The sequence below is a fragment of the Salmo salar genome, chromosome 02, assembly GCF_965601325.2.
Source record: "Salmo salar chromosome 02, fSalSal1, whole genome shotgun sequence".
In the NCBI taxonomy this organism is placed as follows: Eukaryota; Metazoa; Chordata; class Actinopteri; order Salmoniformes; family Salmonidae; genus Salmo; species Salmo salar.
In genome coordinates this window covers 34,281,527-34,490,740 of record NC_138292.1, presented here as the reverse complement: position 1 = coordinate 34,490,740, position 209,214 = coordinate 34,281,527, and the positions used below count along the sequence as shown (strand labels likewise).

The following is a 209,214-nucleotide window of genomic DNA, read 5'->3' as shown; positions in this document are numbered from 1 at the left end:
ATGGGAAATCCTTCAAGACTTTTTGAAAAGCATTCCTCATGAAGCTGGTTGAGAGAATGCCAAGAGTATGCAAAGCTGTCATCAAAGCAAAGGGTGTCTACTTTGAAGAATCTCAAATATAAAATATATTTAGATTTGTTTAACACTTTTTTTGGTTACTACATGATTCCATATGGGTTATTTCATAGTTTTGATGTCTTTACTAATATTCTACAATGTAGAAAATTGTGAAAATATAGGAAAACCCTTGAATGAGTAGGTGTTCTAAAATGAATCAAATGTATTTGTCACATACACATGGTTAGCAGGTGTTAATGCAAGTGTAGCGAAATGCTTGTGCTTCTAGTTCCGACCATGCAGTAATATCTAACAAGTAATCTACCAATTCCACAACAACTACCTTGTACACTCAAGTGTAAAGGAATGAATATGTACATAAAAATATATAAATGAGTGATGGCCGAACGGCGTAGGCATGATGTAATAGATTGTATGGAGTACAGTATATACATATGAGATGAGTATTGTAGGGTATGAAAACATAAGCGGCATTGTTTAAAGTGGCTAGTGATACATCTAATTACATCAAGATGGCAAGATGCAGTAGATGGTATAGCGTACAGTATATACATATGAGGTGAATAATGTAGGTTATGTAAACATTATATAATATAAAGTGGCAAGTGATAAATTGATTACATCAATTTTCCCATTATTGAAGTGGCTTGAGTTGAGTCAGTATGTTGGCAGCAGCCACTCAATGTTAGTGATGGCTGTTTAACTGTCTATTGGCCCTGAGATAGAAGCTGTTTTTCAGTCTTTCGGGTCCAGCTTTGATGCACCTGTACTGACCTCGCCTTCTGGATGTTAGCGGGGTGAACAGGCAGTGGCTCGGGTGGTTGCTGTCCTTGATGATCTTTTTGGCCTTCCTGTGACATCGGGTGGTGTAGGTGTCCTGGAGGGCAGGTAGTTTGCACCCGGTGATGCGTTGTGCAGACCTCACTACCCTCTGGAGAGCCTTCCGGTTATGGGCGGAGCAGTTGCCGTATCAGGCGGTGATACAGCCCGACAGGATGCTCTCGATTTTGCATCTGTAAAAGTTTGAGTGTCTTTGGTGACAAGCCGAATTTCTTCAGCCTCCTGAGGTTGAAGAGGCGCTGCTGCGCCGCCTTCACCACGCTGTCTGTGTGGGTGGACCATTTCAGTTTGTCCGTGATGTGTACGCCGAGGAACTTAACTCTCCACCCTCTCCACTACTGTCCCGTCAATGTAGATAGGGGGCTGCTCCCTCTGCTGTTAACTGAAGTCCTCAATCATCTCCTTTGTTTTGTTGACATTGAGTGCGAGGTTATTTTCCTGACACCACACTCCGAGGGCCCTCACCTCCTCCCTGTAGGCCGTCTCGTCGTTGTTGGTAATCACGCCTACCACTGTAGTGTCGTCTGCAAACTTGATGATTGAGTTAGAGGCGTGCATGGCCACACAGTTGTAGGTGAACAGGGAGTACAGGAGAGGGCTGAGAACGCACCCTTGTGGGACCCCAGTGTTGAGGATCAGCGGGGTGGAGATGTTGTTAGCTACCCTCACCACCTGGGGGCGGCCCATCAGGAAGTCCAGGACCCAGTTGCACAGGGCGGGGTCGAGACCCAGGATCTCGAGCTTAATGACGAGTTTGGAGGGTACTATGGTGTTAAATGCTGAGCTGTAATCGATGAACAGCATTCTTACATAGAACCATACAAAACGTTTGACTGGTTCTGTACACATAATGTGAAAATTCTGTAAAGCACTGTCTTGTGATGCTGCAGGCATGCGTTCATGTGTGTAATCTACCCCAAACTAATGTAATCTAATCTGAAGATGCTTACTCTCTTCTGGAACACAAACTGGGTTTCCATCCAAATGCTGCCAGATTTTCATGCAAATATTCTCAAATCTACATAAAAACAATGTGCACATTTTCCAACCAGAGATGTTACTAATGTCATGTACGGTCATTGTATCAGATCAGTGAAACATTTAGGTCAATGGTTGCAGTATTACTTCTGTATTAATAAACATGTGTATGTGCAAGAAATATTGCCCTACCACCTTGTTGATATACTTTCAGCACCATTGTTATTGCATAATTAAGAGCTAGAGGCACGTGTTACATTTCCATAATTTTTGCATTTAGGTCTTATCATGCTCTAGTTGTGTATTCTGCAACAGGCTTTCTCAGACTGACAGTTGTGTTGTCTTAGTCATCCAAGGATCAGCGGCTGGTGTACTCGGGCCATCTCCTCCAGGACCACCTGCAGCTGAGGGATGTCCTCAGGAAGGTAAAGACCACCCTCGACCTTGTCTCTGTTTTTCCGCTGTGGCATATGGTCGAAGTTTGGAGTATGGTGGACTAACACTGTATCTGAAATGTTAGAATTTGGTATGCAATATCACAGATACCTCAAGACATAACAGACAACTGACTGCTGAGCCTTTATTTCATAGGGCCCACCCCCTTGTGTTTGTGAGAGAGGGTGAGCGTGAGGCAGAAGAGACTGTGGCGATATAACAATAGCTTATCTAATGTAGTAAGCAACATTGAGGTTGGCTTTGTCCCTAAATTCTAGCCTGTTCCCTGAAATTCGCGCTCGCTCGCTCTCACACCGATCACCAAAACAGAATCAAATGATTAATTATGCCCCTCTCCTTTCCCCCCCCACATCCAACCCTCTATTTCCACCTACAGCAAGAGGGTTATCACATGATGCACCTGGTGTGTGCCTCTCATACCCCTCCAGCGTCGCCCACGCCCCGCTGCTCCGCCCCCAGCTCTTTGACCTCTGACCCCGGCTCCAGCTCTGGGGTACGTCTAATGGTGTGGAGTCATTCTGTGGAGCTCAACAATTCAATCAGATAGAAATTAAATGTCAAGTTCTAAATATGCTTTATTATTAGTGCATGACCCTGGGGTGGCTACACATACATTCTAAGTGTTTTTAATAGGGCTTTGGACATTCAATGAAATTTCAACCAAAAGTTGGAGTATAGTGGGCACACACACTGTCTGACACAATGAATGAAAAAGTGAGGGAGAGGTTAATGTGACAGGGTAGGAACCAACTGACATTACACACGGTGGAGTGGCATAACACATTTAACTAACCAAACATTGAAATACAGTTATACAAGGTAAAGTAAAAACCCAAACTTGTCTGTGCATCAATACCAGTATATAGTAAAATACTCTATACCGCCCAGCCCTACTTTGCAGCTGTCCTTATTCCCATAGTGGCATTGTTTTTTTTACCAATATATTAACGCTTTTATTCCTCCTCTTTCCTCTGCTGGTTTATGATTGGTGTATGTCTTGTCACTCAGAGTTCAGACAGTGCTGGCTCCACCTCCCAAGCCACAGCACCAAATCAGGACAGTCAGTCCGCCGCCTCCTCAGTAACAGGAAGTTATGATGGGCTAAGGCATCGTGGAGGCTTCCCCCAATTTAACCCTCAAAATCCTTCCTCTACTGGTATAATGCAATGGTAAGCACTGTTCTTGTGTATTGGGATCAATTTTCTAATTGGGATCAATTTTCTAATCTACTTTTGCGCATAGTTTTTGAATGCACATGTGACTGTTTTTCCTCCACAGGCCAGATGGGACGCAGGTCCCAGTACAGGGGGGTATGGCTGCAGGTGTGCCCCCCCACCCCATGTACATGCCCATGCAGGTCCTCTGGTGGCAGCAGATGTATGCTCGCCACTACTACATGCAATAGTAAGTCAGGGTCGTCTGCACTTAGGGCCCAATCCTAACAACCCATAAGGACCACAGACTTCTCTACGTTGGAATGAGTTATATTCACTAGCTTCTATCCGCTAATATTTGTGTCTTTCTTTCTCTTCCCCAATCTCTCCCTCTTCCAGTCAAGCAGCAGTGGCAGCCTCACAGCCCCCCTCCACACCTCCCTCCTCCCCCAGTCCCACCCACTCCCCCCAACCCGCACAGCCAAATGAAGCTCCGCCTCCCCTGGGGCCTAACCCCGCCCCTAACCCTATCCAAGAAGACAGGCCGGCCAATCCCAATATCCAGATGAATGCCCAGGGCGGGGCCGTGCTAAATGAGGACGAATTGAACCGTGATTGGCTGGACTTGATGTACACGGTCTCCCGCGCCGCCATCTTGCTCAGCATCGTGTATTTCTACTCCTCCTTTGGCCGCTTCGTCATGGTGATAGGCGCCATGCTGCTCGTCTTTTTGTGAGTTCATCTGTACACTATCCGTTTGACATTAGAATGGATACTTTTGAAGGACCCTGTTTACTTTGTATCTGTGTGAGATACTCATTTTGTGATTGTGTTTTAACTAGGCATAGGGCTGGTTGGTTCCCTTTTAGGCCAGAGCTGCAGAACCCCGGAGCGGGGTTAGCTCATCAGGACGAGGCAGAGAGACAACAGGACATCCAGGAGATGGTGGGTGCTCCTTGTCTAAGATGGATTCCATCTCTGTCTGTGTGGTTATGTTTTTCTGTCTGATCTGTCTCTGTGTCCAAGCTGCTCCTTTCTCTCTGCCACGTTCTCTCTCTCCATCTCTGCTTTTCAAACCGATGGTCCTTCTCTTATTCTCTTTTTCTCGTTCTGTTTCTCTTCATCTCAGGAGCGGATGATGGATGAAGGGCTGGAGGATGAGGAGGGCGACAGTGGAGAGGAAGTTCCAGAGGACCCGGCAGCTCCCGCTGCCCCCCGCCACCATGGCTTCCTGGCCTCCACCTGGTCCTTCATCAGCACCTTCTTCACCTCCCTCATCCCAGAGGGACCCCCCCACCCCGCCAACTAAACCAGGGAGGGAGACCTTCCCCCCTCCCCAGCAACAACCTCCCATGCTGCCAACTACCAGACTGTAAATAGAGCTGCAGTGTGGGAGAAGTCTTGAATAAATCAATGAACATCTAACAAACTAACATGTTATGCCATGTTAAACAAGCTAATAATGCTTTATATTCCAGAGGCTTCTCTGATTTCATCATACAAACTGGTATACACACACACTTTTTTCTTTGATCATGTCTGCTCATTCAGATTTTGGTGTCATTGAAAGGCCTCGGAGGGTCGTCCATTTTAAGCAGTGATACAGCCGTTGCGTTTATTGTTTTGTTTTTTTGAAAATAGATGAAAGGACATACACACCTAAATGTGTATGAATATTTCAATGACTCTAGCACACATGTTTCTCTCTGTATATATGAGCATTATCTATTTACATATAAGTATCTACATCTTAATTCCTGACAAAATGCATTTTTGAATAAAAGCCTTGTGGTTTCATGTGTGTGAATTGTCTTCTATGATTGGTTCAATTTGAAGGACAAGTGAAATGTTCTCTATTTGACCTGTATTTGGGAGTCACTAAGTGGAAGTTTGTGCTCTTTTTCATCTGGTGCAGTTGACATAGTGGAATTGAATCATCCAGTCAAAGCCCTGTAACCATAGATATCCTATAATGAGAGTTCTATGCGTGAAACAGCTTAGGTAACTCAGGAATTCTACTTCATCCTCCAAGATGGCTGCTTGATGACTTTATTCAAAATCAAATCTAAGTGTATTGGTTGCATACACAGAATTTCAGATGTTATCGCAGGTGCACAGAAATGCTTGTTTCTTGCTCCAACAGTGCATTAATACCTAGCAATAAACGTCATACCCAGCATGGTGTGTGCAACGCCAGGGTTGTGGGTTCGATTCCCACGGGGGGCCAGTACAAACAATGCATGAAATGTATGCATTCACTACTGTAAGTCGCTCTGGATAAGAGCGTCTGCAAAATGTAAATGTAATAAATTCTTCTAGGATTAGTTCAATTGAACAACACTTGAGAGGTTCTCTCATTGTCCTGCAGGTGGTGCCATTGTAAACAAAACAAATACACTTGTGATAAAAGAACAGTACTGTTTAGCTGTCTATGGGTGATCAGTGAATGCTAGGGCTTTGTCGTGTCCACTGAGCCTGAGTGGTTCTCAGTAGACCTACAGGCTTGATCGGTGCTTTTAAAAAAGTTAAACAAGGCACGCATGGCCTGGCAGAATCTTCCTATTTTTCATGTGGTCAATGTCAGGTGCAGGAGCAACGTGGCACTGCTCAGTTGACAAACCCATACGTAGATTTGCATTCATACACTTCAGTGTTCTTTTTCATCTGGTGCTGGTACAGATGGAGGGCAAAAAATACTTATTGAGACCGAAACAACGCTATGCATTTTTAGACTACAGTATGCTGTTTTGACTGTGTTGAGACTAGCAGATAGCTCAATATGTCAAGCTAAAAGTCTTATTACCTGGCCTGCAACAGCAGCAAAATATCCATAGAGAGGGTCTTGCTGCTGACCAGCGTATCCTCCAAAGCCAGGGCCACCAGGAGGGTGGCCACCAGCAGGGGCACCTCCATGCTGCGAGACAGACAGACAATGATTTAGAGAGAGAGAGAACCGTGAACACCATAAGGTTACTTATGAAACAGTTAGTGACAACATAGGTCAGGTGCCATGAAAGTGACTAAAGTTGAACATCCCAATGACTCACTCTGAACTACCTAACCAATAGTCTATAGACAACAGACAATTATGTCTCAAATCAGTGCATTGACAACTTGCTCTGCAGAGGTCAAGGGGCTGAGAATTATTTCATATAGATTATTTATTACAATCAGTAAAAGTGTCAAACTGTACTTCGGCCGGCAACACCAGGACAGTGAGTCCCAGCTATTATGTGAACCTGACCACTCCAAGGGTTGGGTGAAATGACTCAATTCATAACCAGTACTTCTATCGACCTATATGCTACTGAACTTTTTATACAAAGTGTAGGCCCAAACTCCATCATAGTAGAGCTAACATTGTAACATTTGCACTTCATGTAACCTTTTGATCAGCTCAGATTGTTACATTGTAAGAGTGTGTGCCTCTGTTGTATCGAACAAGTGCATCAAGCCTCTTCACTCCAGGAATAACAGGTATACCTGGAGCAAAGAGGCGCATCAAGCATAAAAGATCTGCTACGGCTTGCCAATGGTAGCGATTCATTGGCAGGCAGGCCTACAAATTGTATTAGATACAACAAATAGTATACTGTATACGCAAAACACTGTGCAATATACACATGCTATATTATGCAGGACCGATTTGCAGTTCTACTTCCGGACAACTAAACGGTTCTGCCGATACCCATTTATCTTCATATTTATATAGAAGAAACTTGTCTGTAAGATCTTACCCTGCCTGTGTATCCGCCTGCGGGAGCACCATATCCAGGATAACTCATTTCTAAGAATGAAAAGAATAACATTGTGATACCAACTGGCAATAAAGTATCCCCTTCCCTGACTTGCCCTTCTTTACATACAAGGGGAGTGTCGGATGTCTTGCTTTACAATAAGCAATGGGAGGGATGAACTTGAATTTTAGGCTGTTGTCTTTGGAGACCTTTATTTGGAGTAAAAGAGTGGATCTAGTTGAACAGAAGTCAAAGTATAAACGTTTACCAGAGTATGTTTTGTTAACATGAAATGAACACTCGAGAAAGTAACTGGTATATTCCAGGCACATTCGAGTGTTTTAAGTTTCATTGAGGCGCTCAACGCACTATTTCCTGATTGACCTTGCATTAACATGTGACCAGCTGCCTGCCAATCATGTGACAGTAATACTTGTCAACGAAGATAAATACAATGCTGACTGCATTCCTCTAAGTAATAAAGTAATACTATAGATAGGATTAGTACTTATAGTAATAGATTTGCATATAGTGCCGATTTTTATCTCACATTTTTAAACAAGTGAATATGATGCCAAATTGTGAGTTGTCTCAATTGTTAGTGTCTTACTATTGTGCTAAACAACATTATTTTCACCAGGCCAACCATTGCATTGTGCATTGTATTTTGTGTATATATTATGTGTGAGTGTGCATGTTCCTAATGCTACTGCACAGCATTAACTGTCCCACAGGCTAATAATGTTGTATTGTATTTGTGTTGTATTGTAATACAGTAAGACCACCAAGAGTCATCATTACATCATTACACAAGCAGTGGCGGTTCTAGACCATTTCAACTGGGGGGGCCAAGCTGGGGCCAGTTGTACTGTTAGAGGAGCCAGTTACATTAGACGTTATTGTTGTCATATTGTTTTCTTCACTGCATTGCAGGCATTAGCAGGCAAAAGACCATGTTTATAATCATCATCGTTGCCACTGTCTAATAACGGATGTAAAAAAAGAACGATAGAAAAAATGTGTTATGTAAAAATTATTTCATACTCCACATTTAGGGGGGCCACAAGGGGGTCCAAAAGCTGTTCTGCGACTGACCCCCCCCCCCCCCCCCCCCCTCCCCAAAAAAGCTGTTCTGCGACTGACACCCCCCCCCCCATCCCAAAAGCTGTTCTGCAACTGACAGGATCAGAGGGCACTGCTGTGGAGCCCATGCACAAATCTGGCTCATCTCTAGCCTCTAGACCTGCTATTATCAACTAGGGAATCAAACACGCAAAGTTATTCTTCTTTGCTTTGGTATACAGTAGAAGCCCTGATTGAGATGTATGGACAGAACCCTAAATGGTTGTGGTCGAACGGGGAGCCTCTACGCCACCACAGGCACCTGGGCAGACTTGGCTCAGCAACCCTGAGGCAATGGGAGGATGAGGAAGAAGGAAAAGAGGAAGAACATGCAATTTGGACCAGGGAGCATCCAGCAATCTGTTGCTATACTACAAGTAAGAGTGAGGTGTATGAGTTAAAAGTGAGAGAATATTGCAGGCTCATTGCAAAATAGTACAGGGGACTTTCATTGCTTGTCTGTTTCAACCCTGATTTAGGTTTGTTTTCAAGTGGCATGCCTTGTTGTCTTGGGGTAAACAGGGTTTATGCTAGTTTGTATCAATTAACATTATGTTTTCCCAATGCTGCTATTCTGACTTTGCTTACCTACCACTCCCTCCGTGCTTGCCAGTGTGGGCAGATGACTTGTGACTAAGAGCCTTGCCCAAACTCTGCAGGCCCATTGGCAGGCCAAAGAGACAGCAGGACCAAACACGTGATACAACAACAGGCTGCAACAGAACAGCACACAATCTTCCATCCTACCTTACGTCATTCCCTTCTCACCACACCTTACTATTATCGCTCCTCCATCTCTTCCCTTCCCCATCCAGCCTTCTATCTCCTCTCTTTGCATTTCTTTATCCATGTTTCAGTCTTCATCTCCCCTATTCCCATGTCTTTGTATGCTCATTAAAGTGCTATCCAACATATAGACATAATGCCATTTGCTTGGTTTCTCCATTCACTTGAATCCCTTTAGACATCATCAATGGTATGAACAGGAATAGCTTTTTGTCAAATGTTCTTAGGTTCTCTCCCCTGTGTCTTCAGATGGCCATGGCCTCACCCAAGAGTGTGTTCAGAACCACTGGGGCTGGGCTGGTACCGAGAGTCCCTTTGGCCCTGTCCACACAGACCTAGTTAGCATTCAAAGCCAGACTGACACAGGGCTAGATGCCCCTGAAATGTGGATGGATGTCCCCCCACACCAGCCCTCCTTGGCTGGTTCTGATGGAGAAGAATCATCCCAGCATTGTTTAGGCAGTCAATGGAGGAGCCACAGGACAGAGGGCCATGGCTGTGTTTGTGTGCATGGACCAAGTGAACCAGGAAGATGTTGCCACAGTTGGGCTGGTTCCCCTCTCTTCAATTTTGCAAGTAAGTGTATGTGTCTGTTTATGTGAAAGAGGGTCATTCTTCTCTAAGGTGATCCAGCATGGCTGCTATGTCGTTTTTTCTCTCTAATCAAATACTTCTGTTTCCCAGTGAGGAAGACAATAATGGTAGGAGTCGAGGTGGAAATAGTGGAGGAAGTAGCCTATGAGGACACAGAGACAATTGAAGTAATGTAAGTAGTTAAATGATTCAAGGTCATGGTTTATTTACACATTGCTGAAGTACATAAACATAAAGTAGGGCTATGCAGTAGCTAATGTTTGTATGTCTTTCTTTTTAGATCAGGAGTCTATCCAAATTATTTGATGGAAACCATATTGCTGCACGATGACCAGCTTTTCCCCACCTAAACCTGCATTCCTTCAAAAGTTGTTTGCAAGCGAACTTTGTGTGTTTTGAAATGTCAGCCTTTTCTTTTGAATGTATTTGACATTTATTTAAATGTAGTTTAAATACCATTTAAAGGCCTTTTATATGCCAGTGTTATGTGAGGTTACATTAATCAATTTTTTTACCCAATAAAATAAGAAACCCTTTGCTTGTTGTCTTGATTTGAAATTCTAATGAAGATATAGTATATGTAACTTCCAAGACCGTCTGACAGTCTATACTTGTTTTGTCCGTCCAGTGCTCCAGTACTCTGCTCAAGTATGGCAAGTCTCACAGCCCACCAACACAACCAACTTGAGAAGATCCAACGACATCCTACCAAAATCATCATGGGCACCACCTACACCTCTGCATGCAATGACCTGGGCTTGCAGTCCGTGGAGTCCCACCGCACACACCACTGCAGATCATTTGTCCAGAAGCTTGCAAAATCCCAGCAACAAATAACGTTAGCTGCCTCAGACGATAGATAGGACATGTCCGTGTCAGATCTACCCATCGAATCCTTCCCCCTATTCGGACTGACAGATACTACAACAGCACTATGCCTTACTTTGTGAAGCTGCTTAACTGTAATATTTTATACTACATCTCATGTTTTATTTGATGTACTTACTTACGTAGGCCTATGTATGCTGCAATGCAGCTTTTAGCGACAAATGTGTACAATTAAAAACTAAACCTTACATTCATTTTGATTCTTCTAGAATGCACCTCAGTCAGGCTTACGTCATCTACGTGCGCCACACAGCTAACGCTGTTAAAATGCGGCAGTGGTGCTGAACAACGTTCGAAAATCTGCATATCCAATATAGGTCGGACATGAACTAGTCAAATGTAAGGAAACCCCTTTTAATGTAAACACAATTTAGATTTTACCTGACTACGACATGTGCGATTCACCAGAAAATCAAACGCTCCAGGCTCGTCTGCGAAGTTTGGAAGAGTTGACGGAGTTCACCGAGAACTGCCAGAGACAACTGAATGAGCTGTTCGAGACGCTGGGATGGAGACAGGACCTGGACAACGGCTCAGTTCAGGTAGGTTAGGAAGCTAGTTAGCTATATTTATTCAACTGCTCAGATACGATGGGTGGTTCTCCTAGTCCTGAAAGCGCGGCGTTCTTTATAGGACTAGTTCACCCCATAATCAATGTTTTCATAACGTTACCTGAGCTAATATCCGAAAATCCATATTTAAAATGTGCACCATCTTGTGAATGTGTAGCTAGATAGATATGAGGCCTCCAAATAAATGGGAAAACCATAGATGATGGGAGATTCTTTAAGTCTCTGTATACATGACATGCATGCTACAACAAGCAGAGATGAGATTATAACTTGTAAATGACCTTCCACAGGAGCCGATGGAGGTGTGCCCCTATGACCCGAACCACAGAGTGCCAAGTAGGAGCATGGAGAGACACAAAGCCACCTGCCAACTCAGCCAGATGGGATACTCCCATGAGGAACAGGTTATAGAGCTATACTGTATCACATATGCACACACACACATACTCTAATGAAATATCAACTGAGCCATCAACACCTTTTGGTGTAGCTTGTCATTAGGGTAAGGAGTTTTTCCTGACCATAGGGTCAGACCTAGAAAACTGGACCCTATAACTAGAGCGGCCCAAAGTGGTGAAGTCAAATGATCAGGAAAAACTCTCCACCCTAATTATGCAACAACCTATCTGTTAACTAGCAACTCATCAGAACACACACACACACACACCCCTTTCTATTCCATTTTACACACCGGTAATCCCAGTTCACAGGCCTCATAAGACCGTCAGTGTGGGAGTAATTAATGATCCTCATATTGAAATTGTCTATGATGAGGCTCTAATGATCTATGATGAGGCTCTAATGATCTATGATGAGGCTCTAATGATCTATGATGAGGCTCTAATGATCTATGATGAGGCTCTAATGATCTATGATGAGGCTCTAATGATCTATGAGGAGGCTCTAATGATCTATGATGAGGCTCTAATGATCTATGATGAGGCTCTGGCTCTAATGATCTATGATGAGGCTCTAATGATCTATGATCTATGATGAGGCTCTAATGATCTATGATCTATGATATGTAGCCTTCCCTGTAGCTCAGTTGGTAGAGCATGGTGTTTGCAACGCCAGGGTTGTGGGTTCGATTCCCACGGGGGGCCAGCACAGAAAAGAAAAATGTATGAAATGTATGCATTCAATACTGTAAGTCGCTCTGGATAAGAGCGTCTGCTAAATGACTAAAATGTAAAAAAAAATGTAAAAATGTATAGGGCTGGGCAGTATACTGTATTTTACTATATACCAGTATTGATGCATGGACCGGTTTGGGTTTTTACTTTGCCTTCTATAACGGTATTTGAACGTTTGGTTTGTTAATTGTGATACGCCGTGTGTAATGTCAATTTTTATAGTTTACTTCGTTACTTGAGTCATCTCTCTCCGCTCCCTCTCTCCGTGCCACTTTCCACACAGACCTAGCCACGCCCCCTGTCACTCAAGGAGCGCGTTTGAAGTTCCTCAACCACGAGACGCTTGAGTTCGGTCTGCATGGTCAGCGCAGCACATGCAACAATGTTGATGACAACAACAATGCTGTTTTCACTTTGCTTCTTAATATAGCAAACAGCTAGTTTGTATTTTCTTAGCAAGTTGCCCTAAATCTTGTGAGACTCTTAATTGTTAGTCGCTAATAGCTAGCTAATAAATGTACTGAGTAAGAGCAAACGTAGCTAGCTAATACAGCCTGACTGTATCAGTGATGGTGTAGACCTAAATCAGCATGTTTGTGCCACCGTATCTTCTAAATCAAAGAGGAATATGCAAAGCAAGACTATGTTCGCTACATGAAGTAGCTAAGAGAACATGCAATGTAGCCAAAGCTTTTTGGGTCCGCTAGGAAACACATATCGAAACTTTAGTTCCTACCCTGTCACAATAACTCCTCCCTGGCATTTTAATTCATTGTCGTCTCAAGCATCACTGTATTCAAAGTGCCCACTATTGTATTCTAACTATAGAATTAGAATAGTCCTTCCATTTCCATGATTCCTGCTTGCTACTGCACTTCCCGGTGGCTCAGTTGGTAGAGCATGGTGTTTGCAATGCCAGCATGGTGTGTGCAACGCCAGGGTTGTGGGTTCGATTCCCACGAGGGGCCAGTACAAAAAATAAAAAATGTATGAAATGTATGCATTCACTACTGTAAGTCGCTCTGGATAAGAGCGTCTGCTAAATGACTAAAATGTAAAAGTTATTATGTTCTTAAAAGCTTTTCTAAAAAGTAAACTCCTTTCCTTTCCCAAGGCTGAGATGTATGACCCCTCTATGTGTTATGAGAATACCAGCATTACCAGCTTCACAATGGGTGAGTGTCACACTATTCCACTGCGAGGTGAATCTCAACTTAATGTAATAGCCAAAATTCCCTGGACTGACCCTGGGTTGGGGAAGCCCAATGCTTGTCTCATATCTTTCTTTGTGTTCTGCCTCACCTGTAGACAAACACACACAGCAACAAGTGATTCTACAAGCAAGAGCAAGTGCACCGTCAATTAGGACAGAGGGACTGTACAGCCAAAGTAAGGTCATTACACCCTTACATTAGTGTTAGGTCACTGATAAAACCCTATGCTTGTATTCATGCCCCACAAAATATTTATGCTTTTATTCTTTTATTCTTTAATGGTCATTTCACCAAAGAACAACCAATGTTTCGATTTCTCTTACCAAGCTCGTAGGTCTTCAGTGCCTTCCCCATGTCTAAAAAGGTCTCCATTAACAAGCATTAATTCATTACAAACACGGCTAAATATGGTGGCTGTTGGTTTTTATTTTATGATCTAGTTTCTTTGAGTTTGTCATCTGTACATGTTCTGTGTTTTGTTTTCAGTGACAGGGGTGAGTAAATACAGGAGGTTCTTCCCTCGTTCAGGCTTACTGATTACGTGCAGTATCCTTTTAATGCCATATCCTTTCAAACATGCTGCCGCTGTTGGCGGCATTACACACATGTACACACACGTTTTCCCTGTACGTGTTGGGGAAAGGCCTTTACTCTTTTTTAGCCCTTTAATACTGAAGGTGTGAGTGATCATCTCAATGTGATCAATGTGTTCTTGAAAGCTTTTGAATTAGTGACTTCTCATGACTCTATCTGTACTCTGTTGTAGCATGTGAGTGTGTTTAAAGCCCTTTTCATTGTACTGCAGGTGAATACTCCACAGATCCTTCAGAAGTTCCTCAGAACCACAAGCGAACTATCTGTGACCTTACTGTGGCAGACCGACTGGCTCTTTTTGATCATGTGACAAGGGAAGCCAGCCAACAGAAGGATCAAGCTGTTGCAACCAACAACGAGGACCTCTATGTTGATTTGGTGGCCAAGCTCAAAAAGGGTAGGCCTATAAACATTAACTATTGAGATCAGTAGTATGGTTTAAACCAATTTTCCTATGAATTGCTCCTCTAAATTAATTCCAGTGAGTCTGTTGTGTTTGCTTCTGTTCTTCAGGTAACGATCAGAACGAGCACAAGTCTCACCTGGAGCTGATGGCTGAGATGAGGGACTACAAGAGACGGCGGCAGTCTTACAGAGCAAAGAACGTCCACAACACCAAGAAGTCCTACACTGAGGTGTGTGGGGGTGTGACTGTTTCAATAGAATGTTAATGTTAGTGTGTGTTATATCTGGCTATGTTTTTCATGAATCCTGCAGGTGATTCGGGAGGTAATTAATGTTCACTCTGTTGAACTGTCCAGTCAGTGGAAAGAGGAGGAGAGGAAGGAAGAGGTTAGAGAGTCCAAAAACGCCCCTCACAGGTAATCCAAAAATGGTCTTCTTACCTACATGATGGCTCATACAAAATCCAATTAGTACTGTAATACTTATCTGAGGCGCATGTAAAAAATAAAATAAAAACTGACTCCACTGAACTGTTTCTCTCAGGAGAAGGTCTGAGGACAGGCGGTCTGCCTCCACAGAGTCCCGCCAATCTCATGTCAGCTCCAGGGATGGACACGGCTCCCACCACAAACGCCACCACAGCAAAGACCCCAGCCCAGAGCAGAGCCAGGAGCGCAGCCGAGAGAAGGAGAGCAAGAAGAAGAGAAAGAGGTGAGTCAGAGTAGTGGATTGACTGAATATCATTGTCTCATGCATTCAAATCTGACAGTGTTTTTGTATGAAGTCACCATCAAGGCTGGTTGCAGACATTTAGTGGTTGATGAATCCTTTGGCTGTATATATGTTTGGTGAATTGAATGTGTGTGGACATTCGTAGGGATTCCTGCTCGCCGGATGAGAGACCTCATGATCGGAAGAAGAAAAAGAAGAAGAAGAAGAAAAAGGAAGAGAAGTGATTTTCAAGTTTAGTACTTTGGCTTGGAAAACCAGAGATTAGGTCAAGGAGCCAACCAAAGCTATGTTCCAATGTTCATAATAGCGTACCACTCAGAATGCACGCCTTCATACTAAGTGTGCCCAATTCATGGCTTCATACTAAATGGTATGCGTGTGTCGATATTGTAGTTTGACTCACAGACAAATCTTTCTTTGATGTAATCTAATGATGATATCTTAAAGCAACAGTGCAGCTCTAAACATTTGTCTTAACCTGAGAGGTTATTAAATGCCTGTTGTTATTAGATTACAGAATGTAAATAAACTGTTAGAACATGATTCTCGGAATTCTGTTGTACATTCAGAATTACCCCTGTATTTGACTCACTTCCAAAAAAAAGTTTGATGTTTAAAGTTAAACAACATTGTGTTTGAACTTTGAATAGAGAATAAAAGCTTCATATGTGTACTGTAATGATCATGGTCATAATCTGTGTGTAAAAGCTTTTGTGTGTATGATGGCCTTTATTTAGAAGTATTCAGAGAACCAGAAAAATGACTTCCGTTGATAAGCCACAATTACTTGAATTCATGGATGACTTCCTTTTTTAACAAGTACTCTGCATAAACAATTGTCAATGTCTTTCCATATTGCGACTTGAAATAGTCAGAAAAATCTATACATTTCCATTAGATAAATATATTCATGTAATAATTTAGGTGTAAATGGCCCCGCCCAGGCCAACCCTATTGGTTGAGGCCCCTCAGGGCAGTTTGTGCATTTCTCAGTGTCTACTGTATGGAATGTTGGACAGGAGTGTCATAGCTGGCACACTTTTACCAGCAGGTCAAAAGGACACAGAAGGTCAGGCCTGGAGTCAATGTGCATCTGCAGTCTTTAATGATGGGGTAAAAATACTTTTCAATATCTGTCACAAGACTATTCAATTGGTACTGAGTTTGATCACCTGTTAAACCGTTACTTTAAATTGGTATTCAATTCATTATCAGAATGTCAATAGATTTTTTTTGGACTGAATGACTGTAGAATTGACCTTAACCTTCACTGTACTACTTGAACATAGCTCCAAATGTCAACTTGTGAATGGTTTTAGTTATTGGGGTATTCACCACCTGCAGAACTGTGTCAGTCTACTGAAATGCTCACAACAAAATGGACCCTGCGCTAGTCTCCTCATCTCTATTTTAAACCCCGTTCTCTGTATTTATTATATTCTCCTTACTCTGTCAACCCTCTCTTCTCTCTCTCCTGTCTGGGTCTCAGCCCCTGTGTGTATTTGGGGTTAGGGTTAGACTCAGGTATTTCTCACCCTGTCGAGGAGAAGAGGCTGCCTGAGAACCTTATGGATACCTGAGAGAGGGAGAGCAAGGGAAAGGAAGGGGAACCAGTGCTGTGAGTGGGGAGCGAGAATGCTGTAAGGAGCACAGTTCAGGGAGGAAATAAACTGGGCTTTTCTGTCTTTATTTAAAATAAACCTGTGGACTATCCGATACGTTGAGTGAGGGTCTGGTCTCAGTGGATTATACAGAACCAAACAGACAGAACCAGCACCATGGGAGGCCCCAGGGTGAAGGTAAGCAAGCAGAGCAGGGACTACGGTCTAAGCAGGTTTCTGAGATGTTGCTATGCCAGGTTCTGGATGTGAACTCTGTGTTTGGTCCAATAGTGTAGTGTGGTTCTTGGGCCTAGGTTCTCTGGTCCGCAGGTGGTGTATTTAGTGATGCTGGATTGGGGAACCTAATCTAACTATTGGTTGTGTAATGATGCGGTAATGAGGGTTTATTTTTGGTACTGTGTGAGAGTGTATTTGACATGGACTGATTTGTGAGCATAAAGAAACCTAAATATACATTGGTGTTTAAATGAATACTATGTGACCAATTTTCAGGATGATTAGCCTAGTGGGTCACATGCAGCCCCTAACAGTGTTTGAGTTCCCTCTGAATTATGGCTAGTTAGGAGGTAATTACTTTAGTTTGTACGTTTCTCAGGAATGTGCCGATTTGACTTTATTTACCCTACAGAGCACTCCACTGCACACAACAGCAAGTCAACCGACAAAGCTTAAAACCTTACAACTTTGAGAGGTGATTTTGTTGTTTGACAGTTTGGGTAAATGTATGTTTTTTTGTTAACGGTAGATAAATATAAATTAACAATATCAAATTTGCATCATTCAAGAAGTCCAGGATCTCAGTTTACACTGGATACAGATGGAAGCAGTTGCTTTTCTTCTTGTTGCAGCAATTCTTTGTGGATAGTGTATTACTATTCAATGAATAGTGATTATATTGGAGAATTAGTCTAAGTAAGGAAGCTTTTTTCATGACTACTAACTGTTCAAATGGAAGGATTAGGGTTAGTGGAGGTGTGCAGTCTGTATCCCACACTGCACCTCAGTGTCCCAGGGGGCCTGGAGGTCGGTGGGGATCACCGATTTACACCACCAGGCAGACGTATGGCATTGCAAAGCATTCTGGGTACTTGTCCAGGTAATGTATGGAATACTCCAAATCAATTGGTTTATTTCAACAGATAGACTAAATTATCTGTGTTATCATTGAGTACCATTTGTCATGTATACACTGACATTTATTTATTGCTCAGGTGCTCTTATTCATTGTCTTTTAATAATGTATTTAAGTCCATTATAGACTACTGCACAAGTGTTTTATTGATGATGTCCTCTTTGGAGTTTTGAATAAAAAGCTGGAAATGGCATGGATGGAAAGTGGTGGACTCATGGTGGACAGACGGCTGCTTGACATCACAGCAAACAGAGAAAAGGCCTTTTACTGTCTCAGAGGAGTGGGATGAAGAGAGCCTTTAGAGTACAGAGAAAGTGCCCTGGAATGTGATAAGGGCCTGAGAACTGCTGTGGCTCAGCCTGTGGTTTTACCCTAACAAAGAGCTTTTTGAGCTTGTATTTCTCATCTCCATCTTGTTCAAGGCACAGATGAGCTCTTGCCTAAATCTACAGAGCATAATACAACCCTATCACCTGGGTGGCTGATCCCTGCAGAATCTCCTCCCACATGTATCATGTCATGTGACATGCAATAGGCTGCTGTTAATCCAAGGATATGACTTCAGTTTATTGGCCCATTTTCTCTCTGGAAAATAAAAACATGGTACTCTATTTTTGGACATGATTTAGCCATATGGCTCAATACCAGAAATGTAGGCTTCGTGACATGTTCCAGTGTGTCTTTTAACAAATATTTACCCAATTTTCCAGCCAACTACCCAACCACAGACCATCTTTGGTCATCTCCCCTAATAACATATAGCCTTTTCTAGTGATGGTCTGATAGGCCACCTTGCAGCCCAATTTTTTTTTCAACAACCCCAAGCAACAACTCCAGAAATTGTTGCTTCTGTGAATTCATTTTGAAGTAGGATACACACACTTGCTGCTTGTCATACAGTATACAGTTTTATGAAAAAAAAGTTCGCATTTTTCTTATTTAGCAGATTAATCATAGGCCTAGTAGGTAGGCTTAAATGTAGACATTTAGCCTACTCCAACTGTAGCCTAGGCTTACTGCAGGCCTATATGACATATGACTATAGACCTTACAGATGTCATATTATGATTGATATGAAATCTGATGTTTGTCAAGAAATTAGTCAAATATAGACCATATAAATGTTGAATATTATTCATATATGTTACATAGCCTACAAGTGGGCAATTAATACATGTCTGGAATGCCTAGACAAGAAAGCAGGGTCTTGAGTTGAAGGAGTTATGTGCGTAAACACCACCAGAGGGCGATATAGCAGACATTTTAAAAGGGCTATGATAATTGGGTATAAAACGTTCTTAGTGATCCATTAGCCCTCATTAGCCTAGACGTCTACAGTCCCCTAATTTTTCGTCCTCAAAACATGTATTAATTTAACGAGTTAAAAGTGTAACGAAATAAGAGCGCATGCAGGCTATTCATTTTGAGCAGAGAGGTCTTCCATCTCCCAACAAAGGTAGGTCTTCCAGCCATTACCTTTTGTTTATCTTTATAGCGGCGACGAAATAGGCTACAGCCTACATGGTCGTTTTAACCTTGCTTTGTTTTCCCCGCCTTTTCTACAGGTGTCGGTTATCTCGCCGCTGCTCGTGCTCCTATTGTGCATCCTCCCCTCCCACGCGCAGGACGAGTACTCTGGTTACCACTCAGGTGAGCTGCCTGACGTGCACTATTAGCACCATTAGCCTTCGCGCCAATAGCTACTGCAAATTATCCACATTTTTAGAGGTAAGCAAAAACAGTAGGTTATATCTTGATTTTATTTCAGTTGACCTAGATTGTGGTTAAAATGTATAGACTTATATTCTCATGTCACCACAATGAATCATTTTTGATAATTGTGTACAAACATTACATTGGTTTATCTATCTAATAACCGGCTAATTTGTTTTGTAAACAGACTATCATTTTACTGGGGAGGTTTCAGGCTTGTTCAATTATTGTTTCAGGCTTTTTCAATTATTGTTTTGTGTCATATTAGGTGATGAACACACCTATGAGGGCTCCTTGGTCGACAACTATGAGCATTCAGGATACCCACAACCAGGTAATAACTACAACATAGCAAAGTCCCTTCCTCTAGTCAAAAGCCAGAGTTTGGTCCAAGCCTTCAAGAACCCCTTTATGCCTCCTCCAAATGGCTTATATGCATCAACAAACCAAAGCATTTTTCATGAATAATGTGAATTGCTGGTGGGAACAATGTCTGTCCCCACCGCAACACAAAAATACTTAAATACTTGGAACATTTCATTGAAATACTGTAGAATTCCATTAATTCCTATGGAGGACTGCTCCTACTGGGGAGTGCCAATATGGCTGACCTGTGGCTTCAAAGCCTCTCAATGGCCAATACATAGCATCAGCAATCCAGGGTTTGTATACATCATTGGATGGAAATCGACAGGTGTGGTCAGATTATAAAGTATTTTAATACCCACCTGGATCCAAAATATACACTGAGTGTACAAAACATTATGAACACCTTCCTAATATTGAGTGTGCACCCCCTTTTGCCCTCAGAACAGCCTCAATTCTTAAGGTCATGGACTCTACAAGCGGTCGAAAGTGTTCCACAGGGATGCTGGCCCATGTTGACTCTAATGCTTCCCACGGTTGTGTCAAGTTGGCTGGATGTCCTTTGGGTCGTGGACCATTCTTAATACACACGGGAAACTGTGGAGTGTGAAAAACCCAGCAGCGTTGTAGTTCCTGGCACAAACCAGTGCGCCTGGCACCTACTACTATACCCCGTTCAAAGACACAGGAATCTTTTGTCTTGCTCATTCACCCTCTGAGTGGCACACATACACAATCCATGTCTCAATTGTCTCAAGGCTTAAAAATCCTTCTTTAACCTGTCTCCTCCCCTTCGTCCACACTGATTGAAGTGGATTTAACAAGTGACATCAATAAGGGTCATAGCTTTCACCTGGTCAGTCTGTCATGGAAAGAGCAGGTATTCTTAGTGTTTTGTACACTCCGTATAAGTACACTAGGTGTACAGTCAGACACTAACTACTACTACAGTACAAACTCTATGGTATGATGCTACCTTTGACATGAACTAACCTGTAGAATGCAAACATTTCCCTCTCACTTGCCTCACTTAAACCCCTCCACCGCTCGACATTCCTCGCTGGCAGAGGAATACCCACCGGAGCACACTCACAGCTATGAGGAGCAGCAACCCTCATCTGGATATGACCCCTATGCACCAGCCCCCACCAGCGTGAGCATGATCACAGAGGACTCGTACCCCTACACCACCACCACACAGGTGAGGGGAAGTCAAGGGGTAAAGTATGTTATGTGTAATGTTTAGTAATGGCATGTCATGTAACATTGTGTTCTGTCATGTAATGTGATATCATGTTATAACTGCAGGTGCCATACGAGCAGGAGCCCTACTACGAAGAGTCGCTCCAGGCCCCTGGTGGTGGGGAGGCTTCTCTGGGGGAGGAGGGGCCAACAGACTGTAACTGTGAGCCAGGAGAGCCAGGGTTCGCTGGGTTTGCCGGGCCCAAGGTAGGACGAAGACTCTAACCTAACGCTCAACGCCATGCAAATGGAATTTAGAACCTTATAAATAGCAAACATCCATGCACTTTGCTGATTAACTTCTATGGGCTAGCGTCCCACCCTAGTCAACAGCCAGTGGAATCGCGTGGCGCGAAATACAAATACCTCAAAAATGCTATAACTTCAACTTCTCAAACATATGACTATTTTACACCATTTTAAAGACAAGGCTCTCGTTAATCTAACCACATTGTCCAATTTCAAAAAGGCTTTACAGCGAAAGCAAAACATTAGATTTTGTCAGGAGAGTTCCCTGCCAAAAATAATCACACAGCCATTTTCAAAGCAAGCATATATGTCACAAAAACCAAAACCACAGCTAAATGCAGCACTAACCTTTGATGATCTTCATCAGATGACACTCCTAGGACATTATGTTATACAATACATGCATGTTTTGTTCAATCAAGTTCATATTTATATTAAAAAACTGCTTTTTACATTAGCATGTGATGTTCAGAACTAGCATACCCACCGAAAACTTCCGGTGAATTTACTAAATTACTCATGATAAACATGACAAAATACATAACAATTATTTTAAGAATTATAGATACAGAACTCCTTTATGCAATCGCTATGTCAGATTTTAAAATAGCTTTTCGGCGAAAGCACATTTTGCAATATTCTGAGTACATAGCTCGGCCATCACAGGCTAGCTAATTTGACACCCACCAAGTTTGGGGCTCACTAAACTCAGAATTACTATTAGAAAAATTGGATTACCTTTGCTGTTCTTCGTCAGAATGCACTCCCAGGACTTCTACTTCAACAACAAATGTTGTTTTGGTTCCAAATAATCCATAGTTATATCCAAATACCTCTGTTTTGTTCGTACGTTCAGGTCACTATCCGAAGGGTAACGCGCGAGCGCATTTCATGACCATTTTTTTTTAAATATTACATTACCGTACTTAGAAGCATGTCAAACGCTGTTTAAATCAATTTTTATGCTATTTTTCTCGTAAAATAGCGATAATATTCCAACCGGGCAACGTTGTATTCATTCAAAGGCTAAAAGAAAAAAATTGAGAAGTCTCGTGACCGCACATCTCAGACTCACTGTCCCCAGGCTGACCACTTACAAACTCTGCTGCTGTACTTTGCCCAGAGACAGCAGACACCCCATTCCACTTTCTGGCGGCTTTAGAGAGCCAATGGAAGCCTTAGAAAGTGTCATGTTACAGCACAGATGCTGTATTTTCGATAGAGATGCAACAGAAGGACAACAAATTGTCAAACAGGGCACTTCCTGTATGGAATCTTCTCAGGTTTTGGCCTGCCATATGAGTTCTGTTATGCTCACAGACACCATTCAAACAGTTTTAGAAACTTTAGAGTGTTTTCTATCCAAATATAGTAATTATATGCATATTCTCGTTTCTGGGCAAGAGTAGTAACCAGTTTAAATCGGGTACGTTTTTTATCCGGCCGTGAAAATACTGCCCCCTAGCCCCAATATGTTAATACTGATTAAATTGCATTTGTATAGCATTCACTGGGTCCTTAAGTGATTTGCATTGTATGGCGGAAACTCACCCCATCCACCACCATCCTGTGGTATCCTTCTGTTTTCTGGACTAAACAAAATATCAGTCTGTCTGTGTGTCTCTGTCTGTCTGTCTGTCTATCTGTCTGTCCATCTAGGGAGCCAGAGGACTGCAAGGTAAAGATGGCTTCCCTGGGGCTCAGGGACGGGAGGTGAGTGTTAATTGCTGTATAATCACTATATCAAATTCATAGTGCATGCCAAATTACACCCTCCATTGTGCTTAATCAATGAATCACTGCTCATATCCCTATTGGAGGAATGTTGTTGATATTGTTCCTGTGTGTTGTGTTCAGGGGTACAAAGGATTCAAAGGAGTTCTAGGAAGAGGAGGAGACACAGGGCCTGAGGTGAGGAAGTGAAAAAGTAAAATAAAAGACCTCACCCAAATCAGCCTTAGACACTATCCAACTCCCTAAGCGAGGGCTTGAACCCAGGTTGCCCAACCCCATGGCAAACACGCTTGCCACAACCTCAAAAGAGAAACAGTATTTCCCTGGGAGGAATGTTTGTAACTACAAAGTCTGGCATCAACATTACACTTGAACTTGACTCAACAGCTGTATTGACTTTTGCCATCTCTACAGGGTGAATCCGGGCCTGATGGGGAGGACGGTGCCTCTGGTTTCTCTGGAGCCCAGGTAAGTAAGAGGCCTCCAGAGGATATCACAGATGTAATGTATCTCTCTTTCATTGTTTTGCTCTGATCTGTTTCTATGCTCTGGTCTAAATTCTGCGACATTGCACAAGCAATGTAACTTTTTCTATATTGATTATGGCCAGTAGATGGTGATCTCTTTATTATTCAGAACTGGAGAGTGGCACTGTTGTGTAGTTGAGGTGAGAGGCTGAGCTTCAACAACTATGATCACCCTTTCTCTTTATCATTCTCTCTCTTGGTCTGTACTTTATTCCATTCTTTTGCACCTTGTCTCTCATTCTTTCTCTCTCCTACAGGGCTTGCCTGGTCTTCCTGGCGATCTAGGTGAGACTGGGGTGCTAGGACTGAAGGTAAAGACCCTTCCTCAAAACCAGACCGGCATCATACAAAATATGTATCACATAAAACAAAATCACCCTCTACCTAAAAAGCCATTATAACCCCATATCAAAAACAGTGTGGCCCTTCACAAAATCTTATTCGAATGTTCACTAATAACAGCCCAAGCCGCCATAATGTTTGACTAAAGTTTAAACCTACAAGAAACAGCATGACATCACATAAAACCCCTGTTATACCACCGAGAACCAATATGACATCACAGGGAACCAGTATGACATCAAGGAATTCCAAAATGACATCACAGAGTGCCAGTGTGACATTACAGAGAACCAGTATTGCCACGGTCAAGACAACTTGGAACTCAGAAACTCTTAAAAACTTGTTGTAGAATGATGAGGTCCGAGTTTTCCACTTGGAAAATATCAGAATTGACCAACAGGAAGCGCTACGCAAAAAACATAGGTACATTTTAACTCCGAGTTTCCAAGATTCTGAGTTGTCTTGAAAGCACCATAAGACACCACAGATCACTAGTATGACATAACAGAGAACCAGTCTGACACCACACAATTCAGTTTGAATCCCCATAGATGCAGTATTGAGGTCAATCGAACCTGACCAAAACAATGGATTTGCCATGGAAACGAGTGGGGGAAAGGGCCATGGGGGAAAGATCCTGAAACTTTTCACTGCCCGTAGCAAAAATATCCTACATTTAACCTATTGTTTATATGTGTATTTCACACTATGGTGAGGTAAAAATTGGAGTATAATGGTTTTATGGATGTCAACCCCAACACATGTTCATGTCATCGTCACCAATCAACTGTATTACAGTTAAAAATGACTTTGACTACCACCACCGATTTCAGTATGCTAGCTATGCTAACCAGCTTAAACGAACGGAAGTTAGCATTTAGCAGTCACTTCTAAACCTGAAAAGGGACAACTTGTAAATGTTATACAGAGAAAACAGACAAATATATCCAAATCGCATCTAAGTAACCACATTGACCCTGTTATGAATATCCACTTTGTTGGATCAGAGTTGATGAATGTGTGCCAATATGGTCATTTGGAATGGCTTGCATTTCATTGACTTCTTTACCGTATCCATCAGGTAAAACCTGCAAAAAGGTATGACATTATAGACCCCCACTGTACCACAGAGATATCACAGAGTACCAGCATGACATCCTAGAATACCACTATACCATCACAAATATCAGCTAATTACACCAAAAAAAATCTTAATTGACAATTTGAAACTGTCTCTATGCCTGAGTGTGTTCCTTATCCTCAACAGGGTGACATCGGTATGGAGGGGCCACGCGGAGGAGTCGGGGTAATGGGTGAGACTGTGAGTATTGACACAATGCAGCTGTTATGTTTTGTAGGTAACCATATGTGGTTTGATATCAGAGATTTTATTTCAATTAATCTCAAATAAACAAGTAAACAATCCATAGGTTATTATTGTGTAATTACCATTGTACCATGGATTTTCTAAGGAAATCCACTACCTGGTCATTTCTGTAGCGTAAAATAAAGTGCTTCCTCAAATGAGTGTAAGGAAATTTGATACAAAATCCCCAGCATGTTTCTGTCTGGCCCTACTCATGTGTTTAGTTCTTTGTCTTTTTCTAGGGTCCATTTGGTGAGGCAGGGCCTGGTGGTCCTGATGGAACTGGAGGTATCAAGGTAAACATGGTGGCCACCACAACTCAACACTATCCAATCACAATTGTTGCCACCACTCAGAGTTGCTACCACAACTCAGCACACACTGTCTTCTCAACATGCTCAAATCAATTCTTCACTTCGCTCCTTACACAGCTTTCACTAGAAGCAATACAAGACTTTATGATGTGAAAGCCTCAAACAGGCTATGTGATGTGATCATTTCCATTTAACAAATAAACAACATACAAGTTATTGTTATTTGTTCTGGCCATGTTGAGACATTTTTTTCCCCCAACCTTTCTTCTCAGGGATCAACTGGAGCAGAAGGGAAACAGGGTCCTGAGGGAACAGAAGGGGAAAAGGTAGCGCCATTCAACCTCACTTTGTGACCATGGTTAAACCGTGGTTGAATAACTATTTATTTTTTTATCTTATGACTTCAACTTCCATTTCCCCTGTCTAAAATGTCTTCCATCTCATCCTTTCTCTTCCACAGGGTCAGATTGGAGCACCTGGATTCTCAGGAGACCATGGGGAGATGGGCTATAATGTAAGATGGATGTCTGTGTATCTGTCACACCATTCATCTCACTGGAATCGGTGGCCAGTAATAAACGGGTCCTGAACATCTCTAAAACTAAGAGCATTGTATTTGATACAAATCATTCCTTAAATGCTAGACCTCAGCTGAAACTGGTAATTTTCTATTTATTTTACTAGGCAAGTCAGTTAAGAACAAATTTTAATTTTCAATGACGGCCTAGGAACAGTGGGTTAACTGCCTGTTCAGGGGCAGAACGACAGATTTGTACCTTGTCAGCTCAGGGTATTGTAATGATTTTGTTTAGAGAAGTAGCGGAGTCAGGCGCAGGACACAAGGATGAGTGCAAACAAACGTGTTTACTCAAAAAACCACAATCAAAACTCTCCCACAGCAAAATAACAGGGTTGGGAGAAACACCTCCAACAACCACAAAACAGGGAACAATCACGGACAAGACAAACAGGAAAGCCAGAGGGTTAAATAATGAACATAATCAGGGAATCATAAACAGGTGTGTACAATTAAGACAAAACCAAACAAACAGGGAAACATAGATCGGTGATGACTAGTAAGCCGGTGACGTCGACCGCCGAACGAACAAGGAGAGGGGCCGACTTCGGCGGAAGTCGTGACAGGGATTTGAACTTGCAACCTTTCGGTTACTAGTCCAACCCACTAACCACTAGGCTACCCTGCCGAATGCTGTGGATGTTGAACAAGTTGAGGATACTAAATTACTTGGTGTTACCTTAGATTGTAAACTGTCATGGTCAAAACATATAGATTCAATGGTTGCAAAGATGGGTAGAGGTCTAGCCGTAATAAAGAGATGCTCTGCTTTTTTGACACCACACTCCAAAAAGCAAGTTCTGCAGGCTCTAGTTTTGTCTAATCTTGATTATTGTCCAGTAGTGTGGTCCAGTAGTAGTGTGGTCCTGCAAGGAAAGACCTAGTTAAGCTGCAGCTGGCCCAGAACAGAGTGGCACTTTTTGCTCTTAATTGTAATCAGAGGGATGATATAAATACTCTGCATGTCAGTCTCTCTTGGCTAAGAGTTGAGGAGAGACTGACTGCATCCCTTCTTCTTTTTATAAGAAACATTAATGTGTTGAAAATCCCAAATTGTTTGCATAGTCAACTTACACACAGCTCAAACACACACACACTTATCCCACCAGACATGCCACCAGGGGTCTTTTCATAGTTCTCAAATCCAGAACAAATTCAAGAAAACGTACAGTATTATATAGAGGCCTTATTGCATGGAACTTCCTTCCATCTCATATTGCTCTAATAAACAGCAAACCTGGTTTCCAAAAATAGATAAAGCAACACCTCGCGGCACAATGCCTCTCCCCTATTTGACCTAGATAGTTTGTGTGTATGCATTGATATGTAGGCAACGTGTGCCTTTTTAAAAATGTATGTAGTTCTGTCTTTGAGCTTTTCTTGTCTAATGATGTTCTGTATTATGTCATTATGTTTCATGTTTTGTGTGGACCCCAGGAAGAGCAGCTGCTGCTTTGCAATAGCTAATGGGGATCCTAATAAAAATACCAAATACAAACAATACCATTTGGACCTCTTGTTTGTCCTTCTCTACAAAGACTATGTTATTCCCTACATGGAGGGAGACCATTAATCCTACTAACATGCTTTTTCTTTCTGTGTTTTATAGGGGTATCCTGGAGAGCCAGGAGGCAGAGGAGAGACCGGTCACAAGGTATGTTTAGGGGGAGAGGAGTAGTGTTGTTTTCACAGAAAGTACTGTGGTTGCTTTCAAAAGTTATTGGCCCTTACTCTTCACAGAAACTACTCTGTTTCCCCCCCAAAAAATGGTGTGTTTATGGGTGTTTTCCCTAAACTGCATACTGTTCTTTTCACTGAAGGTTTTGCTATTGTTGATTTCGTGAGTCATGTGGCTGTTAAACACTTTTGGCCATAACTATAGCATGTCCTCTATGTGGGAGATTGATACTGTAGTAGCAATGTCTCCCTTGCTCTCTTCTCTTCCAATGTCAGTTTTTTTTGTATCTCTCTCTTTCCTCTCTCTCAGGGTGACCAAGGCCCAGGGGGCATGCCAGGCAGTGACGGGGAGCCTGGAGAGGATGTGAGTATCAGTATGATAACCACAAAATTAGTAATAAATAGATAAGGAATCTGTTGATGGGATTTCTCCTAACAAACTACATTTACTGTTTATTTTCCAGGGTCCTCTTGGAGTTCCTGGGGTGATCGGCTTTCCTGGAGAGTTTGGACAAAAGGTAAAGTGAAGGAGAATTGCATGCTGGGTATCAGGATGACATCATCACAATGGCTGAGATGTATAATCCAAACATTTCTAGTTGACCTGTTCTGGTGTTATGACATGGATGTATTTTGTTATATTGTACAGTACATTTATTCAAATCAAATGTTATTTGGCACATGCGCCGAATACAACAGGTGTAGACCTTACCGTGAAATGCTTACTTACAAGCCCTTAACGAACAATGCGGTTTTAAGAAAATAAGAGTTAAGAAAATATTTACTAAATAAACTAAAAGTGGACATGTACTTTTAATACTTAAATGAATACTTTGTGAATAATGGCCAGTCTTCCCTCTTAGGGCGCGAGAGGGGATCGTGGTGTGAGGGGACCTCTTGGGAGAGTAGGAGCTGGGGTAAGACAGGCTTTATAAACTGGGTGGTTCGAGCACTGAATGCTGATTGTTTGACAGCCGTGGTATATGAGACCGTATACCATGGGTATGACAAAACATTTATTTTTACTTCTCTAATTATGTTGGAAACCAGTTTATAATAGCAATAAGGCACCTCTGGATTTTGTGGTATATTGCCAATATACTACGGTTAAGGGCTGTGTCCAGGCACTCAGCGTTGCGTTGTGCTTATGAACAGTCCTTGGCGTGGTATATTGGCCGTATACCACACCTCCTCGGGCCTTACTGTTTAATTATAACCACTACATGAGGTGCTCTAATCTCAATCACATGTGCACAGTAGACTACAGATCACAGTACATAAACTGTCACTTCCACATTCCTCAGTAAATTCCCCTCAGTGTTGTTGTTAATTAGATGTGAATTCCATGTTACTTGAGGGTTTTGTGTGGGTGGACAGACAGCTATGTGATATTGTTGACAGTCAAAACAAGGAAGTTAACAGATATGTTGGTAAAGTCCCTGAAAACAACAGATCTGTTGGTAAAGTCCCTGAAAAGGTTTCAGTGTCAGGTAAAAACAAAAATGGTCATGCTGGTTTTAGTTAAAAACCCCAGCATAACTGTCAGAGATGTTATGACAAGAGTACCATGTATCTTGTTATATGTTTAGACAATTAAGGATGATCTGTCATTGGAAATTCAACAAAATTCCTGTTTTTGAACAAAGGTTCTCATTCTAAAGTGTGTGTGTACAGTATTTGCAGCAGTTTACCTATATGTATTTCATATTATAGGGGCCTCAAGGAGAGAGAGGAGATGCAGGAGTTCCAGGGAAACCAGGACCTAAAGGCCTGCAGGCTCAGCCTGTGTGTATATGTCATTACTCAAACATTGTCATTACCACTACAATTATCATCACTTTTGATGATTATGTAATTGTTGATTTAATGCTTTGTTTCTAGGGAGCCAAAGGGGAGCCAGGTCCCGATGGTGGGAAGGTAACCTTTTATTTACGTTCCCCATCAGACTGCTAAATTACCAATCCGTTTCTCACAGTTAATCAAACACACACACACACCAGTAAGTGAAAGTGGATATGTATTGGTGATCTGCTGTTTATGTTTGGGTCTTTCCTTTGTGACTGATAAGCTGTAAAAAGCAGTCCTATCATTGCCATGGGATCTTACTGAGTCATCTCACATGCTGATTGCTCCTTCCTCAGGGTGGGGTTGGAAGAACCGGAGTGAAGGGAGGGAAAGGAGACAAGGTAATCATGTGACAATGCCGAGGCAACGTCACTCACGTCTCTACTTCCTGTTTCCATTGATGTAGTGGGACTGATTTTCTTCTTACTAAAAATGCTTCTGTTCCTCTTTCCAAACAGGGAAGTTTTGGAGCACATGGTGACAAAGGACAGGTTTGTATACTTCATTCTGTGAATGTATGAGTTTTTTTCACCCTAACTCATTCTATGTCACATAGAAACCACAATACTGGCACCATAGGTTGTTCCTAGATGACAGCAGACACAACAGCACATACTGTACAGTGTTGAGTTCCTGTTACATTATAAAATCCTAATAGAACTGTTTTAATTAGGTAGAAGTATTGAGAAGTAAATTATTTGATTAGGTAGAAGTATTGAGATAATTGAGTTTAAATCATGGCTTTCTGCATTCAGTGACTGAACAGTGTCCCCCCTCTCTCTGTCTCCCTCCTTCCCCTCATCTCTGAATGGCAGCAAGGGGAGAGAGGTACCATTGGCCCTGATGGCATTGTTGGACAAAATGGACCCCCCGGCATCCCAGGCTCCAGAGGAGAGCCAGGTCCAGGCGGTGACCTGGGCGTCAAAGGTGGCTCTGGACCTAAAGGAGTGCCAGGTGCCCCTGTGCGTATCAGGGTCTCCCCCTTATTTTACATTGACCCATATCTAGCAATAACTTTTACTGATTGATTGATTGATTGATTGATTGATTGATTGATTGTTTACTTGCTTGGTTGATTGATTGCCTGTTTTTTAACCTCAGGGCCCTGGGCTGACAGATGAGCAGGTATTGCAGCTGTGTAAAGGAGTGGTGACAGCCCAGATCTCCCAGTATGCAGCTTCCATCCGGGCCAAGTGTTCCCAAGGCTGCCCCATCAACAACCGCACACTCATTGGGCCGCCCGGAACCAGGGGACCAACTGGAGAATCAGGCAAACCCGTGAGTCACACATCCCCCAAACCAACCCCTATCTACTAAGGAAAGCCTTTATTCCAAACGATGATACGTTCTGTTGACCTCTCTCTCTCTCAGGGTAAAGCGGGCAAAGCTGGAGTCAAAGGAGCCAGGGGCATCCAAGGGGACACAGGAGTGGATGGTCAGAAGGGGGCAGAGGGGGAAAGAGGTATGTACTCCAATTGTCTTAGTTCAACCAAACTTGATAACTGGTAAACAAAACTCTGATCACAAAGGCTCATTTCAAGTGAAAATTAGTGGAGCACCTTTGTAGTGTCATAGCTTCAGAGTTCACTCACAGGCTCTTTGTTTTACTCCACAGGTACAAAAGGTCCGAAAGGAAAGGGGGGTGAGCCTGGTAAAGGTCTGCCAGGACACGATGGGCAGCAAGGCCTCAGAGGTACACAATTGTTTACACTGGTGTGAAACTCTTAGGTCTACCTCAAAATTGCTTGTCTTAGAATTGTTGGAAAGTATTTGTAACTCACTTCCAGATTCACTTCAAAAGGGATTGTGTGGTTCTTATTCAACATTTATGTTAGCAGGAAGTCTTCTTTTTCAAGAGAACTGTTAAGACGCCAATTGTTTTATTTTTTTCCCTACAGGGCTGCCAGGCCACCCAGCAGAGCCAAATAACGGTATGGCAGGTCCCAGAGGGCCCCGTGGTTTCACAGGCGCTTTAGGCCAGCCTGGCATGGCGGGCAACGCAGGAGTGCCTGGCTTCTGTGAGGCACGGGACTGCAGCATTCACGCGCCTGTGATGCGCAAGGAGCAGGGCCTAGTGAAAGGACCCCGTGATCTAAGCCCCAAGATCTAACCCCAACAAGGAGTGAAGGGGTGAAGGAATGGTCCACGATGAGGGGTCATGTTGGACGGTCGCTCCATGGCAATGTTGGGGTTAATTCCATTCACATCTCAGCCAAACCAGGAATTGAAGTTGACATTGAGTTTTCAACTGGGAAATGACCAATGTGTACAGCGTTGATCTTTTTGAATTGAATGGTTAATTCAATTCCTGTAATGACTGCTATTGAAATGGAATTAATCCGAGCATTGTTCAATGTGGCTCACCAGTGTTGGAAGGGTTTGGTGGGACATGCTGGACTCTGCACAGGGAGATGAAGGCTCCCAATGAACTCTAATGTTTAGGCATAATTGATCACTTTTTTTTCTAGGTCAAACAATCCTTATGAATTTTTTATGCTAAAACAAAAAATTCAATTGTCTTCCTCCAAGCAAACCATAAGTAAAGGGGCTTGAGAAACTGGCTAAAAGAAATTGTCAGAAAATGAAAGTTGCATGTGTCTCTGGCTACCAGTCAGGTTTTGTTTTTGATATGATCAACAATGCTGCGCATACATTGAAAATAAAAATTGATGTAAATAATTTTGTAAAGTATCGCAAGTACATGTACTGTGTGTTCTGAAATATCACTGTTTTAGATAAATTCTGTCTTACTTTTCTTAAGATGAGTCCTCACTTTTTTTGTTGCCACAGTTTGAGCGTCTTTCTGAGAATGTGGTCTCTTTCAGACATCTCATGTTATTCGGGTTAATGGAAAAACCTTTTTATTTGAGCATTTACAGATGTTCACAGACAATATAACATTGATCAATATAAAATAAAAACATACTATTTGATATTATTTCATATTAAAAATAATACATTGACATTTGTTATACAGTGTGTATTGCATTTGGAATTTATATAGTTAGATAATCTGCCAATGATTTGTAGGACAGCACAAAATGTCTGTCGATTAAATGAATTAGCTATATTCATTGGATGGAGGTTTTGATTTATTAAATAGATTCTCATGTACATTATTTATTTTGCATGAATAATAACTTTCACATGAACAGGATGTTCAACTCCTATCACCTTTTAACTGATATTTTCGTCATTGTCAATCTTCATTGAGAATCATCCCAACACATTACAAGGCGGAAACATAGCCCTGTAAACTCAACTATATTACACGTGTTCTTAACATTTGTACTTTTGTGTACATATGTTGGCAATCAGAACCCTGATAGAAAAGCGTCACAATGTTTGGAGACAATTTATTTTTAATGCATCACCACCACATCACAGGACAGATTAGAAAATGAGCAGAACATGAACATGGGTGATAGTCTCATCAAAAGCATGCAAAACATGGCGTACAACTATGCTACGAAAGTACACACGAAATTAACGGACAAGAAAATAAACGATTGAGTCACTTGTTTAACACTGCTCGTGTTCAAAAGGGCTCCTCTTAATGTGTGTAAAATGATGGTTGTCAGTTCATATAAAAGTGTTTGGTTGTATGGACTGGGGGCAGGTAATAAGTAATATTAATACCAAGTGTTAAACACTATTTTACAGTACATCTCTCTGAAATCTACCTGGTGAAATCTATCCACTTCATTGAGTCACTTGTCTCTAAGCTTATTGTCTGATCTAGGGGTCAGTAGGTGTAGCTATATTTGTACCAATACAAAATGGTCCAAGGAAAAGTGGATATTATTTTAAAAACAGACACTACTTAAAATATATATTCTTAAAATCTTGCAAAATAAATTCCTTAATTTGATGGGACATAAAAACAGATACAATTTGACATTGGTCCCAGGCATATTGAAGTACTGCCATTTGTGCCAAGAAATTGTACATAGGAGAGATGATTGGCTTGTAATGGACCATTTCACAGCTTGTTTTTCTAGCTAATTGTACATTCATACTTTGGTAATTTGTGCTTTTTAGAATGAATAGGTAATAAGTAGCTTCATAAATATATGTAATAAATAACACTGTCTACATGGCACAACATGTTGAGGCAGTGGTCAGCAGCAACACATTTCCTGTTTCATTTTGTGTTCATTAAAAAAACACTATGGCTTTCTTTCTTCCTCTCCTAGGTGAAACTACATGATGTAAACTTCACCCATCCTACATGTAAACTTAGTTAGCAGAGTATTGAGACAAAAGGTAAAAAACTGCATAGAAGACAGCAATGAGACTAAAACATGCAATTAGATTGGTGGCGGAAGCCATATTCTTCCTTTAAAAAGCAATAAAGGTCCTGAGTAGATAGATGTCCATAATACTATTGACTGAAGTTTGATGTTAGTTTGTGTAGTGTGTCCCACCCACTGCAAATGCCCAACTGTTCTTCATTGGCAGGATAAAGGATGTCATCTGGGTTCTTTAGGGACCAACAATCTAGGACCAACAATGGGAGAGGGCCCTCAGACCACATCTACAGGAGAAATTGTATGATCATAGAGACCGAAAGAATCAGGAATGCCCCAAGTCCTAAAATATAAACAGAAGAAAACAGTTGTTAAATAATAAGTTATTTTGTGTATTTCAAAATCTCTCATTGTAGCATCAAAACTTACTTTAATAGAGCTCTGATAACTGCATATTATCTATACTGTAATACGCTAAGGATTCTAAGCTGCAGGAGGGTCTCCTACAATTGTGGGCCAACTTTCTTCATTTTAAGCTCAAAAGATGTGAGTTGTTGTCCCACATGATATTGTCCACTTTATATTCTGCTGTGTTTTGTATTTTTGTTTATTATCCCGGTTTTTGTGTTTGGAACTACTTGAGTCCGGTCTTGAGGCCAGTTTGCTTCAGCAGTTAAATAATCCTGCAGCAACAGGAAATGTGAATTATTATGTGGATTATAATTAATGGATATTTTTGTAAGGGATGATAAATTCTTCGTTAGGGCCAATCAAGTCTGGAAATTACAAAATTTAGAAAACTTTTTAAACCTTGAATACACAAGTTTGCATTTCCTGAGGTGCAGGTAAATTCTCAGCAACAAAGGAGTGATCAAATTAAGATCCTACATCTGTATTGAGTGTCTCGGTCTTGACTCGATGTTAGATACATTTTTAATTGGTCTTGATTCTGTCTCCGGACAGTGAGGACTCATAATTTCTTGAATTGGACCAGCGGAGTGAAAAACTCATAATTATCAGCTCCGTTTCACCAGGCCAAATATCCACACTCATTTCATGACACATTAATATCTTATTGCCTATTGAAACCAAGGCTTCCTACTTTACTAATAACATTACTGTCCTTTACTTTCCCAGAAAATTATCCTCAAATATTGTCACGCTCGTCAGAATTGATTCGCTGGTAGGGAAGAGTACTATTACTATTACTATTAAGGGGAAACTGGGGGAAATTCGTGCCGTCAGCATGATTTTTTTTATTATCACCATTCTGAATGTCTAAAGAATACATATCTGACATATCAACACAGCAATACTGGACAATTTGAACTCTTATTATGGTGGAGATTTGACACAATTAATGGTCTTGAATTAGTCACGCATTTTTCAGGTCTTGACTTGGTCTCGGACCCCTAACCCCCTTTCTGGTCTCGGTCTTGACTTGATCTAGCCCCACCTCTGGTCTTGGTCTTGACTCGGACTCAACTTGCTCCGGTCTGGTTTTGAATTAGTCTCGCTTTAGGTGGTATCAAACACAACACTGGTTTGGAATGGCACGGTTACTATTGCATCATGTCGATGCCATTATGACGTAATTTTGCTGCCAAGGCAAAGCCTAGGCCTATAAACGCGCGGGTCCAGCTACTCAGTGGGTATAACAATAAGAGGCCACTAAGAGGATGCCCAAGAGAAGATGACAGTGATGAGGAAGGAGGTGAGTCATACGGTGCGGTGCGTACAGTGCGACAGGCTGCCACCTCGGCCATGTCCAAACAGAGAGTCTCACGGCTACGGACTGGACATTCCAAATTCCCATGGCAATTATGCGTCACAATATTAACGTAACATGCAGCCAGCAATCTGCGGTATCCAAGGTACAGTATCCTATCAACTGCAAGTGCGCTGCTGCGCTTATAGTCTATGGAAGGCCCGTGCGTAAATCTTCAACAGCATATCTCATGACCAGTTGTCCTGTTTTCCCCAATTCTTAAACCAAGCCTCAAATCCTTTGAAATAATAAGGTCAAATAAAGCAAGGCACAAAATGTTACATCACAAAATTCATTTTCTATTGTAGGCTACTGTTTAAACAGATATATAACATGGTACTAGCGGGCAAATCGCACATCTCGCTGACTATTGTATCGGTCCAGAGAGCAAGTGCCTACAAACAAACACGGTAGCCCCTAACAAGTTTTTTTAAATGCGCCGGATTTGAGAAGGTTGATAGGCCTATACAGTGCTTTCGGAAAATATTCAGACCCCTTGAGTTTTTCCATATTTAGTTATGTTACAGCCTTATTCTAAAATCATTTAAATATAGATATTTTTTCAGCAATCTTCACACAATACCCCATAATGACAAAGCGAAAACAGTTTTTATTTTTTATTTTAGCAAATTTATTACAAATAAAAAACAGAAATACCTTAATTACATAGGTATTCAGACCCTTTGCTATGAGACTCGAAATTGAGCTCAGATGCATCCTGTTTCCATTGATCATCCTTGAGATGTCTCTACAACTTGATTGGAGTCCACCTGTAGTAAATTCAATTGATTGGACATGATTTGGAAAGGCACACAGCTGTCTATTTAAGGTCTCACAGTTGACAGTGCATGTTAGAGAAAAAAACCAAGCGATGAGGTTGAAGGAATTTTCTGTAGAGCTCTGAGACAGGATTGTGTTGAGGCACAGATCTGAGGAAAGATACAAAAAAATGTTTGCAGCATTGAAGGTCCCCAAGAACACAGTGGCCTCCATCATTCTTAAACGGAAGATGTTTGGAACCGGCAAGACTCTTCCTAGAGCTGGCCTCCTGGCCAAACTGAGCAATTGGGGGAGAAGGCTCTTGGTCAGGGAGGTGACCAAGAACCCGATGGTCACTCTGACAGAGTTCCTCTGTGGAGATGGGAGAACCTTCCAGAAGGACAACCGTCTCTGCAGCACTCCACCAATCAGGCATTTGTGGTAAAAGGCACATGACAGCCTGCTTGGAGATTGCCAAAAGGCACCTAAAGACTCAGAGACCTTGAGAAACAAGATTCTCTGGTCCGATGAAACCAAGATTGAACTCTTTGGCCTGAATGCCAAGCGTCAAGTCTGGTGGAAACCTGGCACCATCCCTACGGTGAAGCATGGTGGTGGCAGCATCAAGCTGTGAGTATGCTTTCAGCACAGGGACTGGGAGTGTCACGCCCTGATCTGTTTCACCTGTCCTTGTGCTTGTCTCCACCCCTCTCCAGATGTCGCCCATTTTCCCTATAATCCCCTGTGTATTTATACCTGTGTTCTCTGTCTGATTGTTGCCAGTTTGTCTTGTTCGTTCAAACTAACCAGCGTTTTTCCTGTCAGCTCCTATCGGTTCCCAGCCTCTCTTTCCTCGTCCTCCTGGTTTTTGACATTTTCCTGTTCTGACCCTGTACTCGCCCGCCTGACCTCTCTCTGCCTGATCCTGAGCCTGCCTGCCATCCTGTACCTTTGGATTACTGAACTCTGCCTGTCCCTGACCCGGAGTCCGCCTGCCGTCCTGTACCTTTCTTTGCCTTACCCTGGATTTTCGACCCCTGCCTGCCTTGACCTGTCTTTGCCTGCCCCTGTTGCCACAATAAACATTGTTACTTCAACAGTCTGTTTCTGGGTCTTAACTTGATTCCTCATAGAAAGACTAATCAGGATCAAGGGAAAGATGAACGGAGCAAAGTACTGAGAGATGCTCAGTGAAAACCTGCTCCAGAGAGCTCAGGACCTCAGACTGGGCCGAAGGTTCACCTTCAAACAGGACAATGACCCAAAGCACACAGCCAAGACAACGTAGGAGTGGCGTCAGGACAAGTCTCTGAATGTCCTTGAGCGGCCCAGCCAGACCACGAACTTGAACCCGATCGAACATCTCTGGAGAGACCTGAAAATACCTGTGCAGCAACGCTCCCCATACAACTTGACAGAGCTTGAGAGGATCTGCAGAGAAGAATGGGTGAAACTCCCCAAATACAGGTGCCAAGAAGACTCGATGCTCTAATCGCTGCCAAAGGTGCTTAAACAAAGTACTGAGTAAAGGGTTTGAATACTTATGTAAATGTTATATTTCCGTTTTTTTTTTTAAATAAATTAGCAAACATTTCTAAACCTGTTTTTGCTTTGTCATTATGGGGTATTGTGTGTAGATTGATGAGGGAAATTAAAACTTTTTTTTTTAATAAGGTAGTAACGTAACAGAACGTTGAAAAAGTCAAGGGGTCTGAATACTTTCCGAAGGCATTGTACATAGGCTATTTGCTTTGTAGGAGGGGGGGAATTGCATTAAATCAAAATATTAATTTGCGATGATTTACCGGTAGTAATGTATATTTTCATAACAGTGCCACTTATTTGTGCAATCAAAATGTAATCTATTATTTTTTTAAACATATTTTACCATAGAATTGCTTGTTTGCAGCGTTAGTGGTTGTCATAGAGACAGTTGGTCTGGTTATCACTAATGGAGCAAAAAGAGCAATATGATGACAACAATGCTTTATATGAATATCAATGGTTTGTTGTGTTATACACCAATAACATCAGGAGCAACCGTACCTGAGAAGTGCAGCCTGGTCTCTTCATATACCCCATCCTGTGAAAGAGAAAGAAACAGGTTGGCACTTGGCAGGCAGTAACAGAGGAGAGGAAGGTGAATTGTATAAGTTGACCTACTTTGGTGGTGCAACCAGTAGTTAATATGACATCGGGACATTCACGGAGGATGACTTTGCCAGAGAACACGTGCTTGCATGGAAAACTGCATTGACCTTTGCCATTTTTGTAGTAGGCAATGGGCTGCAGTAAGAAAATAATATTTCACGTCATGTCTCAATTGTTTTTGTTGGGGGTATTTTATTAGGATCCCCATTAGCTGTTGCAAAAGCAGCAGCTACTCTTCCTGGGGTCCACACAAAACATGAAACATAATACAGAATGACATAATACAGAACATCATTAGACAAGAACAGCTCAAGGACAGAACTACATACATTTATAAAAAGGCACATGTAGCCTACATATCAATGCATACACACAAACTATCTAGGTCAATTGACATGGCTCCTGACCCTCTGCATACTATTGATGATACCATCAATGGTGATATGTAAATAATAGTGCTAATAAAAATGTCTGACTTCACAATGTATCTACTTGTCATGACCACATAGATAGTAGATTACCTTATTGCCAGTGGTCCAGCTCTGATCACAATGGGGATCCATTGCTCCAAATGGTGCTTCAAGTGTGTTTGTACCCTCTTGACATGTGTAGGGAATGTTCTTCTCCACTACAAGGGCTGCGGACAATAAGACTGAAAAGCGAATAAAGAAAAGGATTTGAATGGGATTGGGAATCCACCAGTGGAGGCTGGTGGGAGGAGCTATAGGACAGGCTCATTGGAACGGCTGGAATGGAATTAATGGAACGGAGTCAAACGTGTGGTTTCCATATGTTTGATACCATTCCATTCCAGCCATTACAATGAGCCTGTCCTCCTATAGCACATCCAACCAGCCTCCACTGGAATCCACCTAGCACTAAGAAAGGATGATGTCGACCTAAATCCACTGTATTATGCTACATCCTAGGCAGTGTCAGCTTAATGGAGGTAGTCACTATTGTATATTTGTATTTATTCCGGATCCCCATTAGCGGCTGCCAAGGCAGCAGCTACTCTTCCTAGGGTCCAATCACAATTACATACAACAAAACAATACATAACCCAACACATTAATACACACTACTCTACCATAACATATCTACTATACAAAATCAATAATTCAGAAAAATAACAATATTAAAATGTGTGTAGAGTGCCTGTGTTAGCGAAGTCCACACTGTTCCATAAAGTGCAGTTGTATCTGTTTTTACATGATATGGAATAGAGTTCCATGTAGTCATGACTCAATTTATTTTACTAGGCAAGTCAGTTAAGAACAAATTCTTATTTTCAATCATGGCCTAGGAACAGTGGGTTAACTACCTTGTTCAGGGGCAGAACGACAGATTTGTACCTTGTCAGCTTGGGGATTCGATCTCGCGACCTTTCAGCTACTAGTCCAATGCTCTAACTAGGCTACGCTGCCGCCCCTCTATGTAGTACTATGTGCTTCCCGTAGTCTGTTCTGGTCTTGGGGACTGTGAGGAGACATCTGGTGTGGTATGTCTTGTGGGGTATGCATGGGTGTCTGAGCTGTGCGCTAGTCGCTTAAACAGACAGCTCGGTGATTTCAACATGTACCTCTCACAAAAGCAAGCATTGATGCAGTCAATCTCGCCTGGAGAGATTGACATGCATGGCTCTCCGTGTACATCTAAGGGCCTGCCGTGCTGCTCTGTTCTGGGCCAATTGTCAAGAAAGTGGAGCACTCGTGTTTGCTCCCCCATGCGAAGCCATAAGTTCAGAGGGCTAAAATAGTCTTGTGGTCACGCCCTGACCTGAGAGAGAGGATTTGTTTCTCTATGTGGTTAGGTCAGGGTGTGGGGTGGGCATTCTATGTTTTTGTATTTCTTTGTGTTGGGACGATTATGGTTCCTAACCAGAGGCAGCTGTCTATCGTTGTCTCTGATTAGGAACCATACTTAGGCAGCCTGTTTTTCCTTTGGGTTTTGTGGGTAGTTGCTATCTGTTTAGTTGTAAGTACCTGACAGAACTGTCGGCTGTCATTTTTGTTTAATTTGTAAAGTGTTCATTTTTGCATTAAACTACAAGATGAACATATTCCACGTTGCATCTTGGTCTACTCATTTGGACGGCTGTGACACTTGTGAAAACAACCTAGGCTCAAATCCCATTGGTTACATCAGTACATAGGCCTATACTTATTGAAATGACAGGTGGTCCTTGTAAACAACAGGGTGTGAAGACTTTTCTGAAAAAAAACGAATCAGTCTTGACAAACCATCAATATCATTACACCGGGCAGGAACTTGTGGTGAGCACAAGACATGTACGGGGAGGGTTAGGGGGAAGGTGTTGTGAGAGATGATTGGTTGGTGGATTAAGCCGACTAAATCAATGCCTATGCGTCTGGAATTTCTCGCAATCTTTCTGTATTGGCTAATGAAGGCCAAGTTTGATGCCTTGGTCCACTAGACTCTTCGCGCATTTGGGCGGAAGTGTCTGGAAATTAGATTAGATACATTACCATGCAAACTGCATATCCTAAATTAGGTATGACTAGGCTGCTGTTGATATCCCCATTCAGCATGCGTGAACTATTCTCATGATGCATCTCACATGTGAGATGTAACCTAATCTGTCACAGCCCAATTACCTGAACGATCACACTGTCACACACTAAGAAAACAGGGTTCCTCAAGGGTTCTTTGGATTGGGTGATGTTTGTACCCATGTTTTGTGCTGCTGCCATGTTGTGTTGCTACCATGCTGTGTTGTCAGGTGTTGCTGCCATGCTGTGTAGTTGTATTAGGTCTCTCTTTATGCAGTGTTGTGGTGTCTCTTGTCATGATGTGAGTTTTGTCCTTTCTTTACAATGTTTAACCCCATCCACCGTCCCCGAAGGAGGCCTTTTGCCTAGAAATAACCTTTTGAAGAACAATACAGCTTTTTTTCTGGTGAGCCATTTTATATTGTTAAATTTCCATTGGTTTTATTGGTGTGTTCCAGAGGTAGCACCCCTGATATAAACCAATTAACACAACAATAAAACCTATGGAAATTTAACAATTGAAAATGGCTAACCAGAAAAAAACCTGTATTGTTCTTCAGAAGGTTATTTTTAGATTGAGAAAGGTTTTATAAAAAGGTCCACAAAGGTTCTATAAAGAACCTTTAAAATAAATTCTATACAGCACCAAAAAGGGTTGTAGCGATAGTGGAACCCCTTTTGAGGCCATTGTCACAGCTGTGACTTTAAGCATATTTAATATAACAAGTGATTTCATTGGCTAACTGACTAGTAATGTGATTATAGCTTCACGTGTTTAAACCCCCCCTTATTTTTTGTGTTTCTTGGCAGCTGTCCACAGGAAGGGAATGTTGTCTGGAGGCATGGTGGAGATAAGTGGGCAGAGAGCTTATGGTTTTGTTTGGTGAGAGCACATGGCTAATAAAGTTTGAGCTTCAACCAAGAACTGGAGAAAATGGACGCCTGCCTCCTGGGCTGCACCACTTCATGAGCCCCTTTTGTTTTCTTTGGTTTGTTGGTGTTTCTTCTGATTTAAAAAAAATAAGCTATCCTGGTTTAAAAGTGAAACGTAAGAGGAAACGTTTGGAAACTGAAACTTGATAACTGACAAGTTAAAACTAATTGAAAACCATTCCTTACAAAACCAATGTTTAAAAAATGGCATTTGTTGTCTGCCTCTGCTTTCTCTGTCTGCCTGCTCAAACCAGATCTAGAACCTGTCACTTTCCACCTCATGACACTACTATAAAACCTTTTTTTAAATAGTTATTTATAGAACAAGGGCAGCAGGCAACCTAGTGGTTAAGAGCATTGGGACACTAACTGAAAAGGTCGCTGGTTTGAATCCCAGAGCAGACTAGGTGAAAAATCTGTTGACGTGTCCTTGAGAAAGGCACTTAACCCCAATTGCTCCAGGGTCAGCGTCAATAATGGCTGATCCCTGGCCGTGACCCCACTCTCTGAGGGTGTCTCAGGGGGAGTTGGGATATGCAAAAAATACATTTCCATTTCACACCTTGCACAGGTTACCCACTTGTACATGAAGTTAAACAGAATGTACAAGAGGATATGTTGGCAGCGGGGCAGTTTTTTAATTGCTCGGGAGGATACTTCTGAAGTAAGGAGAGGGCTGTTCTCTGTGGGGAGCTCAAACTTTATCAGAGTCCTAACAATACAGAAAATCTAGAGACGGCAGAGACGCCATGATGACATCGCACTACCTGCATGCCCTTGGACATGCTGACCTGACCACCACCTCCGCTAACCATCTAGCTATGAGCTTCCAGATCCTCATGACTATGGCTGCCCATCTGCTGGAGGCGTCCGTAAACACTCAGACTTCATCTAGCTGATCTAGCTACTATTATAGCCTATATTTCTTTAAAAATTACTTGTTTACTTTGTTTAACAAGCACTTAGAGGTTTTGTCTGTAATGAAAAGCACTATAAAAAAAGTTTAATAAATGTATTAAATCAAAAAAAAAAAAAAACGATTTGACCTTTTTAATGGTTCTTTATAGGACCTTCCAAAAAGGGTTCTATATGTAACAACAGCTTTCGTTCATCTCCTCGCCCCTACCTGGGCTAGAACCAGGGACCCTCTGCACACAGACAACAGCCACCCTCGAAGCATCGTTACCCATTGCTCCACAAGGGCTCAGAGTGAATGACGTCACCGATTGAAATGTTATTAGCGCGCACCCCGGTTACATATATAGCACCAAAAAGGATTCCGCTATCATAACAAGCCAAATAACCCTTACTTTGCACTATATATAAACATTTGTTTTTAGTGTGCACTCAACTACACGTTTCGAAGACTAATGGAATTCACGGGGATTCCTAGCCCATGGTTAGGGGATTCCCGAATTTTGCTTTACCTGACATGTGTGCGATTGCGCAATCAGCGTGGTTATTCACAGGCGATGGAAAATGAATGTAAACTTTCAGCAAGCAAAAGTCCTATGTATATTTAGGCTTATATATATATATATATGCCCTTTTCGAATATATATATATATTTGCCCTTTTCGAATTAACGCCTTCTCATCTACCGAAATAAATCTAAGTAATGCCAAGCAGACAGACACATCGCATGTCTGAGCGTGGGTAAATTGCATCTGATGCCTAGCCAGAGACGGATGAGAAACGAGACACCCCACTCGCTGTTTTTTCTGGTTCAATTGAAGTCAATTAACTAAGTCGACCAGGCCGAGCTGCTATCGCATTGGTGCCTATGGGATAGCCTGCCCGTTAAGCAGACAGAAACTGACCTTTAATTTTTCAATAGTAAATGACCTGAATTAATTATCTTCATTTATCCACCATCTTTGGCCCATCTACTAATAAACTGAAAAATAAAGTATTGAGTTAACATTCAGAAATAACATGCAGTGACAACGGTCAATTCCCGTGTGCTTAATTTTAACGCTGTGTATGGAAACATATGAATGAAAAACAGCCTACCGAAACACGCCAGGATAATGCCTCGTATCGCCATGACATGCTCAAGAAATGCAATTCCTGTGGAGAGTGCACGCGCACCTGAGACATCACACCCAGTATATGTAATTCAATGAGATCACATTCACACCTCATACAGGACCCTGGCTGTCCCGTCTTCATTTCGTACTAAAGCGGAACTGCCCATCTACACTCACTGTGACGAAGCACTCTACGGGAATCCCCTTAGTTTCACTTCCATTTTAGCTTATTATATAAAATGATTCACTTCTTTTCTGGATCATCATCTTCGTTGCTGTAGTTCTACAAATATGTTTTTTCAACTCGTCTGCATTCTAGGTATGTTGTATTTTCTTTTAGACAATGAATGTGTCTGTCTGCTTGATATCGGTCTAACTGGACAGGCTCACCTGAAATGATGATTTACCTTGTGTTTGTCTATAGCTGCCTACGTGCAAGGTGGGCTTACAGAGGATAGGCCTACACAAGAGGTGAAGTCAGTTTGTGGAGAGGACTCAATTCTGAAATGTAAAGCAATACGTAAGCCTGGGGTCCAGTACCGGGCGGTGAGGTGGTACAAGGTAAGATGTCTATTATTATAATAGCACCAACGTTGTGTTTTGAACCATGCGATATATGTACAAAAAATATACAGCACTGGTCCTAGACCAGAAACTTGTCTCAGAGCATTTTGTATTATTCTGTACGTAAATCCATGAAATTCCATTTAGTGTGATATGTTACGTTTGTTACGGTTACATAAGGCAGATGGTTACTTAATAAAGGCAAAAACTAAAGGAGGGGGATTGGTCGGAGTGGATAGGTGGGCATACAATGCAAATGTTTAGCAAATCAAAGGTTGCGAGTTTGAATCTCATCAGGGACAACTTCAGCAACTTTTTAACTACTTAGCATGTTAGCTAACCCTTCCCCTAACCTTAACCATTTTAGCTAACCCTTCACCTAACCTTAATATTTGTAGCTAACCTTTCCCCTAACCCTTTAACCTAACTCCTAAACTTAACCCCTGAGCCCTAGCCTAGTTAACATTAGCTAGAGTAGCTAGAATTCGTAACTTAACATACGTTTTGCAAATTCGTAATATATTTTAAGTCTAGCAAATTCGTAACATATTATAGGAATTGTAATTTTAACATATCATACAAAATGGGTGATGGACATCCACAAATTAATACATACCATACAAAATGTAACATATGATACATATCATACAGATTTACGTAAAGAATAATATTAAATTCTCTAAGATCAGGTTAAGACCAGCTGTTAGGGGCATAAAGTAACCTCACACCCTCTTCTCCCAGCTGGGTGAGGAGCCCTATAATAAGGATTCTGGTCTATTGATGAAGAGGCTATCACCTAACAGCACCACCCAATGGTATGCCGGTCTGGAGCGTGAAGTGGAACTTTTGGCTGACGATTCTTTCGATATCTCCCTGCCCAATGTAACGGCTGTTGATAGTGGGAGGTACAAGTGTCTCCTGGCAGCACCTATAGGTGAACAGAACCAGCAGGGGCAGGTTCACCTCAGAGTGACAGGTGAGTGTGTTCTACTCTCATTGTGTGCTTGTTTTGGTATGTAAGCAAACTGTATACTGCATGCGAGTGTTTTTAAATTGGAGCCAGAGAGAGTTCATCTTTTAAAACATTTCCAGTGATGCTCAAGGATTTGTGAATAATTGTTTTCCAGGTTGCCTTGAGTCCACATACCAATCAGAAGAAATGGATACCATTCTAGTTCTTTCCATTGTGGGGATTGTTGCGGCATTGCTGATATTCACCATCAGCTATGTGAGTTACTACACTGTCAGCTGTTCCTCTGACTTATTTGTTTGAAAGAAACTAACATTTTATGGTGATGGTTTCCATGTATTTCATTTTCCTTATTTACTTAATAATGCTAATCTTTACCATAGGTCATCCTAAGGAATATGTTATTGCAAAGGAGTAAGAAGTATCCCCAAGAACCACTTCTAGATGCACCCCTTGAGAAGAAAGATTTAATGTTGATCTACACTCTGGGGCCAAACTGGTCAGGACAGGGTTCCATAAAACATGTCTGTGTGTGAGACCCTGTTCTGCTAGTTTGGGCTCATTGTATACTTGAATGTGAAGAGGAAACACAGTGAAAGACTAGAGCCCATTTGAAGCTGAGCAAGGAGCCTAAGAGTCATGTCTACTTTCCAGAGAGTTCTAGAGCAGATGGAGGCAGACAACCCTCTGGACAATCCTGTAGAACTAAGTTGTGTAGGCATGACTGCAGCATTCAAGCACCTGTGATGCGCAAGGAGAAGGGCCTGGTGAAGGGACCCCACGATCTAAGCCCCAAGATCAAACCCCAACAAGGAGCTTCAGGAAAGGGAGAATAAGTAATTAATGATAAGGGGTGTGGGGTTCTGAGAATATTAAATATACTTATTCATGTCACTGAGGGAGAGAGGGTAATGTATAGCATTTACATTATATCAGGGATCCTATGGTTATCTGTAGGAGGAAGGTACATTGACATTTGAGTCATTTAGCAGATGCTCTTATCCAGAGCGACTTACAGTAGTGAATGCATACATTTCATACATTTTGTCTCCATACTGGTCCCCCGTGGGAATCGAACCCACAACCCTGGCGTTGCAAACACCATGCTCTACCAACTGAGCCACACGGGACCGAGGTATATAGTGTGTGCAATTAAGCTTGGAATGTGCTGAGTGCAGGGAAGCGATCACATATGGCAGGCATTGATAAGGGAGAGAGCCATGGATTAGTGATGAAGGGGGTCGAGGTCAGGTCACGTTAAGGGAGAAAGAAAAGTTTATGGCCGTATTACTTTGTTTCCTGCCTAGCAGTAAAGATACAATCAGATGGGTAGGAGGAGACTCAGCCTAAGAGAACGGGTTAAATATCAGTGCTTGTGTGAAAATCTTTTTGTCTAATGCAGCTGTATTGATCCTCTGGGAAGAATAAACTTGGTACAGCTTTCATAGTGCCGTTGAGTTTTTACTCTGAAAATTAGAACCTAATAAGGGTCATTCTGCAGGGTCTTTCCATGGCAATGTTGGGGTTAAACCATTTACATTTCAGTCAACCCAGTCAATTGAAGTTTCAGTAATTGGAAGTTGACATTGATTTTGAACTGAAAAATGATCAATGTGTCCTGCATTGAATTTCATGCCTAATTAAAATCCTGTATTGACTGGTATTGAAGTGGAATTGATCTGAGCACTGTTCAATGGGGCTCACCCTTGTTGGAAGGATTTGGTGGGACATGCTGGACTCTGCACAGAGAGATGAAACCAACCAAGACTGCATTCCATCTGAGCCAAGCAAAGCTCTCAATTAACTCTAATGTTCAGGCATTATCGATAACTTAGTTATTTTGTGAGGTCAAAACAGTATATACTTTTTTATGCAGAACCACGCAGAACAAAAAAATACAATTTTCATCCAAGCAATACGAAAGTGGGCTTTGGTGAATATTGGCAAAAAGTAACTGACAGAAAATAAACTTTGTATAAATCTTTATCCGGTTTTTGAATATGATCAGCAATTCTGTGTATACGTTGAAAATAAAGAAGACGTAAATAATTGTAATGTACTGTATCTGACGTACATGTGCTATGTGTTCTTAGATAAATGTTAATTAACCTTTTCTTAAGACGAGTCTTCACTTTTTTAGTCACCACAGTAGTGATGTTTCTCTTAGAAAAGTTGATTGTTACTCAGAATATTTCATGTTATTAAGATAATTTATTTACCCTACCATTTTACAGAGGCTTACAAACTAGATACATAACTATTTTTCTGCATAGTATACTGTTTGAGGTGCTAAATGGCTGGCAACAAATCTCTACCTATTTCACACAACACATTCTGTTATTTTATACTAGTTATATACTGAACCTTGACATTAGTCATTTCCATCACCTGTCAATGTTGTAATGTGCACATTTTAAAATTATCCTCAAGAGCTGACACAAAGTGTTAGCTGAAATATTATCTTTTTGGATAGCTGTTTTAATTTAATACAGAAATCTCAAATTTACATAAGTATTCACACCCCTGAGTCAAAAGATGTTAGAATCACCTTTGGCAGCGGTGAGTCTGTCTGGGTAAGTCTCTTAAGAGCTTTGCACACCTGGATTGTACAATATTTGCACATTATTATTTTTTTAATTCTTCAAGCTCTGTCAAATTGGTTGTTGATCATTGCTAGACAGCCATTTTCAAGTCATGCCATAGATTTTCAAGTCGATTTAAGTCACAACTGTAACTAGGCTACTCAGGAACATTCAATGTCGTCTTGCTAAGCAACTCCAGTGTATATTTGGCCTTGTGTTTTAGGTTATTATTCTGCTGAAAGGTGAATTTGTCTTCCAGTGTCTGTTGGAAAGCAGAGTGAGCCAGGTTTTCCTCTAGGATATTGCCTGTGCTTACAACTATCTTTGCAATCTACTGCAAAGATAGCCTGCAGAGTTTTGTATTACTATCCAAGTCTGTACCCAAACAATTCGAGCTTCTACTTCTAAAAATTCACCTTTCCAGAAACAAGTCTCTCACTGTTGCAGCTTGCTATAGACCTCCCTCTGCCCCCAGCTGTGCCCTTGATACCATATGTGAATTGATTGCCCCCCATCTATCATCTGAGCTCGTGCTACTAGGTGACCTAAACTGGGACATGCTTAACATCCCGGCCATCCTACAATCTAAGCTTGATGCCCTCAATCTCACACAAATTATCAATGAACCTACCAGGTACAACCCCAAATCCGTAAACACGGGCACCCTCATAGATGTCATCCTAACTAACTCACCCTCCAAATACACCTCTGCTGTTTTCAATCAAGATCTCAGTGATCACTGCCTCATTGCCTGCATCCGTAATGGGTCTGCGACCAAACAACCACCTGTAACGCCCTGGCCATAGAGAGGGGTTTTTGTTCTTTATTTTGGTTAGGCCAGGGTGTTACATTGGGTGGGCGTTCTATGTGCATTTTTCTATGTTGGTTTGTTTCATTGATTTTGGCCGTGTGGCTTCCAATCAGGCACAGCTGTAGAGTGTTGTTGCTGATTGGGAGTCACACATAAGTGCCTGTTTTTCTGTTGGGGTTTTGTGGGTAATTGTTTCTGTTTCTGTTGTTAGTGGTTTGCACCTGACAGGACTGTTTGGCTGTCGTTTTTTCTTATTTTTGTATAGTGTTCTTTCGTCTATTAAATATTCAATGATGAACACTAACTCCGCTGCACCTTGGTCTACTCTCTCTCCCGACAGCCATTACACCACCCCTCATCACTGTCAAACACTCCCTAAAACACTTCTGCGAGCAGGCCTTTCTAATCGACCTGGCCGGGGTATCCTGGAATGACATTGACCTCATCCTGTCAGTAGATGATGCCTGGCTATTCTTTAAAAGTGCCTTCCTCACCATCTTAAATAAGCATGCCCCACTCAAAAAATGTAGAACTAGGAATAGATATAGTCCTTGGTTCACTCCAGACCTGTCTGCCCTTGACCAGCACAAAAACATCCTGTGGCGTTCTGCATTAGCATCAAATAGCCCCCGTGATATGCAACTTTTCAGGGAAGTTAGGAACAAATATACACAGGCAGTTAGAAAAGCTATCTTTTTCAAACAGAAATGTGCATCCTGTAGTACTAAGTCAAAACAGTTCTGGGACACTGTAAAGTCCATGGAGAATAAGAGCACCTACTCCCAGCTGCCCACTGCTCTGAGGCTAGGAAACACTGTTACCACTGATAAATCCACTATAATTGAGAATTTCAATAAGCATTTCTCTACGGCTGGCCATGCTTTCCACCTGGCTACCCCTACCCCGGTCAACTGCCCGGCACCCTCCACAGCAACCCGCCAAATCCCCCACTATTTCTCCTTCACCCAAATCCAGATAGCTGATGTTCTGAAAGAGCTGCAAAATCTGGACCCCTACAAATCAGCCGGGCTAGACAATCTGGACCCTTTCTTTCTAACATTATCTGCCAAAATTATTGCAACCCCTATTACTAGCCTGTTCAACCTCTCTTTCGTGTCGTCTGAGATTCCCATAGATTGGAAAGCAGCTGCTGTCATCCCCCTCTTCAAAGGAGGGGACACTCTTGACCCAAGTTGCTACAGACCTATATCTATCCTACCCTGCCTTTCTAAGGTCTTCGAAAGCCAAGTCAACAAACAGATTACCGACCATTTCGAATCGCACCGCACCTTCTCCGCTATGCAATCTGGTTTCAGAGCTGGTCATGGGTGCACCTCAGCCACGCTCAAGGTCCTAAACGATATCGTAACCACCATCGATAAGAAACAATACTGTGCTGCCGTATTCATTGACCTGGCCAAAGCTTTCGACTCTGTCAATCACCACATTCTCATCGGCAGACTCAATAGCCTTGGTTTCTCAAATGATTGCATCGCCTGGTTCACCAACTACTTCTCTGATAGAGTTCAGTGTGTCAAATCGGAGGGCCTGTTGTCCGGGCCTCTGGCAGTCTCTATGGGGGTGCCACAGGGTTAAATTCTTGGGCCAACTCTTTTCTCTGTATACATCAATGATGTCGCTCTTGCTGCTGGTGAGTCTCTGATCCCCCTCTACGCAGACAACACCATTCTGTATACTTCTGGCCCTTCTTTGGACACTGTGTTAACAACCCTCCAGATGAGCTTCAATGCCATACAACTCTCCTTCCGTGGCCTCCAACTGCTCCTAAATACAAGTAAAACTAAGTGCATGCTCTTCAACCGATTGCTGCCTGCACCTGCCCGCCTGTCCAGCATCACTACTCTGGACGGTTCTGACTTAGAATATGTGGACAACTACAAATACCTAGGTGTCTGGTTAGACTGTAAACTCTCCTTCCAGACTCACATCAAACATCTCCAATCCAAAGTTAAATCTAGAATTGGCTTCCTATTTCGCAACAAAGCATCCTTCACTCATGCTGCCAAACATACCCTTGTAAAACTAACCATCCTACCGATCCTCGACTTCGGCGATGTCATTTAGAAAATAGCCTCCAATACCCTACTCAACAAACTGGATGCAGTCTATCACAGTGCCATCCGTTTTGTCCCCAAAGCCCCATATACTACCCACCACTGCGACCTGTACGCTCTCGTTGGCTGGCCTTCGCATCATAATCGTCGCCAAACCCACTGGCTCCAGGTCATCAGTGTCTTCTGATCCCTCCTGTCTCAGCCTCCAGTATTTATGCTGCAGTAGTTTATGTGTCGGGGGGCTAGGGTCAGTCTGTTACATCTGGAGTATTTCTCTTGTCTTATCCGGTGTCCTGTGTGAATTTAAATATGCTCTCCCTAATTCTCTCTTTCTCTCTTTCTGTCTTTCTCTCGGAGGACCTGAGCCCTAGGACCATGCCTCAGGACTACCTGGTATGATGACTCCTTGCTGTCCCCAGTCCACCTGGCCATGCTGCTGCTCCAGTTTCAACTGTTCTGCCTGCGGCTATGGAACCCTGACCTGTTCACCGGACGTGCTTGTTGCACCCTCGACAACTACTATGATTATTATAATTTGACCATGCTGGTCATTTATGAACATTTTAACATCTTGACCATGTTCTGTTATAATATCCACCCTGCACAGCCAGAAGAGGACTGGCCACCCCTCATAGCCTGGTTCCTCTCTAGGTTTCTTCCTAGGTTTTTGGCCTTTCTAGGGAGTTTTTCCTAGGGAGTTTTTACTAGCCACCGTGCTTCTTTCACATGCATTGCTTGCTGTTTGGGGTTTTAGGCTGGGTTTCTGTACAGCACTTTGAGATATCAGCTGATGTACGAAGGGCTATATAAATAAATTTGATTTGATTTGATTTGATCTACAAGACCCTGCTAGGTAAAGTCCCCCCTTATCTCCGCTCACTGGTCACCATAGCAGCACCCACCTGTTGCACGCGCTCCAGCAGGTATATCTCTCTGGTCACCCCCAAAGCCAATTCCTCCTTTGGCCTTCTCTCCTTCCAGTTCTCTGCTGCCAATGACTGGAACGAACTACAAAAATCTCTGAAACTGGAAACACTTATCTCCCTCACTAGCTTTAAGCACCAGCTGTCAGAGCAGCTCACAGATCACTGCACCTGTACATAGCCCATCTATAATTTAGCCCAAACAACTACCTCTTCCCCTACTGTATTTATTTATTTTGCTCCTTTGCACCCCATTATTTATTTCTACTTTGCACTTTCCTCTACTACAAATCTACCATTCCAGTGTTTTACTTGCTATATTGTATTTGCTTTGCCACCATGGGCTTTTTTGCCTTTACCTCCCTTATCTCACCTCATTCGCTCACATTGTATATAGACTTATTTTTCTACTGTATTATTGACTGTATGTTTGTTTTACTCCATGTGTAACTCTGTGTTGTTGTATGTTGTCGAACTGCTTTGCTTTATCTTCGCCAGGTCGCAAATGTAAATGAGAACTTGTTCTCAACTTGCCTACCTGGTTAAATAAAGGTGAAATAAAAAAATAAAAAAAGAAGCATGTCAAATGCTGTTTAAAATAAATTTTTATGCTATTTTTCTCTTAAAATAGCGATAATATTCCAACCGGGCAACGTTGTATTCATTCAAAGAGAGAAAGAAAAAAATGGCGAGTTCTCGTGACCGCGCATCTCCAGTCTCACTGTTCCCAGGCTGACCACTTACAAACTCTGCTCCTATACTTTGCCCAGAGACAGCAGACACCCCATTCCACTTTCTGGTGGCTTTAGAGAGCCAATGGAAGCCTTAGAAAGTGTCACGTAACAGCACAGATGCTGTAATTTTGATAGAGATGCAACAGAAGGACAACAAATTGTCAGACAGGGCACTTCCTGCATGGAATCTTCTCAGGTTTTTGCCTGCCATATGAGTTCTGTTTACTCACAGACACCATTCAAACAGTTTTAGAAACTTTAGAGTGTTTTCTATCCAAATCTACTAATTATATGCATATTCTAGTTTCTGGGCAGGAGTAGTAACCAGATTAAATCGGGTATGTTTTTTATCCTGCCATGAAAATTCTGCCCCCTATCCCAAAGAAGTTAAGCACCAGCTGTCAGAGCAGCTCACAGATCACTGCACCTGTACATAGCCCATCTGTAAATAGCCCATCTATCTACCTACCTCATCCCCATACTGTATTTATTTATTTATCTTGCTCCTTTGCACCCCAGTATGTCTACTTGCACATTCATCTTCTGCACATCTACCATTCCAGTGTTTAATTGCTATATTTATTGCCTTAACTTACCTCATTTGCACTCACTGTATATAGACTTTTTGTTTTCTTTTGTTCTACTGTATTATTGACTGTATTTTTTGTTTATTCCATGTGTAACTCTGTGTTGTTGCATGTGTCGAATTGTGTCGCTTTATCTTGGCCAGGTCGCAGTTGCAAATGAGAACTTGTTCTCAACTAGCCTACCTGGTGAAATAAAGGTGAAATAAAAAAATAAAAAAATACCTCTATTCCGTTTCTTTTTATCCTAAAAAACTCCCTAGTCCTTGCTAATGACAAGCATACCCAAAACATGATGCAGCCACCACCATGCTTGAAAATATGAAGAGTGGTAATCAGTGATGTGTTGTGTTGGATTTGTGGCTAACATAATGCTTTGTATTCAGGACATCTAATGCTTTCACATTAGACAATCTGACATTAGACCTATTATGGAACATTGTTGTAGAATTCAGACTGCTGTCACATAGGCCACATTTAGCCAGCAGTATACCACCCTGCATACCACTGCTGAATTACCTCTGAAGCTAAGCAGAGTTGGTCCCTGGATGCTGCTGAACAGGTTTTGGAAGGCCAATGCCCCAGGGCAGTGATTGGGGACATTGCCATGTCTAGGGTGCAGTCTTTGGGATTGTTAAATGGGTGTCCTGACTCTGTGGTCACTAAAGATCCCATGGTACTTATTGTGTCCTGGCTAAATTCCCAATCTGCCCCCCCACATGTAAATGTTCCCAGGTTGTTGCTGTAAATGAGAATGTATTCTCAGTCAATTTACCCCATAAAAAAAAGAGGGATAAGTGGTTTTCAACCAGGGGACGTAGGTCCCCAGGGGAGAGGGACCCAGAGCTTTTAGGAGCCCTTGAAAATATAGGGAGAAAACTAAGAAATAGAAAATTACAAACTAGAGTTTGACATGCATTAAAATATTAAAAACAATGTTCAATTTTATATAGTGTGTCAACAATTAATATCAAGCAGACAGTTTACTCTTAAAAATGGTATCTAATCTAGGTGAACCCCAGATAAAAAAAATTAAATAAATGGAAAGTAAGCCTTGGCCAACTAAGCAGAGCCATGGGGGACCCCAGATTTTCTTTCTGTTTCAAGGGGCCTCGGAAAAGAAAAGATTGAGATGCCCTGGCCCTTTGGGAAAAGATCAGGCAATGATTTGACTTTTTATTCAAATACCTGTGCTGTGAAGGAAAACTGACTATACCGAGATAAGATGTAAATGAACATTTTGGTGGACCTTTAAAAGAATACCAGTGACTTGACTCCTGCCAGGGGAAGACCCTGCTAGGGGAATTCTAGATCTTGGTCCAGTGCGTTGAGAGCACAGCCGACACTGGTCCAGAGCAAGGGGAATTCCTCGGCTGACACATTTTAAATATGGTTAAAATGTAAATTATTAAATGTTCTTATAAACACAGACCTATAGGATTTTTTAATATGCAGTCCCACATAGACAGCATACCCTCGTCGACATTGCGCACAGGGCAATATGAGGAGTATCTGATTGGTGCGCGAGACTACAGCAGCCAAGTGGTTTCGATACATTTTTCTTATCAGATTTTCCGCCGAGTTGGGCCTTTCTTCCTCAATAGATAACCCAGTGTGTTTTCACTTTGACGGCTACTTTTACTTTCATATTCTAGTAGGACATACCTACTCCTGGAATTAGACAGCGAAATCTAGAAAACGTTTTGGTGCTTAACAACAAATGCGTAACGTTACCCTAGTCTTTCTCCGTGCCTTTGCACTAGGTAAATAAAAATGTCCCTTTAGGGCGAATAAGTCTCCCTTACAATTTTTTTTATACTGCTCTCTAACTGCAGTTACATTGTAAAATTACTGCAGTAAAAAAAACGGTGTTATTTTGGAAGCAGTATTTGCAGCATACTGCAGTAATACTGCACTCTGATTGCAATCTTTTTCGTACGGGCTGGCCAGCCAGGTTCGTCTTGTCATTTGCCTTCTATTTTTCCAGTTTGCGTGCACAGCTGGCATATGAAGGATGCTGAAAATACAAGGTCGATGCGGCGAGGATTTGGTTCTTCACCTGGGGTCAAGTACTGGTCAGTGAGGTGGCACAAGGTAAACTACTTTGTGTTACTCTTTTCCAGGGCGTTAGTGTGGCTTGCCTGACTAAAGCCCTGGATCAGAGACCTCAGGGCCGCCGCTCATTAGGCAGGATTAGGCCGATTGACGAAGGCGACATTTTCTGAGCTAAACTGACCAAGACGCAACAACACATAAAACGATTATCTTTACCATAGGTAACCGTTAAGAATATGTTACTACAAAGGAGCAAGAAGAATCCACAAGAACAACTTCTAGATGCACACTTTGAGAAGAAGGATTTAATGTTGATTTACACTCTGGGGCCAAACTGGTCAGGACAGGCTTCCATAAAACATGTCTGTGTGAGACCCTGTTCAGCTAGTTTGGGCTCATTGTATACTTGAATGAGGAAAGGCAGAGAAAGACTTGTGAACTTTTGAAGCTGAGCAAGGAGCCTAAGAGTCATGTCTACTTTCCGGAGAGTTTACTTCTAGAGCAGAGGGAGGCAGACAACCCTCTGGCCGGTCCTATAGAACCAATATGTGTAGGCTTTTCAAAGAAATGACACAGAAACTTTAGCCTACACCCTTTCTGATAAATTGAACGTCACCCTTACCAGCCAGGGTTCTATAACACAGCAATGCCTTTTTTTAAGGTGGGTTTATCCAGTATAGGTTTCCTTTGGTGGGCAGGCTATGAAAAAAAATGCCTTTGTTGAATGCATCGATGTAGCCTTGTTGAATGCATCGATGTAGCCTACCATACATCTGGCTGAGACAAAGGCCCAATAGAGTACAACCAGAAAAAAAAACTTCAAATGTGCATACCTTCTAGCTTAACAGTCATTAGGTATAGGCAATGGCAGCTACTTACATTTGTTATGCCAGGGGTAGTTGTGTTTACTGAACTTTCTATTACTTTAATTGATTATCCTTTTTGTTGTACTAGCTACATGTTATGTCATTGTATTGTGGTTGTTACATGCTCACAACAGCAGGATTTTTTTTTTGGGGGGGGGGGGGGGGGGGGGGAGAAGAACTATGTCCACTGTTGAATTTCTCCTCACTGTGCAATATACACTGAACAAAAATATAAATGCAACATGCAACAGTTTCAAAGATTTTACTGAGTTACAGTTCATATAAGGAAATCAGTCAATTGAGATAAATTCATTGGGCCCTAATCTATGGATTTCACATGACTGGGAATACAGACATGTGTCTGTTGGTCACAGGTACCTTTAAAAAAAGGTACGGGTATGTATCAGAAAACCAGTCAGTGTCTGGTGTGACCACCATTTGCCTCACACAGCGTTACACAGCTCCTTTTTATAGAGTTGATCAGGCTGTTGATTGTGGCCTGTGGAATGTTCCGCTCCTTTTCAATGGCTGTGTGAAGTTGCTGGATATTGGCGGGAACCGGAACACGCTGTTGTAAACATCGATCCAGAGCATCCCAAACATGCTCAATGGGTGACATGTCTGTGAGTATGCAGGCCATGGAAGAACTGAGACATTTTCAGCTTCCAGGAATTGTGTACAGCTCCTTGAGACATGGGGTTGTGCCATATTATGCTGAAACATGAGGTGAATGGCACGACAATGGGCCTCAGGATCTCATCACGGTATCTCTGTGCATTGAAATTGCCATCGATAAAAGGCAATTGTGTTCCCTGTCCTTAGTTTATGCCGGCCATACCATAACCCCACTGTCACCATTGGGCACTCTGTTCACAACGTTGACATCAGCAAACCACTTGCCCACACGATGCCATACTGCCCGGATAAATCTGTGAAGAGCACACTTCTCCAACATGCCACTGGCCATCGAAGGTGAGCATCAACCCACTAAAGTTGGTTATGACACCGACCCTGGTGAGGACAACAAGCACACAGATGAGTTTCCCTGAGACAGTTTCTGACAGTTTGTGCTGAAATTCTTCAGTTGTGCAAACCCACAGTTTCATCAGCGCTCCGGGTGGCTGGTCTCAGACGATCCCGAAGGTGAATAAGCCGGATGTGGAGGTCCTGGGCTGACGTGGTTACACGTGGTCTGCGGTTGTGAGGCTAGTTGGATGTTATGCCAAATTCTTCAGCAAGGCTATTTTCTTGCCTGCCGAAATTCTCTCCCCCTTCTATTTTGGGACTGCAAGGCCTGGCACACTTCATAATCATTTTGGTAGCTCCTGTTGAGCAGTAGTGTGTGCCACAGAAAGAGTATAAAGAAAAAACATTTATTTTAGAAACATTTTGTAATGTTTAAGAAAATAAAGATAATACACAAATATTATCACACGATAACACAAAAACATTACAGAAAGTTACGTTTGTTAACAACCATTAAATAGGAAATACAAATTTTCATATTTCCATAATAACATATAAAATGACAATAAATGAAATATAAAAAGACAATAAATAACATAAACAAATTGGAAAGCTGCAACAGCTCGACTGAACATTTAGTCCACTTTTTATGGAAAGTTTTCCAGGTGATATCGTCGCCTGGAACTCAACCCTAACCTAGTCCTGACAGGCAGCACAGACATAATCCTCCAATGATGGGATGGTTTTCATACAGGACTGGTGGAACCATCGTGGGCAGCAGTCACAACCAATCTGAAATTTATGATGAAAAATGTTAATATATTTAAAACATTAAAAACATTTTATTGAATTACAATTAATTCATTATCAGACAAAGCAGATAATACTACCTCTAGAAACATTACTGCTTATACAAATTCGTACTCGTAAAAATGTGCCTTTAGAAGTGAACAAGGAATCACCCTGTTAGTGTCTTCCTCATTATTGTCCACCTCCCCACAGAAGTGGCACAGTTAGCACAGGTCATCTAGCAAAACATAATAAAGTAGTTTATACATCTTTACATGCATTTTTTTGAGCGAACAGGGAACAAGGGAATAGTATAGGTTTCTTGTAACAAAATTATTTAAATACATGTGTTTTAGTGGCCATCGAATCAGAAGTTGGATCAAAGACAACCTTGAAAGATCCATATAAATGTTTTTTGTTTTATCTACAATTATATTACATTTAGAAATTGAACATACCAGTGTTTTGGAGGAGAGTGACTGCTATTTCTTCTCTCATGATGTTAACATCTTTGTCCGTATTTGAAAAGACAATCGACTCCTCTTTCAGAACACATTCAGCAAACTGGGGAAAAAGTTTGATGGGCATTTCAGTTTTCCCCAACAGAATTATGTTACACCTAAGATTATAATTCGCAAGTATACAACGACACAGCTATAATATAATTTGACAGTTCTGTTTTGCCTTTTAGTCAGTATACTTTCAGTAGGTTAATTGTACATTACTTATACTCTAATACTTACTGTCAAGGCAAATACCCCACAAGAGTAACATCTTGTTGGCATGGGTAAGGAAGGGTACCACATGCCCATCTGGAGATATTACACCCCTTCTCTCACAGGAATGATCTGAACATATGTTAATAAAAGTACAGCATTTTGAAACACTTTATTGATTACAATATAGAGATGAATAACAGAGGGGAATCTGAGAATGCTTGCAGAAAATAGCCTTCTAATTTCCTTGATTTTGTGGCTAGAGTCAAATACTTTCTGTGCATTACTACTGGTCAATAGCCTAACGTGATCAGAAATCTCAACTAGCAAACAAGTCGCAGCAACTTTCTGTGGTGAAACCGTACCCATTACATTAGGAAAACTGTTGTAATGAACACTTATGAGAATGCTGGGCTGAATTTTCTGGACTTTACTACCTTAAATAATACTTTTAAGATCAACTGGATAAAACAATTCCTAAGAAGACCCACTTCTATCTGGAATTTTATTCCTCATCATGTCTTCTCTACTTTTAGTGGCCTTAACTTCATATTGTTTTGCAATTATAATATTGACAAAGTTACAGTGAAACTTTCTGCTTTTCATCGGCAGGTTTTCTTGTCATGGTCCTTAATTTATAAACACAATTTTTCTCCACACAGATATTATATATGGAATAATTGGGATATATTGTATAAAAATACTTATTTGTTTTTAGAATATTGGTTCTGAAATAATATCCTATTGGTGAGCCAACTGGTAAATAATATCCTATTGGTGAGCCAACTGGTAAATAATATCCTATTGGTGAGCCAACTGATAAATAATATCCTATTGGTGAGCCAACTGGTAAATAATATCCTATTGGTGAGCCAACTGGTAAATAATATCCTATTGGTGAGCCAACTGGTAAATAATATCCTATTGGTGAGCCAACTGATAAATAATATCCTATTGGTGAGCCAACTGGAAAGTGCAGATGGTCTTTTACTCAGTTATAAGGAATTCTTATCACTTTACAAGGTCCCCGTAACACCTAAAGATTTTGCAATTGTTTTAGATGCCATTCCCTCAGGTATTGCTCTTTTATTCAGGAACGTGTCAAGACCTGACCCTCAGAACCTACCTTCTATTGACCCTGTTGACTCATCAGTAGGAAAGATTTGTTTCTCTTTTGGCCCATTCAACAACAGAGCGATACGAACCTTGTTTCAGCAGGATGTTGTAGTTACCTTATTGGAATGGATTTATTGATAATATCTGTTGGGAAAAGGTTTGGATGTTGCCACACACATAACCTACTTGTTAATTTTAAAGGTAACTTCCTTAATTTTGTTATTCAGAAATATTATCCTGCCAACCACTTTATGAAGAAGTTTAAGGAAAACATAAACTCAAATTGCTCCTTTTGTAATGACCACCCAGAAACAGTGTTGCATCTTTTTTGGCATTGTATTCATGTAATGAAACTGTGGCAAGACATCAGTAGATTTATAATTCAACACTTTTATGAAGGTTTAACACTATTGTGGAGAGATGTACTGCTTGGATTCTTTACCTAGATAGGAATAAGCTGAAACATTTTTATGTAATTCATTTCATTACTCTTTTGGCCAAATTTCATCTTCACAAATGTAAATTTACAAACAAAAAAACACATTTTCTTACCCTACAAAAAGAAATTGAACTGTATTTTAAGACAATTAAATACTCTACTTACAAAAAAGCTGGTAGAATTATAAGTGTATGTATGTCCCTTAAGGTCCTTGTGTAATGTGATATTGTACCCCCTAGCTCAATTGTCCATTGTATATAATCTATATATACTTGTGTTCCCACATGTACTTTCTGTATTGATTTGTTGTTAATTTTTGTATTTTATTTTTAAATAAAAAAATACAAACAAAAGTCGCAGCAATGAAGATTTGGCTGCGTGCACGTTCAAGCAAGTCGCAGCAATGAAGGAGGGGGTGTCTGCGCATTCACACGAAAAGGGGGGGCTTTTCAGCATAACGTTAGAATGAGAATATTTTAGGGACATGCAAGCATTGTTCCATTAAATTCTAAGCGTCCATATTACTTACGTCACTGATCCCTGGTGGTCTAGTGGTTAGGATTCGGCGCTCTCACCGCCGCGGCCCGGGTTCGATTCCCGGTCAGGGAACATAGTTTTACTCCTTTGCTCTGAACAACTCTTTCTGTACCTTAACGGTTTGCACTAACGTTCTCATAAAGTACATTTTATATCCGTGTAGGCTGCTGAAGGGAGGACGGCTCATAATCATGGCTGGCATGGAGCAAATGGAATGGCATCAAACTATGTGTTTGATGTATTTGATACCAATCCACTGATTCCGCTTCCAGCCGTTACCACGAGCCATCCTCCCAAATAAAGGTACCACCAACCCCTATGTTTAAGCAATAAGGCACGAGGAGGTGTGATATAAGGCCAATATACCATGGCTAAGGGCTGTTCTTAATTACGACTCAAAGTGGAGTGCCTGGATACAGCCCTTAGCCGTGGTATATTGGCAATATACCACAAACCCCCAAGGTGCCTTATTGCTATTATAATTTTTATTTGTGTTTTATTTAACTTGGCAAGTCAGTTAAGAACAAATTCGTATTTACAATGATGGCCTACACCGGCCAAACCCGGACGAAGCTCTGCCAATTGTTCGCCAGCCTATGGGACTCCCAATCAAGGCCTGTTGTAATACAGCCTGCATAAACTGGTTACCAACGTAATTAGGGGCAGTAAAAATAAATGTTTTGTCATACACGTGGTATGTCACGGGTATGTCAGCCAATCAGCATTCAGGGCTCGAACCATCCAGTTTGTAATGCTTATTTTATCTGTTGAATTAATTTATTCACAAATGTTTGTACACTGATTAAGTAACATTTCTGAGAAGCGTCATTGCCACAGTCAATATGAAGAAACCAATTAATTAACTAACTACCCAACATGATAATAATTGAAACAAAGTTACTCGTACAAGTGAAATTAGGAGGTAGTTATCTTGGCCTAGTGGTTAAGGCGACAGACTAGACATTCTCCCGCGCAGGTCAGAATCCTGCCGACAACGGGTTGTTTAGTGCTGCAGCCTGCTGAATCATAATATCAGTCAAAATATCAGATATCTCCTTTTATATACATTAATGTTGGATATTACCGATTTATGTCAACAATAATATCAGATGTTGTCGTGGCCGAGTGGTTAAGGCGATGGACTAGAAATCCATTGGGATCTTCCCGCGCAGGTTCGAATCCTGCCGACAACGTTTCATTTTTCACCTGTGATTAACGCTTTGCCCAGGCAGATGGCAGGTATCCGTTATTGTATCACTACACATAAATCGCAAACTACAAAGTATCAACCTTTACCTACTTGAAATGAGCTGTCAATCAAGCACTCCTGTTCATGACAACAACAGTCAAATAAGCAGCACTATCCTGAAGCTATGGCGGACGATTTGCTAGATGATTTTTTGTAAAAAAAAAAAATGTAATTTTTGGTCATTTTAGCAGACGCTCTTATCCCTTATCCATAGCGACTTACAGTAGTGAATGCTATTTTTTTTTTGTAGGTTGAAACAAAGTTCTGTCGCAATGTTTCGTTGACGCCACAACTTCAACTCCCTCAGATTTATCGACGGCTGGGAAATGTTTAATGCAAGTATTAACAGGTTAACGATAGCTAGTACGGGGGAATGGACTAATGTTAACCATGACTGACGAGGTGGAAGCTTATGCAACGTAACTAACGACGGTAGCTATGTAACGTTAGCTAATTAGCTGCAAACGACAGCCTTCCTAAATTGCAAAAGGGCTGCCCTTTAGGTAGTCTCATATTTGCTTAACTTTACACATTTGGAGACTGGACAGCTTCCTAAAACGACAAAGACATTGCCACAGTCAACAAGAAAGTAAGTTTGCCAATAACTCAACTTTAAAGAACCTCACTTATTCATGCGAGCATAGTTGGTTGCCCTGGTAGTAGTCGTACATGTAGGCAGTTGTCGTGGCCGAGTGGTTAAGGCGATAGACTAGAAATCTATTGGGATCTTCCCGCGCAGGTTCGAATCCTGCCGACAACGGGTTGTTTTGTGTTACAGAATCATAATATCTGGCTGTATTATTTTGTCAGTGGTTTACTGAAAAAAGTCAATGTCTTCACATGACGTTATTATTGAAACTCAGTAAATGTTATCTAAGACGTGTATATCTCTGTTGCATGCTGTCAATGTTGTTTTACAGTTATCATTATCAGACCAAAATGGCCATTCACGGTGAGCCATAAAGTCTAGTAGTGACCCTTTGGTAAAGCATGTATTTGATTAAACCTCTCTTTCGATCCCTATTTTGTGTTCTTATGTGAGCAGGTGCTGCCCAGTTTTCCTTGGTGGTAGCTCCATTGCAAATTGTGTAGGAACAGCCGTTTCACAAAGGTAAAAGTGCTGTTAAATTGTAGTGCTGGGATCATCAACTGGATTCAGCCGCAGGCAGATTTTTTTTTTCTCGAGTGGATGGTCAGGAGGCCGGAATATAATTACGAATAATTGCAAATAACTCCACTGCAAATTGACCGCAAGAAGCCCAAACAGATATAATATTTAACTAAAACAGACACATTTCAAATCTTGCTTACATTTGTGTATGATCACATACTGTATATCTCTATATTATGCGTGGGAATTCTTTGGAACAGATTTCCAAAATTAAAATCACTTGATACTGATTTGCTGGTGTTTTTACAGTCTTATGACAACAATAAAATGATAAAATATATTTATTTATTTTGCTCAGAAAACGTGGGGGGCCAAATAAAATCACCCACAGGCCACCAGTTGGGGAACCCTGTTGTAATGTTAATTGTGTGTAAGCATGGATCACATTTTAATTTGACTAATTTTGTAACCTGTGCTGAATTGTATCTCCTGTGACTTTTGGGTGGCCATGTTTGACGATCATGAATGGGACCCCTCTTGTGATTACCCCTTCTTCAGTTGAGCCTCCTCTCATTGGGCCTGATGTATCTTTATGGGTTAACAAACTCTTTGCGGAATTTATATATTGTTATTATCTTGAAACAAGTTTGAAGTTGTTACAGAAAACCACAAATCCCAAATTTCTCAGATTTGTACAGAAGAGGGCAGTGTAAAGTTTTTATTTTGGGACTTCGTGAAAATGAACTGGAATAATCTTCATTTGATTCTTAATGTAAAATACCTTTTAAGTGGGGATTATGACTTTCACCTTGATTGATATCCACACTTTCAGAGAAACAGGTAACTTTTTGCCAAAGTGAGTATGAATACACAGTGGTTTAATTTAAACGTTTTTTTTTAAACTGTGCTCTGAGATCGGTGCACGGCAGATAGGAATTTCATAGGACAACTGGTACTAGTGGATGGAGACAGACATTAGAAGGGCAGTCAAACAACACAACAATGCCACCTCGGGTGCCTCTCTGTTTCAATATTGTGTTTCACTGACAGAGCTTGCCCACCATGACAAAGACTGACACTTAAGCTTAGTTAATGCAGTGAAGTGGAAGACGTTATAACAGTAGCGCTGTAAGTATGCAGGCGTGGGTATTTGGTGCTCTTAACACCAGGACAGGAATTACGTTCTTCTAGGCTACACTAATTTGATACTATTGGTGCGAGTCGACTTGAAATGCAAACTAAGACAATAGAAGGGCTGTGCTCAAATGGGAGAAAAACATTTTTAAAATAGAAAAACAACAAAGGCTATCGCAACCACAATGTTGGTATTTTGGTGCAGGTAAATTATGGCACTTGGAGCAGCGTATGCTTTGTGAACAGTCTCTTTCTTTCATTCTAAAATATACTGTAGCTAGTGCCTTTCATTTTTTGAAAAATGTTCCATAGTGTAGGTTCGCAGCAGCACAGCTTTGTTGAATCCAGACTTTTGTGTTGACAAAATGGAGGTAGTAGGCCTAGTGAAAATCCAGTGCAAGAGCAGCGAGCAGGGAGTACTCCTATGGACCCTACCACGTTGTCTTCCTAGAGCATGTGCAGTGGCTGATGTTCCAAGCTTGTGGGTTTTGCTGTCGGTGTTATCACAGCAGTGAACTAATGATCTGTTCTGGTGGACACTTGGTGGTTTCAGGCTTTGTGCTGGAGTATAGAGGTTTTACTAAGTTGCTGAGAGCCTAGGGCTCCTCTACAAGACATGGGGATTCATTTATTATTCAAATGTGCTTGTTAAATGCAACGTAACGTATTGTGCAAATTATGCTGAAATTAAGCTTTAGGATGGACATGCTTACCATCAAACTTCCATGTCCATTGTGTCTTGTCTAATTTGTCTTTCCACCCAAATGTATTCCTTCCAATCATTCAACAATCTTTCAAGGGTTCTTGGAGGCTGGTTTTGTTCCATGCACATGACCAATTTGTGTCAAGTACTTTGTGAATTTAGTACTACTTATTAGAGGTCGACCGATTATGATTTTTCAACACCGATACCGATTATTGGAGGACCAAAAAAAGCCGAAAGCGATTAATCGGCCGATTTAAAAATAAAAATCATTTAAAAAAAATAATACATTTGGGGGGGGAATAATGACCATCACAACAATACTGAATGAACACTTATTTTAACTTAATATAATACATAAATACCATCAATTTAGCCTCAAATAAATAATGAACCGATGTTCAATTTGGTTTAAATAATGCAAAAACAAAGTATTGGAGAAGAAAGTAAAAGTGCAACATGTGCCATGTAAAAAAGCTAACTTTAAGTTCCTTGCTCAGAATATGAGAACATATGAAAGCTGGTGGTTCCTTTTAACATGAGTCTTCAATATTCCCAGGTAAGAAGTTTTAGTTTGTAGTTATTATAGGAATATTTCTCTCTATACGATTTGTATTTCATATACCTTTGACTATTGGATGTTCTTATAGACACTTTAGTATTGCCAGTGTAACAGTATAGCTTCCGTCCCTCTTCTCGCTCGAACCAGGAACACATCGACAACAGCCACCCTCGAAGCAGCGTTACCCATGTAGAGCAAGGGGAACAACTACTCCAAGTCTCAGAGCGAGTGACGTTTGAAACGCTATTAGCGCACACCCGCTAACTAGCTAGCCATTTCACTTCGGTTACACCAGCCTAATCTTGGGAGTTGATAGTCTTGAAGTCATAAACAGCGCAATGCTTGAAGAATGTGAAGAGCTGCTGGCAAAACGCACGAAGGTGCTGTTTGAATGAATGCTTACGAGCCTGCTGCTGCCTACCTTCGCTCAGTCAGACTGCTCTATCAAATCATAGACTTAATTATAACATAACACACAGAAATACAAGCCTTTGGCCATTAAAATGGTTGAATCCGGAAACTATCATTTCGAAAACGAAACGTTTATTTCAGTGAAATACGGAACCGTTCCGTATTTTATCTAACGGGTGGCATCCCTAAGTCTAAATATTCCTGTTACATTGCACAACCTTCAATGTTATGTCATAATTATGTACAATTCTGGCAAATTAATTACAGCCTTTGTTAGGAATAAATGGACTTCACACAGTCAGCAATGAGCCAGGCGGCCCAAACTGCTGTATATACCCTGACTGCTTGCACGGAACGCTAGAGAAGTGACACAAATTCATGTTAGCAGGCAATATTAACTAAATATGCAGGTTTAAAAATATATACTTGTGTATTGATTTTAAAGAAAGGCATTGATGTTTATGGTTAGGTACATTGGGCAAACGACAGTGCTTTTTTCACAAATGCGCTTGTTAAATCATCACCCGTTTGTCGAAGTAGGCTGTGATTCGATGAGAAATTAACAGGTACCGCGTCGATTATATGCAACGCAGGACACGTTAGATAAACTAGTAATATCATCAACCATGTGTAGTTAACTAGTGATTATGTTAAGATTGATCGTTTTTTATAAGATAAGTTTAATGCTAGCTAGCAACTTACCTTGGCTTCTTGCTGCCCTCGCGTAACAGGTAGTCAGCCTGCCATGCAGGCTCCTCATGGAGTGCAATGTAAGGCAGGTGGTTAGAGCGTTGGACTAGTAACCGGAAGGTTGCAAAAACGAATCCCCGAATCCCCCCTGAACAAGGCAGTTAACCCCCGTTCCTAGGCCGTCATTGAAAATAAGAATGTGTTCTTAATCTGACTTGCCTAGTTAAATAAAGGTGTAAAAAGATAAAAATAATAATAATAATAAAAAATAAACAAAATATAAAAACAAATCGGCAAATTGGTGGCCAAAAATACCCATTACTGATTTGTTATGAAAACTTGAAATCGGCCCTAATTAATCGGCCATTCTGATTAATCGGTCGACCTCTACTACTTATCCTATCTATAACTCTACATACCAGTATTATACTGTGAGAGAAATTAATCTATTCATCTAGCTCATTGCTTAGCTAACCAGCCTTGTCTCTTTGTATCTCTGCAGGAACAACATGCCAGACTGTCAGAAGCTGCGGGCCAAGCTGAGGAGAAGAAAACGGGCGCGGGCGTACACCTGCCAGTGTAGCTGGCACTCTGCTCGAGACCTGAGACCTGAGAGAACAGCACCAGCTCAAGTGGGTCTGTGGGAAGCATGACATGTGACAGCTTTCTTTCTATCACACACACACACACACACACACACACACACACACACACACACACACACACACACACACACACACACACACACACACACACACACACACACACCACTTTGCAGTTACTTGAAAGTCAATGTCCTCTTGTTATAGACATCCCAACACATATTTTTGAGAATGATATAGGTCTTTCTCTGCATTACATTTAATGTGTTCTGGGTTTAAAGGTTAACAAGGTAGGTCTTCTGCTATCTTTAGAAATGTGATTTTAGCTAGCTCAGTTTTAAGAGCAGGTATATACCAAACCATATTTGTGTGAAAACGGTACTTAGGAAAGATGAGGCTAAATTGAATGAGTCTTATGTAAAAATAAATAAATAAATGTGGAGAGATATATATATTCTGGTAATATTTCAGTATGGTACATGCTTTTCTGTAGCCTTTCCTTCTCTGTCTTAGTTTCTATCTCCCTTGTCCTTTTGTTTATTTCCTCTTCTGTCCCTTTGAGTCAAATGCGTTCTCTTTTAAGGGATTTCTGATCTTACCATTCATGTATTGTGTATAATATGAAGGTGAGGTTAGTGTGGAGTTAAATGATGCAAACTTTTCCTGTTGCAGCTGTGCTAGACATTTAGACATAAAATATTAAACATAAAAGCATTACTTCACTCTGACAGTCTAGTAGTTGATACTTTATAAATGAATCATAATCAAATGAAGTAGTCTGTGGATAGTTGATTTAAATATGTACTAATTTATTAATCATTAGGGAACCATAAAAAAAGCTTAACTTCCAAAGACATTCATGGGATTTGTTGTGATAGCCCAGTCAGAAGTAGGTATTTTGGATGGTAAAAAATGTGCTCATATTATGTACAAAACATCTGCATATGCGTGTATACACTAGGCTATTCACATTTTGTCATAGTTGAATATATGTTGTATGTACTTATTTTTGTGTAACTTTTTCTCTTTGATAATATTAACACAATTGAATTTCAAGTTTAAAAAGTTTGATGTGCATTGACTGCTTTGTGTGGCTCAGGTCACCGTATTAAATCAATATCAGTGACAGTGCAGTTGGTTGACAATGCTGGTCATTCGGTGCAGTGGAGAAGCGAAGGGGGTTAAGACCGTTGGGCCAGTAACACAAAGGTCGATGGTTCGAATCCCCAAGCTAACGAGGTGAAAAAACATCTGTCTGTACCTTTTGAGCAAGGCGATTACACTTAATTGCCCCTGTATGTCTTTCTGGATAATAGCATCTGCTAAAATGTAAATTACTCTGTTTTTATAGTTCTCACTTCACTGCTATGTTTGATGAAATGCTAGTAATTTGTTATGTCATCGTAGTCACTGTCAGAAAGAGACTGGTCCGGGTCTTCCTTCACGGTAGCATCACCAATCCCCTCTTCATCTTGGACTTTTATGTTCTCATAAAGCTCAGAGGAGGATGAGCTGCTTGAATCATCTGTATAAAAGACTCACATTACCATCTACATACATCCACAATAGGCTACATGTTTTCAGCAATTGCATCTACAATGCCTTCAGAAAGTATTTATACCCCATTACTTTTTCCATATTTTGTTGTTACACAGCCTGAATTTAAAATAGATTAAATTTTGATTTTGTGTCACTGGCCTACACACAATACCCCATCATGTCAAAGTGGAATTATGTTTGTAGACATTAAGAAATTCATAAAAAATGAAAAGTGTTATGTTTGGGACAAATCCAACACATCACTGAGTACCACTCTTCATATTTTCAAGTATGGTGGTGGTTGCGTCATGTTAAGGGTATTCTTGTCATCAGCAAGGAGTAGAGTTTTTTTTAGGATAAAAAAATCAACGGAATGGAGATAAGCACAGGCAAAATACTAGAGGAAACCTGGTTCAGTCTGCTTTTCAATAGAGACAGGGAGACAAATTCACCTTTCAGCAGGACAATAAACTAAAACACAAGGCCAAATATACACTGGCCTAATTACAGTTTTGACTCAAATCGGCTTGAAAATCTATGGACAGACTTGGAAATAGTTGTTTAGCAATGATAAACAACCAACTTGATAGAGCTTGAAGAATTTAAAAAAGTATAATGTGCAAATATTGTAGAATCCAGGTGTGCAAAGATTTTAGAGATTTACCCAGAAAGACTCACATCTGTAATCACTGCCAAAGGTGATTCTAACATGTATTAACACAGGGGTGTGAATACTTATTTCAATTAAAATAGATTTTTCATTTTCTAAAGTGCAAACATTTCTGAAAACATGTTTTCACTTTGTCATTTTGGGGTATTGTGTGTTTTTATTTATGTTATCCATTTTGAATTCAGGCTGTAACAAAGTGGAATAAGTCAAGGGGTGTGAATATTCTATGAAGGCAATGTACATTACAGATAGTACATGACTCTAGAATCTACTGCACAGTTGTGATCCATGTAGGGGAATACGGGTACCTGGTGCCGCCATTGAACATAACTTAATGTCAAGGACTAGGCTTAATCTTTGTCAAGGGAACCTACCCTTTATGATAATGCATCAATGTTTGAACATTTGAAATCACCCCTTTGTATTAACGGCAAAGCCACAGGAAATAGGGGTGCTGAGGGTGATGCAGCACCCCCTAATAATTCAAAATGGAATAATAAATGAACAATTCTAATTGAACAAAAAAAAGTACAATTAGAGAACTAAGCCTTAATTACTCCTGTATGAGCGGAGAAAGATACTAATCTTCACTCACAGTCGCTAATTAGCCTGTTCTACTCCCGACCAAAAGCCTGTGACTTGTCAATGTGATTTTGTTTCACCTGAATCTCCATCTATATTTGGTTAATTCTCTGGCTGGGCAAATAAGTAGAGGTGGTAGCTCATCTATTTGTTTGCTCATCTATCACTGATTTAGAAACATTTAGCATGCAATAATGTACCCTAAATCAAGTGTAGGCCTATTGTTATGCTCGGTCGCGTATAGGCAACTCCAAAAGCCAGCAGTGGTAGTGAAATATGAACGGGAGACTCATGCTTTTGAAAGTATAGATTGCTATTATTTTCTATGGGTATCATGATGAAGACTCTCTCAATGTAAGACCCTACGCCTGCTCCCTATCAAAGCGGAGTGAGGGTAGAAAAGAGATGAAACGTGGATCAAAAAGCATGGGCTTGCCTTGGGCTCTGTTTCAAAATCACGTTTTTTTAATATGACAGCAGTTCTACACGTTGCGTGACGCAAATTGTGTGGGAAGAATATTCTGGATTTTATTCTGTTATATTTCATTATATTCTCAGCCTACTATAAAATATGTGTGTTGACTGTGACCAGTGTAGCCTAAGTGTGTCTTGTCTGTTTAATGAACAAAATAACTTGATTTTATATGCATGTCACAGCCACAATTTTATTTTTACAGGCAAAATGCCGTAAAGTCCGTCTATAAAGGGTATTAGTGTCTGTAATCTAATTGACTCTGTCATTCTGAGGTGTAGCTCTCCATAGTTTAATGGCAGATTAGAGTGAAAAACAGAGCCGGCTAATTTCCTCCATCTGAATGAGGACAGTCTCTCTCTTTCTCCCTCCCTCTGTTGGATTCAAGCATGTGCCTGCTAGAAATACTACCCTTTCCATTATTCACTGTGATAGTAAATCTGCCGAAAACTAAAGGAATTAAGTACAATTTAAATCCTCACAGATGTTTATACCCCATACCCAATGGCCTCATCTGTCAGACTACCTTAGTTCTTTGAATTTAGTTTTGACACAACTTGAAATCACATTGGTTTATGAACTTAGAGAAACCTTTTGAATATGATTTGTTCTGTTTCTTTCAGGGATTACACCGGTGGTCGTCAAATTGATTTGTCAGCTTTTGAAACACAATATGACGCCAGCAAGGAGACTGAGAATTAGTCTCTGCAGGGAACATTACACGGTTCAATGGAAATTCTGTCCACCTTTGAAACACACAAGCACAGACTCATCAGAAATATCAGGTACCTTGATTTTGATTGCTCAGTAGGTGGCAGCTCCTGTTCACAGGCTGTTGCTGATCCTGGTGTGTACCGGTTGGTTGCACAGGGGAATGTGTATAGGTGTTTTCTGAGGAGGAAATGTGCTCCCAGTGAAGTAATTACGAATCTACATATTTTCTCCCCAAAACTTTCAAGATAATACTTTCATGTACTGTTCTGTAGTGCAAAAGGCCTTTGACGTTGTGTCTACCCCATCCAGTGTTTAGACACAGCCAAATGAATTAGGTGGTGTTCTCGTGATATTGACTTGAACGGACCTGACTGTAGATGCTGTTTCACTGCCATCTCCACGTTGTAGTAGGATTCCCCAGATGATGTACTACTACTCGATCCCAAGGATGGCTCTCTTCCACAGATCAAGTCTGTGAGGGCAGTTTCTCTCAAATCTGGACCTGGGTGGTTAGCATTCCACACAGTTACTCTGTTAACCTTGATTCATGAGAATGGATTTCATAGATGCACTGACTGACTCCACAAAAGCATTTTTGGACTACAGTTATTTTGTTTATTTTTTGCTGCATTTGTGGTTGAGCATTTTAGACTGACCTGAGTCCAGCAGCTCCTTCTCCTGTGTCTCAATGTTTTCATAGCATTCCCCAGAAGATGTGCTGGATGACACCAGCGAATGCACTGGACATACAAATGGTTGTTAGTGTTAGTATGTTACAAAAGGGCTCTTATTCAACTTTTCTGTCACCATGGCAAGTTTTTAGAAAATGCTAACTTTTCTGATTTCTTGTTCTGCTAACGGTTACAGTAAGGTCCCAGATTTTAAGAGGACATTATGTCCTTTTAAGACTAAGAAGAATCTGTCTGACATGGACACAATATGATAAAAATCTGGTTCACCCAACCTGACAGTAACTTACGGCTTTGGGCGGCAGGGTTATTTTTCTCAATGCTGTCGATTGTCTCAGCAACAATATTATATTTCTCAGGAGAGTCAGAAGTCTCTGCTGTCTGCGTGGTTTCCCATGGCTCTCTGCTTGTGCTTCCTCCATTGTCAAGGACCCTGACTAATGAAAACATAAAATACCATTTTGGTTGGCACTGTGAGCAAGTCCTTGGACCACTTTCTCCCTTAATATCAAGTTTAATTTCCCCAGTTTAATTTCCCATTTTTTTTCTTTTAGAATTGCACTATTTATCCAAAACTAGGAAGATGAACTGACCAAGTGCAGTAGCCATGGCAACAGAGGGTTGGTCATTGAAGTCATAGTTTTCATAGTCAGAGTCACACGAGGCGTCGGCGTCATTCTGAGAGGGCTGTTTGGAATGGTACTGTGGAGCTGCATGAAAGGCCACATAGAAAATGTATTTTGACAAATGGGACACGTGAACTAATAAGTCATTTCCTAAAATTGCAAGTAACTAATGGGCACAGAGAGGACAAGTGCATCGGTAGGAACTCACTGTAATCAGCTGTGTCCGTGGTGACTGTGAGGAGGTTGACTCTCTCCCCTCGGTCAGTGTGTTGAGACTGGATGGACAGCTGGCGGCCATCTTGTCTTTGGTGAACCAGAAGTGCTAGTAATGAAGGGAAAGTTTTGTCTTTGAAACTTCTCTCTACCGAAGCTAGGATAATAGGTTTGTTGGCCTTTCATGTGGTATTGTCCTTATTTTCTTGTCCATCTCAAAACCAATTAAATATTTGAATTAGACCACCGTCACATTATCATTATCAAACATTATCATCCTTGTGAAATAATAAATGCTGCTTTTTTTAAGTTGGTGTGAAAACAACACTAGTGGTGGGACTCTCTTAATGAGCAATCAACCAAGCCAGTGGTATGCATACTGTTCCAGTTGGGTGATTTCCTTTGGGTACTGTATTGAATCACATTGTGTTGTTGTATTATCATAATTGGCAAACCATTGAGAAGAATATGTAATACCCTTCAGACAAAGCAGTTTCTCAGTGTTAATTACTACTCATTGATGATAGCCTGTTTGTTGTTGTTGGTGTGAACAAATGGGGAGAGTGACAGTTGAGTCTGAGGCAATGAAAGAGAAAGAAAAACGATGACTCACCAGCTCTCCTCCTGTAAGACAGGAAGAGTGAAGCATTGGAGAGGAGTGTGAGGAGGAGGGCTATAGACAATGCGATGCAGCCCCAGACAGCAGCTGTGGGAGGAGAGGACCAGCTCTCTGCACTGGTGACTAGTAGAACTGAGCCTGCTGGAAACAAGAACAAATCATAGTACAGACTAGATAACAAATTCTTCTTGACTAGTGCATATGAGCAGAGCAGACACTCTTGGTGTATTATTACACAGATGGAGGGTCGTGTGTGTCAGCATCTATTGAAGGTACCTGTGGTTGAAGTCTGGGTGTTCTGTTCTGCCGTCTCGTTGCCTGGTCGAGATGGAATTCCTGTCAGGGAAATGGAGACGTCCTCGAGGTGTTAGAGAACTAGAATGTATAACAGATGCATGGCTCACTTCTCTTGAGTGTTCAAGGCACTCTTGTTTGAAAGACGGGGAACATTTTTGCTTAAAAAAAACATTTGCTCAAAAATGGTAAATCCAAGAGGAGTTGTGTTTGTCCATCTGTGTATCTAATGATCTATTGAACCAATATCTGACTATTATTCAAAAGTTAGACATTTCAGTCAGTCATTTGGCAATTACTGCCAGGAATGTGTGCGTTTTCTCTTTAAAAAATGTACTTGAAATGTGTAGGACTCACATATTGATGGATATAGCCTTTTGAGCAGGCCTACATAATTAACTATCACTTGAGGTGTTTGAAATGGATCGGAAACATGGTCAACAAGCCATGGCCTTGACAGAACTGGAGTTTCAGACATACTAAAACGCACACTATACATTTAGCAAAAATTGTTCATTTAGATGCAAGATTCAAAACCCATGGAAGTGCCGAACAACTGTTGTCATGTTGAGGTCAAGGCAGTTTGGATGTTTTCTCACCAAGGAACTCTTGAACTTGGCTCCCAGGTTGAACATCTTTCATTGAGGGTCTTCCTCAGACAGAGCTGTTGTGACGTGGTATTGACGTGGTTTGTCTACTGTCTGAGTGACATGCATTACTTAGGCCTGTGTGTTTTTGTGCTGCCTGTGTGTGTTTCTTTTTTTTTTCGTTAATGAAAATAACAATAATTCATATGCAAAGCAGCTGTCTCTTTTCGGCTTATGACCTCTCACATCATCTGATCTCTGCATTACTGTAGGAGGATTTGAAGCTTGTTTGTCAGTATCAGTGCTGAGTGTGACTGAGACTGAGTGCTATCCATTCAGACACGCTGATAAGGTCACGAGCCAAATCATTCTTGATTCGCAATCATCAGAACCCTGATTGTCGACATTTAGCGTGCTGAACATCAGCGCTAAGATGATGGGGACCTGGTTCGCCACCAAGACACCGGATGTTCAATCATGGTAATGTATTTTACATGTTATTACTGCACTATCCATATTCAGACCAATCTAAAGATAATATAAAAACACTATGACATGATTGTGAATACAGTAACTGACAATGATAATATTATTGCTGCAGGCTTACCTGAACAAACCACTGCAGCGTCCTCTTTGTGTCCACAGTTGTTGACTGTCCCCATGGAGGGACACTCCCATAGGTTCCGCTCGCTCCCCCCACAGTTCACCTCATCTAAGAGAACCTGACCAACACCCGCTTCAAAGGACCCGTCCTCCCCACTCACATTTAGGGCAGAGCCACAGCCCAATTGAGCACAGACCACGCCCCCATCTCTCAGGTCCCAACTATCGTCACACACCGTTCCCCATTTTTCCTCTCTCCACAACTCCACCCGTCCCTCACAGTGGTGTGAGCCTCCAGCCAATCGCACGGCCTGGTGCCCTGAGGAATGGACAGATCAACCAGTCAGTTCATAGATCATCAGATAACCTCGATAGAAGCTGGGCCTCACTCAGGATCATTAAAAAGCAGCTTGAAAATGGAAGCGTGCTGAAGGGAGGAACTTGTTGCAAAGCGTCCACAAAACACTTGAGACGGCTCATACGATGGCGCTCCATGGCATGCAATTTGCAGGCGTTACTGCAACAAAGTGTTTGTGGTTGCTTATCAACAGCGGTAGCTATTACTCTTGCTCAAGATAAATTGTTCCGATCCACTCATAAGCTTTGCAATGAGGGTCTTACCACAGGTTATCTCAGTCAGGTTAGAGCAGTCTGTGTATGAGAGCTCTGTACAGTTCTCCACCAGTAGGTCTCTGTAGGCACACTGGCTCAGACACGTTGAGCTGGAGTAGTTTAATGTAGCTGTGCCATTCTGTCGGAGCTCGTACACTGCCCCGCAGCTCAGGTTGGTACATATGTCCTCCGCCACTTTGGCCCACTCTGCAGACCCAAGGTCAAAGGTCACTGGCCTCCACAGCCCTCGATGGAGCACCTCGACAACCCCAGAGCAGTGCTGAGATAGCCTGGGGGGGTGAGATATGGCTGGAGGAATGGGGAGATGCAGAATCAATATGAGAGTGAAATACAGATGGTTGTTTATATTTCCCCATGTAGTGTAGCCACATGTACAGTACATGTTATACAGCATAATACACACACATACCCACACACATTGAATGCCCTAGCTGTTTGTTGGCCTATCGGTTGCTGTGCTCTTTGCAGACGTTCAGCAGAGCAGCCACATCCTGTGAGTCATGTCCTGTGGAAATGTCACTGGGTGGTGAATTCGGAGGGGGACACTGAAGTCGACCAACCTGATTCTAGAAACACCACGGGACCAAATACTCAGTGGTTTCACACCATGTGACACTGGAGCCTTTGGTACTGCATCTCACACTTCAGTCTTCACTTTTTTTCCCGGTTTAAATGTGGTGGAATTGAACTTCATTTAGGTTCAACAAATAGAGAATGAAAACCAGGTTAGTGTAGTATGATTATAACTGAATAACTGATTGATAGCATTTTCCTTCAAAATCTGAATCCACCGGACCATTTCATATCCTCTATGACACAAATGACAATTCACCCATTCTATTTGTATTTTTATTTTCTGTTCGTGTGTTAGAGAGAGCATGTTGATATGGGATGTTCCTCCCACTTTGCACTAATGGAGCCTTACGCATCATCATCATCATAACCCTCAGAACAATGAAAATATCATCTCACTATGGCTTATTTGCTGGTGACTTGTATCATTATAGTAAAACAAATGCCTTTGCCTCATATCATTTCGATCTCAGTATAATGACTTGTGACCAATCAAGTTCTCTGCAGGATTGTTGCTTGAGGTTGTCTCCTCCCTCTAAGAAGCACACAGACACCTTACCCATTCATCCCTCTATTTTAGCACCTAGCAATTTGACTGGATGAGCACGAGGGATTGGATTTTGGGGTTTAGGAAGGAATGGGGGGTTGTATTCAGAGAGTAAGATCGATGTAGATTGCAGTGGCCTTCGGAACCAAATGAAGCTTGATTGGAGGCTTAGGTTCTGAGGATCTTTTTAGCATAAAACCAACCATTTAAATAAAATTGGAACTTACTTAGATTGGATGTCTGCTGCTCATCAGTCTCTCCTGACCCAGAGAATTTCCCCGGAACAGAGTGGTCTTGATTTAGAAAGGCTGAAATATGACAAGCAACAACAAAGTAAACTAAGATAAATGAAAAATGATTGTAGTTATGAGTATTAATGCAGCTGTCCAATCAGTTATTTCATCTTACCACGTGTTGTCAATGCTATATGAAGCCCAGGACACACAGCGATACATTAAACAGGTTATTGAATTTGGCTCTAATCAGAATAATCTTTTCCATTTTGTAAACTGTCTGTTGATGGTATTTCAAGGTGGCTACAAAATAGTCCCATTAGAAGGATATAATATGGAGTCTGTAAATCACTATATTTACGTTGGATTTTGTAACAGCTATTATCAACTGCCTCAATTAGTTAATTTAGTTGTTAGATGGATATGCCATGAATAACATCTGTGGCTCAATGTTGAATGAAACAATTTCACACTAGCAATGTTTGAGGAATCAACGCAGATAATGAATCATCTTTGTGAAGCAAAATAATCGTTTGTTCATGCTTTAACCCATGACACAGCTCTCCTCCTCAGAAAGCAATTCATATTGAACTATCACTTTGTTTATGTATCACTCTGTGACAAATTAGTGATTCATACAAAAACATTTTACGTTTCAGCCAATCATTGTTTACTAAGGTTGGTTGATTTGAATTCCCTGCACTTTTATGTTGCGTCAAGCCGTCTTTGAATCTTAGCTAGCGAGTGTTCGATGAATCGTATTGGCTGTTGCAGTAAACTCCTTGCATTGGGAAGTAAAGTAATCCTCTGTAAGATTATGCAGCATTTAGCCTACACCTAATTGGCATCACTCCGGTCAGTCCCTTTTTGTATGAATATGTTATTACTTTCTTGAACACACCAACACATGCTGTCAAAAAGTAGAATAAAATGAAACAAACAGAAATGAATTGTAAAATATGGTGATGTTGAAGCATAATAAAAAAGCAAATGTGACTCCACTGCCAACTATTTTGATGTGCATATCTTTAGTATTATCGAACAACTCATACAATTCTAAAACACATTTGATGCTGTGTTTGATGTACATAGAGTACAACCGTCATACTTTCCTTCAAAAGAGCCAATGAAGATAATATAATTGAATACAACAAAGTAGAAATATTCTATTAAACTATGTTACCTTGAGAGAGAACTAGAAGTGACAGAAGTATTGGCGTCCTGAACAGTTCCATCTCACAGAAAACAGTTAGGCCGGGGTCCTTTGAGCATACTCCTCAACCGGAAACAACTTTGTTCTTTTAATATTAATAACAATCAAACGAGAAATAATGCACGTTACTGATCTTATCATGAATTAAGTAGTGTGCTATATGTCAGAACTTGTGTACTCACTATATTTCTGTTTGCACGGCTGCAACTTGTGGTTTTCCACAAGCATCGTCTCTGACACAAAATCAAATAGGCTTCTGTCTGTAGAGCACACTTCTTTCTCAGACACAGACTGGCTTTGAGATACACCCACTGTCTTACACACAACTACAAGATGTTTAATTGTTGGCTAACACCCACGACAACTAATTTTAACCTCCCAACAACGCTCAAAAAAGGTTGAGTAAACAAACAAATTCATATGCAATTTAAAAGAGGTTTACCCAAATTACTATTATCTCCTTATATTGATAAAGAGGAGCATGTAAAATGAATCGGACCCTGTTTTAGGATTCAGGAGAACACAACAATACATCTACTTGAAAAGCCTTATATGCCAGAACATTTTTGAGAAAAGCTGTAGATGCTGGCAATACTAAAACTATATTATTACAGTCTAAAGAAGAAGAAGAATTTAAGCACTGTTTGTGTGACTGTGAACAAAGACCAACTCCAATACCATTCAGCTGGTAAATTATAGGCCCAGAGTAGGGGAACGCATGGAAGGCCTGCCATACACAGTAATGGAATCTATTTAAGGCTATTTTATGATAGCACTTCAAACATCCTGAACTTCAGTACGCATAGGCCACCATTATTACCAATAAAGACTAAAACAAGAAAAAGTTTCCCTTTATGTGAGGCAGCTGAACTTAACTTGAATGGACTAGGCCTTAGCTTTACCATAGCCTTATATATAATTGAGTACCCATATACCAAAGGTCATTTCATTTGAAATAAAAAGCATTTATCCCGTTCTTGAAGACACCTCACAAACCTGAGGGCCAGGCAGGAAGTTATTGTGGAACCTTCCTCATCCACACAGCCTGGGCCTATTTCAGGGAATCTAATTAACACTATTGAAGCTGCCTGGAGGCAGGTTTAGGGACGTAAATACAAACTGCCTTAAGTCAGCCCAAGAGTCAGAGAAAGTGAATCATGCTTCACACACCTTCACCCTGTTTCACCCTAACACCCTTTAGAATTGTGTTTCTATTCAGTTGGCTTCTCATTTCATTTGATTCATCACATAGCGCCAGAAGACCTTGGGTTTCTTAATGCTCTCCATGAAAGGTGACTTCACTTTTAATACAATAACTTCATACTATATCAACCATAACAAATACAGTCAACATACAGATGTAGGATATTAATTTGATCACCCTGTTGCAGGAGAACCTTCCTGCATTGCAGGAAATGTAAAACTAGTAGTGTATTTGAGGTTTAAAAAGGCGGCGGAAGTTTGTAATTTCCACTTTGAAATTTGAGACTTGATTTTCCCCTAGGAAAAATATCAACCCCTATACATGTTTTAAATTAATTATAATCCACATAATAATTCTCATTTCTTGTTGCTGCAGGATTATTTTCAATGATGACATTCACTTCTGTCGTCTTTCTTTCATCTCCTCTCTCACCCCCACATCTCATTCCTTTGTATCTTTTGGGGCAGCTTTTATTTAGCTTAATACATGACTGACAACATCTAAACCGCCGATGGCAAGGTAAATAAAGGATTGTCAGGATGTGACAGATGGGTGACTTGCCCAGAGTTGTTCTGGGGGCAGAGTAGACTTTTTAAGTCATATGTCAATCACATCTCTCCTAAATGACAGCTCTGCAGACATGCCTGTGACATGATGGGAAAATATATAATCAACTGAGTATCCTAGTGACTGATACAACAACCATATAGCCTTTTTTCAGTTAGGTAAGCTGAGGACAATGAAAAACCTTAGTGTTTCAGAGTTAATTATTACTTGAGTTAAACCTATATCTTAAATTTGTATTACAGTACCTTTTATTGTTATCCCTGCAGAGTATCTCCAAATGATGCCATGAAGGTTCGTTCCCATGACTAAATGTCTCTTCCTTTTTATATGATAATACAATTCCTACCTACCTTTCCAGTCTGGTGACTTTATCACCTCCCACTGCCCTCAGGGCCTTGCATAAATCAACGCAGACTCCGTCATTAGCATAATGCGGTCACAATCAGACAATTGGCAATAGAGATTACCTGTCACTGAGTGGGGCTTGAGCTGTTCTCACCTTATTAAAATGATCACTGTTCCTCCCAATGAAATTGGTATTATGGTCTCCTGGTCTCTTTTATTACATTTACTGTTCCTGCCATTCCTATTGATTAATGAAGGAAACAGTGTTTCAGCTTCAGAGTGATAATTTCGACTTGAACTCTTATTAATCAAAATAAACAAAACCCCAAAACAGGTTGAATATTGCATTCTGCATTCAAAATAGTACAGCATTATGAAATCAAATGTTTTAACAAGTGAATTATTTATGTTCCAATTACAATTACCCTTTCACCCCCATTTAATCTTACTTATGGTGTCCCTTTGTAAACTTAGGAACCCTATTCAATCACATGTTGTATTAATAAAAACAACTCTTGCACTGACAGAATTGTTTTGTTCCCAAAACTAAACAATGTTTTCAGGAAACTCAAATGCATAAAGTTTAGAACTCTTTGGTTGTCTACGCTGTCGTGCTACAGGACAGCTATCTGTTAGGAAATCAATGAATAGTGTGTAGCTTTGATGTCTACCTTCTCCAGTTTTTGATGGGGAAACAATTTCTGGGAAATGTATGCTTCACAAAATGCCAGTAGCCCAGCAGGCAGACACACAGAGATTCTATTTATATAAATCATCAACTCCCATCTGACTGAGCCGCACCTCGATTGAAATGAAATTGATAATATTGGACACTGACTGAATACCAAGCATGTTGGTTTGGTAGTGCAGCTAATATGTTGCCAAGGAATACGAGAATTTGAACAAAATGATTATCAACGAGATTCAGCTAAATGTAATACATGGAATAGAATAAAAAAAGAAATGAAAGGACTTGATTACTCTCCTTTCAGAGAAATTCAGTAACCATCTCTTTTCCATTTATTCATGTTTTGATTTGTTTTGTAAGAATGTTTCAAAGAGAACTTGTGATTTTTTTCCAACTCTTCTTTGTGTCAATCTTTATTTTTTGAAGTTTTACATAGAGTATATGCTTTATTAAAATGTCTTGCACAACTCAAACATGAATTGTACTCCCTTTTTGAACCAGCCCCAGCATTTGCAGTGGGGCTGTACTACTCTACTGAAAACAGTAGAGATTGGAGCCAATGTTATGCTTGAATAATCCAAAAAGGTTTTGGAGAAATGTCCAAGCACGGTCTACACTGAATACGTCTAGATCATTTACCAGAATTTCAGACTGAAGTCAAAATGTATTTTCAGTTTTATCTTAATTCTTCCCTTTTCGGACATATGCATAGTCTGTTTTATGAGGACCGTTTTTTGCAAACTAGAAATCTGGGTTAAAGGATAGGAAGAAAGAGCACATGGTAATAAGTGGTGAAGATATTCTGGAGATGGTGTACAGCAGTTTGGAGAGCATCCTAACCATCAACATGACAGTCTGATACAGCAACTTGAATGTGAGGAGTAAAAACAAGCTGGACACAATTGCCAGCCAGAAAAATCATCGGTCAGCCACAGGAACAGCTGGGCAACCTCTTCCATAGGGCAACCAAAAGGAAGGCACTGACTGTTGTTAGTGACCCGTCCCACCCTCTACACACCCTCAGTTCAAGAGGCTTCCCTCTCACATTCTGATGTTATATTGTGCTATAGAGAGCAGATACAGTTGAAGCTGGAAGTATACATACTTAGGTTGATTAAAACTCGTTTTTCAACCACTCTACACATTTCTTGTTAACAAACTATAGTTTTGGCAAGTCGGTTAGGACATCTACTTTGTGCGTGACACAAGTAATTTTTCCAACAATTGTTTACAGACAGATTATTTCACTTATAATTCACTGTATCACAATTCCAGTGGGTCAGAAGTTTACAAACACTAAGTTGACTGTGCCTTTAAACAGCTTGGAAAATTCCAGAAAATGATGTCATGGCTTTAGAAGCTTCTGATAGGCTAATTGACATCATTTGAGTCAATTGGAAGTGTACCTGTGGTTGTATTTCATGGCCGACCTTCAAACTCAGTGCCTCTTTGCTTGACATCATGGGAAAATCAAAAGAAATCAGCCAAGACCTCTGAAAAAAAATTACAGACCTTCACAAGTCTGGTTCATCCTTGGGAGCAATTTCCAAATGCCTGAAGGTACCACGTTCATCTGTACAAACAATAGTATGCAAGTATAAACATCATGGGACCAAGCAGCCGTCATACCGTTCAGGAAGGAGACGCGTTCTGTCTCCTAGAGATTAACGTAATTTGGTGTGAAAAGTGCAAATCAATCCTAGAACAACAGCAAAGGACCTTGAAGACGCTGGAGTAAACAGGTACAAAAGTATCTATATCCACAGTAAAACGAGTCCTACATCGACATAACCTGAAAGGCCGCTCAGCAAGGAAGAAGCCACTGCTACAAAACCGCCATAAAAAAAGCCAGACTACGGTTTGCAACTGCACATGGGGATAAAGATTGTACTTTTTGGAGAAATGTCCTCTGGTCTGATGAAACAAAAATAGAACTGTTTGACCATATTGACCTTCGTTATGTTTGGAGGAAAAAGGCGGAGGCTTGCAAGCCGAAGAACACCATCCCAACCGTGAAGCACGGGGCTGGCAGCATCATGTTGTGGGGGTGCTTTGCTGCAGGAGGGACTGGTGCACTTCACAAAACAGATGGCATCATGAGGTAGGAAAAGTATGTGGATATATTGACGCAACATCTCAAGACATCAGTCAGGAAGTTAAAGCTTGGTCGCAAATGGGTCTTCCAAATGGACAATGACCTCAAGCATACTTCCAAAGTTGTGGCAAAATGGCTTCAGGATTCACAAAGTCCTGACCTCAATCCTATAGAAAATCTGTGGGCAGAAGTGAAAATGCATGTGCGAGCAAGTTGGCCGACAAACCTGACTCAGTTACACCAGTTCTGTCAGGAGGAATGGGCCAAAATTCACCCAACTTATTGTGGGAAGCTTTTGGAAGGCTACCTGAAACGTTTGACGCAAGTTAAACAATTTAAAGGCAATGCTACCAAATACTAATTGAGGGTATGTACATTTCTGACCTACTGGGAATGTGATGAAAGAAATAAAAGCTGAAATAAATCATTCTCTCTCCTATTATTCTGACATTTCACATTCTTAAAATAAAGAGGTGATCCTAACTCACCTCAGACAGGGAATTTTCACTAGGATTAAATGTCAGGAATTGTGAAAAACTGAGTTTAAATGTATTTGGCTAAGGTGTATGTAAACTTCCATCTTCAACTGTATGTCTGTCTTTCCCCTCAGCTTTGTGGAGCACCAGTCAAAGCTCTGACATCTCCCCCCATCCCGGCTCTGAAACTATTTCCCCCTGGCAACTCTGTGATATTGCAGTAGTACTTAAGTCGTTTTTAGGGTTTCTGTACTCTACTTTACTATTTATATATTTTTTAACTTTTACTTCACTACATTCCAAAAGAAAATATGTACTTTTTACTACTATACATTTGACACCCATAAGTACTTGTTACATTTTGAATTCTCAGGCAAGACAGCAATATGGTGCACCTATCAATATAATGGGTTGTCATCCCTACTGCCTCTGATCTGGAAGACTCACTAAACACAAATAATGCATTTGTAAATGTCTGAGTGTTTGTGAGCCCCTGGCTGTCCGTAAATTAAAAAAAACAAGCAAATTGTTCTGCATGGTTTGCTTAATATAAGGTATTTGATGTATAGCATTTACTTTATACTTTTTCTCAAGTATGAAAATGTAGTACATTCTCCACCACTGTACTTAATTAAGTACATTTAAAACCAGATACTTGTAGACTTACTGAAGCAGTATTTTACTGGGTGACTCACTTTTATTTGAGTAATATTTTATTAAGGCACTGTATCTTTACTTTTACTCAAGGATGACAATTGAGTACTTTTTCCACCACAGTCTGAAAAGACAGTTTATTGGATGTTGCTGTGAATTTATGGGGCTGGTAATTGACAGTGGCAGTTTGAGTTGATGGTGGAGATGAATTGAAGACTGAACTGAAATGATAGTAGGGGTGGGTATATGGGAGAAGGTGATGACAGATATAAGAGTGGTATTTGTGTTGACACATCTTCTGTTCCCACTCATCCCGTCTTTTCTCAGTCTGTGTAACTATGTCCAAGGCCTGCCTGTTTCCTGTGTGTGAGTAGGTGGGTGTCTTGGAAAGTAAGTATCCACAGTCATTAGGCTTGAAGAGACATGTTTCATTTTATTTAAAAAATGATGTGAAAAAGCTACGTTTTCAGGATTTCATTCATAAAAAGATCAAATATTTCATATTTGTAAAAATGTTACTTCTAAAGAAAAGTAGAAGCAGTAAGCCTATAAATCTTGATATTTTCAGAATGGGAAAACTCCAGGGGAAATAAATCAAAAGTATATCATTAACTGCAGCGTCAGTCGTTCCACCAAACCCATCTTCATTTGTGTCAGGTTTTGTTAAAAACTTTGGCATTGTTTTAGCACTATCCATCTTTATGCACGTTCGCTATTAGTCTTTTGGGGTGGGGTTTTAAACCACACTATAAAGTGCTCGGTTAAAGTGCTTAATAGTGACTCAAATGACTAAGACAGGAATGAACTGACACTATATAACATCTGATTATAATTGTATTTTTCACTGGCCTGGGTGGCCCCTCACAGGAGCCAGGGATGGAGCTAGATCTGCTCCATGGTTGGTCGGTCCGCTGCCTTAGTGCTCAGGCACCAGCGAATCAGCTGACAGCACTCTGGTGGAGAAGAAGTAACAACAGGTATATGATTAGACAGAGGATAACTCCACAATCATCTGTTTTAGTATGAGGTTACATCATCTAGCCCTTTATGGAAACCTCATCATCTCCTACTTCATCCAACCCTCCTTCCCTCAATCTCTGACTGGGGAACAGTCCCTTGGTGAAGCGCACGCGGCCTTTGATGGTCTCTCGGATGGTGCTGAAGGGCAAGAAGCCACACATCAGGTTGTAGAAGGTGATGCCCACTGACCAGACAGTACCGGGCAGGTCCAGCTACTGTCTCTGTAGGAACCACTCTGGAGGGGTGTACTCCAGGGTGCCTGAGAGGGGGGGGGGGGGGGGACAGACACAGGAAATGTTTTATTCAGTAGCCTTTTAGAAAGTATTCTGAGAGCGTAGGCCAGATGCTGAAATATACAATAGGGCTAAGTGGAGTTTCCGTCATATTGCTTCCACTCTCACTGAGCAATTCTTAGTGATCTGCTCTCTCAACCACCACATTCCCTCCTTACACTCTCCAAGGTCTCTAACCTGCAAAGTCCTTGAAGGCTGTATTCTTCAGCAGGTCTCCACAGCCAAAGTCAAACAGTTTGACGTGCTGCGAGTCAGTCTGGATCAGCAGGTTCTCTGGGTTGACGTCCTGGTGCAGGACCCCTCGCTCTCTGCAGTGGTTCAGCACCCTCAACAGCTGCACCATCACCTGGCGCGCCACGCCCTCGCTCATGGTGCCTCCCCGGTCCTGGCAGAAGGTGATAAGGTCCTGGCAGGGCTCGGGGCGCTCCAGCACCATGATGTAGCGTAACGGCTGGTCAAACCACTAGCAGCTGCGTGATGTAGGGACACTGTGGCACCACGTTCACCTGCTTCACCAACGCCACCTCCAGGGGCAGGGGCCCCTCATTGCCCAGGCTGTGTGTGTGCAAAGGAGGAGGGGGAGAGTGAACTGCTGTTTAGCAATTGCAGTTAGGCCAGCATTAGTAGAGAGAACTGATATAAGCCCTACAGTAAAATCAACCAGTACTAGGCTAGCACTCACCATGTCCAGCTCCTCCTCAGCTTGGGCTTTGGACACATACTTCCTGTGGGACAGGAATAGCAACAACAGTCTTAGTACAGCTGTTACATGTAAAATGTTTTGATGTTATAACGTTCTCAGTGCTTTCATGAAAGTAATACAAAATTAACTCATATAGGAGACAGCTGAGGTTGGTCAGGTATGACGAAGATATATAAAGTGATTGAAGGAAAAGCAGTTACACCATCATAAAAAGCCATTATGAAAGAATGTTGTCAGGCTGCTTAGCTGCACTGTGCAATTAAAACAGACATGAGTTATTTTCCCTTAAACTGTGTGGTTCCAGCCCTGAATGCTGATTGGCTGACAGCCGTGGTATATGAGACCGTATACCATGGCTATGACAAAACATGTATTTTTACTCCTCTAGTAACCAGTTTATAATAGAAATAAGGCACCTCGGGGGTTTGTGGTACAGTTGAAGTCGGAAGTTTACATACACCTTAGCCAAATACATTTAAACTCAGTTTTTCACAATTCCTGACATTTAATCCTAGTAAAAATTCCCTGTCTTAGGTCAGTTAGGATCACAACTTTATTTTAAGAATGTGAAATGTCAGAATAATAGGAGAGAGTGATTTATTTCAGCTTTTATTTCTTTCATCACATTCCCAGTGGGTCAGAAGTTTACATACACCCAATTAGCTTTGCCTTTAAATTGTTTAACTTGGGTCAAACGTTTTTCGGGTAGCCTTCCACAAGCTTTCCACAATAAATTGGGTGAAATTTGGCCCATTCCTCCTGACAGAGCTGGTGTAACTGAGTCAGGTTTGTCGGCCTCCTTGCTCGCACACGCTTTTTCAGTTCTGCCCACAAATTTTCTATGGGATTGAGGTCAGGGCTTTGTGATGGCCACTCCAATACCTTGACTTTGTTGTCCTTAAGCCATTTTTCCATAACTTTGGAAGTATGCTTGGGGTCATTGTCCATTTAGAAGACCCATTTGCGACCAAGCTTTAACTTCCTGACTGATGTCTTGAGATGTTGCTTCAATATATCCACATACTTTTCCTGCCTCATGAATCCATCTATTTTGTGAAGTGCACCAGTCCCCCCTGCAGCAAAGCACCCCCACAACATGATGCTGCCACCGACGTGCTTCACGGTTGGGATGGTGTTCTTCGGCTTGCAAGCCTCCCCCTTTTCCCTTCAAACATAACGATGGTCATTATGGCCAAACAGTTCTATTTTTGTTTCATCAGACCAGAGGACATTTCTCCAAAAAGTACAATCTTTGTCCCCATGTGCAGTTGCAAATTGTAGTCTGGATTTTTTTTATGGCGGTTAAGTAGCAGTGGCTTCTTCCTTGCTGAGCGGCCTTTCAGGTTATGTCGATGTAGGACTCGTTTTACTGTGGATATAGATACTTTTGTACCTGTTTCCTCCAGCATCTTCACAAGGTCCTTTGCTGTTGTTCTGGGATTGATTTGCACTTTTTGCACCAAAGCACGTTCATCTCTAGGAGACAGAACGCATCTCCTTCCTGAGCAGTATGACGGTTGCGTGGTCCCATGGTTTTTATACTTGTGTACTATTGTTTATAGAGATGAATGTGGTACCTTCAGGCATTTGGAAATTGCTCCCAAGGATGAACCAGACTTGTGGAGGTGTACAATTTTTTTTCAGAGGTCTTGGCAAATTTCTTTTGATTTTTCCATAATGTCAAGCAAAGAGTCACTGAGTTTGAAGGTAGGCCTTGAAATACATCCACAGGTACACCTCCAATTGACTCAAATTATTTCAATTAGCCTATGAGAAGCTTCTAAAGCCATGACACCATTTTCTGGAATTTTCCAAGCTGTTTAAAGGCACAGTCAACTTAGTGTATGTAAACTTCTGACCCACTGGAATTGTGATACAGTGAATTATAAGTGAAATAATCTGTCTGTAAACAATTGTTGGAAAAATTACTTGTGTCACGCACAAAGTAGATGTCCTAACCGACTTGCCAAAACTATAGTTTGTTAACAAGAAATTTGTGGAATGGTTGAAAAACGAGTTTTAATGATTCCAACCTAAGTGCATGTAAACTTCCAACTTCAACTGTATATGGCCAATATACCATGGCTAAGGGCTGTCGTGCCTAAGAACCACCTTTTTATTTATTTTTATTTAACTAGGCAAGTCAGTTAAGAACAAATTATTTTTTACAATGACGGCCTAGGAGCAGTGGGTTAACTGCCTTGTTCAGGGGCAGAACGACAGATTTTTACCTTGTCAGTTTGGGGATTTGATCTAGCAACCTTTCGGTTACTGGCCCAACGCTCTAACCACTAAGCTACCTGCCGCCCCAGTCAGCCCTTAGCTGTGGTATATTGCCCATATACCTCACCCCCTCGTGCCTTATTGTTTAATTTTACGTCAAATATACTGAATAAAAATATAAACACAACATGTAAAGTGTTGGTCCCATGTTTCATGAGCTGAAATAAGATCCCAGAAATGTTGATTACACACAAAAATCTTATTTCTCTCAAATGTTGTGCACAAATGTATTTACATCCCTGTTAGTGAGCAATTCTCCTTTGCCAAGATAATCCATCCACCTGACAGGTGTGGCCTATCAAGAAGCTGATTAAACAGCATAATCATTACACAGGTGGTTCTTGTACTGGGGACAATAAAACGGCACACTTAAATGTGCAGTTCTGACACACGACACAATGCCACAGATGTCAAAATTCAGAGGGAGCGCTCAATTGGCATGCTGAGTGCAGGCATATCCACCAGAGTTGTTGCCAGATAGTTGAATATTAATTTCTATACCATAAGCCTCCAACGTCATTTCATAGAATTTGGCAGTATGTCCAACCAGCCTCACAACAGCAGACCACGCCAGCCCAGGCCCTCCACATCCGGCTTCTTCACCTGCGGGATCATCTGAGACCAGCCACCTGGACAGCTGATAAATATTTCTGTCTGTAATGAAGCCCTTATGTGGGAAAAACATCATTCTGATTGGCTGGCCACCCATGGCTGTGCCACTGCCCAACCATGTGAAATACATAGATTAGGGCCTAATGAATGTACTTCAACTGACTGATTTCTTCATATGAACTGTAACTCATTGAAATTGTTGCATGTTGCATTTATATATTTGTTCAGTATAATTACAGGCTTGTTTAATGACTGGGTCATTCTTCCTGATTTGCAAGGGAGCAGATCAAGATCTTACTAAATGAAAAGAAAGTTGAGATTTTCTACTAAAAAGAAAAGTCAGGTGAGGTTGTGTAACTACTTTCCTACACTGCCACTGTTAGGAAAGGAGAGGGGCTAAATCTGCAGGATAGATGGAGCGAAAGACCGAGAGGGGGGGGAGCAATTATATTGACTGACAGCCCACGAGGAAATAAAATGTACTGTAACAGGATGACCTAGGTGAGAATAGGCCTGTCAATACAATGGCCCAAGGCATGTATTACAGCAGAGCAGTCTCAAATGCTGAGTCACAGCTCAGTCCCATTTGGGTTCTAGCTCAACACTGGGCCCTGTGTTTGTTCCTGTGTCAGGTCACATTGACTTTGGGTGGCCATGTCACAGTACAAAGGAATGTGAACCACTACTCCAGAGGAATATTTGGTCTCCGTTCTCTCACCAAGAAAATATCTCAGACTACCATTGCAACTGCTTCAGTTGAATCTTGCCCCCTGGTGGACCAGGGAAGGTGAGTGTGTGCTTGATCCAGGACATTGTACAAGAGTTATGGGAGTTTAGGTGTAAGATGGAATCGAGAGCAGCCTCTTTGTTTTAAATACCCTTGGCTGCTTAAATAAGCTACAGTAGCTTCATGCAAAAGCACTGCTTGACTTGGATTGAAATAGGTGCCGGTACTCATTTTTAGTGCCGGTACTGTTTACATTTAGGTGCAGGAGCTCCACAATATATTTGAGCTAATTTTTTATAAAAGGAACAGGAGTTTAAGCAGTAGAAAATGTGAGGAGCCGGTACTCAGCTCCGGTGAGCTCCTGCCCAAGTCGAGCACTGTGCAAAACTAACACAAATCAATAGTCAACTGCCATAGAGAGCCGACAATCAATGAGACAGAATGTCTCAAACTATAAAAATAGACCAATCTGCAAGGCTGTCTATGTTGATTAGATCCCTTGAGTGTGTGAGTAGGGTGAGTCTGCGAGTGTGTAAGATTGAGAATGTGAGAATAGAAACATGTATAAGACTACCAGTCTGTTTCTGCTTTCAACAATATATCAGTTATTTGTTGCTCTGCTAAACAAGCAGGGCAACAAGTTGGCTGAGGCAGAAACAGACTGTGTAACCAGACTGGCTTAAGATTTTGTATGACACTAAAACAATATTAAGTGTCACACAGACAACATGTGTTTTCACAGGAAAGGGAAGAGTTGTGTGTTGTCTCACCGGCAAGCCGTCAGATTTGCGGGTCCCTGCATAGACAGAGCCTTAGCCCCCTTTCCCCAGCGATGCCCCCTTTACATACAGCTTTTCCAGCCAGGCTGAAACGAAACAACGCTATGAAAATGAATTCCCTCCTGATGGAACCAGAAATTATTTCTGAATCTGTTTGGTGGTCACTTTTACCATTGCGGTGGCGTTTAGTGGCTTTAGGGCGGGAAGTGGAGGGGCAGTCACCCTTTGCCCCCACCAAGCACAGTGGCCAGGGGCCTTGAGTCTGGACCATGGCCTACAGGCTACATCCAACCCCCTCTGCCTGGGCCCCAGGCCCTGGAGGTCACAGCGTTGCATCTCTGGCTAACGTTCCCTGGATGCCGCCACAGGACCATGGGTGCAGGGGGAGCCGGCACAGCAAATAGCTCCTGAAAAGCCTTTGGCTCCTTGGACCTGCTACATTCTAATTTGGGGGAAGCAGTTTTGGCGTTGTGAAACCCAGACCTTTTCCTCTTCCGCCTCCATTCAGACCCCAACCCTGGTCAGAGCTGTTGGAGGTTATAGGGAGAACAGAGAGGGGCAATCAGTTAAAGATAACCTCCTTTTAAACATATTTAAATATTAGGTTCAGTTTTTTGATAATAACAAGGTCAATGTAGTTTGATTCTAAAATGTATTCTGTCATTTCCATCCCTTCTTCCATATACCCATTTATAATGTAGCCTAAATGTATTTATCTAGCCTACTTTACAAGACTAGGTAGGCACCTAGGCTACTTTTATTTTTGTTACCTGGAGAGAGAACTTCCTGGGAGCTACGGGTAATCATGGTTGAATTCTATCCTCTTATATCAGTCATGATTTTAGGTAGGCTGAAACGGATATCAAACCAGATATTTGCGTCTGACAGATTGTCACATGGCCTTAAACACTCTTGCTCTGACGTAATGTACAGTGACAATTATCAGGTGCCATGATGTAAAACAAAGAGTCGCGCGCGCCAGGTGTCCCACACCTGTTGCAAGCAATGACCGCCTGCTTTACGAGTTCAATTGTGCCTGTACATGGAAAACCCCAAAGAGGGCGCTATTAGTTCTTTCAAAGTCGCCTTAAATTGTTGCTTTTACCTGAGATTCCTGATATAACCCATTCCTCCATTTCATGGGTTAGAAATGAAGAGAAAGGTTCAAAGCCAAGATAAAAGCAGCCCTACTTTGCATTTTGTGACATCATATGCTAACAATATGCTAACAACAAAATCTTCACACCCCTACAACTGTTTTTGAAATCTTGGTCCATGGAGAGTGGAGACCCACAGAGAGTGCAGGCTTTTGTTTGAACCCATACCAACTGATCAAACTATAGCTGATCAACAACAAACCCTTGACTAATTTAATCAGCTACAAAAATACTAATATGACCTAACACTGTACAGTCAAGGTTTTCATCATCACTAGGTCTACTTGATCTCACATTTTGGTAAAAAATGTTTGTTAATTCAGTGTTTTTGAGAAAAAGACCCCTAAGCGCTCTGAATCCACAACAAATAGGTTAGGTATGCATTTTCTGGTCAGTAGCCATACCTTTAAAACTCTGCATAAACACCCAATGAGAAAACATTTTAGAAAATTGCCCAAATATCAATTTGCACTTTGTTGGCAACGACACTCAGATGAGATTGAAAGAAAGCAGTGGAGTGAGATTAATGTCAGCTGTGTGTCTATTTGTGGACAGAGGCAACTGTGATTTACTCCCTCCAAACACAGTTCAAACTGTTTTCCACCCTCCAAACGATCTAAATATAAAGTGAGGAGGAGGTAAAACTGCTATGTTGTTCTTAGTAATAAGTGGTTATCATACACTATATATACAAAAGTATTCGGAAACCCCTTCAAATTAGTAGATTTGGCTAGTTCAGCCACACCCATTGCTGACAGGTGTATAAAATCGAGCACACGGCCATGCAATCACCATAGACAAACATTGGCAGTAGAATGGCCTTTCTGAAGATCTCAGTGACATTCAACAGATGCCACCTTTCCAACAAGTCAGTTCATCAAATTTCTGCCCTGCTAGAGCTGCCCCGGTCAACTGTAAGCGCTGTTGTGAAGTGGAAACGTCTTGGAGCAACAACGGCTCAGCCGCAAAGTGGTAGGCAAAACAGGCTCACAGAACGGGACCACCAAGTGCTGAAGTAGGTAAAAATCATCTGTCCTCGGTTGTAACACTCACTACAGAGTTCCAAACTGCCTCTGGAAGCAACGTCAGCACAAGACCTGTTCGTTGGGAGCTTCATGAAATGGGTTTCCATGGCCGAGCAGCCACACCCAATGCATAGTGGAGGAATAATGTCTGGGGCTGTATTTCATGGTTTGGGCTAGGCCTCTTAGTTCCAGTGAAGGGAAATGTTAACGCTACAGCATACAATGACATTCTACACAATTCTGTGCTTCCAACTTTGTGGCCACAGTTTGGGGAAGGCCCTTTCCTGTTTCAGCATGACAATGCCCACGTGCACAAAGCGAGGTCCATACAGAAATGGTTTGGCAAGATCGGTGTGGAAGAACTCCGTATTAATGCCCATGATTTTGGAATGAGATGTTCAACGAGCCATTGTCCACATACTTTTGGTCATGTAGTGTACCTTCACTAGACTGGAAGTAATTTCTCTCTAACAGACACACGTCTGAAAAGTGTGAACGTTTAGCAACTTATAACACCACATAAGGAGTGGATGGAAAATTGATTACCACAAAATCTGTAATGCTGGGGGTGAGTACTGTAAAGAGATGCACAATGTCCTACTCCTACACATTAAAACAGTAATTCTCTATTGTACATGACAGATAATGGTGTCTGTTCTGCCCAATAAATGTATATAAATGCTCTTTAACAGAGTTCGTGTTAAACTGTTTTCCTAGTACAATTTTTGTATATATTTTAGGGAGCGTCGGGGTGCGTGAGAGTTATTTAAGGCAGGGCTCTCCAACCCTGTTCCTGGAGAGCTACGGTCCTGTAGGTTTCCACTCCAACCCTAATCTAGCACACCTGATTCTAATAATTAGCTGGTTGATAAACTAAACCAGGTTAGTTACAATTGGGGTTGGAGCAAAAACCTACAGGAGGGTAGCTCTCCAGGAACATGGTTGGAGAGCCCTGATTTAAGGTACTCTTCAAAGAGGTAGGGTTTCAGACGTTTTCTAAAGATAGGCAGGGACTCCACTGTCCTGACTTTAGGGGGAAGCTGGTTCCACCATTTGGGTGCCAGGACAGAGAAGAGCTTTGAATGGGCTGAGTGGGTGCTGGCCTCCCGCAGGGGTGGGAGGGCCAAGAGACCAGAGGTGGCAGAACGGAGTGCTAGGGTTGGGATTTAGGGTTTGAGCATAGCCTGGAGGTAAGGAGGTGCAGTTCCCCTTGCTGCTCCGTAGGCAAGCACTAGGGTCTTGAAGATGATGCGAGCTTCGACTGGAAGCCAGTCGTGTGTGCGGAAGAGCGGGGTGACATGGGAGAACATAGGACTGTTGAGCACCATGCGGGCTTTGGCATTCTGGATAAGTTGCAGGGGTTTGATGGCACAAGCGGGGAGCCCAGCCAACAGAGAGTTGCAGTAGTCTAGATGACAAGTGCCTGGATTAGGACCTGCGGCGCTTCCTGTGTGAGGAAAGGTTGTAGTCTACAAATGTAGCGCATGAACCTGCAGGAGCGAGTCATTGCTTTGATGTTTGCAGAGAATGACAAGCTGTTGTCCAGTGTCACGCCAAGGTTCTTTGCATTCTTGGAGGGGGACACCGTGGAGGTGTCAACCGTGATGGAGAGGTCTTGTAGCGAGCAGGCCTTTCCCGAGAGGAAGAGCAGCTTTGTTTTGTTGAGGTTGAGCTTGAGGTGGTGGGTGCTCAAACCCTACTCATCTCTGCCAGGCACACAGAGATGAGTGTTGCAAGGATTATAACAGATGAGAGTCAGCTTTGGCAGAGCGGAGAGCCTTGGTGGCACAGAGGGGAGCAGTCTCAGTTGAGTGAGCCTCCTTGAAGCCTGACTGGTTAGGGTCAAGAAAATCGATCTGAGAGAGATAACGAGAGAGTTGGTCAGAGACGGCACGCTCAAGTGTTTTGGAAAGAAAAGAAAGCAGGGATACCAATCTGTCGTTTTTGACGTCAGAGGGGTCGAGTGTTGGTTGTTGAGAAGGGGAGTGACTCTGGCCATCTTTAAGTCAGAGGGGACGCATCCAGTGGTCAGGGATGAGTTGATGAGGGAAGTGAGAAGGTCTCCAGAGATGGTCTGAAGAAAGGAGGAGGGGATGTGGTCAAGTGGGCAGGTTGAGCAGGCTGGGAGGAAAGGGGACAGTGAGAGTCATAGGATGCAGAAAGGGAGGATAATAGGGTTGAAGAGGCAGTCAGAAAACAGGAGGGAGAAGGATTTAGAAGGAAGGAAGGATAGGATAGAAGAGGAGAGAGTAGCGTGAGAGAGAGTGAAGATTGCGGCGGTGCATGACATCTGACCACCAAGGGGAAAAAAGTAGTGATCAGAGGCATCGATTGGGGTTAGTAGGCTAACAGCCTCTAGTGAAGATGAGGTCAAGCGTATTGCCTGCCTTGTGAGTGGGAGGTGAATGGGAAAGGGTGAAGTCAAAAGAGGAAAGGAGTGAAAAGAAAGAGGTGGAAAGAAATTAATTGAAGTCAGGCGTGAGGAGGTTAAAGTCACCCAGTACGATGAGTGGTGAGTCTGCGTTGGTAAATTAGCTTATCAAGGTGTCAAGCTTATTGAGGAATTCTCAAAGGGCGACTGGTGGGCAATAGATAACAATGTTAAGTTGAGTGGACAAGTGACACTGACAGCATGGAATTCAAATGAGATAGACGAGAGAGGGGGAAGAGAGAATCTCCACTTAGGAGAAATGAGTAGCCCTGTGCCACCACCGCGACGACCTGATGCTCTCGGACTATGTGAGAACACAGTCAGATGACGAGAGAGCAGCTGAAGTAGCAGTGTTTTCTGGGGAAATCCATGTCTCCGTCAGGGCCAAAAAAGTGAAGGGACTGCAGATTGGCAGTTCCAAACTCTGCCAGAGACTAGGAATTCAACATGGGTTGTGCACACAGGGCACACTAAATTAGAAGGGTTGCAGCCACGGGGTTTGGAGCATCTGTAAAACCTGTGAACTGGGAAACCCAAAGCTACAAAAAAGCCAAATGAGATGAGAAAAAGATACTCAAATGAGAGTGGCAGGAGCCTTCCTCGCTTTCCTTCCTCAAATAACTCTGCAGAACGACTCGGCAAAATGTCTTTGCTTCGGCGACATCTCCGCTTACAGCTGCCGCTGAAGTAGTCCCTTAACACTGTACTGTGACTCATCTCTACCCATAGAGGCAGACCAGTCACTCGCTCTGAATCTCACTTCATCCACAATTGTTCCGAATGGACGTCAAATATCTTCCTTCGTTCAAGTCCACCTCATTCCGTCAACCAAAATAAGGTTTTGATGCTTTTCTCTATTTTTGGATGTAGACGAGTTCTGTCATCCAATTGCATGACACTCAGTCATTTTCAGAAGGCCTTTCTAAACCATGCTTTCAGTCAGTAATTACAGTATGCCATTTAAAATAAACAACAGTATTTGAAAAATGTGTGAACTATGGTGAAGTTATGTGAACATGTGTAGTGTGTGTGTGTATATATATATATATATATGTGTATATATATATATATATATATATATATATATATATATATATATATATATATATATATACATACACATATATATATATATATATATATATATATATATATACATACATACATAAGGCAAAAAAATTCCCCACTTCTAAAGGAAGAATATTGAACAATTCTTTATTTCAACATTCAACAGGGTACTAAATACTGTAATTTGCATCCTCTCATGTTCAATCAAATAAGAAGACTACTTCTGTTCCTCCAACCATCACAGTCAGTCCAATCTGCAAGTTTATCACTGGGCTGGTTTTCCAGATTGATCCAGACTAGGTGTCTGATTCACTCTCCCACAGAGAAATGACAAATGTAACATAGAATGGTTATTAGCAACACAGCCAGGCAGGTAGGGTGACAAATAGGCTGTGGTGCAGTATTATTGTTTTTCTCATGCTGAGTTATTGGACATAGCTAATGGTCAGTGTGTCATCTCGTCACACCAAAGACTTTCAAACCATGTCGATAGCTATGGGGGTGGTAAGTATGTGTGTACATGATGTACTGTACATACATTGGCGTTTTTTTGTTGAGTGCAGTGCATCATAAATGCTTCCAGCAACATGGAATGAGTCATCCCCTGGACAAAGATTACTGAAGATGCACGATAAATCAAATATAATTTTCTTGAAACCTTTGTCAAAACGACCTAATTGCATTTGGTAACTATTGCCAAGTTTGACACTGGAAGAGAAACTAACCAAATAGCTTTCATTTACTCAAGCCAACCTAGTATTATTTTCACCTGTTTGGTACATGAACCTTTGCTGTGGTGTTGTGTGGCTCTAGTCTTGGACTGCATATCTTATAACCTTATATCTTTCCTCTGCCCTTGATGACTAAACCTTGCAGAATGGAAAGTACTGGATAGGCAAAAGCAGCAGCCCTACCTTCCAACGTGAAAGAGCTTGGTTAAGGCCAGATTGACAAGGTCACAGTTTTTGGAATGGTACTCAGCCCTGGCTTGATATCAGACTCAGGGTTTTCCCCTAACTAAATGTATTTTCTACCGCCACGGGGCTTCTGGTTTGAACAGGAAAGCCACTTGAACCACTCGAGGGCTGGGTGGATGTCAACAGACTGATTTCCATGAGGCACAAGGTCGTAATTTGCTATAATTGGAGAAAGTTATAGAAGACGTGTCTATATAATCTAATGAGACATTTCATTAATGAGTCAATTATTGGTTTGAATAGTTTTGCATATTTACACAGATACCCTTTTCAACGGTAACACATTCATATACTACCTACGACATTGACAAGCAATTTACAAAAGCACTTTTACCACAAATCATTATCATCTCCCTCTAAAACAGCTGGACTGCGGACAGGAATGGACAGGACTGCTAAGTCTGGCTGTTTACTTAAATAAATTATTCCGTGACGCATTTCCCACCACAACCAAAACCACTTTGAGACCTCAGGTATAGTGTTTAATATTGCCTCCGACAGAATGCCCAAGGGAGGTGTAGGTGTGTGATTTCGTAACCAACTAATATCCTGTCCCATGGGTGTCATTGAATACACATGATTAAATCTCCAGTACGCCCACAACTGGGGCATATTCATTACATCAATTCTGTTGCAAACGTTTCTTAAACGGAATGAAACGGGGAGGGACCTACCTGAATTTGTCCAATAGAAACTCTCGTTTTCATTGCAAAACACAACTGTTTGGACTAATTATTACACCCCTGATGTTCTCCGCTATTGATCATGAATCCTTTGACAATGAGATTGACGTGGTTGCACCATACACAAACACAGACTCCTTCAGTCTGAAGGGCCTGCAGAAGGTCTGGGCCCAGAACTTGGCCCAAACTCATTTGAAATGTAGCAGATCCAGGAAGACAACAATGTATGTGCATTTCTCTTGTGCTTTTGTCAAAAATGTGTCCTTTATACACACTGTACAAGGCCAAAATACTGTATAGTCATTATACATGATGCCAAAGCTTTGTTACGTTGGTGGCAGAAGTGGAAGTGTGACCATGACAACCATCACTCCTGAAGTCCTATGAAGGACTAGTTAGTGAGTCAGTGTTGACATGCTTTTCAATAGGGGAGGGTTGTGTAACAACTCTGCAACCCACCACCCAATGGATCCTGCTCCAGAACAGGTTCACAACCCTTTTGAGTCCCTACAGTACTATACTGTAGGTCAGGTCTCCATGATGATACTGATTGGTGTATCACGAAGCACGCACCACTACCTCACAACTCTCCATATACCGTTATACTACGGATCACATACCTCAGGAAGCACCCACAATGACTCACATGGATTACATGGCAAGTTGGTGATTAACACTCAGATGACGTAGGGTTTGTACAGAACTTCTGAAGAAGGGACTTTGGGTCAACAACAATTCTCACTTTCACCAACTGTTGCTGTGATGTTATTCTGACCACTCGACACAGAACAAGACCAGCGTAAACGATCACTTAGCCAAAGAGAACATTCTGTCTCTCTTCTGCACAATAGCTAAGTCAAGATTCTCTCTCTTTAGTTGTCTTGTTACTGTTGCTCACTGGAGCTAATTGACAAGGACGGGCAAAAGGGTGATTGTTGCTTGTGTGCTTCACACATCTTTGCACTCGTCAACAAGACATCCATTTAGTCAAATGTAATCTGTTAGACGGAGACAGAGCAACTCCTTGAAAGAGGAAGTTTAACTTTGAATTTGATTTACTGTATTTCTATAGAAATTATGGTGCCCCAATTATCTGCAACAGCTTCACTCTTGCTGATCCTGGCATTATCTTACCTCATTTGCACACACTGTATATAGACTTTTTCTGCTGTATTATTGACTGTATGTTTGTTCATTCCATGTGTAACTCTGTGTTGTTGTATGTGTCGAACTGCTTTTCTTTATCTTGGCTAGGTCGCAGTTGTAAATGAGAACTTGTTCTCAACTAGCCTACCTGGTTAAATAAAGGTGGGGGAAAAAATGTATTAATTTAAAAAAATTGTTCTCTAGGCCTCGTCTTTTGAAATGTATTTGACATACATTATTGAAGTGACTTTTGTGGGAACCCAACGGGCAACTTCCTCAAGTATGTTCATGCATTTCATATAACAGCCATCACTATTCAAACAATGCACCTCTGTTTCCCAATGCAGGGTAGTTCATAAGACTCCACCATGGAGAGACAAGGCAGGCTAATTGAGCACAGGTGTTACACACAACAGTAAGGTTATTAATACCTGTGGAGTGAAACAATGGGACTTTCTAGAATGAAACATGGAAGACATACAGCTGCTTTTCTACCTCCATTTGAATCAGTTTCTCATCACAAGTAGTATGAATAAGGTACTCTCAGACAGAAAATGAAAATGAGTTAATATAGCATTTTGTTGCACCCCTCAGTCAAAAAGAAAGTAGAAAAGAAGAACGCCAGGAGAAGGAATCCCAACCGTACTGAGTTCAGAACCGCTGCAAGAGGATGTATAGCATGTGTGGTGTAAACTGCCTAATACCCACCAGCCTCCTGTGGTAATGTCAGTTTCTGTTCTCAGTATGAACACTGTCCCTAGTAGAAGACTGCTGCAGTTACCTACATGCACCCAGTTTAAGCATCTGCCAGTAGGAAGCGCCCTGCAGCTTTTGAAGTTACAGCATCAGGACCAGCCATCGCTCCCATCTGTAAGAGAGCAGTCACACACACAAGCAGTTCTCACTTCTACACCAAACACCCCACTCAACGGTTGTCTGTGCATTTATTGCATGTTGTTCACAAAGTGGTCTAGCTTCCCCGCCGATCACACCCCCAACCTGACCTGAGCAAGTACATCTTACTTTCTTAGTAGCGTGTTAACCTGCCACTGGCAGCTAGCTTAATCGATACCGCTTTCCTCTTCCTCCACCCCATGAGTCTTTGGTTGCCGACCTGCCAGTCTTTAGAGGCCGGATGGACATCAGTCCTGATGGCTCCCAGTCTGATTGTCGGTTGTTTCCTCAGCTTGATGTCGTAGGTTTTAAGCAATCAATACTTATTTTTCTGAAGATGTTGTACACAGTTTTTGTTGCCATGTAGGGGCTGAATCCCCCCAGCTTGGACCATTAGGTTTGGTTGACCCCAGTCAATATCCTTGACATCATTTGAGTAAGAAAAATCTTAAGCAAGATGTGGTAGTTATACAAGTATGTACTGGTCTGATAAATTAGTCAAACTATTAATACCACAAAAATCGCAAGTATCAACGTACAAATGCTAAACCTGCCAAGTTTCTCAATGGGATTAAAAAAATATCTCAGTAAAAACTCAATAGCACTGAAACTTCTCCCAGACAGAGGTCAAAGTTCAACAGCGGGGGTCATAATCACAGCAAGAGCCAGGCTGAAGCCCTCTGCGGTTACCATGGGAAGTGTACAGTGGAGATTAGCCAGGGGCTGTAGTGAGCGGGATTTGGGCTGGATGGTGTATCGGAGGGATTTGGGCTGGATGGTGTATCGGAGGGATTTGGGGGCATTTAACCAACTTCAACCTGAACGTTTTGATAGACCCGTATCTGCGATGAGAGGGACAGTAAAATATTCCAGAATAAAACATTTAAAAAAATGCTTGGTGCATTTCTGAATGCTATTTTAAACCTGCCAAAATTCCTCAACATTGTGAAAGAATTGGTTACAGCTGCACAATGCAGAGCCACAAGGAATTCTGTGATGCTCGGAAAAGAAAGCAGTGGCTAATTAAATTCTACTACATAACTAAAAGTGACTTGATCATTAATGTTAAGATATGCACAAGGAAAACAAAATAACTTTTCTCACAATTTTTGGGGCTTCTCATTGAATCACTGGACAGAGCTTGAAAACTGCACTGAGAGCAGTTTGGCTGCTGGATTATGGCATGATTGTTATGAGCACTACAGGCCATGTGACTATCAGGCAGCCTATGAGGTCATGGAGCAGTCAGTTCTCAGCTCCCCGAGAAGACAGTCTCCACCACCTAGCAAGGTCCCTCTAAACGCCATGGTAAATAGTCATTCCCCTCTGAAGCCATGAGGACTTTTCCCAACAAGCCAAAGAAGACAAGACAGATTTTAGGCAATATGTTATTTATATTTTATACATTTCAATTCAGAGAAAATTAGTATCTAACGATGATATGCTGTATTACATTCAGGTTTAAGCCCTTTAAAGACGTTTTAAACGAGAATTTAAATGACAAGAAAAATCTAAATCTGAGAAGACAAAACGTCACCCGATAGCAATCGAGAGAACTTCAATTCCATGAGACTTGAGTGGTTAACAAACCACACCAGATAAACAGGCAAAGAAAACAAACTCAAAACAGTATGGTATGCTCTTTCAGAAATCTCACATTGTTCCCTCAGTTCTGTGTTCAGACATCATTTCTGCTTAATGGGTGTACAATGTTAAATCTCAGGTTGTGTAGGTCCCCCTAGCTCACTCTCCTGAGGTGATATCATACAGGAAATCCAGTCCTGTCAGTCTACGGTCTCAGGGGCACTGTAGCTCTTGTTTACGACCTCTCTCCAGAGAAAGAGAGTAAAGTGCTGGTGTTTAATCCGGTCCATACATGAAGACGAGACGAGCACAAGAGACCTGAAACAGCGGCATTTGTATAACTACATAGTATACTGTACAAAACAAACCCCAAACACTATACAAATATACAAAATCAACAGGATTAAAACAAAGTCATTTCAAAATATTCATGAAGTGAAAGAAGAAAAACAAATGTGTTGATTAAGGACACTACAGATTATGGTAGGATTCGCGTTAACATAGATATGCCCAATATCTATAAGTAGGATCAACAGCAAAACTTGCTTAAGTGAGTAATGATAAATCTTCAATAGAGTGAGTGATCTGCTTCTTCAACAATACAACCTGATAATCAGAGACAATGGGGTAGGAGATTTACATCGAAGCACTGTATGACGTCTCATGTCTTATTGCTTGCCAAAGAGATTGACTTTTATAGGGTTCTACAGTTACTTCTTAGAGAAGCTAAAAAAAGGAAAGAAAAATGATCCCTTTTGTTAGTTCTGTCACTCAAACACACTTCTCAGGATAAACGTTCCAGATTACACTGAAAGACTGCAAATTAGTTCAAGTCTATGCCACCTGTGAGCCTGACTGCTTAAGTGTAAAAACAAGTATCTTTAAAAGGAGAGACAGGATTCCCATGGAAACACAGGAAGATAAACTATGCCTAGACAAAGTGAATTAGATCTGTCTGGCCCAGAGGGTAAAACCTGAAATGGTTAGTGCATTTCACGTTCGCTTCACAGCGTGAAAAAGTGATGGTGGTTGCGGGTAGGTCATTGTTGGTCCTCCAACAAGCCTTTCACATGTCAGCTGACACAGACTGGCCATACCTTATAGGGAAGCTCAGTTGGAAGAGGGACAAGGGGGGGCAGGGATGGTCTCGGTTCCTCTGAGAGAAGTCGATGGTAGACACTTCCTGTACGTTATGCAATGATATCCCATTCTCTGTGGTCAGGCAAGTTCAGTTCAGCTTTATTTTCTGACAGGTCAGGATACCCTGGAACTTTGAGGGCAGGTTAGGAAGCAGTCACATACTGTGGAGACCACAGTAAGACAATGGGCTGATTTCCTGATTATCACAGGTCAAGTTTCTGCTCTCACAGCACGCGAGGCACTCAGTGGAAACTCCAGTCAGAAACTTGCCAAATACTCTAGATGAACCAAAACCCATCTCCAACACTGGACAGTACTTTATAAAGCATGACTGTATTTTTAGGTGCACGTTTTCTTCTCTGATTTAGTAAAAAATATCTGAAGTAAAGCCTTCTAGCGCATCTACACACACAGACACAATGATCACACAAACTTACAGCCATTATTCAGCTTAGGGTCATACTGACAGAACACAGCCTGAAAACAGAAGTTACAGTACTAGGGTCTACTCTGATGCAATACCTCAATAAAACAGACCTGCCCAGACAACTCACTTTCTCAGAAGGCACTGTGTGAAAATTAAGGTCTGTGTGAGGTCCATTTTTGGGATGATTGACTATGTGCATTTCAAATACATGCCATTACAAGCTAAGCTGTGGAGAAAAACTCCACTGTATGCTAAGACAAACACAGCTAGAGGAGCTTCACCATACAATTATAAAGCTTTAGCAGATTTGTCATAAGCAACTAACTACAAAAGACAAATCAACAGACAACAGATCAGACTGTTTACGTTTCTGGCTTTGATACTGTAATCACTTGAGAGGTTAGTTAAGGAGGGGTTATTTGTATTAGAAAATACTGAAGCAGTTACAAACCTAGGAAAAAAAGCACCTACAGGTATTTTACCTGAAATATTTAAAAGGGGTAGGTAAGACTATGTAAAGTGTGACTGAATGCTAATCGCTTCTCCCCACAGAAATATCAGCATTGAGGCATGTACACACACACCTCTTAAGGTTCATTGGTAAAAAAAATATTAAAAAAATACATTTTTATAAGGGGAAATGAAATCAAGAATGTAATAGAAGAGAGGATGACATTAGCAGAGAGGATAATGAGAGGTGCTACATTACTCCTAGCATCATTCGCTCCTGTAGTGAGGTCCACTGTTTAATGGAGAACAAAGAGGATGGACTGTGGAGCATGCCATACAGGAAGCAGCCATACTACAAATAGTGTGAGGGATATTTTTACCGAACTTACTACAATTCCCATCAGGCATTTCACTATATTATCATTAAAAAAAACATTTTTCAGCTAGAAGAAAAAAGAGAATGTTTCTTCATAACACTGCTGTCCAAAGAATTAATCTTCCTACGGTAATTTTAAGCTGTGGAGGGATAAAAAAATAAAAAAATTATTAGTGGAATATTGCTAATTGATTACTAAAAGGGGAAAGATGGATGGCTGTCAGGAGGGCCTTCCTTAGTCACTGCTGTCCTCCTCATCTTCGTCGTCCGACACGTTGTTGAACTTTGACCCTGACCGGCTGTAGGAGTCCGAGCGTGGGCCTAAGCCCATCCCCCCTCCTGCGGAGGCCAGCTGCAGGTAACAGAACTCACACACACGTACCGGCTTGGACGACTGGCTGGGCAGCAGGAACTTCTTGTCAGAGCACGGGCCACAAACCACATAACCGCACTTGCGGCAGTGGTGGCGGCGGCTGAGGGGCGTGAACTTGATCTTCTGGCAGCGCATGCAGAGGGTGGCCTCTGAGTCTGGTATCCAGACGGCGGCGTGCTCGCCAGTCGGCGCCTTGCCGCTCTTCTCCAACAGGTCGCCCACGCACTTGCCGATGTGGCTCATCCACTCTGACTTCTCGGTAGCGGTGGCGGCGTAGACAGCGAAGGACTTGGTGGGTGTCTTGATGAGCCAGCCGTTCCGCAGGTCGCCTTCGTCAGCCACCGTGTCGATGGTGACGCTCTCCAGCGGGATGATGTGCTGCTTGTTGTACTTCTTCTTCTGGATGACAATGTTGCCGTACACCAGGATGTCGTTGAACAGGAAGAACTGGCGCGCCTTGGGCTTCTTGCGACACAGCTTGGTGAGCACACCCTCACCGATGAGTACGCGGCCCGGTATGACCAGTGGCTGGCCCGCCGTGCCGAAGCAGCCCTCGACTACCTGGATCCGCTTGGAGTTGGCCTCGCTGTTTGCCAGCCGGTCCACCATCTTAGCCTCGCCTGGAGCAGACAGAGAGAAAACGATTGTGTTTTAATTTTGAGCAAATACCCCTTCAACGCTGCGATACAAAGATTGAAAGTGGAAAAAAGTGTAATCCAGTTCACTGTATTATAAGAATATGAAAAGCGATATAGGAAATATATGGCAGGCAATAGACGCGTTTCAATAGAGAACTTCTAGCAAAATGTCCATGGACTAGGCCTCTCATTCAGTCAGCTGCTTTATTAACTTAAGACTCACTCAAAAGGAGGATTTTTTGTTGTACATCCTACTCCAAAAAACATGAACATGTAATTATGTTATCTTCCTTTAAAATTCATCTGAAAATCAAGGACAGTTTCATTTTCTCTCAATGACATCACCAGACCATTCTATATTAACCCAAAAAGTAATTTAACTAGCGTAACGTAACTCTTAGCTAACAATTATTACATACATTTATAAGGTTGGCTAAAAGATAGTCAGAGGACTCAACATTGTATTTGTCCCATTATGGCAACTGTGAGAGCATGGGCAGCGCCATTGAGGCCATCTCCATTTTGAAGTAGTCAAATGTTCTTCCTCTACTACTTCTATGAGTTGGTAAACAAAGTGAAAGGGTGCTTATTGCCACCTGAAGTGTGCTGTTTGAACAGGTATACATTTACTGCCACCTGCAGTTATGGAATGTTTTCTCACAAGTATAATTCATTGACTGATCCCTCCTGATGACCTGGATGGAATTATGTGTTCCTTATGTGATACTTCCTTTACTCATAGGAAGTCCCACCCTGCGAACTACTTCAAAATGGTGAATGTCCTCAATAGCGCTGCCCATGCTAAAACGGACCCTTGAGCACTAGAATCCTCTCCCTCTCAATGGGTTGGCTACACTTCTAGGATTACAAATTACCTTGGAGGTTCTCGGACGAGCTGATGAAAATCTGAGGAAGATATGCAACTTGTAACTTGTCACTCTGATCTTAAAAGCGTATCTCGGCAGAAATATATATTTTTTTCAGTGGCGGCACCGCTGCTAAATGAATATAGGGGAAACACTGCTTCAAGGAACGATAAACACACACACACACACACACACAAATGGCAGCTTCATTAAATAGTACCCGCAAAATACCAGTCTCAACGTCAACAGTGAAAAGGCGACTCCAGGATGCTGGCCTTCTAGGCAGTTCCTCTGTCCAGAGTCTGGGCAAAAGAACATCTTAATCTTTTCTTTTTATTGGCCAGTCTGAGATACGGCTTTTTCTTTGCAAATCTACCTAGAAGGCCAGCATCCCGGAGTCGCCTCTTCACTGTTGACGTTGAGACTGGTGTTTTGCGGGTACTATTTAATGAAGCTGCCAGTTGAGGCATCTGTTTCTCAAACTAGATACTAATGTACTTGTCCTCTTGCTCAGTTGTGCACCGGGGCCTCCCACGCTTTCTATTCTGGTCAGAGACAGTTTGCGCTGTTGTGTGAAGAGAGTAGTACACAGCGTTGTATGAGATCTTCAGTTTCTTAGCAATTTCTCGCATGGAATAGCCTTCATTTCACAGAACAAGAATAGACTGACAAGTTTCAGAAGAAAGGTCTTTGTTTCTGGCCATTTTGAGCTTGTAATCAAACCCATAAATGCTGATGCACCAGATACTCAACTAGTCTAAAGACCAGTTTTATTGCTTCTTTAAACAACAACAGTTTTCAGCTGTGCTAACATAATTGCAAAATGGTTTTCTAATAATCAATTAGCCTTTTAAAATGATAATCTTGGATTAGCTAACAACGTGCCATTGGAACACAGGAGTGATGGTTGCTGACAATGGGCCTCTGTACGCCTATGTAGAAATTCCATTAAAAAAATGTTTTTAAAATCAGCCGTTTCCAGCTACAATAGTAATTTACAACATTAACATTGTCTACACGGTATTTCTGATCAATTTTATGTTATTTTAATGAACAAAAAATGTGCTTTTCTTTCAAAAACAAGGGCATTTCTAAGTGTCCCCAAACTTTTGAATGGTAGTTGTAGGTCAAAGGTAATTGATGAGAAAGATGAAGGGCTGTGTTTGCCCTGTGGGCCTGGGGATGGTACCTTGCAAGAGGGATGGACTTCAGTTGTTTGAAATGGTGATGCACACATGCGTCTGATGCATACGCTACTGAAGGCACATTATTTTTGATCACACAATCTCAAATCAAGCATACAGATCGCATACACATAGCCTACTCAACTAGGCCATCTCTTGATGTTGATACCAAGACAAATTCAAAACGTAGGTAAACACACCTCTGGCAGATCTCTAATATGGTGTGGTTCATAGCAACGCAATTTCACTCCAGGCCTGGCCCCACTGTTGCTGCTCTGGGATTGTGCTAATCAGCAGCAGAGGCTAAGACTAACATAAGCACTGCGGCGAGGCTACAGGCAGGGAGGGCACACGGGCTCACAGTGATCTGTGCATTAGCCACCTAGCCCAGAGAGGTAACACTATTGACAACAGGTGATATGGAGCCATGGAGTATAGGGCCGTATGTGCCCCTGCCTGGGGGGGACATTGCTTAGAGACATATTAGCCATGTTAGTGAGGCCTCACTGCAGTCCATCACAGTGCCATCCGTTTTGTCACCAAAGCCCCATACACTACCCACCATTGCGACCTGTACGCTCTCGTTGGTTGGCCCTCGCTTCATACTCATCGCCAAACCCACTGGCTACAGGTCATCTACAAGTCTCTGCTAGGTAAAGCCCCGCCTTATCTCAGCTCGCTGGTCACCATAGCAGCACCCACTCGTAGCACGCACTCCAGCAGGTATATCTCACTGGTCATCCCCAAAGCCAATTCCTCCTTTGGTCGTCTTTCCTTCCAGTTCTCTGCTGCCAATAACTGGAACGAACTGCAAAAATCTCTGAAGCTGGAGACTCATATCTCCCTCACTAGCTTTAAGCACCAGCTGTCAGAGCAGTTCACAGATCACTGCACCTGTACATAGATGGGCTGTTTACAGATGGGCTATGTACCTACCTCATCCCCATACTGTATTTATCTTGCTCCTTTGCACATTCATCTTCTGCACGTCTACCATTCCAGTGTTTAATTGCTATATTGTAATTACTTCGCCACCATGGCATATTTATTGCCTTAAGTTACCTCATTTGCACTCACTGTATATAGACTTTTTTTTTCTTCTACTGTATTATTGACTGTATGTGTTGTTCATTCCATGTGTAACTCTGTGTTGTATGTGTCTAACTGCTATGCTTTATCTTGGCCAGGTCGCAGTTGCAAATGAACTTGTTCTCAACTAGCCTACTTGGTTAAATAAAGGTGAAATAAAAATAAATAAAATAAATACTGCCATGACGACAGGCTTCAGCTGCAGTCAAGAGGCAGATGAGATCTAGAGCCGGGCCTGAGAAAGAAAGAAAAAGATGAAGGATTGTGTCAGGGAAATGAATCATAGGGAGTTAGGTTAAGAGAAAGATACAAGGCTGCTTGGTCTCTTCATTGGTACTTAATGCCCAATAGAAAGAGACAAGGCCTAAACCTTTCAACACGTCTGATTACAACAGATGATCTTGATCACGTTACACTGTCAAAAACAAATGCAATACTTTGCGGTGGTGAGGCTGCATGGCAGCATCAATTCAAACACCTACATGTAAATGGAAAAAGCATACGAGGGCGCTTTGACATTCAGCATTAAAGCGTGACACTCTGCGCCCACCAGGTTAGGCGTGGTCGTTTTCATCTGAAGGGCCCAACATGTTGGGACAAAACCAACTGCCAATCCTGGTTGTGACTGTGTGAACTACTGTGACTCACCTCTGCTTTGCAAAGTTAAACACAGAGTGGAGAGGGAGGCCTATGCCATTTCAGAGAAAAGTGCTTCGGAGTGAGGCTATAGATTTTGCATTAACTTTATACAGTAACAGGCCTAACATGTCTTAGGCCTTTAGTACATGTACTGCTTCAGTGGATTCAATACATTTAGTTCTGAAGATGCAGATTCCAGCTCTCACACAGCTCTCATCCAAAATAACAGCATAATGACCTACAAGACATCAGTATCACTTTCACGCCGCCTCCTCTTCAGTGTGACACGCAGTAAACAGATGGGGAAGACAGAAAAACATCTCATGTCCTTTCAGCTTAGCTTGGGTCATACACCACCTTCAGCACAATGGGTGAACCAGTGCACTGTCTGAAAGAGTACGCACATACGGACTGAATTAACTTGGACATTTTAATTCTATAGATGTACTGCCGCTGTCAAATAGGTTAGGGTACACAGGGTCCACTACCTAGTAATCTCGGAAATCCATAACTAAAATCCCACGAAATTGCATCAGATGCTCGATTAAGTTCTGGGGGCAGAGTAGCTAGAAAAGATACTAGAACGAGGAGGGGAAGCAGAGCTGTAGCTCCACCCCCCTCTCCTTGCAGGTTACAGGCAAGTTAATGGGCCAAATGTCCCCTCCCCTCTCTGAAATGTTAAAGATGAGCGCACCTGTGAAATCGTGATTTGTCCAAATGATCAGTGACGAAAGAAAATACGCACTGGAACAGGGTAATTACTCATTAGTCGTCGCATCAAACACGTGTGTATGTCCACGGAAGATTTAGTACTGTTATTAATAATGACAGATGAAAGACTTGATTTCAAGAGTTCTATCAAAACTCAAACAAAAATAACATAGCAAAGAACTACCTAGCCAAAACACATACAGGATAACCACCCCCCCTCACACAAACCTGGACTCCGGTCAGACACCACGCAACAGGTAGCAACAACACTTGGGTGTGTTTAAGTTTGTAATTTGCTGATTGGTTGCTCTCGTGCCTCTTGTCTCTGAGTGGACGTACAGGTTGGCAAATGGCAGACTCAGCAGGTTGGCAGGTGAGAGAATGTTGCCAGGTAGCAGAGGGTAGCAAGGTGGTGAATACACCTCTATCCCAACACCAGGTTGACTATGGGCTTCCCCATCACCAGCTGGTCCTTTCAAAACCTCAGAAGTTTTCCCTCCGCCATCAGCGACACCAGATCTTAGACAGATTGGGAAAAAGGATAACCTTTTACAGCGCACTCCTCATAGTTTTGGATGCTAGAGTAACAGGACTTAAGACTTCATTTTGAATGGCAGGGTTAGCGGACGCCAACACTTGTTGCTATAGCCTACCTCAGATTAAGGGAGAAGCAGTAGCTAAAGACAAACCCATGATTAATAGATTACGAGTAGTGATGCACCGATATGACATTTTTGGCTAATGCCGATATTTTCCTTGCCAAAGAAAACGATACCGATATTTAAAATTACTGTGGCCTTTTAAGCATTCTAGTACAGTTAAAAAGTTACACACAAGCAGCGATCTAAGGCACTGCATCTCAGTGCAAGAGGCGTCACTACAGTCCCTGGTTCGAATCCAGGCTGTATCACATCCGGCAGTGATTGGAAGTTCCATAGGGCGGCGCACAATTGGCCCAGCGTCGTCCGGGTTTGACCGGGGTAGGCTGTCATTGTAACTTAGAATTTGTTCTTGACTGACTTGCCTAGTTAAATAAAAAGGTTACACACACAGACACACACACAAAAAAGTTATTTTGTTGGTATTTACCTATGTCCCCATTTCTATGGAACGCCATTTGGGTCTTTGCGTGTCAAAAAATATACTATTTAAAACTATTTAATGTGTCAAATAAGTTTGTTGACCAATCAGGGCCTGAATATGACTGCACGTCACATAATAATTTAACGTGTTCATTCATTTTTTACGTAGTTATTACACATTGATTACACTATCACTCGTATTTCATATGTCACAACGACTCATCGATACGTATGCTATGATGCTGGTAAAGTTGTCTCGCGCACCTACAGTGCTGGTCATAAAAAAAAGCTAGCTAGCTCATGGATGCAAACAATGTTCAACGATAATCTGTTTCAGTAGCTATAGTTAGCTAGATAACTATATAGCTCGGTGTCATCTAAAATAACCCTAATTTATAAGACCGTTCTCATTTGATTAAATGGTGGTCGGATCCATCTATGTGAAGCTAGCCACAATAGCGGACTTCGCTGTTAGCCTTCAAAATAATAGTATAATTCTACTATTTGTATTCATTTGCATCACTGTCAATGACATGCTTTTATTTTTAAGGCAAACCGCAAATTCCACTATTGCGCGTAATCCTTATTGTTGCTAGCTTCACAACACATAACCCGGTCCTGTCGAGCCGATAAAGCTAGCTGGCTGCTTATAAAGTTAACCCTGTTGCCCAAAGCTAAGAAGCTGGCTAGCTATTTATTTTCATGAACTGAAGAAGTTCAATTTCAATAGGCGAAAAACAATACTTTCTCACACGGATTCCTAAATCATTGCTAAGAATAATGAAAATGACTGCAGTTTCTACTGGTCATTGTTTTCAGGCTGCGTTGTATTGGTACTAGCTAGGTACCAAGCTAAAGTTAGCTACCCCAGAAGGTGCGCCAAACGGCGTTCCATAGTATGTAGGTCAAGAAGCTAATAACATTGACGCTATTACATTGTAACTCCGGTAGAGCAACATCTGAAAAATAGAGCACTTGGTAGTGTTAACTGGTGCTCGACAAGTCGGCGAACGGTTGATTGTCAAGGGCAATGAATTCCATTATCTTAACTTTAAATAGATTTCGCCTTTGAGTTGACTCGCTAAAATTTTGTTACTCTTTCAAATGACTGCTTGACAGCTCGATCCACGCAGTAGACATTGTTGGCTAGTTTAGGCATGCTGTGTTGCACGTATAGCGCAACATTTTACGTGGCATCATTACATCATGTACCTTCGTTATATAGGTATGCACTAGAGGTCGACCGATTAATCAGAATGGCCGATTAATTAGGGCCGATTTCAAGTTTTCATAACAATCGGTAATCGGCATTTTTGGACACCGATCATGGCCGATTACATTGCACTCCACGAGGAGACTGCGTGGCAGGCTGACTACCTGTTATGCGAGTGCAGCAAGGAGCCAAGGTGCTAACTAGCATTAAACGTATCTTACAAAAAAAAAACTATCAATCTTAACATAATCACTAGTTAAACTAGTAATATCATCAACCATGTGTAGTTATCTAGCTTGTCCTGCGTTGCATATAATCGATGCGGTGCCTGTTAATTTATCATTGAATCACAGTCTACTTCACCAAACAGGTGACTTAACAAGCGCATTTGCAATAAAAAGCACTGTCATTGCACCAATGTGTACCTAATCATAAACATCAACGCCTTTCTTCTAATCAATACACAAGTATATATTTTTAAACCTGCATATTTAGTTAATATTGCCTGCTAACATGAATTTATTTTATCTAGGGAAATGGTGTCACTTATCTTGCGTTCTGTGCAAGCAGAGTCAGGGTATATGCAGCAGTTTGGGCCGCCTGGCTCGTTGCGAACTGCGTGAAGACCATTTCTTCCTAACAAAGACAGCCAACTTCGCCAAACCGGGGATGATTTAACAAAAGCGCATTTGTGAGAAAAAAAAAAATCACAATCATTGCACGAATGTACCTAAACAACAATGCGTTACTTAAAAATCAATACACAGAAGTATATTTTTTTAAACCTGCATATTTAGTTAAAAGAAATTCATGTTAGCAGGCAATATTAAACTTGGGAAATTGTGTCACTTCTCGTGTTCATTGCACGCAGAGTCAGGGTATACGCAACAGTTTGGGCCAGCTGGCTCGTTGCCAACTAATTTGCAAGAATTTTACGTAATTATGACATAACATTGAAGGTTGTGCAATGTAACAGCAATATTTAGACTTATGGATGCCACTCATTAGATAAAATACGGAACGGTTCCGTATTTCACTGAAAGAATAAACGTTTTGTTTTCTAAATGATCGTTTCCGGATTTGACCTTATTAATGACCTAAGGCTCATGTGTTATTATATTATAATTAAGTCTATGATTTGATAGCGCAGTCTGACTGAGCGGTGGTAGGCAGCAGCAGGCTCGTAAGCATTCATTCAAACAGCACTTTACTGCGTTTGCCAGCAGCTCTTCACAATGCTTCAAGCATTGCGCTGTTTATGACTTCAAGCCTATCAACTCCCGAGACTAGGCTGGCAATACTAAAGTACCTATTAGAACATCCAAGAGTTAAAGGTATATGAAATACAAATGGTATAGAGAGAAATAGTCCTATAATAACTACAACCTAAAACTTCTTACCTGGGAATATTGAAGACTCATGTTAAAAGGAACCACCAAGGAACTTAAACGTTAAAGCTTTTTTACATGGCACATGATGCACTTTTACTTTCTTCTCCAACACTTTGTTTTTGCATTATTTAAACCACATTGAACATGTTTCATTATTTATTTGAGACTAAATTGATTTTATTGATGTTTATATTAGGTTAAAATAAGTGTCCATTGTTCATTCAGTATTGTTGTAATTGTCATTATTAGAAATATATATATATATATATATATATATATATATATATATATATATATATATATATATATACTGCTCAAAAAAATAAAGGGAACACTTAAACACCACATCCTAGATCTGAATGAAAGAAATAATCTTATTAAATACTTTTTTCTTTACATAGTTGAATGTGCTGACAACAAAATCACACAAAAATAATCAATGGAAATCAAATTTATCAACCCATGGAGGTCTGGATTTGGAGTCACACTCAAAATTAAAGTGGAAAACCACACTACAGGCTGATCCAACTTTGATGTAATGTCCTTAAAACAAGTCAAAATGAGGCTCAGTAGTGTGTGTGGCCTCCACGTGCCTGTTTGACCTCCCTACAACGCCTGGGCATGCTCCTGATGAGGTGGCGGATGGTCTCCTGAGGGATCTCCTCCCAGACCTGGACTAAAGCATCCGCCAACTCCTGGAAGTCTGTGGTGCAACGTGGCGTTGGTGGATGGAGCGAGACATGATGTCCCAGATGTGCTCAATTGGATTCAGGTCTGGGGAACGGGCGAGCCAGTCCATAGCATCAATGCCTTCCTCTTGCAGGAACTGCTGACACACTCCAGCCACATGAGGTCTAGCATTGTCTTGCAATAGGAGAAATCCAGGGCCAACCGCACCAGCATATGGTCTCACAAGGGGTCTGAGGATCTCATCTCGGTACCTAATGGCAGTCAGGCTACCTCTGGCGAGCACATGGAGGGCTGTGCGGCCCCCCAAAGAAATGCCACCCCACCATGACTGACCCACCGCCAAACCGGTCATGCTGGAGGATGTTGCAGGCAGCAGAACGTTCTCCACGGCGTCTCCAGACTGTCACATCTGTCACATGTGCTCAGTGTGAACCTGCTTTCATCTGTGAAGAGCACCGTGCGCCAGTGGCACATTTGCCAATCTTGGTGTTCTCTGGCAAATGCCAAACGTCCTGCACGGTGTTGGGCTGTAAGCACAACCCCCACCTGTGGACGTCGGGCCCTCATACCACCCTCATGGAGTCTGTTTCTGACCGTTTGAGCAGACACATGCACATTTGTGGCCTGCTGGAGGTCATTTTGCAGGGCTCTGGCAGTGCTTCTCCTGCTCCTCCTTGCACAAAGGCGGAGGTAGCGGTCCTGCTGCTGGGTTGTTGCCCTCCTACGGCCTCCTCCACATCTCCTGATGTACTGGTCTGTCTCCTGGTAGCGCCTCCATGCTCTGGACACTACGCTGACAGACACAGCAAACCTTCTTGCCACAGTTCGCATTGATGTGCCATCCTGGATGAGCTGCACTACCTGAGCCACTTGTGTGGGTTGTAGACTCCGTCTCATGCTACCACTATAGTGAAAGCACCGCCAGCATTCAAAAGTGACCAAAACATCAGCCAGGAAGCATAGGAACTGAGAAGTGGTCTGTGGTCCCCACCTGCAGAACCACTCCTTTATTGGGGGTGTCTTGCTAATTGCCTATAATTTCCACCTGTTGTCTATTCCATTTGCACAACAGCATGTGAACTGTATTGTCAATCAGTGTTGCTTCCTAAGTGGACAGTTTGATTTCACAGAAGTGTGATTGACTTGGAGTTACATTGTGTTGTTTAAGTGTTCCCTTTATTTTTTTGAGCAGTATATATATATATATATATATATCTATCTATCTTTATTTATTTTTTTTATGTAATTTTTTTTATTTTTTTTATATATATATTTTTTTGTATTTTTTTTTTGTTTTTTTTAATTTTTTGTTATTTTTTTTTTTTAAATCGGCCGTTAAATCGGTATGGGCTTTTTTTGGTCCTCCAAAAATCGGTATCGCCGTAGAAAAATCATAATCGGTCGACCTCTAATATGCACGTCAGCTTTCACATTGGTTTTGCACATCTGGCGTTAAACTAGACATCGGCCGATACCGACGTTGGCATTTTCAGCGAATATTGGCCGATTCAGATATGTTCACCGATATATCGTGCATCCCTAATTACGAGCTCTGTCCTCTCGCTCTTTCAAGTTTATTTTTCTAGTCATTTTGCCCAGAATCAGATTGAGGTTGTGAAAATACAACCAACATTAGGCAGACATGAAAATAGGACTACTTAGGGAAAGTCAACACTCGATGTTAGTTCCTTTCCCCACAACGTTTTCTATGTTAGGTTTATATGAGTTTGTGGGGAGGGCCTAATGAACACAGTTGCCACCCAACATCTTCCTGAGGCAACATCAAGGCCAATAACGCTAACATTTTCCATAGGCAGGAGGGCATCCAATTACATGGTGTAATGGTCATAATAAACTAATGGTATAGGAGACACTGCCAATAAACAACAGCTTTAAAAAAGGCTTGGCTCTTATAATGAATGGTTCCTTGCCCTTACCTTCCTGTAACGTTGAACAGAAGAGGCACCCAATGCAAAACAGTCTTTTTTCAGTCTCAAATTGGGAGACAGTACATCTAAAAATAACCCAAGGTTTCCCCAGATGGGTCACCATTGCAAAACCCGTGTCTTCATGAAGCAGACAGAGGGAGGCAGCAGGGGACATTCAACCTTTCTCCTCAATGCTGGGCTACAACATTACTTAGCCTAACTGTCAGACACTAGAATACTTGTTGAGGATCACTGTTTGAGTCAAAGTGCAATGCAGTTCTATACCGGCCCATGTCTCATGAACCCTGGCAAGACAGAGAAGTGACTCAGATACCAAGAAAATGAAAGTGCCAGAAGGAAGAAAGAGAGGTGTTTGCATGCTCTAACCCAAACAGAAACCTCCAAAACAAGCAAAACCAATTAAGAAGGTTCTGTTGTTGACAAGGATGCTGCTGCTTTTGCATATGAGAGGTCAAAGACAGGCAGAAACAGTTTATCCAATAGAAATCCCAGATCACGCTTGTAGGCGATGTCATGGCGACGTTGGCTAGCTAAGCTCATGCTCAGAAACACGTCAGCAGGTCTAACGGTCGTCTGGCACCAAACTTCGCATGTGCAGGCCGTCAAAGCAAAGGCACTCGATATAAAGTTGTTTTTGACGAAAATCCAAAACGTGTTAGTTTGTCAATTTCACGAGGTTGGAGTAAAAACATGTTCAACTACTTATTAAGACATTGACTAGGTTGTGCCTTTAGATTGAGAAAATTAACTACTAAGGAAGAATTTCACTTCTCTCATTAACTTCTCAAACCCCAAACTGTCTGCTTAGTCTATTTCGCAACAGTTTCTGGAAGTCTCGCAATGTTGCGCCTCTGGGTTTATAAACTCTTGTGGCGTGGTAGCTTAACAACCTCACTGTTGGGGGGGGGCTCATATTTTTGGTGTATGCACAGTTTGCCACAGCCTCCTCCTACAGAGGAAGTAATTACCCTGCACACATTAATCTGAAGAGATGAGCATCAAGTTATTTTTACACCGCTCACCAAAACACGAATTCATGACCTTAAAGTGGCCATCAGCAGTTAAAACAATAACAAAGTGACCTCCCCACCAGTTTCAGTAAAAAGTTAAGGGATGGGGCTTGAGAAATCTAACCACTCAAATGCATAGACAGAGCTATGGATGCAAGGATTCACCATCCATGATATCAAAATTGTAGTTTTAACCATGTTTTGAGGCTATTTAGCATTTGTATTTACTTTGTTGACAAACAGTGGGAGTAAAACATGTTTATAGTTTGGGTTCTGATGGGGTACGACAGTTGAACTTTGGTCATGAGATATTTATAAGTAAAATTCTTCAAGAATCAATGGGCATATATAATTTACAATGAGTGTACAAAACATTAAGAACACCTGCTCTTTTCATGACAAACTGACCAGGTGCATCCAGTTGAAACCTATGATCCCTTATTGATGTCACTTCAAAATCAGTGTAGATGAAGGGGAAGAGATGGGTTAAAGAAGGATTTTTATGCCTTGAGACAATTGAGACATGAATTGTGTATGTATGAATGGGCAAGATAAAAGATTGAAGTGCCTTTGAACAGGGTATGGTAGTAGGTGCCAGGCACACCGGTTTGTGTCAAGAACTGCAATACCTCTGGGTTTTTCAATAGTTTCCCGTGTGTATCAAGAATGGTTCACCACCAAAAGGACATCCAGCCAACTTGACAACTGTGGAAAACATTGGCATGAACACGGGACAGTATCCCGGTGGAACGCTTTCGACAGCTTGTGGAGTCCATGTTCTGAGGGCAAAAAAAAAGGCGGGGGGGTGCAACTCAATATTAGGAAGGCGTTTGTAATATTTTGTACACTCAGTATATAAGTCTAAAATGTATGTAGAAACTGCTGATTGCCCCTTTAACCGAAGGAAGCATTGCATGAAAGACGGAAGATAGCATAATTCAACAAGACAGGAAGAGAAGATCCGCCTCAAGCATTTCAGCTATTAAAGTGAAAGTGTGACTGCCAAGCTCATGATTCACTACACCTTGGACCATGTAGCACAGGTTGTATGAGAGGATAAGCACACCCCCACTGTATATGTGAGACATTTGACTTCACAACCACCCCCACTAGCAGGTGTTTATGTAAGCTGAAGTACAGTACAGCTATAGGCCTATGCCTCCTCACTGAGAATGAATGTCACCAGTGACCAGACACCTACAAAATAATTTAGGCTACCACTTCACTACACCCAACTCTCTGCTCTCCGTTCTCCTCCAATCCAAATCTCCTCTCATATCGTGCTGAGGTGATTCTACTAGCGTCACTACTTTTTGGTAACAGTAGTAGACTCAATTTCACAGAGTTGTATCTAATTCTGCTCATTTTAAGGATGGCAGGAAGTCCAAGAACCACGAGCTGATGCCCACTCTGGAGCCAGCCCCAATCACCAAGGGCCAGACAGCCAGAAAAAAAGATGTTGAGTCCTTGGTACTGACAGGTACCATTGCACTGTAGTGTAACACGGTATACCGAACTTTCGGTATACCGTCGTTTTTCCAATACTAGAAAATGAAAGTTTGTTACTTTCGGTACTTCTGTCAGTGTCAAATGTGCCAAATGTCGTCTACTGATTGAGAGAGGATCAAGTATGTCTATCAGGGCAACCGATGTCCCCTTACAGCACCGTCAATGCTCCACTTACTCTTTGCTAGCTCTAGCCTGGCCTGAGGAACCACTGCACTCATTAGCATTACAGGCTAAAACACTTGCAAGAAGATACTGGTAGCTTCCGAGTAGCGCAGCGGTCTAAGGCACTGCATCTCAGTGCTAGAGGCGTCACTACAGACCCGGGTTCGATTCCAGGTTGTATCACAACCGGCCGTGATTGGGAGTCCCATAGGGCAGCGCACAAATGGCCCAGCGTTGTTTGGGTTAGGGTTTGGCTGGGGTAGGTCTTCATTGTAAATAAGAATTTGTTCTTAACTAACTTGCCTAGTTAAATAAATACAAATTAAAATTACAGCCAACTTTCCTTGCTAGCTGAAGCAAACATCAATTCACTATCCTAGTACCATGCTTGTGATAATATGCAAATGTTAACACAAAATATTGCTGATTTCAAAGCTGATTGACACCGAAACATAACATTTTCATTGTCTCCCCCGATTCACATATCATCTTTGCTCTAGCCTCGAACTGACTGTGTGTGAATGAAGTAAAGGGTCTTAAAAGAGACAGCGCGCACTTCTATAATTAAAGAAAAGCAGCAAATGATGTTGATCAGTATAATAAAATAAGTCCCAAATGGAAGGGAAACATTGTTTTTCATCTATAGCCACATGGAATCAACAAATACAAGCTCAATAACTCAATGCATGCACACACTCCTATTGAATATGCATTCTCCTGTACTGTGGACAGTCCTAGGGTACATCTAGATTTACCCAGTCTATCAATAGACTAAAGCCCTCAAATTCAACTCTGGACCTTGAAGCCAGTTCCACTGCTTCCCCCCCGTTGTTCCCCTTTAACCAGGGACTGATTTAGACCTGGGACACCAGGTAGCCTATACTAGAGAAATGTGAAGTTTGCCAATACAGGTGATCGCTAATGGAACAATTGATGGCTGCAACCATAAAACTAGTAGTAGTAGTTTAAAGGAGAATAATTTTTTTTGGTGGACATTCATGTTAGAAACATATTGTTTTATTTACCGCATCAATACAGGCAATTTATCGCATTATGGACCCCAGGCAATATCAGTAGATTAGTTTAACTGTGCTGTGCACTGCTTCCCGCGAGGCCGCACGTCACCTCCCGCATTCAAATGTTTGTAAAATGGCTTGCGCAATATTAGGCTTTATTAGTTGAGTGACAATGTAATTTGCTAGGTTATTGTTATCAAATGCGCTGTTGAAAATTGTATTTTACCGTAATAAAGTAGCCTTAGCTACCGCCTGAGATAACTCATCTAGCTATAGCCTACCTGCTGACTATAGCCTACCTGCTGATGAAGGCTTAGGCTACACTACATTTTATTTTGATTGTTCAGGTTCACCATCAGCAACAGTTTTGATAGTTTGCTTTAAACAAAATCAGTGTATATGGTCATTTTATGATATTATAAACTTTATCCTAGAGGTTTGCAATCATTTTTGCTACCTGCACTGCATGGGCAAAGCGGGAGATAAAAAAACAAAGTTATGAAAAAACTTCCAAAAAGGTCTAAACCATTCAATTGAGACAGGGCTGAAATCCAAAGTTGTGCTATATATTCATTAGCTATGTCATAGCTAATTTGTAATGATGAATATTGATACATCACTAGCTCAAACACTTTGAATCTGCAACAATGACAAATTTAGTTGGTGATGGATGGGGATTTCAAATCGAAAGTTGAGGGACAAAAAGCAAACATTATCCCCATTATCTGATAGGTGGGGTGGTATATGCAGAGTCTCCCTTATGGCTCAGCTCAGGTGCCGACATATACATATACACATCATTTACACACACAGTGAGAGAGATCAGCTCAGACAGATTCAACTTAGAGGCGCCCAGCTCATAAGCTCCATTAGCTGCAGATTAGAATTTAGAATGGAAAACGAATGTGTTGATACAACAAATGTCAGTGCATCGAGTCGTATCGTTTCGTTCCTCTAATCAAACCAAATCGCACCGAATCGTTTAAAACCAAAACGTATTGTTCCTGTATCGTATTGGAGCCCATGTATCTAAATATGTACTGAATCGTCAAGAAAGGGAAAGTTGCACATCCCTAAGATTTACCACTCAAATAAATGATTACCGTTATGTAGTTAAATTATTTTTTAACCAAAACTCAAATTGTAATGCAATGATATTGAACTCAAAAGATCTGTCTGGATCAAGTGACATTACTTGACTTTGGCTGATACGCCTTCTTTTTTTGTTGTGGTATCATTGTGGTATCGAGTATCGAAGTCAAAATTCTGGGATCGTGACAACACTACTGCACGGTGTTATCGGCAGCTTACAACAAACAACTTCAGCCTCGCTTACCTCTGCAGAGGAAATACAGCCTTACAGCAGAGGACACACAGAGGCTTACCATTAGCACAGCATGTCTACAGAGGATTACATGATCACAATATGAGATAAGGGGATTGGAAATATGTTGTGTGAAGTGGCTGTTTATGTGATATCTAAACAGGTGTGCAGTGCAGGCACATTGACCTGTTGAATAGGACAGGGCTAAGTTAAGGTCAAACCCCTCACTGCAAATATAGGGGGGAGGGGTTGGTGACCTTTCGAAACAAGACATTTTACCTAATGGCCTCTGATGATATAGTGGCATGATGGCATTTTCACTTCACATTTAGGCTACTATAGTCGATATGGTACCCTTCCCCAGATCTGTGCCTCGACACAATCCTGTCTCAGAACTCTGACAATTTCTTCGACCTTGGATTTGCTCTGACAGGCACTGTCAACTGTGGGACCTTGTATAGACGTGTGTGTGCGCCTTTCCAAATCATGTCCAATCAATTGAATTTACCACAGGTAGACTCAAATGAAGTTGTATAGGATGATCAATGGAAACAGGATTCATCCAGGTTTTTCATCCATGTCAGAATAAGGCTGTAACGTAACAACATTTGGAAAAGGGGTCTGAATAGTTTCCGAATGCACTGTATATGTAAAATCCCAATAGAGAATACCAACTAAATGCTAAAGGGCGCATTGTAAACATGTTGTACAGTTTCTGAACTAAACTATTCAAGTAACTCAAAAATACTACTCGCTAATTTTGCTGCACACACAAAACAAATATTTGCCAGCAAGGCTCTTGATCCAGGATGGGATTCTCTGCTGTTACCAAGCTAATGCTTGATTTTGGAATAAGCTAACCACTTAGCTAGATAGCTAACGAGATACTAAATTTGCACACCAAATGCACAACTGCAGACTTTTCGCACATTTTTGACTGTTAACATACGTTATAAGATATCTAGCTGGGAAACATTTAGTTGTGAATTCCATACTGTAATTAGATCCCCTGGCGCATGCTGCGCAACAGTGAGTGACTCACAAAGCTCCGATCTGTCGTCGTAGTTTGCTTGTAAACAAACACCATGTGACACGTACTGGGGATTACCGTAAACTTCATAAAAATGTGACAGTATAACTATATTACGCAATGTTCTTTAACTCCTATAGTATTGCACAAATTGACTGCAGGTATTTACTTCAAAAGTATCTACAAATATTAAAATGTATAAAAAAAACATTTATAATAAATTGTTTCAACAGTACTGAAAAACCATCGTGGCTTTTTCCAAATACCCTGGCATATGGTATACTGGCCAAGCCTAATTCATGACATGCACAATGGCTTGGGACTGTTGTGGATGTGCTCTCTAAACCAGAGCAAAAGGGCAGTCTAACCAAAGCATGTCCAGTGCACTGCATTTACAGAATACAGGGCCCTTATCAATCCAACAGCAACCAGGTTTGATTTGAACTTCAGTCTAACCTTTGTTAGGGGACCTCTACCTTCAAGTGAAGGTGTGGGTCATTCCACTGTGTAAATTATTACAGTGAAGCCACCTGTAGATGGGCTAGATTATAACCTTGTGCAGGTGAGAGCTTAAATAAACATTTTAAAAAATGCACAAAAAAAACCCACTGAATTCTTAAAATGGCAAATAATTATTCAGCTAGTATTCTCTACCGAGAACCTTGGAGGGAAAGCTTTAGTCCTTGCCATAACTTTGCTGACTAAGAATCTAGTAAAAAAAAAGCATCAGGCAGAAAGGATGTTAACGTTGACTAGAGGAGGGGAAGCCACCCCCCAGTGTTGTGGGGCTAGGCTACATAAAACCTCTGAATCGATTTGATGGAGCAGGCGATGGATATGATTCGATTTGAATTGACAGAAATCATTGAAAGATTGTCAAAGACAAAGTGCCTGACCCAAATGATCTTGGCTTAAACCTTTGAGGTCACCACCCTTTGACTTCAGCTGCCTCTCAGGCCAAAAGTTGACACGCTATATATGATCCAAGTACCTTTTTGTCTCAACATAATTTTTTAGGCTAGGCCTATAGGTTGACAACATCATTCCCCCTCTACAATTTCCAGTACAGGCAGCGTGGGAGCTTTAGTAAGTCTACACATTAGCTCAGACCGCTCACAGGGTTGTAAAATCACCATGGAGATCAAGAGTCCGACTGACACACCTCTTTTTCCGACCGAGTTGTAGTAGAGGTCAAAGGGCACTGTGTCATGTGGTTGATCCTTAAGCGCTCTGCTTCTATGTGGAGAAGTTGTTGTTACTCATATCACTCACTCAGAAAGCTATGGCAACAGCATTCACTACAGATTGATGTTTGAAGTAAAACATTTTTTTTTTTTTTAGAAAGGGTAGCTGAGCTCCATATGGGGTTTGAGTATGAACACATGCTATTTTCTGATGACATGTGAAATGGCTGCTCTTCCAAACGCTTTCCAGGTTTTTGGTAGCGCTCGTTAAACTCAACCATGGTGTCTGTAGGAGCAGAAACAGTGAGGAGTTATCTACACAGGAATGCACCATAACAACATCTGTTACACTCATTCAGATGTGCTTACGCGTTCATCATATTCACTTCTGGGACATTTTAATACAAAAGGTAGCAGAGAACAATCAAAAGGTTGAGAGGTAAGGCTTGCAGTTAGCCACTTTAAAATAAAACTGTCTGCTAATAGCAAGAAAAAAACTAGGCTACTCACGGCCCATCTTGCTAACTGTTTGTTTACCTCCATGTGGATAAAAGTGAAGTTGTCACAAGTGAAATCCTCTCACAGAGACATAAAGAGAATAAATCAGAAGTAAAAAGGCACTGCAAAAGTGAGTCTGAATTGTGCCATTTCAAAAACGCCAGGTTGGAGGCAGGCACAACAAACACAGAAGTGAAATGCTTACATAATATGAAAAACCCTCCTGTTGTGACAGGAAATTATTTACTATTACATTATAGGCCTTTCTGTGACAGAACTACTTCCTGGTGAGAAAGATAAGCACAATTGACATACACTACACTGCACCGATAACTTTTGCGGCAACCTATTTGTTTCAGAGTGGGAAGTATTCTAGTGTATTTAATCTGCATCCATTTATAAACAGAGCCATATTGGATTACAGGAACCAGAGCAACATCCTGTACCGGTGGGGCAGAGCAGCAAGTTGCCTGAGGCTGAGAGGAGTCCTCCTGGTTAAGTTGACTGCATTTAGCCTCACCTAGGCCTAGCTCGTAGAAAACTGGTTTTACATTGTTAAGCTAAAAAAAAGCAAGGGATAAAACCGCTGTCAAACAACTTATTGTAGGTGCTTCTTTTCAGATGCACATTTTATGCTTTGCCTCTGACCACGTGAAACTACTTGAGGGGAAAAAAATGACAGCACCTGTATTCAATAGGCAATGGCCTATTGACACACTTGCACAACGTTGTCCTTTTGCCCTAAGCCATCTAGGCTACTCTACAGTTATGAGAGAGTGAGCAGCATCAAGCACTGGGTAGTCGTGTGTGTTTCGTACCAGAGCAAAAGCAACCGCAAGATTGCTCAATACCTCTAATTTTGACATAATTGTACAAGGCTGATGCTCTGACCAGATTTAAAACTAGCTAGCTAATGTCGCAAACGCAATTTCTTAATCCTGGACCTGGCAACTGAAAGAGTTGCATATTTTAGCCTTAGCACTACACACCTGATTCAAATCCTCAAAGCTTGATAATGAGTTAATAATTTGAATCAGCTGTGTAGTGCTAAGGCAAAAACATGCCATAAGCAGACGCATTTAGCCAAAGCGACTTGCAGTAACACATGCATACATTTACGTAAGGTTGGTCCCGGGAATCGAACCCACTATTCTGCCGTTGGTGGTGCCATGCTCTAACTCAAACTGAGCAAGGAAGAAAAAAAGGTACACACCTTTGCCTCCCCAGAACGAGGATAAAGTACATTTAATGATAGCTGAGCCGTCATTGTGGTGGTGTTCTGCATTCAAGTTTCTACAAGTTTAAATGGTGATTGATATTTGTCATGATTACTAGTTGGGTAGCTAGCTAAGTGAGTTGAATCTATTTATGGCCGTTGTAAGCTCTCTAGCTACTTAAGTACTGGATGTGGTGATAAACAAAACAGCTAGCTATCTAAATTCTGTCTAATTAACTAGCCCAATAATGGACTAAAGGAGCCTAGCGTTAATCTCTATTGCATTCCACAGTGCCCTCTACCACCTGGACAAGAGGAACACCTATGTGAGAATGCTGTTTATTGACTACATCTCAGCATTCCAACACCATAGTGCCCTCCAAGCTCATCACTAAGCTCAGGACCCTGGGACTGAACACATCCCTCTGCAACTGGATCCTGGACTTCCTGGCAGGCCGCTCCCAGGTGGTGAGAGTAGGCAATAACACATCCACCACGCTGACCTTCAACATGGGGGCCCCTCGGGGGTACGTGCTTAGTCCCCTCCTGTAGCCATGCACAACTCCAACACCATCATTAAGTTTGCTAACAACACAAAGGTGGTAGGCCTGATCACCAACGATGAGACAGCCTATAGGGAGGTGGTCAGTGACCTGGCAGTGTGGTGCCAGGACAACAACCTCTCCCTCAACGTCAGCAAGACAAAGTAGCCGATTGTGGACTACAGGAAACAGAGGGCCGAGTGGGTCGAGAGCTTCAAGTTCCTCGGTGTCCACATTACTAAGGAACTATCATGGTGAGAACAGTCATGAAGAAGGCGCAACAACGCCTCTTCCCCCTCAGGAGGCTGAAAAGATTTAGCAATAGGTCCATGATGATACCAGTATCGCAAAACTCGTTAGTATCGTGGCAAGGAAACAAAACAAAGCAGATTCAACTTCTTTAGGAAAACAGACCTAATGTTGGAAACAAACATCAGCCATCCAGAGACAGATTATTTATACTGAACTAAAATAAAAAACTACATGTAAAGTGTTGTTCCCATGTTTCATGAACTGAAATAAAAAAGATCCCTGGACCTCCACATCCGGCTTCTTCCACTGCGGGATTGACCCAGACAGCTGATGAAACTGAGGAGTATTTCTGACTGTAATAAAGCCCTTTGTGGGGAAAACACATTCCCAGGCCCACCCATGGCTGCGCCTCTGCCCAGTCATGTGAAATCCATAGATTAGGGCCCAATGAATTTATTTGAATTAACTGATTTCCTTATATGAACTGTAAATTAGTAAAATTATTGAAATTGTTACATATTGCATTTATATTTTTGTTCAGTATATTTTCCAACATATAGCACACAATATTTGACATACATCAGGTTTTTAAAGGACCAAAGAGTTTGGTTTGCGTCACGTTTGTTTTTACATTGAAAATAATGTGTGATTGCCACAGCCCTATTTGGCATGGGCCCTCAGATCCTCAAAAAGTTATACAGCTGCACCATTGAAAGGATCTTGGATGGTTGCACCACTTGGTATGGCAACTGCTTGGCATCCAACCACAAGGTGTTAATGGTAGTGCGTACGGCCCAGTACATCACTGGGGACGAGCTCCCTGCCATCAAGACCTCTATACTAGTCAGTGTCCCTAAAAAATAAAAGTCCCTAAAAATTGTCAAAGACTCCAGCCACCCAGGTCATAGACTGTTCGCTCTGCTACTGCACAGCAAGCAGTACCGATGCACCAAGTCTGGAACCAAAAGGACCCTGAACTGCTTCTACCCCCAAGCCATAAGACTGGTAAATAGTTAACCAAATGGCTACCCTGACTACTCTGCATTGGATACTTTTGACTCGTCACAAACACTGCTGCTACTGTTAATTATCTATCCTGTTGCATAGTCACTTTACCCATACATCTACCTCAATTACTCCGTACCCCTGCACATTGACTCGGTACTGGTACCCCGTGTATATAGCCAAGTTATCATTACATATTCATTCCTTGTGTTTCCTATTATTTATACATTTCTCTCTGCATTGTTAGGAAGGGCCCTTAAGAAAGCATTGATTCTCAATTGCAGTACGGTTCTAGAAACAGAAATCCCTCTACTTTCATCTCACAACAAAATCATTTCACAAATTAAAAATACACACTTACTATACAATGTTAACCGGTTTTAACACAGTTGCACCCGACAGTATTTTTCAGCAACAAGACGTTTGTTGGTCTGTCTTTTGTTTACACACAGGTGTCAGTGATGCAGATAGCTAATTAGCTAGTCCACTCTGTCTTCCATAAACTAGATGTTACGTTTAATACCGGTGCTCCGAGGCAATCGCTAAGCAGTTTATTTTTAAGCAGTGTGCCGATGCTTGTATCACTTTATCAAAGGCACGTGATCAATGACATCCGAAGTTTTGTTTCGTCTAACAAAATCTTATTTTTATTTATTTAACTAGGCAAGTCAGTTAAGAACAAATGCTTATTTACAAAGACGGCCTACCGGGGAACAGTGGGCAGAACGACAGATTTTTACCTTGTCAGCTCGGGGATTTGACCCAGCAACCTTTCGGTTACTGGCCCAAAGCTCTAACCACTAGGCTACCTGGTGCCAAACACCTGATTGGCTAGGTATCAGCTTCGGAAGAAGACAAAAAGGCTACACTGCACGTGCTATAGCATGTGGGATGTCATCTATAATAATTTGGCTGTGCTAAATTGTTTTGACTACCAGGTGCCACTAGTGAACACAGTGTTGATCAAAGCCTCGAGTAATGAACCTATTTGACACAATTGGCTGGATATATGCAATATGCTTCAGGAAGCTAAGCTTCCCTATCACTACTGAAAACAAGGGCTGTAACATGGAAATATGTCTCTGTGGGAACCCTAACCATATAAAAAGGTAATTTAACCTTTTGTTTTTTGAAAATTATTTCTCACTGATATGCAGTGGTGTAAAGTACTTACAGTTGAAGTCGGAAGTTTACATAAACTAATGACTCCAACCTATGTGTTTCAACCACTCCACAAATTCCTTGTTAACAAACTATAGTTTGGGCAAGTCGGTTAGGACATCTACTTTGTGCATGACACAAGTCATTTTTCCAACAATTGTTTACAGAGATTATTTCACTGTATCACAATTCCAGTGGGTCAGAAGTTTACATGCACTAAGTTGACTGTGCCTTTAAACAGCTTGGAAAATTCCAGAAAATGTCATGGCTTTAGAAGCTTCTGACCTCAGCCAAGACCTCAGAAAACTAATTGTAGACCTCCACAAGTCTGGTTCATCCTTGGGAGCAATTTCCAAACGCCTGAAGTTACCACGTTCATCTGTACAAACAATAGTACGCAAGTATAAACACCATGGGACCACGCAGCCGTCATACCGCTCAGGAAGGAGACGCGTTCTGTCTCCTAGAGATTAACGTACTTTGGTGTGAAAAGTGCAAATCAATCCCAGAACAACAGCAAAGGACCTTGTGAAGATGCTGGAGGAAACAGGTACAAAAGTATCTATACCCACAGTAAAACGAGTGCAATATCGACATAACCTGAAAGGCCGCTCAGCAAGGAAGAAGCCACTGCTCCAAATCCGCCATAAAAAAGCCAGACTACGGCTTGCAACTGCACACGGGGACAAAGATTGTAGTTTTTGGAGAAATGTCCTCTGGTCTGATGAAACAAAAATAGAACTATTTGGCCATAATGTCCATCATTATGTTTGGAGGGAAAGGGGGAGGCTTGCAAGCCGAAGAACACTATCCCAACCGTTTAGCAAGGGGGTGGCAGCATCATGTTGTGGGGGTGCTTTGCTGCAGGAGGGACTGGTGCACTTCACAAAATAGATGGCATCATGAGGTAGGAAAAGTATGTGGATATATTGAAGCAACGTCTCAAGACATCAGTCAGGAAGTTAAAGCTTGGTTGCAAATGGGTCTTCCAAATGAACAATGACCCCAAGCATACTTCCAAAGTTGTGGCAAAATGGCTTAAGGATTCACAAAGTCCTGACCTCAATCGTATAGAAAATCTGTGGGCAGAACTGTAAAAGCGTGTGTGGGCAAGGAGGCCTACAAACCTGACTCAGTTACACCAGCTCTGACAGGAGGAATGGACCAAAATTCACCCAATTTATTGTGGGAAGCTTGTGGAAGGCTACCCGAAACGTTTGACCCAAGTTAAACAATTTAAAGGCAATGCTACCAAATACTAATTGAGTGTATATAAACTTCTGACCCACTGGGAATGTGATGAAAGAAATAAAAGCTTAAATAAATCCACGCTACTATTATTCTGACATTTCACATTCTTAAAATAAAGTGGTGATCCTAACTGACCTAAGACAGGGAATTTTTACTAGGATTAAATGTCAGGAACTGTGAAAAACTGAGTTTAAATGTATTTGGCTAAGGTGTATGTAAACTTCCGTCTTCAACTGTAGGTAAAAATACTTGAACCCTCCTGTTTTGTTTGTTTCATGTTAATTCATTCTGTTTTCTCGGTCCAAAATGACCACCCCATTATAACTGATTATAAATCCATAATAATACATATTGTCACCTAATGTGTTAGATCTTTTTAAGTTCATGTTAACATTACAAGTTTGAACTTCTATTTGCTATTTATGGCCTTTAGGCTTCTACAACTTGAGTTTTAAAAAAAGCATAGTGTGTGGATTATTTTGACTATAACAAATACTCAGATGAAACATATTGTGCTATTTATCACAGACTACTTTTGTGTCAAAGTTTAACAAGGTCTCTTTCCTCCTCACCAGTGTCATGATCAAGAGCCTCACATACAGTATATTGTTTGGTCATTGTGCTGCCACAGAACAAATTGTGAGCAAGGCCTCAAAAAAGCTTTACATACCAGAGCTGTGAGAAAAGTTCTATATATTATTGAAACAATGTTGCGATTGTTTGTGAAAATGCCAACAGGTGATTCTATTGGGGAAAGGTTCCGTGGGGGTTGCCATGGAAGCCAAGAAGGGGAGTGAGGTGTGTGTGTGTGTGCTCAAACACACATGCATGTGGGGGTCTGGGAGAGGAAGTGTGTCCATCTGATGAATGGGCATGTGCCTGAACTCAATTTTATACACTAATTGTAGTCTCACCCCTTCATTTCTAAGAACCAGTCATTGTTGACCAGGAACACCACAGGTGTACAAAAGTTAAATAAAACACCCAAAATGTAATGAAAATCATCAAGATGTATTGTGTGTTCAGATGCCCTATGTGGACAATGTCATAAGGTTCCATGACTATCAGATTAAATGAATTATATTTTTCAGAGCGAAAATTTAAGATTGGTCCAATTCGACCGGAACACAGCAGGAGTGTTAAAGTACTACGTAAGTTGTTTTTTGGGGCATCTGCACTTTTGCTTATATGTTTTACAAAAACATTTTTTACTTCACTACATTCCTAAAGAAAATAATGTACCTTTTACTCCATACATTTTCTCTGACAACCAAAAGTACTCGTTACATTTTGCCAAGAAAATGGTTCAATTGACACACTTATCAAGAAAACATCCCTGTTCATCCCTGCTGTCTCTGATCTGGTATATTTTGGCAATTCCAATTACTTTTGATAGCTACTTAAGTATATTTAAAACCATATACTTTTACTCAAGTAGTATTTTACTGTGTGACTTTCATTTTACTTGAGTAATTTTCTATTAAGGTATCTTTATGTTTATTCAAGTATGACAATTGAGTACTTTTTCCCACCTGCTGATATGAAAGATACGTTCCTTATGTTTCCAAAACCCTACAGCAAACGTTTAGAACAAGCGTCGGGGCGCTTAAGAAAACACCCCCAGTCAGACGATACTATCGTTAATGGGCGCTAAAGACGTTAGTTAGCCAACGACGTCTATGAATGGTGTACTGGTTAACTAGCTAATATTAGCTACTAAAGATGACTCGCGTGGTTAATTTTGCCAACGTTATCTCAATATAGTTCATAATTGGTGTAGCGCTAGCTAAGTTAGCTAGATCAACTTATTTAGTTAGTTAGTTGCTAGCTACGCTCATTAGCCACAATGTTAATGCTAAAGCAAAGGCTAGCTAAATCCTCCATTCGGTCCCGTTTCCAACTTGCTAGCTAACTTAGCCGCTGTGCAGTGTAAAAGTGGTGAGTTAGCTAGCTACAGTAGCTGTGACTATGGCTAAGAATACAACAACACAAATAGTGAGATACCATTCCAACAAAGCACATACCCGACTTTAACTTCGACCAGCAATTTACAAGTAACTTGTAGCTTCGTTTAATGAAATTCCAAACTTGTCAGTCGCGCTCCACCTTGCTGTCCGCGGACAGCTGCTCACTCGTTGCCTTGAAAGTAATAACAATATGGCTACAGGGAGTAGTGGCGTCACTTGACTTGTTCAAAAAATATGGGAGTGAGTGCAAGGCTGGGTTGGGCTGGACTGGACTGGGACGTGCAGTCATAAACAGGACGGATCAGGGATAAGTGGCTCACTGGTTTACCATGTTTTTTGGCCTTTTTTTTTCTTCTCCATAATTTGTTTCAGGATTGGTCAACAGGCCTGGTTATGAAGTAGGCAGGCTACTCCCCTAGTAAACTGGGATCCAACAATAGTAGAGAAGATAACTGCCTAGACTCCCTACTGAGTAAATACTCAGGTCATGTTCCACCACTTGGATATTCCACCACTTGACTCCTGACAGATCTTACAATGCCTGATAGGTATTTATCAGCTAACCACATATAGGTTGTGTTCCCCTGCTCAGACGTTGCAAGCATCAACCAATGGTTGTGTGTCACGTCATTGACTGACAGATTGCTATAACATATAATGTGTTTAGCCAGTACTAAAAATACACTATACAAAAGTGTGTGGACACCCCTTCAAATTAGTGGATTCGGCTATTTCAGAAACATGTATAACATCGAGCACACAGCCATGCAATCTACATAGACAAACATTGGCAGTAGAATGGCCTTACTAAATAACTCAGTGACTTTCAATGTGTCACCATCATAGAATGCCACCTTTCCAACAAGTCAGTTCATCAAATTTCTGCCCTGCTAGAGCTGCCCCTATCAACTGTAAGTGCTGTTATTGCTAGATGGAAATGTCTAGGAGCAACATGGCTCAGCCACGAAGTGGGAGACCACACAAGCTCACAGAACGGGACCACCTAGTGCTGAAGTGCGTAGCGTGCAAAAACCGTCTGTCCTCGGTTGCAACACTAACTACTGAGTTCCAAACTGCCTCTGGAAGCAACATCAGCACAAGAACAGTTCATCAGGAGCTTGATGAAATGGGTTTCCATGGCCGAGCAGCCGCACACGAGCCTAAGATCACCATGCGCAATGCCAAGCATCAGCTGGAGTTGTGTAAAGCTCGCCGCCATTGGACTCTGGAGCAGTGCAAACTCGTTCTCTGAAGTGATATATCACGCTTCACCATCTAGCAGTCCCAATCTGGGTTTGGCAGATACACGGAGAACGCTACCTCCCCAAATGGATTGTGCCAACTGTAAAGTTTGGTGGAGGAGCAATAATGGTCTGGGGCTGTTTTTCATGGTTTGGGCTAGGCCCCTTAGTTCCAGTGAAGGGAAATCTTAACGCTACAGCATACAATTACATTCTTGACGATTCTGTGCTTCCAACTTTGTGACAACAGTTTGGGGAAGGCCCTTTCCTTTTTCAGCATGACAATTCCCCCGTGCGCAAAGCGAGGTCCATACAGATGAAGCTAGTTTTTTTTTCCTAAATTGGAAGTCTGAGATTTCCGAGTTCGCAGTTGTTTTGAACGCAGCATTAACTCAGGAACGGACTAACATACATCACTTTCCCATCAAGCCCATCTGCTTTCTCTTCTATACTGAACAAAAATATAAATGCAACATGCAAGAATTTAAAAGATTTTACTGAGTTACAGTTCATTTAAGGAAATATGTCAATTTAAATGAATTCATTAGGCCCTAATCTATGGAATTCACATGACTGGGCAGGGGTGCAGAAATGGGTTGGCCTGGGAGGGCATCGGCTCACCCACTTGGCTGCCAGGCCCACACACTGGGGAGCCAGGCCCAGCCAATCAGAATGAGTTTTTCCCTACAAAAGGGCTTTATTACAGACAAAAATACTCCTCAGCACCCCAACAACCCCTCTCAGACGATCCAACAGGTGAAAAAGTCGGATGTGGAGGTTCTGGGCTGGCACGGTTACACGTGGTCTGCAATTGTGAGGTTGGTTGGACATACTGCCAAATTCTCTAAAATGACGTTGAAGGTGGCTTATGGTAGAGAAATTAACATTCAATTATCTGGCTACAGCTGTTGTGGACATTCCTGCAGTCAGCATGCCAATTGAGCGCTCCCTCAAAACTTGAGACATCTGTGGCATTGTGTTGTGTGACAAAACTGCACATTTTAGAGTGGCCTTTTATTGTCCCCAGCACAAGGTGCACCTGTGTAATGATCATGCTGTTTAATCAGCTTCTTGATATGCCACACCTGTCAGGTGGATGGATTACCTTGGCAAATGATAAATTCTCACTAACAGGTACATAAAGTAATTTGTGCACAACATTTGAGAGAATTAAGCTATGGAACATTTCTGGGATTTTTCATTTCAGCTCATGAAACATGGGACCAATACTTTACATATTTGCATTTATATTTTGTTCAGTGTAGTTAAGAGGATCAGGAGAATGTCACATCCTTGCTCCTCTCTAATCCTTATCCTCCAATGCCTAGATCTTTAAATAAGGAACACACTCTTAATAGAGGTGAGTATAGCCTGGAGGATCATGTAAGCATTGACAACCATCTAGTACACACAGACATAGCACTAGTAGGTCAGGGATATCCAAGAACACTCAGAAAACATGTTCCAGTACAATTAATTGTACATCTAATTCAGTGCACCTGAATGTTTCACACTTTTATAAGGATCATATTCCTTTGTCTCTAGCAGCTGATTCTGACCCAGGCTAGGAATTAGAGCATAGAGCCAGGCAAGGAATTAGAGTACAATGATAGTGCACTGATTATCATCTGAACTACTTTGACTGATCATGAACACACACAACAGGTTAAATTGTAGTCCAAAAAACATGGTGTGTAGAGACTAGAGTCTGTTCAATGGGAGTGTGTACTCTGGTGACTACAAGGAAAAAACACCTCTGGGGCAAGTTCCAAAAAAACAAATTGAGAGCAAAGGGAGAAACAAACATTCTTCTCAGCTAGAGTGGCCTCAAGGAGATTTATTTCAATCCCAGCTTTATCCTCTAGACCTGTCATACTTAACTCTGAACCTTGAAGGCAGTTCCACTGCATTTATTCATTTTCCCCCTCTAATCAGGGACTGATTTAGACCTGAGACACCGGGTGTCTGCAATTAATTATCAGGTAGAACAGAAAACCAGCAGGAAGTGAATACCTTTGCTCTAGACTCTTTGTCTCTCCAGGTAGCAACTAATGGACATTTAGGGAATTTTCACAAAGTACCTTTTTTTACCAAAGCCATGTTTTTTTATTTTCTAAAACCCTTGTGTTTTTTAATCTCATCTCCATGATAAGTGATAAGACTTCTCAAATGTTCTCTTTTTGACGTTCCACATGTGTTTTGGGCCCTGTTGTTGTTCATGGTTCTCTCCTATCACTGTTAATTGCTTTCTTACTTGGTTCAGATTCCCATTAGAAAATTTCAGGTGTCCAAGGCAATTTATTAACATTGCTCTAGCTTCATTTCCCCCCTGTGCTCGCCTGGACGTGGGTCACTCAGCATTGTCTAGTCTCTCTGCTAATGGGAATCTCAGCAGGGATAACTCCTGTGCATCTCCACCCCTACCAGGGTTCATATCACAGAGCTGTCGTAACCCCCGACAGGTGGCTCATGCCCCTATCCTGTCGTGCACCCCATTACACTTCCGTCCCTGTCTGAAACAGGTGAGCCTGTCTGCATTGGTGTGTCTCCCTGTGTCATCTCCAGACTGTCTCCCTGGCTTGTTGTCGAGGAAGTGCTCCTCTCAGTGACTGAGGCTGTGATGGAATGGCTGACGCAGCCTAATTTACCTGAAACGTGTCAGTGCTACTGCCCTGATTGAAAGGTAGCTGTGTTTGCCAACTGGAGTAAATAGGACAAGGGAGGGCAATGCTCAAGGAACACATATTGTGAATGAAATGTTTTTTCTATGAATTGTATGGAATTTGAGACCCTTTTCCAGGATTTTCATAGTTTATATTGTTCAATGGGAAACACTCCCATGAAATACTAGCTCAGTTCAACTTTCTGATGACGAGGTACACCCTGCTGAAAAAAACAGCCTACATTTCAAGCTGGTTCATGCTGGGTTAAGCTGGTATATCTGGTCTGACCAGCATGGTCTAGCCCAGGGATGGGCAACTGGCCCCCCTTTTGTAGGCCCGCGGATCTATTTCCACACAATGTTAATAAAAAATAATAAAAAAGGGTCTCAACTTAGAGTTAGAATAGTAGAATACACAGGGTGCAATTTCTAAATTTGAATGTGCATCAGCAGTTTTTCTCTTATGTCACTCACTGACAGTCACTCAATTAGCCCATGTCAGCTAACATGTTTTAAATGAGTAAGTTAGTCTAGCCAACTATCTAAACCTGTAGTAATCATGGTCGAATTATTGATCGGGGGACCGCCATTGATTTTGTTAGCGAAACAACATTTTCACATAGGTCCCCCAAAAGGCTGCATGTGTGAGTATGGATGTGGGTACGCAGACCCGCGAGCCACTGCGGCCCCTCATGAGTTCAGATTTTTGGTGGCCCCCACCCCCATCAAAGTTGCCCATCCCTTGTCTGGTTAGGCTGGCCGACTAGCTGCTCAAGCTGATGATGCTGGTGAGCAGCTCATGCTGGTGATGCTGGTATGCTGGTTACCAGTTTATGCTGATGATACTGGTATGCTGGTGACCAAGCTGGTGCATGTACATTGATTGATTCATTAATCTTATGCTGCACAAAGATAAAATAAAACAATTCTAAATTAATCCAATCTGTTAGTTGGACTTATTGCACCTGTTACTGACATGGTTGTTCCAGTTTAGATTGTTTAGGTAGTCTCATTTATTCATCTTTTTACCCTGGCAGTCATTCTGATTGCAGATTGTGGGTGAATAAAAGTTCCAATTGTTGGATATACCCACTCTGGCTGGATTCCAATATGGATTAAACATCGCTTTGCAAACCAGCATAACATGACTGGCAGACATGAGGTAGCCACTGTATTATATACACTGAGTGTCCAAAACATTAAGAACTCCTGCTCTTTCCATGACATAAACTGACCAGGTGAATCCAGGTGAAAGCTATGATCCCTTATTAATGTCACCTGTGTCCAAAACACAACAAAGGCTAGCCAACAGCAAAAACACAGTGAAGGCTGATGACCAGCCTATGCTATTTTCTTTCAGCAGGGCATAAACACAGCCAGCACTGAGAAATATGACTACACAAGGATGACAACATAGTGAAAACAAACTTGCCTCAGAGCTACACAATACAGCCAATTACCACTGTTCTAAACCATGCTTAGCGATTGTTCTCAATCTGTCACTCAAAACCAAACCCACGTCTTCAATCCACCTTCCCAAAGCCCCACTCCTACACACCCTCAAGAGCTTGACCGAGCAGAGCTAGACTTAGCTGGGGAATAGGGGAAGCTAGAGCGGCAGCGCTGGTCTTCCGGAGAGAAATGGGTGCATGTCATGGTCAAAGCCAATTAATCCAACTCTGACTTGACTCACTTGGTGCTGTCTATTGAAGGCCCAGTGATGGAAATAAGTGCCCTTGCTTTGTTTGTCTCTGTGTCATGCCCTTAACAATCTATTCCTACTTGTCTCTCTCCCTCTCTCTCTTATTACACTCAATATTGCTTGTTTGATCTCCCATCTCCATCTGTTTCTCTGTCCTGCCTTCCCATTGCTCCTTTTCAGACTGAATTGGAGATAAAGGCAATATTGACTGTTGCATCTGGTGAGATGGGCATGATGCCGGCTGCATGTCTTCCTCTGTTTATGGAGCTTTGCAGAGCTGGTACCTGAGTCATACGTGGTGACCCTGGATTAGGGATTATTACCACTAAACTACACACACTATGGCATGAGTGTCACGTCCTGACCATAGAAAGCTGTTATTTTCTATGGTAGAGTAGGTCAGGGTGTGACGGGGGGTTTTCAAGTTCAGATTTTCTATGTTATGTTCTAGTTTTGTATTTCTATGTTGGGTTTTGTTTGGGATGATCTCCAATTAGAGGCAGCTGGTCATCGTTGTCTCTAATTGGAGATCATACTTAATAAGTAGGTGTTTTTCCCACCTGGGTTTGTGGGAGATTGATTTTGAGTAAGTGTATGTTAACGCTTCGTCACAGTTTGTTGTTTTTTGTGCATTCAGTTTATTTTGTATGTATTGCATAGTTTCACAGTTCAATAAAATATGTGGAACGATAATTACGCTGCACTTTGGTCCGCTTCATCCTACAACAACCGTGACAGAATCTCCCACCACAATATGACCAAGCAGTGTGGTATGGACCGGTGGACTTTTGATGAGATAAGGAGTATATCCAGGGCTTTGGAGGAATTAGGGGCGGGAGAAAAGTGCCTCCCATGGGAACAGGTGGAGGCAGCGAGAGCACGGCAACGAGGGAAGCACGAGAGGCAGCCCACAATTTTCTTTTTTTTGGGGGGGTGCGCCTGCCCAGTCCGGTGTGTCCTGCTCCTCGCACTCGTTCCGAGGTGCGTGTCACCAGTCTGGCGCCACCTGTGCCAGCCCCACGCATCAGGCCTCCAGTGTGCCTTCCCAGTCCGGAGCTTCCGGCGACAGTTCCCAGTCCGGAGCTTCCGGCGACAGTTCCCAGTCCGGAGCTTCCGGCGACAGTTCCCAGTCCGGAGCTTCCGGCGACAGTTCCCAGTCCGGACCCTCCTGAGACGGCCGGCAGTCCGGACCCTCCAGCGGTGGTCTGCAGTACAGAGCCTCTGGCGACGATCTACAGTCCGGTTCCTCCTCCGACGATACACGGTCCGGTGGCACAAAAGCAGAGGGATCAGCGGGCGGAGCGGGGGTTACGCCCCGAACCGGAGCCGCCTCCTCTGTTGGAGGATCCGCGGGATGAGAAGGTTCTTCGTACTGCACCAGAGCTGCCATAGACATTAGTCACCCACCCTAACCCTCCTTTTTTTGTTTTAGGTACGTTCGGAGTCCGCACCTCTGGGGGGGGGGGGGGGGGGGGGTGTACTGTCACGTCCTGACCATAGAAAGCTGTTATTTTCTATGGTAGAGTAGGTCAGGGCGTGACTGGTATTTTTTTTCTTCTAGTTTAGATTTTCTATGTTGGGTTTTGTTTGGGATGATCGCCAATTAGAGGCAGCTGGTCATCGTTGTGTGTAATTGGAGATCATACATAAGTAATGTTTTTCCCACCTGGGTTTGTGTGGGATTGATTTTGATTTTGAGTAAGTGTATGTTAACTCTGTCACTTTTTTTTTTTCAATCAGTTTATTTTGTATGTATTGCATAGTTTCACAGTTCAATAAAATATGTGGAATGATAATCACGCTGCACTTTGTTCCACTTCATCCTACGACAACCGTGACAATGAGATTATTATTTTGTTTTACTGTGTCTACTTCTGCCCGAACAGAGCTAAAGCCAAACATCCATGTTACAGACTGCTTAGACAATCACGTTTAATCAGTGTGCAGTATTGTATGATTTTAGTCAGCCAAACACCAACGTCTGTCCTTCTACTGGTTTTCATCTAACAGGGTCAGACCTAGTTAGGGCTAGGCACCTTTTTTCTCCACTTCCATCCTGTCTGAATGACGTGCCCAAAGTAAACTGCCTGTAGCTCAGGCCCTGAAGCCAGGATATGCATATAATTGGTACCATTGGAAAGAAAACACTGAAGTTTGTAGAAATGTTAAAATAATGTAGGAGAATATAATAGATATGGTAGGAGAATATAATATGGTAAGAGAAAAAACAACCAGATTTTAATATCTTTGGAGAGACCATCCTCTTAGAAATGCAAGAGTAAGAGACGGTACTGTGCAGCTGTCTTCATCAACCTGGCCAAGGCTTTCGACTCTGTCAATCACCGTATTCTTATCGGCAGACTCAACAGCAGTGGTTTCTCAAATGACTGCCTCGCCTGGTTCACCAACTACTTCTCAGACAGAGTTCAGTGTGTCAAATTGGAGGGCCTTTTGTCCGGACCTCTGGCAGTCTCTATGGGGCTACCACAAGGTTCAATTTCCGGGCCGACCCTTTTCTCTGTATATATCAATGATGTCACTCTTGCTGCGAGTGATTCCTTGATCCACCTCTACGCAGACGACACCATTCTGTATACATCTGGCCCTTCTTTGGACACTGTGTTAACAAACCTCCAAACGAGCTTCAATGCCATACAACACTCCTTCCGTGGTCTCCAACTGCTCTTAAACGCTAGTAAAACTAAATGCATGCTCTTCAACCGATCGCTGCCCGCACCCGCCTGCCTGACTAGCATCACTACTCTGGACGGTTCTGACTTAGAATATGTGGACAACTACAAATACCTAGGTGTCTGGTTAGACTGTAAGCTCTCTTTCCAGACTCACATTAAGCATCTCCAATCCAAAATAAAATCTAGAATTGGCTTCCTATTTCGCAACAAAGCCTCCTTCACTCACGCTGCCAAACATACCCTCGTAAAACTGACCATCCTACCAATCCATCGACTTCGGCGATGTCATTTACAAAATAGCCTCCTACACTCTACTCAGCAAACTGAATGCAGTCCATCACAGTGCCCTCCGTTTTGTCACCAAAGCCCCATATACCACCCACCACTGTGACCTGTATGCTCTCGTCGGCTGGCCCTCGCTACATATTCGTCGCCAGACCCACTGGCTCCAGGTCATCTATAAGTCTTTGCTAGGTAAAGCTCTGCCTTATCTCAGCTCACTGGTCACCATAACAACACCCACCCGTAGCACGCGCTCCAGCAGGTATATCTCACTGGTCATCCCCAAAGCCAACACCTCCTTTGGCCGCCTTTCCTTGCAGTTCTCTGCTGCCAATGACTGGAACGAATTGCAAAAATCGCTGAAGTTGGAGACTTATATCTCCCTCACTAACTTTAAGCATCAGCTATCTGAGCAGCTCACCGATCGCTGCAGCTGTACACAGCCCATCTGTAAAAAGCCCATCCAACTACCTACCTCATCCCCATATTGTTTTTATTGACTTTTTTTGCTCTTTTGCACACCAGTATTTCTACTTGCACATCATCATCTGCACATCTATCACTCCGTGTTAATTTGCTAAATTGTAATTACTTCGTTACTATGGCCTGTTTATTGCCTTACCTCCTTACTCCATTTGCACACACTGTAAACAGATTTTTCTATTGTTATTGACTGTACTTTTGTTTATCCCATATGTATCTCTGTTGTATTTTGTTGCACTGCTTTGCTTTATCTTGGCCAGGTCGCAGTTGTAAATGAGAACTTGTTCTCAACTAGCCTACATGGTTAAATAAAGGTGAAATAAAATAAATTATAAAAAGGTCATATTGAAAATTTGCTCCCTGGATGCAATTCCTATGCCTTCCACATGGTGTCAGCAGTCTATGTTCAAGGTTTAAGGCTTGTAACTTCAAAAACGAATAAGAAATATCAGTTTTAGCATAAGGACACAGTCTTTTAAATTCGTGTTTGCGCGCCATGAAGACATTACGCACCTGCTAAAATCGGTTTCCTATTGAACATACTACTTTCCATAAGAAATATTATAGTTTGATTACATTTTAGGGTATCTGAGGAGTAAATTGAAACATATTTTGACTTGTTGAAACAAAGTTTAGAGGTAGATTTTCGGATTCCTTTCTCTGCAAGTTGAACGAGTGGGTTACTCAAATCGATGGCACCAACTAAACAGACATTTTGAGATATAAAGAAGGATTTTAACTAACAAAACGACACTACATGTCATAGCTGGGACCCTTTTGGATGACAAATCAGAGTAAGATTTTCAAAAAGTAAGTTAATATTTAAACATTATATGCGAATTTATGAAACCTGTGCCAGTGGAAAAATATTTTGATGTGGGGCGCCATCCTCAAACAATCCCATGGCATGTTTTCGTTGTAATAGCTACTGTAAATCGGACAGTGCAGTTAGAATTTAAGCTTTCTGCCGATATAAGGCACTTATATGTACATACATTTTAAAAATCCATAATATTTATGATTATTAATTTGTATTGCGCGCCCTCCAGTTTCACCGGAAGTTGTCCCGCTAGCAGGACTCTTATCCCTAAGAAGTTTTTGCCTAGTTAAATAATGGTAAAAAAATATATAATTGAGATTTGAACTCTATAACAATAGCCTAGAATATTATTTGTTTGTACTACATTATTATTATTTTCATATTATCAAATATTAGGGTTGCAAGACTTCATTTATGAAATCCACTTTATAAATAATAGCATCTGTATTTACTATTCCAGCTGCTGTCAATACTAATTATGACGTCATCGCTTTACTCTTAGTGACAGCTCGACGCGAGACATTACAGCGCGTGTCCTGTCCTGGAGTCAAATCTGTTTACCACAGATGTTCTTGCTGTAACATGCATTTGAAGAGGAGGATAGTCATCATTATTACAGATCTGTTTCTCATATAGACCAATCATGCTGCCGGAGGGAACGGAGCCGACGAACTGTACTCTGTGTTGCTGTGCTCTGACCAACAAGATTTTGATGGTCGTTTTTATGGTCATCTTGATTTTTGCTATCTTGTTCGGCAACTCGGTGACTTTAGCCGTACTGTGCGGGACTAAGCACTTTCATACGCCCCAGGGATATCTGAAAGCGTCGCTAGCGGTGGCTGACTTGGCGGTAGGGATATTTGTGGTGCCAGTCTCTGTTTACGCAGAGGTGTCGCTTATGTTTAACAACTCCGCGCCAGAATGGATCGTGAGCAATTCACAAGCAACGACTTTTCACCCGTGCTATTTAATTGGCCCCATTTTCGCTGGCTGCACCTTTGTATCCATTACGACTATATTTTTCCTTACTATCGAACGGAGCATCGCAGTTTTGAGACCGTTGCACAAGGAATCAGTCATTACGCGCAAACGGACCACTATCCTCATACTCTTCTCATGGGTGGGAAGTTTCTTTCTGGCAGTGTTTCCGATGATTTTCAGCAATGAAATTGCCCTCGAATATAACCTTTGTAGTAGAATGTGCAATTACGCACTAGGCACCATCGACACGTTTCCTTCCCAGGCATGGAACATTCTCCTGCTCTTTCCCGCGTTTGATTTCACACTCCTTGGTGGAACCGTGGTGATAAATATAATTTCATTGTCTAGCATACGCCAGAACTCAAAGCAGAGAAAACATCTGGCTGAAAGCGAATGCCAAAGCGGCTCCAAACCCACTTTCTCAGATATCAAGGCTGCCAAAACAATAGGGTCCTTAACGCTGGCTTTTACGGCATCCTTCACCCCCATTGCTGTCTTTGTCGTGGGAAATGTTCTTGGAAACGAATGGTGCAACTTTTCGCTTTTTGCTTTTTGGATACTGACTACGAATAGCTGTTGGAACGTTATAATATACAGCGTGAGAGACCAGAAGTTTAGGTTGCGCGCGCACAAACTTTTGATTCCTTCCCAAATCAATCATGTCACCAAGACCTCAAAAACGGTGGACATTTTGTCTTAATCTTATTTTGACATATTTGTGCATGTCGAAATGACGGACTTATGATAAAGGTACCAAAGACAATGTAACAACGAAAGAAAAGCAGCCTACAGAGAAATGCTAGGCTATGGTATCTCTGTGATCGATGCTTTACGCACACACATGTTCGAACAGTGATCATCAACAAGGTTCAGCCGCAGGCAGATTTTTTTCTTGAACGTATGGTTAATTGAACATAATTACAAATAATAATAAATAATAATAAACCGGTGCGCCTGGCAACAACTACCATAACCCGTTCAAAGGCACTTACATTTTTTGTCTTGCCCATTCACCCTCTGAATGGCACACATACACAATCCATGTCTCAATTGTCTCAAGGCTTAAAAATCATTCTTTATCTAGTCCCCTCCCCTTCATGTACACTGATTGAAGTTGATTTAATACAGTGACATCAATAAGCTATCATAGCTTTCACCTAGATGTACCTGGTCTGTCTATGTCATGGAAATAGGTGTTCTTAATGTTTTGTCAACTCAGTGTATATTTCTCAGATTTTTTGGGAAAACTTTGGAACAGATTTCAAAAATTAAAATCACTTGGAGCAGATTTGCTGGTGTTTTTACAGCCTTTTATGTCCAACAATAAAAAATAAAAGTACATCATAAAAGTGTAACACGTTTTCAAATATGATGGCATAGCAGCTTTGTCTTATTTAGGCTGTCATGTTCAGTGCACACTTAGCCATTTTGTGAAATGATTGTTTTCAGTCAGCAATACTTGTCTGCGTGTAAACTGTGTGTACTACAATTGCTCAAATATGCGGTATTATTGACACAATGTGTTCTCTGACTATGAAAAATAAATGTATTTTTGTTACAAATACAATTTAGGGACCCTGTTCAGATGGGTGGAAGTTGCACTTTCTATTAACACCATAATTACAGACGGGAGCTAAACCTCAACTCACTCTGATAGGCTACTTTGGGGTAGAGCGGCGTGTGAGGGCGCAGAGGGTCAATCTCACCATTAGCAAGAACATGGCAGCATATGTATTTGTTTTGTGCAGCTATTATAATAGTTGGATATTAAAATGGTAGCCTAAAATGAATGAATAGGATGAAGAAGATGTGTAATGCGTCTGTCCTGTCGTAGGTGTCCTATAGGCAAGCCGAAGTGTCCATCATTGTCACTCTGATTACGCACACACCCACTCGTACAGCACGTGCGCACGCACGTACATGCACACAGGGAGCAAATATTCAAACGTTGCCAGTGGTAATCTTGAGCAGATTTGGGATTTTTGTAAACCTGTCTTTAATTTCATTTTGGGGATTATGGCTCGGCGGAGCTGCAATCATGAGTTTCTTCTCTGATATCCAGGCTTGCGCTTGCCACTCTGTCGCGGTGGCTGACCATTCACATGAGAGCCATCGCACAATTTAAAATGCTCGTCGCCCCCCACTAGTGCGTTAGCTGTGCACTTAAAGGTCTCTCCTCATTTCACTTCATAGATCTAGGAGCGTGTGTGCGCTTAGGTGGAAACTTTTTTGGGGAGAAACGCGCGCCTTTTGTAACATGATGCTCTAGCACAGGGGTGCATGGGAAAACTTTGTGGCTCGAAGGCCACGTCGGGATTTTGAAATTCAAAGGAGGGATGCATTTTTTGGCGATCAATTGTTTGTTAAAATCAATTTGCGGGCCTCCCGAGTAGTGCAGCGGTCTAAGGCATCAATACAGACCCGGGTTCGATCCCAGGCTGTGCCACAGCTGGCCGTGACTGGGATACCCATGAGGCGGCACACAGTTGGCCTAGCGTCATCCAGGTTAGGAGATGGTTTGGAAGGCTGAAATGACCTTGTCCCATGCCGTTCTTGCGACTCCTGTGGCGGGCGGGGCGCATGCACACTGACATGGTCGCCAGGTGTACGGTGTTTCCTCCAACACATTGCTGCGGCTGGCTTCCGGGTTAAGCAGGCATTGTGTCAAGAAGCAGTGCGGCTTGGCTGGGTCGTGTTTCGGAGCACGCACGGCTCTCAACCTTCGAGTTGCAGCGATGGGACAAGACTGTAAAAAAAGGGTAGAAAGAAAATTATACATATTTTTTTTAATGTCTCGTGGGCCAGATTGAAGTGCCGACGGGCCAGATGCAGCCCAAGGGCCATACTTTGCCCCCGCTATATATGTTTCTAGACCCCCGAATAGCAACATAGACAAGGTGGCGATAGCAGAGATTTTGTTGTCCGTCTTCCCATTTGTGGCAGAAACTAAGAATCATCATCTTGAAAACATCATCACCATTGATAGCTAATTTAAAAGAAAACCAACTGCAGATGGGAATAATAGCTATTGTAAGGAAAGTTTAGGTTTGCTTATTTGAAATTTGTGGCAGCTTCCCCTCTCTTTAGACCCATTGTAAACAAAGACAGGCTATTTATTAATTGTTTGTACTACACCTGGAGTAAGGAGGAAAGCCCTGGAAAGTGTGCCAGTCACGTTTCTGTGCAGATGGTTTTTATCCCCTACCAAGGTTGTCTGCTTAGCCCCTTCTAAGGCCATGAGACCAATATATACTGAACACAAATATAAAGGCAACATGTAAAGTGTTGTTCCCATGTTTCTTGAGCTGAAATAAAAGATCCATCTCAGATGTTGTGCACAAATTTGTTTACATCCTTGTTAGTGAGCATTTTTATTTTGGCAAGATAATCCATCCACTTTACAGGTGTGGCATATCAAGAAGGTGATTAAACAGCATGATCATTAAACAGGTGCACCTTGTGCTGGGGACAATAAAAGGCCACTCTAAAATGTGCAGTTTTGTCACACAACACAATGCCACAGATGTCTCAAGTTTTGAGGGAGCGTGCAATTGGCATGCTGACTGCAGGAATGTCCACCAGAGCTGTTGCTAGATAATTTAATGTTAATTTCTCTGTCTAGGATCTTTTATTTCACCTCATGAAATATTGGAACAACACTTCACATGTTGCCCTTATATCTTTGGTTACAATGTCGTCTTAGAGAATTTGTGCACAACATTTGAGATACAGTTTTGTGTGTATGGAACATTTCTGGGATCTTTTATTTCAACTCATGAAACATGGGAACAACACTTTACATGCTGCCTTTATATTTTTGGTTACAACGTTGTTTTAGAGAATTTGGCAGTACGTCCAGTCGGCCTCACATCCGCTGATCACGTATAAACACGCCAGCTCAGAACCTCCACATCTGGTTTCTTCACCTGCGGGATCGTCTGAGACCAGCCATCCGGACAGCTGATGAAACGGAGGAGTATTTCTGTCTGTAATAAAGCCCTTTTGTGGGGTAAAATTCTGATTGGCTGGGCTTGGCTCCCCAGTGGGTGCGCCCCTGCCGAGTCATTTAAAATCTATAGATTAGGGCCAAATGTATGTATTACAATTGACAGATTTCCTTATTTGAACTTCAACTATGTAAAATCATTGAAATCATTGCATGTTGCGTTTATATTTTTGTTCAGTATACTGTATATCCTCTTTCTTCTCAGAATTACAATGTTACTAAGGCATCTGGACCAATGGTGAAGTTGACAAAGAGACAGAGAGACTGCAATACATGTACATACACATGGTGAGGTTGACATTTGTACGTCACCACAGAGAGGGAGAGAGAGAGAGTGACTGCACTGCAATACATACACACATGCTCTCTTTCTCACACACACACACACGCACACACACACATTGAAGTTACCTACAAATCCTCTTCAGAGAGACACAATAGTTCTATTGAAATAACCTATGATTGTGGGTCCCTCAGTAGCTAACAGGCATCACGGCGCTGACATACCTCAGACTTTTGGCATTATTCATTTTGTTGTTTACATGAAAATGCTCATGTTTACTTCAATAAATAGCTTTTCAAATGTAAAGTGCAAAACAAATGATGGGAAGAATGATCCTTTCTGCAGCTGAGTGAATAAGACTGACCTTAATCTAAGAGAGTCCAAAGGCATTTGTCTTCCCTCTCTCATGTCATTATTTTGTTTTCCCACTCTTCCTTCATTATCCATGGCTATAACTGGCCTAACTAACTAGCCTAACCACCATGAGCTTCATGCTGATACTGGAAAAATAAGAACGAATCGGTTATCAAGAAGTAGCCTCTAAAGTGATTATAGCAGGGCATAGCAGGCCTTTCTGTCAAGCACTTTCACAGCCTATCACATACAGTGTTACAATGGGGTGAAGTCCACTTTGACAACAATTATGTGAAAAGTAGGCTTACTGGGTGACAAAAAGAAATAAGCAGAACGCAGATCATTTTCATTACACTCATAACCTCAGAGCAAATGAAAGGAGCACATCCAGTCAGAGGGTATTTCCATGTCTTCATTTGACACTCCTAAATGACAAAACACTATCAGCATTTCAAGGGACTTAGTATATGTGTCCAGTGCTTATAAAAAACAATGTACTATATTTTCCCATGTTTCTCTCTATTTACTAACGTAATTTGCCTCTAGATATGAAAATCTGAGAAGCAAAATGCCATGACTAAGGGGTGTAAGTTGATGTTTCTGTCTTTCTCAGCAAGTTGTTATGAAATTTTAATGATACTGATTCGGTTGCCGCTTTTTTGATGTGTTTGATTTAGCATGCACTCTCCATCAGCGTTAAGTACAGTATATTCAGCAGACGGTTGTTGTGATTGTCGTTTCTATCTTGTAGGCGACATCAAGTCCATAATGTTAACCAAGTGTTTCCAACCAGTAAACCACACAACAGTAGAACTTCATGAAATACCCAAGTTCTCTGAATAAACCCATTCAACCTTGCGGTTCTTATGTAACGTCACAGTAATAACATAGAATAACATCTACAGTAGGTTGCCATGGAAAATAATAGAAGAGGAGAAGTTGCTTTAAGAAGTACATCAAATCTATGGCTAAAAGGATTGTAGTGTTTTTTTTCTGTGCATGTGGGAGGGCTTTTCAGGTGGATTAAGAGTTCGTCCTTTACAGCTCCCCAGTAAACATCTATTGTGGGGGAACCAGGGAGTATTAAGTACCTCCCAGAGATACATTTTGTAATCTCCATAAAAACCGAAGGGCTTATTGAATCGAAACCCGGAGCACTGTGTCCAGCAGGATAAGTCAGAAATATAATTCTTAAGCTACATAACATAGGATTCATGTATTCATCAAAATACTGTTTACAGAAGGAGACCAGATGTTTTAAACTGCATTCATGTAGTTTAACCCTGCTGAGGGAATGTGGCAGTAAAAAGGTCTTCAATCTGAAGTCGGCATGAACGTATCTAGGAAGACTCTGGATCCATCACGAAAATTCCAATTCGTTAACCAGTCTGCCCCCACGCACACAGGGCAGAAGCCATTGTGCATCTTTTCAAGTTGGTAAGCATCAGGAGCCTCCCTAATCACCCACCACTTCCTTTGAAGAAGTTGAACAGAACAGCATGAGTTGTTTACTTGTTACTCCTCCTAACCCCTTGTTCTTCACACTTTATGTGATAATGTTTCCTATCAGACACTTTCTCAACTTTGTTTTCAGCAGTCACAATGGATTCCACAGAATTAGATAACTGTCTATGTTTCTGGGTGTGACTGCGCATAATGTTCATATACAGAGGTGTCATGGCCATTGGGGGCACAGGAGTACCTCAGATTTGTCCTGTTTTAATATTTAAAATGTTTTTAAGTGTTGTTTTTCTGTAATACTACTAGCTACCTAGCATTTTATGAAGTTGGCTTTAGCTAGCCCAAAATGGAAACCTATCTGCCAACCTCATAACTAGCTACCAAGAAGCCATTTCAGGCTATCAATCAAGTTACAGTAGCTAGCTTGTCCAACTACAGATAACTGCCAAAATAAAGGAAACACTAACATAAAGTGTTTTAATAGGGTGTTGGGCCACCAGAACAGCTTCAGTGCACTTTGGCATAGATTTTACAAGTGTCTGGAACATTATTGGAGGAATGCGACACCATTGTTACATGAGAAATTCCATAATTTGGTGTTTTGTTGATGGTGGTGGGAAACGCTGTCTCAGGCGCCGCTCCAGAATCTCCCTTAATTGTTCAATTGGGTTGAGATCTTGTGACTGAGACCACCAAGGAATATGGTTTACATTGTTTTCATGCTCATCAAACCATTCAGTGACCATTTGTGCCCTGTGGATCGGGGATGGGTGCAGAGCCATGGTAGCCAAAATAACAACAAAAATAATGGCCTGCCCAGCATTTTTATGCATGACCCTAAGCATGATGGGATGTTAATTGCTTAATTAACTCGGGAACCACACATGTGGAAGCACCTGCTTTCGATATATTTTGTAACCCTCATTTACTCAAGTGTTTCTATTATTTTGGCAGTTACCTATATCTTGGCTGGCATGCCTGCTGGGAAGGTTGGTAGACTTTAGAAAAGAAAGCAATTACTGTACTGGATAAGACTCACATTCATTTCAATCTTTTACCCAGATTTTATCAGATGCAGAGAAGCATATTAAGTGTCTTAAAAAAAAAGAAACACCAGTCAGTAGGATACAGACAGCTCAAGAGATAAATGTCAAATGGTGGTCACACCAGATACTGACTGGTTTCTGATCCACGCCCCAACCTTTTTTTTTTACAGTATCTGTGACCAACCGATGCATATCTGTATTCCCAGTCATCTAAAATCCATAGATTAGGGCCTAATGAATTTATATGAACTGTAACTCTGTAAAACAATTTTAATTGTTGCATGTTGCATTTATATTTTAGTTTATTACGGAATGGATCGAGAGCTTGGATGGACCTATTTCCTGCAATATGGAATTAGTAGGCTTTTGACTAGACAGGGAACCTTGTCAAGTCCCGTAGGGTTCAGCACACAATTTTAATTTAATCGCAATATGTTATGCATCACAGCAATTCATTAAGCTTGACAATCCCGTCAAATGCAATTCTGCATTTAGACACTAAATGGTTATATAAAGGTCAAATTGGCATCATGTTGATGCAATTAAGTTGTACCTCTAGACCACAGGTCAAAACCTCGGATTAGTGTGCCTATATTACTTAAAATAACAATTAACATCGTTAACAAGTCTTTAGCGTTGACACAATTTATCAGTCTTGGAAAATGAGCAGGTTTCCATAGCAACAGACCATAATACGACTAATTAATGACGCTTGATCATTAGCATTCTAGTTGGGGACTTTGACTCATACCTGGTTCGCTCTCTCCTCATTTGACGTATAACAGAACCAGATGCTTTGTACCAGCAGCAGTGCCACTACACCAGTCGTTCTAGGTTCACACAGTTCAGTTAGCCTTGAACCACCCCACTGACATTCTAGCAACAGTTAAAAATGGCCCTTTTTCTTTTCAACTCCACAACCTGGCATCTGGTCCAGATCAAAACAATCAACTGGAGGTGGCACTTTCTGGTAAACTAAGCACTATGCTAATTATACACTTGCATCCTACTTTGGCTGTAAATGGTTGTCAGGAGCAACTGTACCATATCATTTTGTGCTGGTAAAAAGCTATGTTGTGAATGTATACAGCCTGTCCCGCAAATATGACAGTGATAATCGCACTTAAGTAAAAAGCTCTATATTTTCTTAAATGTCATAATTCACAATGACATACAGTACTGTTATTATGGTTGTGACATCTTTATTTAAGAGCTTTAAAAAGAAGAGAAAACACAGATCATCAACATGGCTACACGATTTATTACTGAAAATATTCAATATAAGGGCATCAGTTCAGTCTCCAGTACTGTAGTTATTGCTTTATAATAATCTGTCTGTGGTCCTCAGCTGTCTAGTCTACAACAGGGAATAAATAACACAGGTGAACTGGTTTAGATGGCAGAGGCATGTTTTAGATCAGAATCCTATTCTGGGGAGTGCTGATGTCATAGATGGAAGATTCTCTTGAAATCCACTGTTGTAGATTGGTCTACTTAAAAAACCAACATACGAGAGTGGGACTTTGGGAAATTGGATGTTGGAACCTGGTATAAATTACAATAGGGCTAAAGATAAGGTCCCACCATGCAGGTCAATAGGTCTTCTTCCAGGAGCGGAAATAGAGCTGGATTGGGATCAGTGGGTTTCTTTTCTGTAGGCTGGGATGGAACGCATCAAAGTCTACCCGCCGCACCCTTTGAAGGTAGTCCTCCAGCACCACCTAGAACAGCAGCCAGAGAGGGGAAACAGCATCAACACACTGTGTGTGTGTGTGTTGTGTGTGTCAGTTCTTATTCTCTACATGTGGAAGCTAGCGTGAGCGTCATCTTAGAGCTCAGGAATGTGCTTCCTCTTTGCCCTAGATGCGCAAAGCCAGCCCAGCCTAAAACATATGATATGATTCAGCAGCTGAGAGGAAAGAGCCTTTAAGGCGTCAGAACAGATTAACATAGTTATAGCGCCAGCAGCAATAGAGCATCATATTTGTGGAAATTGTCCTGGATGGAGAGGATAAAAGAGGAACACAGAATTGAGTGGATTAATGCTCTCTCTTTCTCTAATTACCATCATACCCCTGCTGGTTGGAGCACTCAAGCGTTGTGACCATCCGCCCTTCAAAACATAACACACGACGCGGGGCATTTGTCTATTTCGAATTCTTCACCTTGGCCTCATTCTCAAGCCTCTGGTTAATATGTTCTGCCCTTCTTGCTCTCTTTCATGCCCCTTCTCTGTGGGAATCAGACTGCTTTTGAGATTGCCAGTGGTAAGAGCCCATAATGCAGTCCCTTGGTGGTCTGTCTGGTGCGATTTAAATTGGAGCATTAAAAGGTCTGGCCTGATGGGGAGCGTGCTGTGATGGGAGGGAGATTAGGCTAGACAGACAGCCATGTGAGGATATTGGGAGGTGGTTGAGGAGGAGAAAGGATCATTCAACAGATGGCTGCTCCTCCTTGCCTAGGTTCAGATGAACATGACTGGAGGATTAATTAACCTCTCTTGGGTAGGGGGCAGTATTTTGACGTCCGGATGAAAAGCGTGCCCGTAGTAAACTGCATGCTGCTCAGGCCCAGAAGCTAAGATATGCATATTAGATTTGGATAGAAAACACTCTGAAGTTTCTAAAACTGTTTGAATGATGTCTGTAAGTATAACAGAACTCATATGGCAGGCAAAAACCTGAGAAAAAATCCAACCAGGAAGTGTTGAAATCTGAGGTTTGTATTTTTTCTAATATACAGTGTCTGTGGGGTCATTTTGCACTTCCTAAGGCTTCCACTAGATGTCAACAGTCTTTAGAACATTGTTCCATGCTTCTACTATGAATGGGGAGAAAATAAGAGCTCTTGGAATCAGATGATTGAGAAAATGACATGAGCTCAATCACGCGTGCTCCCGTGAGAGTTGTGTTCCTTTTCATTTCTGAAGACAAAGGAATCGTCCGGTTGGAATATTATGAACGATTTATGATAAAAACATCCTAAAGATTGATTCTATACATCGTTTGACATGTTTCTACGAACTGTAATATAACTTTTTTTGAATTTTCATCTGAACTTACTGCGCGAGCACAGTGCATTTGGATTACTCGACTGAACGCGCAAACAAAAAGGAGGTATTTGGACATAAATATGGACTTTATCGAAACAAAACAAACATTTATTGTGGAACTGGGATTCCTGGGAGTGCATTCCGATGAAGATCAAAGGTAAGTGAATATTTATAATGCTATTTGTGACTTCTGTTGACTCCAAAATGGCGGGTATCTGTATGGCTTGTTTTGATGTCTGAGTGCTGTACTCAGATTATTGCAAAGTTTGCTTTCGCCGTAAAGCTTTTTTGAAATCTGACACAGCGGTTGCATTAAGGAGAAGTTTATCTATAATTCTGTGCATAACACTTGTATCTTTTATCAAAGTTTATGATGAGTATTTCTGTAAATTGATGCGCTCATTCACCGGAAGTTTTAGAGGCAAAACATTTCTGAACATTACGCGCCATAGTAAAATGGGGTTTTTGGATATAAATATGAACTTTATCGAGCAAAACATACATGTATTGTGTAACATGAAGTCCTATGAGTGCCATCTGATGAAGATCATCAAAGGTTAGTGATTAATTTTAGCTGTATTTCTGTTTTTTGTGACACCTCTCCTTGCGTGGAAAATGGCTGTGTGGTTTTTCTGGTCTAGGTGCTGTCCTAACATAATCTAATGCTATGCTTTCGCTGTAAAGCCTTTTTGAAATCGGACACTGTGGTTGGATTAACGAGAAGATTATCTTTAAAATGGTGTATAATACTTGTATGTGTGAGAAATTTGAATTATGAGATTTTTGTTGTTATGAATTTTGCACTCTGCTATTTCACTGGCTGTTGGCGATGTTGGACACTACCGTCCCACATACCCTAGAGAGGTTGTTTAAAAAACGAATGACGAGAACTTGAAGAGAAACTAACACGCAGACCTGGTCTCTTCCCTGGTACCAGGACTAAGGAAGCCCCATAGTTCAGTCTCGTCTTTGGTCAACGTTTTAGTAAATATGACCCTTTTCATGATGTTACGTCAGTCACAGTGACCACATCCTAACCCAATAAATGCTAATGATTCTTGCAATAATAACAACAACAACCCACTGTCTGGAGGAAGGCAGGGAAAGCGGAAGCTGGTATGTTCTTGCTGAATGATCTAGCCTGTGGAGACAAAAAGGTTCAAACTGAGTAAAATGACTAACACAGGCTAATAAAGCTATAATCCGTTTAACAGAGATGGACGTGCATATAAAAACACCAGTAGCTACTAAATATCGGACTACTTCAGCTTCTCTTTTAAATTCCTTTTGTGTACAAACAAGCCTTAACTAACTTGAAGCTTACAATAAAACAAAGTTACAAGTATTCATCAACGTTAAATGATTATGTATGTGTTGTACAGGTAAAAAACGCATTGTAGTAGCCATTCGAAAAAAACGACTGATCCCACATGAGAACACACTATCAGAACCCTCCAAATGTAATTGAATCAAATCAAGCAGTAAATCTGTTCGGCAAGAACAGCCCACCAAATATCATTGGAGGAACACTGTCCTAATGTCATGAGGGTACGTACGTGTTGTAGGTGTACGTGGGCTTGGCTGGCAATGTCATATACCACATCTCTCACATTCTGTTCCCGGCTTCCTCGGATGAAGTCCTCCTGGGAGGCTCTGTGCTGGTGGTGACACACACACACACACACACACACACACACACACACACACACACACACACACACACACCCCCTTTGTTCACACCACTTATTCACACAGGAGAGATTTGTTCCTTCAAACCACGAATCTAGCCAAGCAAACCAATTGTTCATGCTGAGAGCATATGGCCTCTAATGGGGTGAACAAAGTGAAGCTCTCGATAATTATCTTCATTATTCACGGCATGCATAGCGATTGTCAGATCTCAGTTCTCTCCTTTAAAAATTGTTATGGCCTCAGGCTGCCCTGAGGTCTGTTTACGGCACAGTGGCCGTCAGCCCCATGATAGACAGAAGTTGTTAACTGAGTAGAAGTTGGAAAGTTTGACAGCAAAATAAATATATAAAACGGGTCATCTGAATCTTATTCCACAAATAAGGAGTTTAGTTTGATATAAACTCAGCAAAAAAATAAATGTCCCTTTTTCAGGACCCTGTCTTTCAAAGATAACTCATAAAAATAACGTCACAGATCTTCATTGTAAAGGGTTTAAACACTGTTTCCCATGCTTGTTCAATGAACCATAAACAATTAATGAACATGCACCTGTGGAACGGTCTTAACTAACAGCTTACAAACGGTAGGCAATTAAGGTCACAGTTATGAAAACTTAGGACACTAAAGAGGCCTTTCTACTGACTCTGCAAAACAACAAAGAAAGATGCCCAGGGTCCCTGCTCATCTGTGTGAACGTGCCTTAGGCATGCTGCAAGGAGGCATGAGGACTGCAGATGTGGCCAGGGCAATAAATTGCAATGTCCGTACTGTGAGACGCCTAAGACAGCGCTACAGGGAGACAGAACGGACAGCTGATCGACCTCGCAGTGGCAGACCACGTGTAACAACACCTGCACAGGATCGGTACATCTGAACATCACACCTGCGGGCAGGTACAGGATGGCAACAACTGCCCGAGTTACACCAGGAACGCACAATCCCTCCATCAGTGCCCAGACTGTCCGCAATAGGCTGAGAGAGGCTGGACTGAGGGCTTGTAGGCAGGTCCTCACCAGACATCACCGGCAACAACGTCGTCTATGGGCACATCCCCACCGTTGCTGGACCAGACAGGACTGGCAAAAAGTGCCCTTCACTGACGAGTCGCGGTTTTGTCTCACCAGGGGTGATGGTCGGATTCGCGTTTATCGTCGAAGGAATGAGCATTACACCGAGGCCTGTACTCTGGAGCGGGATCGATTTGGAGGTCGAGGGTCCGTCATGGTCTGGGGCGGTGTGTCACATCATCATTGGACTGAGCTTGTTGTCATTGCAGGCAATCTCAACGCTGTGCGTTACAGGGAAGACATCCTCCTCCCTCATGTGGTATCCTTCCTGCAGGCTCATCCTAATATGTCCCTCCAGCATGACAATGCCACCAGCCATACTGCTCTTTCTGTGAGTGATTTCCTGCAAGACAAGAATGTCAGTGTTCTGCCATTGCCAGCGAAGAGCCCGGATCTCAATCCCATTGAGCACATCTGGGACCTGTTGGATCGGAGGGTGAGGGCTAGGGCCATTCCCCCCCAGAAATGTCTGGGAACTTGCAGGTGCCTTGGTGGAAGAGTGGGGTAACATCTCACAGCAAGAACGGGCAAATCTGGTGCAGTCCATGAGGAGGAGATGCACTGCAGTACTTAATGCAGCTGGTGGCCACACCAGATACTGACTTACTTTTGATTTTGACCCCCCCCCCCTTTGTTCAGGGACACATTATTCCATTTGTTAGTCACATGTCTGTGGAACTTGTTCAGTTTATGTCTCAGTTGTTGAATCTTATGTTCATACAAATATTTACGCATGTTAAGTTTGCTGAAAATAAACGCAGTTGACAGTGAGAGGACGTTTCTTTTTTTGCTGAGTTTAGTTTAACAATAATATGAGGACAAGGAGATTTGTATTGCTGAAAAGCACAAGGCGGTCGGTGTCTGTAGACATGCTGCTACACACATTAGCTTGACAAACTAAGCACTCACCGTCCCTTAATGACACAGGAAGTGGAGAAAACCCACCAGGCTTTAGCAAGCTTCAATTGAGCTCAGGACTAGACCTTTATGTTACAATAGCACCCCAGGTGTCAAAACAATAGTGATAGGCAAATGACCTGGAGGCTCCATAAACCTGACGAGGTCCCTAGTGTCATACACACTGGACTAGTAGCGGTAAAAACATCTCCTGATGTCACATCATAAACCAGCTGCACACAGTCCCGTCACTCCAGCTGTGGCTCAGAGGCCTTGTCGACAGATGATCAGACAAAGGCTGTGAATTTGACTTGTAACTACAGCCAGTGCATTTGTCATGGGGTTTCACTATAACTGTGCCTCCGGCATACTGCATTTGGAATAGTGACACACTCCCTCACTGTGTTGATAATGCCAAACCGGTCTAGCAGGAATATAATGTGACATAAAGGCCTGTACGTGTGTGTGTCTGGAATGGCAGTATGGCATCCATCTGTACAAAACGTCACCAGCAGGAAAGTCATCATTTTGATACCTCTGCTGCAGATATGATCACTCACCAGCATGCAGATGTCCATAGGTAGGTAGACTTTGCGTCTGCTGCTGTGGTAGGGCGTGGCTCTTAGGCACGTCACGATCCCCTGGGCCTTACCAATGTGGCTGGCAGCATGATCAGCATGGACATCTTTCACACCTGGACAAACACACACACAAAGGGAATCAGGGAAGACAGAAAATAACAAAAAGTTCAAACATTGCACCACTTTTAAAACAAACAAACTATTGAATTAAACATGCTGTCTAGGTACAAGAAGAATTTGTCTTCTAGTTAACCTCAAACCTAGTTACCATTTTGATTGACTAGGACCATGCTAAAACCTTAAGCAGACACTGTTCTCTTGTATACATAATTTATAACAACAATGAAGCGCACCCACTTTGATATTAATAAGTGGGAAATGCTTTCATGCTGAGTGCCCTGTACTTGAAATAGGTTGAGGTTCAGTCAGACGTCTCTTCTAGTCAATTAGACTGGAACAAGCGTGACGGGTTCCTTCGCAGAGGGGGGCAAAATAATGACATTCCACAAGAGAAGATGCGAATGATTCACAGAAATGCAGGTATTTGAGATGCAGAAATTATGCCACTTAATTAATCGCTCAAGTGAATACAGCTTGACCAGCTTCTAAGTCTTCCTCTCATAAAACAATCTGCATGTTCAAGGAATCATTATTTTGTATACAGTGCATTCGGGAAAGTATACAGACTCCTTGACTTTTTCCACATTTTGTTACAGCTTTATTATAAAATGCATTAAAAAAAAAAATCCCCCTCAATCTACACACAATACCCTTTACTGACAAATCAAAAACAGGTTTTTAGAAATATTTGCAAATATGTTAAATAAAAAAACGGAAATATTACATGTACATAAGTATTCAGACCCTTTACTCAGTACTTTGTTGAAGCACCTTTGGCACCGATCACAGCCTCGAGTCTTCTTGGGTATGACACTACAAGCTTGGCACACCTGTATTTGGGGAGTTTCTCCCATTCTTCTCTGTAGATCCTCTCAAGCTCTGTCAGGTTGGATGGGGAGCGTCTCTCCAGAGATGTTCGATCGGGTTCAAGTCCGGGCTCTGGCTGGGCTAGTCAAGGACATTCGGAGACTTGTCCCGAAGCCACTCCTGCATTGTCTCGGCTGTGTGCGTAGGGTCATTGTCCTGTTGGAAGGTGAACCTTTGCCCCAGTCTGAGGTCCTGAGTACACTGGAGCAGGTTTTCATCAAGGATCTCTTTGTACTTTGCTCCGTTCATCTTTCCCTCAATCCTAACTAGTCTCCCAGTTTCTGCTGCTGAAAAACATCCCCACAACATGATGCTGCCACCACCATGCTTCACCGTAGGGATGGTGCCTGGTTTCCTCCAGATGTGACGCTTGGCATTCAGGCCAAGGAGTTCAACCTTGGTTTCATCAGAGAAGAGAATCTTGTTTCTCATGGTCAGAGTACTTTAGGTACCTTTTGGCAAAGTGCAAGCGTCATGTTCCTTTTACTGAGGAGTGGCTTTCATCTGGCCCCTCTACCATAAAGGCCTGATTGGTGGAGTGTTGCAGAGACTGTTGTCCTTCTGGAAGGTTCTCCCATTTCCACAGAGGAGCTCTGTCAGAGTGACCATCGGGTTCTTGATCACCTCCCTAACGAAGGCCCTTCTCCCCCGTTTCCATTTGCTCAGTTTGGCCGGGCAGCCAGCTCTAGGAAGAGTCTTGGTGGTTCCAAACTTCTTCCATTTAAGAATGGAGGCCACTGTGTTCTTGGGGACCTGCAATGCTGCAGAAATGTGTTGGTACCCTTCCCCAGATCTGTGCCTCAACACAACCCTGTCTCGGAGCTCTACAGACAATTCCTTCGACCTCATGGCTTGGTTTTTGCTCTGACATGCTCTGTCAACTGTGGGACCTTATAGACAGGTGTGTGCCTTTACAAATCATGTCCAATCAATTGAATTTACCACAGGTGGACTCCAACCAAGTTGTAGAAACATCTCAAGGATGATCAATGGAAACAGGATGCACTTGAGCTCAATTTCAAGTCTCATAGCAAAGGGTCTGAATACTTATGTAAATAAGGTTTCTGTTTTTTATTTTTAACAAATGTGCAAACATTTCTAAAAACCTGTTTTCACTTTGTCATTATGGGGTATTGTGTGTAGATTGAGGAAAATGTTTTATTTCATCCATTTTAAAATAAGGCTGTAACGTAACAAAATGTAGAAAAAGTCAAGGGGTCTGAAAACTTTCTGAATGCACTGTACATACACAGTATAATGTGACTGTTCCTGTCCTGAAAGGAGCAGAGTCATAGTCATACATTTCTTTGGCTCTATGGAATCTATTGAGAATGTGTTTAATGTAGAGTGGAAATGGGTAATTTCTGTTGTCCAGCCTTTCAGCAAAAATCTACAGGAGATCAGTGGCTATATTGATTCATTCTGATGGTATTTCCATTGTGCAATTATGCATGAAGCGCTCTGCTACGCCAGGCGGAAATGGTGTCATTAGACAAGACACAATTACAAAGTTCCCGGCAATGTTCCATTCGCTGGCTGCAATTCTCATCTTTCTCAATTTAGTCAATGTGCTGCATTTGCAAGCACGATTCTCATCATTTCTAAGAGGTACTTGAACACTGGGAAGTTAATTGTGAATATAAATTAGATGCTTTCCCCCCCCCCCTCGGGAACAGAACAATGCACATGCTGTACACGCTCTTCAGTCAGTAGAGTCAAGCACAAAACACAGATACACCTGCTCACCTAAACTCTCCAAAAGAAGGTACAGTAGTGAGGACTGGGTATTCTCTGAATAGGCCTCCAACTCCTGGAGGTTTCTATAAGCTCTGTCTTCCAGGTCTTTCTCCTGTTGGCAACAGTAGAGACATACTTCAAATAAATGAAACAGAACTAGAATTGAATCCACACAAATCCATGACCTAAAATGCAACATTTGCTTACTCTCTCAGAGATTATCCTAAGCATCCACCTCTTTGTCAGGTAGTGTTTCTTCACTGCCTGCAAAAGGAGATATTTGAAGATGTTTAAAACAGTACATATCAAATGCATTAGAAAAGCTTCGTTTAATGGTATGCAAAGTCCAAACGATATACTGTAGACTGTGATAGCCTGCAGATGTATTAATGAACATAAAAACAGAAGATGTCTACTCCAGACTGACCCTCCATAGTTCTGCACTGACAGGCTGCACTGGGGGGTCGTCCCTGTAGATTTCCTCCACTGTAGTCTTCCAGAACTGCATCCGCATCAGACCTATGGTCTTCTGGGAAACAGAGTCCTTCACCTTGGAGAGAAACAAAAAGCGAGGGTTTTCTCAATTCCTTTCAGAAGACATCTTCATTGAATAAGTTTATACTGTTAGGCATACAGATTTGCATGAAAAATGTCTCGCTAAACCATTCCCTCACGGTTATCCATTTTCATATCTAGGTCTATAGGTTGATGTATTATTCTAGACATAACAGCATTACCTTCAATAGCAGGATGCCTAAACATCAACACTTAGCTCTGGACATGTATCGGACATATGACCACCCCATTGAGGATTATAGTACCATCATTTCCAATATATGCATATATATTCATAGCGTGCCTTCAGAAAGTATTCACACCCCTCAACTCTTTACACATTTTGTGTTACAGCTTGAATTTAAAATGGATTATGTCACTGGCTTACACAATAACCCATGATGTCAAAGTGGAATTGTTTTTCTAAATGTTTACAAATGAATAAAAAATTAAAACCTGAAATGTATTGAGTCAATAAGCATTCAACCCATTTGTTATGGCAAGCCAAAATAAATTCAGGATTAAAGATGTAATAATCAAGTCACATAATAAGTTGCATGGACTCAATCTGTGTGCAATAATAGTGTTAAACATGATTTTTGAATGACTACTTCATCTCTGTATCCCACACATACAATTATCTGTAAGGTCCCTTAGTCGAGCAGTGAATTTCAAACAAAGATTCAACCACAAAGACCAGGGAGGTCTTCCAATACCTCGCAAAGAAGGGCACCTATTGGTAGATGGCAACAACAACAAAAATATACAGGCGTCATTCCTAACTCCGTTGCCGGAAAGGAAGGAAACCGCTCAGGGATTTCACAATGAGGCCAATGGGGACTAAAACAGTTAGAGTTCAAAGGCTGTGATAAGAGAAAACGGAGGATGGATCAACATTGTAGTTACTCCACAATATTAACCTAATTGACAGAGTGAAAAGAAGGACGCCTGTATAGAATACATATTCCAAAACATGCATCATATTTGCAATAAGGCACAACAGTAAAACTGCACAAATGTGGCAAAGAAATTAACTTTATGTCCTTAATAAAATCCTTATGTTTGGGGATATCCAACAACACATCAATGAGTACCACTCTTCCTATTTTCAAGCATGGTGATGGCTGTGTCATGTTATGGGTTTGCTTGTCATTGGCAAGGACTAGGGAGTTTGGGGAATAAAAATAAATGGAATAGAGCTAAGCACATGCAAAATCCTAGAGTAAAACCTGGTTCAGTCTGCTTTCCAACAGACAGTGGATGACAAATTCACCTTTCAGCAGGAAAATAACCTAAAACACAAGGTCAAATCTACACTGGTTGCTTACCAAGAAGACAGTTAAATGTTCCTGAGTGTCCGAGTTACAGTTTTGACTTAAATCTGCTTGAAAATATATGGCAAGACCTGAAAGGGGTTGTCTAGCAATCATCAACAACCAATTTGACAGAGCGTGAAGAATTTTTTAAATAATAATGGCCAATGTTGCACAATCCAGGTGATCAAAGCTCTTAAGAGACTTACCCAGAAAGACTCACAGTTGTAATTGCTGCCATAGGTGCATCTACAAAGTATTGACTCAGGGGTGTGAATACTTATGTAAATGAGATATCTGTATTTAATTTTAAATACATTTGCAAAAATGTCTTCACTTTGTCATTATGAGGTATTGTGTTCAGATGGGTGAGAAAAAAAATACAAATATAATTATCCATTTTAAATTAAGGCTGTAACACAAAATGTGGAATAAGTCAAGGGGTATGAATACTTTCTGAAGGCACTCAGTGCTGAACTTTCTGGAATACCTGCCTGAGCCAGTTCGACATTGAAGGCCCTCAGGGCCAGTGAGGAGCGCCGGGCATCCTCAGGGAGAAGCAGGGAGGACACAAAACCGTCATAGTCCCGAGACCTGGGGAAACATGGCATGTGGACACATGCAAGTTATTTGTAACAAGTCAAGTGTAATGCTATTGGTGGACTAACTTCTTCACAATGAAAACTTTGGATGCAGTAACACATGTAACAAAAACAAACAACAAGCCAGGGTTGGGGTCAATTCCATTTCAATTCAGTATATGCACTGACATTCCAATCCTCTTCAATGCATTTCAATGGGGAACAATTGGAATTTGAATGTATTTGGTTTACTTTCTAAATTAACAGGAATTTAACCCAACCATGCAACTAGCTGTGCAATGTAGCCAGTCAGAGAGAGACAATGTAGCCAGTCAGAGAGGGGCCCATGCAATTTGTGCATAGAAGGATGCTTGCTAGTCATACCATTTAGCCATATTTAGCTAACTAGCAAGCTGGCTTGCTTACCTCACAATATCGATACAGTATTTTTCGTTATGCTGAGATTCTGCAGTAGAGTTTGTTGAAGCTCGTATACATTTTACTTCGGTAGGTCGTCGAATACAAATAGGGTGTGGTAATATATTTCTTTGGAATGAGTGAAACACCGAACATTTTGTGGTTAATAATCCATGCTTTGCACTAATGCCAGATGCCATGTTGACAACATACCCTTCAACTTTCACCCCTACCTTGTGTCACAACAAAAGTATTCCTCCCTATTTCATTTGTGTTCCGCTATATGTTGTATTTTTAAATACAGAACACTCGTTTTAGGTAAAGTATTTATCTCAAGGAAGATAATTATTGGTAATTTAGCGAACAATATGTAGCAGCTACAACTGTGTATTTCAGAGTGTCATTTATAGTAGACCTTTGCAGCAGGCAAAGTAAACAGAACATTATGTGCGCTTGTCTTGGACAACGTCATATATAAGGGTCATATGACTTCCCTCGCGATGATTATGGGAGCTTAAAAGTAGAGTGAGGCTGTAGCACACTTTCAATGTCGATGCGATCATATGGCAACATTTTCAGTTAATTGTCACTTTGCATTGGTCCTGATATGGCTTGGTATTACGCTGTCGGAGTGCAACAATATTGGGTAAGGGCCGTCGTTTCTAGCTCGGTAGCAAAACTTTCACAATCAGACTCAGAAGTTAACAAGCGCTAGCTAGGTTGCTTGTGCTGCTGTCTCAAGGAGGCAGGGGACAAAGATTGTACTTTTTGGAGAAATGTCCTCTGGTCTGATGAAACAAAAATAGAACCGTTTGACCATAATAATGACCATCATTATGTTTGGCGGAAAAGGGGGGAGGCTTGCAAGCCAAAGAACACCATCCCAACCGTGAAGCACGGGGGTGGCAGAATCATGGTGTGGGGGTGCTTTGCTGCAGGAGGGACTGGTGCACTTCACAAAGTAGATGGCATCATGAGGTAGGAAAAGTATGTGGAATATTGAAGCAGCATCTCAAGACATCAGTCAGGAAGTGAAAGCTTTGTCCCAAATGGGCCTTCCAAATGAACAATGACCCCAAGTATACTTCCAAAGTTGTGGCAAAATGGCTTAAGGACAAAGTCAAGGTATTGGAATGGCCATCACAAAGCCCTGACCTCAATCCTATAGAGAATTTGTGGGCAGAACTGTAAAAGCGTGTACGAGCAAGGAGGCCGACAAACCTGACTCAGTTACACCAGCTCTGTCAAGAGGAATGGGCCAAAATTCACTCAACTTATTGTGGGAAGGTTGTGGAAGGCTACCTAAAACGTTTGACCCAAGTTAAACAATTTAAAGGCAATGCTACCAAATACTAATTGAGTGCATGTAAACTTCTGACCCACTGGGAATGTGATGAAAGAAATAAAAGCTGAAATAAATCATTCTCCCTACTGTTATTCTGACATTTCACATTCTTAAAATAAAGTGGTGATCCTAACTGACCTAAGACAGGGAATTTTTACTTGGATTAAATGTCAGGAGTTGTGAAACTGAGTTTAAATGTATTTGGTTAAGGTGTTTGTAAACTTCCAACTTCAACTGTACATTGTACTTATCATTGCTAATGTGAAATATGAGCGTTTTTATGCATGAAATAACTCATCCCCTATTCTTTACAAAATTCTATCTAAAGTACACATGTAATTTCATTGAGGCAGAGATGTTTCTCCTCTGCATTTGAGCGCAACTCATCTTGAAGGTTCCGGCAGTTGCATTTCATCAACACTAGAGAGCAGTGTTGGATAGTGCTGTGCTTGTATCTCAAATAATGTAAATCAAATCCTAGTAATCAATTCTCAACTCAAGTTTGTCTGGTTTTACAGACCCTGTCTTTACTTTGTTACTACAACATCTCCAGCGTTTCTCTCATCTCATCAAGTAGCATATGCTGCCATATGTTGTCTAATGGCATAGAAGACCCATTCTCATTGAAAAGCAAGTCTACGAAGCAGGAGATGTGGTCTATGTGCCGTATTTATATCCTTTCCGTTTTAAAGTTTTTTTTAATTTCTACGTCTTTTACTTTCAGTTTTGTACACCAAGCTTCAAACGGCAAAAAATACAATATATTTGGTTATGGAAAATATATTTCAGTGGTTTAAATGGTACAACGATTCTCTACACTATACTTGCTTGTTTTATTACTTAAACTGAAATCAGGTGCGATTTCTGCATAGTGTGTCTTTATTAACCCTTAACCATTTCAAATTCAATGGGGTGACATAAGAGTTGAGACTTACCAAGGATCCCGGATAGCAAAGAACTTGGTCTGAAGTGCCCCAAGGCTTTTTCTTATTTTTTCATCACATGACTGCTAATCTATGGACACATTGACCCACTGATAATATGTCAATTGTTTGTGAGATTAAAGTGTTTTTGGACATAACTCAAATGTGTGACAGGTGCTTTTACTTTAAAGAAAAAAGTTCTAAACAGTTTTGCTGCAGATCTTGATTTCTTTGAATGCAGTTTGTCTATTTTGCTTAAAGTTTAATGCAATATGAATTCAGGGCTCAGGATAAGTGTATCATGAGTAAATAAAGTGAAACAACTGGGTATTTGTTCTCCAGTCCCTCATTGGACGATGACCTATCTCCGTACCCCTACGGCCATAGCCTTGGACCCTCACACTCCCACCGTCATGTCTGAGACTGCCAGCCCGTTGTCCATGGCAACGTCGCCCACCAGACCTGGCCCGCCAGCAACCACACTGGGGTACCCGTGGCTGAATCCAAAGTCTTCGTCTCTGACGTCCCTGGCACAACCCGATGGGTCACAGGTCAGTGGAGGGAATATTAATTTTGAAAATACCCCTAAAATTGCCCCATTTTAATTCTTAATGGAAAAATGTGGTATTTTTTTGGTTTCCATAGCTATTCAACAGTTTTAAACACCATACCCTTACAATATTAGGCTTTTGTCAAGTGAAATTCTGTTTAATTATTTTGTGTGTGTGTGTATATATATAAGAAATTATTTCCTCCCTGCCACAGGTCACATTATAGTGGTCCACGACCCACTGAGGACGGTGTCTGTGCTGGAGCCTGGAGGGCCGGGGGGTGTGGGATGAACCAGCGGGAGGCGGTGGAGGAAACGGCTAGAGCCGGCAGCTGTCTCTATGCCCAGAATGGAAGGTTCTTTGGTACTAGGACTGGGGAGTGTTTGGGGAATGTAGTCAGTGACAGGGTGCAAGTGAGGGACAGCGGAGGGGTGCAGAATGCCCAGTTTGGCATCAGGAGGGACGGTACACTGTTTTTTTGGTAAGAGCTGCCGGTCTCGTAAAATTTCCTTCTCAATCTCTCTCTCTGTACTCAATTTGAGCTCCATTTGTGGTTGTAATGTGTATAATTTCTAACATAAATTTGCACTTCATGACTTTTTCTAGACAAATGCTGTCAAGGCTTGTAGTTGAGGTTGTGGAACACTGATCCTGTTATCATAAAATATGAAGTTCTTATGTTTATTTGCTCAAACACAAAGGCCATTATTACATTCTAAGATTTACTCATTCTAAATTAACGCAAGTCTTATCTCCATAACAGCAATGCTTCTTTGTTTCTCCGTATGAAACTTTAATGAACTTGTACTAGCCAAACCTCGATGCCCAAATGAAGCCACCCAATGAAAACAACAAACGCACACGCCACAATAACCCTATCGCGTAATATGACGTCTACTTTGGAACATAACCAATTAGATTAGAACGGTACTCCCTGTTCCCTGGAGAAGTGTTGTGTTGACCTGTCAGTCATTCCGTGTAGAGTAATGGCTCTACCTTGGAATGTTCCTGTTTCCCAGATAAGGGTGTTTACGTTCATGCATGTTTGATGGGAAAAATAAGAGCAGTGAAAAAAGCACTGGTCCCTAAACCAATAAAACCAGCCACCTGGAACAGACGGCTGCTTGGTTGTTGTGGCGTGCCTGATGTAATATTGTATGGGCAGACTCACCAAAGCATTCAATGTGTCCAATGTGCCCCCACATCTCATTCCCCCCCCCCTATAGATTTTTCAAAGACCAGAGCCTGAGAGCTGTCAACACTAAGATATTTAACTGTCACAAACTGAAGTACAAACATTTCTTGTGGAAGCCAACAAAGCTAGCCAGGTGAAAATACTGATGTGTACAGATATTTAGGATGCACATAAGCTTTTGGCTGCCTCAGACATGTTTTATCTCACTAGATTGCTGAATGTATCCTTTTTAACATGAGTATCGAAGTATGTGCTCTCATGAGCACATTGTTCCACAGTTGGTTATTCCTTTCTTGAGATAGAGATGTATAGTTAGTATTGACATCTCTTAATATTACTTTAGGTAAAGTCTCCCATTAAGTGCAGATCTAGCATCGGCTTACTCAACCATTAGATTGGGAAGTAAAAAGCAGGACTGGCCTTATGTCAGCACTTAGCGGTAACTTTGTCCTAGACTTGATGTAGAAATCTGTTTTTGGCTTCACATCACTCATATAACATTGCCATTTAAAACAGAGTTGTCATAATACTCAATAAAAAATACATTTAGAAATATGAAGAGAAATTACATAAGGCACCATTCACAAATGCGTATGGTGAAACACTGTTTTCCCGTTCTGGCTAAGTAAAAACAACTGATGTATTCTATCAAATTCAACCAGTATGCTTCAATTACGTTTTCATGCATTTGATTCCGCAGGGACATTCCGCCATTTTGTGGACGTGGTGTTGGTCAGGACAGCGGTTGGTCACGATGAGGGGAAACTGATCCTGTTCCACAGACGGACTGCAGAGGGTAAAAATGGAAAAGAGATGAGGAGCTAGAGGGGGGGGGGGGGGGGGGGGGAAGAAAAAATATATAAAGGGTGGAAAATAATACCGGTGTAACTGGTTGAGGGAGAAGAAGTGGAAAGACTATTGTGGGAGACAAAGGGAGTACAGTGGGAGGGAGAGAAAATGGGTGGTCAAAGTGAAACAATGCAGGTTGGACAATGCCGGTTTGATAGGAGGCAGAATTGGGCCATTTAGGCATATGAAAGGAGATGGGGCTAAGTAATAAGGCTCTGATCAATTCTATTGATCTGGCTTTCTCTGCACCGGTGCAATGAACAAATGACCTCATTGACCTAGAGATTCATGAGTTTGTTAAAGAAATGGCTTTGAAAAGACCACACGGTGACATGTCTGTTCATGTCCATGGCCTCTCCACTCAATATCAGGCCATATAAAGTCAATAAATCGTATCTAGTCAGCACAGTCTCTCGGTGCATATCAGACCAACCACTGACCTTCTCCAATGAATTGACCTTATTTTTCACACAATCGACGTTGCTTCAGAAATCCTTATGGATTTGTTTTGCATTAAATGCATGCACCTTTCTCCTATATGGCCTTATGGTACTGTACTACTAGTGGTGTTGTACCAACTGTTCTCTCCTCTCTCTAGCATGAATCTTTGGGAGGTGGCAGATTTTCTGAAAGGTCAGGGGGTCAATGCCATCAACCTGGATGGGGGTGGTTCCTCCACTTACGTGGCAAACGGCTCATTGGCCAGCTACCCCTCGGACCGCTGGTAAGCCAAACAGAAAGCTTATGTCACATGTTCATTGCAATAACATTACAAGGTTTATGTAGCTGCTTTTTGTGGCTTTTATTTTAGTCAAATGTTGTTGCTGTTTGACACACTGCAAATTCTATTCATGATATTCATTCTCTCACCTGCTTTCTTTGTCTCCACGCTCCCCATCTCGTCTATCTATTCCCTCCTTCAGTGTCTCAGACCCCATGTGGCGCTGCCCTCGGCGGGTCTCCACCGTCGTGTGTGTCCACCAGCCCCAGTGCCAGCCTGAGCACTGTAGCAGGCACGGACGTGCATCGATTGGCACTGCCAATGCCAGGAGGGCTGGAGTGAGATTGGCTGTGACACCTTGGTGTGCCAACCGCCCGCCTGCGGCGCCCACGGTGTCTGTACACAGGGTGAGTGAGGAGTGGGTACAGTTGTTCTCTCTTGAGTTCTGAACAAGCTCTGAGGTCACAATGAAACACCTCTTCTTGCCTCTTTCTTTATCTGTTCGTTCGCATCTCATCTCTCTTCTGGTGCAGATGGCTGTGTGTGTGTGATGCTGGATGGAGAGGGGAGAACTGCAGCCAAGGTAATCAGCCTTTCTCTCTCTCTCTCTGGCTTGGTTTGTTTACACAACAAGTCTGTAATTTCTCCTGGTGTGAAACATGTTGCTTGTCCCCAGGACCCTATGATTTGTGAAGAATGTGCTCTGTCGAGCTTTGGCAATTAGGGTTGGTAGTTATAACTTCCACATTCCAGGGCAGTACTTTAACACCTCCTAGCCCTCATATTTTCTTTCACTCACTGCACCCTCTCCCAACCCCATGGTCCTATAATACACTCCTTACTTTCCTGACCAAACCTGTATCCTAACTAAACACTGTATACAGTGAGGTCATGTCCTCATATCCTGTAATACTCCCTCCAAAATCTACAGTATCTGACCGTCCACTGATAACAGCTTACTAGTGTCTTAACTTATTTTATCTCTAAGTGTGTGATTTGGGTTTCTATGGTGACGGCTGCAACCAGACATGCACCTGTGCTAACGGGCGCTCGTGTGACCATGTTCACAGTGGCTGCAGCTGCCCCATTGGTTTCCATGACGACTCCTGTGAACAAGGTGTGTTTATACATGGGTGTGTGTACTGCTAGTAGTGTGGCAGGATAAGTGTGTAACCCTGCTTGATTGGTGTACACCTAACCTTTTACGATCCTCCAAAGCAAATTCGTAATCCCCTCTCAATCTCTAATTTCTCTTTCCCATTCCCCGACATTCCCTCACCTGTTTCAATAATAGCACCTTGGAGCACTTCCAATGTTATGCCTTATTCCCAGTCTCACAAGGATGACAGTGATCAACCAAAGCTTTCCCAGTGGTCTGGCTAGAACATTCCCTCTCTGTACAAGTTCTGCCAATAGTCTCGCTCCAAATCTCTGAATGAACAACTGGAACGCATTAGCCCTAATATCCTAAGCCTTCGTTACATCACTTCCTTGGTCATCTGATGCCCAAATCCTGGACTGAATACTTTTTGCTTTGGAGATTAAATGAAGCTATTGTTGAAGTCGTATTGTCTGTCAGAGCCTTTTCACTCTTCATGTACAGCAATGCTGTAGTTTCCATGTATTATGGACTAGCTTGTATGTGACAATTACATATTGTGAACAGTATCTTCAAATCCCTAAGAAGGTCTAGGAAACCAAAACATTGGTACTAACTCCTGATGTTGCGCGCTAGAGCAGTGGTTTTCAGGAAGCAAGTTTCTTAACTTTAAAGCTTTATTGTATTTTCCAGTGACATCTCATTCTGTTTCCTTGGTGTCTCTTACATCCCTTCCTGTATTCCCCTCATTGTCCCCTGGGTTTGTACGGGCTGAACTGTGGGAAGGAGTGCCAGTGCCAGGACATGTGCCCATGTGACCCGGTCACAGGAAGCTGCAACGCCCTGTTCCAGGGAGAGAAGAACCAGAGCATACAGAGGTATGGAACCACCTGTAACTCCCCCGCCTGCTCAGAGCTCTAGTAGTTGCAGTAACTAAACGGATCACAACATACTGCATAAAGAGGTTACAAGCCTCTTCATGATGTCTGCACCTCAGTCTCTAATGAGTACTAATAGTTTCATAGTTGTCATCCTGTAAAATGTCTTGTACAGTATGTGGACCACTTCATTCAAAGCCTGCTAGCATAGGTTTTCTCCCAAATATGAGTTGTCTGTTTTATTGGTTCCCCATCATTACATGGTACTGACTTTCAGGATATGTTTCAGTTGGCTGTATGTAGTCTATGGCTGTCCCCAACAACCAGAACAACAAAAATATTGTTTGACCGAAGTCGTCTGTTCTTTCGACCAATCGATTGGTTAGAAATTTTTAAACATATTTTTCCATATAGACACATCCTATGTATTTTGATCCAATCAACTGTATGTATTGAGCTTGTCTGACACTTTAAGCTCACTTTTTTATTAAATAAGACACAAATGACTCTTGAGGGAGCCAGAGATCTAGAAAACCAGAGGAAAAAACCTCTGAAGGCCGTGCACCTCGGCCTCTCCTGGATGGCCCGTTCTCCGTCTGGGCCAGATGGTTCATATGCACATTTATAATAACGTGTTCATATCTCAACCATTGTCATGTGGTTAATCAAAATTATATCTAAATTAAAATGATACAAACCTTTAACTTCTATTGCCATTGGTCAACTATGTAAAAATAGCCTACATAAAGCCAACAAATAAAAACATTGCAGCCTGCTGGTAGAAAATATCCTATAAATCATATTGGCTATGCATGGCCTGTCTGCAGTGAACTTGAAACATTGTATTAATGTGGGTCTGGTCTGAAGCTTGCTCTAGCAAACTTGCAACATTGTATAAAATATTCTGGGCCCTCAGATTCCTGCTCCAGTGAGCTCGGGACAGACACAGCTCGAGGCTATTTGCGCAAGTGATAAGAAGCAGTGCTTGACTTGGGATGGTGCTAACTGGAGCTGAGTACCAACACCTCAAATTTCCAGCTGCTTGAGCTCCTGTTCCTCTTATAGAATATCAGCTCAAAAGTATTGTGGAGCTTCTGCACCTAAATATTAACAGTATCAGCACCCAGAATGAGACCAGGACCCACTGATGAGAAGTAATTGGGTAGGCCTGTTCAATGACGTTTCCACTGGATCAGAGCATTACATTTTTCCATTCACACTGAGTGGTATTCAGAAGGGAGAAAGCTGGAAAGATTTCAAATACATTGAGGAACTACATCTCAATGGATGTAAGAAGACTTTGTTTGCTTGCTGTTTGAGGTGAAAACATTACTTTGAGAAGCTCCACAGCTCATTAGTAGTGGTTAAGCCAATCAGAAATACTATCAGATCCCCAAATGGGCACATTTTATATGCTTAAAGTTGTCCGCGGGCCAGGTAGACTATAGGTCTACTAAGCGTAATCAGGTGCGCGTCCTTACTCAACATTGACAGGAGCGCTCCAAACAAAAGACAGTGACTACATTTAATTGACAAAACTCATAAATGGGTTTAAATTAACCAAAACTTGTTCCTCACAAGTGTTGCATAGGTTGTGAGCTCTGCAAACAATGTGTCCGCTCCGACAATGAGAACGCTAAAAGGAATAATATATTGAATGCATTAACAGAAATTACCGTAGCTGAACAAACATTGTAGATTAGGAATTAATGGCAAATGTTCTAATGGTGATCTGTGTAATGGGAAATTGATATACACTAACAATCAAACAAAACAATTCACACAATGAAGTTATGAAACCAGGGGCGGAAATCCCGGGGGGGACGGGGGGGACACGACCCCCCCCCCCCCCCATCCTGGGAAAAATATGATTTGTCCCCCCCAATATATCACTGAAACATAACTATGTAATTTAAATAATATTAATAATACGCAATGAAAGCAATTGTGCTGATTATAGACACTTAACCTCTCTGGGCTAGGTGGCACCAAATCGTCCCACCTACGTAACAGCCAGTTGAATCCTGTGGCGCGATTTTCAAATACCTTAGAAATGCTATTACTTCAATTTCTCAAACATATGACTATTTTACAGCTATTTAAAGACAAGACTCTCGTTAATCTAACCACACTGTCCGATTTCAAAAAGGCTTTACAACGAAAGCAAAACATTAGATTATGTCAGCAGAGTACCAAGCCAGAAATAATCAGACACCCATTTTTCAAGCTAGCATATAATGTCACAAAAACCCAGAAGACAGCTAAATGCAGCACTAACCTTTTGATGATCTTCATCAGATGACACACCCAGGACATTATGTTATACAATACATGCATGTTTTGTTCAATCAAGTTCATATTTATATCAAAAAACAGCTTTTTACATTAGCATGTGACGTTCAGAACTAGCATACCCCCCGCAAACTTCCGGGGAATTTGCTAACAATTTACTAAATTACTCACGATAAACGTTCACAAAAAGCATAACAATTATTTTAAGAATTATAGATACAGAACTCCTCTATACACTCGATATGTCCGATTTTTAAAATAGCTTTTTTGGTGAAAGCACATTTTGCAATATTCTAAGTACATAGCCCAGCCATCACGGGCTAGCTATTTAGACACCCAGCAAGTTTAGCCTTCACCAAAATCAGATTTACTATAACAAAAATGTTATTACCTTTGGTGTTCTTCGTCAGAATGCACTCCCAGGACTTCTACTTCAATAACAAATGTTGGTTTGGTCCCAAATAATCCATCGTTATATCCAAACAGCGGCGTTTTGTTCGTGCGTTCTAGACACTATCCGAAATGGTAAATCAGGGTTACGAGCATGGCGCATTTCGTGACAAAAAAATTGTAAATATTCCATTACCGTACTTCGAAGCATGTCAACCGCTGTTTAAAATCAATTTTTATGCAATTTATCTCGTAAAAAAGCGATAATATTCCGCCCGGGAATCTGCGTTTCGGTAAATAGAGGGAAAAAAAGAAAGACGGGGGCGACCAGTGCACGCGCCTAAGCCCACTGTCCCCTGATCGGCCACTTGAGAAAGGCGATAATGTGTTTCAGCCTGGGGCTGGAATGACGACATTCAGCTTTTTCCCGGGCTCTGAGAGCCTATGGGAGCCGTGGGAAGTGTCACGTTACCGCAGAGATCCTTTGTTTTGGAAAGAGATGTCAAAGAAAGCCAATAAATGGTCAGACAGGCCACTTCCTGTAAAGGAATCTCTCAGGTTTTTGCCTGCCATATGAGTTCTGTTATACTCACAGACACCATTCAAACAGTTTTAGAAACTTTAGGGTGTTTTCTATCCATATCTAATAAGTATATGCATATTCTAGTTACTGGGTAGGAGTAGTAACCAGATTAAATCGGGTACGTTTTTTATCCGGCGGTGTAAATACTGCCCCCTAGCCCTAAGAGGTTAATAGCTCGTTTTTAAGTTTCAAAAGATTGCGACCCCCCCCCCCCCCCCCACCCTTTGCCTCACAATGGTTTGATCCACTGCCAGTTCCTTAACTTGCAAGGTAACGTAGAGGTCGTATCTATTGTCTGAAAGGCACTCAATGCACATAACTGACGTGAGGTTAATCCAGTCAATCGCGCACACACACTAGCTGAATATGCAGAGCTAGCGCGCAAATATTAACTATTAAGCTAGCTAGAACCTATTCCATTTGTGGCGTCGTCAAAGATGGAATCTTTGCTATCGTCAATTTATTCCAAGATCAGCATGCATGTAAGTTAGTGCTTCAAAGTCCCTGTGATAAGGTTAGCGATAAACTGAACAGAACTACACTCTCTTCTACCATTGTTTTAAATATATTTAATGGTCTCGTTGCAAAAGCTAAATTGTCGTAAGGGAACTTTTATTTATATATTTTATTTCACCTTTATTTAACCCGGGTAGCAAAGATTATAGCAAACACCACTGAATTGGTGCTCGCTAGCTTTGCAAATTCAGCTATTGTTGGAAGCCAGCCAATATGAAACAAACGATTAAAATTACAAAAGGTTGCAGCATATGTTGTGTAAATGGTGAACTCATACAGCTGTCAACTCTTGTCACTGCAATCCATTTCACATTTGCTAGCTCCCTTTTAGATCGAAGCCCATATAGAATGATAGAAGATAAGATGATAGAAGCCCATCTCCTACTGTAAATAATCTACATACTGTGTGTGTGTAGCCAACAGGTAGAAAAATGGCAGAAAAAAGACGGGCAGAGTATTTTTCAGTACACCAAAACGCAAAGTAAGAACCCTAGTAGCCTAATATCTCAAAGACTAGTTGATAAAATGTTCATAAGAAAGAAATGAAATTCTAATGGAAATGTTTCACAATGATGTCATTAGGCAGAGCAGGCAACAGATGGCACACAGACAGCAGAGTTGGGGACAGATATGCAGGGACAGACTGGCAGAGACAGGGAGTCTCAGGTACGTTTGTTGAGTCTTTGTTTGGCAACATTATGAAAGGTTCTCCATTTTTTTGACTTGTAAAATAGGAACATAATTGGAAAATGCCATGGATACCCCCACTCTCAACTTAAACTGGTGACTGAACTAAGATTTGTTAAAGGCAATGGTATTGCTGTTGTGATTAGTTGTGTAGTTTTGGGTACCGGTAGTTAGGAGTACGGCAAACACCTTATTTCTTTGGTTCCTCAATATACATTTACCATATGAAACGTAGGCTATGTGTTACAGCACTACTTTTGGTGTCCCCCTCAGGAATTGCTCTTGAGAAAATGTAATGTAATTGTCCCCTCCAAAGTTGATATCAGATTTTCGCCCCTGTATGAAACAATGAATGTGCACAAATTGGCGGAAGAGCGCATTCTGGAGAGAAGCGCATCTGGGCGCTTCGTGATCAATCTGAAGTCTGCGTTGGCCATGCAGTATTTACGGTGATACGGCCTCTGCAGAAGTCAGGGCATTCATACTACTTCCACTTCGCGGTGAGTTTGTGCTTAGACAGGATGTACCACTCCCATCAACCGTCAACCAATCATAATGTGGAGCTATACAGAGCCCTCCACATTGTTACATTTGTCAGGTGCGTGGCCTCTGCGTGCCTCCGGAGGCGCCGTAATTGCGTCACACCCTCCATACGGAGTCTCCGACCACATTTTCGGATCAAACATAAATTGACTTTTACTCTAGGCCACCTTTGTCTAGTCTTGATCGACCAATGTAGTTGTGCTGTGTGTCTAGTGTTCTGTGTTCTCATTGTAGTACAAATCAGGAAGGTTTATCTCTGAGATGATCTCAACTGTCCCAGCACACCCAGACTCATTTCCCTTCCATGTATTACCTAATTTCATCTCTTCCCCTCTTTTGTTCCTGTGTCATTTTACCTCCCTCCTTGTTCCTTACTTGTTGGCCTTGCTTTCTCAATTCAAAGGGCTTTATTGGCATGGGGAACATATGTTAACATTGCCAAAGAAAGTGAAATAGCTCATCAAAAATAAACACTAAACATTACACTCTCAAAAGTTCCAAAGGAATAGACATTTCAAATGTCATATGGCAACATACAGTTGTAACGATGTGCAAATTTGGTGAAGTTCAAAAGGGAAAATAAATAAGGGTTGTATTTACAATGGTGTTCTTCACTGGTTGCCCTTTTCTTGTGGCAACAGGTCACACATCTTGCTGCTGTGATGGCACACTGGTATTTCACCCAATAGATTTGAGAGTTTATCAAAATTGGATTTGTTTTCACATTTTTGGTTTGTCTGTGTAATCTGAGGGAAATGTGTCAATGGTCATACATTTGGCAGGAGGTTAGGAAGTGCAGCTCAGTTTCCACCTCATTTTGTGGAAAGTGTGCCCATAGCCTCTTCTCTTGAGAGCCAGGTCTGTCTACAGCGGTCTTTCTCAGTAGCAAGGCTATGCTCACATAGTCAAAGCTTTCCTTCAGTTTGGGTCAGTCACAGTGGTCAGGTATTCTGCCACTGTGTAGTACTCTGTTTAGAGCCAAATAGCATTCTAGTTTGCACTTTTTTCTCCTTAAAAAAAAAAAAAATTTAATACTTTTTTTTAATTACTTGACACATTGGAAATTATTTTTGTTCTCATGTGGTTGGGTCTGATTGTGTTGGACCAGCTTGCTTAGGGGACTCCATGTTTATTTCTCTGTAGGTGATGGCTTGGTTATGGAAGGTTTGGAATCACTCGCTGTTCGTCTCCCCCTCCCTTACTCTGCTGGTTGTGTCATATGTAGGGCATAGCAGGGATGTGTTCATGAGCTCTCCTAAACTCTGACAGGCCCGTGCAGACTGGAATCTCACTCCTCAGCACACCACATTGTTTATCTCATTGCATCACACAGAGATAGTGGATCACACTATCTCTGCTATTTACTCTAGTTCTATGTTGGTGGCGTTTTTATGTGTGGGGGTTGGAACATATCAATGCAACACTACACTGACTCATTCCCTCTCTTTCTTGTGTGTTATAACTCACCCCCTCCTGCAGTCCTTCATCCCATGTCCTCCAAGGTTGATCGCCCCTTTCAGTCTCAATGTAGCCCAGCACTGTGCTCCTTATCAGGATGATGAGCTGACTGGCCCTCACCATCTACTGACTGCCTGGCTGCCACTCACAGCACACGTGCAGGAGTTTAAAACATTTAGACCCCTGTAAAAGAGAGGTGGGGAGCTTAGTCTGGTCATGTTGGGATGTATGTCACAAACTAGAGTAACCCTAAAAAATCCTCAGTCCTCTACATATGTATATGTAAGGTTTAATTTCTTAATAGCTTGTTTGCAATGTTCCTTGTTTACACTAGTATGTAAATGTACAGTGTCTTCAGAAAGTATTCATACCCCTAACTTATTCCATATTTTGTTGTTATAGCCTGACTTCAAACAGGATTGAATATGTTTTTTGGGTCACCCATCTACACACAATCCCCCATAATGGCAAAGTGAACTTGTTTTTAGACATTTTTGCAAAAGTTTCTTAAATACAGAAATATTTCATTTACATAAGTATTCACACCTGTGAGTCAATACTTTGTAGAAGCATCTTAGTCAACTTTCCACACCTGGATTGTACAACATTTGCCATTTTAATTTCAAAATTCTTCAAACTCTGTCAAATTGGTTGTTCATTGCTAGATGACAATTTTCAGGTCTTGCCATAGATTTAAGTGAAAACTGTAAGTCAGACCCTCAGAAACATTCACGGTCTTCTTCATAAGCAACTCCTGTGTAGAATTGCCATTTTGTTTTAGGTTATTGTCCTGTTGAAAGGAGAATTCATCTTCCGAGTGGCGCTGCGGTCTAAGACACTGCGTCTCAGTGCAAGAGGTGTCACTACAGTCCCTGGTTCGAATCAAGGGTGTATCACATTCGGTCGTGATTGGGAGTCCCATAGGGTGGCGCGTAATTGGCCCACTGGTAGGCGTCATTGTAAATAAGAATTTGTTCTTAACTGACTTGCCTAGTTAAATTGAAAAAATATCTCACTCTACTGGTCAAAAGTTTCAGAACGCCTACTCATTCAAGGGGTTTTCTTTATTTTTATAGTGAAGACATTAACTACGAAAAAACACATACGGAATCATGTAGTAACCAAGTGCCACACAAATCAAAATATATTTGAGATGCTTCAAATAGCCACCCTTTGCCTTGACAGCTTTGCACACTCTTGGCATTCTCTCAACCAGCTTCACCTGGAATGTTTTTCCAATAGTCTTGAAGGAGTTCCCACGTATGCTGAGTACTTGTTTGCTTCACTCTGCGGTCCAACTCATCCCAACTATCTCAACTTGGTTGGGGGATTGTGGAGGCCAGGTCATCTGATGCAGCACTCATCACTCTCCTTGGTCAAATAAACCTTACACCGCCTGGAGGTGTGTTGTGTCATTGTCCTGTTGAAAAACCAATGATAGTCCCATTAAGCCCAAACCAGATGGGCTGGCATATCGCTGTGGTAGCCATGCTGGTTAAGTGTGCCTTGAATTCTAAATAAATCACTGACAGTGTCACCAGCAAAGCACCCCCACACCATAACTCCTCCTCCCATGCTTTACGGTGGTAAAATACACATGCGGAGATCATCCATTCACCCACACCGTGTTTCACAAAGACAGGGCTGTTGGAACCTAAAATCTCCAATTTGGACTCCAGACCAAAGGACAGATTTTCACCAGTCTAATGTCCATTGCTCGTGTTTCTTGGCCCAAGTAAGTCTCTCTTCTTATTGGTGTGCTTTAGTAGTGGTTTCTTTGCAGCAATTTGACCATGAACGCCTGATTCACAAAGTCTCCTTTGAACACTTGATGTTGATGTCTGTTAGTTGAACTCTGACGCATTTATTTGGACTGCAATCTGAGGCTGGTAGCTCTAATGAATGTATCCTCTGCAGCAGAGGTAACTCTGGGTCTTCCATTCCTGTGGCGGTCCTCATGAGAGCCAGTCATCATGGCGCTTGATGGTTTTTGCGACTGCACTTGAAATGTTCCGTATTGACTGACCTTCATGTCTTAAAGTAATGATGGGACTGTCGTTTCTCTTCACTTATTTGAGCTGTTCTTGCCATAATATGGACTTGGCCCTATTTGGTAAAATACCATCTACTGTATACCCCCTTGTCACAACACAACTGATTGGCTCAAATGCATTAAGAAGGAAAGCAATTCAACAAATGAAATTAACAAGGCACACCTGTTAATTGAAATGCATTCCAGGTCACTACCTCATGAAGCTGGTTGAGAGAATGCCAAGAGCGTGCAAAGCTGTCAAGGCAAAGGGTGGCTATTTTGAAGAATCTCAAATATAAAATATATTTTGATTTCAAACCTGTTGGGGATACCCCTTCCCGTTCGGATCCCGCTAACAGGATTGCTTGACAAGATACAAACGCGCGAAATTCAAAACCAGAATAAATCAAATAATAAACATTTCTCAAACAATCAACTATCTTACACCCTTTGAAAGATAAACATCTCCTTAATCTAACCACGTTGTCGATTTCAAAAAGGGCTTTACGGCGAAAGCATAAAGTTAGCTTATGTTAGGACAGTACATTGAAAATAGCTGTGTGTAATGTTTTGTCAATGCAAAGACGGGCGTCACCAAAAGCAGAAAACCAGCTAAAATGATGCACTAACCTTTGACAATCTTCATCAGATGACACTCCTAGGACATTATGTTAGACAATACATGCATTGTTCTATCAAGTTCATATTTATATCCAAAAACAGCATTTTACAGTGGCGGTGAAATTCTGAAAATATTTTCCCTCAAATGCTGCAGGTGAATCAGCGCTACAATTTACAAAATTACTATTCGAAAACATTGGTAAATTTATAATATTGTCATTCAAAGAATTATAGATTAACATCTCGTGAATGCAACCGCATTGCCAGATTTCAAAATAACTTTACTGGGAAATCACACTTTGCAATAAACGAGGTGCTATACTAAGAAAAATAGGCTAGGCGATACATGTTAGCGCCATCTTGGAGTCATCTAAAATCAAATATACTATTGTAAATATTCCCTTACCTTTTATCTTCATCAGAAGGCACTTCCATGAATCCCAGGTCCACCACAAATGTAGTTTTGTTCGAAAAAGTTAATAATTTGTCCCAATAGCTCCTTGTTAGCGCATTCTGTAGGCTACTCAAAATGTACCGAAGCCCGCGGGACTTGTCGCCATGAAAGAGCAAAAAAAAAATATTTACGTTCGTTCAAACATGTCAAACGTTGTATAGCATAAGTCTTTAGGGCCTTTTTCAATCAGAACTTCAATAATATTCAAGGCGGACGATTGCATTGTCTTATAAAACGTTTCGGAAAGAAAGGGTCCCCACACGCATGCGCGTCATAGTAGACATGGCCATCTGCCTATGACCAACTTTCCAGGCCTCTCGTTCGGTCAGTTTTTATAGGGGAACACTCAAACCACTTTGTAAAGACTGTTGACATCTAGTGGAAGCCTTAGGAAGTACTAAATTAATCCTAACTCACGGTGTGTTTCATAGGCAAAGTGTTGAAGGTGATTCCACAAATCAGATTTCCACTTCCTGCATGGAATCTTCTCAGGTTTTGGCCTGCCATATGAGTTCTGTTATACTCGGACACCATTCAAACAGTTTTAGAAACTTTAGAGTGTTTTCTATCCAAATCTACTAATTATATGCATATTCTAGTTACTGGGCAGGAGTAGTAACCAGATTAAATCGGGTACGTGTTTTTTACCCGGCCGTGCAAATACTGCCCCCTATCCCCAACAGGTTTTAACACTTATTTTTGGTTACTACATGATTCTGTATGTGTTACTTCATACTTTTGATGTCTTCACTATTCTACAATGTATAAAGATAAAGCAAAACCCTTGAATGAGTAGGTGTTCTAAAACTTTTGACCAATAGTGTATATTTGAGAAAGAAAATTGTCTGGTGGAAAGCAGGGTTTTGCCTGTGCTAAGCTCCATTCTGTTTTTTTTTTTTATCCTGAAAAAGTCCCCCAGTCCTTAGAGCGTTGGACTAGTAACCAAAAGGTTGCAAGATCGAATCCCCGAGCCGACAAGGTAAAAATCTGTCGTTCTACCCCTGAACAAGGCAGTTAACCCACTATCTTCATCAGAAGGCACTTCTAGGAATCCCAGGTCCACAACAAATGTAGTTTTGTCATTGAAAATAAGAATTTGTTCTTAACTGACTTGCCTAGTTAAATCAAGGTGTGTGTTAAAAAAAAAATACAATGTGGTTGATCACAGCCATTCAACTCTAACTGTTTTAAAGTCACCATTGACCTCATGGTGAAATTCCTTAGTGGTTTCTTTCCTCTCCGGTAACTTAGTTTCCTTCCTCACCTGTATATTTGTAGACTTGGGTGTATTGATACGCAATCCAAAGTGTAATTAATAACGTCACCATGCTCAACGGGATATTCGATGTGTACCTACCAATAGGTGCCCTTTGCGAGGCATTGGAAAACCTCTCTGGTCTTTGTGGGTGAATCTGTTTTTTGAAATTCACTGCTCAACTGAGGGACCAATTATCTGTATGTGTTGAGGTAGTCATTTAACAATCCTGTTAAACACTTATTGCACAGATTGAGTCCATGCAACTTATGTGACTTGTTAAGCAAATGTTTACTACTGAACTTATTTAAGCTTGCCATAACACAGGGGTCAAATACTTATTGACTCAAGACATTTCAGCTTTTCATTTTTAATTTGTAACAATTTCAAGAAGCATGATTTCACTTTGAAATTGTGTGTGTAGGCCAGGCCAAAGTGGTTTGTATTTGCTTGAGGCTGTGTTGAGGAATATACCAAATTGTCGCATTTGTACTTTGATGGCTTTAAAAAAAAAAATTGTTTAAACATCCTATTTGCATTTTAGTCATTTTCTCTGTCCTCCATTTAAGCTGAGAGAGTCACAGCTAGTGCATTCAAACAAGGAAGCTGAAGTGACCATCTATAGTTGGTATGATAATGTGAGCATCATAGTGGTGTGTGTGTGTGAGGATGAGACTTTAGACATGGAGAGTGGTTTCTGTAATTGCTGTTCACACTGTTTCCACAGCTGGCCATTGTCTTGCAAATCAGATGTTTGCAACATGGAGAGAGGAGGAGATACACAAATCCAAGCCTTATCTCTCTGAGTAAGTGCCAAAGGTCATATCAGCTGAAACCCCTCCCTGCTGTTAACCACCTACAAATCAATCTAACCGCCCTCCTCGCATGCACAGCCACGCTCCCTCCGTCGCTCTCCTATTGTAAATTAATGCAGATGAACATTGTGCAAAACACAACCTTGCTATTTTTCACAGCTTGTCTCTGACAGAAATTCATAGTCATTTAATCATATGTAATGTTATGCCTTGATGGTGTGACGAACATCGTGTCCACTGCTATGTTTGATGTTCTAATATTTGAATGGAGAAACAGTGCAGGGGCCATATGCATTTATTAACCCCTTACCTTTCATACACCAGTGAGGGATTGTTTTGAGTTGCTGTGGTTTCTGCCAAGTGCCCTGTGGAGGGTTTTTCTCCACAATTGGAGTGGGAGGTTGAAGTTGGTTTATTCATTGATCATTTTTCTCTCCCTTATCACTCTTGAATTCCTCCTCCCATTTTCACTCATCGTCCTACAAATGTTCCTTTTTGGGGAACATATCAATGAATCCTCTTCTGATAATGGTAATAAAAGTGGGTTGGATTTGGATTGGATATGTACATTTTCCAAGCGCTCTACACGCTGCAAATACACCACTTCCAATGCTTAGCACCTGCCGTTTTCCATTTCCCCATCTCCCCTGTTCTCTCTCCTCAGGCAGCGCTGGCTCATCGTCACTGGCCTGTTGACCTCTCTACTGTTGGCCAGCCTGGTGGGTCACCTGATCAAGATATGTCGGGGGTCCGCGGCTCACCACCACAGCCGTGTGGACAACTCCTACGTTTCTCTGACAGAGATCAATGGTGGTGCGTGCGGTTCAGGGGTCCGAGGGAAAGGGTCGCAACCCAACAGAGCAGTATTCGAGATGGAGGACTGACTCCCAGGATGAACTGTGGTCGTGTCCATGCTGAGGGAGGGTGATGGGGGACGGGTGGGAGTGAGCCTACCCTGTTAGGACTGTCTGGAGAAGCTCTCTAACATATTGTAAAGATGCGGGAAGAAAGGTTTAGATAGGAAATGGGTTGCAATCAATGAAGGAGAGGAAGAGATGGAGCCAGGGATAGAGAAGAGCATAAAGAGGTCAGAGCTGGAGGGAGTGCAGTGCAGAGAGAGGGATCCAAAAGAGGGAGGGAGAGCTGACGAGGCCCTCGGATGTTTCACACTCTATCCCCTATTTGAAAGAGGGCTATTTGTATTTTCCCTCCGGCTCATCATTCACCATCTCGTTATCCAGAGTGGATGTAAAGAAAGAGGAAAAACAGCCTGAAAAGAAAGGCATAAAGTAAAAGGAGGAAGAAAATAACTTCTCTAACACCCTTTGTACTTTTTTATACTAAATTACTTTTATTTTCCTCCACTCTAGATTTTTCTAAGTGACAAAGAATAAACAATATGCCAACATTTGATTGTGTCTAATATCAACAGTAGAACATTTGTTTACCAATTAGGATGTATGTGTCCCTATAAGAATAGGTATTATAAGGGGACATAAACAGAGGAGATTCTGGTCCTTTTATTGTCGGCCACCCTGCTGCTTGCAATCCTGTTCCACAAACATGGAATGGATTTCTCCACTTGTTGCCATGAGAACAAACAAGTTAAGAACTTTGAACCCTAGCCAGGAAATCCCCAACGCTCCAACCCACTGAACCTTGTATTTATGGAGTCCACTTTATCAAATGATTCAATGTGAATGCACCGGGGTTCACTGGGATTGTTTTTAAGATTTCCAAACAATTTTTTTTCTGTGAAGTCATGTTTCCACCAGCCCTGTGAAGCACCTACTTTTGTAACTGTTCAGATAAACTGTTGAAATCATGTTTAAATGTTGTCTGGGTGCCAAGTGTGCTTCTGGTTCAGACAAAATTGTCTTGGGCAGCAGCAGTAGTGGTTTTGAATGCAGAAATAAGCATGTACCAAAACTAGTTTGACAGGACCTGAGTGAGTTTTCTTTATTTTGTTTTTACTTTGTCTGACAGAGTAAGTTTGTTGACCACTCCTTGACCCCAATCTCAATTCTTCAACAGAAAGCTCATTCTTGTTATTTTTCAGTTGAGTCTTCTCACAGAGACAAGGAAATTATTTATGGCCTTTATTTATTTTCCATATGAGAATTGTGTGGCGGCTTGGTGAGGTAGCAGGACGATTAGACTATTGGGGTAGTATATGGTCGGGGGGGGGGGTGTAATTATGTTGAGAGAGTGGGGATGTAAAGAGGGATCATGTTCAACTTTGATAAAACGGTTTGTTTTTATATATATCTCACACACTAAGGTTAGGATTCACTGACACATTCCTGGGGTGGTTATATTACAAGGCTGTGGGAGAACACTTGATGGGAAATGTGTTTGATGGTGTTCTTACATGTGTATTTAACATGCAGGTTACCAGATTGTGGTCTATATGGAGGCTGGGTTGTCCCACTGAGACGGCTAATGACTTGTGCTCAAAAACAGTGAAAGGACTTTATACAGTGATAATGACTCACTGTGTGCTCAAAAACAGTGAAAGGACTTTATACAGTGATAATGACTCAGTGTGTGCTAGCGATGCTGTTGTGTTTGTATAGTTACCTATCTTGACTCGCACTTCCTTGAACTGGTGAAGAGAATGGAGGAATTTCATTTGCACTCTCACCAGTGAACTTCAGGCAAGGCAAAATGCAAATCAAGGTGATTGCTTGAGTAGATGTTTATTTCAATACATTTGCCTGTTGGAGAGTTGCGAGACTGGTTTTGTTTGGTAAATTGTAGACGTTTTATGCTGCTTCTGAGCTAGCTGGCCAACGAGCTACCCGGCCTCACTACCCTGGAACATATAGGCGGCAGGTAGCCTAACGGTTGGCTCATTGGGCCAGTAACCGAAAGTTGGCTAGTTCGAATCTACCAGCCATCAAGGTGAAAGATCTGTCTGTGCCCTTGAGCAAGGCACTTAACCGTAATTGCTCCAGGGTCACCCTGGCTGTCCATGGTCACCCTGAGGGTGTCTTGGGAAGACTTTGGATATGCAAAAAACACATTTCCAATTCACACGTGTATTTAGTAGGATAAATATAAGCGCCCACTAAATGATAATTTTTTATTACATACTGTGTGCTTGCGATTAATTGGCCTTTTGCTTGAATGTTGTTTTTTTTGCACCCTTTTGCTGTAATAGTCTTGGCATATTATAAAAAAGTATTTAAATGTTTTATATTGTAGCCCAGCATGGGTTGTCGTCTGTGTTAACAAACCAGCCCTAGCCGGAGTCCGAGCTAGGCTGCGGAACACCGGTAGCGTTTGCCGGCCAAGAGTACCTCTGAACAGAGTGGGGCGGCAGCGTAGCCTAGTGGTTAGAGTGTTGGACTAGTAACTGAAAGGTTGCAAGGTCGAATCCCCGAGCTGACATTGTACAAATCTGTCGTTCCCCTGAACAAGGCAGTTAACCCAGGCCGTCATTGAAAATAATAATTTGTTCATAACTGACTTGCCTAGTTAAATAAAGGTTTAAAAAAAAAAAATAGAGCCGGACATAAATGTCATCAGAGGTCCAGTGGGTGGTCCCCAAAACGTACCGAACAAAAGGCAGATCAACATTCGGCGCGGTGTGCGTGGTCCCTTAAGTTCGGTGTCACAGTGGTAAATGATCCTGTTCTAGCAACTCGCTGAGGCTAGCCCTACTGTGGAGATGACCCTGATCCCCGTGCAGTCTACAACTGTCATATGATAATGAACAAAATCTGTTAATCTGAAGGTACAATGGGTACGTTTTTGGTAGTGAGGATCTGTAAATCTGTTTTGTTCAGGCGCATTGTGTAAGCTAGCTGTGCGTTGTAGTGGCCGCTATGACTTTTGAGGGCCCTCTGGATTTCACCCGGCCAGAGGAAGAATGACTGAGCGATGAAAAAGGGAGCTCCTTTACATAAACAGGAAGTGCACCTTGCATAATGCCAAATGATTGGGGGTTGATTTAGTCTAATTTTGAACAAATGTACAGTGCTCAAAGAAATAAAGGGAACACTTAAACAACACAATTTAACTCCAAGTCAATCACACTTCTGTGAAATCAAACTGTCCACTCAGGAAGCAAAAAATTCACATGCTGTTGTGCAAACGGAATAGACAACAGGTGCAAATTATAGGCAATTAGCAAGACACCCCCAATAAAGGAGTGGTTCTGCAGGTGGTGACCACAGACCACTTCTCAGTTCCTATGCTTCCTGGCTGATGTTTTGGTCACTTTTGAATGCTGGCGGTGCTTTCACTCTAGTGGTAGCATGAGACGGAGTCTACAACCCACACAAGTGGCTCAGGTATTGCAGCTTATCCAGGATGGCACATCAATGCGAGCTGTGGCAAGAAGGTTTGCTGTGTCTGTCAGCGTAGTGTCCAGAGCATGGAGGCGCTACCAGGAGACAGGCCAGTACATCAGGAGACGTGGAGGAGGCCGTAGGAGGGCAACAACCCAGCAGCAGGATCGCTACCTCCGCCTTTGTGCAAGGAGGAGCAGGAGGAGCACTGCCAGAGCCCTGCAAAATGACCTCCAGCAGGCCACAAATGTGCATGTGTCTGCTCAAACGGTCAGAAACAGACTCCATGAGGGTGGTATGAGGGCCCGACGTCCACTGGTGGGGGTTGTGCTTACAGCCCAACACCGTGCAGGACATTTGGCATTTGCCAGAGAACACCAAGATTGGCAAATTCGCCACTGGCGCCCTGTGCTCTTCACAGATGAAAGCAGGTTCACACTGAGCACGTGACAGAGTCTGTAGACGCCGTGGAGAATGTTCTGCTGCCCGCAACATCCTCGAGCATGACCGGTTTGGCGGTGGGTCAGTCATGGTGTGGGGTGGCATTTCTTTGGGGGGCCGTACAGCCCTCCATGTGCTCGCCAGAGGTAGCCTGACTGCCATTAGGTACCGAGATGAGATCCTCAGACCCCTTGTGAGACCATATGCTGGTGCGGTTGGCCCTGGGTTCCTCCTAATGCAAGACAATGCTAGACCTCATGTGGCTGGAGTGTGTCAGCAGTTCCTGCAAGAGGAAGGCATTGATGCTATGGACTTGCCCGCCCGTTCCCCAGACCTGAATCCAATTGAGCACATCTGGGACATCATGTCTCGCTCCATCCACCAACGCCACGTTGCACCACAGACTGTCCAGGAGTTGGCGGATGCTTTAGTCCAGGTCTGGGAGGAGATCCCTCAGGAGACCATCCGCCACCTCATCAGGAGCATGCCCAGGCATTGTAGGGAGGTCATACAGGCACGTGGAGGCCACACACACTACTGAGCCTCATTTTGACTTGTTTTAAGGACATTACATCAAAGTTGGATCAGCCTGTAGTGTGGTTTTCCACTTTAATTTTGAGTGTGACTCCAAATCCAGACCTCCATGGGTTGATAAATTGGATTTCCATTGATTATTTTTGTGTGATTTTGTTGTCAGCACATTCAACTATGTAAAGAAAAAAAGTATTTAATAAGATTATTTCATTCATTCAGATCTAGGATGTGTTATTTTAGTGTTCCCTTTATTTTTTTGAGCAGTGTATATTATCTTTGTTTTACTCAGGCAAGGAAATACGGAGCTGTGAAGGGAACGGCACCTCCATACCTTCAGGCTCTGATCAGGCCCTACACCCAAACAAGGGCACTGCGTTCATCCACCACTGGCCTGCTGGCCCCCCTACCTCTGAGGAAGCACAGTTCCCGCTCAGCCCAGTCAAAACTGTTCGCTGCTCTGGCACCCCAATGGTGGAACAAGCTCCCTCACCAATAAAGCCTTTTTTTTTTTTTCAGTAGCAATGTCTTGTCTGGGCTAGGTTGGTACTATTTAAGACTTAATTCATACACCTCATTCACCAGTGGTTTATTTTGGTGGACAAAGTAGCCTAGTCCGTAGGCTGCCTCCACAACCGTAATTAACTCATTTGATTTATTTTTAGCATCTTGTGCGTCCATTACATGTTGGTGCTCAACAGTCAAGGTTATTTTCCATGGGAGTGACTGACTGGATGGCCCACCCAATCACTTGCTGACTCGCACATGTCTGCCCTGCCTTCTCTGTCCTGTTCAGCTGATGCAATTCTTAAGAGTGATGTCACTCTCCCTCCCTGCATCTCTTTGCTCCTTATTCTGCTTGTTCCCTGTCCACCTCTTTTCCTCTATGTTGTCCTATCATGTTCTTACTCCCGCTTATCTCCATTCATGACATACCTTTCCCACATTACCTAGAGTGTTCGTGACTGTTCTTCAAAACAATAATTTAAGCATTCGTTGTAAATATTGAATTTCTGTGTGCCTTAGCTTTAGGGTGTATGTTTGTCTTTTAAGGTAGACTGGCAGGAAAGGTTGCCCTCCCACTTGTCTGTCTTGTATTGGTTAAACTTCACTTGTTTGCCTGTTAACTGTCACACCCTGGGTCAATGATAATCAAACGGAACCAGACCCAAATTCCGTGTTTCACCTAATCATTGATCCTATCACAGGTTATTATGGGTGTCAAACATACTGCAGGTTATGTATGTGTCTTATGTTCTATATTTTTGTCCATTCAAAAGGGACTGTAAAAAAAAAACAAAAACAATGTTTGAACCTATTTCACCAGTTTTGATTTCATTTTCTTCTTTTTTTTTACTCATAGTTCCATATTAATCTTTCCTAGTGATGTGATTGGACTTGACATAATAGTTGTTGAGGGCTGGAAATGTCACCCTCTGCCTATCAATGGACAGAACGTGTCAATCCAACCACAGAATGTGGCTGAATGGAATAGCCTGTAGCCTACCACACTTAAATGAGACCTCCCTTAACTTTGCAGTGACTGTATGCATGCTCCTGTGTTTTCACAGCCTTGTCTCTTTACGCCACAGCTTGAATACACAGCTGTTTTTTCCCCCCAAATTCCCAACACACCAACTCTTTCACATGACCTTTGACATAGGTTTCCTTTTGTTGATTTTTATTATTTTCTTTTAAAGAAATTATATTTACGAACTGTCCCTCAAGGAATAGCTGTCCCCTTGAATGCACTTTAAATGGACTACTCTGAGAAGATTCTGTAATGTGCCTTTCTGTCACATGCATGGTTTAAATTCACCATGTTAAATATCAGAGAAAATACAAATGAGTCTGTTCTGTAAAAAATTTACATTATTGATTTATTAAACTGCTGAAATGACAAGTCTTCAATGAACTGTGTCACCTAGTAGTTATTGCCCACTTTCAAACAAACATTATGTAAGGATGTGGTGTCTTCAATGAACTGTGTCACCTAGTAGGTATTGCCCACTTTGAAACAAACATTATGTAAGGATGTGGTGTCTTCAATGAACTGTGTCACCTAGTAGGTATTGCCCACTTTCAAACAAAACATTTATGTAAGGATGTGGTGTCTTCAAGTGAAAGGGAACATATATTGTTTTTATTTTTATACAATTTTTTTTTTTTTTTTTTTTTTTTAAAGCACTTGATTTATTGACAGGATGTGGTATCAGAGAAAGTCTACTTGATGTTCGGCAGATTGACATTACCTACGCCTGATGGTAATTTAACCGTTTTTATAAAAATATTTAACTCGTCTTAATCCTTATTTGTTTCCTGTTTCTGAATAACACAAATGTTTGACTTCCATAATGTAAACATTTTAATGTTCTTAATAGAAACACCATAGTATGTTTTAATTTGTCTATCCAAGTTAAATTGGAACTCAAGTTATGTAGGTCAAGAACACACTCAGGTTGATTTTGAGTGATGTAACACTGTTGTGGGGAAAAAAGGAAACAGTTGAGCTGAAAGCCACATCTTCAGTGTTGCAATAGTAGCCAACTAAAACAGCACAGGTGTGGACTTTGTTTTTGGGCCTGGAAAATTACGGAAACGGCTGGTTAGATTTTTCTTTACGTGGACACATATGACTGATTCACACTTTGATAACCTCACCTCTGAAAGATGGAGGGGGGAGGAGGAGTTTGTGTAAGCACTGAGTAGCGGGACAAACACACAACTGTGCCCTATGGTCCAGTGTAGCGATCCCAGACTGCCCTAATGGGAGAGGGCAGGGTGGCTGTGGTGTAAGACAACACATACTCAGTTTATGGCCTCTACATTTAGTTTATGATGGCCTCATCCTACCCACCTCTCAGCCCTCTGACAAGAGACTTCCTCATTTCAACATGGATCTTTGTTTTGTGGGTTAGGATATGTTTAGAAACACTCTTTCAATCTACATACTGGTCATGTAGTTATTTTTCTAGCCACCTCACACTATTTGGTATTGGTATTTCTTACATATTAGTTGTGGATGGCTTACTTAGACATTTCATAACTTCCTATGTCTGTCTATAGGCCCACTGTGAAATGCAGTTCCATTTTCACCCCAATGGAATACTTAGCCAGCAGTCCAGGGGCAGATTGCACCAGTTGGGTGTAAAAATAAAGTTGGTATAAAATGCAAGGTTGCACCAAACAAAAATAAGATTAGTCGTAGCTAAATCCGACGTAAACAATGTGCCTGCATGAGATTTGATGCTTCGTAATTATGGTTGTTCAGTCATGGCAGTTCTATACAATAATTTATATAAAGCCTGGATTTATAAAAAGGCTGGATTGATAACGCTATATATTTGCTTTGAGAGGCTTGGAAGCCACCGGTCGGCCATATTGGTACTCCTGATTAAAAGGATAAATAAATGCTGAAATTATAGTTGACCACACACAGCTATGGCTAGCTATTTAAAACGGTTGGCTGACGGAGTTTCTGTAACAATATGATCAATGGCATTAGCCTACTCGAATATTCCAGTCATTCAGTGATATTCATTCCCAGAGTAATTATCCATCCAGTTGTGGTCGAGAAAAATATGCATGCATAGTGGTCGGCTTTGTGATGTGATGGGACGAACATGCCTTGCAAAGTTTAGAGTCAATGATGTGTTTAAACCATGGATGACTAACTGCATTGAACCCTGCGCGCAGCCATCTTGGCACTCAATTCTAAAACATATTTTGGAAGCTATAAAAATGCATTTATTCATGTCTACATTTGTTTTCTATTATAGACACCTTAATGCATATTTTTAAATTATATTGTGAGCAAAGACATTTTCCTTAAAGTATTTTTGTTGTTGAGAGTACTGTTACTGTCCCCACTATAACATACAACAAATAGTTAAATACATGTAAGTTTTCAGTCCCCGAGTCCCTCCTTAAAACATTTAATTGAAATACTGTAGAATTCCATTCATCCTATGGAGGACTACTCCTAACTAGGCACGTAAGCTAATAACACATTCTTATTTACAATGACGGCCAAACCCGGACGACGCTGGGACAATTGTGCGCCGCCCTATGGGACTCCCAATTACGGCCGGATGTGATACAGCCTGGATTCGAACCAGGGACTGCAGTGACTGGCACTGAGATGCAGTGCCTTAGACCGCTACGCCACCCGGGAGACCGAACTGCGCTGCTTTGATACAAGCGTGGGGACTCGTCTTGATAAATCAATCAGTACTTTTTGGGGGTTTTCACAGAATGTCCGTTTGGATAGCCTACACGGCTGGTGAAATGTTAGCCAAATTAAGGTGAGTGTTTTCTAGCCTCCTCAAAAACGATTTGCTATTGGTATTTATTACATATTAGTTGTGTATGGCTTACTTAGGAAATAAACAAAGACACTTCTATGTCTGTCTATATGCCCACTGTGAAATGCAGACCCATTTTCACCCTAATGGAATACTGGGCCAGCAATCCAGCACATTTTACATCGGACGTAGAGTTACGACCCATTTACGACCAACTGGTGCAACCAGCCCCAGGAGGTCCTTTGTCCGGAGTGTCCTTAATCTGGTTTATGTATGGGGGTTGGTGTGCCATTAGGTCAGGCCCCTTTTCCCAATTTGCACCGCTTGGGGGAAGGGGTGCTTTGTTGTACCCATCGCTGGTGACCGACATACTCTGTATTGAGTGCACTGTCATCTTTTTGTCCCCTCTTCCTTTGTCTCGATCCTTTTTGTTTGTGAAGCCAATGGCCCATTCTGTCCCGATAGAGGAGACATACATCCATCTCATTGCTGTGATTGCAACAACAAAAAACTTGGTGTAAGGTTACAATAATGAAAAATATAGATTTGATGTTTCCTTTTCGGGAGGGGGCCGAGCTGTCATTGCTTTGTAACATGGTCCCACACTCCTAAATGTACTCTTTTTTTGTCAATTCTAATGCATGGGTGCATTAATGCATGGGTGCATTAACAATATAACATGCGTTATACCATGTTAATAAAATGCTTATAACCCTATGTTATATAACTGTCCATAAAGGGTAAATGAAGCCATCCTGTAACATTATTTCCTTCGCTCAACAAAACATCGCCCTGTAGCCCAGTGACAGTCAAATACTCTAATAATGTGAAGGTGACATTATCAAAAGGTACTTTTTGATAATGTCACCTTCACATTATTAGAGTATTTGACTGTCACTGGGCTACAGGGCAATGTTTTGTTGAGCGAAGGAAATAATGTTACAGGATGGCTTCATTTACCCTTTATGGACAGTTATATAACATAGGGTTATAAGCATTTTATTAACATGGTATAACGCATGTTATAATATTGTTAATTTATAGCCTGCTATCCATAAAGGTTGATCAATTAAACCGGGAAATATTAAAAATACATTAGGAGACATATGGGCTCTATTTTACCCATCACAGGAAATAAGGGTGCTTTGTCAAATATTTTGACAAGTTTGAAGAAAGACTTTAAAAATCACTCCCAAAAAGTTGTGGGCTGGGCTTAGCCAAGTCTTGTCTTTCTCTGGGGTGGGTCACGTGCGTTGGTGACTGTTTGTCAGAGTCAACGGCGGTGTATGATTGGCTTACAGATTTAATGCAGGGCCCTCCCATAGGCTGTTGAAAACTACGTTTCTCGGATCAGCTGTTAGTGCGCCTCAACAATAACAAAGGGAACAGTTGGGACCTCGGAAGGCTCGGACAAAGTAACGAACTGTGTTGCTCCGAATACAAAGGTCCATGTACTTAAATTCTTCTGCGAAGAAAACTTTTTTCATATTTTCAAAAATATACTATCTACCTCAAAGCCTTAAGGATTTAATCACTAAATATCCGTCCTTTGCTGTTCACATCTTTTCTTGCCGCAGGTGAGTTTTTTCGGGGGTCTCTTTGTTGTCTGTTGTTCAAAGAACACACAGTAATCTTTTGCAATTCAATTGTAGGCCATTGTTGACATTATTTTCACAAGAACGGTTTAGCACAAACACAGCCTATTTCCACTGTTTTTATGCACCAACAATGTTTTGTGTAGCAAAAATAAGATTCTCGGCCCATTTTTGCCAAATAAGAGGCAGACCGCAGTCTACTGAAAATGTATTATCATGGCAAGGTCTATATGTCTCCCCATCTATTGAAAGAGGTGCTATTTATATGCACAAAACAGAATTGTACTTTGCTGGCAGATTAACATAACAGAACTGCGACCCGCCCAAGAGGTGTAGGGTTACTCTCTACACCCTCTCCTTGTCTGCTAGTCAACAAACCATCCTGCAATCAGACAGCCTACCACGATTTTAAGTTGTTATTGAACCTAAAAGGTGCCGGGTTTTTTGTTACTTTTGATGTAATAACTCTACATTTATTTATATTTTCAGTGATTTTATTACAGAACCAATATCAGGCATTTTGATCTGGGTAGAACACTCATGGAGAATATCCATATGACGTAATCGTTACGGTACTAACGTTCTCTGTTCCAAGGTGTCGACGACAGGCCTCCAACCAACCATCCAAACACATACAAGAAAGTGAGCTCTCACACAACCTACCGTTTCATTTCGTTACTAATAATATACTGCCATTTTAATGGGCCCAATATCACGACGCATCTTCACCCCCCTCCTTGTTTTCTATCTGAATAGAGCCAGCGTTCTCGGAAGGAAACAATGCATGCAAGCGATGTTTTGTTGAGGACGAACAGGTGCAGGAGATTATAACCAAGTTGCTTATTGGACATACTGTAGATAAAGTCCCGTAGAAAAGCCCTCAGTCCCTTGACCTCATAACACAGCTGCTCATTTTCATTGTCGTTGAATCTTACAAATAAGAGGATATTGAATCAAAGAATGAAGTGTTTGCATTCGCTTGCAACCTACAAATCTTCTGAAGAAGATGTGATGTTAAGTAATATATGACAAACTGTAATTTGGGCATAACGTGTGTGTTTGCCTGTAGCCTGCCTGGCAGACCAGGTTTCAGTTTCCAAGTTTCAGTTTTCTGTCAGGTCTACCAAACAGCGATCTTGTCCTTTTTGAACATTATCATAATGAAGCTACTGTAGTTCTCTCAGCTTTTCAGATCTTACAAACCCACAGATCTCGAATTATTGGCTGCACTGCTCTGTATTTGTTTTCCATAAATGTGTGCATGCATACAACTCATTGTTTACAATTGCACTGACAAATGTGGCTTCACAGCAGGAATTTAAATTTGTCTGGCAGAATAATGGTTGTTATGTATCACTAATCCTGCTTCAGGTCAGGGGTCTACGACCTGAAGTCAGTGTAAATGCTGCGCTGTATCCCTGGTGTATCCCTGCGGGGGTAGTAGTTCACTTTATCAGCAGAGGAAAATGCTGTCTTGGCTTTTTACACTCTAGTCAGTGGGACTGTAGGTCTAATTGCAAAGAAAGGTCAGGCCAATACCACCAATACTGGGCTGTATGGTCACAGAGAGTTGATCCCTAGGTGAAGATACAGCATAATCAGCACTATAGTGTGTGTTCTATAAAGGACCACCCTATCAGTGAACAAGCTGCTAGGTTACAGACCTATTTGGCCAGTATGTCTATGTCAGTTGGCAGCTAGTTGATGATGGGTCTATTTCCATAATTGGCTTCATGAGGGATGTCTGGTAGATAGGAAAATGATACCCACACCTGTAAACATTTACGACCACAGATAGTGCATCTTTTAAGTTTGTGACAGTTGTGAATGATCTGGCTACCCTTTTATATGTTTAATTATCGAGTATTAGACATATAGAAAATCTGGTTTTGGCAGAGAGCATTAACATTGGACTGTCCTCTAAAACTAGTAAGCCAGAAATAGAGTTAGATGTCCTTCCAGTTCAGTCTGACCCATGTTTTCCTCCTGCCAATTGCCCAAAAGCCAAAGGATATTTGTATGCGTCTCCCCCCTCCTTTTTCACACAGGTCTTTATAAGCTCATGTATATGGTCTCAAATGTGTCACTCAAGATCACAACAAATTATTCACTCTCTTTCTCCCCCTCCCCTTTTGTCTCTCAGGTCCTTTGTAATTTTGCACACGTCGAGGTGAGCTATGACCAGACTTTACACGGCTCCCCTCAGATGATAGACATCCGTACCTTATTGAAGCACTTTAGCACCTGCAGCTGATGACCAAAGTGCCTGTTCCCCACCCTCGCCCCGGTCCTCGCACCGCTCAGCCCCCCCTTGGTCCCGCCGTACCCCCCCAAGGAGTCCCAGTATGTTCCAGAGGCTCACCAGTGTCCTGTTCGGGGACGATGTGGAGGAGGTGAGACGAGTAGGCCCTGGAGAACAGGACTTTAGCCAGAAGGACGAGGATGAAGAGTGGATCCTGGTGGACTATCTGGGTGAGTTTCAGAACATACACAGACACACACAGAGGAAACATACATAAACAGTCAAATATACAAACAAAAATGCAAATACACACTCAACACAACAACCCCTCGCACACCATAACCTCCTGGTATTCATGTACAAAACGGTTCAGATGGGTTCAACAGTGAGCATCATTTCCATACAGTCACATTGTGGGAACTTCACTACCTTTTAAAAGTCAACACTGATTATTTGCCGCTGCAGCGTTTGTTTTTCCATGTGAGCATATTATCAGATATATCATAAGCGTCTAAGAACTGACCTTATCAGTTAACCTCTATGGGCTAGGTGGGACGCAAGCGTCCCACCCGTGGTGCACTCAATCAACAGCAGGTGCATTTCAAGAGCGGCAAATTTGAATCCAAATAAATGTCAAAATTCAAATTTTTCAAACATACAACTATTTTACACCCTTTGAAAGATAAACATCTCCTTAATCTAACCACGTTTTACGATTTCAAAAAGGTTTTACGGCGAAAGCATACATTTAGAGTATGTTAGGACAGTACATTTACAAGAGTTGTGTGTAATGTTTTGTCAATTCAAAGACAGGGTCACCAAAACCATAAAACCAGCTAAAATGATGCACTAACCTTTTACAATCTCCATCAGATGACACTCCTAGGACATTATGTTAGACAATGCATGCATTTTTAGTTCTATCAAGTTCATATTTATATCCAAAAACAGCGTTTTACTATGGCATTGATGTTGAGGAAATCGTTTCCCTCCAATAACCGGCAGTCAAGTCAGCACCACAAATTAAATAATTAAAATTAGAAAACATTGGTAAAATATTATATTGTCATTTAAAGAATTATAGATTTACATCTCTTGAACGCAATCAACTTGCCAGATTTAAAAATAACCTTACTGGGAAATCACACTTTGCAATAATCTGAGCACTGCGCCCAGAAAAATACGCGTTGCGATACAGACTAGCCGTCATGTTGGGGAGATCTAAAATCGAAAATACTATGTAAATAATCCATTACCTTTGATTCTCTTCATCAGATGTCACTTCCAGGTATCACAGGTCCATAACGAATGTAGTTTTGTTCAAAAAAGCTCATCATTTATGTCCAAAAATCTCCGTCTTGTTAGCACATGATCTAAGCCCGCCGGACTTCACTTCATGAACGAGGGGAAAAAATATATTTACGTTCGTTCAAGCATGTCAAACGTTGTATAGCATAAATCATTAGGGCCTTTTTTAACCAGAACATGAATAATATTCAAGGTGGACGAATGCATTCTCTTTTATAACGTATTGGAACGAGGGTACCCAACATGAACTCGCGCGCCAGGTGTCTAATGGGCCATCATCGTTCCATGGCTCTTGTTCGGTCAGATCTCCCTCCAGAAGACTCAAAACACTTTGTTAAGGCTGGTGACATCTAGTGGAAGCAATAGGAAGTGCCAAAATATTCCTCAGCCCCTGTGTTTTTCAATGGCATAGGTTTAAAGGCTAATACAACACATCAGGTATCCACTTCCTGTCAGAAAATGTCTCAGGGTTTTGCCTGCCAAATGAGTTCTGTTATACTCACAGACACCATTCAAACAGTTTTAGAAACTTTAGGGTGTTTTCTATCCATATATAATAAGTATATGCATATTCTAGTTACTGGGTAGGATTAGTAACCAGATTAAATCGGGTACATTTTTTTATCCAGCCGTGCAAATATTGCCCCCTAGCCCTAACAGGTTAAACTGCTTGGCTATGCAATCCTTAGGTGCCTTATAGTCTCCATAAACCACCGTTTCATGCCGACGCAACCTAAGTTCACCTGCATTCACAAATTCAGACACAAGGATGCAACTCAAAGCCCTGGCATGGTTCTCAGTATCCATACGCACAAAAATCCATACACGTGTGCCCATACACACATGGTTCTACACATATACAGTATATAAATGCTGCTCAGTAACACACACACACTTGTTCTTTGGGGGGAGGGAGTGCATCCAGCCGGTCTGTCCCTGATACATCACATCTCATATTCCACAAGTGTGTGAGAGACTGAATCCTGCTGGCCCACTTCTGTGCGGGGGAGGGGAGGGTGGTAGAAGGGATATGGGGCAGTATATGGGCAATATGTCTGTAAACGGGTCAAACAAAAGAATGGGGGGATAAGGGGAGGAAGATAAAAATAGGCCCGGTAGAGTTACCCTTCTGGGCTCTGAGGAGTGAGACGTGTCGGCAGACGGCCCAGCAGAATTGCCCCCAGTCGGGAACACTGTCTATGACACAAACCACCTGGGATTAATGCATTCATAGCGTTGTCTATCATGTCCAGTATTCGTTATAGGACTTGTATTACATATGTAGCTCATTGCTTCTTACGACAACCGTTGTAAATGCATTAAGGCTGAGAATCTGTTCGTAATCCATTTTACACATTCATTACAGGTGTTCCATGTAAATGCTTAAATGCCTACAAAAGCATTCATAATGCTTTACAAACAGGTGGTTGATATATTACCCTACAGTCCAGCACTCTGTAGCCTTACCCAAACTGTTATATGATCATAGAACAGTATCATATAATAATGATTCATCTGATCACTTTATAGTGAATCTCTAATATCAGATGATACATGGCATCATAAACCCTTTATTTCGTGTCTGTTTTATAGAACTGTTAGAGTGAATGCAGTAAGCAGAGGTCAGATGTTTTGATTCTGAAAGCGTTGAATAATTCTTTCCTGCACAGACTGCAGTACCATGACCTATTTTACAGTAGGGATTGATTCCACATGCTTAAAGTGGGTACTATTTAGTTTGTACCCGCTGTATTCCTGGAACACTTCAACAGCTCAAGTTGCACTAGTCTCCTACTTCTTCTAAACTGCCAATCTATTATATCAGTAGTGTAGACTGCTTTCCTTCCCCCCTTCCTATGTGCGCACACAAGCACAAGGTGGATGGTGGGGGTGAGAGGATTACAGGTTCTAATTGGCCTTACAGAGACAGTGATGAGGGATGTAAGCCGTTTTAGGGTTCTGCTGCGTTGCTTAGCGGCTAAGCGTGCGGATCACCCTGAAGGTGTGTGTGTCGGCATTGGATGAGATTGACTATTTTTACTTTTTTGAGTAAACAAGGTGGCTGCACTGCCGCTGACATGCGGCAGAGAATGATGAGGATGGAAACTGAAGTGTCCTTGGGAGTGGGTGTATTTCTATCACACACAGACATCGTAACACATCCACACACTCAGAAATGAACACACTCTGAGGAACACAGCACATCAATACACACTACATCTGAAAAGGAAACCATGTGTTCCCATGTGTGATCAGACACACATGGGAACACATCCAATACACACACACACACACACACACACACACAGTTATACACAAAGAACACAGTTATAAACAAACACACAGAGGAAAACATCTACACACACATGTACATGCACACACTCAGCTGTTTGTCAGAGATTCTGTCCAAAAAAAGACAGTCAGCTTTAAACTTTAGCCAGGAATTAAGTTTTGGCCAGACGTCCATGCAGGCTATTTTTAGTATAATGGGAACCCAAACAGCAATCTGCTGGCTTTGATTCCCATCTGGTATCAAGTTGCTTTTTCCATCATACTTCCCATATGGCAGTGTATTATTCTGACTTATTAGTGCACTATTGACAGTAACACCACCAAGTCTCAAAGCAAGACATGCTATATAGCCCAGGGATGCAGTGAATACAACTTCTCGCTCCAGCCAAACCACCTCATTTAACTTGATTAGATTCATTCTATTGAAACTTAGTTTATCTCCTAACCTTTTAAGCAGCATCACGAGTTGAGATGGTTAGCTAGTGGAAAAACATGTTTTGGCGCATTCTAGAGTTGGGAACGACTGGAAAGCATTTGGCAGCAGTTTGTTAGAGGGAGTTGCTGAAGCTGCTTGATCCTGTGAGCACACTCACACTATAGTATTTTGGGTCAGGCATGTTATTCTGACCGATAGAACACTGCTCTGTGTCTGTAGGGCTTTGACACCTATGCGTCAGGGGAAAATATGGTTTTTGTTTTGATCGCTAAAGCCATTCTCTCTGTGCCACATTGCCTCCTAAAGTCATGTCAGGGTATTGCATATGAGTTGTCATCCCACCCGGATTGAGCTCAAGACCATCATATTGCCTTTTTACATTTTGCTACAGGGAGTTTATTTTTAATTTTTTTATCATTAGTTATAAAACTCAATGGTTGTAAAACACATTTTCACACATACCCTACATGCTTTAGTTGCAAACAGAAACTTTCCATTTGTTATTTAAATGTTAATTGTGCTCATGTATCCTAACCAATCCCTGCCTTTCTCCTCAGCCGAGGCCTGCTCCAGCCCCTGTGGTGACGGCCTGTCTGAGGTGGACCTGACTTCGGAGGAGGAGGGGGACCTTGTGGTAGTCCCTTCTCCCATCGCCAGCTCCCCCATCCGCTATGCCTCCTGCACCTCCCTGGACTCCACCGCCGACACCGAGGATGGGGGTCCCGAGGAGGAGGAAGAGGGGGGTTTCCAGCGCCTGGAGGCCTGTTCTCTAGAGGAGAGCTGGTTCGTTACTCCCCCACCCTGCTTCGGCGGGGGGAGGAGGGGCAAGCCTATGGTACTGGAGACCAGCCCCCTGGAGAACCTGCTGATAGAACACCCCAGCATGTCTGTGTACACCACCCACTGTCCCCCACGACTCTCCCTCAACCTCCCCCTCTCCCTCAACCTCAATCTCTGCCTCCCCCCTGTTGACACACCTGCCGCTGTGGGCATGGAACCAGGACGACGTTCGCTTGACACCCCCTGCCACAGGTAGGACTTGTTGCTACAAAAATACTGGCAGTAGTGTTACAGCACCTAAATTTAGTGAATTTATGCTTAACCTCTACGGGATCGGTATCCCTATACCAGGACGGTTGAGGTAACGTGCGCTAATGTGATTAGCATGACGTTGTAAGTAACAAGAACATTTCCCATGTCTTATATGGGCAGAAAACGTACATTCTTTTTAATCTAACTGCACTGTCCAATTTACAGTAGCTATTACAGTGAAAAAATACCATGCTATTGTTTGAGGAGAGTGCACAACAACAAACTTTTATGACGGCAACTGGTTTGATACATTCACCTCTGAAGGTCAATAATGTACTTACATTCAGTAATCTTGCTCTGATTTGTCATCCTGAGGGTCCCAGAGATAAAATGTAGCATAGTTTTGTTTGATAAAATCAATTTTTATCTTCAAATGTAGGAACTGGGTTCTACAGTTTGAACCCCTGCTGTCTCTGGCTCCACACCCACCCCGCCCGACTATCTAGATGTTTAAAAGTTAGTGTGTAAGCTAATGATCCATCATGAATGTGTAAACAAATGTTGTATTACCATGGCCAGGTCGCAATTGTAAATGAGAACTTGTTCTCAACTTGCCTACCTGCTTAAATAAAGGTAAAATAAAAAATAAATAAATAAAAATATAATTTTGTATGTTCTCTATAGTTATGTACTTGAAAATGTATTAATTGACAAATTCGGCACATTTGGGCAGACTTCAATCGGAAACTTTGCACACACATTGCTGTCATCTAGTGGCCAAAATCTAAACTGAAATATTTTTGATGGCCTTTCTCTTGCATTTCAAAGATGGAGAAGAGAGAAATAAAAGTTTTGTTTGTATTATCTTTTACCAGAGGTAATGCATTATATTTCTTAGATGTTAGATCTAATATGTTATATAATATTATATTTTGGGGGTGGCGGGTAGCTTAGTGGTTAGAGCGTTGGGCCTGTAACCGAAAGGTTGCTGGATCGAATCCCCGAGCTGACAAGGTCAAAATCTGTTATCCTGCCCCTGAACAAGGCACTGTTCCCCCGGTAGGCTGTCATTGTCAGTAAGAATTTGTTCTTATCTGACTTGCCTATTTAAATCAAGGTTACATTTAAAATTGACATTTAAAATTTTTTTTATCCTACATTAATTTCACATTTCCACAAACGTCAAAGTGTTTCCTTTAAAATGATATCAAGAAAATGCATATCCTTGCTTCAGGTCCTGACAGGTAGTTAGATTAGGGTATGTCATTTTAGGTGAACATTGAAAAAAATAACATGGATTAACCAATCCAGCCCCCTTCCTGTCTCCCCCTATAGGCCAGAGACGGTAGTGCAGTGCAGAGCCGGCCTCCATGCTGGCTGCTATGCGGCTGCCGTCCCAGTCCTCTTAGACCAGGCACAGCAGCATGGACGACTGGCCCAAAGGGTACGTGGCGCCGCCCAGCACCAGCTCCTCTCCCGCAACGCCCTGCGCCGCCTCAACCTGCTGCGTACTGGAGGGGCCAAGCAGGCCAAGACCACCACCACCTATCTACACCAGCCTGGCCAGAGGCACCTCAACTACTGAGGTCTTGGCCCTATCCCTTACCCTCCATCCATCAATTCATCCATCCATCTCAACCTGCATCCACGCAAAGAGTACATCCTGCAACATGCTCCTGCAACATGCTCTCCATCTCCCCACTTCCTCCCTCCATCCACCGATCCTCCACTCTGGAATGAAGAGGCGTGATGAGGACTCCTTTAGAATCAATGCCATAGGTCACTTTACTCCGCTGCAGGTCCCCACCACCACATGGTAACTGGGAGAGACTGGTTCAATCAGATATTACACCTGTGGCGACACTCTCCGCTTTCACCCACTCTGCAATGGTTGTGTGGTGTCATAGTGTGGCTGTATGCTGCCATAGAATGGTTGTGTGATGTCATTGATTGATATCATAGAGTTGATTGTATGCTGTCGTAGTGACATTGTAAGTGATGTCATTGAGTTGTTGTATGCTGTCATAGAGTGGTTGTGTGCTATCAGAAGAGGGTTTGTGGCTTAATAGAATGACTGTGATGTCTTTAGAGTAGGAGTAGGCATTTAGAAAAGGAGCATGTCTTTCACTTGTAATTAGGACAGTTTAACAAGGTTGTTTCTCCTGCCCCTCCAATGAAATTGCTTCCTCTATCACTTCATGGCAAACTAATGTAATTTGTCATTCTGATGGCCACAACTTACTTTTCAAAATCATCACCTCCCCTCTCTTGACTATGCCTTGAACTTAGTAATTCAGTACTTTCACAATATTGTTTGAGAAAATGATGGTCTAATACTGGGTTAAATATCACTAAACGCCTTGTTATAATAGTAGAATTTAAGATAAAAATAAATAAATGTAAAATGTATTTAAAAAAAATTCCATAATATTTTTTAAAATAAAAAAACGTATATTACATATCAGTATGAAGTTAGTATGAGCGTTTATCTACATAGGTATGTTTGTAAGCAGCGGTTTGACTATGTTAGTGTGTGATTTGTTGCATGGTTGTATAGCGCTAGTCTCCAGATGTTGAGAAAACAGAAAAAAAATGTGTTTTTGTATCTTCTCTTTCATTGTTTGTTCTAAATCTGCAGCCACTTCTCAGGGTCATAGCCAATCACCTTTACACTTTACTAAAATGCAGATTACTTGACGGATGTTAATTGTCTTTGTACATACTGGAGACCTTCCAAATTTGTCATAGTGTGCTTTGCCTTGTGGTAATGTTTGTGATCAATGATTGACCTTTTAAAAGAATCGTGTGCGTCTCGAGAAAATTGAATTTGAACATTTGCTTGTCCAAGGACTGTGAAAATGAACTCTTACACTCTCAATCGACTGTTATAACCCACCAAGATGGAGTGAAACTATTAGTGTTTTTCATTTTTGTATATATATATTTTTTCTGTGTACTTTCCATTGTTTTGAGTTAGATTTTTGCCCTGTTCTTTATTTGCTTAGTTACATAATATTACTAAGTTATGTTAAAATGTCAACCAAAAAAGTAGCAGCAAACTCTAACCTTGCAATAGTTTATATTACTATTGTTTTTGCTTTTACAATATATTCTTCTTTACTTTAACAATGTTTGCAAATTGGAGACTTTGTGTTCTGAAATGGTCAAGTTTGTGACAACATGAATCTGTGCACTCTAGTGGTAAGAAAGCACAGAGACAACTCAAACACCCAAATAGCCTATTTTAGTTTCACAGAACCTCTAAAAGTCAAGTATCCAGGCAACCTCAATAATTTACATGACCTAATATTATGATGACCTGATATTATGACCTAATATCATCTGTTTCTTTGTACTTATTGGGGGAAATACACAGTACATACATACTCAGATGTATTTAGCATGGTAGCATCAAGAAGCACTAAGGTGGTTTTATTTGGTTTTGTCTATATAGTTGTAAACTGATTATATTGAAGTGATTTAAGCCTAGCCATTGTATTTGTCTTTTTTATTTTCAAATTTCTCAGATTGCAAAACTTTGCAAATCATTTGACGTGTCAATTTTTGTACCGCGTTGTGACACGGGCAACAGGATGGAGGAGATGGCTAAGTCCTCATTTTTGATGTGTGAAGCTGGAAGGAGCCATTTTCTTTTGTCCTCGGCTGTCTGTCTGAGCTCTTGATGATAATAACAGGGATTTGTATTTTGTTTTATGCCTTGAATTTGTTGTGGATCACGTGCCTTCCAGGTTAAACAGTATAATGACAATGCATTAATGAAGAACTTGAACTCTTGTCCAAAGGGACAACACATACAAAAGCAAATCAGCTATGCACACAGGAGGTAGCTTCTCTTTGTGAACCACCCAGCCCATGTACAGCTTTTATACACAAATGTAGCAAACCTGTTTTCTCCTGTGTGAAGAAAATTTGGCGGCATTTTTTTTTACTACGTGTTAGACTTCTGCTTTGATTTAGTTTACTGGAATAATACAGCACTTTGCCAAAAAAGTGTAGGAATTTGAGCATTAACTGTTATTTATCTACTTAACTGATTGCATTATTTGTATTTTGGACGTATGAGAGATCAATTCACTGTTTTTATGGTCAGCAAAATTTGCAAATGAGAATGTGGTAGTCTGTTCTAAAACTGTAATACATGATCTGTTGTCATGATGTAAGCCACAGTCTACAATAAATGTTTTCATACACATACTCTTCTGTTTCTGTCCATTTGATCCATTTAACCTTTATTCTACCAGGTTTATTCAACTAAGATGACATCTCTTTTGCAAGAAAGACCCACAGCCAGGCTGGACTTAATTTCCAAACCAAGCCCTTTATGGCACTGAGCTGAGACAGCTATGATGTTACTTTCAGTATGACATTCTCATGAGTTCTGATTTTAAAGAGTACATAACTGCTTTGCACAGCAATATTACAGCCTAATAAAACGTTTAAAAGATGGACTTCATCAAACAATTGAGAACGAGTTATCACAGATGTTTGACCAATCACAACAGAGCAAAGTAGTTGCCAGGAAGATCTTCAATAACTATTACAAACAAACAATTGATTCAACACTTCAGAAAATAAACAGTGACCCAGAAAACAATAACTCTGCTAAAATAATCCTATACTCTTGTTTTAAAGGCTATACAATTGAATAATGACATGTTTATTGTGTGTTGAAATCTGAGGGGTATGCTACAAAGTGGAATCCATCAGTTGGCCAGCTAAGCAACCAGAAATAACTTGATTTTCTGATTCATTAAAAAAGCTAAACTTTATGCTTTTGGTTGTTGAGTCAATTAGACCATGCCCATTTCAAGCTTATATTTAAAAATATATATATTTCAGAATATTTAGCCATGTAACTCCTTGATCCTTCTTTACTATATACGGTATATGCAAACATGGTTTAGTAAGAAACTGTGGTATAGGTATACATGATACTACCCTCTGGGGGTAGATGTAACTATTTGGACGGGTCCAGTATAACAAATAACGCATTAGCTAGAAGAGGAGTGAAAAAAGCTTCAACCTAGCTCAATCTATGTACAATAACAATAAGCATATAATATCTGCGTTGAAACGTGGGAGAATCTTCCTGTTTCAATATGACAGTGCTCCACGCTGTCTTCATCTCGGCTTGTTTACATTTTGAAGGAAGACCACGTTGTTTCTCCTGACCTTCCTCTGATTGGCTAAGAGAGTTTAAAACCTCTCCCATAGGTGGACCTGTAATACGGAAGTGTTTTTCTTGCAGAGAAAAAATAAGAAAATAGAGCTTAAACTTTTTTTTTTATATATACTTGACCACATGTAAAGGCTAACTCAAAGCCTACTGCGTCGTTTAAGGTTAACCGGAAAATAAGGAATGCGCCATTTTCCCCCTAAAATATAAATGAAACCCCTCTTGTGCAAAGTAGATCCGCCATCCATACAAAGTCGATGAGCGAACGTCCCTAATAAAGATCACAAACACGTGATCAAATGTATTAACTCTCGGGAAATAAAACAGAATGTTCGCTTTCTTATTTGCAATAAATGGAATTCAGATTTGAACATTTTGCGCGTTTAAATGAACCGGGAACACACATGCGCACTTGCCATGGAATGGTCAGATATATAAAGATTGGCGCCGGCGCGCCAGCTGATCATTATTCGTTCATTCATTTCTGAGGGTAAGGAGCTGGAGAGGAACTGTTTGCTTATTTAGCTAGCTAAATTTCCCAGGAGTTTATTCTGAAAATTAGTGATAAAGCTACTATGTCGATGAGGAACATTCAGTTTATTGGGATATTTTTTTGTTGTTAAAAAATCTGGAAAAGAAACCAAATTGCAAGAGGGACTGGTAACGTTAGCAAACTGTCTGGTTAACATTAGTTAGTTGATTTGATAAGACAATACATTTGTTTCTTCACATTGGTTGACGCTATGTTATTTGTTATCATCTTTGCTTGATATTTAACCTTAACATGCAAGCCTCCACTGCTTTTCAGGGACGTGGCATAAAGATAGGTAGCCAGTAACTTTGCTAGCCAGGAAACTACATCATGCAAATTCTACCTAGCAATGTTAAATTATTGCTGTTGCAATACATTCTTTAAGTATTAGATCCTTTATCTATTTATATCAACTTGTTTTTAATGTTGATGTATTGGAGTTAAAGTTGGCTCACTTGTGAGCTACTGTAGCTAGCCATAGTGACTGTCCAAATCCTCCCGCTTCGAGAAATTGGCGCGTAGTTGGGTTTCACAAACCATCAAAAATAATTATCATATGGTTACTTTCCTTAACAATATCAATGTAAGTTATTACCAGGGCTTCTGACATAACATTGGGACTACGGATACAGTAGATTTTATGCAATTTGTGGCAGATTTCTTTGTGGAAATGAGGACGGTACTCGCAAACTCAACCCTCTATACCCATTTGGGATACCATTTTTACCGCCCGGAAAAAAACAACCTTTTATTATCCCATCATGTTTTGAACTTGTGAAGATGCTTATTTGTACAAACTCTAAGCTATCTTTGCCATTTTAACAATATTTTCTCCGTCTCCTTTTTAGTGGAACTCTAAAGCCTTCAATTGACAGAATGGCTAACGTTAGACGCAGGTATGGGAAGCCACACTGTAATAAAGCCTCGATGTCAACAAGCATGAATGCAAGCTAACTATAAAATTGATTATTTGAACATGTTTGAAAACAATTGGTATGGTGACTGCTTACTGTCGCTAAAAGTTGTCTGTCCTTTCAGTGGTCGCATCACATTACAGGCAAGAGATGAGAACGCACCGGAACACAATGTCAAGATCACACGAAAAAGAAAATCTGAGGTTTGTTCAATTAGCTAGCTGTGTTATTTTTAACCATTAGTGTAGCGGAATTGTTTTATTGGTCTGTCGCCAAATAAGAACTACAGCTCATTGTATTGTCCGTTTACTTTTCAGCCATCGAAAAAGATGCCACCCGCAGTGACGAAACAAAGCTATGAAATACAGGTTGGTTGCTTGTTTATTCAACCAATTAACGTTACCAAGTTGTGCCAGTGATTGATGACTGTAAAACATGTGGGAGAATATAGGGGTGAACTATGGTAAAAATCGCATGGATGTAGAAGTAATTATTGATGAGACTTAACGCTACATACACACACCCAACTAGTTATCTGTGTCACTGTTAGACAGCGCGCAATAACCCCGCGTTTTGTCTGTCCCTCCCTTTCTCCTCCCCCGCCTGATCTAAATCTCATCGCATTTGTTTTGTATACACTATGGAATGCGCATCAATACCCGTTTCTGTCGCCATTAAAATAATCATTCTCGTTTCGGTGTTTAAGTTCATGTGTACTATAGCTTTGAACAGTTTGGTACTTTTCACTGTGCGTGTAGCATGCTGTGACCTATTTGTTAATGTTGGCTATATGGAATTTTCACTCGGTAAATGCATGCTTATTTATCTGCATTCGCTGATTATGTGACTATATACCGATGAAAAGATTCAATTTGGTGCCTTTTCTCTCTAGAAACGGTGGTCAGAAGAAGGGGCAAGTCCATGTGTCCTTGTAGAAACGCCACACAAGGAGCTGGTGATGACCAGAGACCTGTCTGGCTTCAAGCAGTTCCGATTCAAGAACATCTTCATCAAGACCTCACCGCTGCCCTGCCTCAGGTACTGTGTGTTGAAGGGGCTTAGCCCAAATTCCTTTTACACATTGGTGGCGATTGCTCCCATGTCTTTGTTCCTAAACTGTACCCCCCCCAACGCTACTTAGGAAAACTCAGAAAATGTCATTTTTTATGGCACAACTGTCAATGCAACTCTTACATACAAGGTCAGGGTGGAAGTAGACCTGCAACTGGAGAAACTTTAGAAGTAGGCTACTTTTCGCGGTTTCTCGTTTGTCACTATTGATGACAAACATTCAGTATCTGGTGTTGGGCATCAGTCAATGCGAGTGCACATTGGATGTCCTGTTAAGACCGGTGTGTTTCCCCTTGGCAGCTGGGCCAGCTCAGATGACGTGTGGATTAAGATGCTGAACAAGGAGCTGAAGTATGTCCATGACAAGGGCTTCCTACAGCAGCACCCCAAACTAAAGTCCAAGATGAGGGCCATTCTCCTGGACTGGCTTCTAGAGGTACATGTGTCTCTGAAATTACTTGCTGTACTCTATTCAATCTTGGGCCTATTACTTGTACCCATCTATATGCCCTTTACACCCGCTCTTGGATTTGTCATAACTGGATACGCATGAGCCAAAGGTCTGATACTCCACCTCCATTGTTATTACCTCAGGGGGTCTACATCTCCAATACTTTGACTTGTTTACTATAGTGCCCCAGGATTTGTACAGATGTGACTGTCTAACCCATCCCGGTTTTGTCCTGTTGTAGGTGAGTGAGGTGTACACTCTGCATCGAGAGACTGCTTATCTGGCTCAGGACTTCTTTGACCGCTTCATGCTGACTCAGGACGATATGGAGAAGGACCGACTGCAGCTCATAGGAATCACAGCCCTCTTCATCGCATCTAAGATAGAGGTAGGTGTAACGTCCTCCGTTTTCACGCTCTTCTGGATGGTGACCACTGCTTTAGTTTATACTGTCATAACAAATTAATAAGATGGCGTTCGCTCTTTTCTCTCTCTCTCCCTGAAGTCTAATTGTTCCCTCCTTATGCCCGTCAGGAAATCTACCCTCCAAAGCTCCATGAGTTTGCCTATGTTACTGATGGAGCCTGTGAGGAAGAAGCGATCCTGGAGATGGAACTTGTCATGTTGAAGGTAAGAAACCTCCTGTGCCCAACACTGTACTAATTCAGTTGTCACACATGACTTAATAACTCTCCTCTGTCAGGCGTTGAACTGGAACCTGTGTCCAGAGACGGTGATCACGTGGCTGAAGCTCTATGCTCAGGTGGAGTCCCTAAAGGATGGTGTCAACTTCCTGGTACCTCAGTTCTCTCAGGACACCTACATCCAGATCACACAGGTGAGTCTTCTCCTGACACTTGACTGTCATGGAAGATTTTTAGCTTCCCTACAACTGTTTTTAACGGTTGTCCTGGTCTCCATGTTATAGCTTTTAGACCTGGCCATGCTGGACATCAACTCTCTGGACTACCAGTATGGGATACTGGCTGCTGCTGCCTTCTGCCATTTTTTCTCATTTGACGTTGTCCTCAAAGTATCAGGTAAGCATTGATTTGACGTCGTGTACATGGGTTGTCCCCACTCTAGAATGCCACAGCCCTCCTGTGTTATTACATAGTTACTAATGTCTGTTTCTGTGCAGGTCTGACGTGGGATAATATTGCTCCCTGTGTCCGGTGGATGACCCCCTTCATGCGCACGGTCAGCGCCTGTCCCAGAGCAGAGCTCAAGGACTTTAAGAAAGTGACGTCTGATGACAGACACAACATCCAGACCCACGTAGACTACCTGTCCATGCTGGTGAGTGCTCACACATTTCAGGGGCTGGA

At 41.7% G+C, this 209,214-nt stretch overlaps 9 protein-coding genes, 3 non-coding genes and 2 pseudogenes across 20 annotated transcripts in view; 9 read left to right on the top strand and 5 right to left on the bottom strand.

Moving 5' to 3' along the window:
• Positions 1 to 10,880: 10,880 nt before the first annotated feature.
• snrnp48 (small nuclear ribonucleoprotein 48 (U11/U12)) lies at positions 10,881 to 15,962 on the top strand. The gene is made up of 9 exons (XM_014163225.3): positions 10,881 to 11,175; positions 11,496 to 11,609; positions 13,453 to 13,513; positions 13,647 to 13,727; positions 14,358 to 14,543; positions 14,660 to 14,781; positions 14,864 to 14,967; positions 15,095 to 15,262; positions 15,429 to 15,962. The coding sequence occupies exons 1-9, from the start codon at positions 11,026 to 11,028 to the stop codon at positions 15,505 to 15,507; spliced, it is 1,065 nt and encodes a 354-aa protein (XP_014018700.2). The 5' UTR covers positions 10,881 to 11,025; the 3' UTR covers positions 15,508 to 15,962.
• Positions 15,963 to 16,807: 845 nt separating this feature from the next.
• On the top strand, positions 16,808 to 32,749 carry LOC106581283 (uncharacterized). Of its 2 annotated transcripts, XM_014163249.3 has the most exons (26): positions 16,808 to 17,082; positions 19,603 to 19,687; positions 20,019 to 20,084; positions 21,184 to 21,317; positions 21,425 to 21,565; positions 23,267 to 23,320; positions 23,465 to 23,518; positions 23,756 to 23,809; positions 24,126 to 24,179; positions 25,478 to 25,531; positions 25,819 to 25,872; positions 26,163 to 26,216; positions 26,351 to 26,404; positions 28,077 to 28,121; positions 28,455 to 28,508; positions 28,609 to 28,662; positions 29,008 to 29,061; positions 29,858 to 29,929; positions 30,026 to 30,061; positions 30,286 to 30,330; positions 30,448 to 30,480; positions 30,805 to 30,951; positions 31,091 to 31,267; positions 31,361 to 31,451; positions 31,605 to 31,682; positions 31,888 to 32,749. In XM_014163249.3, the coding sequence occupies exons 1-26, from the start codon at positions 17,062 to 17,064 to the stop codon at positions 32,097 to 32,099; spliced, it is 1,977 nt and encodes a 658-aa protein (XP_014018724.3). In that variant the 5' UTR covers positions 16,808 to 17,061; the 3' UTR covers positions 32,100 to 32,749. The 2 variants fall into 2 exon arrangements, with proteins under 2 accessions (XP_014018724.3, XP_082818310.1); XM_082962184.1 differs by lacking the exon at positions 16,808 to 17,082 and having other exon boundaries at positions 19,679 to 19,765.
• Positions 32,750 to 32,833: 84 nt separating this feature from the next.
• Positions 32,834 to 44,532, bottom strand: LOC145860918 (uncharacterized). Of its 2 annotated transcripts, XM_082962185.1 has the most exons (6): positions 44,377 to 44,532; positions 39,439 to 39,569; positions 38,930 to 39,052; positions 38,813 to 38,849; positions 38,655 to 38,714; positions 32,834 to 34,582 (listed from the first exon to the last, which is right to left on the bottom strand). In XM_082962185.1, exons 1-6 carry the CDS (start codon positions 44,408 to 44,410, stop codon positions 34,527 to 34,529), a joined length of 441 nt encoding a protein of 146 aa, XP_082818311.1. In that variant the 5' UTR covers positions 44,411 to 44,532; the 3' UTR covers positions 32,834 to 34,526. The 2 variants fall into 2 exon arrangements, with proteins under 2 accessions (XP_082818311.1, XP_082818312.1); XM_082962186.1 differs by lacking the exon at positions 38,655 to 38,714.
• Positions 44,533 to 47,991, top strand: LOC106581291 (CD83 antigen-like). Its single transcript, XM_014163256.3, has 5 exons — positions 44,533 to 44,712; positions 44,818 to 44,954; positions 45,699 to 45,933; positions 46,085 to 46,185; positions 46,311 to 47,991. Exons 1-5 carry the CDS (start codon positions 44,685 to 44,687, stop codon positions 46,461 to 46,463), a joined length of 654 nt encoding a protein of 217 aa, XP_014018731.1. The 5' UTR covers positions 44,533 to 44,684; the 3' UTR covers positions 46,464 to 47,991.
• Positions 47,992 to 61,120: 13,129 nt separating this feature from the next.
• On the top strand, positions 61,121 to 61,192 carry trnae-cuc (transfer RNA glutamic acid (anticodon CUC)). Its single transcript has one exon. It is a non-coding gene; the product is annotated as a tRNA-Glu (tRNA).
• A 1,039-nt stretch (positions 61,193 to 62,231) lies between these two features.
• On the top strand, positions 62,232 to 62,313 carry trnas-aga (transfer RNA serine (anticodon AGA)). Its single transcript has one exon. It is a non-coding gene; the product is annotated as a tRNA-Ser (tRNA).
• A 734-nt stretch (positions 62,314 to 63,047) lies between these two features.
• trnas-aga (transfer RNA serine (anticodon AGA)) lies at positions 63,048 to 63,129 on the top strand. Its single transcript has one exon. It is a non-coding gene; the product is annotated as a tRNA-Ser (tRNA).
• A 5,238-nt stretch (positions 63,130 to 68,367) lies between these two features.
• On the bottom strand, positions 68,368 to 78,692 carry LOC106581307 (uncharacterized). The gene is made up of 14 exons (XM_045702646.2): positions 78,572 to 78,692; positions 78,360 to 78,467; positions 77,171 to 77,251; positions 75,812 to 76,111; positions 75,195 to 75,509; positions 73,983 to 74,042; positions 73,701 to 73,847; positions 73,083 to 73,196; positions 72,842 to 72,958; positions 72,539 to 72,685; positions 72,216 to 72,299; positions 71,927 to 72,061; positions 71,635 to 71,736; positions 68,368 to 69,107 (listed from the first exon to the last, which is right to left on the bottom strand). The coding sequence occupies exons 2-14, from the start codon at positions 78,409 to 78,411 to the stop codon at positions 68,965 to 68,967; spliced, it is 1,797 nt and encodes a 598-aa protein (XP_045558602.1). The 5' UTR covers positions 78,412 to 78,467; positions 78,572 to 78,692; the 3' UTR covers positions 68,368 to 68,964.
• A 6,192-nt stretch (positions 78,693 to 84,884) lies between these two features.
• LOC106580608 (serine/threonine-protein kinase pim-3-like) lies at positions 84,885 to 86,451 on the bottom strand (annotated as a pseudogene).
• Positions 86,452 to 101,590: 15,139 nt separating this feature from the next.
• On the bottom strand, positions 101,591 to 131,390 carry LOC106581330 (pleckstrin homology domain-containing family F member 2). Of its 2 annotated transcripts, XM_014163331.3 has the most exons (3): positions 131,203 to 131,390; positions 117,658 to 117,807; positions 101,591 to 105,186 (listed from the first exon to the last, which is right to left on the bottom strand). In XM_014163331.3, exon 3 carries the CDS (start codon positions 105,173 to 105,175, stop codon positions 104,429 to 104,431), a length of 747 nt encoding a protein of 248 aa, XP_014018806.1. In that variant the 5' UTR covers positions 105,176 to 105,186; positions 117,658 to 117,807; positions 131,203 to 131,390; the 3' UTR covers positions 101,591 to 104,428. The 2 variants fall into 2 exon arrangements, with proteins under 2 accessions (XP_014018806.1, XP_014018797.1); XM_014163322.3 differs by lacking the exon at positions 117,658 to 117,807 and having other exon boundaries at positions 131,203 to 131,384.
• A 19,012-nt stretch (positions 131,391 to 150,402) lies between these two features.
• Positions 150,403 to 162,308, bottom strand: LOC106581338 (NADH dehydrogenase (ubiquinone) complex I, assembly factor 6). Of its 2 annotated transcripts, none has more exons than XM_045702633.2 (9): positions 162,048 to 162,308; positions 161,531 to 161,634; positions 159,600 to 159,722; positions 159,380 to 159,436; positions 159,182 to 159,284; positions 156,428 to 156,561; positions 153,768 to 153,869; positions 153,296 to 153,352; positions 150,403 to 150,880 (listed from the first exon to the last, which is right to left on the bottom strand). In XM_045702633.2, the coding sequence occupies exons 2-9, from the start codon at positions 161,549 to 161,551 to the stop codon at positions 150,752 to 150,754; spliced, it is 726 nt and encodes a 241-aa protein (XP_045558589.1). In that variant the 5' UTR covers positions 161,552 to 161,634; positions 162,048 to 162,308; the 3' UTR covers positions 150,403 to 150,751. The 2 variants fall into 2 exon arrangements, with proteins under 2 accessions (XP_045558589.1, XP_014018817.1); XM_014163342.3 differs by having other exon boundaries at positions 161,535 to 161,634.
• A 39-nt stretch (positions 162,309 to 162,347) lies between these two features.
• Positions 162,348 to 182,653, top strand: LOC106581349 (N-acetylglucosamine-1-phosphodiester alpha-N-acetylglucosaminidase-like; annotated as a pseudogene). Its single transcript, XR_014380696.1, has 9 exons — positions 162,348 to 162,684; positions 164,649 to 164,857; positions 165,072 to 166,848; positions 167,500 to 167,625; positions 167,825 to 168,029; positions 168,156 to 168,205; positions 168,693 to 169,599; positions 181,158 to 181,236; positions 181,910 to 182,653. The product of XR_014380696.1 is annotated as an N-acetylglucosamine-1-phosphodiester alpha-N-acetylglucosaminidase-like (transcript).
• A 9,525-nt stretch (positions 182,654 to 192,178) lies between these two features.
• On the top strand, positions 192,179 to 203,936 carry LOC106581355 (tumor protein p53-inducible nuclear protein 1). Of its 2 annotated transcripts, XM_014163371.3 has the most exons (5): positions 192,179 to 192,393; positions 193,007 to 193,053; positions 194,555 to 194,883; positions 199,247 to 199,721; positions 201,057 to 203,936. In XM_014163371.3, the coding sequence occupies exons 3-5, from the start codon at positions 194,757 to 194,759 to the stop codon at positions 201,304 to 201,306; spliced, it is 852 nt and encodes a 283-aa protein (XP_014018846.1). In that variant the 5' UTR covers positions 192,179 to 192,393; positions 193,007 to 193,053; positions 194,555 to 194,756; the 3' UTR covers positions 201,307 to 203,936. The 2 variants fall into 2 exon arrangements, with proteins under 2 accessions (XP_014018846.1, XP_014018839.1); XM_014163364.3 differs by lacking the exon at positions 193,007 to 193,053.
• Positions 203,937 to 205,323: 1,387 nt separating this feature from the next.
• Positions 205,324 to 209,214, top strand: part of LOC100195405 (cyclin E2) — a 5,525-nt gene continuing 1,634 nt past the window's right edge. Inside the window, exons 1-11 of one of the 3 annotated variants that reach the window (XM_014161779.3) lie at positions 205,324 to 205,408; positions 206,299 to 206,346; positions 206,489 to 206,567; positions 206,682 to 206,732; positions 207,257 to 207,402; positions 207,736 to 207,871; positions 208,128 to 208,274; positions 208,421 to 208,516; positions 208,590 to 208,724; positions 208,815 to 208,926; positions 209,028 to 209,185. In XM_014161779.3, the coding sequence (XP_014017254.1) occupies positions 206,327 to 206,346; positions 206,489 to 206,567; positions 206,682 to 206,732; positions 207,257 to 207,402; positions 207,736 to 207,871; positions 208,128 to 208,274; positions 208,421 to 208,516; positions 208,590 to 208,724; positions 208,815 to 208,926; positions 209,028 to 209,185 (1,080 nt within the window). In that variant the 5' untranslated portion in view covers positions 205,324 to 205,408; positions 206,299 to 206,326. 3 annotated transcript variants of the gene reach the window in all.

Excerpts from the sequence above, each read along its gene's own strand:
- snrnp48 (XM_014163225.3), top strand. The coding sequence starts at position 11,026 with ATGTGCGATTCACCAGAAAATCAAACGCTCCAGGCTCGTCTGCGAAGT. Across the intron at positions 11,176-11,495 it reads TGGACAACGGCTCAGTTCAG|GAGCCGATGGAGGTGTGCCC; the intron begins GTAGGTTAGGAA and ends GACCTTCCACAG. Across the intron at positions 14,968-15,094 it reads TCCAAAAACGCCCCTCACAG|GAGAAGGTCTGAGGACAGGC; the intron begins GTAATCCAAAAA and ends TGTTTCTCTCAG.
- LOC106581283 (XM_014163249.3), top strand. The coding sequence starts at position 17,062 with ATGGGAGGCCCCAGGGTGAAG. Across the intron at positions 20,085-21,183 it reads TTCAGGATACCCACAACCAG|AGGAATACCCACCGGAGCAC; the intron begins GTAATAACTACA and ends CCTCGCTGGCAG. Across the intron at positions 23,519-23,755 it reads GAGGAGACACAGGGCCTGAG|GGTGAATCCGGGCCTGATGG; the intron begins GTGAGGAAGTGA and ends CCATCTCTACAG.
- LOC145860918 (XM_082962185.1), bottom strand. The coding sequence starts at position 44,410 with ATGGCGATACGAGGCATTATCCTGGCGTGTTTCG. Across the intron at positions 39,053-39,438 it reads GCTGGACCACTGGCAATAAG|CCCATTGCCTACTACAAAAA; the intron begins GTAATCTACTAT and ends TTCTTACTGCAG. Across the intron at positions 38,850-38,929 it reads CTACTGGTTGCACCACCAAA|GATGGGGTATATGAAGAGAC; the intron begins GTAGGTCAACTT and ends TCTCTTTCACAG.
- LOC106581291 (XM_014163256.3), top strand. The coding sequence starts at position 44,685 with ATGTTTTTTCAACTCGTCTGCATTCTAG. Across the intron at positions 44,713-44,817 it reads TCAACTCGTCTGCATTCTAG|CTGCCTACGTGCAAGGTGGG; the intron begins GTATGTTGTATT and ends GTTTGTCTATAG. Across the intron at positions 46,186-46,310 it reads TGATATTCACCATCAGCTAT|GTCATCCTAAGGAATATGTT; the intron begins GTGAGTTACTAC and ends TCTTTACCATAG.
- LOC106581307 (XM_045702646.2), bottom strand. The coding sequence starts at position 78,411 with ATGGAACTGTTCAGGACGCCAATACTTCTGTCACTTCTAGTTCTCTCT. Across the intron at positions 76,112-77,170 it reads GCAGCAGACATCCAATCTAA|CCATATCTCACCCCCCCAGG; the intron begins GTAAGTTCCAAT and ends CCATTCCTCCAG. Across the intron at positions 72,686-72,841 it reads TGCCATGGCTACTGCACTTG|TCAGGGTCCTTGACAATGGA; the intron begins GTCAGTTCATCT and ends TGTTTTCATTAG.
- LOC106581330 (XM_014163331.3), bottom strand. The coding sequence starts at position 105,175 with ATGGTGGACCGGCTGGCAAACAGCGAGGCCAACTCCAAGCGGATCCAG.
- LOC106581338 (XM_014163342.3), bottom strand. The coding sequence starts at position 162,238 with ATGGCATCTGGCATTAGTGCAAAGCATGGATTATTAACCACAAAATGT. Across the intron at positions 159,723-161,534 it reads TCAATGTCGAACTGGCTCAG|GTGAAGGACTCTGTTTCCCA; the intron begins GCAGGTATTCCA and ends TTTCTCTCCAAG. Across the intron at positions 153,870-156,427 it reads CTATGGACATCTGCATGCTG|CACAGAGCCTCCCAGGAGGA; the intron begins GTGAGTGATCAT and ends TGTCACCACCAG.
- LOC106581355 (XM_014163364.3), top strand. The coding sequence starts at position 194,757 with ATGTTCCAGAGGCTCACCAGTGTCCTGTTCGGGGACGATGTGGAGGAG. Across the intron at positions 194,884-199,246 it reads GATCCTGGTGGACTATCTGG|CCGAGGCCTGCTCCAGCCCC; the intron begins GTGAGTTTCAGA and ends CTTTCTCCTCAG. Across the intron at positions 199,722-201,056 it reads CTTGACACCCCCTGCCACAG|GCCAGAGACGGTAGTGCAGT; the intron begins GTAGGACTTGTT and ends CTCCCCCTATAG.